Below are 288,358 nucleotides of genomic sequence, written 5' to 3'. Positions count from 1 at the left end.
GTCAAGGGAACATCAGAGGAAGGCCAGAGATATGGTCGTAAGCATTAAACAAAAAAAAAAGGAAGCAGAAGTAAGATTTCTAAGATAATTGAAGTGGAAGAAACTTATGCTGTGTTGTTTAATATACTCTCTGCCCCTTTCCTGCGAGTCTTGTGGGGGTTCATATTGTTGAGGGATGAAATTTGGAGTTTCCACTTAGTTTGTTTACATTTTTTTTGGTTAGGGTATCAAAAGTTCAAGCCTCTGCTGGGGAAGGAAGAGACGAAGGCAGGCCTAAGAATATGGGTTTTAAGGCCGTGGAAATAAGCGTTACAGGCTCTGTGGTTTAACTGCCGCTCAATTCAATCATTCTACCTGAGTGACAGGATATTTTGAACTTTTTATCATTTTAGAGCTATTTAACAAACTATTTCACATTTTGGTACCCATTTGAAATTATTTGTTCCAAATCGGTCCACGTCATCAATTTTATAGTATTTTTTAGATGTGGGATAAAACCGCTATCTTTATTAGCGGCTTTATGTAAACCACCTGAGTAGGCGTAGGTTATACTGAAGAAAGCCGTCACTAAGAACGGCGGCTTCATCTCTTACACGTTAAACCGCTATGTAAGCTAGCGGCTTGCTATTGATCATGATTCATCCCCATTCCAGTAGCTACTGGATTATGGGAGATGGGTAAACTACCTGAGTACCTGGTTCTTTGCATTCAAAAACCGCTACGTGATAATACCTATGCCAGCCTGCATATTTCATCTATAATGAACAATAATGCTTCCTAAAAATGATTTCAGAAATCAGATATGTCATCCACAATTAATCCTCATGGGCATCTACCTGGTTATTTGCGTTCAAGAGAATAAACTAGCTCGAGGCAATCACTTTCTAAGATGATCCTTTGCGCACCGAGCCACTGATACGACCAGCAATCTTACAACTTATTTGAAGCAACATGGCTAACTGGAAGTGTCAATAATTAGTACTCCTACTTGGTAAAAAAAAAAAGGATGGACTGAGATTAATTTGCCTCAGATTAATTGAGATTTGGTGGAAATTAAGTAGAGAAATTGGGTTTTTAGCGAGTTAGGTTTTGGGTTGATTGGGGGTTTATTTTCGTATGTAATGTCGAGTGAGAGAGTTAAATGTCCATTTTTTTTAGTTATAAGACGGGATAAGCCGCCACTAAGTACAACGGCTTTCTAAGAAAACCACAGCCAAGCCTGAATAGTAGTTGCAGACTTTGCTGAATCATAAAAACATATAAAGCCGCTATTAAAGTTAGCGTCTTTACTCGAAATCTATAAAAAAAAAATAGGGTTTTTCTATATGGTATCCCCATGTTTTTTCAAATTCTACGTGGTACCCCTCATTTTCCGAAAAACTACAAGGTACCCTTAAATTGTTTGAATTTCTACATGATGACCCTTAATAGCAATTTCCGTTAACTTTTTCATTAATTACCCATTTTTCTGTCAGTCCCTTTTGTTAACATTTGTTAATTAACATATGTTCACTTCTCCCAACTTCTGCCTCCTCTAATTACATGTAAAATTTCAATCTTTCACACTAATTTAACTCCTACTGGTAATTTCACTAATTTTAGTTTAAAATAGTGAAATTAACTAATTTTATTTAGTGGGTAATTTTGTTTTATTGTTAATTTTAATGGGTATTTCAAAGTTCAGCTTAATTGTTTTATTTGTAACTAGGTTTTGTTTTTATGTTGATATATTTGCTAGCTAACATCATCTTCACCAATTTAACTTGCAATTAGCATATAACACTTCACTTACCATTTTTAGCACCACCAACGAACATCTCAACATTCCCTCTTCCTCCTCCTTCACCAATTTAACTTGCAATTAGCATATAACACTTCACTTACCATTTTTAGCACCACCAACGAACATCTCAACATTCCCTCTTCCTCCTCCTATGCGCCTCTCTTTCTTACATCTACAGCTATTGAAAAAAAATGATGTGCTTGGTTGAGCAACGAAGATTATGGGTGGTTTATTTTATGTAGCTTAGTGATATTAATGGTATAAATGGTGAAGTAGTTGGAAAAAGAGAAAGATTATATATGGTAATTTTTAAAAGAAGACGATATTAAGCACAAAATATGAGTATAATAGTCTTTTCCTTGCCCAACTAACAAAACTAACGGATAACTTAACGGATTATATAACTTAGGGTCACAGATGAATATAATAAGATACTTTAGGGGTATCATGTAGAATTTCTGAAAATGAAGGGTACCGTATGAAATTTGAAAAAACTAAAGGGTATCACATAGAATAACCCAAAAAAATATAGAAGTGTGACGTGGACCCATTGGAACAAATAGTTTCAAATGGGCACCAAAACGTGAAATAGTTTGTTAAATAGCCCTAAATTGATAAAAAAATCGGATATGTTCCCTCAGTATTTTGCATTTAGTGCAGTAGGTGATATACCTTTCCGTGTGTGTCTCTCTCTTACTGGTTGGTTTATCCCAGTTTTGTCATTTCGTGTGTTGCCATATTAGTGAGGATGGTATTGTGGAACCAAGTTTGATGATGATTAAGTTAAGTGCATAGACAGTAAAGTCATAAGCAAAGTCTCTCTCTTACTACTTGGTCTTTGCTTAAGTTCCAGTTAGTTATGAATTTCGATTGTGTCCTTGAACTTAAGCAAAGTCATAAACAAAAAGTAACTTAACTTATTAATGAAACGCATTCGCAAAATAGCAACAATTTTCATCACTATCGCCCCTTGAGCAACTAATTTAATCAATCAATTGCATAGACACAAGATTCTCAAATGCAGCGGCATTTATTAATGAAAGTACACAAAATACTGGCGACTTGTACTAGTAATCAAACATAAAGCTGCATATCTTATCCGACTTGTACAAAAACCAGAACCATTAACAAACTGGCGGGGATGAACCTTAAAACGAGCATCAATCCCAAAATACACAGAACTAGTTTCACACGGCAACAACAACAAGTAGTCAACAACAACGAGCGAATGAATTCTAACAATCGCAAATTATTGTTTTCATCAGCAGTAGCATAAGACGGTGTTAATTGTAGCCTAAGACGGTATTACTCCGTAACAATTAACAGGCGTACCAGAGCCGTAAATCGCGATATTGAATTCTAACAATCGCAAATAACTCCAGATTGCTTTCTCATATCACACAAGTAACCAAATAGTTTTCACATATAATTGACTACAGCTTATGTAATTGCAAAATAATTGGAGAAACAATAAGAAAAATTTGGATACAGGCATACCTGATTAATAGATCATACGGGGTCAAAGCAGGAAATCGATTGAGGGGTTCAAGGTTCGCAGGTGCGCATGACGACGGGTAGATAACGATTGTGGTGGCCGGATAAAGAGGAGGCGACGACGAAGAGTGCGTGGGTTTATGTGGGAAGCAAAGGGTTTTGCGTGGGAAGGGTTTTGTGAAAATTATGGGGTAATTGAAAGGTCGTGTACGTTGGTATTATGTGTTTGTCACGTGAAGGACTAGTTTTAGTGACATCGGTTACAACCAATATATTACAGCAACTCTCCTATAGGACCGTCCTATAGCATAGGACGGGCCTAATAGAAGAGTTAGCCCACTACTACCAATAATGAGATTAAAAACAAGCTAAAACCCAGTAACCTCCCTCTACGCTTCATTAAATCATCTCGTCATCGTCATTGCCATCAACCTCATCCCCTTCCTCGCCACCTCCTCAGTCCCCGACCCCGATCACCCATGCAATCACCTAGCCTACCACCTTTGTGACCACTACTTTTGCCCTATGCACCATCACATCATCCCACCGTAGAAGAACGCAGACGACAACTATTTTCCCCTTCGAGTCGGTTGATGGATGATGACCATTACTAATTTACCAACAACCAGGTTTGAAATATAATGATTTTACTTTGATTACTCATGTTATTATTTTGAAAATTTTTGCGTTTCCAACTCAAATATTATGTTTTCTCTGATTGAAAACAATTACTAACCATAAGTTTTTGATTTCCTTTGTTTTGAAACTACTATTATGGGTTTTAGATTTAAAATTAAAATTCAATACTCTTCTAAATGTTAACTAATTATTTTAAGTTGAATAAAAATGTTTTTATGCTGAGAACTTTTGAATTTTAATTATTTGCTTCAAATTACTTTAAATCACTATTTTATACTCCGTAGTTAACTCTAAATTTAACTGGCTCATTAAAGAATCTAAATTTTTTAACTTCAGAACTCCTAATATAAGCTTAAAAACTTCAAGTTTTTATTTTGTTTCATTGTGTTACCAGATAACAATATCGACTTGTTTTTATCATCTAAAGTTTTTACATATTGACTACCAAGTTTAGTTTGAAAACCGAATGTTGTAACTAAGAAATTCATTGCCTTAAGATGAATATTTGTGTGGAGAAGTTATCAGAAAAGGGGAATCGGCCACTCGGCGTCTAACGTTGGTTTAGATCTAAACTCGTCATTGTGAGTGGTATTAATGGCTGGAATGACTTATAAGGAGGGAACCGTATAATCGTGGGGATGGAATTGATGTCTCTATGTTTATGTAAAAAAATTTTCTAAATATTGGGCTTTCAGTAAATGGACTGGTCTTATGCTATAAGACCGTCCTATACAATAATTTGTGAATATATTAACATCGGTTTTCATATAACCAATGTTAACAGCTGATGTTAAATAGTTAATATAATATAAATAACATCGTTTTGATTTTTAAACTGATGTTAATAACTCCATTATGAAAGATTACATCGTTTTTATTAAGAAATGATGTAACTAAGGCGATGTCAATAGGATTTTTTCTACTAGTGAGGGATACTTCTGGCCCACAATGCGCAAAGATGCCGTGGAGTTCACATAGAAATGCGATGCTTGTCAGAGGCACGTTCACGTCAGCCACCAGCCAGCAGAACCTCTGCATCCAGTCATCTCACCCTGGCCCTTTATGAAGTGGGGAATGGACATCGTGGGACCATTGTGCAAGGCACCAGAGAACAAGGTCTATATGCTCGCCATGACGGACTACTTCTCCAAGTGGATAGAAGCAGAATCATCCTCCCAGGTTACAGAAACCCAGGTTATATCTTTCATTAAACGCAATATCATATGCAGGTTTGGCATTCCATCTGAGATTATATGTGATAATGGATCTCAATTTATCGGAAATAAGACAGAAACTTTTGTGCTAGGTGGAATATCTCACTACAGAAGTCTACTCCCAGGAACACCCAGTCCAATGGACAAGCTTTTGTCCAGGTGGAAATGGCAAGCAGTCTAGACACGATAGACGAGCTCAGAACGAGCGCCTAGATTAGGATGGCTTCGTACCGACAAATGGTGGCCAGAAGCTATAACAAGAATGTAAAGGTAAGAACCCTGCAGGTAGGAGACCTGGTCGTGAGGAAGGTCTTCCAGAATACCAAGAACCAGCAAGCAGGAAAATTCGCCTACAACTGGGAGGGGCCATACCAAGTGGAAAGCATAGTTGGAAATAGAGCATACCGACTCATGACTATGGAAGGACAAATGGTTCCCAGATCCTGGAACATCATCCACTTGAAAAAATATTTCATCTAAGCGACCAGCACGGTCAACAATCGAGTACTCAGTCTACCAGATGCAACTCCGCCAGGTTCTAGATTTTGCCTTAAATATTCTCTGGCTCTGAAAATTTGATTGATCTCCAAAAAATTTACCTACATATGTTTTCCTGCATATATTTTGCCTTCAACATTCTCTGGCTCTGAAAAATTTTCTTACGTATATTTTGCCTTAAACTTTCTCTGGATTCATTCATCCGATTCAGATGCTCTTTCGTTTTAACTTTAGAAACTTTATTTTCAAACATTCATCGATGTTAATACTTTAAATATCTGGATTCTTTTTCACAAAATTAGTATAAAAATTATCATTATTTAAAATGTTCTTTCAAATAAATGGCTACTTGAATAAAAGTGCAAGCTAATCTAGTGGAATGTGCAATTACTACAGAAGGCGTGTGTCCGTGGCTAAGCACGTACAACCGGGACAACCAGTCTCCCGCGCTGCATTAGAACCCACGCAAGCCTGGCTCCTCCGACTGAGTGGGCAAACAAGATCCCAGAGCCATCAATCAAACAGCGATGGCCAAACATACAGCGTAAAAAGTGCATGCACAAATCAAAGTACACCAGAAACAGTACGACATAAAGTATTCCTAAAAGCACAAATACTGCATTTAGACGTAGTGCATAAAAGTTCGTCAGAATAACAAAATACATCTGTTCCACTAAACCAGATCAAAGTACACTAGACTGTTTAACAAATACTACATACTATGCCCCACAGGGCCAAATACTAGCTAACAAACAAAATAAGTTTCAGCTGCAGGAAACTACTACTACTCCAGATCAATATGCTCCATAATCTCAGAAAAAACCGTCTGAGTAACAAGAGCAGTAGAAGTTACCTCTTCCTCAGCATCTGGGGCATTAGCAGGAGCAGTATCTTCCCCCTCCAGACCAGACAGCACATCCAGGTTCAGACCCTCAGGAAAGTCCGCAGCAAACTTCTTATCCTCTGCTTCCAAATTCCAGGCCAGATGCTCTCCACTCTGAAACGCCTTTATGTAGTCGATTTTTGTCTCCAGAGAAGCATAGGCAACGGCATTCATCAGGGTTCTCCCAAGGTCGGTATTCTTCTCTTTCAGCACTTGCACCTCGGAGGCTAGAGAAGCTTTAGCGTCCAGAATCTATGAGAGGCGGATCTCAGCATCAGAAGCACGCCTCTCAGTATTAGAAGCACGCCTCTCAGCATCAGAAGTACGCCTCTCAGCATCTGAAGCACGCCCCTCAGCATCAGAAAGGCTAATTTGAAGCTTCTGCTTCTGGGCAGCTTCTCCCAGCAGCAGATTCTGGGCCATATCTAACTCATCCTGGATCTTGAGCTTCCCCTCCTTAGCCACATTCGCCTGCTCTAGAAGCTCAGCCTTTTCAGTTTGCAACTGGAAGACGCTACCTTCCAAGGAAAAGATCCTCTCCCGCAGGAACAGAGCCATCAGTAAAGACTACCAATCACAAGAAAGGAAATTCATCAAAAAAAAAAAAAAGTTACCTCGAAGGTATGCTCAGCAGCACGGTCCACCAAGTTACTCAAAGGCCTTTTTTCCAATACAGACCTAAGCGCAAGGAATAGCATCCGGCCAAGCAGGCCCAGGTCGCGTGTAGATCTTGACCTACCAAAGTCCCCTGGGAGTTTGAGCGCTAATTCAGAAGGACCTCCAGGAACAGGAGAACCAGAGACAGGAGACTCAGAGGCAGGAGTGGGCTCAGAAGCAGAACGATCCGTAGGAGCAGAAGTAAAGTCACGAGGAGGAACATATTTAGGAATATGATGCTTCGTAGCAAGAGGAGTGACCTCAATAGGAATTTGGTCCTTGGCTAGACCAAAGGCGGACTTCCTTTTTGTGCGGGTACCAGAAGCAGAGGCAGGGGCAGCTTTTCTCTTCTCGGCTGGTTTGGAAGCACCTTCCGCACATTTCTTTTCCTTCAGAGCCAGAACTGCAGCAAGTGTAGCCTTAGGTTTTGTAGAGCCTGGGGGCAGAGAAAAACACAGTCAGAAGCAGGAATCACGACATCACCAGAAGCAGGGAAAAATTGTGGAAAATGGAGTAACATACCAGTCGACATTGATTCACCTTCCTCTTCCTCAACTACCACCTCATTCTCCTCTTTTGAAGCAGAGCCGGAATCCTGGACCAGATTTGGGAAGCTCCTATGTTCAAGTGAAGGGCCAAAGAGCTTAGTAAGGGACGCTACTTCGTTAGGAGACGGAGTAAATTGGCGCAAATCTGCACAAAAGACCAATTAAGGAAACATGAGCATCAAAGAAAAGAAAAAAGACTAGGGCCTGCAAGTACCATCGGTAGATCGCCAGGCGCTGGTAATATAATCGGTAGGAGGAAGAAGCGAGCTAATTTCGATAAATATAATCCGAGAGAACCATTTGCTATCGTCGGGTTTCTCCGGAAAGACGATGCAATTCTCCTCAGCATTTCGGACCCGAATGGTCACTTGACCCGGGCTAAGTGACCTAACTGAAAACAGGTGAGCAAGATCTGAAAGGCCAATATCATAACCAAAACGGCTATTCATAGCACAAATCGCGAGTAAAATTCGCCAAGTATAAGGAGCAACTTGACAGATGGTGTAACACCCTCATACACCAAGGTGTCTTACCAGGACCACCTAATGCATGAAAGTGCTACCATACCGGTTACCCGAGGTAATGAATATCAAATTGACCATAAAAGAACATAATTAAGTAAATGAATTTAAGTGATTACATAAACAAAATCCCAAAACTGAAAATTAAATACAAATGTTCAAAATCCAAAACCAACTAAATGAAAATGAGTTCAAAGACACAGCAGAAGACTATAACATCTCGTGGTGACTGTTAGGCCCAAATTCTAGATATGGGCTGGGCTAGGGAAGCAGATCAGTAGGCAGAATAATCAAACGGCAGGACCAAGACAGCGTGCATTGAAGACGGGCCTGGACTAGGGTGCTCGCATATTCATGAGTAAAATAAGGAAATCCTAGTCATTACCAAATTCTAAATAAGGAAAGTCCAACTTTATACCAAATTCGGAATACTTGGTGAGGAAGCAAAGAACCCTAGGAGGAAGAGCTTCACTATATAAGGGGCATAAACGCAAGACCTAAGATCATCTAAAAAATACACAAGAGAGCCCTAGCCTCCCAGATAGAGCAATTCCGTCTTACATTGTACTTTCTACCGAATTATAGTGAAAATATTGGTGGGATTCCGTCTCCCCCCGCGGTTGTTTCCCATATCGGGTTTTCCGCGTAACCAAAATTTCTTGTGTCCTTTATTTACGTTTACATTCAATTCATCAAAGCACACAAAACACTACCATCAACAAGTCGTAATATTGATTAGGCATTAAGACCACTTTAACCCTAAATTGGTAGAAATTTACCAAAACAGTTTGGCGCCCACCGTGGGGCATAGTGGTCGTCTCCGTTAATCAGTATACGAAGAATAGTAGCATGTCAGGACAACCAGAAGCAAATCCGAGGAAGACAGACGGCGCTCCTGCAATGTGAGCACCACCTCCTTCCACAGCAGTGGTACGCACGACCCCAACGCAGCCACCAAACATTGTTCCTACACAAGGAACAGTTCCAGTGCCAGCTGTCAAGCAAAGCCATAGTTCCCAGACAACGGTGAATCCACAGCAAACGGAAAGGACGCAGGCCAGAGACCCATGTGTCAGTCAACGAAAACAAAGTATGCGACAATCGGAGAAAGGAGGACAGTCCAGGCACCAGGATCTGGCTCCACCGAGTCCTACCAGCATCATGATAAGCAGACTAGATACTCTGGCGAGGACCATCAGGATAATGCAAAGTAAAAATAGGAGCATGAGATCTCTGATGGAAGCAGATAACAATCTCCTCCGGGCCCAGATTGATGAGCTACGACAACAAGCTACCAGTCCAGTGACCTGGCTGCAGGATGTCAGATTCAGAGGAGCGTCAGCATGAGACAGTGTAAAGAGGCAGGCACGCCTGCTACCGCAAGATGTGGTAACTGGGCTAGATATGGAAACCACACCACAACAGAGGAAAGGCCTGATTCCAACGGGATTGGGGGCACTAACACCGAATGACGAGTCAGCACGCCAGGAACCAACACCCATGTTATGTACTCTACCCCCAAGTAATTTCATACGTTCTGACAATCTCTTTGGCGCAGGTATAGGAGAACGCCAACCGGGCAGGTTGATATCTACGGCCTCGCCAGCCATAGATCCAGCCCTGAACAGGTCGAAATATGCATGGGTAAGCAACTTAGGTCCAGCAACACCACAGATGCATGCACTAATAGCAACCGGACAGCAGCATCCCGCAGAAGCTACGGATCTGCAACCGCAGGGGCACCAGCAACTTAAAGGAAGGGAAGCTTATATAGAGCAGCAGTACCAGGAACTACGTAGCCTTCTCCGCAGAGTCCCGGGAATGCCGCCACCCATGGAGATGGCAACGCCAGACAACTATGCTGATTCGCCCTTTACCGACGCTATAGCTGTTGTGGCTTTGCCAAAAGGGTTCAGCGTCCCGACAATCACTCTCTTCGATGGGACCACAGATCCCTGCGATCACATTAGTTAGCATAAGCAAAAGATGATGGTGACTACAGCAACATGGGTTTCTAAAGAGGCATGTATGTGTAAAGGATTCCGGTCAACCTTGTTAGGAGCATCACTACAATGGTTTGTTAGTCTACCCAACAAATCTGTATCCTCATTTGCTGACCTGGTCAACGCATTCAACCAGCAATTTTCCAGAAGTTGAAGGACTCCGAAGCATCCAAGTGATCTTTACAGGATTGTCCAAAAAATTGGGGAGTCAATCAAGGACTACGTTACCAGGTTCTACGCAGAAAAGGTGGCCATACGAGGTTGTGACACGTCAACAGAAATTAATGCCTTCAGGCAAGGCTTGGATAAAGATTCAGATCTATATAAGGAGTTGACGATGCACCCCTGTGAGAGATTCGAGGAAGTTCGGCAGCGCGCAACAGCAGCATTACGGCTGGAAGAAGATATATTGTCCAGAAAAGGAACAGTAACTTTTGAAAGAACGAGTAGAAACGTTCCGACAAAGAAGAGGGACGAGAGAACTAAACCATACATACAGCAGGCCCAACATCAGCAAAGTGGCAGAAAAATCTCAGCAAGAAGAGGATTCGCAATATCCACCCAGGTTAGCTGAGTACAATTTAGTACAGGAATGGAAGGTCTGTTAAAAGCATTAAAGGAACTGGGTGACCAGGTGAGGTGGCCTAAGCCGCCTACACAAGACAGGCCTAATGACGACAGAGACCGCAGTAAGAGGTGTGAGTTTCACCAAGACATAGGACACGAACAGAAGATTGTTTCAGGCTGAGAAAAGAGGTAAAATTCCAGGTACGAAAGGAGAATCTGGATCACCTGTTACCACGTGGGGGCAAGCAGGACAGAAGGGAGACAGCAAATCAGGTGCTCCCCTCTGCCCCACCTATTTGCACCAAAATCATTAACGTGATAACAGGTGATTCCGAGTTATCAGGGTTAACCTACTCTGCAGCCAAGAGGCGAGCTACCGAAGGCAAAGGAGACCACCCATAAACATCATACAGGGTGAGCCAGAGTGACTTGCCTATGGTCATGTTCGACAAAACTGACGCAGAAAATGAGGCAGAACAGCACCACGACGCCCTCACCATAACGTTAACTATTGGGAACTGCACCGTGCGAAAGGTATTGGTGGACACCGGAAGCTCTGTGAACCTTATCATGTTTGAAACTCTCAAAATAATAGGCTTCGACAAAGAAACTTTGATAAAGAAATCCGTGCCACTGGTGGGATTTAGCGGTGAAACGGCACATTTAGTAGGCGAGATAACCATTCCAACTTATATTGAAGGAGTCAACAACTTAGTAAGGTACCTAGTCATCGAGGGCCCAGTCACTTACAATGTTATCCTGGGGAGACCGTGGCTGCATCAAATGAAGACAATCCCCTCAACGTACCATCAGTGTCTCAAATTCCTAACTCCATGGGGCGTAGTCAAAGTGAAAGGAGATCGTGAGGAATCCAGAAGCTGTTATAAGCAAGCCCTAAAAGTCATAACCAAGCTTCCCTCATAGCAATTACAGGACCTGGGAACCTCGGAGGAATACAAGGAGCCACCCTCAGAGGAATTAGACCAGGTCCACCTGGACGAGGCGCACCCGGACAGAGCAGTATTAATTGGAGCAACCTGTACTGGAAAGCTACGAGGTCAGCTAATTCAATTTCTTGAGAACATGGACTGTTTTGCCTGGTCCCATAATGATATGGTCGGCATAGATCCATCCATCATCTCACACAAGTTAAGCATGAATCCGGGCTGTACCCCAGTGCAGCAGAAGAGAAGAAAATTTGCGGCAGAACGGAATGAGGTAATCAACAAGGAAGTAGACAGCCTCCTGGCCGCGGGAAAGATCAGGGAAGTCAGCTACCCTGACTGGCTCTCTAATGTAGTAGTAGTGCCTAAGAAGAATGGAAAGAGGAGGGTGTGTGTAGACTTTACAGACCTAAATAAAGCTTGTCCTCAAGATCATTTTCCATTACCACATATCGATGCAATGGTGGACGCCACGGCTAGACATGAATTGCTCACCTTCCTAGACCCCTGGAGTGGTTATAATTAGATTAAGATGCATCCACAAGATTAAGAGAAGACGTCATTCATGTCAGAACGAGGCATATACTGTTACAATGTCATGCCCTTTGGCTTAAAAAACGCTGGCTCCACCTATCAACGCCTAGTAAATAAGATGTTCAAACAGCAGATAGGGAGGACCATAGAGGTATATATAGATGATATGGTTGTTAAGTCGAGGAAAGCTGGTATGCACAAATAACACTTAGCGGACACCTTCAAAACATTAAGGGGATATAAGATGAAGTTTAATCCATCCAAATGCTCATTTGGGGTGTCCTCCGGAAAGTTCATAGGATACATGGTAACTCAGAGGGGGATTGAAGCCAGTAGGGAGCAGATCAAGGCAGTCCTCCAGCTGGAGTCGCCACAGAGGCTAAAGGACGTGCAGCCGTTAGCAGGAAAGGTGGTAGTCTTAAGTAGATTCATCTCACGAGCCTCTGATAGATGCAAACTGTTCTATAATATATTAAGAAATAGCTAAAAGTTCGAGTGGACAGAAGAGCACGAGAAAGCATTCAATGAACTCAAGTGCTACCTAAGCACACCACCACTGTTGGCGAAGCCAGAGCGGGGGTACCGTTGTTCCTATACATGTCGGTTACAGAAGCAGCGGTAAGTGTTGTTCTGGTCAAAGAGCAAGAAGAGATGCAGCATCCTGTATACTATATCAGTAAGTCTCTGCTTCCTGCAGAGACCAGGTACACACCTTTCGAGAAATTAGTCTTAGCTCTGGTCACTTTTTCGTACAAACTGCGCCCATATTTTGAATCTCATACTATTCATGTCGTAACTAACTACCCATTGAAAACGATCGTGAGAAAGCCTGAATTATCTGGAAGAATGACCAAATGGTCGGTACACCTAAGTGGCTATGATTTACAATTTAAACCTAGGACGGCGATCAAGTCCCAAGCACTGGCGGATTTTGTCTCGGATTTATTTCCCGCTACCCATGTGGAGGCAGAAAAGGGGATGTTGACATTACTAGGGGACCCGAAAAGTGGGACTTGGACACTGTACATAGATGGAGCCTCGAATGCTCGGGGAGCTGGAGTGGGTCTGGTCCTCCGGTCCCCAAAGAGGGATATGATGGTACAAGCAGTCAGGTGCGAATTCAAAGCAACCAATAATGAAGCTGAGTATGAGACACTTATATTGGGGATGCAAATGGCGCAGGGGTTCAAGGTGGGGAACCTGAGAGTGTACAGTGACTCATTGCTTGAGGTTAATCATATGAATAATGAATAGGTGGTGTGTGATTCAACGATGATACCCTACTTGAAGGTAGCCACGGAACAGAAGCTGAAGTTCCGGTCTTTCAAGATTAGTCAGGTGCCAAGGGATCAGAACATGGAGGCAGACGCTTTAGCCACGTTGGGAGCCACCTTCCAGCCCACGGAACTATCCAATATACCAATTATTCATGTGTTAACTCCAGCTATACAGAAAGAGGTAGAAAGAAATCAGGCAGGGGAAGCAACGCATGTGCAACACGTAAATAGAGTAGGAATCCTGGTATTAGATGAAAACCAGCAGGTGGGTTCAGATTGGAGAAAACCTTATATGGAGTGGCTAAAAGATGGGAAACTCCCAGAAGATAAGAAAGAAGCACAGAGTTTCAGGATCAAGGCCTCCAGATTCGTGCTAATAGATAACGTGCTCTTTAAAAGATCTTCGGCATGACCTTATCTCAGGTGTCTGAATAAAGAGGAAGCTAACACGATGCTGTAGGATGTACATAGCGGAGAATGTGGGAATCATGCTGGTGGACAAAGTCTATCTAATAAAATCTTAAGGCAGGGGTATTTCTGGCCTACTATGAGGGCAGACGCTGTAAACCACGCCAAGCGCTGTGACTCGTGCCAAAAGGCAGCCCAAGCAATTCATCAGCCAGCAGAACCAATGCATCCGATCATCTCCAAGTGGCCATTTATGATGTGGGGAATGTACATAGTGGGGAAACTACCCAGGGCTCCAGGGAACAGAGTATATATGCTTGTCATGACCGACTATTTCTTAAGTTGGATTGAAGCTGAAGCAATGACAGAAGTAAAGGAGGCTCAGGTGATCTCTTTTATAAAACGTAACATCATCAGCAGGTTTGGAATACCATCTGAAATCGTATGCGACAATGGATCCGAGTTCATATCTGATAACACTGAAGGGTTTTGTTCACGTTGGAACATAACGCTAAGAAAATCTGCTCCTCGTTACCCACAGACAAACAGCCAAGCAGAATCCAGCAATAAAATAACTGTGGAGAACCTCAGGAAACAGCTGGAGGAGCTAAGGGTAAGTGGGCAGACGAGCTACCACTAGCACTCTGGTCAGACAGGACGACACCAAAGGTAGCAACGGGGCAGGCACCATTCAGCCTTGTATTCGGGGTAGAAGCAGTAGTTCCATCGAAAGTTCTGGTACCAACACACAGATATGGCTGCCAAACAGTAGAGACGAATCGCAAATCGAAATGACCAGGAGCCTGGACACAGTTGACGAGCTAAGAGAAAGTGCTTACATACGCATGGCATCATACAAGCAATCTGTAGCCAGAATGTATAACAAGAATGTCAATGTGAGGACCCTTGCGGTAGGGGACCTAGTACTCATAAGGGTATTTGAAAATACTAAAAATCACAAGACACGCAAGTTTGCTTACAAATGGGAAGGTCCATATCAGGTCGAAAGCATTGTTAAAAATGGGGCATACGGGTTGATGACCATGCAAGGTCAGATCCTGCACAAACCCTGGAACATTCGCCATCTAAAATAGTACTTTGTCTGACAAAGTGCTGAAACCTTAGTGTACAAGCGACCTTTCAACAGTTCGTGAAGCTAAAAAAAAGGGGGGGGGATAATATATGCTTTAGGTTATGATTTGTTTTTTCTTTTAGTTTTTTTATTTTCTTTCGTTTTTTGAGCAAATTGAGTCGTTTTTAAAACCAAGTAGTACAGGCTGTGGCTTCCTGGATCCAGTTGTTGCCTTGGAACACCTTGAGATAGCACCAGGTAATTTGTACTGCTTGAGAATTTTGTGCTTCTAGGAAAAAAGGCTTTGAGTACTAACGTTGGTTACTTGTCAGACAAGGTATACTTTGAGGGTCCAGCCCCTGCCATGTGGGCTACGAGACGTTGCTAAGTCAGCCACATGGAGGGCGTACAGTCTGGAGGTAGCAGGGCACGGCGATATAAAGACCACCTGCACCTCACCGTTAATCCCGGATAAAACCGTAGCTACGATGTGGGTACTAAAATCTCGGGGCCATATACATAGGTGCATGCACAAAAATACAAACGCTGGAACCACAAGGAACGCAACATTTCTTGTTAACCGGAAAAGGACAATGTGAGGTACGCTTTAACTAGCTATCCTATTGATAAAATATTTTATGTCATGGGTAAAATATTTTATCAAGCATCTGCCACCAGGGGCAGAGGTTCTGTACCTGGAACCAGGTCAGCCTCCTGGAAAATCAAAAGTGGGAACTAAGCCCCAGACGCAGAAAGCACATCATAAAACATAGCAAAAGGGGCCTCTAGACCAGGCCTATAACATTTCAAAATAAAGACACCTGCTACCCATAGTATGTGCCAAAATAGTTTCGAGCCTGCACACCGGTAGGCGCAAGCAAACATAAAATTAAAGAGTCTTAAAAAAAAAGTATAATTACAAAACTTGCACCACACAGGGCCAAGTCCCCAGAAAATATGATTAAAATTTTTTAAGAGAGGTCAATCCTCTCAACAGCAGCATCCTGACTTTTACCTTGCTCCCCATGCTCCGTCTGCTCCTTTGATGCAGGTACCTGATCAGTCTCAGCAGCCACTGTAGCATCATGACCAACCGCCTGTGCCAGGATCTCCTCTACAGTATTTGCCTCAGAGATGGTTCCAGAGATGTCCATGGCAAGGAATTCAGGCTCAGGATTGGCAGCCTTAGCATCAGTAGGAAACAAAGCGCTCAGGTCCATACCATTGGGGAAAGCACGGGCAAATTCAGCCTGCTCCTCCTCCATGTTCCAGAAAGTGTGCCTCCCCTTAGTGTAAGCCTGGATGCAGTCAATCCTCCCTTTGAAGGCAGTATAGGCTCCCACTTTCTGGCCAGTTTAGCCATCTCTTCAACACGAGCCTCAGCCCTGGTTATCCCAGTGGTCAGAACACGGTTAGCCTCCTGCGTCCTAGCAAGCTGGTCCTTGGCTACCTCCATCTCCCTCTTGGCCGCATAGAGCTGCTCCCTCAGTTTGGCACAGGTGGCCGTAAGCTCCTTGTTCTTCCCCACGAAAGCCAAGCATTCAGTCTTGGCTCTCTTCAGCATCTTGCGGAGGTAAAGAGAAGATTGTATAGCCTGGGGCACATAAGGAGGTTATCAGTCAGAAAGTAAGTTGGAATAATAAAAGCAAGGGATAGAGGCAACTGAAAGCAGACTTACAAGAAAGCATTGTTCAGCAGCCATGTCGGTCATCTCTTGGGGGTCAGTCTGATCGAACATCTGGGTGCATGTTGGTGTCAAGAGCCGCTTCAACGAGGGCTAGTAGTTGACACGCTCTGCGTCCCCAAAGCCAGCAGGGAGATGGATCAATTGGTCATCGGCACGAGTTAGAGAACCAGGGTCACGGGATATGGGAGTTACCTCAATAAGCTCAGGAGTAGGTCTAGCAGCAGACCTCCTTTTCGAAGAAACAGGCGAAGGGGTGGACTCAGCAATCCTCTTCCTAACCTGACGCATCAGGATCTCAGAGGCAGTTGGATGTGTACTTCCTGTGAAGAGCGCCAGAAGAGAGATATAAGTTCGTAGGTAAATGGTTGTTAGAACAAGCAAGAGTCAGAAACTGACACTCACCAGAAGACATGGTTTCTTCAGCAGCAGGGTTGTCGAGGCCAAAGAGCAATGTAGGGAACGTTCTTTGTTCTTTAGGGATGGAGAAGATCTTGGAAACGGAGGTGTCCTCAACCTCAGACTTTACAGGGTTCTTGAGTTCTGCACTGAATCATAGGGTAAGAAAGGTAAGTAGCAGAAGAAATCAGAGAAAGGGACATGCAAGCATACTTACTCTTGGCCAGGATCCAGTGCTCAAAGAGGTAGTTGCCACACAGAGGAATAGATTCAAGCTTGATGTAAAAGAAACCCTCATACCAACCGTCATCTTTGCCTTTGGCCGCAGACTGAAGGAAATTTTCAGTCTTCTACACGGCCCTAAAAGTACATTGGCCATTCCCAAGTGACCGACACTCAAACCTGTGGGCCAGATCTGATAGCCCAATCTCAGCATCTAGACTATTGTTAAGAGCGATGGTGGATAGAAGGATTCTCCATGCATATGGAGCAATTTGAGCCATGGGGAGAGAGTTCAAACGAATAAACTCTTGGATCAAGGAAGGAAAGGGAAATTTGAGACCAAGGATGAAGGGGTACAAATACAAGCAGATCCACCCCTCCCGGGAGGCGTCAGCTTTAGTAGTGTTGGAGTATGTATCCTCAACAATAGTGCGATCACATGTTTAAATCTCAAATTAAGAATACGTAAGGGATGATTCATTTATATAGTCAACTGATCAACATTAATCAGTAATGATTGGCTAACTAGAGTTTGACATTACTGTCGTTTGACGGTGGTGATCAGTTGATCCCTTAAGGTCACACCTATAGGACAATTCCCTTAAAAGACTAGTTGATTAATTGTATGTCGATACAAGTTAATAAATTCCTTGAATTTGAACAATTCATTTATGAGTGAGAATTTTTATATCTTATTGTAATTTGATTAAATAAGATTTATTTTAGTAATTAAAAGATTTTATTACTAAAACTGATTATTGTTTATGAAACGATTGAGATAAGAATGAATGGTTAATTATAATTACAATATGTTGTGAATTATATTAACATGACCTATTTTCTTTATGTGATCAAGAATTACTAGACAATTTGTTATATGTAATTTAATTAATGTATATAATGATATTTATTTGATAAATATGCATTAAATTAATTAATAACATGTTACATACTACATGTGACATATTGTGTGACAAATGACAAATTGACAAAATAAAATGGAAGTTCAATTTATACAAGGACCGAAATATTGGAGGAATTATGGGTTAATGGATGTTTTATTTAATTGATTAATAAAACACATTCATGACCTATTTTAGGGTAGCCTTACACCTACAATTCTTGTGAAGAACAAAAGAAAAAGCAAGAAGACCATGCGTTTGAATTCGAACCAGTGGAAGGAGAGTAGTTGACGTCCACGTATGCACGAACTTTCTTCTTCCCTTTGTTGTTCCCATTGACATTGACTTCTTTCCCAGCACTTTGATTGACTTTAATTGCACCTTGACCGTTATCGACTCCAGTATTCACTTTATCTGTACCTGCAGCAAGGAAAACAGAAGAATGCTCCTCCTTTTCGCTCTCAGTCTGAGGCGGAGGGGTTACAATTGCAGCACAAAATTCAACATTCGCAGCTGGAGTGTCTATATCGGAGTCAGTGGAGGTTAGGGCATTGCAGGGTTGAACTTGCAATGGGAGCCCTACGAGATTTGGACTGATGGAAAATCAACTCCTCGTCTCCGACCTGAAATGTAAGTGTCTTGCCCCCGACATCGATCACTGCACAAGCAGTGAATAAAAATGGGCCCCCTAAAATAATAGGGGTGTGAGTGTCCTCGGGGATGTCAAGCACTACAAAGTCTACGGGAATAAAGAATCTCCCGATCTTGACAGGTATGTCCTCTATAACTCCTTGTGGCCGTGATATACTACGGTCGGCCATCTAAACGGTCATATTAGTGCAATTAAATTTAGTCAAACCGAGTCTCCTTGCGAGAGATAAGGGTAAGACGCTCATGCTAGCACCTAGATCGCTTAGCGCGTTATCAATCAAATGGGTACCTATATGACAAGAAATTGAAAAACTACCCGGGTCACTCTGTTTAGGTGGCAACTTATTTTGAACTAAAGCAGTCCCTACTTCAGTTAAAGCTACCATCTCATGATCATTTATGTGCCTCTTACGCGACAAAATTTCTTTCATGAATTTTAAGTAAGAGGGTACCTGAGTGAGCAGTTCGGCGAATAGAACAGTAACCTGTAAACTTTTCAAGAGCTCGGCAAATTTCCCGAACTTTTGATTAGCTTTGTTGTTCTGTAATCGCCTTGGAAAGGGCACGGTAATAGGTATTTCAAGCCCTTTATTCCTTTCTTCCAATGTCTCAGCGGGTTCAAACTCTTTTTCACTCGATCGAGTCTTTTTACCTCTCGATCGAGGCCTTTCCGATGACTTTTCACTCGATCGAGCATTAGCACCTTCTCGATCGAGTTCTTCAATATCAATAGTGTTTGATCGAGGCACAATTCCACTCGATCGAACGATTTCTTCAAAATTTCCACTCGATCGAGTGGTTTCCACCTCTCGATCAGTTCCTTGAATATCCAGTTTACTCGATCGACCACCAATTCCATTCGATCGAGTGTTTTCTTCAACATTTCTACTCGATCGACCACCAGAAATCAGTCGATCAAGTATTTTCTTCGTGCTAGGCATATTTTCAGCATTAGACGCATGTTCATCATCAATAATAGCACTCCTCGGGTCTGATATATCCTCAACAGTTGACGATTTTGGTCCTTCATAAGAACGACCACTTCGCAGGTTAATCAAATTTATCGTCTCGTGTGGATTTTTCTCAGATTGAGACGGCAAATGACCCGGTTTCCTCGTGGATTGGCTTGCGGCCAACTGAGCAACTTGAGTTTCAAGTGACTTGATTAAAGCTTCCTTCTGTTGGTCACTCATTTGCAATTGCTTCGTTAATAATTGAATCATTGTCTTTAACTCAGTTAACTCACTTACCCCACTAGAAGATGAAGTTTCTTGATGCGGTGGAGGAAAAGAAGGAGGCTTTTGGAAGCCTTGTTGAGCCTTATGAGGAGGGGCATAGGGTTGCTGCTGCTGCGGTGGAGGAGTAGGATTAAGAACATTTTGACTTGTCCACCTTAAATTGGGATGGACTGCCCCTTGGTTATTGTAGTAGGAACCTCCTCATTGCCTATATTACTGAAAGGCAAGGACTTGTTCCTTTCTCGTCGAGCGATCACCACAAGTTAGTGTGACCGTCATTACTCCCACATCTCTCACAAGTGACAGTTTCCTGTCTATTCAACAGATGAACCGTCTGTTGATCACCAGCTTACTGCAACTCCAACCTATCAAAACGAGCATTCATGACTTCCAGCTGAGCCACAGCTGCATTGTCGACCGAATGTACCGTTCGAATACCGTCCCTCGGGTTCCCATACTCAGCACAATGGGTCGCCATCTCCTCAATAATGCCCCATACCTTATCATCATCAATATTCTTTTGGAATCTCCCATTGTATGAGGCGTCAAGTATAGGACGGTGGTCATCGTACAACCCATTGTAGAATTGGTTGCACAAAAACCACTGATCAAATCCATGGTGTGGAAGAGACCTTACCAACTTCTTGAACCGACACCAAGCCTCATAGAAATTTTCATCAGGTGCTTGTTTGAAACTCGTAATCTTTTCTCTCAGTTGATTAGTACGTTGGGGAGGAAAGTACCTTTTATAGAAGGCAAGAGCAAGAGTTTCCCAGTTGGTAATACCAGCTCTAGTGCGATCAAGATCGGTGAGCCACTCCCTGGCTCCGTCAGTCAATGAAAAAGGAAACATGACTTCCTTTATCTTGTCTTGGGTCACTCCCTTAGTGGCGGTAATGGTAGAGCAGTAGTCAGTAAAGACCTCCATATGCTTTCGCGGATCTTCACCCCCCACACCTCGATAAAGATTTCTTTATACCAAATTTATATAAGACGGACGGATACCAAAAGTGTTACCATCCTCAGTTAAGAGCTTGAAACCCTTAGGAATCGAGGCAGCTATAGGCTCTGAGTGACCCGCTATGTTAGGCATCTTTACTGGCTTGATAGCAAAAATGAGATTGTCTTCTTCAAAAGACGGGTCTTCTGCGAAAAGAAAGTGTTGTAGCTCGGGTTCGAAATTACTCAAGTCTTCCTTTCGAATCTTTCTTTGCAGATGGAGTCTATGCCGAAAAGATCTCTCTGGCTCAGGATCAGCTGGGACTAATTCCGACCTGTTTGACCTGGCATATACAACACTGAAAGAAATAAGTGAGAACAGTCTCAAGGAATGAAAATTCCCTGAGACGGATAAAAATAAACGAAACAAAAGGCAGATAGGGCTATTGCCTCCCCGGCAACAGCACCAAAATTCGATACCGTCGTTTGTGTACCAAAAATAAACCTAAGTATACTAATGGAAGCTAGTGATAAGTAGGGTCGATTCTCCACAGGGAGGCAAGATATCTGTCTAAAGGTCCGTCTATTTGAGTCACAATATGGGGGTTTTAATTTGGTTTTCTAAGCTACAAAAGATTTAAGGGAAGAGAAATAAACAAGAGCAATAAAAGCAAGAAAAATCGGTATAAGTGATCAGATAAAGAGAGTATGCCAGGATTTCGGTTCACCATGGTAGTTTATCGATTCAGTTGCAAATAGCCTAGACAATCTACTGTGAGGAGGATAAGGGAAAGGTCCTTCCGGTCCACTTTATATCCTAGATTTCCACTAACTTAACTTCCGTCCTCATTAGGGTAGTCTACTGTTCATAGCAGGTCTATTTATTCCAATCTTCCGATCCAGGAGTAAAGTTAACCAGATTAATGTAATTTAGAGCGTGCACTCAACTAAATTGATGTTACAATTAAATTGCTATGGGGACAGATTCTCACATATAAATTATCTATCTTGTTCGCTACATCGTCACAATCCTACAATGGATCCCTTAATCCTAACATAAAAGGAATTAGCTACTCATTTTATTAAGGGTGCCAACAATAATAATAATAAGTATACTAATGAAAGACATAACGAAATAATAACAAACAAGCATAAATAAAGCTAGGGTAAGAGTAATAAAGGGACAACAAGGATTAAGGCAAACAAGTATTAAGATTAAGAGTAGTAGAAGAATGATTACAATCGATACGAATCCGGCGTAGAGAACAATCCAAAAGCAAAGGAAAAGGTTGAGAGATTAAGCAGTAAAGTAATTAAGAGATTCAGAAGTTTAAGCAGTAGGAAGTATATGAAAGATGATTAATAACCTAATTACGACTTCCTTATATAGGGAAGCGTAATACTTAACAAAATAAAACATCACGGGCTTAGTAAACCCGCATAAGCTAATAAACCTCTCGATCGAGTGGATTCAGACAATCCACTCGATCGAGGCCTTCTCCAACATTTCCTCTCGATCGAGCAGATAAAGCTCTCGATCGAGCAACTCTCATAATCGCCAATTCGATCGAGCAGATAGAATCACTCGATCGAACCCTTGTGTCAGCCAAACCACTCGATCGACCAACAAATCTTCTCGATCGAGTGTTTTTCCTCTAAATCAGCCTCTAACTCGTCATTGACAGCTCCCTTGACCTTCCTTCACGCACTCCAATGTACATCTCTTGCTCCAATATTCCCGTCTCCTCATAATGCATGCTAAATAGGACGAAAAGGGCGCGGTTTCACCACTTTCAGGTTCATTTCTGCAAATTAGACAAAACAAACCAAAGTAGCCAATTCGGGGCATTTTGCAATACATAACGATACAAAAAGGCATAGAAATGCGTGTAATAAAAGACTAAAAAGACTATATAAATTGCACGTATCAAATCTCCCCAAATCGAACATTTACTCGTCCTCGAGTAAACTAAATGTAAACTAATGGAACGAAAATGAAAACTCAGAGCTAGCTATAACTTGTCTACTTGAACCAATTTAATGCAAATGAAAATTAACAATCATAGCTACAGCAGTCAATACGCAAACAAGTTATAAGATGTCTATAAATAAAGCTGGCCTATCGACCTTGCAAGACCAACAAAATCGGACTCTCACTTGGTCACTCTTCTCTCATAAAGCAAAGGGTGAAATATATATGTATAAGAGAGAAAGAGAAACAGTCACTCACCTAAACTGCGACCTATATAACATGCATACAACAAAAATGACAGACGATTCAAGTACTATGCACACATGCCAACCAACAATGTCCGTCACAGCCGAGGGCTTACAAATAGTTTAAGAAGATAAGGTTCAGGTGAGAAAGGGCAAAACAGATTATGGAAATGTGGAGGTATAAGCGCCAAGCTAGTTCCTAAACAAGACCATATAAGACCATCTGAATCTCAGCTGACTAGAAAATAAAGTGCAAGTACCCTTCCTTGGCACGCAACTCACTAACCAAATACACTATCTCCTCAAAAAGATGTAAATAAGAACAGAGGAGTGAGACCGTCACAAACTAAGTGGGAGATTGTTGGAGTATATGTCCTCAACAATAGTGTGATCACATGTTTAAATTTCAAATTAAGAATACGTAAGGGATGATTCATTTATATAGTCAACTGATCAACATTAATCAATAATGATTGGCTTACTAGAGTTTGACATTACTGTCGTTTGACGGTGGTGATCAGTTGATCCCTTAAGGTCACACCTATAGGACAATTCCCTTAATAGACTAGTTGATTAATTGTATGTCGATACAAGTTAATAAATTCCTTGAATTTGAACAATTCATTTGACGGTGGTGATCAGTTGACCCCTTAAGGTCACACTATAGGACAATTCCCTTAATAGACTAGTTGATTAATTGTATGTCGATACAAGTTAATAAATTCCTTGAATTTGAACAATTCATTTATGAGTGAGAATTTTTATATCTTATTGTAATTTGATTAAATAAGATTTATTTTAGTAATTAAAAGATTTTATTACTAAAATTGATTATTGTTTATGAAACTATTGAGATAAGAATGAATGTTTAATTATAATTACAATATATTGTGAATTATATTAACATGACCCATTTTATTTATGTGATCAAGAATTACTAGACAATTTGTTATATGTAATTTAATTAATGTATATAATGATATTTATTTGATAAATATGCATTAAATTAATTAATAACATAGTACATACTACATGTGACATATTGTGTGACAAATGACAAATTGACAAAATAAAATGAAAGTCCATTTTATACATGGACCGAAATATTGGAGGAATTATGGGTTAATGGGTGTTTTATTTAATTGATTAATAAAACACAATCATGGCCTATATTAGGGTAGCCTTACACCTACAATTCTTGTGAAGAACAAAAGAAAAAGCAAGAAGGCCATGCATTGGCCTTCCTTCCCCCCACCACCGGCTCCCTCTTTTCTCATATAGAGAAATTGTTCTCTATATTAATCCTTCCATACAATTTTATATGATTCTCATCTTCTTCTCCCACTTCTCTCTAAAAATAAGTTTTTAAAATGTATTAAATTTGTTCATCCATATTCTAATATTACTACATATTATTACTAGTGTAGTAATACAAATTTATTAGAATTATTAAGGGGTTCTCATATACTATTCTAGTTAATTAGTATATAAGTTTTAAGGGTCTTGTTTTGGGTGCAACAATAGGAGGATCTCAATACTTGGGATTTTGGAGGATCATCCATAATACTTAAGCTCAAGAACAAATAAGGAAGGTGTCCTTATTTGTGCCCTTATTTTCGAACCAAAACAATGTAAGAACCATTGTTTTCTTATTTTATTTCTTATTTAGTTATGCATGCACTAGATCTTTAGAACTCACATTAAAATGTTAATTAGTTCATCATTAGAAAAGTCTAATAATAGGTATATGAACCAGACAAGTAGTTGGGGGATTTAAAATGTGGAAATTAATGGATTGGAAAAGAGTATGCGGGAAGTCATTCAACGGTGCATTGTAATTTCCCGCTCAACTATCAAGAGGTGGTTTTCACGGAAAATTGGGGGCAAATTGTTAGGCCCAAATTCTGGATATGGGCTGGCCTAGGGAAGCAGATCAGGAGGCAGAATAATCAGGGGGCAGGACCAAGACAGCGTGCATTGAAGAGTTGGACCTGGACTAGGGTGCTCGCATATTCATGAGTAAAATAAGGAAATCCTAGTCATTACCAAATTCTGAATAAGGAAAGTCCAACTTAATACCAAATTCGGAATACTTGGCGAGGAAGCAAAGAACCCTAGGAGAAAGAGCTTCACTATATAAGGAGCATAAACGCAAGACCTAAGATCATCCAAAAAATACACAAGAGAGCCCTAGCCTCCGAGATAGAGCAATTTCGTCTTACATTGTACTTTCCACCGAATTATAGTGAAAATATTGGTGAGATTCCGTCTCCCCCCGCGGTTGTTTCCCATATCGGGTTTTCCGCGTAACCAAAATTTCTTGTGTCCTTTATTTACGTTTACATTCAATTAATCAAAGCACACAAAACACTACCATCAACAAGTCGTAATATTGATTAGGCATTAAGACCACTTTAACCCTAAATTGGTAGAAATTTACCAAAACAGTGACTCCATCCCAGCTATCCCTCGCGTAATCGATATCATACCTGCTCAATAACTGCACACCATCCCCGAATGGATCACCATAGTTTTAAATACAATTACCGGGGTCAGTTACTGATTACACAATATAAGATAAACAATCAAACAACATATATGATCATCCAACTCCGTCACATCTCCACACACCTGACTACACACTAAAGTGTGTAGTCCTGCCAGAATATCCATCGCAACAGATATTCCACACCGCCAGTGGGGGACCACAGCCATACCAACCAAATCCACGCTCATCTATTCCGAGCGAAAACCCAAGTTTCTTAATGTGCACATCCCCTCCTGTGGCAGGTTCCAGAGAGGGAAAATCAAGGGCATGAAGCCACTCCCGCAAGTGACTCCACTCAGCCAAGGACGCGCCTCGCAAACCACAGACAAAACATCCAACCAATTATACAGCAACACTTACCAATCATAATATCAATATGATAAAGATCAACAACAATCACAATCTCACCAATCAACTATCAAACATCATGTAATCAATAACCGAGTAGGGAAACCCTACCTGGAAAGGCAAATCACCAAGATCGTCACAAATCAGCTATTCAAAACTGCTACTCTACGAAACCACCTCCTATAATCACATAATCACAACATTACTATATAACAATCACCAAACTCCCTAAATCCCCCAAATTACCCAATTAGGGTTTTAATCAAAAATAATAAAACGATATAAAAATCATACTAGAATCTTACCGACGATGCGACGGTCTCAACGGCGTAAAGAACACAACGATCCAATAACTCTAGCCTCTAGGATTCGATAGCAATGCGAAGAAGAAAGCAATGTAACTTGTTTAACTCTTGAGAAGTTTTGGAAAAAGGTAAAAAGTGAAAAAGAAACTGACGGAAGCATTTATATATCTTTCTCGCATTGCTAACAATACCGGGTAAAATAACCCGTAAAACCGACTTACTCGATCGAGTACGTAAGTTACTCGATCGAGTGCCCCTTACTCGATCGAGTAACCTACTTACTCGATCGAGTACCCATCAGCAGTACACTCTTTTGAAATCCAAACTCACTTACTCGACAGAGTAAGCCTTACTCGATAGAGTACCCAACAGTACAGAAAACCGTAGTATTACAGTCTTCCCTCCTTATAAATGAACTTCGTCCCCGAAGTTCAAACACATACTCAAAAATAAACATACTAACTCAACCGTGATACAACAACGCAACAAAACTCAAAACAAAACTCCAACCATAACTCAAACCGACTCAAAACAACTACTAACTACACAAAAACTAACATAAAACCATACCAAAACCTTATGCGAACATCTCCTACCCCCTAAAAGAAACATGGTTACGTCTCCGTAACCACACATATCTGATCAAAAAGAGGCGGATACCGCTCCCTCATAGCCTCTTCCGCCTCCCAAGTAGCTTCCTCAACCTCATGATTAGACCATAGAACCTTAAGCAACACTGTTTCCCCATACCTAGTTTTCCGAACCTCGTGATCAAGAATCTATTTTGGCACCTCAAGATAAGATAAGGATTCATCTAACTCTATATTATCCACCTCTAGCACATGTGAAGGATCACTCACAAACTTCCGTAACTGAGACACATGGAACACATTATGCACCTGATCCAAAGCTGGTGGTAAAGTTAACCGGTAAGCAACCTCTCCCACACGATCCAAAATCTCATATGGTCCTATAAACTTCTGGCTCAGCTTCCCTTTCTTATCAAACCTCATAACCCCACGTAGAGGAGATACTTTCAGAAGAACCTTATCCCTAACCTGAAACTCTATGTCACGGCGATGTAAGTCTGCATAGCTCTTTTGTCGATCCTGGGCCGCTTTCATCTTTTGTCTAATCACCTTTACTTAGTCTATCATCTCCTATACCATTTGCGGTCCTAAAACCACTGTCTCAGCTCTATCATCCCAGCAAATCGAACTCCTACACCTCTTCCCATACAAAGCCTCCAACGGTACCATCCCAATACTCGTATGGTAGCTGTTGTTATAAGAAAACGCGATCAAATCCAACCTATCCTCCCAGCTACCACCAAACTCCATCACACAAGCTCGTAACATATCTTCCAGAGTCTTGATAGTTCTCTCTGTCTATCCATCTGTTGCAGGATGAAAAGCAGTACTCATCTTCAAGGTAGTTCCAATCAACTCCTGCAACTCTTGCCAATACCGAGAAATAAACCTCGCATCTCGATCTAACACAATGTCCTTAGGGACTCCATGTAACCTCACTACATGTTTCCTGTACCCATTACCCAACTGAACCTTACTCCATATATCTTTCATAGGAATAAAGTGAGTTGACTTAGTCAAACAGTTAACTATCACCCATATCATGTTGTTACCCTGCTGGCTCCTCTGCAAACCCACTATAAAGTCCATAGAGATAGATTCCCATTTCCACTCAGGTGCCTCAAGAGACTGAATCTTACCTTGTTGTCATCGCTGCTCTCCCTTAACCCTCTGACATGTCAAACATCGAGCCATGAACTCAGCTGTTTTCCTTTTCATCCCAGACCACCAGAAAGTCTTCTTCAAATCTCTATACAGCTTGTCACCACCTGGATGTACTGAATACGGTGTGCAATGAGCCTCTGTCATGATCACCTTTTTCAACTCCTCATCACTAGGAACACACCATCTCCCATCAAACCAAACACTCCCATCTGTATGAATAAAGAACCGAGACACTGTCCCTTTCTCTACTCCAGCTCTCCACTCCTGAATCTTAGGATCTAGAGCCTGCTTCTGGAGAATATCATCATAAAGATATGGCTCCACTGTCAAGTCCCCTCTAGCATCCCCTTTTTGTATCACATGTATCCCCATCTTCCCCACCTCATCTCTCAACCTCATCAAAGACATAGATGTGCATAGAGAATGCACACTCTTCCTGCTCAACGCATCTGCCACCACGTTTGCTTTCCCTTTATGATATATGATATCTATGTCGTAGTCCCCTATCAGCTCCATCCACCTCCTCTGTCTCATGTTCAGTTCCTTTTGAGTAAAGATGTACTTGAGACTCTTGTGATCTGAAAAAACCTTAAAGGTCTCCCCATAAAGATAGTGTCCCCAAATCTTGAGAGCAAACACAACTGCACCCAACTCTAGATTATGTGTCAGGTAGTTCTCCTCATAAGACTTCACTTGCCTAGAAGCATAGGCAATGACTTTCCCATTCTACATCAACACACATCCCAACCCATTCTTTGAAGCATCTGTATACACCTCAAAGTTCTCACACCCTTTAGGTAAAGCTAAGACTGGAGTTGTGGTCAAACGCACCTTTAATGTTTGGAATGCCGTCTCACAACTTTCATCCCAACGAAACATGGTCTCTTTCCTCTTCAACGCTGTCATAGGCCTGGAGATCTTTGAAAAGTCTTTTACAAACTGACGATAGTACCCAGCCAAACCCAAGAAACTCCTGATCTCTGCCACATTCTTCGGTGTCTCCCACTTAGACACTGCCTCTATCTTTATTGGATCCACAGATACACCATCTTTAGAAATCACATGCCCCAGAATGGCAACTTCCTAGAGCCAGAACTCACACTTAAACAACTTTGCATACAGCTGATTGTCACGCAAAGTTTGGAACACCAACCTCAAGTGCTCCTCATGCTCCTCCTTAGTCTTGGAATAGACTAAGACATCATCTATAAACACCACTACGAACCTATCCTAAAACTGACTGAAGACCCGGTTCATCAAATCCATTAATATTGTCGGTGCATTAGACAACCCAAACGGCATCACCACATACTCATAATGACCATACCTCGATCGAAAAGTTGTCTTCAGTATGTCCTCATCTCAAATCCTCACCTGATGGTACCCTGATCTCAAATAAATCTTCGAAAAGACTCTTGCCCCACTCAACTGGTCAAACAGATCATCTATCCTTGGCAAAGGATACTTGTTCTTCACTGTAACCCTGTTCAGCTCCCTGTAGTCGATGCACAACCTCAAACTCCCATCTTTATTCTTCACAAATAGAATTGGTGCTCCCCACGGCAATACACTAGGTCTAATGTATCCCTTATCTATCAAATCATCCAACTACTTCTTCAGCTCTTCTAACTCTTTACGACCCATGCGGTACGGGGCCTTAGAGATTGGTCTCGTCCCTGGTTTCATCTCCACACTGAAATCTATGTCTCTCTTTGGTGGCAAACCCGGTATCTCTTCCGGAAAAACATCTGGGAACTCTCCCACCACTGGTATCTGATCAGCTGTTGAACCCACTTTACTATGGTCTTTCACATGGCACAGAGTAAAAGGACATCCCTTCCTCAGATAAGACTTCAATGTCACCGCTGCAATTACTTTGACTTTGGGTTTGAAAATAAACCCACGATAAGACACACTAACTCCGTTAGGACCTCTCAAAGAGACTCTCTTTTGGTGAAAATCTATTTTAGCCTTATACTTACCCAGCCAATCCATACCAACTATCATCTCAAAGTCACCCATAGAAAACTCTAACAAATCCACTAGAAGGTCAATCTGCCCAACTATCATAGATACACCCTTATACAACCTCCCACAAGACACTGAGTCACCCGATGGTATAAAAACTTCCATCTTTTACAGACTCAAACTCTCTCAAACCCAAAAGGTTAGCATGACTCGACGATACAAAAGAGTGTTGATGCGTGCATTTCATATAGTCATTTTAGGCCTTATTTGCACGCATTTCTATATGTTTTACGTAGTGTTAAGCTAAAAATATCCCCCGAATCGTATACTTTGGTTTGCTTTGTCTTATTTGCAGGAATGTACCAAAGAGGGCGGAATTGAGCCTTTTATTGTCTCCCAAGCGTGCATATAGGAGATGAAAGGAATTGGAGCGAGAACACCTCTGCCTTGGGATGCGTGAAGCCGCTTTGAAAGCTAAATCAACGAGCAATATGATAATTCGGTGGTAAATTCTTTGATAGAGAGCTTTTGCTGGCTAAATTGCTCGATCGAGACCTTTTTTATGATGAGGAGTCCTCGATCGAACTCCTGCTATGTTCGATCGATAGTTGGATTATCGGTGTTCCTCGATCGAGTAAATTGTGTGCTCGATCGAGATGTTTCTGCTGGAAGTTGGTCGATCGAATTGTTTCAGATTGCTCAATCGAGCACTTTGTGAACTGACGCAAGATTTTATCGCGTATACCTTATTTACTTAATATCTTAAGTTATCGTATTTAGGTTAATAAATATCTCTCCTATAAATAGGAGAGACTTAATTAGGTTTAGGCATATCTTCATTAATCTTTAAATCAGTCTTTAGTTCTTACTCTTGTTCGACATTTGTTGCGCTATTTCTTGGATCTTCAACTGTGTGATTCCTTTCTCTCTTTAATTCATAGTTTTATTTCCTTATGCAAACATTTAATTCTCTTGTCTGTTATTTCATCTTTATACCATGTTTAGTATAGTTTTATCTATCGTTGTTTGTTTTATCGTCGTTATGAGTAGCTAAATTCCTTTGTGCTACGACATAGGGGAGCCATGGTAATTAGGGAGACTAAGATTAGGTGATTAGGCTAGGCTGAATTAGGTTTGTGTTGTTAATCACCGCGTTTAACAGTAATTAGCTGCTTGAGTTGGCGCATTTAGCTAGTTGAGTTGGTACACCTTGACCTGGATCAGAAGATTGGGAGGGGTAAGACCTGCAGTGAACATTAGGGCATTCTAATAAGGGCGGTAGCTAAGTTAGTAATGTTTTAGGGCGAATAGTGGACCGGAAGGACCTTTTCACTACCCTGCAGACCAAGTTTATGCCAACCTTTGACACTAGATTGGATCCCTAGAAAACCATGGTGAACCAACAATCCTAGCATTTCTCTCCCTTATTTGATCACATCTTACTTTTACAGCGATTTTAGTTTATTTATTGCTTTTAGTTTTTGTTTTAGTTTAGTACTTCAAACAAACAAACAACCCGGTGACACCGACAGACCTAGTTAGACAAGTAGACTGCAAGCAGCCTCCCTGTGGAATACGATACCCGACTTAACTCTGCTACATTAGTTAGAGCCGTTTAGGTTTATTTTTGATAGGGTTGCGACAGCCGTATCAAATTTTGGCGCCGTTTCCGGGGAGGCGACGTTGTTTCTTTGTTTTGTTTTTCGATTTATTTTTAGTCTCAAGGGATTTGTTCCTTGAGACAGTACTTATATTTTCTTCTAGTGTCGTCTTAATAGGTCTTACAGGTCCTAACTAGACAGGATTCTTGAATAAAAGCCATCAAAGGGAAGCCTTGATTACCTTTGATCTTCCACCTGTGTTCCATCCCATGGCGCAAAAGATGGTACTTTGTGAGAGATGTGGTGTTGCGGGGCATGAAGCTGTTAGTTGTTTGGCGGAGAATGATCAAGTATATGCTTTTTAGCAGTATAGACAAGGTAATTATCACTATGGTTACCAAAGTGGGAGTCACCCAAACTATACTCCCCCTCCGCCGCAGAATCACTATGAGCCACCGCATCTGCTACAGCAACAGGGCTTCCAAAAGCCTCCATTTGTTTGGCCCGCCGCAACGACAAACTCATCCTCTTGATAAACAGAAAGAAGAAATTGCTGAATTGACATCTTTGGTGAAAACACTTGCACTACAAACGCAAAAAATTATGGAAGCTGTGCAAGATAAAGATGTCGTTATCGATAGACTTGAGACTCAGTTGGCTCAAGTAATTGTCGAGCGAACTTTTCGGTAACCCGAGACGGTCTATGTTATTCGCACCAGAAGTGGTCTTCCCTATGAAGGACCGGACTTGCCTATTGATGCTGAAAATGATGACTTGGCTGTTGAAGTTGTTGTTCAAGAGGAATAATACAATGAAGCCTCGCCTGCCACTATTCAAAAATTTGATCGAGAGCCTTACTCTGCCCAATCGAATGAATTCCCAGAAGAAGTGACCGATCGAGGGGATAAAAGTGATCGATCGAGCATCGAGGAAAACATGCCTCTCGATCGAGCATCTCAAACTGCTCGATCGAGTGGTAAAGTTGCTCGATCGAGTAACTTTAATGCTAAGAGTGGCAATTTATCGTCTAAATACAAGTTGGACGATAAATCTATGAATAAGGATAATTCATATAAGCCCCACGTTCCATTTCCAGGGAGGCTACGGAGGACAAAGACGGAACAACAATTTGGCAGATTTGTCGATCTTTTGCGAAGTCTCAAAGTCAACATGCCATTGGCCGAGTTACTCACCCAGGTACCCTCTTACTTGAAATTTATGAAAGAAATTCTTTTACGTAAGAGAAATGTAGATGAAGTTGAAACGATGGATTTGACTGAGGAGTGCTCCATACTTCTTCAGAATAAGACTCCACCAAAATGGGTTGACCCTGGTAGTTTCTCAATTCTCTGTCATATTGGGACTTACTTAATTGATAATGCGCTTTGTGACCTAGGAGCTAGCGTAAGCGTCTTACCTCTGTCTCTTGCAAAGAGACTTGGTTTGACAAAATTTCAATGCACGAACATGACCGTACATATGGTCGATCGCTCATTATCATGGCCGTTAGGAGTCTTAGAGGACATCCCTGTTAGGATTGGGAAATTCTTTATTCCCGTTGATTTTGTAGTCTTAGACATACCCGAGACTCATACACTCCCATTATTTTAAGAAGACCATTTTTGCATACTACTCATGCAATAATTTATGTCGGGGCTAATACTTTAACCTTTCAGGTTGGTGGGGAGGATTTGACATTCACCCAGTCTAGTGTTCACGGGGCGCCCATGCAAGTCATACCTTACAACGCTATTCCCTCTATCGACCCCGACAAGGATCTCTCTAGTACTGTTATTGAGTCATATACTGTTGTATTGACACCTCCGCCCCATATTGGTGAAGGAAATGTAGATTCATATACATACTAACATACTCATATATGTTAAAAATTAATTGTCATAAAATTAAAACGGATTTTATGCATGCAAACAATATAATGAAATAGAGAAGAAATCATATCCTTACATTGAATTTACGGTTCAAATGGGCACAAAAGAAATCTCCTTTTCTTTTGTTCTTGAGCTTTCCTTTAATGGAAGAACAAGATCCAAGTGTAGGATATCTCCTTAGGATTTATACCCAAAGCTTAACTCTTAATCTAATTAATATTATAAGTACTAGTATAATATTAATCTTGTAGAAAAATTGAACCAAAAATATTTTGGTATTGCTCCTAAAACCGGGTAAGAGAATAGATAAGGAAGGATGAAATTTTTATCTCTCTAAAAATTATATTATCAAGTAAGAATGAATAATTATCTAACCACACACTTCATATGGTGAATGATAAAGATAATAACTAAAAGAACTCCTTGTTCTTTCCAAGGGAGAACCGGGTAGGGTGGTGGGAAATGGCCTATGCATGGCCTTTGTGCTCTTACACAAAAGGCACTAGGTATGCATGCCTAAATTAGAGTAATTATCATTATGCTTACCACTAACTTAAACAAACACAATATTTGTTTAAACAACCTCCCATTTTTCGGCACATATGATAATATGAGATCCATATTATTTTTTGTCAAATGTCATTATGTCACATGTCATATGTGACATAAATTTGTTATGTATTTTTAACATATTAAAAATCAACGTATTAATAAAAATACGTCACATACAAAAATCGACTTAGTAATTTCATAATTACTTGTGCCAAAATATTTTACCAATTTATAAATCTGTGATTGTATTTATAATAATTCATTCAATTCCGATTGTTTCTTTAAACAATAATTTCATCCGAGTAATGATACAATTCGATTACTCAGACCGTATCTCATTTAATCACATTTCAATTTGATACGTAAATTTTACTTCCAAAATCGTTCGTCAATTTTTCAAGTAATTTAATTAACTCGTAACATTATACGATTAATTAAATGATCAATTAAGAGTATTGCCCTATAGGTATGACCTAGGGGTCAATCGATCACCACCGTCACACGACAAGTAATGTCAAACTCTAGTCGGCCCAATCATTACCGATATATGTTGACCAGTTGACAAGTAAAAATACTTCCCAATTGTATTCTTTAAAATGAGATTTAATAATGATATTTAAATCATGTGATCGCACTATTGTTGAGGACACATTTCCCAACAATCTCCCACTTGTCCTCGACAAGTGTGCGTCACCAATTCTCTTGTCCTATTACTATCTCCCACTCAATGCAAGGTGTCTTTCAGGTCGTACTTGCAAGTGATCATATCGAGAGTGGTTTCCTCGATCTGGAGAATAACTGATTGACCGGACTTATCTATCATAGATACTTTCCGAGCGTGGCCACGCATTTCGATTCATTACTCCTCGAGTGGCCCCGAGATATTGTTATAACCCCGACTAGGGGTGGACAATTCCTATCGCACTCATTCTCTTCGACTAGCCACAACCATCATAACCCAAAATATGCCCATTTGACCCCATTTACGAAGGTCGTAGTAACACAAATCAAAGTTAATGAAATCGTGCCATCTTAGGCGAATAGTCTTTAGTCAAAAGAATCGACTCATTCGAATACTATAGTAGCTCTCGCCACGACCAGGCTATATAAATTTGCCGGAACTCTATAAGCGGTCATAAGGCCCGACAAAATGTTCCTAACAGTCTGCCTATGTGATCGACTAGTCATCTCACATGACTCTATGGCACTTGAACTTGCCATCAATCGCCTCACACTCTAGTCACTTCGAGACGTCACCTCATACAAGTGACTATGGGCAAATACTATGTTAATCCGTGTTCACTTTAACGGGGTTCAATTGTCTCTACAACCCGTTTGGATGTAACAAAGTATAAATTAAAGATAAAAGACAAATGTGATTATGAACATGAACAAAAACAACACTTTTATCTCATTTCAAAATCTAACAAAAACTTGGTACACGTTTAAGTCCCATGGACGTAACATGTCCATCATGCTTAGCCTGCGATAAAGGCTTGGTGAGCGGATCGGCTATGTTGTCATCCGTCCCAACCTTACAAATCGCAATTTCCTTTCTTTCAATGAAATCTCTTATTACATGATACTTTCTAAGTACATGTCTAGATCTATTACTAGACTTTGGCTCCTTACCTTGGAAGATCGTCCCACTATTATCACAATAGAGAGTTATGGGATCATTGGCGGTAGGTACTACTTTTAGACCTTCCGTGAATTGCTTGATCCACATAGCTTCCTTGGCAACTTCTGATGCTGCTATGTACTCAGCCTCCGTTGTAGAATCCATGATTCTGACTTCCTTGAAGCTTCTCCAACTACGGCACCACCATTGAGCATAAACACGAAACCAAACTTGTGATTTCAAGTCATCTCTATCTGTTTGAAAACTTGAGTCCGTGTATCCATTAACACGCAACTCAGTGTCTCCTCCAAACACAAGGATAGAATCCTTAGTTCTTCTCAAGTACTTAAGGATGTTCTTGACAGCAATCCAGTGACTCTCACCTGGATTTCCTTGATATCTACTCGTCATACTCAAAGCATACGAGACATCAGGACGTGTGCATATCATGGCGTACATGATTGATCCGACAGCGGAAGCATAAGGGATCAACTTCATGCGTTCAACATCATGGGGCTCGGAGGGAGATTGAGTCTTGCTCAATATCGTCCCGGTTACCATAGGTACCAAACCCCTTTTGGATTTGTCCATGCTGAACCGTCGAAGAATCTTATCGACATAAGACTCTTGACTTAGTGCCAATATCCTCTTGGATCTATCTCTATAGATCCGGATACCTAATATGCGTTGTGCCTCTCCTAAATCCTTCATTTGGAAGTGGTTACCTAACCACTTCTTAACAGAAGACAACATTGGAATATCATTTCCAATGAGTAGTATGTCATCGACATACAAGATTAGGAACACAACATTGCTCCCACTGAATTTCATGTATAAACATGGTTCCTTAACACTTCGAGTGAAACCATTTTCCTTTATAACATGATTGAATCGATGATTCCAACTTCTAGATGCTTGCTTAAGACCATAAATGGATCTCTTAAGCTTGCACACTTTGTTAGGATTTTTAGAATCAACAAAACTTTCGGGTTGTATCATGTACACCTCCTCTTCTAAATGCCCATTTAGAAAAGCGGTTTTGACATCCATTTGCCATATTTCATAATCATGAAATGCGGCGATCGCTAACAAAATCTGTATGGATCTTAGCATGGCCACGGGGGCAAATGTCTCATCATAATGGAGACCTTGGACTTGGGTAAATCCTTTTGCCACTAGCCTAGCTTTGTAGACATCATCATGTCCTTCTATGCCATTCTTGACTTTGAATATCCATTTGCATTGAAGGGGTCTTGCCCCTTTAGGCAAATCTACCAAGTCCCAAACTTGGTTTTCATGCATAGAATCCATTTCGGACTTCATGGCTTCAAGCCATAAGGAGGAATTTGGACTAGAGATTGCGGTCTTGTAGGTGGCGGTCTCGTCACTTTCTATAAGCAATACATCGAGTGTTCCATCTTCCTCGATAAGTCCCACATATCGATCGGGATGGCGAATTACTCGACCCGTCCTTCTTAGTGGAGGAGGTACAACCGCGTTAGACGACGAAGGAACATCTTCTTGCGTCTCTACCTCGGTTTGTGGCTCTTGAACTTCATCAAGTTCAAAATTTCTCCCACTCTGTCTCTTAGAAATAAACTGGCTTTCTAAGAAGACAGCCTCGGAAGACACAAACACTTTGTTATCTTGAGGTTTGTAAAAGTAGTAACCTCGAGAGGTCAAAGGATAACCTACAAAGATGCATTTTTCGGATCTTGGGGCAAGCTTATTGTCGGGTTTAGCCTTGACGTAAGCATCACATCCCCAAATTTTCATATAGGATAGATTAGGAACTCTTCCTTTCCATGTCTCAAATGGAGTCTTTTCAGTGGCTTTAGTGGGACTATTATTTAAAGATAGACTTGCAGTTTGGATTGCAAATCCCCAAAACGAGTTTGGTAACTCGGTTTGACTCATCATGGATCGAACCATATCAAGTAGGGTTCGATTTCTCCTTTCGGCAACACCATTCAGTTGTGGTGTTCCGGGTGGAGAAAGTTGTGATATAATACCACAACCTTTCAAGTGTGAATCAAATTCAAGACTAAGGTATTCACCACCACGATCGGATCATAGTGCCTTAATCCTTTTGTTCAATTGGTTCTCTACTTCGTTTTGAAATTCCTTGAATTTCTCAAATGCTTCACTCTTGTGTTTCATTAAATAGATATACCCATATCTACTCAAGTCATCGGTGAAGGTTATAAAGTAGTCATAATTACCACGAGCGGTGATACTCATTGGTCCGCATACATCGGTGTGTATGAGTCCCAATAGCTCACTAGCTCGTGTCCCTTTACCACTAAAAGGATTACGAGTCATTTTGCCAAGTAGGCAATATTCGCATGTACCAAATGATTGATAATCAAATGGTATAATCACATTAGTTGAAATTAATCTTTTGATGCGATTCTCGTTTATGTGACCTAATCGACAATGCCAAATGAACGCTTCACTTGGGTCACTTGATTTGAGTTTCTTTGATTGAATGTTATAAATATCATTCGTTGGATTTGAGGTCTCTAAAATGTAAATGCCATTAATGGAAGAAGCTTGGCCAATAACCAAGTCATTCCTAGAAATAGTACAACGATTGTTCCTAATGACAAAACAAAAACCGTCCATGTCTAGCATGGCGATTGAAATAATGTTTTTAGAGAGCGTAGGCACATAAAAACAATTATGTAAATACAACTCAAATCCATTTGGCAAAGCTAGAACATAAGTTCCTTTGGATTCGGCCGCTACCCGAGCTCCATTTCCAAGGCGTAGATCCACATCTCCCTTGCTAAGCCTCTCCACATCTCTTAAACCCTGTAAATGATTACAAAGGTGAGAACCACAACCGGTATCTAGTACCCATGTCGTAGTGGAAGTATAATTTATATCAATAACATAAATTTCTTTAGGAATTGTACCTTTTGGAACAATGAGTCCTTCCCTTATATTTCGCAAATACATAGGGCAATTCCTAAGCCAATGTCCCATGCCATAGCAATAATGGCACTCATCATTAACTTGCTTGAAGTTTTTAACTTTATTTCCTTTCTTCTTGAACCTCTTTCCCTTTGACGCAAGAACTTGATTGCTAGAGCTCCCACTAGCTTTGGCATCTTTATCTTCCAGAGACAAAGACCTTATAGATCGTATGAGGTAGTCTTCCTGAGACGGACTCACACGAGGTCTAGTAGTAGTGGGTGGTTTAGAAGAAGTGATGAAGTTAAGGTTTCCATCCGAACCTATCCCAAAATGAAGTTCTCTAGTTGTATCGAATTTGTTGTTGGAGCAAACGTCATCAAGAACATTGTGATATGACTCAATAGTTATAGGTGCGGTAGCATTTGATGGATTCATTGTAAAAAACTACAAATATGGAGGAAAAGGAAATATTAACATTTGTCTTTTTAAATCATACTTGTAAATTAACAAGATATGAACATTTATATAGTGACCTCTACCCAACTATAATAAATGATTCCAAGACCCAAATTCATATCAACTTAGGCACGGGGTAGCCGATGAAACCCTCATCAATATAACTCGGTGGATTAACCTTTTAATCGATTCTACTTTTAGAACTCTTGGTCGATAAAATTACTCTAATATTTATCTATAGCCCAAAACACATCAACAAGGGGACGGGGTAGCCGATGAATCCCTTATCAATTACTTTTGTTGAGTTCAATCCAAATTTCGAATAAATGTGTCCATTGTCCAAACTCACATTAACTTAGGCACGGGGTAGCCGATGAAACCCTCATCAACATGAATTCGGTGGATTAGACATTTATCACCCACTTCCCCTATGTAACAAGGTTTGTACCCCGGGGTAGCCGAGTGCACTCCCTCGCGAAATAGGTTTTCATGGTTTCTACTATTTGGTAAGGCTATGTCTCAATTAATTGTTTTAGCGAGAGGTCATGTCAATTTATTATCTATCACGTTTTAAGTGAACTAAAGCGGTGAACTACGATAATTTTAATTGACACGGTCGATAAACTCGATAAAATAAGGATGCATGTTTTAGTTATGGCGATTTAGCAATGCATGTGACATAAAATAAAATGCAAGCATAAAGATAAATAAATCCTAGTATGGCCTTTTCTAAAATAGAAAAACTTATTTAACTATTACATATTCGGAAACCAACTCCATTGGTCCCTTGAACTTCGGTTGTGGCACGCATCTCGAGGTAACACCGTCTTTATGTATCGCCATTCTTGAAGAAATCCGTCTTTGGGAACTCCGGAATGAATAAAATTACATAATAAATTACATAATTTCCTATTATACATTTGTAACTAAAATAAAATAAATCTATTAAATTACAAAACGGTGATACGAGATCACAATAAAAATTACAACCGAATCGATATTCCCATACATTTCGGGAAATACCAATTAAAATCTAAGGCCATACTAAGTAAAATTACATAATTCAAAATTACATAAATTAAAATTATGACAATCATAAAGAAAATGCAGCATTATAATATGTATGAACATGCTCAATTTTATGCTAAATCGCCTTTAATTAGCCAATATCGTATATTACTCGGTTTCTACGGATTTGCGTGATTTCAACATTTTTATAATCACAAAAATACATAAACTCATATTTATGCATAAGTTAATTACCCTAACCTCTTAGGACTCAAAATATAGTCTTCACTAATAATTTGACCATAATTAACCCATATTTTATAAAATTGTTCATAAATGGAATAAAAATTACAAAAATAAGCTATTAAACTTCAAATAAATCACAAATTTCAAATAAATTCAAAATTTAAAATTTAAACTCATGAATATTCTGGAAAAATTCCATGACACTCATAATGTTCAAAATCTTAGGTTAAAAATTTCGAAATTTTTCCGGAAAAACAATGTTGCGGTTTATCGATTTTTTAATAAAATAATCATAAAAACATGGAAAAATTATTCTCACTAACTTTTCAATTTTAGATCTGAAAAAGATAATAAAATGCAACATTAGACGTTTTTCCTAAGTCATAGATTATGTTTTATTAATTTTCCACTAATAATGTCACTATTTATGCTATTTTTCTTCAAAAATTCATAAATCATGCAAAAAGACTTCTTTATAGCCAATTATTTTACACACATCTTGTAAAATTTCATGTGACAACATATTAATTTTCTATGACCAGATTCAAAATTTAACTCATATTAAACTATTTTTCACTTAAATCCGAATTTAATAATGAAAAATTCATTTTTCGAGCATAACAAGTCCAAAAATTATGAAAATTTACAGGTTATCTCAAAATAATATATGTGACAACATATCCAAAAACCAAGTGAAAATTCGAAGTATAGCTAATTTTAGACCAAAACTGACATTTTTACTCATAAAATCACATTTAAATGTCATTATAGTGAAATATGAACAATAAAAATCCGTAAAATTAACCAAAATATCCTAAAACATTTTAGGACCAGAAATATTAACATGCATGGATTGATTTCGTGATATCTCATAATAACACAAATTTTACAAGTTTTATTTGTTATTCTTATAACTCGGAAAAACTTTTAACCGATTTGCATGCAAACAACCGTGGCTCTTGATACCGATTGAAGGAAATGTAGATTCATATACATACTAACATACTCATATATGTTAAAAATTAATTGTCATAAAATTAAAACGGATTTTATGCATGCAAACAATATAATGAAATAGAGAAGAAATCATATCCTTACATTGAATTTACGGTTCAAATGGGCACAAAAGAAATCTCCTTTTCTTTTGTTCTTGAGCTTTCCTTTAATGGAAGAACAAGATCCAAGTGTAGGATCTCTCCTTAGGATTTATACCCAAAGCTTAACTCTTAATCTAATTAATATTATAAGTACTAGTATAATATTAATCTTGTAGAAAAATTGAACCAAAAATATTTTGGTATTGCTCCTAAAACCGGGTAGGAGAATAGATAAGGAAGGATGAAATTTTTATCTCTCTAAAAATTATATTATCAAGTAAGAATGAATAATTATCTAACCACACACTTCATATGGTGAATGATAAAGATAATAAGTAAAAGAACTCCTTGTTCTTTCCAAGGGAGAACCGGGTAGGGTGGTGGGAAATGGCCTATGCATGGCCTTTGTGCTCTTACACAAAAGGCACTAGGTATGCATGCCTAAATTAGAGTAATTATCATTATGCTTACCACTAACTTAAACAAACACAATATTTGTTTAAACAACCTCCCATTTTTTGGCACATATGATAATATGAGATCCATATTATTTTTTGTCAAATGTCAATATGTCACATGTCATATGTGACATAAATTTGTTATGTATTTTTAACATATTAAAAATCAACGTATTAATAAAAATACGTCACATACAAAAATCGACTTAGTAATTTCATAATTACTTGTGCCAAAATATTTTACCAATTTATAAATCACAACAGATTGTATTTATAATAATTCATTCAATTCCGATTGTTTCTTTAAACAATAATTTCATCCGAGTAATGATACAATTCGATTACTCAGACCGTATCTCATTTAATCACATTTCAATGTGATACGTAAATTTTACTTCCAAAATCGTCCGTCAATTTTTTTTAAGTAATTTAATTAACTCGTAACATTATACGATTAATTAAATGATCAATTAAGAGTATTGCCCTATAGGTATGACCTAGGGGGTCAATTGATCACCACCGTCACACGACAAGAATGTCAAACTCTAGTCAGCCAATCATTACCGATATATGTTGACCAGTTGACAGTAAAAATACTTCCCAATTGTATTCTTTAAAATGAGATTTAATAATGATATTTAAATCATGTGATCGCACTATTGTTGAGGACACATTTCCCAACAATTGGGAGCAGTATGGAGGACCATTCCATTATTTCTGTTGTTACAGGTCTTAGCGGATTGGACATTGGAGATCCTGGTGATGAGAGCTCCTTGTAATTTGAGCTCATTGTTAAAGACGGGGTTAAAGACAAAGGCGCGAAAGAAGAAGAGAAGGACATGCTCGACAAAGCAAAGAAGAGAGTCAAGGCATATGCGGAAACGAACTATTCTCCCATGACCAATTCAGTTGTATGGAGGCCTAAAGAGACGGTCCACGATGCTGAAGGGACCTCATCCAGTCATAAGCCCTCTTTTGGGCTATTCAAGTGTTTTGGAGGATGAGCCGTAGTGCTATTCGGCTTGTAAAACATTTTGTAATTTTGGATTTGTTAGAAATTCTTTTGGCATTTAGACATTAAGAATAATTTAATTAGTTTAATTAGTTTAGGTCGAATATAGATTGCGGATTCTTGGTTTGCTGCTGGTATTTTTGTGAGATATACTTTTATATGCTTTGCAGGTTGTAGCGACAAGTGTGAAGACATGGGGATGCGTGCCAAGAAAGAAGCCCTCGATCGACCACTTTATATGCTCGGTCGAGCAATTCCCCAAGTGAAGGTTCTCGATCGAGTAGCCAAAGCACTCGATCGAGCAAATTGAGGAAGAGAATTCTCGATCAAACAGTTTCAAACCACTCGATCGAGCAATTCAGGCGTATATCATACGAGAAGCGTGCTGACGAGTAGTTGCTGGCTACTCACTTCCCCAGTTTGCTGACTGGTTTGAGGAAGTTGTATATTGTAAGTATTTCTGCTTTTCATTCTTTTTTTTTCTCCTTTAGTTTTATTTCATTTATTTTGCATTTGTGTTGTATTTTCCCTTTCCCTATTATTCTGCTGGTGTATGCTGGAGGACAATGAAGGCATTGTCTGTTTTAGTTTGGGTTGGGTAATGCATACTTGAGTCTGCACTTGCATTTGTTTTGGATTCACGTTTATTGCATTTTAGGTTGCATTGTTTTTCATTTATTTTAAAAAATCAAAAAAAATTAAAAAATTCGAAAATCAAAAAAAAATTCACGTTTATTTTTGTATTTAGGTTTAGTCGGAATGGTGTATTTCAATGATTGAATTGCACTGCATTTAGTCCTTTTACTTAAGCCTTGCAAAAACTAAATATCTTTTAGCATAGTCATATTGCATAATCTACGAGTTTATGTTAAAATTTAGCTAAACGAATAGACTTGACCTGAGATTTTGGCAACCTACTTATAATTTCTAAGAATTTAGAGCCTTAAAACTGGTGTCATCCATGACCAGTTCATGTAGGATTGTGAGTAGTTACTCCATGCATAGCATGTAACATTAATTTGCACAAGTATGAAATTCAATTGCTTATTGCCTGCATACATTCGGGTTAGTGGTTGATGTCACATGCAGGGAGGTGCTTACATTTCCTTTTCTTCCATTTTTATCCATTAACTCCACATTTAGCCAAATTTGCCTTTTGACCCCTTAACTACACCCAAACTTAGCCTGCCTTGTTAAGCTAGTTTAGATTGTTTACGCGGGTATATTGTTTATTGTGCCAAATTTGGTTTGCATTGAAAGACGGGAGTTGGTAGTATGGAGAAGGAGAATGTTGAAAAAAAAAAAATGAAAAGAAGAAGAATGAAAAAAAACAGAAAAACCGAGAAGAATATCGGTTTTGCTCCTACGCTCTTATTTAATCTTATGAGGAGTTGTTTGATTATGGTTTAGTGAGTTTTTATGCCACATCAAAGGCATTGAGTTCAGTTTTGGAGTTGGATTAGAAGCAGATACGGTCTATTTGGTTTTGATAGGATACTAGCTTGGCCTATGCCCTCTCATTCCCAAAATGTTTTTCCCCTTCTTACCCATTACCTCACTTTTCCAAATCTTTGTAAGCCCTCGGTATGTGACAGGACCTTGTATGGATGGAATGTATGTGTACGGTGGCTAGAATAGTCTATCATACTGGATTGCATGCATGCTTATGTGGGTCGTAGTTAGGTGAGCAACTTTTTATTCTTTCTCTCTTACATATACTTGCTTACCCTTTGCTTCATGAGAGAAGAGTGGCTCGTGAGAGTCCATTTTTAAAGGTTTTGCAAGGTCGACGGTTCAGCTTTATTATAAACATCTTATAACTCGTTTGCATTTGACAGTTTTTGCTATAAGTGTTAGTTTGCTTGCATTAAATTGGCTTAGGTGGACAATTTGTAGCTAGCTCTTACTTTTATTCCATTCCAATAGTTAGTTGCATATAGTTTGCTTGGGGACAAGCAAAGGTTTGGTTTGGGGAGGTTTGATGCGTGCATTTCATATAGTCCTTTTAGGCCTTATTTGCACGCATTTCTATGTGTTTTACGTAGTGTTACACTACAAATGTCCCCCGAATCGTATACTTTGGTTTGCTTTGTCTTATTTGCATGAATGTATCAAAGAGGGCGAAATTTAGCCTTTTATTGTCTCCCAAGCGTGCATATAGGAGATGGAAGGAATTGCAGCGAGAATACCTCTACCTTGGGATACGTGAAGCCACTTTGGAAGCTAAATCAACGAGCTATATGCTGATTGGGTGGTAGATTCTTTGATCGAGAGCTTTTGCTGGCTAAATTGCTCGATTGAGACCTTTTTTATGATGAGGAGTCCTCGATCGAACTCCTGCTATGTTCGATCGAGAGGTGGATTATTGGCGTTCCTCGATCGAGTAGATTGTGTGCTCGATCGAGATGTTTCTGCTGGATGTTGGTCGATCGAATTGTTTCAGATTGCTAAATCGAGCACTTTATGAACTGACGCAAGATTTTATCGCGTAAACCTTATTTACTTAATATCTTAAGTTATTGTATTTAGGTTAATAAATATCTCTCCTATAAATAGGAGAGACTTAATTAGGTTTAGGCATATCTTCATTAATCTTTAAATCAGTCTTTAGTTCTTACTCTTGTTCGACATTTGTTGCGCTATTTCTTGGATCTTCAACTGTGTGATTCCTTTCTCTCTTTAATTCATAGTTTTATTTCCTTATGCAAACATTTAATTCTCTTGTCTGTTATTTCATCTTTATACCATGTTTAGTATAGTTTTATCTATCGTTGTTTGTTTTATCGTCGTTATGAGTAGCTAAATTCCTTTGTGCTACGACATAGGGGAGCCATGGTAATTAGGGAGACTAAGATTAGGTGATTAGGCTAGGCTGAATTAGGTTTGTGTTGTTAATCACCGCGTTTAACAGTAATTAGCTGCTTGAGTCGGCGCATTTAGCTAGTTGATTTGGTACACCTTGACCTGGATCGGAATATTGGGAGGGGTAAGATCTGCAGTGAACATTAGGGCATTCTAATGAGGGCGGAAGCTAAGTTAGTAATGTTTTAGGGCGAATAGCGGACCGGAATGACCTTTTCACTACCCTGCATACCGAGTTTATGCCAACCTTTGACCCTAGATTGGATCCCTAGAAAACCATGGTGAACCAACAATCCTAGCATTTCTCTCCCTTATTTGATCACATCTTACTTTTACAGCGATTTTAGTTTATTTATTGCTTTTACTTTTTATTTTAGTTTAGTACTTCAAACAAACAAACAACCCGGTGACACCGACAGACCTAGTTAGACAAGTAGACTGCAAGCAGCCTCCCTGTGGAATACGATACCCGACTTACCTCTGCTACATTAGTTAGAGCCGGTTAGGTTTATTTTTGATAGGGTTGCGACAGCCGTGTCAAGTGTGACGTCCCCGAATCAAACAAAACAGAGGTAGAAACATCATTAACAAGAAAGGTACCCGTGATCACGTGAGCATCATCCTCAGCAGCTTTCTTGTCCATCATGAATAACTTGACACTGGTCTTTTGTCCACCTCCCTGGACAGTACTAGCTGAAGTAGATGGCTTGGCAGCCGACCCCTGATTGTTGTTAGCTGCCGGTTTCTGATAAGAGTTATCGCCATTGCGGTTAGATCCACCATTGTTGTTACTCTGACCTCCTTGGTTATTCCATGACCCAGCTGCCCTGTTGCTAGCAAATCTCTGAGACAGACCCTGCGAGAAACTCCCCTGCGATTGTCCCTGAAAACCTCTCCCCACAGCACTAGTACACTCGTGCCTCTTGTGGCCCATACCGCCACAGTTATAGCAAGAGAGATTCCAGCTACTACTACTACCACCACGACCATGCCCATATGAAGCTCCACTACTAAAACCTGATCCCGATGAGTAAGCCCTCGCATAGTTGTGATTACCCCTCTTGTAACTGGACTGACTACCACCCTCACTCTCAGCCTTTCTCTTCTCAGGACCCCTCTCCTTCTTCTCCTTGGCCATTTCGACCAATCTCTCAGCTCTCCCTGCTCGCTCATACACTTCCTTAACATCTGTAAGGACCCCAACTGGTAGCTTCTCTATTATCTTGTAAGTCAACCCCTTCTCAAATCTCAGTGCCAAGTCCTCTGCATACCTAGACTTCTCGTTAAACTTATGATAGTACTCAGCGACAATCATATCCGGAGTCATCTTGAAATCATCAAACTCCTCCCTCAGCTTACTACGAACATGTTCAGGTACAAACTCTCGGCGCATAGCTCTCTTAAACTCACTCCATGGTATAGCTGACTTCCCCTGCTTCAGATACAAATCTAAAGCACTCTCCCTTACCTTATCCCACCACTCTCCCGCAACATCTCTCAAGTAGAACGCAGCTTGTTCCGCTTTGAAATCCTCGGGGCAATGAACCACATTCAAGATGTTCTCCATCTCCCTATACCAATTGTCAAGCAAAATTGGCGCATCGGTACCCATATACTCTTTTGGGTTGAAGCGGGCTATCGTAGTGCTCATCTTGGCAAAGTCCACCCCGGCATCTTTATCTTTCCCAAATTTCATTAGGGCCTCGGTAAGCGCCTCTTGATGCTCAAGCATCTTGACTATCTCGTCTACACCCATCTCTTGCGCCCTAGTGTACAAAGCAGATCTCTTTGGCGACATCTTTAAGCTATAAGAGAAGAGACAAACGTAAACACATAGCCTACGGCTCAAAGCGTATATGACCTGTATAAACCACACTCGATCGAGCAACTAAACCCACTCGATCGAGTTGTGGTCACTCGATCGAGTTGCCCACTTACTCGATTGAGTACCTCAACTCCAGAGCCTGACCAGAACGTACCACATAACCCACTCGATCGAGCCCCAAGCGTACTCGATCGAGTAGCCCCCACTCGACCGAGTACCCCACTTCTCGGTCGAGTGCCTTAAAACATCAGCGACTGCCCAACATCATCATATACCCACTCGATCAAGCTCATCCCACTTGATCGAGTCCAATCGACTCGATCGAGTATTCCCCAGTCTATCGAGTCATGCTGACTCTCTAGCTACCCGCATGCTTAGCTCAACAACCTTTCAAAGCAATATATATATATATATATATATATATATATATATATATATATATATATATATATATATATATATATATATATATATATATATATATATATATTACACAATAAACACAACATCCTATTCACATGTTACTATAATGCCACATTATAAATCGTCATCATGCAACTTCATCATTCACAACAACATATTATCATATAATTTGCCTCACCTTTCTCCACCACATCCTCCATTCCTCCACATCATTTATCCAACAATTCATACAACACATCATCCATTATATGTAATATAACATATATAAACACATAGCGATCCCATGACACCCCATAGTGACCGGTTCAAAGTTGTAGGGCGAGTTCGCGGCTTTAGGACGTCTCCCAAGTCTTTGCATTAGCTCCTTACAACTCCTACCCGGGTTCATTTTAGTTTGACTCTCTAGATTCATTGGGTTCATTAGTTACAGGTTCCAAAATCGTCGCTCTGATACCACTTTGTAACACCCCCATACACCAAGGTGTCTTACTAGAACCACCTAATGCATGGAAGTGCTACCATCCCAGTTACCCGAGGTAATGAATATCAAATTGACCATAAAAGAACATAATTAGATAAATTAATTTAAGTGATTACATAAACAAAAAACCAAAACTGTAAAGTAAATACAAATGTTCCAAATACAAAACCAACTAAATGAAAATGAGTTCAAAGACACAGCGGAAGACTATATCAACTCGTGGTGACTCCATCCCAGCTATCCCTCGTGTAATCGACCTCATACCTGCTCAATAACTGCTCACCATCCCGAATGGATCACCACGGTTTTAAATACAATTACCGGGGTCAATTACTGATTACACAATATAAGATAAACAATCAAACAATATATATGATCATCCAACTCCGTCACATCTCCACACACTTGACTACACACTAAAGTGGGATGGTAGCACTTCCATGCATCTATGCCAGAATATCCATCGCAATAGATATTCCACAACGCCAGTGGGGGACCGCAACCGTACCCACCAAATCCCCGCTCATCTATTCCGAGCGAAACCCCAAGTTCCTTAATGTGCACATCCCCTCTTGTGGCGGGTTCCACAGAGGGCGAATCAAGGGCATGAAGCCACTCCCGCAAGTGACTCCACTCAACCGAGGACGCGCCTCGCGAACCACAGACAAAACATCAACCCAATTATACAACAACTATTACCAATCACAATATCAATATGATAAAGATCAACAACAATCACAATCTCACCAATCAACTATCAAACATCATGTAATCAATAACCGAGTAGGGAAACCCTACCTGGAAAGGCAAATCACCAAGATCGTCACAAATCAGCTATTCAAAATTGCTCCTCTACGAAACTACCTAATATAATCACATAATCATAACATTACTATCTAACAATCACCAAACTCCCAAAATTGCCCAATTATGGTTTTAATCAAAAACAATAAAATGATATAAAAATCATACTAGAACCTTACCCACGATGCGACGGTCTCAACGGCGTAAAGAACACAAAGATCCGACAACTCTAGCCTCTAGGATTTGATAGCAATGCGAAGAAGAAAGCAACGTAACTTGTTTAACTCTTGAGAAGTTTTAGAAAAAGGTAAAAAGTGAAAAAGAAACTGACGAAAGCGTTTATATATCATTCTCGCATTGCTAACAAAACCTGCTAAAATAACCCGTAAAACCGACTTACTCGATCGAGTACGTAAGTTACTCGATCGAGTGCCCCTTACTCTATCGAGTAACCCACTTACTCGATCGAGTACCCATTAGCAGTACACTGTTTCGAAATCCAAACTCACTTACTCGACAGAGTAAGCCTTACTCGATAGAGTACCCAACAGTACAGAAAACCGTAGTATTACAGATGGCTAAGCGATTGAGGGTCTGTTGGGGAAAAAAACCGTGTTTTTAAAAGCTTGATAACGTGGCGTCTTCTCATTGGAGGGAAGGAAAGCATGAGGATTGATGAGTTAGAACAGTGGGGACCGTTGGATTAAAAGATGAACAAACACACTTGTGTTTGTTGTTTCACGCATAAGGAGTGGAAATAGTCAAAGCAACCACCTCCTATTTTTTTAGATCAAGCGCAGGAATCTAGGAGCAGAGGCAGGAGGACGTTTTTGGACTCAAACCCTAGCCACAGATCATTATATAAGGCAAGCAAATGCAGGCTGAAAGACCAACTCACTCTCCGTCAACACTTCTACCACAACACTCCTATCAATTTCCAAAGCAGTAGTTCTTAGAAAAAACACTCGTGTATTTTCTTACTTGTGCGATTCCGTCTCGATTATAGTGCCAAATTGGTGGGATTCCGACTCCCCCTGGAGTTGTTCTCACATTGAGCTTTCCGCGTCACCAAAACTTCGCGTGTCAATCTTTTATTTCGTCGTTCATTCGTTCGTTAAATTAGTTACATTCATACCATCGTTGGCCATAGACCGATCATTATCACTCACTAATTAAATTAAAAACTCGGTAAATTTTTACCAAAACATGGTAAAAAAACTCTTGAATTAGAGACGGAAATCTAAGACCCAGGCGAAAGGCGTACTCGTACAAATATATCCACCCCGTCCGCACAAAATCGGGTTTTTGACCGAGAGTCGGGATATGGAACACCACTTGATCGGAAAACCCGAACGTTTCCCTAATAAGGGCGAGATCCGCCGCGGTAAAGTCAGAGTCGCACGAATGTTTGACGGATAAAACACCGCCGGAGGGAAAGGGGTTCGACAGCGCCGGAGGATCCGGGGTAGAAGAAGGAGATTTGGTATTTTGAGACATAGTAAAGGAAAATAGAAAGAAAATGTAACACCCCCATATACCAAGAAGCCTTAAAAAGACCTTCTCTAGGATATAAAGACGTTACCATCTTGGTTGCCCGAGGAAACCAATCATCAAAAGTCGAGAAAAGAACAATTATAGTTTATTACAGGATTAACAAAACTTCTGATGAAAAGATACAACTCGAAACCACTATGTGAACTATTCTGTCATGACTCGTGAAGGACTCATCCCGCCAAGACTCCAGCCACCATCCAAGACATCACATGCTAAGACTGACTGACTTCTCACCATAAGGGATCACGGCAGACACAACAGAAACAACAAGAAGACAAACCACACAAGGTCAGTAACTGAAGTAAGACACAACATCAACAGCCAACTTACTACAAACACAACCAAGCACACACACAAGCCACAACTACTCCAACCAATCACCATCACCAACTGTCCACTGGACCAGCCCTGCCAGTGGGGGACCGCAGCCGTACCCACCAAATCCCCGCTCATCATATCGAGCGATAAACCCAAGTTTCCTTAATGTGCACATCCCCTCCTGTTACGGGTTCTACAGAGGGCGAACCAAGGACGTGAAGCCACTCCCGTAAGTGACTCCACTCAGCCAGGTATGTGCCCCGAAGATCACAGACAGATATACAACAAACACAATCACGTCAACCAAGATAACACAATATCCACCGATTATCACAATCTACCAATCACACCGACACAACATTGACCAACTCAAATCAAAAGACACACTAGACACCCAACAGTACTGAGTAGGCGAACCTCCCTTTAGCCAACCGCAGCGATTCCACGTTCAACCACATGACATCAGCCAAGCAAGCAATACACCTATACAATCAGTACAATAACCCATCACAACCTCTACAACCCTAACTGAAAACAACAACGACAATGATGATGATGATTATGATGACATACCTATGCACAACATACCGGCGTCAAGACCGCTACTCGACTCAAGCAACCTATCCCCAAGGCATAAGCATCCTCAAAGGCTCCAATGGAAGAGGCTATGGTGAAGGGAAAGAGAAAAGGCGACATCTAGGTTTGGAGGAAGGAGGCGGAAATGATTTGCGATTCTACCAAAACACGATTATAAATCCGCGCTAGAAAGACGCTACTCGATCGAGTAACTAACTTACTCGATCGAGTGGCCTCTACTCGATCGAGCCTCCCCTTTACTCGATCGAGTGGCCTCGACTAGATCGAGTACCACCCACCCAACGCTTACCATGACACAAGATATCTCTCGTAAGACTTCCCAAAGGCCAAGACACGTCGCTAAGGTCGGTCAACTTCAGTCAACGGGTCCCTAAAAGGACGGGTATTACAGTCTTCCCCCCTTAAAAGAACTTTGTCCCCGAAGTTCGACTCATCCTCTCCCGAACCGCACGACAAGAAACTAAAGTCAACACCACCGTTTACCCGACACAGGTCAACAAAACTGTTTAGAAATATTATCCCACTGTGTATGTCTATCAAACATCATCATCGTCAACCACCTAACACACATCACACGCTCAGACCTCAACGAACTACTAACTTCCTTTTTGAATTACTGAACGCATACTATGCACCGATACAATCAACTCAACTATCACTTATACTGCTACATCGAATTACTCAGACATGCATCAACACAACTACGAGACTATACTTTCATTCATCACCGGTTAACAATTGCTAATTATAAAACACATAACCCAACAGGTTTGTCACAAGTTCACCACAATACATGTTTCATTATACTCGATTACCCTGACCTTACAACACAATTCCGCTAAAATCATTAAAGTCTCAAGTTATCATATCGATTAACTACCGAAATAAAGTATACAACGTGCTATATCATTCGACAATTGTTATAAATCCTTACTCAAATGCATTACAACCACCATGAAGCTACCAAAACATACATATGAAACTATAAAACACACATATGAGACTATTCAAGCAATTATTCACATACTTTAAAATACCACAAAATACCGAAAAATTGTTATAATTACATTATTTTTCTTTTGCGACATTACTATTCCCCTTTTAAAAGGAACTTCGTCCCTGAAGTTCACCATCAAACAACTTCCCTGTCCCTCAGACTGCCACAAACGACATTACTTTGACATTATTCATAAACCACCAAAACAACATTAATTCACACACACTACTTACTAACGGACATTACGTGATTACAACTCATAGAAACGTAAATCATTGAAATTACGTACTACATCACGGATATATATGTATTGTGACAAATCAGCAACAACGCAACAATTATATATTATACAACCATACTGAACAAGTGAGAATATTATAAACATTGTATTCGATTAAACCACGACAGATGGTACCCGCATGAAGATTACAAGGTAACACAAATACCACTAAACTGCGTGAAGTGATCAAAATCCATCTCCGACTCATGACAGAAACAACACTCTCTTGACATTACTTAACCACGACTCACAAGACATAGATAGATATATACAAATATGAACTTAAACAACATCACTTGCATGCCAAGTTCCCGCAACCATATGTCTTATCGTCCCGACGCACCTATATCGCATAAAATTCCACTCGTAACTCAACCACAAGCCAAAACATGACCAACCGTGAAGCTACAACATGTTACTACACACCAACAACCATGAGTAATATAGAAACATCCAAAAATATGAGGACAAACATCGAAATGTGCCTGTAACAGCGACACTCGATCGAGTTAGTCAGGCACTCGATCGAGCTGGCTCTACTCGATCGAGTAGCCCAAGATCAGAATACTCTTTAAATGACACACCTGCAGCTACTCGATCGAGTGAGGGGCACTCGATCGAGTTGCCACAAGTCAAAATTTGCCCGGAACCTCAAGCATAAGATATATAATCTCATAAATACGAGTCGGGATGCTAACCCGACCCACAAATCCTGCATGAAAGTGTGGCAGTAGTCAAAATACGGCCTTATGGCCCAACATACAAACCAAGTCCGAAATGTACCAACCGAAAACAAACTAATATCCACCATAAACTATGAAACATAAAAGAAGGAAATGGAGCATCAGCACTCCTGCTGCTGCTCATCCATCACTGCATCCTCATCACCACCGCCACCCGAAGTGCCTGCTCCCGACGCACCAAGACCCGCATCACCACCAGCTCCAGCATCTGATCTCACGTGCCAAGGGGTCAAACCACTATAGGGGTACGATTCAGGCTCTACCCAAGTCGACATGTCCACACCAAAAGAGTGGAAAACCCCACTATTGTCCCCGACTCCCCTCCTCCAAACCGGCTGAGATCCCGTGGTCCCTATACCCTGAACATAAATCATCTCATGTAGGTTCCGGAGTTTCAAAGTAGAAGACACTCTCTCGGCAAGGTAGCTCTCACGCATCTCCGGGCTATAAAAAGGAGGGTAACCAGGGAACTGATACTGTGGTGGCGCTGGCTGCTCTGGCTGAGTCTCAGTCATCCTCTCCCGCAGTCGACGTGGCCCCCTCCCCACTCTAGGTCGGTCCTCCTCCGCTCCCACATTCTCCCCTTTCCTTGGCTAGGGCATAACCTGAAGAATCTATGGGTCAATGAGGTACGTCTGCCTCGCAGGACGCCCCTCCCCCTCCTCATCCTCGTCAGAGTCGGCAGATACCACTGCCGTGGGTAAAGGCTCTGTCACTGGGAGGTGCTCTGGGGCTGGTATCCACATCCAACTCATACTGTGACACCCCGCAATAAAGCGGAAAGTAAACTACTAAATATATGCGAAAAATGTGAAGTTTTTAAAACTTTTATTTAGTAGATAGAGTTTAGCATGCGGGAGTCACTAACATTCGTCAGAAGGAAAAACGGAAATAAAAATAAGGGTCCATACAAATAAAACGGTCAAAAGTGGGGAAAATATATCCCTCGAATGACATAAAGAAATAGGTGAGTCTAAGCGGTAAATAGGAAATCTAAAAGTCCGGGGTACTCGCTAGCTCACACGTCAAACCCCATATAAGCATCTTCACCAACCTGTCATTCATGTAAACATGAAAGCCACAGTCAGTGGGGAGTAACTCAAGGTTCTCCCAGCCACAAAACATCAAGATGAACATGACAAAGCACATAAACAAATGATCAGATTAAGTAAGATAAGGGTAAGCTGAATTGTAACTAAGCATATGATCTTACATGTTCAAAGATTCAAGAATAAGGAGAAGGAGTAAGATAGGCAAGTAAGCAAAACATAAACAATGTCAAATAATGGAGGAAAATGTAAGAAGGCAAGATAAAGACCACTTAAACATGAGCACGTAATTCAAGGAGATATGACCAATATAACCATCCAAAATGCTAACATTTACTACTCTTAGACTATAATTTCCCCGGGTAGGACTACGAAAATGATACGGTCCTAGTCTAAATCTGCAGATTCTCGGGTGTACATCCCGATTCGACGTGCGCCAGCACAGCACGCACCCAAGACTCGACTCCTAATAGAGACCGAGTACCCCAATCGCGGAACAAAGACGAAAGTGGCGGAAAGACTAAGATATGACTCACTTGCCAAAGACAAAGACAAGTGGCCAAAACCATACTTGCGAACAAAGACAGCAAAGCCAAACCCGTACTTGAAAAACAAAGACAAGTAGGGCGTAAATGAAAAAAATGCATATATGATAGTATCATGGCATTTCTACAAGAATACGACTCATACAGGTAATTATTTATAATCGTCTTTTCATATTTGAACATATAAAATAAACATTTCATTTTATATTTATACTTGTCGGTTAAATAAAATAAATAAAATATAACATGTGGTAATGGATAATTTACGTCATGTGGAAATTTACGAAATACAAACAATCCAACACAAATGACAAATTGAGCCCAAAAACTTAGGAATGGTGAGCCCACAACCATCAAGAATTTGAGTCCATGTAAAATAGAGAAGTGGGTCCAAAAGTGATCACAATTTGAGCCCAACACCAATAACCACAAAATAAAAACATAAAAATAAAATAAAATAAAAATAAAAATAAGAAAGGAATGGCATCAGCAGCATTCACGACATACAGGAAAGCAGTGGGTGAGCAGGGAATTTCGTTCAATGAAATCATACAGGGAAACAAAGAATGCGCGGCTCCTACTTGACGGTCCAAACTCGAGTTTTCCAAGCGGTAAAAATCGAGTATACATAGACACACCTATACCATTCATCACAACAGCCGACTACACTCCCTGCACTTTCAGATTTCCAACAATTGCAGACGACATTCAGCGGTGTTACTACCCAAATAAACGAGACCACAGCGCACATTACAGTCGAAATAAGGAGGAGAATAACGAGTGCATAGGTAAAGTACGAGCATGACGGTTCAGGTATGGGAAAACAGGCCCGAGAGACAGAGGTATCCGTCACAAAACAGGGGTAGGATGACGACATTCACAACAAAAACAGGTTCCTAGCAGTCCATTTGAACTCAACTCAAGAATGACCTTGAGAGTAGCAGTAGGACGGAAGTGCAACAGAATTTCGACAGAAAAAAAAAGGACCGTGGCAGAACAGAGAACTCGACTTCTTCCCCTTACCCGAACTCAGCAAGAAAACGGACCAAAAGGGGTCCAAACAACCATGAAAAATGAGCACAAACACAACAAAATCAACTCCATCTATGGGGAAGCACATAAAGACTTCAACTTTGCGAAAAATAAGGCAAAAACGAGTAGAAAGGGGCGGAGTTTCCCGACGTTTGTCGAGTAACCTATCACGGTTACCTTAACTTTCTTCAATCTTCAAGGGAATGGTCTATTATGAACGAGTTTCCTTCGGGGTCCTCAAAGTCTTCACCTAAAAACCGTAATAAGAGCCGAGTTAGTTTAAAAACGTCACATTTATGAGACGGGTCGAGACGAGAACTTCACAAGGCTATGCCTTTCTTACCTTAAAAGATGAAGGAAGAGATAAGGAGAAGAATGGTGCAAGAATTATTGAGTTTGGTCGAAAATTGAGCGAGAAATCTAGGATTTTAAGTCGCCATTAATGGGTTCTTTGAGCCTGTTTTGAGTTTTGTTTTTTTACAGATGCAGGTTGTTTGCAGGTGTTTTATTCTTTTACCCAGGGATTTCGAAAATGAATGGGGGTTGTTGGTGGGATATGGTTGGTCAGAGAGTGTGAGGGAGAGTGAAAATATTATTATTATATTAGTTGGGTGCCAAAATTGAGGGGTGTGTTGTCGCCCCGGGATAGGTCGAGAGTAGATAAGTCTAGACTCACATGTGAGCATGTGACGGTCTTTGCTAGACGGAAATTCGTCTTAAACCTACTATAATTTAAGACGGAACTTTATTATTAAAATAGTTATTATTATTATTACTATTATCATTTCTATCCGACGAAGACGTATATTTTTATAAAACGTAAGCTTTAAAACTTATAGCTTTAATTAAATTACTTTATTAACATAATGGAATTAACTAGTTAAAGTAATGGGAAAATATTATTTTTCTTTATGAAAAATTATACGAAAAGGGCGGGTGTTACAATTACCCCTCCTTTTAAAAAGTTTCGTCCTCGAAACTTGAAGTAAGAATAATTACCTTAAGAAAATAATTCCGGGTACTTGATACGCATAGAGGCTTCCGGTTCCCAAGTCACTTCCTCCACGCCACCGCACTTCCATAAAACTTTCAATAAGGGGACAACTTTACTCCTCAACTTTTTGTCTTTCTTATCCAAAATGCGAATCGGTCTCTCTTCGAAAGAAAGACTAGGCTCAAGCTCGGGAATTTCATTTTGCAACACATGACTCGGGTCACTAATGTACTTCCTAAGTTGAGATACATGGAACACATCATGAACTTTACCCAAACTCGGGGGCAAATCCAATTTGTAAGCCACGACACCAATCCTTTTCACCACATCATAAGGTCCAATGTACTTTGGGCTCAACTTCCCTTTAACTCCAAATCTCTTTACTCCTTTCATAGGAGAAACCTTCAAGAACACTTTATCACCAATTTCAAACTCCAAGGGTCGACGGCGAACATCGGCATAAGACTTTTGGCGATCTTGGGCGGCTTTCATTCTTTCTCGGATGATCTTCACTTGGTCAATTGTTTCAGCTAGCTTGTCGGGTCCTAGATCACGAACATCACTTGCTTGATCCCAACAAATCGGGCTACGGCACTTTCTTCCATATAAAGCTTCATAAGGAGCCATCTTGATAGAGGCATGGTAACTATTATTGTAGGAAAATTCCACCAAAGGTAGGCTCTTCTCCCAACTAATATGGAAATCAAGGACACAAGCACGCAACAAATCTTCAAGAGTTTGAATCGTCCTTTCGGTTTGACCATCGGTAGCGGCATGAAAAGCGGTACTCATCAACAACCTACTACCCATAGCATCTTGTAAAGCCTTCCAAAATCTTGAACAAAATCTTGGGTCACGATCCGACACGATCTCCTTAGGGACACCATGGTAACGAACAATCTCCTCAACATAGGCACTAGCAAGCCTATCTAAACTCCAAGTCTCTTTAATGGGAATGAACCTAGCACACTTGGTCAATCTATCCACAATCACCCATACGGCATCCTTTCCACCAACGGTCTTAGGCAAGGCCATAACAAAATCCATAGAGATAGATTCCCATTTCCATAAAGGCACATCCAAGGGTTGTAGCAAACCTCCGGGTCTCTTATGCTCAATCTTCACTTGTTGACAAGTGAGGCATTTCCCAACATAAGTCACAATGTCATTATTCATGTTAGGCCACCAAAATTGAAGCTTCAAATCCTTATACATCTTATCTCCTCCAGGGTGGATTGAATAAGGGGATAGATGGGCTTCATCAAGAACTCTCCTTCTCAAGTTACTGGCATCGGGGACATACATGCGGCTTTGGTAACGAAGGTATCCACTAGCATCAATCTCACAATCTTTAGCTTTCCCTTCAAGAAGCTTGGCTTGGAATCTTTTGAAAGTAGCATCATCCACAAGGTTATCACGGATCTCACGAAGAATAACGGGTTCGGCAACCATAGCACCAAGGTAATCAAAGCCACTTTCCACTATTTGCAAACTTAACTTACGAAACTCGGCACAAAGGTCATCGGGAAGCACATGGATGGCACTCAAGGAGTGAATTGACTTTCTACTAAGAGCATCGGCAACCACATTTGCCTTTCCTTCGTGATACAACAACTCCAAATCATAGTCATTCACTAATTCCAACCAACGGCGTTGTCTCATATTCAACTCCTTTTGGGTGAAAATATACCTCAAACTCTTATGATCGGTGTAAATACGGCAATGGACTCCAATGAGGTAGTGTCTCCACATCTTTAAGGCATGAACAACGGCGGCTAACTCAAGATCGTGGGTAGGGTAGTTCACTTCATGAACTCTCAATTGTCGCGAAGCATAAGCAACAACCTTCCTATTTTGCATGAGAACACGACCTAAACCCATCTTAGAAGCATCACAAAACACATCAAAGTCCACTCCATCCTCGGGTAAGGTCAACACGGGAGCGGTAGTCAATCTTCTCTTCAACTATTGAAACGCTACTTCACAAGCTTCGGTCCACAAGAATTTGGTCTCTTTCTTCAAAAGTTGAGTCATCGGTCTAGCAAGCTTAGAAAAGTCCTTTACAAAGCGACAGTAATAACCCGCCAAACCCAAGAAACTACGGATCTCACCAACATTGGTCGGGCTCTTCCATTCCATCACGGCTTCAATCTTCGAAGGATCCACCATAACACCTTCCTTAGATATCACATGACCAAGAAATGACACCCTAGACAACCAAAATTCACACTTGGAAAATTTGGCAAACCACTTTTGACGACGAAGAATCTCTAAGATGGTACGAAGATGATCGGCATGCTCTTCCTCGGATTTAGAAAAGATGAGAATATCGTCGATGAAGACCACAACACACTTGTCCAAGAACTCACTAAAAGTTCGGTTCATTTGGTCCATGAAGATAGCGGGGGCATTGGTTAAACCAAAGGGCATCACCTTAAACTCGAAATGTCCATATCTCGTGCTAAAGGCGGTTTTTGGAATATCGGAATCACGAACGGGAATTTGATGATAACCGGATCTTAGATCAATCTTGGAGAATGTAGAGGCACCCTTGAGTTGATCGAACAAATCTTCAATCCTTGGTAGAGGGTACTTGTTCTTGATAGTAGCACGGTTAAGCTCACGATAATCGATACAAAGTCTCATGGATCCATCTTTCTTCTTCACAAAGAGAACGGGAGCACCCCAAGGTGAGGCACTAGGTCGAATAAATCCTTTCTCAATCATCTCATCAAGTTTCTTCCTTAACTCTTTAAGTTCGGTTGGAGCCATACGGTAAGGAGCTTTAGCAATCGGTCCGGTTCCGGGCACAAGGTCGATAGAAAATTCGACATCACGCTCGGGAGGTATCCCGGGCAACTCCTCGGGAAAAACATCGGCGAACTCACACACTACGGGTACTTCTTCAAGCTTCGGCAAAGGAGAAGAAGTAGAAGTCACGACACATAAAAAGACTTGGTGACCTTTCCTCTCCATACTCATCAACTTCAACGCGGAAATCAACTTCACACCTTCTTGAGAACGAACTCCTTTATAGGATACACGGGTTCCTAGCGGACTTTTGAGGCGAATCTTTTGATCTCTACACTCGAATCTTGCATCATACTTGGACAACCAATTTATACCCAAAATCACATCGAATTCCTCAAGTGGAAAACGAAGTAGGTTAGCGGGGAAAAGATTTCCCGAAATTATGATAGGGACATCGGGAAAGAAGTAGGAGCATGAAATGATTTCTCCGGAAGGTAAGGATATAGGGGTATCCTCACTAGGTATGGGCTCAAGAGCTAACTTTTCCGAAAACTTGGAAAAAATAAAAGATAAAGATGCGCTTGAGTATCGAAAAGTATAAGGCATGGTTGATCAAAAATTGAGAACATACCCGTAATGATGTCGGGATGAGCGGCGGCTTCGGCACGACTCATGACAAAGATGGTTCCTCTTGGCTTGGCTTTAGGAGTAGGATCATCCTTCTTCTCGGGACAAGCATTGGCACGATGTCCGGGCTTCTTACAAATGTAGCAATTCAAAGGTCGATTGTAGCATCCAACTCCGGGGTGAACGGCTTGCTTACAATTGAAGCACTTGCGAGCTTTCTCCAAATTGAGGTTGTTGTTGCTTGATTGGGAAACTTGCCCACTAGGCTCTTGCCTCCTTGGTTCTTGCACTCTTGGTTCTTGTGCTCTTGGTACAAACCTCTTGTTAGGATTTTTTTGTGAAGGAGAAGGCACAAAGGGTCTCTTGCCATGAAAGTTGGGACGGTAAGAAGTAGAGTGGGAACGAGTCTTGGCATCATTATCAATAGCCTTCAAGGAATTTTCGGCCCAAAGAGCATCATCATAGACCGCCACAAAGGTTGTGGAGTCTCTTCTCACCATACTTTCCAACTTGGGATTCAACTTTCTTCGGTAGAAGTAGACACGTTCATCTTCATCTTTCACAAACTTTGGGGCAAAGTGAGCAAGATCATTGAATTTGTTGGTGAAAGCTTGAACGGATAGGCCTCCTTGCTTGAAATCGATGAACTCCTTCAATTTTTGTTGCTTGAGTTCCTTAGGGTAGAAACGAGTTTCCACAAGAGTCTTGAAACGGTTCCAAATCAAAGGTGGGGTCTTGAGTGACGGAAGGTCCGGTAATAGTCCACCACCTATCGGCCTCCTTCACAAGGAAATGAGAGGCAAGCTTCACTTTGTCTCGATCTTGAACATCATAAAGAGAGAAATTCTTCTCCATGTCACGAAACCACTCGGAAAGTTCAATAGGATCCACTTCACCACCATAGGTCCTAGCCTTGTTTCTTGCTAGTTGACTTGCAATCCAAGAAAAACTTTCTTGATGATCTACCACTTGTGGAGCGGGATGGGCTTGAACATTGACATTTTGTTGATTTTGAAGAATTTGAGTAAGGGCTTGCAAGATAGTATTCTCCACATTGTTTGGTCGCACCATCTTCTTAAAGCACCAAAGAGAGTCAAACGAGTTAGTACTTAACAAATAGCATACACAAGAAGACTACCAACTTAGGTCCTTAGTTCTACCCATCTCTCATTCATTATTTCAAGGTCAAGTTCAAAATTTAAGTTGGGGTACACGTGTGTGCGTCGGGAGCTACAAAGGGCTCTGATACCAACTGTGACACCCCGCGATAAAGCGGAAAGTAAACTACTAAATATATGCGAAAAATGTGAAGTTTTTAAAACTTTTATTTAGTAGATAGAGTTTAGCATGCGGGAGTCACTAACATTCGTCAGAAGGAAAAACGGAAATAAAAATAAGGGTCCATACAAATAAAACGGTCAAAAGTGGGGAAAATATATCCCTATCACGGTTACCTTAACTTTCTTCAATCTTCAAGGGAATGGTCTATTATGAACGAGTTTCCTTCGGGGTCCTCAAAGTCTTCACCTAAAAACCGTAATAAGAGCCGAGTTAGTTTAAAAACGTCACATTTATGAGACGGGTCGAGACGAGAACTTCACAAGGCTATGCCTTTCTTACCTAAAAGATGAAGGAAGAGATAAGGAGAAGAATGGTGCAAGAATTATTGAGTTTGGTCGAAAATTGAGCGAGAAATCTAGGATTTTAAGTCGCCATTAATGGGTTCTTTGAGCCTGTTTTGAGTTTTGTTTTTTTACAGATGCAGGTTGTTTGCAGGTGTTCTATTCTTTTACCCAGGGATTTCGAAAATGAATGGGGGTTGTTGGTGGGATATGGTTGGTCAGAGAGTGTGAGGGAGAGTGAAAATATTATTATTATATTAGTTGGGTGCCAAAATTGAGGGGTGTGTTGTCGCCCCGGGATAGGTCGAGAGTAGATAAGTCTAGACTCACATGTGAGCATGTGACGGTCTTTGCTAGACGGAAATTCGTCTTAAACCTACTATAATTTAAGACGGAACTTTATTATTAAAATAGTTATTATTATTATTTCTATTATCATTTCTATCCGACGAAGACGTATATTTTTATAAAACGTAAGCTTTAAAACTTATAGCTTTAATTAAATTACTTTATTAACATAATGGAATTAACTAGTTAAAGTAATGGGAAAATATTATTTTTCTTTATGAAAAATTATACGAAAAGGGCGGGTGTTACACATACCCCCACACCCTCCATGCCAAACTACCATCCCCCAAGGTTCTCAACCATTTCTGGTCGAGGAAATAGTCGTGGTCCAAGGTAGGCACTGTGGTGGTCAAAGGAGTATAGGCCAAGGAGGCCTCAAAGGATGTCAGTCTCTCTGCCAACTGAGTGGCAATGGCCCCACAACTCAGGAAGCGGGTGTTGGAAGAAGCCATGAGCGCTAAACTGGCACACATCATGGCAGGGGCACTAAAGGTCACTGTAACACCCCGATTTATGAAGGAGCCTTTAGCAAGACATTCCCTAATAAACCGGACTGTTACCATCTCGGTTTCCCGAGGTAGTGAATAACAAATTAAACTCCAAGGCAAATTATACAATTACTTTAACTTAATTATTACAAAACCTCTTTTACATCAAATTACAAAGAACTAATATAAAAAAAAGTGAAAGTCTTCTAAATAATGGTCTAGCTACTAAGTCTTCGATCCAAAGTGCCTCACGCCCGTCAAGCTCCCATCCTGTCTCATAAACTGTCAAGTCCGCTCCCAAGATTTGGATCGTCACGGTGTTCACGAATACACAGGGTCAACCATGAGGTTGAGTAGGGAAAACAATGAAACAATAAAATATGATATGCATGCTCCTCCGTCACCTCCATCTCCATCTCAACTCATAGCTCATCTCATAACCCGGACAACCCAAACCATACCGATCCCGGTAGACTATATATATCGACCGTAGCCGATCCGCTCTTGTTGAGGACACCGGGGCAAGTCCGAGAACCCGCCCGGGCCTTATCACAACATCATCTTCACCACACCACATCACCACAACATCCTCCATCTCCAATGCATATGAATGCTCAAAAGAAATTAATGCAACACAATATATATATTATTGAACTGATCAATCACAAAATCATGCCGGTTACCAATTGTTGTGATATTATACTCAATACGATCAAATCAGTTAATCACCTTCCCATGTACGAATCATAACGTAAATCAACAACCATGAATCAAGTCAACACAATTCCACAACAACGATAATAAGTCAAGTGTATTTCCCTACCTCAAAGTGCCAGCAAATCCAATTAAGCAGTTTAAGCAGTCCCGAAAATAAAGCAATGAATTTGATTATCGATCCTTCACGAATCCGTCACCTAAAACAATTATAATATTTATAATTACTAACTACTAAATATAGAAATCTCCCAAAATAGGAGCTTTCCGAAATACAATCCCGACATAAAACTTATGCCCAACTGATAACTAAAATAACCCGATTAGTATTTGACCCAACTTCCCAAAGTAGAAGGTGACTAAAGTAGAATTTCTTAAAATGGAAACTTTCCCGATATAGTAACTTTTCTCTTTTAACAAACCCGACTCAAAACCCGACTTGAATTATTTTAAAAGACTCGGGAATTTAAGTTAAATAACTAATATGATAAATAAAGATTAAACAAATTATACGCTTAAGAAACCCGAATCAAATATTGAACAACTCAACGACCCGACTTAAACCCGTCTTTAATTATTTAAATAACTCGGAATTAAATTAATTAATTAAGGATACGATAACTTAACGAATTCTAATGATTAAACAATGACAAAAACCCGTTTCAACACTAAAGCAACCCGTCATCAACATCGCCTCCTTCCCCCGCGCTCACACGCACCCACGCGCCACCACGAGGCCGTGTCGGCCACCAACCAGGTCCCCCCACACCGACCCACCACCAACGACCACCCCCACTAGGGTCGACTCCCGCCGGCGAGTCAAACCAGCGCCGCCATTTGGCCTGGTTCACCACCACGCCTCACCAAACACCTCTAATACTCAACCTACAACCACCGCAACCATTTCTTAACCCCTGCCAAACCACCACCGTCATGCTCGCTGCCAAACCACGCACCCAGACACAGTGGCACCACCGTTTCGACCTCCCCCAAGTCCACGGTGGCGCCACCCCAAACATACCCATCTAAACCCGTCTGAAAATCCCCTGCTTAAACCCGTTTGCTACCCCCTGTCAAAGCCGCCTTTCACAACCACTATCCCCACCTACAACCACCCTAACCACCACCCCTACACTCGTCACTTATCACCCATTTCCCTTACCCCGTCAACAACCACCAGCCTTACCTCTATAAGACACGAAACAACCCCCAACAACCCGACATCAATGCGAAAAACAGAGGAGGGCGTTGAACTCTTACCTTTTTCTGCCACCACACAGCCACCATGGCCACCCACGGTCGTCGACAAATGCCCCTAGCTCTTCCTTGCTGCGCCGCCAACACCCCAAGCTCACTCTCTCTCTCTCGTTTTGCGTGAAAGCTGGTGTTTGGTGTTGGTGAAGAAAGGAGGCGGGTTGAGGGAGTAAGGAATGAGGGAGGCGGGTTGGTTAAGGTATTATTAGGGTTAGGGTTAGGGTTTAGTTGGGCTTAGGGTTAAATGGGCTGAACAGTTAATGGGCCAACTCAGATGGGTTAGCTCATAATTCGAATTCTTATAAAACCGTCACAATTAACTTATATCGATACAACGCGGGTTAAGTAAAATAACTTAACGAAATTATCGACTCAATATTAACTCGACTTAATTAGTAATATAATATGTATAATAATTAATATATAATAATATCCGTTTAATTGGTTATATAAAAAAAATACGGGGTATTACAGTCTTCCCCCCTTAAAATGAACTTCGTCCCGAAGTTCGCTCCCGTACTCAACATCAGAAGGGTATTGTATATCGTACATACGGACGTCACGCATTTCTAACACGGTTAACACACACTTTTGACACATCAATTAAACATAACAAACACGAAATGTTACATTCTGCCCTCCTAAAAAAATAAACTTCGTCCCGAAGTTTAACTCGTCTTTATTCAACCCAACTAACTACGACTAATAACTACCTGAGAACGCCAATATATAACAACTAAATAATCACCTGAGAACACCGTCATCTTCCATCTAAATTCCGACATCAACTCAATTAACTCAATAACCATGGTCTCACTGGACCGTAACGTAACTCGGCACAGAGGCCCCACAACTCATAACTCAATACCCGTAGTTTAACTACACTCTCATTTTACACATCAACCAACTAACAGAAGTAGGAACAAAACGTATATAACTCATTTGCATAGGTACCCCACAACGAAATATCAACTTGATCCAACTACGATCTACAACAAGTGCAACATAAACCTTAAAATTTTACAATCCTACCCGACTAGAAACATGGTTACGTCCTCGTAACCTCTTTTCAATTTTCATATACCTATGCAACAAAATCATTATCAACCACATGTGACAGGAAAGAACACATGATAATAGATTGCGCATTCACCTTAAGGTCGAAACAAGGTTTTATTAAGGAATTAACTGATTGTCAACAAGTAACATTTATTACTAGCTCATGCTTAACTTAAAAACACAACACCAAACTAAAAAAACAACAATAAAGGAACCAAGGTTTACACGGTTTCACCACCAAACAAATTTGATGATCAATTATAGACTATGAACGAGCGAGAGTAAAATCAACAAAACAATTTAAGAACTTCTCACATTGCAAACATATCGCAGAAAATAGATCTACCACTACCATCCATCACACTCACAGGATCTTATTGACATGTCCGTACAACCATTTACTCACTCACTGGTTTAGGTCACGAATTGGGTCGATGAATTTAAGCAATCAACAACATACTCATAATTCATATTTTAAATTATAAAAATTGTTTGCACGATATCAATTCTGAAAACATATTTCCCAATAAAAGTAACTACATATGATCTATGACAACAACAACATCACTTTCATATCCCACATATGTTTCACATTTTAGCAATCATATCTTTCAATTATGTCTAGCAACTTAGTATACTCATTACTACCATCCATGTGTAAACATTTAGACATAATTATTATAATTATTCATGCGTGTATATTAGAACAATCAATTAACTTTTAACGCCATCAACTTACCAAGATATGACAATATAGTTTTATATTTATATATATCCGACCACTATGCAAATATGATGCACACACCGGAGACATTACAACGTGCCAAATGTATAAAAAAGTATGCAAACAACTGGACTCGTATAAACATTTCACCCTCGATTAAAAATCAAATTAAGCAATCCAATTTTACTCATGCTATCATGCCAACAATGTTATCAGCTAAGTTTTAATTTTATCACTTGTTAAGATAAATAACTACTGAACATGCGTGCTACTATCGTCATATAAAGCATTATAAGTTCACATTACTAAGGCTCATGAATTAATCACACAACTGTATGAAACTCAACCTAGAACACACATTTTACAAGTCATGTTTCACGTTGTAACTTTCAAAGATCACGAATAAATAACCGTTCGATTAAAACTTGATTCATATTGTTTTTATAAAACACGGAGAGTTAAAAACACAGGGAAAAAGAATTAGGTCTAAAGCACAAGAATTTCATTTTTAAAGAATTTTACAACTCAGTTGGTCCAAACAACATGTGACAGCAATTGGTCCAAAACTTGGGTCAGTTTGCAAAACTTACCGTTTAATATAGAGACACCAAGAATTTTCGTGGTTTATCAATTTGAAAACATATGCGAATATTTTGATCGATGGAGTTGGAATTATGCGAAAATTATTAATACCATTTAAATGAGGATTTTTACAAAATCGTTGGTCAAACATCACTGCACAGAAACTTCCTAACCACAGCCCACTAAAATATTTATTACTCCTAATCCGTATATCCTATAAGCATGAAACCAACGCCAAATGAACACTAACTCCCAAGGCTATCTCTCATAAAATTTTCATCCATAGGCAATAAACGGGAAAGAATGGCAGTAAGCTCAATTAAAGAGTAAAATCAAACAAAACGAGTTTCAGCACTAAGTCGTTCATTTTCTATGTTTCAAACTCTTACAACCATACTATCGTTACTAACTCCTCCTAACTTAAATCTCACACTGTACTTACGTAAACATCTATCCCATAGAATCCCTTCGCATCTCGATCTACTCTGTACATCTAAATCACGATTGCTATGACTATAAACTTGCAATTTAACAGTGTTTCTAATTACTATCACAAGACTATACTAGCATGGCTTTGGGATCACATAACCGCATATTACTAGACATAATAGTACTATCAGCACATCATTCAACATCCACCTAGGTAACTATCATCGGCTCGCAATTATTTTCATGCTCACGACTACCACAACACTTCATTGATTATTAACCTGAACCCGAAAATTTATTTCTCATCTCCACAACATCATATGATCACGTCATCATTCATACAAAATACTTACCGTAGCGTTGTCCTGCAGAATGGTTAGAATATATGGGTCTCAAGGTATACATCAACTCGATTATGCAATAATCAATATATCAATCAGTTAATATTTAGGCAACGATATTTGAATTTCATGCGCAACCTCAAGCAACTTTTCTACCCTTTCTCTCATATGCACTCAGGGTTTCCAGGTCAAACTGAGAGGGCCGCTGGTTCGGTGTGAGAGGGCCCCTAACTCATACCTTACCTTAGTGTGCTCCTAACAGTTCTATCCCGGGGTTCATTTTATTTAGACTCTTCCTATGTTCATTGGGTTCATTGGTTTAGGCCTGAGGATCGTTTGCTCTGATACCACTTTGTAACACCCCGATTTATGAAGGAGCCTTTAGCAAGACATTCCCTAATAAACCGGACTGTTACCATCTCGGTTTCCCGAGGTAGTGAATAACAAATTAAACTCCAAGGCAAATTATACAATTACTTTAACTTAATTATTACAAAACCTCTTTTACATCAAATTACAAAGAACTAATATAAAAAAAAGTGAAAGACTTCTAAATAATGGTCTAGCTACTAAGTCTTCTGATCCAGTGCCTCACGCCCGTCAAGCTCCCATCCTGTCTCATAAACCTGTCAAGTCTGCTCCCCAAGATTTGGATCGTCACAGGTGTTCACGAATACACAGGGTCAACCACGAGGTTGAGTAGGGAAAACAATGAAACAATAAAATATGATATGCATGCTCCTCCGTCACCTCCATCTCCATCTCAACTCATAGCTCATCTCATAACCCGGACAACCCAGCCATACCGATCCCCGGTAGACTATATATATCGACCGTAGCCGATCTGCCAGCTCGCAGCTGAGGACACCAGGGCAAGTCCTGCAGAACCCGCCTGGGCCTTATCACAACATCATCTTCACCACACCACATCGCCACAACATCCTCCATCTCCAATGCATATGAATGCTCAAAAGAAATTAATGCAACACAATATATATATTATTGAACTGATCAATCACAAAATCATGCCGGTTACCAATTGTTGTGATATTATACTCAATACGATCAAATCAGTTAATCACCTTCCCATGTATGAATCATAACGTAAATCAACAACCATGAATCAAGTCAACACAATTCCACAACAACGATAATAAGTCAAGTGTATTTCCCTACCTCAAAGTGCCAGCAAATCCAATTAAGCAGTTTAAGCAGTCCCGAAAATAAAGCAATGAATTTGATTATCGATCCTTCACGAATCCGTCACCTAAAACAATTATAATATTTATAATTACTAACTACTAAATATAGAAATCTCCCAAAATAGAAGCTTTCCGAAATACAATCCCGACACCAAACTTATGCCCAACTGATAACTAAAATAACCCGATTAGTATTTGACCCAACTTCCCAAAGTAGAAGGTGACTAAAGTAGAATTTCTTAAAATGGAAACTTTCCCGATATAGTAACTTTTCTCTTTTAACAAACCCGACTCAAAACCCGACTTAAATTATTTTAAAAGACTCGGGAATTTAAGTTAAATAACTAATATGATAAATAAAGATTAAACAAATTATACGCTTAAGAAACCCGAATCAAATATTGAACAACTCAACGACCCGACTTAAACCCGTCTTTAATTATTTAAATAACTCGGAATTAAATTAATTAATTAAGGATACGATAACTTAACGAATTCTAATGATTAAACAATGACAAAAACCCGTTTCAACACTAAAGCAACCCGTCATCAACATCGCCCCCTTCCCCCGCGCTCACACGCACCCACGCGCCACCACGAGGCCGTGTCAGCCACCAGCCCAGTCCCCCACACTGACCCAGCCACCAACGACCACCCCCACTAGGGTCGACTCCCGCCGGCGAGTCAAACCAGCGTCGCCATTTGGCCTGGTTCACCACCACGCCTCACCAAACACCTCTAATACTCAACCTACAACCACCGCAACCATTTCCTAACCCCTGCCAAACCACCACCGTCATGCTCGCCGCCAAACCACGCACCCAGACACAGTGGCACCACCGTTTCGACCTCCCCCAAGTCCACGGTGGCGCCACCCCAAACATACCCATCTAAACCCGTCTGAAAATCCCCTGCTAAAACCCGTTTGCTACCCCCTGTCAAAGCCGCCTTTCACAACCACTATCCCCACCTACAACCACCCTAACCACCACCCCTACACTCGTCACTTATCACCCATTTCCCTTACCCCGTCAACAACCACCAGCCTTACCTCTATAAGACACGAAACAACCCCCAACAACCCGACATCAATGCGAAAAACAGAGGAGGGGGTTGAACTCTTACCTTTTTCCGCCACCACACAGCCACCATGGCCACCCACGGTCGTCGACAAATGCCCCTAGCTCTTCCTTGCTGCGCCGCCAACACCCCAAGCTCACTCTCTCTCTCTCGTTTTGCGTGAAAGTTGGTGTTTGGTGTTGGTGAAGAAAGGAGGCGGGTTGAGGGAGTAAGGAATGAGGGAGGCGGGTTGGTTAGGGTATTATTAGGGTTAGGGTTAGGGTTTAGTTGGGCTTAGGGTTAAATGGGCTGAACAGTTAATGGGCCAACTCAGATGGGTTAGCTCATAATTCGAATTCTTATAAACCCGTCACAATTAACTTATATCGATACAACGCGGGTTAAGTAAAATAACTTAACAAAATTATCGACTCAATATTAACTCGACTTAATTAGTAATATAATATGTATAATAATTAATATATAATAATATCCGTTTAATTGGTTATATAAAAAAAATACGGGGTATTACAGTCACTCTCTGAGACCGCTCGGGGTTAAGGTACGCCATCAACAACATCAACTCATGTGAGTTCAACTTACTCACATCCTTTCTCTCGTAAAGAAGACATGCCAAAGCACGAAGGAAGATCTTCAAAGTGACATGTTGAACATCAATAATCAACATGTTACTTGAAGTAGGAGCTGGTTTCCCAGTAAGACAAGGCATAAGACTACTAACCCCACACTCCGATGGTATATCCCGAAGAGCTCCCTTGGCGGGTTTAGCAAGGCCAAGGTGAGAAGCAAACAGGTCCATGGTCAAGACAAAGCTGGTGTTTATGAGGCGGAACTCCACAGTTTGTTCCACCGCCTCGTATTTAAACGAGCTCATGAACTCAAGAGTCAAAAAGGCATAGGAGTGCTTACGGAGGTGATACAACCCAGTCATCCCCAAGGTCTCGAAAATATGCCTAACGTCGGTCTCAATCCCCAAGTCAGTCAGAAGGGTCGTGTCTATACAGCGGGTGGGTCTCATGTTACGGCTCTGCAAAGCCACAAACCTCTTCCTTTGTGTGAAATCTACAAAGACTACAGACGGGTATTCGGGTACAGCCGGAACTACCGGTCCACTCCCCTCTTCTACCTCGGGCTCAGAAGCCCTCCCTCTCTTGCTCTGTCGGGTTCCCACTGTTGGTCTCGGCATCTATTTCAACATATAAGTTAAATATACAACCACATATATATATATGAAAAACATACAAGGCAATTCATGTATGATCATAGAAAGAAGCAACTAGGTACACACTATCACCATCAATCCAAAAATTTTAAGTAAAATTCTCAATTCTAGTCATCAGACGGTCTCTACAGCTGTAAAAGTTGTAATCAGTTTGGCAGTCTTTTACATTACAACTACTAATTTTGAAAACTTGACATACAAAATAGCTTTACCAACCAACAAATTTCACCAAGAAGTAAGACGAATTTTAGTTTGGGGCACTTTTAAGACGGAGTTTTAAGGCAATTTTTTTTTTGAGGGAAACTCATCAAAATCATCTATAGACATGATGTGTATAACATATATCACCCAATTTTCATCCTTTTACATACAAAAGACAACCAAAAGTCAATTCAAATTCCCAAACCCTAGAAAATTCGAGTCATATAAACCCCTATTCTGATTCGATTTTTGCATAGCCATCAACAATAATCATCAAAAGAAAGCATCCAGATCATATTGCAACAATTAGAGGCAGGATTTAATTTATATAAATCGATTTTCCAACAATTTCCAACATCTTATATGTTTCTAACTAATTAAAACATCAAAATAGGATAGACATACATACCTTAATTGATTAGCAAGTACAAGGAACTAATTACGCAAAGAAATCACCAAATCCAAGCACCAAAACCAACAAGAATCAGAGTATTTTGAAAGAAATTAGGGATTAGGGTTTGCGAAAAAGAAGAATGAATAGGAAGAAAGAATTAGAAAAGGGTATATTAACCCGCACTTCCCCGGTACTTTAGCACTTACTCGATCGAGTAAGTATGTTACTCGATCGAGTGGCCTCCACTCGATCGAGTTGGAGTTACTTGGTCGAGTTTTCACAGGAAATTCCAACTTTCTCGACGTAATAGCTTCCTAAGTAGATCGAATGAGGTCTACTCGGTCTAGTAATCGCTCGTACTCGGTCAAGTAAGGCTAGATACATGGTCGGAAATATAAGGTTAACTAGAGATTCCTGCAAAACAGCAACGCGTGTCGAATCCAAAATGAATTTGGATATCGGCACAGATTAACATACTCATTCACATCGTATTACTACTACACAAGTACAACGTATCAACCCAATAAATACATTACTTCATTCAACTCTTCATTTTTAATGTATAACCATTATGATGCAACCAAGTGACCAAACTTTCAATTTTTTCTCATACACACCCTTAACACATTTCATTCACTTATAGGCATACAATTATGACTTCAACGAAATAACTTCTAACCATATTACTTTAATCATACATCTAACACTTACCACACACTAACTTGATTACTCAATGAATTATACCACACGCGGAAGCATTCAATCGTCCATCTATCACATTTACTCCCATACTATTTTGATAACCACTACAACAATTTTACAACCTACTAACCATCACTATCACTACCATATACAAGGCTCACAAGCTTTTATATCTGTTACTAATATCAACCATGTAGAACAGGCATTAACAACACCACATCATGCACACTCTCTCGTATTGCAAACACATCACCACTTCTGCTACTACCCAACTATAGATTTTTCACAATTCTAATCACAACCATAGACATTTAGCATCCGAAAAGACTCCGCTACAAACATCTCTACGTCACTATCATACACACTCTAAGCACATAATTCCCGAATCAAAATCCCCTTAACCAGTGACTGACTTAAGTATAATGGGGCATGATTTTGAAATGAGGGCGCCTACTCACCCAAAATCTAGCATCAGCTGAGGCTCCCAATATACAGACATCAGGTTCATTTTATTATACTCACTACATTCATTAGGCTCATTTGTTACAGGTTCCAAAATCGTCGCTCTGATACCACTTTGTAACACCCCCATATACCAAGGAGCGTTAACAAGACCTTCCCTAGCATATAAAGGCGTTACCATCTCGGTTGCCCGAGGAAAGCAATCATCAAAAGTCGATAAAAGAACAATTATAGTTTATTATAGGATTAACAAAACTTCTGATGAAAAGATACAACTCGAAACCACTATGTGAACTATTCTGTCATGACTTCTGAAGGACTCATCCCGCCAAGACTCCAGCCACCATCCAAGACATCACCTGCTAAGACTGACTGCTCACCATAAGGGATCACGGCAGACACAACAGAAACAACAAGAAGACAAACCACACAAGGTCAGTAACTGAAGTAAGACACAACATCAACAGCCAACTTACTACAAACACAACCAAGCACACACACAAGCCACAACTACTCCAACCAATCACCGTTACCGACTGTCCACTGGACCAACCCTGCCACTGGGGGACCGCAGCCGTACCCACCAAATCCCCGCTCATCATATCGAGCGATAAACTCAAGTTTCCTTAATGTGCACATCCCCTCCTGTGGCGGGTTCCACAGAGGGCGAACCAAGGGCGTGAAGCCACTCCCGCAAGTGACTCCACTCAGCCAGGGACGTGCCCCGAAGATCACAGACATATATACAACAAACACAATCACATCAACCAAGATAACACAACATCCACCGATTATCACAATCTACCAATCACACCGACACAACATTGACCAACTCAAATCAAAATACACACTAGACACCCAACAGTACTGAGTAGGCGAACCTATCTTTAGCCAACCGCAGCGATTCCACGTTCAACCACATGACATCAGCCAAGCAAGCAATACACCTATACAATCAGTACAATAACCCATCACAACCTCTACAACCCTAACTGAAAACAACAACGACAATGATGATGATGACATACCTACGCACAGCATACCAGCGTCAAGACCGCTACCCGACTCAAGCAACCTATCCCCAAGGCATAAGCATCCTCAAAGGCTCCAATGGAAGAGGTTATGGTGAAGGGAAAGAGAAAAGGCGACATCTAGGTTTGGAGGAAGGAGGCGGAAATGATTTGCGATTCTACCAAAACACGATTATAAATCCCCGCTGGAAAGACGTTACTCGATCGAGTAACTAACTTACTCGATCGAGTGGCCTCTACTCGATCGAGCCTCCCCTTTACTCGATCAAATGGCCTCAACTAGATCGAGTACCACCCACCCAATGCTTACCATGACACAAGATATCTCTCGTAAGACTTCCCAAAGGCCAAGACACATCGCTAAGGTCGGTCAACGTCAGTCAACGGGTCCCTAAAAGGACGGGTATTACAGAAAAGAAAACAAAGAAAATGGTGAAGGTGGAGATGCCGTACCTGGTAAGCCGCCGGGGAGATTAATAAGGAAGTTTGGGGAAGTTGAAGAAAGTAATAAATGGGAAGTTGGAAAATCAAAGGGGCGGTAGGAGTAATTTAATGGGAGGAAGCACGATGAGATTAAACTGTCTTGTCCCGTCAGTTTAAAGCGTCTCGAAGTAAAAATTCCCGCCTAAAATATTTTGAGACGAAAATTTGGGGGCAATTGTTGGGGATAAAAACTGTGTTTTTAAAAGCTTGATGATGTGGCGTCTTCTCATTGGAGGGAAGGAAAGCAAGATGATTGATGAGTTGGAACAGTGGGGACCGTTGGATTAAAAGATGAACAAACACACTTGTGTTTGTTGTTTCACGCATAAGGACCGGAAATAGTCAAAGCAACCGCCTCCTATTTTTTTGGATCCAATGCAGGAATCCAGGAGCAGAGGCACGAGGACGTTTTTGGACTCAAACCCTAGCCACATATCACTATATAAGGGAAGCAGGTGCAGGCTGAAAGATCATCTCACTCTCCGTCAACACTTCTACCACAACACTCCCGTCAATTTCCAAAGCAGTAGTTCTTAGCAAAAACACCCGTGTATTTCCTTACTTGTGCGATTCCATCTCGATTATAGTGTCAAATTGGTGGGATTCCGACTCCCCGCGGTTGTTCCCACATTGGGTTTTCCGCGTCACCAAAACTTCGCGTGTCAATCTTTTATTTCGTTGTTCATTCGTTCGTTAAATTCGTTACATTCATACCATCATTGGCCATAGACTGATCATTATCACTCACTAATTAAATTAACAACTCGGTAAAATTTTACCAAAACAATACTCGTATTGTATTATATATTTATATATAAGTTGAGTTGTACTTGTTCTAGTCAATAAAATAAGGGTATTGCTCTTTCACATACGCATTTTACTCTTTCACATACTTTTTTCCATAAAATATCCTTACATTGTCCTTCTTCACAAAAACATCCAAATTGTATCTCTTCTCCTTTCTCGGAGTATAACCAAACTACTTCTAAATCTGCAATTATAGATCCCCAAATTCACCATTATCGTATATAGTTTATCCTTGTATACTTATTTTAGTCATCTGAATTCCTTCTTTCCATGGTTTGCAAACCACATGTTTTGAAAACCAAAAAGTGCGTACTACTACCTCTCCATCACTATCAATAAAGCACTTGAATTAGACAATTTTTTTTCATTATGAATTAGAATTAGATAATAGGAATAGAAAATGTGTATATAATCATCATTAATAATCTTGAATAAATTCTCTCTTTTTTACTGTAATTTCGTTTAACAATTTGAGGTTTTCCAAGAGTGGTTAAGTTGTCGTTAGTGCAACATTAAAGGAGACGACATAGACGGCCTCACATGGAGAATGAGGGTGTTCGCCGGCGAGACGGAGGTGGCAAGGATTGTGCGCGAAGGGGTAGTGTGTTGTGTGCATACACATAGGCTATTCAGCGATTGACGGTTGAAGATGGGCAACCGCTAGACAGATCTGCGGCCGGTAGTGGTAGCCGGAGTTGGACCGGCTGGGTATGGGTGTTTTGGTAGGATCAACAGAGTGGTAAGTTGTGGTCGGGTCATTGGTAGTAAGTATTTTTTTTGTTAATGTACTGCAAGGAAAAGGTGTGACTGGAAAATTGATTGTGAAAATGAGAGGGTCAAAAAACTAAAATACATATATGAAAGAGTAAAATACGTATGTGAAAGAGTAATACCGTAAAATAACACAAATAACCCTCATTTATAACAATTGGTCTCCCTTGTGACGGGTTACCATTTGTGACGGATATTTTGTGAGATAAAATGGTAACAAAATGGGTTAGTGGAGAAAGGAGACCATATGAATAGTGTTGCAGAGAGAGAAAAAGTGGGTACATTGTGAGATAAAATGGTATCCGTCTTCAGCTTGTGACGGATATGTCATGTCTTCAATGAGAATTTGTGCATTTATAATTCCTTGCTATTCCTCAACTCCATTCATAAACTTTCGTCCTTGTCAAAACCAAACAACAATGTCATCAGGACAAGCAAAAGGTTGTTGTAGCTGTGGTTGTCTTGTTTCAACAGCAATTTCCGCCATTTTTCTATGGCTTGCTTTCAGAATCCTAACCCCTACATGCTCCATTGAAAACTTTGACGTTTTTGCCCTTCAAAAAACACCTAACAACAACTCTATCCACTACGATCTCAAGCTCAAAAACCGAAACTTCAACAAGGGAATTTACTATGATGCCCTCAACCTTACATTTTACTACAACACAAATTCTTGTTTGTGACGGACGCTATCCGTCACAAACAAGAGACGGGGCAAATCGATACCACATTGGTCTATATAGGGCGGGTAGTGCATATGGGTGGGCCAACAAATAATATATAAAATTAGTGAGTGGGGAACAAGAGGTACAAGGGCATTAAATGCCATATTGCATGAATTCCTACACCAAATCACACTTTACGTCCCAAATTTTGTATGATGGATTACCTACCGCCTCCTCCCATGCTTTCACTTTCCTCAACCCTAACCCCCTAAACTTTCAGTCAAATTTCCATTGTTTAATCATGGATTTCTAAAGAAGAATTCATAATTATCATCAAATATTCATGCAAATTATCACAATCATGTTCATCGCTTAAATATTTTCTCACAACACCATTGTTATGGATGAGAACTCGGCAATGGAGGATGACAATAATCAACAAATTGTTGATTTTGAGACCGTTCAGCCTGCAGCGGATTCTAGTAATGTTGAGACCGCCGTTTTTGAATTACTTGATGGTAAAGACGACGATGATAATAATCAACAAATTGTTGATTCTGAGACCGCACAGCCTGTAGCGGATTCTGGTAATGTTGAGACTCCTGAGTTTGAATTATTTGATGGTAAAGACGATGATTTTGCGACGATGTTGATGAGCAAAGGTTTGTTTTTTATTTTGTTTTGATTATGGTGATGTTTTGACTGGACGATTTGCTATAATCATAAAATTGTCACCATTATTTTTTTTAACTTCCTCGCTTAAATTTGCAAATTTTGTGTTCTTCATGATTTTGTTGGACGATTTTAGGTTTATTTTTCATATTTACTTGCATAAAGGATTGTATTCATGAAGTTTGTTGTTCATCTTGTGTTCATGAGATTTTAGGTATATTTTTTACCATGTTTTCTTTTAAAGACATGTTTTACGATTTAGATCTGTGTGTTTATGAGTGTTAGGTAAACACCTACATTTCGCTGATTTGATCGTTCAATTTATTAAGTATTTGTTCATTAGATACAGAATGAGCTTTTTTTTATGTGAATGACAAGCTTCTGATGTTGTTGGAGTTGAAGATGAAGATTAAGCGTGCATAAGCTTACAGCTGCTAACCTGACAGACGCACAAATTTCGTTTTCAACAGACTATCATGTAACGATATAGTGTCACCATTTTAGGGTTCAGTGTTGCCCTCTTAAGCAAAACGAACTATTTTGTCAAAACCCATTAATTTGTTTTAGCTATTACCCTTTAAATTAAACTGTGACCCTGATAGTGATGAAATGTAGATGTTTTAGTAAGAAATCTGACAGCAAGTAGTGTGTGTTTATAACTAATAATGGTGACATTTTGGCTGAATATGGTTCCTTTCTGATTAACTATTAAAATGTGACCACTGTAGTGAAAAAATGTCACCCTGATAGTGATGAAATGTAGATGTTTTAGTAAGAAACCTGACAGCAAGTAGTGTGTGTTTATAACTAATAATGGTGACATTCTGATTGAATATGGTTCCTTTCTGATCTACTATTACAATGTGACCATTGTAGTTCCGATTTGTAGTTGCATTAGTATGAAATATTAGAACATATTTAAACTTAAAATGGTGACACTGTAACACAATTTGGTTACATTCTGATATTCTGTGATAATGTGACCATGATAGTTATCATATGTACGCGTTTTAGCTAAAAATATTTAAACTTGAAATGATGACAGTATGACTAAAGTTGTTTACATTTTATGTACTGTTATAATGTGACCATGATACTCATGATATGTAGACGTTTTAGTAAGAAACCTGACAGCAAGTAGTTTGTGTTTATAACTAATAATGGTGACATTTCGATGAATATGGTTCCCTTCTGATTTACTATTAAAATGTGACCATTGTAGTTCTAATTTGTAGTTGCATTAGTATGAAATGTTGGAACATATTTAAACTTAAAATGGCGACACTGTTACTAAATTTGGTTACATTCTGTTGTTCTGTTATAATGTCACCATGATGGTCATGATATGTAGACGTTTTAGCTAAAAATAATTAAACTTGAAATGGTGATAGTATGACTAAAGTTGTTTATATTTTATATACTGTTATAATGTGACCACGATACTCATGATATGTAGACGTTTTAGGTACAAATTTTTAAACTTGAAATGGTGACAGTATTACTAAAGTTGTTTACATTCTGATATTCTGTTATAATGTGACCATGATAGTCATGATATGTAGACGTTTTAGTAAGAAACGTGTCAGCAAGTTGTATGTGTTAACAACTTATAATGGTTACATTCTGACTGAATATTGTTTCCTTCTAATGTATTATTAAATGTGACCATTATACTTTTGATTTGTAGTTGTTTTAGTATAAAATTTGAGAGAATTTTGTAACTTAAAATGGTGACCTTTGACTAACGCTGCATACATTCTGATTTACTTGTAAAATGTGACCATGATAGTTATAATATGTAGACGTTTTAGTAACAACCGGACAACATGAGGCGTGTATTTACAACTTAGAATGGTGACATTCTCACTGAAAATGGTTACGTACTGATGTTTGTATTAAAAAGGATATAATGGTGACATTATGACTAAAGTTGGTTACATTTTCATTAAATGTTACAATGTGACCAGGATAGCTATGATATGTAGACGTTTTAGTAAGAAAGGTGACAGGATGTTTTGTTTGTTTACAACTTAAAATAGTTACATTTCGACATAATATGATAACCTTATTATGTATTTACTTAAAATGTGACCATTATATGTGTGATATGTCGTTATTTTTGTCTCGAAATGTGATCGCATGTTGTGTGTTAACAATGTTTAAATGGTGACATTCTTAGTAAAGTTGATTATCATTCAGTGTTCCCCTGTTAACCAATGCTTAATATATGTTGTCATAGGTACGGATTTATCAGGTTGTTTACTTGGAATAAAAGCTAGGAAATGGGAGCACATCTTCACCAGTATAAGAAACATTCGCAACTCAAGGGCTTTAGTATCAAGAAATCAACTTCTCGTAGGGTCGACGTGAAAGACAGGCCGCTAATTGAGAGATACTTTAGATGCTCTTGTGAAGGTGTACATAGGAACGGGAATGAAGTCGAGAGTAGGAACGCAAAGCAATTTTCTTTGTAAATGTGCACTGTGTTAGGACAAAAGTAAATGGTGATGGATTATGGGAGGTAAAAAGACGTGCTTGAGCATAATCATCCTTTCACACCCGTCAAAGTGGCAGCATCATCATAGGTCGGAGCGCAAAATTTGAAGCGGAGGGTGAGTTAATAAAGGCAATGATCAAGCGCATGTTCCTCCTTCATCCAATTTAGGTTCTTTTGCGGGGTGGTGGTGATTCGTTTGTCGGTCACACAAAGCGAGATCATATTAATTACGTTAATAGATTGAAGATGAAATCAATTGAAGGTGGCGATGCAGCCACTTTGATCAACCTCATGACTAGTAGGCAAGCGGAGGAGCCGGGTTTCTTTTTCGCGTTCGATTTTTTGTGAAAAAGGCAGATTAAGTAACCTGTTTTGGCGGGATGCGATGATGAGAGATGACTATTTGTTGTACGGAGATGTTAAAATCTTTGATACAACTTATCGAACCAATAGGTACAATCTCATTTGTGGAGCCTTTGTTGGTATTAACAACCATTGGTCCAATGTCATGTTTGGTTGTGCTTTTGTGTCGAACGAAAAGGAAGAATCATTCGAGTGGTTGTTCAAGGTTTTCAACGAATCCATGGGTGAGGTTGTTCGTCCTGTCTCTATCTTCACTGACCAAGACCAAGCAATAGCAAATGCAATTGAAACGGTATGACGTTTATTTTTTACTAATATGGTTACACTGGGTCATATTGTATTGTGTCGCCATGTTTCGCCACAAATGTTACCATCTTTCTTAACACTAACATTACTTAAGATAGTAACATTATGTCCTATTTTCTCATGTCAGCAGAATATGCCATATATGTGACCATCTTTGTTTGTAGAAACATATGCTAATATGGTTACATTTTTCCATATTGTCTATAGACCACAAATGTTACCATCTTTCTTAACAATAACATTACTTAAGATAGTAACATTATGTCCTATTTTCTCATGTCAGCAGAATATGCCATATATGTGACCATCTTTGTTTGTAGAAACATATGGTAATATGGTTATATTTTTCCATATTGTCTATAGACCACAAATGTTACCATCTTTCTTAACAATAACATTACTTAAGATAGTAACATTATGTCCTATTTTGTCATGTCATCAGAATATGCCATATATGTGACCATCTTTGTTTGTAGAAACATATGCTAATATGGTTACATTTTCTCTTATTGTCTATAGACCACTTCAGTATTGATAACGTTAAAATGGTGACAGGTTTATCCACAAACCAGACATCGTCTATGTCAGTGGCACATTCAACAAAACGCCATATCTCACTTCGGTAAACTAAAGGGTGATCGTCCGTTCCAGAATCTATTCAACAAATGCCTTCATGGTTGCTACAATGAGGCTGAATTTGAGCAGACTTGGCATAAAATGTTGTCAGATTATGGGTTAGTCAACCATAATTGGTTTAAGAGATTGTACAAACATAGAGCCAAATGGAGCACTGCTTTCAACAATCAATTCTTTTCAGCCGGGATTTTATCGTCCCAAAGGAGTGAGAGCACAAACCATGCAATGGGCTTTCAACCTTCTAAGACTACATCCGTTACCGAATTCTTTGGGATATTTGAAAACACGGTCAAAAGATGGCGGGGTGAGGAAGAGCGTAAAGAATTCAACGGTATAAGATCCACACCATCTTCCGTGTACCCTCTAGTGGATTTGTTACTACATGCATCTCAGGTTTACACATTGGAGCTGTTTCGAGTGTTTGAGAAAGAATTCGCGCTTGCCATGGGTACTCGTGCTGTCATCCTTCCGATTGATGACCCTCATGTGTTGTTGTATCGTGTCTACCCTGCTGCCCAAGAGGAGGACAACCATCATGTGACGTACGATTGTAAGAACCACTAATGTAATGTACGTGCCGAAACTTCCAGGTTAAGGGTATGCTTTGCAGTCACATCATCCGTATCCTCCAAATGCATTCTGTTGTCGAGATACCGGAAAGGTACATACTCCGTAGATGGACCAAATTTTCAAAGACTATAGTGTGGGAGAGGTTCCTGCCAAGCGACATACGCAGAAATGCCGCTCATGACGCCATCAATTGGCGTCGATCAATGTTGACGGCTATGAACTATCTCATCAGCAAATGTCAGAGTGTCTCTGATGCAAGAGCTGTCGTGGATAAGCTCTTTATTAAAGCGAATGAGGAGATCGAATTGTTACTTTCTAAGCTTAATATGGAGGAAGAGGAACCAACTGTTGATGGGTCTGAGCCTCCTATTCTTGACCCTGTACGTTGTACTACTAAGGGTCGTAGTCAACGAAAAAAAAGGAACATGGGCACGAGGAAAAAGGCTAAGAAAGGGTCTGAAGTTGGGACAGGGGATAGTACTATGTACGTCGCTGTGCCGCGTCTTATATGACATACCATGTACATTGCAATCCTTAGGTGTTTTGTACTACTGTGGACCAAATATCACTAATGTCCCCAAACAAGTGGACTTATGTGCCCATGTTTGGTTGTATGGGTTTTGCTATCTAAATGCCTTTATTTTGGGTCAACTTGGAAACTTATCCTGACACGGTTTTTGTGCAAACATTCTGATATATACCAACGTTTGCTTATTTTGCCCCATATGTCACCATTGTTGCTCACAAATGTATCATTGTTTGATCCATATGTTACCCTTTTAACTAAATATATTTGAAATAACTCATCCTATGACTAGTCATTAATTTCTGCTCATAAAGGTAACAATTAACTCTAATATGGTCACCTTATAGCCTACACATTGACAATATATATGAAAGACAATGATTATCTATTGTATTTGTTTACACGACAGAAACTCTATAAAATGGTGACATTATAGGCAATGTCAACAATCACAATGCCATGTGTTACCATTTGTTAACAATATAAATTTACAAAATTGTAAATTGTAACCATTTTAAGGTTCGGTGTTGCCCATTTAAGCAAAACTCTTATGGCATTGGTTAGCATGTTGCTGTCAAATTGCTTAATAAAATTTGCACAATTTTAATTGTAATATGGTCACCTTATACACGACACATTGACAATATATATGAAAGACAATGATTCTCTATGGCATTTGTTTACACTACAGAAACTCTATAAAATGGTGACATTATACACAACCGCGTTAACATTTTTAAACACAATATGAATTTACCAAACTGTCACCATTTTAAGGTTCAGTGTTTCCCTTTTAAGCAAAACGCATGTTGTTGTTTAATTGCGTAATAAAATTTGCACAATTTAAAGACATGCTGAAATTGTAACTACATTACTGCTAATAATGTGACCACATTAGTGCACCCATGTCATAGCATGGGTAGTTCAAATGTTTACAAAACAAGGGCTATTTGTCAGTCCGTTCACAGCCCGAAGGACACAAAGTTTTGTCCCAAAACACTAGATTGCCAAAACGACCAACAACTACAAAGTCTTCATTATAAAAACCAACAATTAAACTAACGAGATACGGCAGAATCGCTTTCTTCTTTCCGCAAAGCTTTGGGACTGGACGGTTCGGTGCACGCACGCTTACTTCCGGAGCGGCATTGTTAACGGGTCCTCCTGGTGCACGGTCTCGAGCACGAGTGTACCTTAGCTCGCACGACCGGCGGGTGTTTTTTCTCCACTTGTCATCTAACCCCGAGATCAAAGGATGGCGGGAGGACCACGTTCTCCATAGCTGCGTCCACTTGATCAAGCATTGCTATGAACTCAAAGATAGAATGCGGTGGTCGCTATCCAATCTCGCGAGAAGGTCCGCTCCGCTTCACCCGCCGCTTCACCAATTCCTTCATGCCGTTGCCGCACTCGCCGAGATAGGGGAGGATCCGACATCATTTCGCCGCCATGTTACGATGTAAGCGTGAAATCAACTTCTCGGGTTCCTCTTTTGTCCGGTACCATTTAAGTACACGTGGTCGCACAAAGAAAAAATCACACTTAGATGACTCACATTTTAACAATGAATCATAATGTAACCACCTGCAGTCAGAATGTCATCATTTAAAATTTGCAACAAACACCAACATATAACAGTTATGATGGTCACATGTCAATAGGGATGTCAGTGGGGCGGGTTTTGGTGGGTCTCGCCCCGCACCCGCCCCACTTGGGGCGGGCGCGGGTAATGATTTGACGGGTCATGGGGCGGGGATGGTTTCAAAACAATCATTCGTCGCGGGTCGTGGGGCGGGGATGGGTATCACATGAAACCCGCCCCATACCCACCCCGCCCCACACCCACCCCGCCTGCCCCGCTCCGCTTATACCCGTCTCACTCATCTCCAAATCACCAACCCACCTATAATAAGTATTAGTAATTATACTATAATAATAAAAGAAAATTATAACAAGAGGATAAAAAGCCCAAACCAATGATACTTGGTAAGAATGCTAACGGAGCTTTAGATGATTTGAGGGAACAATGAGTGAAGCTCTGTTAATTTGAAGCAGCTTTGTTTATTTTGCACATGCGTTTCATTGTTTGTAAAACTCTTTCATGGTTTGAAATGTACTAGTTAATTGAATGTATATTTTGCGAAAACTTATTTGTATAAGTAGTACGACTAGTATATTTTAGATTTTAGATTTAGATTTTTTAAAATTGTTTAGGAGGAGATAGGTAATTTGGCGGGTCAATGGGTCCCCGCGGGGCGGGGACGGGTTTGAAAAGTTCAACCCGTCGCGGGTCGCGGGGCGGGTGTGGGTACGCATTATAGACTCGCGGGGCGGGTGCAGGTTACCCCTCCTCCGCACCCACCCCGCCCCATTGACATCCCTACATGTCAATACTCCATATGAATGTAAGAAATGCTTGAAAAAATGTAACCATTTTCAGATACAGTGGCACCATTTTAAATATTACACACAGACAACATTCTGTCCTATTTCATAATAAAACACCTTACATATCTAATATATAGTGGTCCCAAGTTCACATTCCATATGAATGTAACCATTCTTTATCAAAATGTCACCCTTTACTCTATTAATAAAAAAGAAGATATCAGAACAACCATTGTCATATTTTTAGTTTATTAATCGGAATGTAACTATCTTAAGCAAGAATGTCACCATTTTAGATTAAAAAATGTACAACTACCATGGTAACATTTGGCCATACAATACCAACATTTCACACTAAAGGATAATGTTACCATATATAATCAGAATGTCAAGATTTTATCTCTACTACAAAGCAGCATATTTCGACTATAACGGTCATATTTCAGGACTGAATCAGAATGTAGCCACCTTAGTCCTAAAATGTGACCATTTTAAACATTTAAACACATTACATTCTGTCACAATTCAGACAGCAGCAGTGTAAGTTTTGTTTGTACATATCATTCAGTATAAATTGTTTTTGAATTTATTAAAGTGCTAGTACTTACGTCGTTGTACAGAAAGCGAAGATCCTCATCATAAGGGAGGTCGTCTGGAAGTGTGAAAGTCACAGTCCTACTTCCAGTATCCTGTGCAATTGTATCCTTCTACCGCACGACCCGCCTCCTTCCTGATAGCCTCCACCCCAGCGTCGTCCTTCTCGGCCTGTCGAGCTGCCTCCTGCCGGATAGCGGTCACTTCAGCTTCAACCCTGTCAACCGCAACCTTGTAGAATGTCTTTTCCAGAAAAAGTGATATCGGATACGTGGTCAGATCCCACACCCCTATACCAAAGCCCCTATGCACGGTGTAAGTTTTGCACTCCTCCTTAACTCGCTTCTTCATTGCGTCATAGGTCCAATGACGTATTAGGGGTAGTGTCCTCTTCTCAGGCAAACCCCTCCAAATCAGGCGGTGAAAGTACACTATCTGGAAGAACATTAGGCACCCCCCCATGCTTTTGCCCTCGTTTTCTTTCCATGAGTCAACGGAATTGTCAAAACGATCCATAATGTATGAACACCAATCCATCTTTGGTATGGCATCAACATCCTCCACTGCCCCAATCAACCTAGTGTCGATTCGATTGTGCACGGTCGGGGCCAAAAACGATCCCATTGCAAATAACACAAATGACCTCTTAAAATCGGTCACCACCGTCCACCAATTTCAAGATCTCAACTCTAACAACTTTGTCCAGCTGTATATCCTTATTTGGTAAAGCACCAAATCTCTTTCTCCAACTCTGTACTAGCTCTTTATCATCTGTAACAGTTGGCACATCCTCCCCTTCACACGGTAACATGAAGACATCGTAAACATCATGCTTACTGATTGAGAAATGAACAAACCTATTAAACAAAAGCAGCCTAGTGTGCGTATCATATCGTTCCAACAGCCAATCAACCATGGTATGAATAAACTTAGATGCCTTCAGCTCGAGAAGACCTCCAAACCCTATATCCTCAACATCCTTCCTCTGAGCTGACGATAAATGCTCTATGACGTAGTGTAGGGAAGCTGGTGATCCATGTCCCTCGACCTCCTTCATCTTCCTATATTCGGAGACAATGTATTAATATTTAAAAAAAAAAAACTTAACATGATAACATAATGTCGAACAATTCATCAGATATAATAAAATGGTAAACATACGTTCCTTCCTTTCTCATTCGTTTCTTTTTTGGGACCACTGCCCCTTCAGGTAACTTTCTCTTGGACCCTTGCCCAACCTCAAGCTCCTTCGACCTTTCCACAACATTCGCAGCTTTCACAGATTGCTCTTCTTGCACAGGTTTCACAGATGGCTCTACATGTAACACACAAAATGGTCACATTACATAATATTGTCATTATTGTGACCATCTTAAAATACTGTCATACATGTCAACATAATTAATATGTGACCATCTTTGGTTAACAATGTAACCATTTTAGATTAGCTAAATTACTGAAATATGGTCACATTTGAACACTAAAGTACATGTCACCATTTTGTTGATTTATTAGATGCCCTCACATATGGTCACATTTGAACACTTAAGTACATTTCTAAACTATTGTGGTCACTACTAAGACAACCACACATTGGTCACTGTTTTATCATATATATGTCACTATGTTAACAAATATGGAACTATATGTCGAAAGTTATTTTTTTAACAAAAGTGGTAACATATTACAAATATCAAAATATGTCACCATCTTAATTCATGTGTCTCCATCTTTTGTCTTTTATGATACCATTTTAAAATACTGTCATACATGTCAACATAATTACTATGTGACCATCTTAAGAAAACAATGTAACCATTTTAGATTAGCTAAATTACTGAAATATGGTGACATTTGAACACTAAAGTACATGTCACCATTTTTACATTTATTAGATGCCCTCACATATGAATCAAATATATGTACATTTCTAAACTATTGTGGTCACTACTAAAACAACCACACATTGGTCACTGTTTAATCATATATATGTCACTATGTTAACATATATGGAACTATATGTCGAAAGTTCATTGTTTAACAAAAATGGTCACATACTACAAATATCTAAATATGTCACCATGTTAATTCATGTTTCTCCATCTTTTGCCTTTTATGTTACCATTTTAAGTTTTTAGGTCTACAGTAATGTGGTCACATTTCATCACATATGGTCACATTTTAATCATCGAAAATATGTCACTATGTGATTAGTAAATCTGATACCATATTAAGTTTGGTGGTATCCGGTAAGGTGGTGAAATTTCAGCACATATTTCAGCACATATGGTCACACTTTAAAGAATAGATATATGTCACCATTTCATTGTCAATCTGTTACCATATTTTGATAATTGCTCTCCAGTAAGGTGGTTACATTTCACCACATACGGTCACATTTTGATGATCAGAAATATGTGACCATGTGATTACTAAATCTGATACCACATTAAGTATTTTGGTATTTGTAAAGTGGTCATATTTCACCACATATGGTCACATTTTAATGATCAGAATTATGTGACCATGTGTTTAGCATATCTGTTACCCTGTCATATGGTGCTCAAACCTATAAACAATAGAGAAAAGTTGATTTTGTTGATAATTTTTGGTCTACACTAATGTGGTGACATATCAACACAAATTCATGCCACAAACATACTTCACAATCAGAATAACATTTCTAAAATAAAATGGTAAGATGTTAGGCTTACCGTCTTCTGGCGTCTTATCTTCCTTCCTCTTCTTCTTTTCCCAAGAGCACCGCCATTTTCACCACTTGATTAAGCACTCGCAAACGACCATCGCCCGATTCCGACCGCTTCTCGCCTCAAAGATCGCCACCCTCCTCAACACGCGCTTCCTCATCACCACTGCCTTCCCCGTCCCCCTGACTACTTGCTTCTGTCTCCTCAGAAATCTCTTCTGACGCATCACTGTCTTCCCTTTTATCCGTCTCCACCGGTTCTCTGAAGGAAACCCCAGATCGGACCTTCTCTTTACCCTTCTGCATGCCAACCTTTCCTTTTCCTTTCTTCTCACCTGGTGACATTTTAAATACCAAAATATTATCAGAAACTACCCTAAAGCCTAAAAACCTAAAGCCTAAAAACCTTAAAACATAAACTGATCAACATGCGAAGCCATTTCAGTCAACATGCAAAACAATTTTTCTGGAAAAAAACCGAGAAATAAGCATTTTTTTCTGGAAAAAACCCTCAAAACGTAATCTGACTTCAAATAAAATGCATATTTCTCTTGTAAAAAACATAAAACCTAATCTGATTATTGTCTCATATTTACGCCCTCATTTGAAGATTTTTATGCCAATGTCATCATTACTTTGTTACCAAAATGTTACCAAAAAAACCCTAAAACCAAATGTGATTACTGAACAAAACTGTTACTAAAAAATGGCGATTCAAGTTGAAGAAATACCTTCCATTTGTTTTTTCGGTGTTGTCCTCCTCGCCATTTGCTTTTTCCCCATCCTCCTTGTCAAATGTTACCACTGTAATAGTCGATCAAGATGAAGAAAAAAAGTTGTTGCGGTTTTTTATTGCTTAAACAGAGGATTAAAGGGAGAAAAGTTGCGGAGATGAAGATGAAGATGAGGAGTTTCTGATGAGAGATGAAGATGACAAGTTTCAGATGAGAGAGGGCAGGGATTTGAAAACTGTTGATGAGAGAAGAAAGTAATTGTGGTTAACCGTGTGCATTGGGAAGGGAAAGAACAAACAATTATTTTTTTATTCCAAAATGTCAAATCCATGTCCCACTCAAATTTCTTTCTTTTTTTATGTTTCACGGGTCAAGCTGCTCCATTTACAACAATATGGTATCAAATATACCCGTCTCTCCCTTGTGACGGATAGGTGCCGTCACAAGGGAGACTAATTGTTACTACAAACCTAACCGTAGTAACTTTCCTATAAGAAATGTCACTATTGACTCCTTCTACCAGGGGTTTTGGAAGAGTACTCACCGAGTCGGCGATATCGAGCCTAAAGGGGTAAATTTGGAAAATGCGAATATCAACGCGGTTTTTAGGGTGGAACTGGCGACGGAGGTGAGGTATAGGAGTCCATTGTGGAAGACTAAACGACATAGTTTGGTTGTTGGGGCTGACTTGAAAGTCAACGATCAAGGAAGTTTGGTTAAGGGTAAGGGTAATAATGGAATTAAATTGGAAGGAGGATGAGCTGGATTGGAGTTGGGGGTATTTTGTTTTTTATTCATTCCTTGTAGGCTGAATTTAGAATTTGGCTTTTGTCATTATTCTCGTCCCTATTTTCCTTTTTGTTTTATTTTGGGTGTATGTGTGTTTTTATGCTTTATTTATGTTCTTGTGGTTGTGTGATTTTGGGCTTTATTTGAACCTAAAGTGGAATTTGTTGTTAAATACTCTCCTATTTTTTTATCTTCTTTCACATTGTTTTTTTTGGGTATTTTTAAGAAAAATGAGATATGTGGAGGAAAATGAAAGTAAGGGAGAAAAAGGTAGAGTCACAAGTTATAAGAACCACGGATTATAGACTAATAAGAAAAGTGGAAGATTTGAGTGAATTTTTTTGTTGTTTTAAGAAATATGGAAGATGTTAGAGAATAGGAGAGTATTATACAAGTTCAACTGATTGAATTGTAACTTTCATTTCTATTATTCTTTTCGATTGTAATTTTCATTGTTCATATTGGTTGAAATAAACACGATTCAATTTAAATGTTTTGAAATTCAACTCTATACGTATTTTGCTTCATATAAATTTGCCATAATCGGACTTAATTATTCAATTATTGTTTATCTAATTAAGTCACATATTCACATCTCATGTTATTGGTTTGAGTAAAGCATAAGATGAGGACCCAAACGGTTAAATTCAACAACGGGCCTGGGCCGCACCCAAACGTAGGAGAAAGAGTCCACAACGTAGGCCCAAGAGGGTTCCACTCTAAAATCAATTGGCAATAGAGGGAGTAGCCCCTTGCCTTATAAAGTGGTAATTCTTCTCCTCTTTTATCAATGTGGGACAACCCTTCTCCTCTTTTATCAATGTGGGACAACCCTCACATGTGGGAATTTTGGGTTCTTCACAAACTATCATATTTTTTTTTCCATCGAGGACCTCAACTATTAGAGTTTTTCGTTAAGGACCTCAGTACACAAATCCGTTAACTCTCCGTTAGATACCCAAGCACAAGTTGGCTTAAAAATAGGAAAAAGACTTTTGTATCTGGTTTCTCCAAATTTTATGATGTGTAGTTCAATCTTCAATTTTTTTTACAAATTTCGTATCTTCCAACTACATTTCTCTAGCTTGTAAGGTTTATGTTTTTTGTTCTATTACCTCGATTTCTTTGCTCAACTTGACTATCTTGCTTTTGAATTGTTTCATAGGTATCGACGTATCGTCCTTATTACTTTTTGTTGTGACGAGGGAATCCGCGAGCCGCTACCTTCGGTGCGCACTGGGTAAACCCTCGGGTATATGTGATAACCTGCAAACCACGTATACCAGTTAAGCCAGCTGAGGGTGACAAGCTCGAAGTCTATAAGGTATGAACTAAGGCCAAGAATGCTCCAGGTAAGCCACCTGAGGGTGACAAGCTCGAAGTGTATAAGGCATGAACTAAAATGGGGGCCTGACTTTTAAAAGTGTTTTTGGCCTTAAAAATAGTTTTTTGCCAAACACATCACTATTTAAAAGTTAGAGCAAAATTTCTCAAAAGCCAAATAATCATCTTTTAGCCCATAAAAATAGAAGCATCAATTTGCTACTTCTGCTTTTGAAAAACACTTTTAGAAAATTGTACTTAAAAAACAAAAACTCATTTTCAACAAGTTAGGTCAAACATGCTCTAAATATTTCATAAGAAAGTATTAGTTGACGGCAAAACTAACATATTAGGGGTTGGGTCCTTAACTGTAAAATTTAATAATTGAGATCCTTAACTGTAAAATAATTGATAGTTGAGGTCTTTATCTTACCTTTAACTCTTATTGGTTTCATTAGTAATACTAGACTCAACCTGTATTTATTCGTCCTAAACATATTTCAAAAGTAGAATTCTGATCGAATATTGAAGCTCGGGCTCGTTTTGTCATGAGCTCGAGCTCGTTTTGATCGAACACGAGCCAAGCTTTGACCGAGCCAATTTCGAGGGCTCAACAAATCGGCTCATATCATTGACAACCCAAATCACCAGTCAAGCACAAAAAAACCTCCTCAAGTAACCATAGAAATACTGGGTTTGTAAACATCGTCGACATTTTAGTAACTATCGTCGATTATAGTTACTAAAACGTCGACGATGAAAATCAGTCCTCTAGAAATAAAACGACGAACAAGTCTAATGAAAAAGGCTTTTAACATTTTATCCAGGTTTATCCAGCTGACCCCATTTGCCTGAATTGTCTCACCTTCATACTCCAGCCTTGCGCAAGAATTCACAAGTTTCGCATTTTTACTCCTCAAACCACTAACCAAGAGGGAAAAAAAAACAAAAAAACAAAAAACAAAACAAAAAAAGAGCGACAAGTTGGAAAGAAACCTCTCCAAAGTATTTGTGTCCAAAGTATGGAGGAAGAGGATGAGGGAGGTGGTGAGATGTATGTGGAGAAGGCGGGTCCAGAACAAGCTGTTATGCAGGGGGGTGGGGATGCTGTTGAAGACAGGCTGGATGTTATAGCTAATGGGAGAAGGGAAGGTGTCGTGGAAGGAGTAACCAAAGGGAGAGGAGGTGAGGGGGGGGGGGTCCATGAAGGAGAGCTTGAAATGGACAAGGATGAGAAAGGGGAGTGGAGATGGGAGGCAGGAAGGGGGAGGGGGTGCAGAACAAGTAAAATTGGTGGCAGAAGGGAGCAAAAGAGGGAGGAGTAGTGACGAAGGGGTGGAGGAGCTGACGGTGTCGAAGGTCCGAAAAATCATGGATGTATGTTCATCTGAGGCGGAGGTTGAGACGACTCAACCCCGCCCGGCCCAATGAATCTCTTGAGCCTTAACCGCAGGGGTGGGCAACCCCCGCTGCAGAGGCGGACTCGTAATTTGCTACGGAAGGAGGCCCCACTCTAGTCTTTTTCTCCGAGACTAAGATGAGTGGTGAAGAGTTTAGGAGAGTCCGTGCCCAGTTCGATGAATATGAGGGCATGGAGGTGGATAGCGTCGGGAGGTCAGGCGGTCTAGCCTTTCTGTGGAAAAAACATGTGCGGTGTGTCTTTCGATCAGCCTCGGTCCATCACATGGACTTCGAAATACAAGAAACCGAGGGGAATTGGAGAGTCACAGGATTCTATGGATGGCAAAATGTTGCTGACAGGCACTTATCGTGGGAGCTGCTTAGGGAGTTAGGAGCTCAGTATGGGGGACCGTGGGTGTGCATTGGTGATTTTAATGAAATTCTTTTTGCGACGGAGATGAAAGGAGGAACGAGACCCCAACGACAAATGAATAACTTTCGAGAAGCAGTAGACGATTGTGGGTTGAGAGATATCGAGTTCGAAGGCTATGCATTCACGTATGACAATGGACAAAGCGAAGATGACAATAGACAATGCCGGCTTGGCCGAGCACTGAGTAATGATGAATGGGCTGAGTTGTTCCCGCGGGCTAAGCTGATTCATTTGGCTCGGGAGTGGTCTGATCACGCTCCCATTCTGCTGAAGCTAGCTAGAAGAGTGGTGGAGGAACGGTTTACGGGGAAGAAGTTTCGGTTTGAGCAGGTTTGGATTGGAGAAGAGGGGTGCGAAGAGGCGGTTAGACAGGCATGGGAAGTGGGTAATGATGATTTAGTTAATTTGATGGAACGATGCGCGAATAATCTACAAAAATGGAAGGGGATTAGCATCGGGAAAATAGTGAAAGACCTAAATTCCAAGCGGCGAAAATTAACTAAATTAAACGAAGGAGGGCGATCCAGGAGGGAGGTAGAGGAAAGGAAGAAGTGGTAAAGGAGATTGCTACGCTTTTGAAACGGGAAGAAATCTTTGGAGGCGAGAGATCAAGAGCGATTTGGCTAAGGGAGGCGGTAAATACAAAGTACTTCCACAGGAAAGCCGGCCAACGACGAGAGTGCAACCATATTGACAGAATAGTGGATGAGGACGGTAGGGTTAAGGAGGGGCTGGAAGCCATTACAGGTGTAGCGAAAAATTACTTCAAAAAGCTCTTTACGACAGGTGAACCCCGCGACTTTGAGCACCTCCTTGACGGTATTGAGGGCAGAGTGACGGACAGAATGAACTATATGCTACGGTGTGAGTATAGCGAGGAAGAGGTGACAGCTGCTCTAAATCAAATGCACCCTTTGAAAGCTCCGGGTCCTGATGGAATGAACGGTCTGTTTTACCAGACCTACTGGCATATCGTGGGTCCTGCGGTGGTGCGAACAGTTCTTCGGGTTCTGCGAGGCGCACCGTTTCCTGAAGGTGGTAAGTATTTCGCTAATGGGTCGTTCATGGCTGCCACGCTAGGGACGACTCCTAGCTTTACTTGGAGAGGAATCCTAGAGGCTCGGGAAGTGCTTAAGTTGGGAGCGAGGAAGAGAATTGGAGATGGGCTGAGTACTCTTGTTTGGTTGGACCCGTGGATACCAGGCACATAGACAAGGAGAGTCATTTCACCGCGGAACCAAGCTAGTTTGGAGATGGTGGTAGCGGACCTATGGTCGCCGGATGGGTTATCGTGGGACACGAATAAGGTACGCTCTTGTTTCCTCCCTTTTGAGCAAGATCGTATTCTTCAAATGCGGATTAGTGAGACGAAACCTGAAGATACGTGGATATGGGACCTAGAAAAGAATGGGGAATACTCGGTAAAGTCGGCATATAAGGAGTTGGCAAGGGGTAGTGAAGATGAGGCAACGTCGTCTGACTTTGCTAAGGAGAAACAGCTGTGGAATCGCATTTGGAAGGCGAATGTTCTCCCAAGGATCAAAGTCTTTATGTGGCAATTGTGTAACAATTCAATTGCGACGAAAGATAATTTGGCACGACGAGTGCAGGCAATTAGCGTGGAATGTCCAATTTGTACTTGCGAGGTGGAGACTTGTCTTCACCTCATTCGGGACTGTGGGTGGGCAGGGTCTTATGGGATAGGTTGGGTTTGGAAGTACGTATGGGGGACGGGTATGAGCGGGTGAGGGAGTGGGTGGAGGATGTGTGGAGGGAGCTTGAGGGGAGTGAGATAGATACATTCATGATGGGGTGTTGGGCGATATGGGAAGCGCGGAACAAGCTACTGTTCGAAGGGGTCGTGGTGGATGTGTTTAGGGTGGTGAGAAGGGTGGAAGATCTGAGGAGGGAGCTGGTTGTCGACAAAAGGGTGGCCGGAGCTGATGGTACGGGAGAGGCGGAAAAGGGTTGTTGGCTGAAGCCGGATAAAGGGTGGGTGAAGGTGAATATTGACGCCGACGTTAAGGAGGGGTGGGGGACAGGCCTGGGTGGGGTGGCGCGAGACAGTGAGGGAGTGGTCTTATGGGGGGGCGAGAATACGGGAGGGGACGATGGAGGTGCGGGCGTGAGGGTCGATCTTAAACGGTCTGAAGGAAGCAAGACGGAAGGGATGTCGACGTGTGGTTATCGAAAGCGATTGCAAGACGCTGATAGACGAGCTGAAGACGAAGTCCAAAGGAAGAAGCGATTTCCATTTAATTTTAGACGATATTTACGTCCTTTGTAATGCTTTTGATTCGGTCTTATGGTCTTTTGTTAGTAGGAAACATAACCGAGTAGCACATGAGCTAGCGCATCTTTGCTCCTCGCAGTTTGTTAGGAGAGTATGGGATGCCTCGCTCCCTAGATATGTTATGGACTTGTGTCACGATGATATTTCTAATATGAGGTAATACCGCCTGGGGTGGTTTTTCAAAAAAAAAAAAAAAAAACCCCTCCCTCTCCATTACCCATCTCAGCGGGCTATCACTAGGAAATGTCCCGCATTAAATTTAAGAATCTCAGCAACCTCTTTCGCACCGCCACCGCCGTCTCTAACGCCGTCAAATTCACCGCCACCGTCAAACCTTCTAAGCCTTCTACGGTCACCTCTATCGTCGGAGACGCCGCCGCTAACCGTCACTCGTCTTCCGCCAAAACGACGTCGTCGTCCAATAAAAAGGAATTACGGCGTAAAGTGGTTAAGACTTCTTTAAGGAAAATACAGCCGGTTAAAGTTGTTACTCATCACGGTACTCCTGTTGGTGACTTCATTTCTGATGCCATTGATGAAGGTATTTCTCTTGATTAATTAGTTACTCACTCCGTCCTGCTCATTTGTTTACCTTTAGTTTTGGCACAATTATTAAGGAAATGATAGGAGACTACGTGGTTACTATTATTGAATGACAAGTGAATCATTATGGATATGGATGATCAAAATACTCATAAAAAATACCCCCAATATAGAAAGGTAAACAAATGAATGAACACCCTAAAATTGTTTATATAAACAAATGACCGGGACGGAGGGAGTATTATGCTTGTTTTCGGAAAGTGTTAATCGTAGTAATGGATTATTATGATTGTATTGTAGTGCATTCGACTGTTTAGTGAGGTAGGGAAGTAAGTACTTTGTTTAGTTTTATGGATAAGTATTCGTAACTGTGCGGATTTCGATAAAACTTTGTAAATGATGATGATCATGCTTCAGACTGAGGGGTCGCTTGGGATGCGAGTAATTATTAGGAGAGTAATAGAGCTCAAATGAACTAATAAATGGAGGTGAGTAATGGCGCGGAAGGTTGAAATGAGGAAAATAGGTTGATCCTTACCTCACCCCCTAAGTAATGAATTACGCCTTATGCGGGTAATAGTTCCTCCCTCACCTCCTCTTTCAACCCTCTACTAACCACCAATCTCTTTGTTTTTCTCATTTTTAGCTCTATTATTGCCCTGATAATTATTCCCATCCCAAGCTACTGCTAAGGTTGCTTAACATAGGGGTAAGACTATGTACGTATGAGAGTTGGGGTAATGTTATTGTGTTTCTGTTGTGCAAAAAGATGAATTAGTATTATTGAAATACGAAAGGAAGAACTGACTTTTGGCAAGGTTGAGTGATTCTTTTTAATGCAAGATGTGATGAGGTAGAAGGTTTTCATTCTTATTTGAGGTGTGTCTGAGTGGAATGGGAGAACCTCGTGATGAGTTTGCTTTGGTATAGATCGATCATGAGTTTGAAGGATTTATGTAATGACTAGAATATTGATTTAGGATAAGGTGTTTGTTTCACTTCCACTTATACAGATGTTGATGTTCCTGCAGTGGATGATGCTGAAGAAGGAGATATATCTACAATACTGTGTGGTATGTTTCCAATGAATTCATTGCTTTAAAAGTTCCCTGGGGTGTCCAACATTAGGCTTTACACTGCTGAACGCGGCCTGACACTTTATTTATTGTTGGTACCACAGAATTGGACTTGTACGATCCATCTGACTCTATAGTGGCTGACGGTGATGATTCAATGGAAGGCAATTCTAACTTGCCGTGGTTTTCCAATTTGTTTAATAGTAGCACACCACTTCGCCGTAAAGAGTTATCCCGTGATCGGAAGATCAAATGGATTTTCAAGAATACCCAAAAGCTACGTTTTGATAAACTAGTTTCTTTGTGCTTGGCAAGACTTGGAACAGGGTCCATGTTTGGCGTTTTGACTAAATTAGGTCGGGGGTCGGGTTTGAAAGAGTACAATGCTTGTATCAGAGGTTGCATAGAGACTGCTAGAAATTGCAAAGATGAAAAAGCTGAAATAACACAGATTTTGGAGGCCTACCGGCTGTTACAACTGATGAAAGAACGGGGTTTTCCAATAGAAGAGGAAGTTTTTGGCCCTTTTCTTATATATCTTATTGACAAACATATGGAAGATCAATTTATTCTTTTACTTGAAATTGTCAAAGATGAAGATGTGAGTTTACATCCACGATTAGGATATTATGAGATGCTGTTTTGGATAGAAATGAACAATGAGGAAAAGGTTCAGGAACTGTGCAAGGAAATTTCTGTCGGTGAGAGTGAGATGGGTTCCTTATTGCACGGTGAGCATGCTTTTTCAAACATTTCCATTATGTTGTTCCTTGGTTTATATGTGATGTTCTCTTATTATCTTGCCTTTACTGTTGGGATAAAGCTATTAGATTGTGACTTTTAATCTTCCTCAGTATAGTGTGATTAATCAATTGAAGATGTGTGTCTGGTGATTTAGCATTGAAATGTGAAATACTCAGGCCCGTCATTTCTTTACTTCGGGAGGTCAATTTGGTGAAACATTACCGCTTGTTTATTAATCTGATTTGACATCTTGCTTATCCCGTGCTTTGCTGCTGTGTCAGATGTGTCAATTGGTCATTCCTTGGTAGAGAGGATTTTACTGTTACAAGTATTCTTAGATCATAGTTATGCATGTTGCTACTGTATACTTAATTCGTGTCTGTTAATGATGGAGATGAATAATATAGCTCTCTAATACGAGGTGTCTTAAGAGACGATAGCTGCTTCATATGATTGGTGGACATTTGGAATAAGATCTTAAATGCCTATCATGCTTTTAATCTTGCATTTAGTAAACCTCTACGCCTCACCTTAAAGTCTTTCTGTTTTGTCTTGGGAGTTTATTCACTTTCTTGTGTTGCAGAAAATTATTTGTTGGCGCTGTGTGAAAGAGACAGGAAGGATGAGCTTCTTCAGCTGTTAGATATCATAGATATAACGAGAATTTCCTCAGTTGATAATGTAGCTACTATATTCAGATCAATTGGAAGGCTATCACTGGAAGCGTTTGCCAAGATGTTTATCTTGGTCTTGAACGATTGTGGTATGTTTAAGTTTAAACAACTCTTGGCCTGGATTAACTTTTCTAATCTTTTTTTTGGCTCTTCAAAGTCTGTGTAAGCCATAAAACCAAAACTCTGTCACTACCTTGGATCAGTCTTTTTTTGCTATTCCAAGTGTTTATTTTACTTGCCGGAGCCTGATAGAGGCATGTTGACTTACATATGATTATTTTGCAAAAGCTTAAGCCTTAAGATCCTTCTGAATCACTTCATTTAGTAGCTATGTATTTGTTGCGTGAAGAGTTTGTGACCTGTGAGTTGTGACCACCTTTTCTAGTTGGGATGGCTCTTTCGCTGTGGGTAAATGGTAAATCTCACACTAATAACTCCAAGGAAGTCAGAATCAGGATTAAGACTTTAAGATCGGTGATGCCGTCTACTCTTTTTTAGCTGGTGGCTAAGGCTGTTGAGTAGAAAGTCTTTTACCTGTTTCATCTCTGAAATCATCATTCAATACATAGTTACATACCCTTGCCTTCTTTATCTTAGTTGGACTGAGTCTAGTCTTTCTTGCTGTCATGGCTGAATTTTTGGTGTGTTTGTGAAGCACTTTCTCTATCTGAAGTGAATTTCAGATGATGGAATTGGTCTCTTTTCAGTGGTTTGGATCTATGGGAAATCTCGTTCAATTTATTGGGTGAGCAAAAAAAGGCGTCAGGGTAGCCTATTCCAGCCTGCCTAGGAGTTTTTTTTTTGGTTAGCCATTCACATTACATGTTCCTTACTGTTCACAGCATTGACAACAACCCATTGAAAATCCATTAAGTGTTGGGGTTTGTAGCAACTTGCATGGCATTAACCAATTGTCAAGTAAAAGCGTTTGGTTTACCAACTTTGGAATTGCTGCTTCTCTCTTCCTCTGAGTGTTCCCAGAATAAGAGTTTTCTTGACATCTTAATACATTCTTAACCAGTTCATGTAATTTTGCTGTGTTATATTATTTTGTAGAAATATTGTTATTATTGACTTCTGAACTTTTGAAGACCTTTGTAAAAGCAAACAACAATATTACCCCAGTGCCTCAATGGCTCCCGCAAATTGCGGGGTAAGAGGGGGTTGGATGTACGCTGCCTTACCCTTGTGTTAGCAACACAAAGAGGCTGTTTCCGAATGACCCAAGATGAAAATTGCGTCGAGAACTACATTGAAGGACCGCTACTTCACAAAAGAAAGAAGCGCAACCACTTTAGTGAGCCATTTTGATTTATTCCATTATAATCCATAACCAAAGAGTAATGAGTCTTTGGCCCCATTGGAAATATGGAAAGTAAAAAAATATTTCCACGTTGTTACGAATCTCAGAGTAAGGTTCGTTCTACTGTGTAGGGTAAGGCTGCTTATATTGATTTCCTAACCCTTCTCTAGTGGGATTTCCTCTGGCTCGTGGGTGACCTCAGGGGTGGGATTTTATAGTTTAATGCATAAAGTAAAACTCAGTTATCGAGGTACCAAACTACAAGCTATATTCTGATATAGTCTGCTGGGATGTTCGATCTATGCATGCACTCAAGAATGAATATCATACGACTTTGCTGCTATGTTAATTGAAAATGTCAGATGTGACAATGTTGTCTTTGTAGACTCATGGATTCATTCTACAGATGTGCTTTAAATCACTTGCTTTTATGTCCTCTGTTTTTCATTGGTGATACACTGGGATTGTGGGTTTTCCATTTCATTGTCACTGTACCATCTTTATTGTGATGTTCAGATTTCTTTGTTTTGCAGACTATGGGTCCCAAAATATCTCAAACTTGATCTATTCTTATTCTTCCAGCTTGAAAAATTTAGTGGTGAGGAACTTCCCATGAATTCTATTGGTAATTCTTTTAGGCATATGAGATTATAAACGTATGGGATAATACCCTGGATGATTTATGCATTGGCAGAAGTTTACATTTGTAGTAGCTCATGTTTAATTTTACTGTATTGCTTTCCTTATCGATGCTTATAACTTGTGCCTTAAACTCTCAATGCATCAATAAAATATTAAAAAAAAAAAATGGGAATAAGAGAAAAAAATGTGAGGGACAAGTTAAGTCCTATGAAGCGCAAAGAAAATATAATGGATAGACTTTACACAGCAATGAGATTTTCCAATGCCTTGAAGGTTTCTGAATGATCTGGTTAGAACCCTAACTCTTTGAAACCCATGAGAACCTCTCCTCACCCTTGCTTGCCTGGAGATTTGGAATAGTAAAAGCTCCTTGTAAAGATTTTCATTTTCAGGCTTGGACGTTAGCCAAAGGGGAAATGCCCACAAAATCATATGCGTAAAAGGAGAAGTTTCAGCGTAGTTAATCAAGGTTCTCCATGGTGTGTACGAAGAATCCATCAATCATATGTTGCTCTCTTTCACTTGCATCTTTTCTCTGTGGATTCTGTCATTGTCTCTCTTTGGGGTAAGTTGGGTCCGTCCTCAAAAATGTAGAGATGTACTCTTTAATAGGAAGAGAAGAATGAAAAACAGTTGGATTGCCAAAGTATGGAAGATGGTTTCTTCGGCTTACTGTTGGTGCACTTATGTCCCTTCATTACATATATATATATATATATATATATATATATATATATATATATATATATATATATATATATATATATATATATATATATAGTGTGAAGTTCTTATAAGTCCTTCATATCTTTTGAGTCCATAAGTCCCTCCCATATCCCTTAGATCATGCTTGGTGGATGCTTGAGATTGAAAGTAAGAAACACACTTAACACTAATTAATTCACTTCTCTCTCTAGTTTTAATAATACATTTACTAATTCATTATCATACACAATTAACACCACCATTTATCTTATATTTCAAAGTTTATGAAAATTTTGTTAACACTTTTCCAGCTTTTTTTTCCGTTTTTTTTTTTTTTTGACAAGTTTTCGACATTTTAGGATTTTACGAGTGTAATTCTAACAAAGAAAAAGTGTAACTTTAATCTACGAAGCGGTTTTTGACGGATATTATTTTGAAATTTGTAATTTTAAGGAATGTTTACGAGAATTTTGCGTCTTACGAGTTTAACTTCGGTCTTTTTTGACTGATTTTGATTTAATAATATTTTAAATTTTTGTAATTTTATCACAACTTATTGTAATTTTAGCATTTTTCGAGTGTTATTTTAACGACAAAAAGTGTTATTTTAGTCAAGGAAAGTGTAATTTCAGTCCAATGAGAGTGTTATTTTAGTCCAGGAAAGTATTTTTTTAGTCCAGGCAAATGTAATTTCAGTCCAATGAGAGTGTTATTTTAGTCCAGAAAAGTGTAATTTTAGTCCAGAAAAGTATAATTTCAGTCCACTGAGAATGTAATTTTAGTCCATTGAGAGTGTAACATTAGTCCTATGAGAATATGACCAAGTCCATGGAGAGTGTAACATTAGTCCAATAGTAGTAAGTGTAATTCTAGCAGAAAAAGTGTAATTTTAGCTGAAAAAAGTGTTATTCTAGCAGAAAAAGTATAATTTTAACAGAAAAAAGTGTAATTTTAGCGGAGAAAAGTGTAATTTTAACAGAAAAAAGTATAATTCTAACAACAAAAAAAAGTGTAATTTTAGCAGAAAAAGTGTTATTCTAGCAGAAAAAAGTATAATTTTAATGAAGAAAAGTGTAATTTTAACAGAAAAAAGTGTAATTCTAACAGAAAAAAGTGTAATTCTAACAACAAAAAGTGTAATTTTAGCCGAAAAAGTGTTATTCTAGCGAGAAAAAGTATAATTTTAACAGAAAAAAGTGTAATTTTAATGAAAAAAAGTGTAATTTTAACAGAAAAAAGTGTAATTCTAATAGAAAAAAGTGTAATTCTAACAACAAAAAGTGTAATTTTAGCCGAAAAAAGTGTTATTCTAGCAGAAAAAAGTATAATTTTAACAGAAAAAAATGTAATTTTAACAGAAAAAAGTGTAATTCTAACAGAAAAAAGTGTAATTTTAACAACAAAAAGTGTAATTTTGGCCGAAAAAAGTGCAATTTTAATGGAGAAAAGTGTAATTTTAAAAGAAAAAGGTGTAAGGAACACCCATCTCTACACATAAAAAACCAAGACAAAATGAAAGGAGAGGAGGCATGCGTATTTCATCTTCAGTTGTTGAAGATCTACACATAAACAACAAAATACTCAGATTTTAGTATTTATCTTCATTTGTTGAAGATCTATAAACTAAAATAACCAAAAAAAATAAAAAAAAATTGAAAACATTGAGGAACACCGATCTCTAGCACCCGATAATATATACCTAACATAATAATAACACCCGATTTTTTTTAAAGGAAAAGAAAAGGGAAGAGGACTACTAAAAAACGAAAAAAAAAAATGAATATTACACTCAAATCTGAAAAAGAGAGACCAACAAAAAAAAAGTAAAATAAAATAAAAGGGGTATAAAAGGAGAAAAGGAGAAAGAAGAAAAAAGACAAAACAAAGGAGACAGAGATTTGAAAAGCAAACCAGACAAAAGAAACAAAGATTTGAAAGAAGAGGAGAAAGAAGAAAAAGGCTGGATCTGAAAATAAAGATAAAAACTGAAAAACGATATTTGAAAAGCAAAACGGAAAAACGAAACTAAGGAGGACGTGTTCTTGTTGTTGGCGGTAGGCGGAGAGCGGGTGGCCGTGGCCATCACACCACCACCACAACCATCAGCACCGCCGTTCAACCCACCATAACCGACCACCTCTCACACCTGCCGTTGGTGGCCGAGAGAAAGGAGGGTGGTTGGTCAGTGAGGTGGTGGTTGGCGCGGGTAGGGGCGTGTGAGGGGTGGTTTCGGTGTGTGATGGGTGTGTGTGCGGTGGTTTTGGTGTGGGGTGAGGGTGTGGTCGTGAGCGGCAGTGGTGGCCGTGAGTGGTGGGTTTGACAACGGTGGAGGTCGGGGTTGTGGAGAGGAGGATGGTGTTGTTGGTGTGGTTGTTGTAGGTGGCGGTGGTGTTACATATTGTTGTTGTTGTTGATGTCGGTGGTCGAGATCTCGATTTTTTGAGGAGTCGGTGGTGGTGGTGGTGTTGTTGATGTCGTAAGGTGTTGTTGTTGATGTCGTGAGGTGTTGTGGTGGTGTGTGGCGGTATTTGCGACGGGAGTGGAGTAGGTGTGGGGTAGTTTCGGTGGTGGTGGTGGGTGTGGGTATGCGGTGGTGGTGGTGGTGGTGGGTTATTGGCGGCGGGAAGGGAAACAGTGGCATCGGGGTGGGAGGTGGTGGTAGCCGGTGGGTTGGGTTGGAGAGAAAAGGGGAGGGGGGAAATTTTTTGATTTTTTTGTTTTTGAATTTTTTTGGATTTTGAGAGATGAGAGGTTTTTGAGATAAAATATGAGGGAAATTGTGTGGATGAGAGATAAGTAGGTGGGAGGAAAATGTATATATATTGAATTAGTGATTAATTAGAATTAATTAGTATTGGTAGTGAGAGAGTGGTTTAATTAGCTTTAATCTCCTTTTTTCTTGTGTAAATCTCAGCCATCCTTTTCCCTCATCCAAGGGCTCTAAGGAGAACTTATGGACTCACATGTAAGAGGTGGACTCATATGATCCTAATACTATATATATATATATATATATATATATATATATATATATATATATATATGAGAGCCTCCCTAATCTCCTTCCCTAATTGTGTATAACTCTACCTAATTTTGTACAACTCTTCCAACATTCTAATCTCCCAACTCACTTCCTCATTCACTCATCCTCTCTCATTTCTCACATTCACAACATTTTTTCTCTCATTTTCTTCCCACCCTCTCTAAACAAAAAAAAAAAACCAAACTGATAAAAAAAAAACCCAAACTAAAATAAAACCAAAAAAAAACCAAAAACCTCCACCGCCCACCTCCACCTCACCGACCCACAACCCGACTCCACCCCACCGCACCACACCATCCGTCCCTCCACCACGCCTTCCTCGGTCATCATCATGCGCTCTTCCGTCGCCGACCACCACCGTCGTCCTTCCTCTCCTCATTCAAAAAACCTAGATCTACAATAAAATGAAAAAATCGAAACAAAATCAAAATCGAAAAAAAAAAAAAATGAAAAAGACGGGATTGTTGTTGGTTGTTGCGGCTGGTTGGTGTTGTTTCACCACCACTCACCACCACCCACACTCCCTATTCGTCCAAACGGACTCACAACCGTCCTCCTTTGGTTTTTTTTTTTTTTTTTTTTTTTTTTTTTTCGATTTCGATTTGATTTTTTTTTGTTTTCTTTGTGTTTTTTTTGTTATTTAATTGAATACATTTTGATTTGTATTTGTGTTGTTATTTAATTGAATGCCGGCTTCCTCTCCACCACCATCGGTTTTTGATTTGTTTTGTTTTTTAATATATTTTTGGTGGTGATGCACTATGCTGGAGTGGGGAGGAAAGAGACAATAAAGTAGGTATATGGATTATTGGGTAATTACAAGAAAGTTATAAGTGCAATATGGTAAAATGCACAAAAAATGCCGCCTGGGAAACAAAGGGAAGTGGGTTGGTTTTGTGTCTGATGGTTTTCGATTTGTTATGTTTTTTTTTTTTTTTTTTTTTTTTTTTTTTTGTTATTGTTATTGTTATTTGGTTTTTTTATTATTGTTATTTGGTTTTTGTCATTGTTATTTGGTTTTTTATTGTAGATCTAGTTTTGGTTAGTTTTACGGTTTTTCTTCTTTTTAATTTTCAGATCTATATAGGAAATTAATTTTTTTTTTAAGTTTCATATTTTGGGCTAAAGTTATACAATAATCAAAATAGAGTTATACTATTAATGTCTAAAGTTATACATTGTATAAATTGAAGTTACACAAATTTTGGACTAAAGTTATACATCTTGTCTATTAAAGTTATACACTGCGTGCATTAAAGTTATACATCTTGTCTATTAAAGTTATCTTTTTTATTTCAATTATTGTTATTGTATTGTATTTCATTGTTAATTTTTTTTGATGAATCATGATTTTGTTATTTGTAAGGTTATACAATTTTGGACTAAAGTTATACAAATTTGGACTAAAGTTGTACAAAAAATGACTAAAGTTATACAAATTTGGACTAAAGTTATACAAAAACATGAAGTTATACTCTTATGGAATAAAGTTATACAATTTTGGACTAAAATTACACAAATTTGATTTGAAGTTATACAAATAAGGACTAAAGTTATACAAATAAGGATTAAAGTTATACAAAAAATTGGACTAAAGTTATACAAAAATGAACCAAAGTTATACAAAAATGAACCAAAGTTATACAAAAATGGACTAAAGTTATATAAATATGGATTTCAGTTATACAAATATGGACTAAAGTTATACAAAAATAGACCAAAGTTATACAAAAATTGGACTAAAGTTATACAAAAAATTGGACTAAAGTTATACAAAAATGAACCAAAGTTGTACAAAAATGAACCAAAGTTATACAAAAATGGACGAAAGTTATACAAAAAATTGGACTAAAGTTATACAAAAATGAACCAAAGTTATACAAAAATGAACCAAAGTTATACAAAAATAGACCAAAGTTATACAAAAATGAACCAAAGTTATACAAAAAATGAACCAAAGTTAGTCCATATTTGTATAACTTTAATCCATATTTGTATAACTTTAGTCCATTTTTGTATAACTTTGGTTCATTTTTGTATAACTTTGGTTCATTTTTGTATAACTTTGGTTCATTTTTGTATAACTTTGGTCCATTTTTGTATAACTTTGGTCCATTTTTGTATAACTTTGGTCCATTTTTATATAACTTTGGTCCATATTTGTATAACTTTAGCCCATATTTGTATAACTTTAAGCCATATTTGTATAACTTTAGTCCATTTTTGTATAACTTTGGTACATTTTTGTATAACTTTAGTCCTTATTTGTATAACTTTGGTCCATTTTTGTATAACTTTAGTCCTTATTTGTATAACTTTGGTTCATTTTTGTATAACTTTAGTCCAATTTTGTATAACTTTGGTTCATTTTTTTATAACTTTGGTTCATTTTTGTATAACTTTGGTTCATTTTTGTGTAACTTTAGTCCAATTTTTTGTATAACTTTAGTCCAATTTTTGTATAACTTTAGTCTTTTTTTGTATAACTTTGGTCTATTTTTGTATAACTTTGGTTCATGTTTGTAAAACTTTAGTCCATTTTTGTATAACTTTGGTCCATTTTTGTATAACTTTAGTCCTTATTTGTATAACTTTAGCCCAAAGTCATTATAGAAGCTAACTTTGGTCTTTTTTTGTCTTAGATGAAAAAAAATTATCTCACAAAAAAAAAACAAGATTTAAAACACGAAATCTTAAAAAAAACGTATAACAAGAAGAGATTTAAGAAAATGAATAAAAAATGAGAACTAACAAAATAAAAGACAACTAAAATAAAATAAAAGACAAAAAAAATAATGAATGGAAAAAACAACTCAAAACATACAAATTAACACAAAACGAAAAAAAAAACCGAGTTGAAAAAAAAAAAAAAAAAAAAATTCCGAGTCAGCGGCGATGGGGCGGCGGCGGGGGTGGTGGGTGGTTAGTTGGTGTCGGGTGGGGTGGTGGTGGGTGGTGGTGAATGAAGATGAGAGGAGTGGGTGATTTATTTGAGTTTTTTGATTTATTTGGATTTTTTGGGTTTTTTGATTTATTTGGATTTTTTGGGTTTTTTTATTTATTTGGATTTTTTGGGTTTTTTTTATTTATTTGGATTTTTTGGGTTTTTTTTATTGAGGTTTTGAGAGAAGAGAAGAATGAAATGTGTGAGATGAGAGAGAAATGGGTGGGTAGAAAACAAATATATAGTAAATTAGTGGTTAATTAGGGTGGATTAGTAAAGTGTGTAAATTAGCTTCTATAATGACTTTGGGTGGGTTCATCTCATCCCTCCATCTCCCTCTATCCAATGGCTCATAATAGAACTTATGGACTTAAATATATAAGTGGCCTTAGTTCCTTCCTCTCTCTCTCTCTCTATATATATATATATATATATATATATATATATATATATATATATATATATATATATCGCAGGAGGCAAAATTAATGATGTAAAACATTACCTTAATAGAAGAGGGCACATAATATAAGTTTTATCTTTAGACACCTCACTTGATAGCTAAAAGTTGTTTGTTTATCTTTTATATATATATATATATATAGAGCAAAGTTCTCCTAAGTCCCTTTTTTTTTTGAGTCCATAAGTCCCTCCCACAACCCTTGGATCATGCATGGTGGAAAGGTTGAGATTGAAAGCAAAAAACACACTTAACACTAATTAATTCACTTCTCTCTCTAGTTTTAATAATACATTCACTAATTCATTATCATACACAATTAACACCATATTTTGTCTTATACTTCAAAGTTTATGAAAATTTTGTTAACATTTTTCCTGTTTCGGTTTTTTTCGTTTATTTTTTTTTTTCGAGACAAGTTTTCGACTGTTTCGTTTTTTTCGTTTTTTTTTTTCGAGACAAGTTTTCGACATTTTAGGATTTTACGAGTGTAATTCTAACAGCAAAAAGTGTAATTTTAAGAAATATTTTCGAGAATTTAGCGTTTTACAAGTTTAACTTCAATCTTTTCCGAGTGATTTTAACGAATAATATTTTGAATTTTTGTCATTTTATCACAAGTTCTTGTAATTTAGCATTTTACGAGTGTTATTTTAATGACAAAAAGTGTTATTTTAGTCCGTAAGTATAATTTCAAATCCAATGAGATTGTTATTTTTAGTCAAGGAGAATGTAATTTTAGTCCAGAAAAGTGTAATTTTAGTCCAGAAAAGTATAATTTCAGTCCACTGAGAATGTAATTTTAGGCCATTGAGAATGTAACATTAGTCCAATGAGAATATGAGAATATGACCAAGTCCATTGAGAGTATAACATTAGTCCAATATAGCTAAGTGTAATTCTAACAGAAAATAGTGTAATTCTAACAACAAAAAGTGTAATTCTAACAACAAAAAGTGTAATTTTAGCAGAAAAAAGTGTAATTCTAGCAAAAAAAAGTATAATTTTAAAAAAAAACGTAATTTAACAACAAAAGTGTAATTTTAGCCGAAAAATGTGTTATTCTAGCAAAAAAAGTGTAATTTTAACAGAAAAAAGTGTAATTTTAATAGAAAAAGTGTTATTCTAGCAAAAATAGTATAATTTTAATGAAAAAATTGTAATTTTAATGGAGAAAAGTGTGATTTTAACAGAAAAAGGTGTAATTCTAACAACAACAAAAAGTGTAATTTTAGCAGAAAAAGTGTAATTTTAGTCGAAAAAAGTGTTATTCTAGCAGGAAAAAGTGTAATTCTAGCCAAAAAGTGTAACTATAGCAAAAAAAAAAGTGTAATTGTAATTCTAGTAGAAAAAAAGTGTAATTTCAACCAAAAAAAGAGTAATTCTAGAATTCTAGGAGAAAAAATGCACATCTAAGATGAAAATCAACAAATAACCTTAGATCTATTTATTAGATCTAAGACTAAAATAAAACGATCTAATATAACAATAATTGAAGAAAAATGAGAAGACGACATTTTAAATATATCTAAGTTTAAAATTAAAAGATCCCACAAAATTAAACAACTTATGTGAGATCTTTTTTTTCGATCTATTTCAAAAACCTAGATCTAAAATTTTAAAAATAATAAGAAGCAAACACTAAGGAGAAAAAAAAAAAAAAAAAAACACCACTGAAAAAAAAAACGAAAAGTGTGAGCTTGAAGCTGGCAAATATTAATACATACAAAAAAGACAAAAAAAAAAAAGAAAAAAAAAGAAAACAAATAGAAGAACACGGTAGAGGGAGGAGGGTCTAAAGGAGTTGTGGTGGACGGTGAGGGAAGCGGCAGAAAGAGGACGGAGGACTCGGCATGGGGGAGGTGCAAGGGCGGCAGATCTGGGGGTGTCGGCTTTGTGGTGGAGTTGTGGTGGGCGGCGGATCTGGTGTGTGTGGTGGTGGCGTGAGGGTGGTGTCGGGTCGTGGGTGTTGGGGTTGTGGTGTGGTGGCGGAGAGAAAGTAGGGTGGTCGGCAGAAAGAGAACGGAGGACTCGGCATGGGGGAGGTGCAAGGGCGGCAGATCTGGGGGTGTCGGCTTTTTGGTGGAGTTTGGTGGGCGGCGGATTTGGTGTGTGTGGTGGTGGCGTGAGGGTGGTGTCGGGTTGTGGGTGTCGGGGTTGTGGATGTGGCCGTGGGGAGGTGAGGCTGGGTGGTGTTGGGATGGAGGGTGAGGGTGGTGGTCGGTAGTGGGGCCGGTGGTGGTGGGTGGGAGAGTAATATGGAGGGAATTTTTTTTATTTTTTAGATTTTGAATTATTTGGGTTTGTTAGGATGAGAGTATTATTTGGGTTTTGAATTAATTTGGGTTTTAGAGAGGGAGTAGAGAAGTGAATTGTGTGAATGAGAGAGAAGTTGGTGGAAAAATAAAGGTTATATATAATATATATATATATATATATATATATTTTGTTGAAAATAAGATTTAATATCTGCAAATGCTAATTACTAGTGAATTTCTAAGCTCATAACGTTACTGTTTCCATGCATTACAAAAGAACCGCCACCGCTGCACGAGCGACTGTACTGCGTGCTTATAGCATTAAAGCATCATGTGCGGTTGCTGGTATTACCCTCTTTGGGATTAGCTAGGAGTGGGTCTGTGCGCTTTTTCTTTCCATGTCCTGCAACGATTAAGGCAAGGCGTCAAATTTCTGACAATTAAGCCTGCTCTCCTTTATGGTAAATGTTGGTAGTAAAACATGGACATGTACAAAAGATGAGGGTTGGGTATGCATCTCAGGATGTGTGGCCACACAAGAAAGGATAGGTTTAGGAACGAAGTGGTCTGGGAGAAAGTAGGTGGTGCATCGATTGAAGATAAGATGAGGGAAAACCGTTTAAGGTGGTTTGGCCATGTACGGCGAAGAACACCAAGGCACCAGTGAGGAGAATTGAGAGTTAGGGAGTGGATAATGTAGCTAGGGGAAGGGCAAGACCGAAACAAACATGGATAAGGGTGATTGAAAACGATATGAGAGATTTTTGGAATCACCGAGAGTATGGCGAGCGAGAGGGTATTGGGGAGAGAAGGAATCCATGTTGAAGATTTTGTTTGAATTTTAGATATTTACTTATCTTTCCTCATTTTTGCTTACATATTTATTTATTCTATTTTATTTTATTTATTTCTTTTTTAAAAAAAAGACCACTTACTCTTTTTTTTGTTTTACAAATCTGTTTTGCTGCTTTAACCTTTGAACTTAGTTTTCACGCTTTTCTTATTTTTATTTTAGTTTTTACAAACACACTTGTTTTGTTTACCATTTATCTATTTTCGTTTCCTTTGTTTATTTACCTTTGACCGTATTGGAGGATTCAAACCTATACGGATTCGGATGATGATTTGACTGGCTGAAAGTCGTATGCCTATCAAATGTAAATTTATAATCACTTACTTACTAAACTACTAAAACAGTAATACAGCGAAAGTAAGGGTCGAATCCACAAGGAAGGACGGACTAAATTAATTAACGTGTCTAAGAGTAGAGAGTAAAGTAACCAGTTTAGGGGGGGATTTGATTTGTTTGATTAACTAAAGAACTAAAACTAAGCAAATAATGAAATAGATGAATTCAAATGGTTTAAAAGGTCTTAGACCCAAGCATATATCCACACTCAATAACAATTGATCATTGTAAGACGATTTCAATTACTAATCTTGATTACTCTATTGAATGTAAAATTCCAATTCTCCTCACGAATAGTCAATTAAAACGAATCCCGTTCTTAATCAACCCTAACTATTAAACAACCCTAACAATCCAGTTCAAATAAATAATAACTAAGCAGTTCACAATAATCAAGAAGAGAAATTAAAACATTTTCACTCACAACCGAATTTAGAGTGCTTCAATCGCTTGAATCCAAGATGAAAGATTAGTTACACATAGTCTTCGTGAAAATAACAATAGGGTTTTTCTCTAAAAGCTGCGTAAGTCTCTTCTAAAACTGAAATAATAAGGGGGTGTTTGGTTGAAGCATTTGGAATGGATTGGAATGGATTTCATCCATTCAAGTGTTTGGTTGACCCCTTTTGGAATGGAGTTTGATATCCAAGGGGTTCTAAATCCATTCCAACCCCTTGGAATCTCATACCCAAGTCCCACCCCATGATTCTAAGTTTCTAACTCCATCCCTCCACATCCAAACCCTAGCAAAGAAAAAAAAAACAAAAAACAAAAAAAAAGGGTTGTATACATCTCACGAATTATTCTCCGTTGATATTCCTTGATCCTAATTATAAATTTGGTACTTAGCTGGTAGTTGTTCATTAATTTTTTTTTGGTAAAAATTGTTCATTACTTCATTCCATAAAGACTTTTTCCCTTTTTTCTTTTTTCTTTTTTTTTTTAATAATTTGTTTTTTATAATCATTAGGCGTAATTTGATATTTATGCTACTTTGTACGTGACTGCTCTTTGATTAAATTTCTATGCTTCTCACCAATTTGTATGGGTAATTTGGATTTTTGCTTTTGTTATTATCTTGTATTAGTTATTTTTAATTATAATAATATTGTAGATCTTATTTATAATGAAGAAAACAAATAATTTGAAATCCATTCAAATGTGAACCAAAAAATATAAATGCCATTTATAATCCATTACAAGATCAAACCAAACAAACATTAAAAAGTATGGGTTCTAACTCCATACCTGCTTGATATTAGAATCCATTCCAATCCATTCCAATTGTTTGAACCAAACGGCCCCTAAGTTATATAGTAATAAGGTAAAATAACTAGATTAGGAAATAAAGTACTAATAATAATCGGAACAAACCGAGTAAAATAAATAAACAAGCACGAGTCTAACGATGCTGAATTACGCGACCAAAGCACAAACAGGTGTCAAATGTAGGTCGCGCTTCGGTCGCGTGTCAGTCCCGCCTAGTCGAACGTCAGTCGCGAAAAACGCTACGCTGCTGCCAGCTCCTCTCTCTTTGTCGTATGCGCGCATGAATAGTGCGACATATGCTTGAGTCAAGCGCACACATCTCAAGGTATCTTCATAGGATTTCGGGCCCACCTATCCTCGGACTTTGACTCCGTCTCAAACATGTAAAACCGACCAAAAAGCTCTTCTTCATCGTTTCCAAGCTTTATCTTCAATATTTGTATCCAAGTTCCGCCAACGTTACAACTTCAAGCATTGTACCATTATAATTCATTAAGGACCGCCTTTGTCACTTGAACTTCACTAATTCGACCCTCTTATACATACTAAAACCGTCTCATCATGATTCGTGTTAGCCGACCCCAACCTATGTTCGGACTAAGGCTTTGTTGTTGTTGTTTTTAATTGCATAATTTTAGAGGTTCAGAAATGCAGACAAGTAATGTGCTTCGTTTAAAGTGCTCTTCAGTTCTTATTGATTTGGGTGCTGGACAGCGTTGTCTTTTAAGCTAAACTGCTAAAATTCTATTTAAAGAGAACAATATTGCTATGCTTAAGGATGAGGGAAAGCCTCTTACTGTGAATTATTCTCTCACTTCAGCAACATATCATTATTTCTTATGAAATGCTGCAGCTTACTCTCCAATGTTATAATATGATGGATTTAAATTTTGCACTGTACTTAGTAGCTTTGTAGATTAAGATTCCTTGCAAATGAATAATCTTGGTTGGAAACCCTCTTACTCTTTTCGCTTCATAATTTATTTATCTTCATAAATTGTAATTCACTGCTTAGTATACTGCTGTCGATGATAGGAGAGAAAAAATGTAGTTGCAGCAATCTAAAATTTTGCATTTGAGTATAACTGCATTTCTGATTGAAGGTTGAGGATACTATTTCGAAATTCAAAGAGATGCACGAAAAACTGGATCTTCCACTTGTAGCTGGGTCATATGAGAAGATCATTACTTTTTGTTGCTACTCCCACAAGGTATGTATAGTACATTGTATAAGGGCCTTTTGTTTCTGAGCTATCTTCCCTTTCCCTTGGTGTTTCTTGGCTTTCCATTTTAAGGATTTCCTATAATTTATTGATTCTCTTAATTTTCCCCTTGTTCCTATCTAGGTCCATTTGGCTTTGGATTTAGTTGATGAAATGTGTCAAGCAGGATTAACCTTGTCAGTGGGAACACTCAATACCATATGTCATACCTGTGAGGAGACCTGTGAGTATATTTTGGTATGTTTTAGTTTCTTGTCATTTGTGCAATCTCTATTTTGGAAATTCTATCAAGTTGATATCCAAATGTTGTATTCATTAATTACTTATCATAATTGTACGTAACTCCCAGTGTTATTGTCAAGTGACTCTAATAACGGCAGCAGCCTGCATCCACAAGACTTATAACTTTATAAGGGGATAAACTGGTTTGGAAAACCTGTATATGTTACAGTTTCTCAATTTTATTGGTCAAAGAGGACACTTTGAGCCCGAGAGAGTATGAAACATTATAATAAATGGTTATATAGGCTACATGTTAGCAATTTTTTCATATGGATTTGGGCAGATTTGGCCAATTGGGAGATATTTTTACTGCTTATACTTTACTGATTTCTATGCCCGACATCCACAAGATTAATATAAAAGTGGTAAACCCGATTGCAAAGCCAGTATATGTTGCAGTATCTCAATCTTGTTAGTCAAATAGGACACTGTCCGAGAGACTATGAAGCACTGTAAATGCAAGGTTATATAAACTTTTCTTCGACAGTTTTCCACTTGGATTTGCCACTTGGGAGATACTTCTACTGTTTATAGTTTACTGATTTCCATACTTAGGCTATTTTGCTTTAAAACCAAATCACCCTACTACTTGGGTTAATTTCCATTTAATTGGTCAACTTTATTGCTGATTTTTTGTTTGAAATTATGACTATTTACAACCCCTATCTAGTGTGGCCTTACAAGAAAGGGTCAGTTGAGGAGGGTTTGAACTTTGAAGTCTGATAATGAAGTATCAAGCTGTTTTAACTGAAAATATGATTAGGAAGAATCACCTGATATATCTGGCCATGTGAGATGGTAAGGATGCACCGGTAATGAGTTTTGGGGTGGGGAACTAAGAAGATGTTGAGCGGTAAAAGATGGCCTAGATAAACAACTATGCGTAGATAACAATGATTGAATGACAAGTACACTTGGGATTGAAGAAAGTGTGGCGTAAGGGAGGGCAGATTGGAGGAAAAGATTTCACGTGGTTGGAGCTTGACTTTATTTTCTTGCAGAGATGGTTATATTTATTTTTCAACCTTTTTATTTCTATTTGAATTTGTTCTTTATTATCCTTTCTAGCATCTTGTTTCAACTTTTTTTATCGGTCTTCACATTCACTTCTCCCGTTCAAATGTCTTCCCGTTCACTCAAAAGCTTGATCTTATTTTTTCTAGATCTTCCTTTCTTCGTGTCCGCGCATTTTTTTTTTCCGCCTAATCTGCTTCTTTTGACCCCAAATCATTTTGGGATTAAGGCTCTGATGTTGTTGTTGTTGTTGTTGTTGTTGTTGTTGTAATCTGCTTCTTTTCTCTGTTGTTTTTTACTCCGTCCTCTTCTTCATTGTTCACCAACTCATATTGACGATTCCATATGAGATTTATTTTAGCCGAACCCAAATCATTTTAGGACCAACAGACCAAGGCTTTTTGCATCATTTGAAAGAGTTTTACGCATACTTTCACACGAGTCTTATGTGATTAGAGTTTCAATGAGGATTAAAAATCAAATACAAAAACATTAGATTAGATCTATTCAGCTTATTTTTTAGGTTTTCCAGCCTTAATTCGTTTTGCAGATAAGTCTGCTAGAATATGTCAGACCTTGCAGTCTTACCTTCTTCAAATGAACTGCTAGTATTGTCATTCTACTATGCCTGATTTCCCTTTTCTTAAATGTTTAAATTTGTGGTCTTAATGGATGAATCAGTGATCTGATCTGTTATAGGGTACACTGGAGCAGTGTTTGTTCCATGAATCATGCCGTAGAGGGTATTTTACATTTGATCCTCTTGAGACCTCAGCGTGGTGGGTCAATGTCCAATTGTCTGGCTGTGGCTGTTGGGTCAAGTGATCTTATAATTAATTTTGATTATAAAAAATCTCAATGAAATTCGGTATATCCGCTTACCCTCTCGTGATACTACGGTGAGGTCAATGTCCAATCGTCTGGCTGTGGCTGTTGGGTCAAGTGATCTTCTAATTAATTTTGATTATCAATAATCTCAATGGAATTTGGTATATCCCCCTCTCGTGATACTCCGACAATGTATCTTAACTTATATATTTGCTCTCGTTTTTGTCTAAATAGGCTCGTAGAATATACTCCATAGTTGGCCGCTACAAGTTGAAGCCAAATGGCGAGACATACAGAAACATCATTAACTTAAATGTTAGAATGAAAGATGTAAGTTTGTATCATTCACCATCCTCATTGTATATTTGGATACCTATTTTACATATTTTGCTCATACACTACTATATTTGGGGATTATGTTGGATCCAGCTCCAATGGCTCATTGTTTTCTCTTTATGCAGTTTCATAATGCATATGCCATGCTGATGGATTTGGATGGACTGAACTTGAGACCTTCTGCAAGTATGTACAATGCTATAATTGCTGGTTATTGTCGAGAGGTAAGATGATTTTTTGTCTCTTACTGTTTTCTTCTACAGCTTGCACTTTGTTTGGAATCATTGGATAGAGAGAAAAGGAGGGAAGAACATGCAATAAACTACCGTTAGGTTACGTAGTGGCCGTTTCATGATGAAATTGTAGGCTGTCATCACGTTATTTCCCTTATGTAAAACCCTATTAAATGATAACCAATATTCCAGAATATCACTGTTACTTTACTATTATATCTATGTCTTATTCTATAGCTTATAGTCTATACGACCTATTTGCAAATGGTGTATCTCTTTGTGAAAAAAGAGCGCCCAAGAGAGATAATTTAGACTAATAACATTAAAAATGAACTCAAATTTCTGATTGTAAAAACTGAACAACCGACACATTTGAGAAACATTTTTGAAATTATAAGTTGCAACCCTAACATTAACTTCTCGACTTCTGGATACTGCTACTAAAATCACATTGTACGTCATGTTGGAGGGGTTGAAAATTCAGCATTTGGATTGTGTAAGAACGTGAAAGGGAGGTAATATGTGTGAACATTGTAAAAACTCTCAAGCTATGTATTAAGAAGTTAGAACAACTTTGAAAATATTTGTTTATTTTTTGATGAAAGCGAGTACTCATGAAAGGTCGTATTTCTGGTTAGTAGTGAGTGGAAATATTGTTTTCATTTCTAATAAAGCCAAAGGCCATCTATTATTTGGTCGTAGATTACAATGGAATAAACCAAAATGACTCACTAAAGGAGGTTTAACAGTTTTCCTGAGGTTTTCAATATCCCTCCAATTAGACTATCCACTCAATAATTATCCTGTGTGTAAATCAGCCGATTCCATTGTTTATTTGTTGTTTTGGTGGGTGTCTAATAGGTTTGTCGTGTTACTCTATTTACGATTTTGTTCAGGCAAAAGAAAAGGCCTTTCATACTTCTTTTTCACTGGTGCTGTTTGGAGTTTTCATTGTGCTTAGTTATTTTTGCTATTTAAGTAGCTAATCGCTATGTCGTTTTGCGTAAAGTCAACCCTTAGTCAGGTTGTGGCAAAATTTCAAATGCTCCCGAGTCCAAAAAATGTGCTACAAGCTCATGTCCTGATGGTTACTTAAATTCTATAACTAAGAAGGCTGCTCAGTCCCAAGTTGTAATTTAGAGCTTTTTTGGTGTAAATATACTTTTTGAAATACTTACTGTTTATCTCGTTTTAGTTGAAAGAAACCTAGGAAACACGCTTTTTTTGAAATATATTCTTTTGTCTCATTTCCAGTTTTCCATTTACCGTCTTTTATCAAGTTTTATCCATTGGCTCTTCATCTATTTGAAAAAGATTTTGCATGGCTTTTTGAATGTTATCTGAGTTCTTTTTTTTTTTTTTTTTTTTTTTTTTATGTCTCCCGTGCATCGATGCAGAAAAACATGGATGCTGTGCTGAGGGTCCTCGCAGACATGAAAGAAGCAGATGTGAAACCAGATTCACAGACTTTCAGCTACCTTATAAACAATTGTACACATGAAGAAGACGTTGTTAAGGTCGTGCCTTTAAGAATACTCCCTCCGTTTTTTTTTGTTTTTTTCCCACTTTCCTTTTTCGCAAATTCTTTTTTTTTTCTTCTTCTATTTTCTTTCTTCTTTAGGCAATGTTTAATGACATTTTACTAAGTTGCCCTCATCAGTTTCTAAAAGTTATAACACATGCCAGTGAATCTAATTGTTCACTTTGAACCATTAAGCAATCATTATTGCCAGTCTGCCATATCCTCCTACCCTCTCACCTAAACACCATCAACCACCACTTTCTCTGTCTTCACTCCAACCACCCAACCCTAATTAGTCAAGCGGAAATCACCGCCAAATTCTCCCACCTTTCTCCATCCTCTGATCCAGTAGCGATTCACCACGCTGGCCACCATATCGCCTTTCTCCTTTCCCTCCAGCCTCAATTCCTCCATATAAGTATATAACCCTCTGAAAACCCCTAAGACCTTCCACATCACTCTTCAATCTACTATTGGGTTCCTTGGCCACCTATTCATCAAATCTGGAACGAGAACTTTCTACTTCGCCTTGCGCAACACTACCTTCGTTTTTCTCTGCTTACAGAATATTTTAGTACTCCCTCGGTTTTGTGGGCGACAGTGGTGGTAGTTTCATGGGTAGTGGTGGGCTTGTAGTTGGTGGTGTTCAAGGTGTTTGGAGGTGGTTGAGGGTGATATGGATGTGGTGTTGTGATGTGGTTAAGGGTGGTCGGTGGGATGTTGATGTCAGTGGGGTTCAGTGGTCTAGGTAGTGTCGTGGGTTGGCGGTGAGGTCGTGCCTGGTGGTGATGTAAAATTGGGTTGGGTTCGTTGATGGTGGGTTGGTGGGGGCTCTAGGGGAGTTTGGTGAGGAGGAAAGGTAATGGAGGGTTGAAGGGTAGATAAGTAAAAAGGTCTATTTTCTTAAAAAAGGTTGACAAGTTAAATGTGTGAATAAAAAAAAACTGCTGGGAGCAATTTCTAATAAAATGTTAACGCAGTTCAGCACTAAAGATTCATATACCATCTGTCACCTTCTGAGTGACGGTAAGCATAGCGATTGCTTGCTTGTTTGCAATGCCTTCTGTATGATGAATAATTCACCTTTTGAGTGATGGTAAGCATAGCGATTGCTTGCTAGTTTGCAATGTCTTCTTCTGTATGATGAATAGTACAGAGTAAACTTTATTGTATTTAGATAATCTTTAACTATTTGTATGAAGGTTTCTTGCTTTCTATTTCTAACTTCTACGGGACCCAAATACTCATTATTATTTGTGTTTTGAATATGTTGAAAGTTAGCAAAATGGCTGACTAAACTAACACCACTTATATTGTGAAGTAATTATGGGACAATGCATTTTAATGCAATTTTTATTGTGTCATCCAGAAATAGTTTTTCGTGTTTTTGACCCAAGTTAAGGTTGCGTAAATCCAACCCTCTCACCCTACCTAGCCTCTGAAGCACGGTGTAATGTTATTATTAAGATCAAGTGATTTCTGTCACTCCTTTTAGTGGATTTTTGCTCTGATACTGGGGTGGGCAGTGATGTCATAGTATATAGATCACTTATAGTCTTCAACAGCTTTGGGGCCTTTCGATAGGTTGTAAACATGCGAAGTGGTTAGAACTCTTGATAGGATGGTCCTGATGGACTATAAACTCTATAAACCCATTCTCTAGGTGTATTCAGTAGTTTCAGAACTACGTTTTCATACCATTTTAACATTTGGTGATTTATTTTCCACGTTGGCTTGTATGATTTTAAGTTGAATCAGCCTAGGATGCAAGTACTGGAGTTCCAGTGGGGAGATTAACAGACTGAGATAATACTTGATACAGTACTTGACCATCGCTTGTGCGAGTGTGTACTTTTAATTTTTTGTGAAGATATTTAGTTAAAAGTTCGACTGATATAGTCGTTGGCCTCCTTGGAGGGGATAAGTGGAGAGAGAATGGACGTAAACAACATTACCATAATACCCCCAGGGATCCCACAAATTAGAGGGCTGGGGTCTGATGTACGTAGCCGTATCCCTCTGCTCACAGATAGGCTATTTCTAGATCACCAACAACAACAACAACAACAACAACATCAGAGCCTTAATCCCAAAATGATTTGGGGTCGGCTGACATGAATCATCCTTTCGAACCGTCCATGGGTGCACGCACGCCTCAAAATGCGAATAAAAAAGGGAAGATAAAAAACAAAAGGGAGAACGAAAATGTAATGGAAAGTCAAGGTGAACTTAGGGGTTTTAAAATCGAATTCCGTCTTTCTTTTATAAAAACTTAAAATTTAAATCGAGAGAAAAGATTAAAACGATTTTTAAAAACCGAAATAGAGTTAAGGATCCGGAATGAACCAGGTAAAATCTATAAGAAAGTGGTTGTTGAAAAAGTGTGTAATAAAGGGGAGAAAAATAAATAAATTAATTTCTTTAAATTAAATAAATAAATAAAAGCACTAAATCATCAAAAAAACATCAAATACTAAAAATCCACATGTATCCTTTCCTCCATTGTGCCCTCTCCGTCACCATACTCTCCTCAAGCCCCGTAACTCTCATATCATGCTCTATCACTCTCAACCATGTCCTGTCTCGGTCTTCTCCGCCTCTAGGGACCTTTTTCTGTTCTCCAAGTCTCCGACCTCCTAATCAAAAGGTGCGTCCATAGGTCTCCTTCTCACATGGCCAAACCATCTTAGTCGGTTTTCCATCATCTTGTCCTCTATCGCGCCACTTTAACCTTTTCCCTAATCACCTCATTCCTTAGCCGATCTTTCCTTGTATGTCCGCACATCCACCTCAACATGCGCATCTCCGCCACACTCATCTTTTGAATGTGGCAATGTTTCACGCCCAACACTCTGAGGAGTAGTAAAGTAGAAGCGAGCCTAATTGCCGTGCGATAAAATGTTCCCTTTAATCTTTGGGGCATATCTTTATCGCATAGAAACCCTGAAGCACTCTTCCATTTCAACCATCCCGCTTTAATTCTGTGAGCCACATCTCCGTCTAACTCCCCATCTTTTTGAATAATAGATCCTAGATATCTGAAGAAATCCGAACCCTCAACAACATTCCCATCGAAAATAATACTCCCCGCCTCTGTCGATCTCAACCCCGCCACCTTAGTGAACCGACACCTCAAATACTCGGTCTTACTCCTCGGCACCGAACCCACGAGTCTCTAAAGTCCGCCTCCACAATTCCAACTTTCTCTCCACCCCTTCTTTTGTCTCATCAATCAACACAATATCGTCAAGAAACATCATACACCAAGGGATGTCGTCTGAATATCCCTTGTCAACTCATCCATAACTATAGCAAAGAGAAAAGGACTAAGTGCGGAACCTTGATGCACCCCGATGGTAATAGGAAATTCTTCCGTTCTCCCAACATTAGTGCGAACACTTGCACTAGCCCCCTCATACATGTCCTTTATGAGGTCAATATATTTTCGCGACACACCCTTTCTCGCCAAAGCCCACCAAAGTACTTCTCTTGGTACCCTATCATATGCCTTTTCCAAGTCAATAAAAACCATATGCAAATCCTTCTTCTTGTCCCGATGGTATTCCATCAACTGTCTCATGATAAAAATCGCATCCATAGTCGATCTCCCGGGCATAAATCCAAATTGGTTTTCCGAGATGTCTACATATCTCCTAAGCCTTTGCTCGATTACCCGCTCCCATAACTTCATTGTATGACTCATAAGTTTAATTCCCCGATACAGAATTAGTGAAGCATTTTGTTTTATTCCGTAACAATCCACTACCAAAGAATAGCATTTTGAAGTGCGTTAGGAAAATGTTGGGCTTCACCTTTTCCCAGTTTCTTATGTTTCATCCGTAAACTGTCTTTGGGATTAGTGTTTGCACGAGGTGTTAATCCCTAAATTTACTATTGTTTTACTTTCTTTTATTTAACTTAAATGTATCGGCGAAGAGAATCGCAATTTTTTTTTTTTTGAGTGGTGATTGCCATTGAGTGAGTTTATCTTTACCCAAAGTCTCCTTTCACAGTAGAATTTAACTTGTTTTCGTGTATACCATTCTAAGTCTAACTTTGCATTGTCTCCTACTCTGTATTTAACGGTTCCTTTAGGTATCTATTAAAGTAGCAGTTGTATAAGGACTTTGTTTTGTATTTGTAAGCTGAGTGATTCTTTAATTTCTTTATGGAGCTGATGTTTTAAGGTATGGCTATTCTGAGTAGCATTCACATCTATCAAAGCTATATGATACTTGTAGGAAGGTGTTCTCTTGGTAACTAATGACAAATCTTTCTCTTTATTGAAGTTTGTATGCATGTCTTTTCACTATGCTCTATATGTTGCTTGACAATACCCTACTGCATGTGATGCAACTTTTTTTGGTCATGAAGACGATAATTTTAATCCTTTTCTATTCTCAAATCAATAGTTGGGTTAATTTGTTCTGCAGTACTATGAAGAATTGAAGCTCGCTGGTGTTCAAGCTACTAAACATGTTTTCATGGCACTTGTAAATAAATATGTTTCTTCTGGCCAATTTGAGAAGGCCAAGGAGGTAAATTTTATAAGTGTACAACATCCGTTTTGTATAGCTAACTTCAATTCGTAACATTTTCGGTATGTACTAAACAGCTCAAGCTTAATGTTTGTATTGGTTAATGAGTGAACCATACAAGGAGTAGTAATTTTTGGAAGCTTCCCCTCTATGCCTCTATTGTTTCTTTACGTGCTTTAATAATACGGAGTATATATTTTCTATGAAAACAAAGAAGGATATTGTATCTTTGACCTTGTTTCATGATTTTCTTTTAAATTTTTTTCGTACCAGGTTCTCTTCGACAAAGGGATACCAGTGAAGAACTTAACTGAAATTAAAAGTGCTCTTGTTTCTGCCCTTGCATATCATGGGCAGATGGCCGATGCTTTGGACATCTATGAGGACATGAAACAAAATGGTTCCTGTTTAGAACCAAAGGCTGTAATATCTCTTATTGTAAGTTCTATTTTTGTTTTAGATGTGCCTTTCTGGGGACTTGATCAACTTTTTTTTGGTTGAAACCTGCTAAATGTATTCTGTCTTTTGCAGGAAAACCAGCAGTTTGAAGGAAAATTGAACTTGTTGCTTGTATTGCTTGAGGAATTAAATGATCCTGATCCACACTACTGGGTTGACGGTTGCTGCAGGGTTATTCTATACTGTATTAGAGAAAGTAATCTAAGGTGGGTCATTTGACATCCCAACTAAGCATGTGGCCAGTGTGGATTGTGTGTTTAATAGGTTGATTCCTTTTTGTTGTGTAGGTCTGCTGTTGATTTGCTGAAGAAACTTGCATCTAAATTCCAGGATGATGAGCTAGCTCAAGAATTCATATTTGATGAGGTCTTGCCTGTTTCCACCTCACCTTTCCCAAATGGCCAAATCGAGATTTACGTCATATACCCTATAGTTTCAATTGTTTTATGACCTAATTGCATTCAATTTTCTTGTTAGGTATTTTCACAAATAGCGGATATGAAGTCACCTGATTTGCAGATTGGCACAGATCTGCTTGTCGCTATTAGAAAAGATCTTAATCTTCGCCCTTCACGTAAATGTCTTGATTTTCTTCTTAGTGCTTGTGTCAGTTGCAAGGATCTTCAGAAAGCTCAGTTGGTTTGGAACGAATATGAGATAGCTGGCCTTCCTCATAATATTTTAAGTTCGTTAAGGTATGTCTGCTTAGCATATTTCACTTCTCTTCTTGTGAAGAACATGAATGATCAATTGATCATTAGACTTTGGATCACGGACTTCTAACAAAGCCATTGAAATGTATCTTTCACCTTAACTGTTTGAATGCAGTTGTTTTGTACGAGTAATAGATTTGCTGCCTTTCTCCTCCCTGTTAAATATATAGTAGCTTGTGTGACCTTCTTGCTTCAAATGCATGTCTTTTGCATAAGAGGAAACACAACGTGAATGAAAAATACAGCATAAAATGCTATTGTTAGGGACTATCTATCTCGTACCTACCCATTTTTTTTAGACAATTAGTGACTGCTAATTGCTTATTAATCCACCTGCCAAAGAAAAAGGAATAAAGAATATGGTTATGAATTCCTCCGTGGTATTTACGTGTTTGGAACCAAGTTAGAAATGGTGACATAAAAATTTACAGTCGTGCTCCACCAGCAGACTAGCGACTATCCAGACCATAGCCCTTTCTGGTGGATCGTCAGATTCGTCACCCCAGTTTACTTGAAAATTAGTCATTCAGGAGGATATTTAGTATTACTGTGTTTCTATAAGCCCACTTTGTTAGTGTTTGTTTGTGTGAATCAATCATTCTCTTACCCTCCTCCTTACCCCTTTATCCATTTACATCCATTCACCCCACCCCCCTAGGGTATCCATTTCCTTTCCCTCGTTCATCCAATTACCCTCAACCTATCCACCACAACCGCCACACCCAATCCCTGCTGCCACCATAACCCCGCCTGCACTCATCACCACACCCCAAAACGACGGCCCTTCCGCTAGCATGGCCGCCGGCGAACACATAACCGTCACCGGCGACTCCTCCCTACCCACTTTCGCCTCCTAAATCCCCAACCCCACCCCAAAGCAACCGACCACCCACTGAGCTCGTCCCCTACCGCCCCTAACCGTCGGCATACATCATTCACCCAAACTCAAGTACCCTCTGATATCAGTTATATTACCATGTTACAAGTTAAAGGACTAAAACGTACGGACTGTCAGATTGCTATGCATTTGTTATAGTATGATAGGAGCATATTGGACTATTGGGTGCTCTTTTTTATGTTCATATATGTTAAATTTGTAGCTTCCAATTACTGTAGATCTATGGGACGTGGGTTAGGATTCGAATTTTCGGTTGATGTTGGTACGCTGACGGTGGGGAGTTGGGTCGTGTGCGCCGACAGTGATGGCGGTGAGCTCGCCATCGTCGGCGATAGTAGATATATGGCATAGCCCGTGAGTAATGAGAGGTGTTGGTTGATGATGGTGGTGGTTGATGATAATAGGGGATGAGGAAGTGGGTGATGAGGATGGTTTTGTCCATTCCCTAAGGAAGGTAACCAAACAATGAGTAAGATTAGGGGTAAACTCATTCATTTCCCTCTCTTACTCTTTCTTGATTCCATTCTCTTTCCCTTTCCCGTACCAAACGCCCCCTAGTGTTTGCTCTTTCCCTCACTCTTTAGTGGTAATAACAGCCAAGGGGTTTGAGAATTGAGAGAGACAGGGATGGGTGAGATTAGTGTAACAGTGCTCATCTGGGCGTTATGCCGCTATCATAATTCCCATTGAGCCGGCACTTATCCATCTTCCTGCACCTAGTAATATATTATAGTTCCTTTTATATTTACATATCAAAGTATCAGTGATAAAATAATTTACGTTCTCAGTGGAGTAAAAAAAAATCGATATCCTTTGACATGGAGCATGATGGATAAAGCAAATGACAAGCTAATATTTGAGCACTTTTTATATTATGAAGTAAGAGTAACATTGCTGACAACCTATCATCCTGCATCTAGTAATATTATGGTTTGTTTTGACAGGATGTATCAGGCTTATCTGGCTTCGGGGCACTTTGAAGAGGCTACAGATTTTCTTAGTAGTATACCGAGGGATGATATCCATGTTCAATCTATAATCCATGTATGCCGTGTGAGTTATGGAAAACAACAGGAAACAGAAAAGAAGAATTATGGAAAACAAAAGAACACGAAAACAAAGAAAAAGAAAAAGTCTAAGAAAACATAGTCGAGCAAGGCGGGAGTATTTATATTAAAAACCAATGAAAATGAACTTAGTGAGAGGCTAAGGTCTTTTGCTCACTAATACTCCCTCCGTCATTTTCCCTTTAGTAATATCTGCCATTTTTCAAGAGGAAATTTGAAAAACAAGGCTAAATGATAAAACTGGATGGAGCATGTTGTTTTGGACTGTCACCCTTTTTTAGTTCAATAAGTCTCCCTCACAAGGTTGTGACGGGTCAAGTATTACTTACATGGGTAGATAAGTCTCCCTTGTGACGGATATAGTGAGCACTTTGTTTTATATTTCATTTTAAATATATTTCATTTTATATTTAACGTAGTACTCCCTGTTATTAGTTGTTATACAATATGAGTTACACTATTGTCTAACAGTTTGTATATCACTAAATCTTTGTTCAACATCGTCAAACCAATACACGGCAGTTTAGATAGTAATTCATTGTAGTACCTTATTTAAATAATATTTCAAATTAAAGTGATTTGTAGACAGGACACCCTTAGCCAATGAGACGTTAATATTATTAAAAATTGGACAAGATGAGGAAACCTAATGATTATGAGACGGGACACCCATAACCAAAAAGGGGTTATTATTGATAAAAACATAGAAGAAAGCAGCAGCATGAATGACAATCGTAAATTTACATCCGGTTGGTGTTGTTGTCCATCTTTATATGGCCTTGTGAGATGGTTTTGGTTAGGGGGCTGTTTAGGTTGTTTTCTATATCTCTAGCTATGTACGTACTCACTTTTCTAGGCTACGAGTTTCGTGTCCACATGGATTGTTTACCAAAGTGTAGGAGTTTCTCTCCTTTGGAGGTAGGCCTTGGTCTACATTCCGCCTTTTCTTTCTACGTCCTATGGGCGTAAGTGCACTTTGCTCGCTCTCGATGGTTCACGAGTCCCGATGGTCTCCTGATGTTGTTTCTCAAAGCCAAGGTGATGAATCTCCGAGACACATTTTTGTGTCTTGTTGCAGGTATTTCTCTGAAGCTTTATCAGTTAAGATGAGTAATGATAAGCGCGATCATATGGCGAGCTCTTTTGGTCTCTCGAAGTATGTTGTGGATGTTGTTTCAGTCTTGTGCGCCCAGCCATCCGTACGCCATCAACACACTCTTGTTAGCCGATGTAGTTACTTTGTTGTTTTAGTGTATGTATTTACTAAAAGTGCATTTGACCAAATGAGTCAAATGCCATCTGTATAAACACTTGTTTTACAGCTGCCAAAAAAAAAAAAAAACTCTATATATCGCTGAAAAGCGTTTTCGAAAAATTGGGTGTTTAGCACATGCACTAATTTTAGATTATCAAAGCAAAGGTAAACAAATGACCCGTACGGAGGAATATTTCTTAAAAATTAACTTATGTTTTAACAAAAAAACATTAAAGAAGATAACTTTTACCATCCCGTAATTTGTTCTCAAAAACATAAAATAGATTATTGAGAAATTAAAAGATATAATTTTGTTTTTATATATTAATTAAAACCAACTAAAGTAATAACAGTATACATGTACACGTGTAATTGCCGATTTACCATCAATAACTATTGGAGGCAATATTCGGTGAATATTGCGGTATATATTATTTGGTAAATATAGGATAATATTAGTTGTGTATCCTCTATATTTTAGGCATAGATAATGTTTTAGCGGATTTGTTTCCGATATTGATTCCATTTAGGTTGTATATAATGACCTCTTCTATTGGCAATATAACACACAGAAAACTATTTCACAATTACGTTCTCTAAATTCTTTATGGTATCAGAGCCCAAGGCAAAAAAAGACCTGGGTCTCGTGTTTAAAACTGAGCCTAATTTTTTGAAATGTCAGGCGATCTTGTAGCTACTTCAACGCCGCATATCACCAAACCCGTCTATGCTCTTTCCAATTCCGATGGAGTCTCAGCCAAAATTACTCATGTCGTGCTGACAGGCTCTAATTATACGGAATGGTCCAAGGGTTTTCGTAATGGATTGGGGGCGAAGAGGAAGCTTGGTTTTGTCGATGGCTCCCTTAAACGGCCACCGACAGATTCGGCCGATCTTGATTATTGGTCCACGGCTAATTACACAGTAATTGCTTGGATTTTTAATACGATTGATTCCACGATTCGCTCGTCGATTTCATATCGCGACACCGCTGTCGAATTATGGGATGATATTCGTACTCGCTTTTCCCGTAGTAATGGTATTAAGATTTAACATTTGGAGTCGGAAATCTCCGAGTGCAAGCAAAAGGATGACGAGACTGTAATGGAGTTTTACGGTCGTTTGAAGAAGCTTTGGGATGACGTCAACGATTATGACGCTCTACCCACCTGTGATTGCTCCGGTTGCAAGTGCGGCATCTCTGTCCAATTGCGCAATCGAAGGGAGACTCGACAAACCCGTCAATTTTTAATGGGTCTTCTTCCGATTTACGCCACTCCTAGGTCCACTGTTTTGGGCTCAACTCCTCTGCCTTCCTTGGATTCAGTCTACTCCCGGATTGTGCAAGAGGAGGAAGTCCGTCATGTGACTTAGGAAAGGCCGGCTGCTATGGCGTTCGCTGTTCAGAGTAGCGGACAGGGCTCTGGTTCGAAACAGAGGAAACCACGACTCATCTGTACCCACTGCAAGAAACCGGGTCACAGTGAGCCGTACTGCTGGGAGAAGCACGGTTATCCCGAGGGACGAGAGCCACGGTCCAGCACAGCCGCCGGGTTAGGTGGTGGTTCGGTTTCTGCGCATACGAATGCGGTGTTTGGTGAGCCCGCCATAGATGCAAATCATATCCGTCTTCATGGTAAGCACGCTGTCTCTTCGATTGTCGATACAGGTGCATCCACTCATGTTTGTGGGAATATTGATTTATTGGATAATTGTGTTTCTATTTCACCTTTGGCTGTGGGATTACCAAATGGAACTCGGCTCAAGGCCACGCATCGAGGCCACGCAAGAATCAACGATGGACTCGTGCTCTTAGATGTGCTCTTTGTTCCGGATTTTTATTGCAATTTATTATCCGTCTCACAGTTGCTTAATTCGCAAAATTTGTGTATACATTTCACTAATTCCCTTTGTGTAATTCAGGACCCTATCTTGAAGACGAGGATTGGAGAGGGTGCACTCGTCGACGGACTCTATCTATTGCCCATGGAACCTTCAACACGTGTTAATGCAATCGACGACGCTGGGAATATCGATCTTTGGCACAAACGGTTGGGTCATCCGTCTTTCAAGGCAATGGAATGTTTGTCATCTCTTAAGAACTTTAAGCATTTTTTGAACAATAATAAATATTGCGATGTTTGTTTTAGGGCTAAGCAAACTCGGTCCGTTTTCCCTTTGAGTAGCAATAAAGCAGCACATTTGTTTGAATTGTTACATTGTGATGTTTAGGGTCCTTATGACCCGAATCAAGCGTGTGGTTCGCGTTATTTTTTATCTCTTGTTGATGATTTCTCACGAAGTGTGTGGGTATTTTTAATGAAAACAAAGGATGAAGTAACTCGACTTATGAAAGAATTTTTTGCTTTGGTTATGCGTCAGTTTAATACCACAATTAAGAAAATCAGGAGTGATAATGGAACGGAATTTAAGCCTTTAATTCCTTATTTTCGTGAGCAAGGTATGATTTTTGAGACGTCTATGGTTCGAGCCCCTCAGCAAAATGCTCGGGTTGAACGCAAGCATCGCCATATCCTTAATGTAGCTCGTGCTTTACGTTTTAAAAGTTCCTTACCAACTGATTTTTGGGGAGAATGCGTATTAACTGCCGCTCATTTAATTAATAGAACACCAACTCGTGTTTTACAAGGAAAAACACCGTATGAACTTCTCTTTGGAAAACCGGCTGATTTAAATTTACTCCGTACTTTTGGTTGTTTAGCTTATGCTAAGAATTTGAATCCCGTTGATAAATTTGACAGCCGTAGTCGCAAGTGCGTTTTTCTTGGTTATCCGTTTGGTAAGGGTTGGCATTTATTTGATCTTGAGACGGGTACTTATTTTTAGTCCCGAGATGTTAGTTTTGTTGAAGATGTTTTCCCTTACTGTCAAAAGCCAGAGCCCGTGACTCATAGTGACTCGGCTGAAGGGGATTTTATGGTACCTGACGATGTGCCTAGTCCCACTGTTTTTCCCTCTGGTTTTGACGACACCGTGCAGCCACCATCAGCTGATCACGGGACCTCTGCGGCCGATAGTGTTGACAGTGGTGCGGCTGATATTTTTTCTGAAAACGTCACTGAAAGTGGTTCGCATTCAGCTGTTACTGAGGCTGAACCGAGTACTACAGGTGGTACGGATCCGCCTATTGCTACTGATCTTGGGCGCGGAAAACGAGAGAAAATTCCTAATAAAAATCACAAGGATTATGTTAAATGGGATTGCATTAACACGTCCTTGGATGAGTCCCTCGCGTCACCTTCCGCCAATTCCGTCTCAGGTAGTCTTTATCCTTTAACTCATTTTGTGCATTACAATAAATTTTCGCCTCCGCATCGTCACTTTCTTGCAGCATTAACTCGAGATGTTGAGCCCTCTTCTTTTAAAGCAGTCATGAGTGATGCGCGATGGCGCCAGGCCATGACCGAAGAAATTAATGCCCTTGAGAAAAATAGTACTTGGACCGTGTGTGACTTGCCTACCGGGAAAGTAGCTATTGGGTGTATGTGGGTGTTTAAAATTTAAACACAAATCGGATGGGTCTGTGGAGCGTTTTAAAGCTCGTCTCGTTGTGCTTGGTAATCATCAAGAAGCTGGCATTGACTTCACGGAAACTTTTGCTCCGACGGTAAAAATGGTAACTGTTCGCACTTTCTTAGCCGTTGCCACTATTAAAAAATGGGAATTGCATCAAATGGATGTACATAATGCTTTTCTTCACGGTGATTTGGTGGAAGAAGTCTATATGCGCATGCCGCCTGGCTTTAGTAAAGGGTTCGAAGGTAAAGTTTGTCGTTTACGCAAGTCATTATATGGCCTCCGTCAAGCTCCACGGTGCTGGTATGCCAAACTTGCTACAGCTTTATCTTCTTATGGTTTTATTATGAGCGCTTCCGATAATTCATTGTTTACTTTTCGCAAAAATGGTGTTGAGTTGCACGTTCTTGTCTATGTCGATGATTTAGTTATTGCTGGAAATGACTCCGTTGCTATCTCTACATTTAAATCATATTTAAGCAAATGTTTCTATATGAAAGACCTCGGAAAATTGAAGTATTTTTTGGGCCTCGAGGTAGCCCACAGCTCGAAGGGTTTGTTTGTTTGTCAACGCAAATACACTCTTGATCTGTTGTCTGAGACGGGCCTCACTGGTTGTAAACCCGTGCGTGTCCCCATGGAGGAGAAACACCAGCTAGCCCTCGCCAAAGACGACCCTCTCGACGATGGTTCTAAGTATCAACGATTAGTTGGTAAACTTATCTACTTAACTCTTACACGTCCCGACATTAGTTATTCGGTTCACATTTTAGCACAATTCATGCAAAAACCGACTAGTTCTCAGTGGGACGCGGCTTTACGGGTTGTTCGTTACTTGAAAAATAACCCGGGTCAAGGTATAATTTTTCGTGCTGCTTCGACTCTTAAGCTTGAGGCTTATTGTGATGCGGCCTATGCGAGTTGTCCGCTCACTCGTCGTTCTATCACTGCCTACTTTATCGGTTTGGGTGGGTCTCCTATTTCTTGGAAAACAAAGAAGCAGGCTACCGTTTCTTTGTCTTCAATGGAGGCCGAGTATAGGGCTATGACGGCTGCTACGTGCGAGATATTGTGGTTGAATGGGTTACTTGACGGGATTGGTATTCTAATCACCACGCCCGTTCGTTTGCATTGTGATAATGAGAGTGCTATGCATATTGCCAACAACCCGGTCTATCATGAACGTACCAAGCATATAGAGATCGATTGTCACTTTATTCGCACTCACATTCGCAACGGAGTAGTGCTGCCTTGTTACATTAACACGAAATCCCAATTGACTGACATTCTAACCAAGGCTTTGGGTCGTCCACAATTCCAGCTGTTACTCGACAAGTTGGGCATTTCCGACTCCCATGCTCCAACTTGAGGGGGGGGGGGGGGGGGGGTATTGGAGGCAATATTCGGTGAATATTGCGGTATATATTATTTGGTAAATATAGGATAATATTAGTTGTGTATCCTCTATATTTTAGGCATAGATAATGTTTTAGCGGATTTGTTTCCGATATTGATTCCATTTAGGTTGTATATAATGACCTCTTCTATTGGCAATATAACACACAGAAAACTATTTCACAATTACGTTCTCTAAATTCTTTAATAACATTGATACAATTTGAAAAATACTAATCTTTGTTGATGTTGCAATTATCCAAGTCCTTTCTTCATGTTTCCTGAAAAATCATAAAAAATATACTCCGTATATAATCAGATTTCATAGTATAAAAATAGATTAGGGTTAATGTCACATGAACAATCCAAACTATGGGTCATCTACTCATATTAATCTGAACTTTAATTTAACTCAAAATAAACCTTACTATTACTCTCCTTATCTCCTACTACACTTAGACCATTTTTAACTTGTAAAATCAGGTAAACCACCCTCACCAACCAGTTTCATTTTTTATACTCCTTCCTCCATTAACACCTGTCACCAAGCAGACAAGCACCACTCTAGCTCTACCACTCTGCCACCCTCACCCATCCAACCACCACACCATTACCACCACCATTCTGCCGCCACTGAACCACGAGTCCACGCTGTACGCACCACCACCATTTCGTTCCATCACCCATTTAAATACCTTTTACAACAATACCCCATAAAAGAGATGAGAGAGAAATTATACCAAATATGAATAAAGTTGAGCATTAAAGTGGTAGATCTTCAAATTGATTACAAGAGATTTGAGTTTGAGACTAAATTAAGGAATTAAATTAGATAACCAAAACGCAGCACTGTACGAACGCTTGAAACATTACAAATTCACATTGCCTATTGGGCGTCTTCATCGTACTTGACCTCGGGTATTCGAATGAGAGTCAAAACCCGGTGGTGTGATTGTGGGCCAAAATTTGGCCGTCAATGGCTGACTGAAGGTGGCAAAGAATGGAGGTCCGAACAGGTGCGAATTGATCGTTTCGACACCGCAACTAGGAGCAGAAGACAAGCATATGGTGGAGCTTGGCGGTTTTAGGTGCGCACATTTGATGGTGACCAGAGGAACTGCTCGTGCTCGAAGTGGCTGGGAACCGGGAAGAAGAGAAGGATAGGTGAGCAGAGTCGTGGGTCGTTTCCAACGGTGATGGTGCAGCTATGATTGACGATTCATACATGACGGAGCAGCGACGAGGGAGTTAATTAATTGATGTTGTTTATTGTGTTGTTGGAATGGCGTACGGAGAGTCGGAGACGGGACATAAGAGAGGAAGGATGAAGGGAAGTATCGTGGTAATGGTGGTGCGGCTAAAATAGTGCGAAAATGGTGGGATTGTTTGTTGGTGGTGAAGACGCCGGTGGTTTTGGTGTCTGTGTAATGGTTAATGGTACTAGTATTGCTTTAATAATTTTAGTTTTTTTTTTTCATTTAATTTTGACCTGAGGAGCAGGTAACAGGTTAACGAGTATATTTTGAGAAGAATAAGCTAATAGTAAGGTTTATTGTGAGTTAAATTAAGGTTCAGATTAATATGAGAAGATGACCTATAGTTTGGATTATTCATGTCAATTAACCCAATAGATTAGGTGCATGTAATAAAGTTAACGTACAACACAACAGAAATTAAGTTCATATAAACTTGTGATTAATCTATAAGCTAGTCTTGCTTGTGACAGGCTAATCCCCTCACAAGTTTGTGACCTCTCACAAAAAGGGAGAGGGGACAAGGTGGGGCACCCCCCATGTGCTTCCCACTCATCTCTCAATGGGCATTTTGTGAGAGGAAACGGTATCCGTCACAAGCTTATTACGGATATCGCCTGTCTTCAATGAGATTTTGTGTTAATCTATGGACATGGGGATATTGAACGGGTAATGGCAAACATTCATCCTTGGGTTTATATAGTAATATTTTCTGGTTCTAAATTCTAATTAATTTAGCTTGAATAAAAGATACTCGTAATAGAATTCTATTAGTTGTACAATTTTTATACAGTTGATTATGATCATTGTGATAAAATTTGTTCTTCTTCCATATATAATTAATTTACAACTTGATTATTATCTCTAAATAAAAATATTATCTCTAAATAAAAAATAGTTTAAGTAGTTTCGAAAACTTGGGGTCTCTGTAATAATCGTAAGAAGTATGCGACTCTAAGATAAATAAGTTGATTCATGTTGATTAATGGTTATTGCTTCAAATACATTTAAGTGACCTGGTATAAAAATAACAGTGATATTCGATTGTAATTCCCATGTATCTTTACTCAAATTTTGCTCTTACCATTGGTTTTAACAAATTGCTAGGAAAAGAACAAATACTACTCCATATAATGTTATTAGGTCACTAATCAAGAAGTACCCCATAGAAAGAAGTTTTTGTAAGACTAATGTTGGTATATGTTAAAATGCTAAACACAAATTTTCTTATAAGATGGGTATATCCGTCTTAAGTTTAAGACGGGGATAAAAGTATAAAAACCAAAAATAAAATGCATAGGGTAAAACAATAAATATGTCGTATATGCCCAAGTGTGCTACTAATTGCCCAGTTTTAGTGTTAACACGGATAACGAAGACTTAATGAATGTTAAGTACATGTAATCATAACTCATGCAATGATCTCAAACTTTTGTAATCGCTTATTTTGGCGATGAATATTATTCCTGATTCCTTATCCCCATTGTTCGCCATCATGACCTTCATTATTGGTCGAAATTTTATGTCCATAATCGTAATAAATCCAAACCTGGTTGATAAACCCTGTCTTAGACGATGATCATCCAACTGAAAAAATAAAACAAAAGGTAAATAATTTAATTTGAAAGGATTTTCTTTTTAACTTTAATTAAACTTATACGGCCTCTCTAATTTTGGAAATCGTTTAAACTTTCTACATAGAACGCCGTGGGAACTCAAAAGAGCCCGCTTTAACTAATTCGGACGACATTTTAAATTCATCACGTAAATAAAAAAACAATTAGTTACATAGTATCGAAGGCAAGTGGCAAACTTTGTTTTTAGGCTTGAAATCACTTATGTTTCGACGTTTCGTCAAAGGCTAATCTTTCACAATATTGCGCGTTGTGTCTTGTAAAATTATATGATAAAATCATCAATTGACCGTAAATATCTTCAAAAAATTAGGTAAGAAAATGACTTCACGTGGACGAAGTATTCTTGCAAATCATACTAATAATGATATGTCTACTAAAGAATCAGAAGAGGAGAACTCGACAGCAGAAGAAGTGATGACTACAAACCTTACTGAGATTCAAAAGGGCCCGGATGGTGATGAAGGGGAGAAAACTAAAAATATCAATGAGATAACTGGTATTCCTGAATTAGTGGTGGAAACGGAGGATGAAGAGGATGAAATAGAGGAGGAAATAGAGGAGGAAGATGATGAAGTTGTTGAAGAGGAGGAAATTGTCCCAGAAACTGTAGAACAGAGGACTGCAAGAAATGATGATAGTCCTAAAACAGAGACGAAAGAATTGTTACAGATTCAGTTGGAGGATGTTGAGGAAGAGATAGAATATTGGAGTCAGGCGGTTGTTTGCTTCATCTTAGGAGCAAATCCGCCATGGGAGATTGTTGAAGGATTTATAAGAAGGATATGGATGAAGTATGATATTGATAAAATATCGTTTATGCCAGATGGAATCTTTTTCGTACGTTTTAAATCCATGGAAATGAAAGAGAGGGTACTGCAGTCAGGGCATTACTTGTTTGACAATAAACCTATGATTGTTAAGTCGTGGACAAAGGATTTGGAATTGAAAAAGGAGGACGTCAAATCTGTGCCTGCGTGGATCCAAATTCATAACACCTACCTCTGAAGTTCTGGGGCAAAGGGTTACCAAAAATATCGAGCATAGTAGGCAAGTTTATAAAGTGTGATATAGCTACAGAAGAGAAAACGAGGCTAGGGTATGCTAGAGTCATGGTTGAACTTGTTGTGGATCAAGAATTGCCAGCAAATATTGCATTCAAAGATGAAAAAGTTTCTGTCATTAAGGTGGATATTGAATATGAATGGAGGCATGTCAAGTGCAAAAAATGCTTGGGAATGGGGCATGTGATGGAGCAGTGCAGGAAAGGTTTGCAGGAAAAAACGAAGAGTAAGCTTGTTAAGCAGGTGTGGAGACCAGTTGTGAAGCAGGCTGATGTCCATAGGGAAGTCACAGTGACAGTATCTCCTACTAGGCAGATCCACAACGCTTCTCCTAGGAATGTTACCCCTATTAAACGGTTGGTAAGGATGCAGGGACATGATGCTGATAAGAGTGGTTATAGTAATGAGGGGTTTGGTGCTCATTCTTATAAGGACATTGTAACCTCTCCCTCTAAATTGACTGGCAGAGCAAATGGTATTGTTTTGTCTCCCAAAATCTCTAATGGATAAATTAGGTTTTTGGAACATAAGAGGCATGAATAAGGTAGGAAAACAAAAGGATATCAATTTTTTCTTACAGAATAAAGGTGTCGGTTTATTTGGTCTTTTAGAAATTAAAATAAAGAATAGTTCTTATAATAAGGTTGTAAATAGCTTTAATAATTGGTGCATATCTATCAACAATGGACATCATAAGGGTGGGAGGATTTGGATTCTTTGGCATCCTAAAGCCCTTAAAATTCAATTCTTAGAGTATAATGCACAATATATACATATGAAGGTTGAGTCTATGGTCAATAGATGTGTTTTTCATTTAACTATGGTCTATGCATTCAATGGTATACATGAGAGAGCTCCTCTTTGGGATCACTTGAGGAGGTTAGCTATGCATATCAATGGACCTTGGGCCATAGCTGGGGATTTTAACTGTGTTTTAGCTGCTACTAATAAGAGAGTTGGAGGTAACACCACTTCTAATGAGATTGAACCTTTCAGAAGATGTGTAGAGGACTGTTGTAATACCCCAAATATTTTTAAAACTTGTTTTAATACTTTAAATTAAAAAAAAAATTGCAACTTAACCGCTGGCCATCTGTTTTAAGCGGTTTCTTTTGTTTTTTTTACACCCACTTAAGAGTCATAGTAGATAGAAATAGAAAACCCTGGACTGCTCCAGAATCTACTACGATCACTCCTTGCCTCTCTTTCCTTGTGATCTACCATAATTCTTATTTTAAGTCCCGATTGTCGAGTTGTCCAGTCACGGCTTTGTAATGCCAATCTCCTTTTCGTCCACTTCCAATTTACAAGTATTTTAAATCAAAGGTAACACGATTCTACCGTCTCTAATACTCTTATTATTGTTCGGGATTATGTAGTATATTTGCTAATTATTATTAGCCTGATTGATTTATGTTCTGAAATTTTAATAAAGGTATATTGTTATTACTTAAATTAGTTACATATTTGGTACTTAAAAGTTAGTCTTTCATTGAGATGAGTGTCTATTTCTACTAAGATGGGAGTAGTAATATATAATTTGTTAAAATGGTTTGTAGTTTGTTTTTGGTATAAAGAAATCTTTTTTATTAAAATAATGGAATGCGTAGGATTTGGTTTTAGTATTTTGAACAACAATTATTAAAGCCGTCAAAGTAAGGTAGTTAGAGGAGGAGATCAATGTATTTGCTCTTTTGTGAGACTTTGAGCGAAGGCTGATTTCATTTTGTTGATCAGGAGATTAGAATGATAGTGATCACATTTGAAGTAAAATATTAGAAAAGGAGGTAGCAAAGAGATATGGGCAGAGAGACGGATTAGATAGCTTAAGGCTAAACTAGTTTCATCTGTATTTGAAGTTGTTTCATTATCACACAAGATTTACTATCACTAATTGGGTCATTTAGAATATTGTGACCGTGGGTTTAAGTATCATATTGAGAACTTCTATTTGAGTATTGGTATTTTCGATGGTCTTCTAGCAAATTTTTAGTTTGTATTGTATTTGAATTTTTGTTTCCTTTGACCTTGACTCGTGGGTGATTAGATTGGAGTTTGTACCCCCAAGTGTGGAGCATGGGTCATTATTGAGCCTTTGACAATATGACATTCAATTTGAGATTGGTTACTAGTATTGAGTCACAGGGCCTTTGTGCCGAGTTATAGTATATGGTCCAGAGAGTGACCAAGGTTATTGAGTTATATACTATGAGTTGAAATCGATATTGAGAAGTAAATATAGTATTACTGGCCTGGATAGTTTCTGATATGATAAATGTAATTTAATGAATTGCTAACCCGGAGACAAGTTTCTTGTACGTTGTTCGTGTGTAGCAAAGATGGTTCATCGGAAGTGCAGCTTGACCAAACTCATGTTATGGCCTTTGTTAATGCTGAACTTGTACAGCCATACAAAGACAGCCCAAATGAAAGATCATTTTCTATTTTTATGAGTTCTCTCCTATGACTGAGACTCTCCATCGTTTGAGGTTGGGCGCCTTGGAGAGTCAGCGGTGGAATTGGGCCGTATTATATGTCTATCCTTCGCCTTTTCCTGCTATTCATCTAAAAACTTCTGTTTTTGAATCAGTCTCAGTGCTACAGTTTGCATTTCCTAGATGTCCATTTCTTGGTTGGGGTATAATTTATAGTCACTGAGGTTTTAGAGCCCATACTAGAGCAACCAATGTTGCTGAACTATGAAAGATGAACATGGGTATAATACTAGCCATTCTTATGACCCGTCTACTGTTGGACTATTATAAGACACGTAATTGTCGCCAAGTTAACATGTTATGTGGGTGGAAATTTGAGAGTGTGGTAAATATTAAGTTGTTACTGATTACTCTCCCTATTCCTATCATATTATTTTTGAAGTTATTATACTATTTTCCTTGTAATAGAACACCTCAACTTTATTTTTGGTTTTAGCATTTATTTAGTGTATCCGCTAAAATTCAAAGTCATAAGACAAGAGGATTATAGTTTGGCTCATTACCCGCAGTGGGGAGCCCGACATATAAAAATGCCGAGGATTATAGTTTGGCTCATAACCCGCAGTGGCGAGCAGGGCATTTTGAAAATGCCGAGGATTATAGTTTGGCTCATAACCCGCAGTGGCGAGCCGGACATTTTAAAAAAATACCGGGAATTATAGTATGGCTCATAACCCGCAGTGGCGAGCCAGACATACAAAATGCCTTTACTAGTCGTATGTGGTAATTACGTCAGCCAGCCATTAGATACGAAGTGTGCACATTAAAGCTATTTTAAGTCTTGTTAACCTCTTAGTCTCGAGGAAGTAAAAGGCTCTTATGTGCTAGCACTTGAATTGTATTATGACCAACCATTTGTAGAGATAAAGTTAGTTCATTTGTTTTATCATTGGAAATATTAAACTAAAGAATTCTCGTCTTCCTTTTCTTTTGTTCTAATATTTAAATTGATAAAATACTACTTATGTTGAGATAGTGTGTGACGTGTTTCTGCCCTTTGGCTACCCGTCATGGGAGTAGCTCTTTTCTGTTTTCTTGTTTTATTTCCAGGTTGATTCCGCTACAGTTCAAAAAGATTTTCGAGTGGAGAATTTATTTAAAGACTTTGTAAAAGTTTTATTCTATTTTGAGTTAATTTTGTATAAAAGGAATTGTAATGAGAGACTTTCTATATTAATTATAATATCCCCGAATTTTGTCCAGCTTTGTTCGTAAATGTAATTTTTAATTAAAGCCGAAAAAGCTGGGAGTGTTACAACTGTGGTGTTGTAGATATCACTGCTATTGGATCCCTATTCACTTGGAACAACAAACAGAAGCCTGAGGATTGGATTTATAGCAGGATTGATAGATTCTTGGTGAACAAAGCCTGGTGTGATCACTTGCCTGATTTATATACTCACTTTCTACCTGAAGGTATGCTTGATCATACACCCTGCATTGTCAGTAGTACTAAGCAATTCCAAGGCAATAGAAGTTTCAAGTACTTCAATATGTGGGGTGGATCAAAAGTTTTTAGCCTACTATCAGAAGTTCTTGGGATAGGAATATTGCAGGCACTCATATGTTTAAGATGGCAAAGAATCTGAAGATGTTAAAGCCTGCTTTGAAACAATTGAATAGAGATAGGTTTAGTGACATTGAGAACTCCACTGATTTTTTGCAGAAGAAAGTACATGAGATGCAGGAACCAGTGGCGTAGCTACCTAGCAGCATGGGGTAGCAGCCGCTACCCCAAATCCCGAAAATTTGACTAAGAAGATGAAATTTTGCTACTCCATATATCGCTGATATGTGTCAAAGGATAAATAAATAATACGTTTCTAAGATAGCATTAGAATGTACATGGTCTAGTGGTCTAGTGGTAAAGTATAAGTACATCTCTTAGGAGAGTCGGGTTCGACTCCTACAATAAGCAATTGTTTTCACGTGTTGAGTTGTGTATTGCTTGTATATGGTACCCACATTATCTTTTAACCCCCTCGAAAGCTCGTTTGGGCTCGTTTATAATTTTTTTGTATAATTTTTATATTGTAATATTATTATTATTATTATTTCAAATTATATTTTTATTTGGACATTTAAATAAGTATGTTATAATATAATAATTTTTAATATTTTATAATTTTATTTGTTTTTCAAAAATATTTATATTTAGTTAGATTTAAAAGGTGAAAAAGTGAAAATATATAATGACAAAACGAGCTCGAGCTTCAATTTTTTAGGCTCGACGAGCTTCGAGCCGAGCCCAAGCTTGAGCCAAAAAAATGCTTAATTAAAGGTCTTAACTACCTAGGATTTGAGGCACCGTCATTCCCGTCAACAACCACGTCAATTATCGCGAAAATATTTTTTTCATATTTACAAATTGAAAGTGTGGTTCTTATTGAGCAAAAAAAAGAACGAATTGTTTATAAAAAAATTCTATGTTGTTACTGTGCTCACGGCTTCACGCTACTTTCGCTACCCCAAATTTTCAATCCTGGCTCCGCTTCTGGCAGGAACAGCTGGGAAAGGACCCATCTAATGTGCAGCTCATTGCTGATGAATATGAGGCCTCTAAAGATTTAAGGGGGATGTATGCAACTCGTGCTAGTTTTCTAACTCAGAAGGCTAAGCATCAATGGGTCCAGCAGGGAGATACTAATAGCTCTTACTTCCATGGGTTGCTTAAGAAGAGGAGAAATGGGAATAAGATTGTACTGATAGAGGATATGAATGGTAAGGTCTGCAACAGTCCTGATCAAATCCATACAGCGTTTTTGGACTATTACCAGCACCTCCTTTGAGGAGACTAAGAATATACATAGAAAGATCATTGATCAGGGGCAAAGTTGTACTGTTGATGTAATACCTCTAATATTTTCTTTAAGCTTGTTTTATTATTTTATTTGGGTAAGAAATTGGAGTCGTAGTGATATTGGATCAAACTCGAAGCCCATCTTACTTCTCTTTACTAGTAATTAATTGTACCAACTCTTACAAGTATTCCCTTAAACCCTTATTCTAGTACCAGGAAAACTCTTATTCCTTCTTTGATTGCCGTCAAACACATCGACCCAAATTTCTACGAGTTTACTATAAAATATAAAATTGGTGGTGGTAATGATCACCATGTGAATATTAAAATTCCTCCTGGTTGGCCGTAATTGGAGCTCTTGGTCAATCACATCTACTATGTTACATCTTTCCCTACCTTTCTTGTTTCCTTGAGCCAAATCTCGAGTCAGCTATATGTTTGATTTTGCGTCGAAAGGTAACACGATTCTACCGATCCTACTATTATTATTATTATTATTATTCGGGGTTATATTCATATATGCTATTTTCTTTTCATATGTGTGCTGAATTTGATTGAGAATTTAATTGTGGTGATTATGATTATTTATAAGTGTACTTATAATTATAATATATTTTTATTTTTAGACGTCTTGTTTGGGGGATTGGTTGTGAAAGCTTGTGAGTGTATAGTAATTATTGAGCAGGAGAGTTGTTTTACATTATTGATTAAGCTTGCATTAGTGCGTGATAGTGGATCGTTGGTTTAGATAATGATAATTCTAATTGATAAATCAGTTAATGGTGCGCACGGGTAAATCAATTGTTTGGTTATTGGTAATTATTTGGTTGTAGCCAAGTAGGAGTATATTGATGATGCTGCTCACAAATTTGCAATGAATAATGAGCATTGTTATAACATTGATATGGAGAACACGAAGTGGAGTTATTGTTTTGACTTGACATACATGGCGATAAAGATAGGGTTGCTATTGTGTTTTAATCGTCTTTCCTCCGATCTTGGTAAGTGGGCGAGTAGCTTAGAGCCTTGTACTCTAAGTGTTGAGCACGGTTCTTTGAACCTTTGACAATATCGATATTGAAATTGAGATGGAAATTTGTTATTGGTATTGAGTTATGAGTTATGGGGCCTTTGAGCCGAGTTATGTTTACGGTCCAGTGTGACCATGGTTACTGAGTTATTTGAGTTTGAAATCGATATTGAGATGGAAATATTGTTTCGCGGTTTTTATCCGCCAGTTCACTCACCCCTTGTCCTTGGCTTAGGATCGATGATGAGAATACAATACATGGTTACTTTGGAGTACTATATTGTGAGACAGAGTAATGAGTCAGATAGAGTAATGAGTTTAGATTGAGTTAATTATTGGGACGAGAGTGTCTATTATATTGTGGAGTACCATTGAGCTTGAGATTAGTTTATGGGGAGTGTTTTTATTATTCTGTTTGTTTATTTTTATTTTTACATGTCTGTGTTTCCACGCCATGACCGATAACTATTCTGCTTATATTGAGGTATTATTTGTTACTCAGCTTTCCGACTGACGTGTTTTCTCCCTTATGGGCTACTCGTCATGGGGGTAGTTCCTTTCTGTCTTCTGATTTTATTTTCAGGTGACTTCCGCTGCTGCTCAAAAGGATTGGATTTCAAGTGAAGATTTTATTTAAAGTTTTGTAAAAGTTTAAGTTACTTTTGTATATTTTATTTTAAGAGACATTTTGTAATAAAAACTTTGTATATTAATTATAATATCTTTGTACTTCGGCGTGTTTTATATGTAAAAGTTAGTTTTAATTTAGCCGAAAATCAGGGGTGTTACAGTTGAACACTGTGGTTATCAGCTTAGACCTGTCACAGGGAAAGAAATCATGGATGCTTTGTTTAGTATACCTGATACTAAATCTCCTGGACCTGATGGTTATACCAGCAGATTCTTTAAGGATGCATGGGAAGTGATAGGGGAGGATATTATCAATGCTGTCAAAGATTTCTTCCAATAGAGGCAATTAGTGAAGCAGATCAATGCTACTACCCTAATTTTAATACCTAAGTGTGATAGACCTCAAACAGTTTTGCAGTATCGTCCAATTGCCTGCTGCAATGTCATATATGAGGTTATCTCCAAACTGCTATGTGCTAGGCTTGCTGAGGTACTGCCCAGTCCGATTGATCAAAATCAAGGGGCTTTTATTCAGAACAGAAGCATTCAGGAGAACATTATGATTTGCCAGGACCTAATAAGATTATATGAAAGACCAAATGCAACTCCTAGATGCCTGTTCAAAATAGACTTGCAAAAAGCATATGATACAGTTGAATGGTCATTTGTTGCTCAGCTGTTGGACATGTTCAAGTTTCCTGATGATTTCAAGGATATGGTTATGCAATGCATTATAACTGTTACTTTCTCCTTGTCCATTAATGGGGATATGTTTGGTTACTTCCATGGTAAGAGAGGACTCAGACAAGGGGATCCTCTCTCTCCCTTAATTTTTACTCTATGCATGGAATATTTGACAAGGACTTTGAAATATGCTGCTGCTAGGTTCAACTTTCACTATCACCCACTGTTTAAACAGCAGAAACTGGCTAGCATGATGTTTGCTGATGATGTTCTGTTATTTAGTAGAGGGGATACTGAGTCTATGATGCTATTGCTCAAATCCTTCTCTACTTTCTCTAAAGCTTCTGGCCCGAAGGTTAGTGCATCTAAATCAAATGCTTACTTCAAGGGTGTACCAGATCAAATCAAGCATGATATTCTCAGAGTGTCAGGGTTTGTAGAAGGTGTCCTGCCATTCAAGTACCTGGGAATGCCTATACAAACCACTAGATTGAAAAAAAAAGATTGATTTGCAGTAGGATTAATAGCTATGGAGCAAGGAAATTTTCTTATATTGGGAGGTTAGTACTGGTGCAGTCTGTCCTATCTTCTTTACATTCATATTGGGCTTCCATGTTTGTTTTACCTAAGGGGATCATTGCTAGGATTGAGGCAAGTTATAGGAACTTCCTTTGGGACAACAGTGCAGATTATAGGAGAGTACCTCTGGTGGCATGGGATAAGGTATGTAGGCCAAAAGAAGAGGGGGGTCTTGGTCTTAAAGATCAGGAAGTCATGAACAAAGCAATGGTAGGGAGATTAGTGAACTGGGTAGCATAGCAGAAAAATTCTATTTGGGTCAACTGGGTGCAGCAAAATTATTTGAAAGGGAAATATTGGATAGAGTATAAGCCTACTGCCAACTCTAGCTGGGTGTGGAGGAGAATTAGCAAAGTTAAGCAAGAAATGATCCTTGGATATGTTAATGGTAAGTGGGTTGTACAAGGTAAGGGGTTCTCACCTGTTGGGTGTTATGAGTGGTTCAAAGGGAGCAGGCCAAAGGTACCATGGGCTAGATTGGTATGGAATGAATGGGTGGTACCCAAGCATCAGTTCTTGAGATGGCTAATTGCCCAAGGAGCTTTAAGAACTAATGATAAGCTGGTCCTGTATGGTATGGATGTTGATGATAAATGCTACTTATGTGCTCAAGCTACTGAAGGGTCTGATCACTTGTTCTTTGAGTGTGCTTACAGTAAGCAGATTATCCATTGCATCAACCAGAAGCTGGATTGCCATATACCTGAGAATAATGTGCTTGACTGGTGCCTGCACATGACTGGTACTAAGTTGCAGATTGGTGTACATGCAGCTATCGTTTGGGGAGCTATGTATCACATTTGGCGGGAGAGAAATAAGGGGGCGTTTGGTTCAATAGCATGGAATGGAATGGATTGGAATATGAACCCATAATGGTATGGGGTTCTAAATCCATTCCTTTATAAACTTGTTTGGTTCATCTAAAATTGTAGAAGGGAGGAATGGAGTTAGATACCAAGGGGGGAAGTTGGGTATGGGATTCTAGGGGGTTGGAATGGAGTTAGAATCCATTGGGTATCTAACTCCATTCCAAAACACTCCAACCAAACATTGGAATGGAGCAAATCCATTCCAATCCATTCCAAGAGAGCCAACCAAAGTGTAGGATTGATGGTGTTATAACCAGGCCAGACAACTGTTCATAGCAGATTATAGAAGAGGTGAAAGCCAGAATTAGAGGTCGAGATTTCCAACATGTAACCAAGGCAGAGATAGATTGGCTGAGAGTTAAGAATTTATATGTAATGGTTGCTAGAAACCTTGTACTTAACCTTCTTTTATATATATACTAGATTTAATGCCCGTGCGATGCGCGGGCCTGTTTATAGTATTCTACAGTGTATAATGTTGTCATTCTAGATGTTAAAGTATATGGGAAATAATCTAAAATTCTCGTAAAAACCCTATTTTTATAAAACAGCCACTTTATAAAATCTTTCAATGTTTCAAGTTATATTAATGATTAAGCGGTAGTGATTACAACAACTAAACAACTGTGAGGACTGAGGATGGCTATTTAAAAACATGTGGAAGTATTCTTGTTATTCTAATCCATAACTAAAAGCTCGTCATTAACCTGTATTTTAAACGTAATCCCATCCCGAGATCCCGTAAACTCGACCCGTGAAAAAATGTTTGTCGTTTCAGTTATTAATGTCGCAACAGGAGGAGGCGAGGAGGCATAATGTACACGAGCTTTTCTCCTTTAATAACATAGAGGTTTTTGTGACATGTTAGTTTGTACCATAACTCGAACGTTACATGAAGTCAATTACGGTTAGGAAATTGAGATAACACCACCCAGTGGTACTTAAATTCGGTACCAACGGTGACATTTTAGTAAATTATTATCATAGTATCTTATTTCTCTACAAGTTTTCAAAATTCAAACTTGTTTACAATTGAAGGATAGTTTTGGAAGTTCAATATTTTTATAATAAAGAAAATAGATTTTTTATTTGCCAATTCATCAACTCAATTCGTCATTGTTGTTGCATCAAATTCTTATGCAACTTTTTAATACTTTATCCAGGGATGCAACAATAGTTAATTTAAACAACTTTTATGTTTGTGTTTCACACGCTTTGACATTAATCAATACTGCATTGGTTGTAAAATTATTAGCACTATATTGCTCTATGTGACCTAACGATGATTTGATGATCGATGAATTTATATCCGCGATTAATCGCCTTTAGCCATCACATTATATACTTGATTATAAGTACTTAATACAACAGAAAAATATACAATACATGATTAGAGATGCATATGCATATCTTGACAATTTAATCTGATATTTTTCTAAATCCGGGAGATTAAAATCACATATAAATGTACAAGTCTAACACCAACCTTTTACTTAACAAAATACCCTCCCAACTAAATCAGTTATCTGCGTCTTCTACTCTTCTTGCTAACACATTAAAAACATTGTAAATTATTCTTATTTATAAAGGTTGTAAACAAAAGTAGGTGTTAGGCTAAGTTATAAGTTTCCTCGTTCTCTACAACTGCATGTAAGAATTTATGGCAAATTATTGTAATTTATTTTTGTTATGCTAAAATCAATTGTCAAATTATTTCTTATAAATGGTTGGGTTGCAGAACTCTACAAAACAAATTCTCTTTATCCATTGTGACAATCCCAATAGTAGTACCAAAACGTATGAACTATTATGTTTTAGAAAATCCATCCAGTGTAACTATCCAATATGCAAGTTATTTGCCTGTATATAAATAACAAATATTAAGTGACTAATACTTTCGTTGCTAAAATGTCGGGCCAACATATTTATATACTTGAACGTGGGCTTAATTTTATAAAATTATGTTGTAACAATGAATAACTTCCCGTAATTTTCCTTCGATAGAGGATGTAGACGTGTATAGATTTTGAAACAAAAATTGGGGAAAATTCTTGAGAAACATGACTATGTCCAAGAATTCATTATAATATTTGCTTGAAAAAAGATTACCTGAAATATATGAATTGTGTTGTATTTGTTGAGGCAAGTGATTTGTCAAATAATTGTACAGAAATATACAAAGAGGTACAACAAAGTAGTCTCTCGGTAGTGACACTACTTGTGCACACTATGTCGGGGTATTCCAATCTCGTATTAGATCAAAGCAGCGTAGCACCTGAAACGAATACATAAAAAAATCAATGAGTATATATATTGAAATGAGAGAACCAACAAATATGAGCATAAAAATCAATCAAACTAATCATTTGTTATCATTCTCATGTAATAAGATAGCAAAATATGGAGAAAAGTAACATAAATAAATCAAAGTAAAAAAGAATCAGCTATTAGAAATAGACAATGTATAACTACTCTACACGTACATGATAGAAACGAATCTCATGGATTGCATATTACAATATATATACACAGCAACAGAAGTATTATAATGAACATCTAACACTTTCGGATAAAGTTAGTCTAGCTGTCAAACTCCAATACCAGTATATTAAAAACATTAACTTCAATATATTTCTCGATCTTCTAATAAGTAAACACAAGCTAAAGATATTTTTATTAAAAAATTAATTTAGATAGTTTTAAAAAGCTGGACTCTCTGTAATCGCTCGAAAAAAGCTTCCTTTATTAATATTAATATATATATATATATATATATATATATATATATAGATTTGGGATCCCATGAGAACCATCAAGATAATGAGAACTGTGAGAACCTCTTTAAGGGCTGAGATTAAACATAGGGCTGAGATTAGTCCAACCCGTCTCACTCTCCATTTTTCAATTATCATTATCACGCGTTCTGCACTTTTTCTCTTTTCATTCAACTTTCTCCCTCCTCCTTCATCACACCCTCTTTTCTGCGATAACTTTGGTTCATTCCTTCTTCATTCTCGTTAATCTCGAGCGCCAATCATTGTGATTTCGACCAAAATACTTCGTATATCCGATTTCAATTTTGCTTCCTTCTTTGTTCCGCTGATTTCATCATTGAGTTTTCCGATTTCGAGCATATTACAATTTAGGTAATTCCACAATTCCCCCATTTTCTTTTTTATTCCTCGTTTTCCGATTTTTATAATTCAAATTAGTTGATTAGGGTTGTATTCTTGTTTGTACTTCTTTCATTTGTGTTCGTTGCTTTGTTCGATTCAAGATATCTGCACATTAATTACCTATTCATTACTTCATTTTACGTACTTAATCAATGATCTATCACTATAATCTCTTGTGGCGTTTACTATTTACTGTTACTCTTTTCTTTGTTTCTGGTTTGATTGTGTGTTCCGTTAGTCTTTTGATGTTTAATGAATTCTCGGACCTTTTTTTTACTCTAATAATGATGGTAAAATTATGCTTTTTGTCATTTGTCTGCTCCTGAAAAATTATCGCAACAATCCCTTTATAGGACACATACTCTTTAGCCCCCATTTCCTCCTAAGGATTCTTAATCTTTTGAGGGCTTCTGCAAGCTGAGGCTTTTGCTCTGAGGAATGCAATTTCTGATGCTATTTGCCATGGCTTTTAAGCATATTGACCCTTAATAGGATCCCTCATTCCATCTCGGCTTTGGTGTGACATTATAGCCATCATCGTTGTGAAGGTAGCTTCATTATTCTTGTAAATACTTTTCATTGATATAATATTTGTGAACATTTGAAGTGATTATTGTTATTGGATTAATCATATACTGTCTGTGTGATGCATAAATCAGCAAGAAAAAAGTAACACTCCATGTCAATGATCACAATTTTATTGGGTCATCAGTATTCAGTCATGCCTGTTCAAGTGTCCATGCTTTAAGTTTGCATCTGCTTTAAGTGTTTTCACAACTTCTTAACTGATCGACAATTTCCTTTTTCCCTTTTGGATCTTATTTCTTGGTTGGACTGGGGCTTTCTATAGTTACGTCAGTAGACTACTAGACTCTTTGTTTGTCAAAAAAAAGAGATACTTGTGGGTTGGAAAATTGAGTTTGTAAGAAACTATGGTATTGAACACGTGATGCTACCAGAGAACCCGTGACGCCCACCGGGTGTTCCTACTCGCCTAGCTGGAGTCCCAACCATTGTGTTATTGTTAGTGCTGGGGCCGAGTGGTTTCTTTACTTTTGGCTTTGACCCAAACATAGCTTCTTTTTCTCAGAGCAAGTCTGTTCTCGCAACTTTTTCGCTCTCCCGCAAAATCCATAACAAGGAATTCTCGATTTCAGTAAATTTTTGGCTTCATTGATCTTGCACTTACAGAAACACAGAAGAAAGGCTTTATCTGACAAAGATCCATAAAAAATGGACAAACCAGTAAGTTGGTAAAAATAGAAAGAGTGAAAATGATCGATTGGTTAAAAACAGGTAATTTTAAAAGACAAACTGGTAATAGAAAGAGTGAAAATTTTCTACTTCTGCTCCTCCATTCTCGCCAGTTGAGCCCGATTTTTTTTAAGTTAGCCGTTTTGAGTAGTAACATAGTTTGGGTATTAAACTGTGACAAAACCTTTAGCAAACTCGATTATCTCTTGGCATGCAATAGACCCTCCAAATCTCTAATGTTACTGTTAAAGCTTTCAGGATATGGTTGTGTTTGCCTTCTTCATGAAATAAGGTTCAATGTACATGAAATAATGTTCTATGTGCATGAAATAAGTGTTAAATGGGCATGAAATAAAATTATATGTGCATGAAATAAGGTTCTATGTGCATGAAATAAGGTTCTATGTGCATTAAAATGTTATTCAGTTGAATCAGTTGGTTATATTATGATACTAATTACCGTTGGTTAAGTACGTTAATTTCATATGTGCATGAAATAAGGTTCTATGTGCATGAAATAAGGTTCTATGTGCATTAAAAAGTTCTGCAGTTGGATCAGTTGGTTATATTATGATACTAATTACTGTTGGTTAAGGACGTTAATTTTATATGTGCATGAAATAAGGTTCTATGTGCATGAAATAAGGTTCTACGTGCATTAAAAAGTTCTTCATTTGCATAAGTTGGTTATATTATGATACTAATTAGTATTGGTTAAGGACATTAATTTTATATGGGCATAAAATAAGATTATATGTGCATAAAATAAGGTTCTATGCGCATGAAATAAGGTTCTATGTACATGAAATAAGGGAAATGACTATGGAGGAGATTTAATGTATTAACCGGCCTTTTTATGTAACTACAAGGCATTTTAGTGTATCTATTACATATCTTACTAATATGTGAGAAACATTTGAGGGTACTTATGTCATTTATTTCATACTCGTATTTTTTTAGTGTATTTTAAAGGCTATTAGCTCAATGGTAGAGCAATGTGCAAATTTTGCACAAAGGTATGGGTTCGAGTCCCATATAGCCTAAATCGTAAATCCAATGATAAGAACGTCTCATGATGCAAGCAATACAATACAATTATTTAGGAGGCTATAATAATATTCGGAGAATGGCACGTAGACCTTGATCGGACTCAAGCGAGCAGCTACAATGGCAATGAGCCCGTGAAATAGCTTTGCAATTATCAGAAGTTCGATACAAGCATTTCAAATACTAGCATATATAGTTATATAACAAAACTATTACCATACATGTCATACTTGAATTAAAGGAGATTACCAATTACACTATTTTTCATTCTTAAGAGAAAGAAAGATTTGGTATTTCATGGCCAATATGGGAGTCGAACCCACATCTTGTGCATTGCACAATGCTCTCCCATTTGAGCTAATTGGCTTTCAAAATAAGTAAAACGTAGAAGAAAGAAGAGCTTAAGCTTGACTTAGAGGACTATTTCATCAGAAACTCAGGTATTTTTCTCGAAAAGCAGCTTGCTCATAGCCACGGCCAAGAAAACGGAGCGGTGCGGATGAGGTTCAACCTCCTCCGCGTGTGCAATGTGATATCTTGTCCAATATGAATGCTGCTGGTAGGTCTATGACTGAAGCTACTTTCAATTCTGGGTCAACTGAGGTGCTTACTAGGTCATGTGTCCATGGCAAAAGGAAGAATTCACAATTATTATATCTTTCAGCCAATCAAAATAATTCTAAATCTTTCAGCCAATCAAAATAATTCAAGAAACCAAAAAGATTGCCATATGTTGCAGCAGAAAATCTCTTGTTTGTGTGGTTGCAGGTCCATATGTTTCCTACATTTGGCGTCTTATAGGTGAGTCGATTCTAATATGTTTGGGTGTTGTACATCGAAAGCTTTCGATGCAATGATGCAAGTTTATTTTCAAAACTTGTATACAAAAAGTTATACTCTGCAGTTTCTGCACACAATTTCAAACCTCAGTAAATGATGCTATTTTAGTAACTGTCAAGACTCAAGAGTAAATTCACGTCTTTATGTTTTCATACTTTAGGCGCACAACTTTTTTTTATAGCTCTCTTGCTATTCACTAGAATTACACCGATTTTTATAGCTCTCTTGCTATTCACTAGAATTACACCGATTTTTTTTATAGCTCTCTCGAGCTAAAATATGTTTTCATACTTTAGGCGCACAATTTCGATGCCGCGTTCGGGTGAGCTTCTAAAGCTTGTTATACCATAAAGAAAGATTTGGTATTTCTATGAACATTATCTAGAAGATAAGAAATCCCCTTAGAAAATCCACACGTGAGCCCATATTCATATATGAAGTTAATTAGTCTATTGAGGGAAGCTTTGGTGTAGCTTTTTAGAAGATAAGAAAATCCCCTTAGTAATTAATTATCTAGAAGTCGTGTTATTCAGGGCAAATCTGAACTTCGATGCTTGAGTTTTGCATCAGGAACATATGCAACTGTTTCCCTTGGTGATAAACATTAGAGTGGTAGGATTAGTAAGTCTGGTTTTTGTTTAAAAAAGCATAAGCACTATGCAAAGTCCATTTCTATTGACCTCTTTTTCTTTTATTTGCACTACCAGCACTGATTTTGTAGAAAACTTGTGTATTCAAATCGAACTCAATAAGACTACCAGGAATATCACATACATCCCAATATAAAGCATCAGTCTCGTACAGACCTACACCAGTTAGCGGACCAAACAGACTCGGGTAATGAACACTTTCCCAGAGATTATGTTTAACAGAATACAATCTGTAACCAGTATTGACAGCATTACCACCTATGACAAAATAATCATCCCTCGACGAAGAATAGCCTAACCCAAAAACCATACCAGGAAAACCATCATCTGTAACAATTTTGTAACGGTTAGTTGATTTGATTCTAAATGACACATTCAAAGTCCATTAGCCACAGCAGTCAGTTCAGGAAATGTAAAGGCTGATTCTTTATACACAAACACATCAATGTCATTTACTACATCAGAATTATTTGAACCTACGAATTTGATGAAGGTAGAGTAGCAAACATTCTCACTGCAAACTTCTAATATTTCTATTAATCGAACCAACTAATTTACTGCTATTCCAATCAAACTAATTCAACATTACATCAATTTAATTCAATCCTAATTTACTGCTATTCCATTCAAAATAATTCAACATTACATCAATTTAGGTTAAAATCGAATCAATCAAACAAATTTTACATAAAATCATTGTGCTATATATTGATATAACATGGAAATAATATCTTCTAATTACGAAATTGAATAAATTTAAACATGAAACTTACCTTCGTCAATGGCGGTGAAGGAGGAGTATGACGATGGTCGATGACACCGCAGAAGGAAAAGCGCAATAGTCGATGACAGTGAAGAAGGAGAAACGCGGTGGTCGGCAATGGAGACGATGAAGAAGTGCGATGATCGAATGAGGAGAAAGAGAGAGACGATTGTGTGGTTTGTAAATTGTAAAGATGGAGAGCGTCTAAAATATTATATGACCCCGATAAATCTCGATCGTTGAAATTATGTCCGATCCGGTCCTTAGATGCTTTAGAGGTTCTCATGGTTCTCATTATAGTAGTGGTTTCACCTCAGGATCTTGTTATATATATATATATATATATATATATATATATATATATATATATATATATATATATATATATATATATATATATATATATACTTACATTCCACCAAAAAAAAAAAACTTATAAGCATACATCTTTGTAGTTATATCACAAAAATTCACTTATAATCATAAAATAAATTGATGAAATTTTTGATGTTTAAGTCATAGGAACTCGCCTGAAAGTACAAAATGGTAATAGCATGTTGATCCATTCCTAGGCTTAATCCCTACAAAATAAAGGAACACTGACTACTAAGCACATAATTAGTATTAAAAAAACAAAGCTAAAAGGTGTTGTAACATGAAATTAAAGATACCAAACTCCAATTATGGGAGAATTGAAGAAGCGTGAAAGATGGTGTTTATTTATACACTAACGTTGTGTTTTGATTTAATCACACTTCTAATTCTAATGAAATTGGGAAGTTACAGCTAAGGGTTAATCAAATTGCTTTCAAAGTCATCATATGCATAATAGATTAATTAGTAGTTGTACGGTATTAATCGAGAAAAATGAACATACCTCGGATGTACTACATCCAACTTTTTTGTTTTTTGAGCATATATGTATTTTTTTAAGCTTATTACCTCAAACTTTATTTATTTTTGAGCATGTGTATTTTTTTGAGCATAATAAAGTTTATAAGTTAGATTTTAATATTTTTTTCCGTCAAAACTCAAATTTAACTAAAACTTATATGTAATGTTTTTGAGTTTTATTGTAATTTTTTAGAGTTTAATGTTTAAGTGAATAAGCTCAGAAACATCATATTGAAACTCAGAAACTTTAAAACAAAACTCAAAAACTTAATTATAATGCTCAGAAACTATAGAATTGGAGGTAGTACATCAGATATATAATCCTCTTACTGTAATTAATCTATCTATCATATTTTATAATTTATTTTAAAGCATTTTAGATAATTTGTAGAAGTTGCATACCCTAATACCACTCAAATGAATTTCGCGAATGTTGGAGGCTCTGTAATCGCTCGAAAAAAGCTTTAGTTGTTTATCATTTATATGTTTTGTCCATTTTTATACAATTTATCAATGGTTATTTGTTTATTTTAGGATGATGTTAAGACTTGGGGTTTAAGGTTGTGTTGCCATATTGGTTGATTGGTGGATGGCCTAGTGATTGGGATGGTGCACAGTGGTTAGAGTAGTGCGAATCGGTGAGGAACAAGTGGCCAAATTTGATTTTGCGCATACCTTTTTCAACACACCCTAATTAAGATACCTGCAAGAATTTCACCATAATTTGTGACCTTTTTTTTTTTTTTTAAATCAGTATTTGAGGTTTTTCTGTTAATCAACAAACATAAAATTTTAATCAGATGTGACTCGTTGAACAAGTCTGCCAATATATTACACAAATATTACTATACAACCAGTTGTATAATAAGCATTGTACAACCCTATACATTAATCCGAGCTTATGTGCAATTTTATTGAGTTTTGTAAGAATTATTTCTTTTATGTTTAAGTGTGTGAGTTCAAAAACTTTAAAGATAAATTTGATTTTTTTAACAAAACTCAAAACTTTAGACACAAATTTCAATTCTACACCCTACAACCGTATACAACTGGTTGTATAATCTACTAATTGACTTTGTCATGTGGACGTCCCTTTCTATCTCTACTGGGAGATCTATAGGGAGAAGTACCGGATTTGTAAGTGTCGGGTATGGATGCCATACCCAAATCCTTGAGCATTGTGTCGAACAGGGGTGACACCCACAAGTGAAGAGTCAAAATAATTGTACCCTTCCTAAATCTATTTAATAAAAGGGTTTTTTTTGTCAAAAACTACCTTATATTTAGGGATATTTGTAAAAATACTACCTTATATTTTTTTTTTTTTTTCAACTACCTTTATTTTCTTTATTTTTGGTCAATAACTACCTACGCTAAAAGTCTAAGACATTTGGTCTGTTTTCTGGCTTTAACCTATCTCACATGACTCTTTTATGCTTTAATCTTATTTAGGCCGATTTTGGGAAGTCATGATGTACTTATGCTTAACTTTAGTAGATGTTTGTAGTTATTGCTGAAATGTGAAATCCATATATTTTGCTTATCTCAAGTTAGATTGTGTTTCAACGCATTTGATCATTGTTGTTTGATGTTAACAAAGTCATGTGAGATAGGTTAATGTCGCAAAATCGATCAAAGCTCGCCATATTTTCGGCATAGGTTTTGACCAAAAAATGAGAAAATAAAGGTAGTCTAAAACAAGAAAAATAATATAAGGTAGTCTTTTTACAAATACCTCTAAATATAAGGTAGTTTTCGACAAAAAACCCTTAATTATGGACTACTATGGAGTACTAACATTTTATTTATTATGGACTACTATGGAGTACTAACATTTTATCCCGGTTATTCTATCCTCATTGCTTTTAGTCAAAGGATAATGAGCGTATTCGGCACTTTTTCAGAAATATAACCTGTACTCGGATGAGAACAATGTAATAGAAGTTGACAAACTGAAATAAACCTCTGGAATTCAAAGATCCATAGGACCGTGAGACCGTGATGTCTTCCATCTCTTCAATTAGTGGTTACATAAACACATATGAACCTATGGTGAATTTGCATACCATGTTGCATATCATCTTAAAATAATCTTCTGAAAATTAACGCATCAGGCTCTGCTGCAACCCCCAGTTGGAAAACCTTTTTTCTTAACTTTGAACAAAAATTAGCCATCTTTTTTTCAAAAGGCGTACAAAATTTGTCATTTCTAACTAACGTGGCAACTGATCTAATTAATTTCTCATCACATTCAAGAACATAATTCAAGTGGTAATATTACTTAGTAACCTGGTAACTTATTAACCCCACCCAAACACTTATACAATGAAAATATTCAATGCCAACTAAACCACAATTCAGCCAGCCCCACTCGACTTGAAAGAGTGTAAATTATGCAATAAGAAATCCAGTTCATAGAAGGTTGGACAAGTTACATAGTGAGTTGATAAGTTGATACTCATGCGGATATCAGTGGCAAGTTCCTTGGCAATGGACATACCCAAAACATTTAAATCATCCATTGAGAAAAAAACATACAATACCATAGATCAGCAAGAGAAAGGAGACTAACCCGAGTCCTTTTTGTGACCAGACAGCTTCATAAACTCCATACGCAGTCTGAAAAGCCATGTCTGTCAAACCTTCTTGGATCATGGAGGCTGCAAGAGCATAAGTGACACCAGACCATATCTCTCTTGACTGCATTGATGACATGTCAACGTTCCCATCAGGAAGCATCCCATTCACAGCCCCTCTCCGTCCCTCCTTTACTTTCATTACATTGAACTCAAAAATACTGCACATTTTGTCTTCTCCTCATCAATGATTGGTGCTAGCCCACAGGCCCGGGCATACCTACAAACAAGAGATACATTATAGTGTAAATTCACACTGAGAAGAAATAATATAAAGAGGAAAATAAATTTTGATGAACAATCTTAAAAAACACCATGTATTTGGTCAAAGTATGCGCAATAGAGATTTAATCTAGAGAGCAAAAGCAGCAACATCAGATGCTTCTTGACCAAAGCATGAATGTATAGTCTTCGAATACTAAAATATACCTAAGCGAATAAATTACAAAGGAAACAGCAGTCCAGTTTTACATAAAACTCACAAATAATCTACCTGGGTGAGGGTCTTAGTGTCTTACCCATTAATGACGCTTTGCATTCCATATTTGATCTAAGAACCCACGAATAATTATTTTACAAGGCATATTGTTTCAATAAGAGAAAAAGGTGACCAAGAAAAAATCCACTTTTATCAAATGTTCACACCCTTTTTTTTCCAAAGTTGCTTCGTTTTATTTTTAAGTTCATTAATTTAAAACCAATGCAGCAGCATACCATTGCCCGGCCAATTGATCAGCTTGGATAGATGCACTATTAACACGAGAGCTGCTGTCATAGTTGAAGTATGAGCCATTCCATAACTTATTCTGATAAACAGACTTGGCTTTCTGATATTTGAACCAATAATAATCTTCTGAACCCTTGTCACCAACTTCTCGTCCTAAGGCTGAAGCCGCTTCAAGTGCAGCAACCCACAGTCCTCCACAATACGCACTCACACCAGAGACTGCCCATGTGTCATATGTCTGATCAGGAAAACCCTCATTCTCAATCATGCCATCCCTATCCGTATCAAACTGATCCATAAAGGCCATAGCTACATACACCGATGGCCAAACTGCATGAGCAAATTTTTTGTCACCTATGGCTACTACATCCCTGTAAACCTGGAGCACAAATTTTGGATTTAAATCTTTCCACCTATCAGTGTTATAGATGTTGTAAGCATTTACTTCAAACCATGGGTCATTGAGGCCAATATCATGAGGAACAGCCCCTAGAGCTTTTCTTGATACCCATTTTCCATCATTTAAAAGTTTCATTCTTCTAGTGTCATGCATTAGAACAGCTGCTGCAAAGTCTCTCTGAATGCTAAGTTCAAGCTCTGGGAATAGCATTGCCAAAGAAAAAAATGCATAAAAATGAACATCATATGTGTTCCACATAAGATACTCGATCCCTTCATAATATAGGAATTGACCAACATTTTCTTCCCCTTCTTGAAGTAAATTTGGCCCAAAAGCAGAATTAAATTTAACTGCCGTATGAACATGCTCAAGCACTGAAGTCATCTTCTCAAGGATGTCCACAGCAGTATCATTTTGCTCAGATATACTTGTAGCATTTGATAAGTCAGAATCTGACCGATCAATTGACAGTTTCTGCTCTACTATTGTTGCAAGACTCTGTAATGCAGGAAAACCATCTGCACAAAATACCTCATCTTAGATTCACCTAAAACTCGAAGCTACAAGCTTATAAGTTATAACACAAGAAACATAGGCCACACCTGCAATGGAGAACTTCAAGGTCTTATTAACATCTTGCTATTAATGGACTTCAACTAGACCTGCCAAAATCTAACATGACCTGCAAACTTGCACGACTTTTTTTAGGGTCATGAAAATTAAGGGTCAGGGTCAAATCTGACCTGGCCCGTTTTTGGCCAGAAAATAGGTGAAATCATGCAAATGTTTATTTGAAGGATATAATATTAAACCAGAATTAAAGAAAAAAAAAGTTATTGTATCATAATAACTATACTAAATTAAAGACTATTAAGTCATAACTATTGTTACAGTATCATTCCTTATAAGTTATAATACTAACCCAACAACAACAACATCAGAGCCTTAATCCCAAAATGATTTGGGGTCGGCTGACATGAATCATCCTTTCGAACCGCCCATGGGTGAACTCACGCCTCAAAATGCGAATAAAAAAAGGGAAGATGAAAAACAAGAAGGGGTTTTAAAATCGAATTCCGTCTTTCTTTTATAAAAACTTCAAATTTAAATCGAGAGAAAAGATTAAAACGATTTTTAAAAACCGAAATAGAGTTAAGGATCCGGAATGAACCAGGTAAAATCTATAAGAAAGTGGTTGGTGAGAAAGTGTAATAAAGGAGAGAAAAATAAATAATTTAATTTCTTTAAATTAAATAAAAAAACACTAAATCTGTCAAAAAAACATCAAATACTAAAAATCCACATGTATCCTTTGTTGGGGTTGGTGTCCTTAACAGTTAGTGCAAGGACTTATAAACCTCTAAAAGGATCAAAGGGCATACTTTTGGTATCATTATCAGTTGATCCACGTTTATCAATAACGGTTGGCTTGCTAGATAAGTTTGACGTTATTGTCATACAGATGGCGGTGATCAACTGGTCCCTAAAAGTCACACCTATAGGATACGTTCGAGAGATGTGACAAGATGAAAATACGATCATGTAGATGCCAAATTTGACTAACCAGTTAGTCCGAGTTATTTGACTAGTAATTAGTCAAAATGTGATGTTGAGATATTATATTTAATACGGATTAAATATCATGGGCTAAGGCGAATTAACCAGTTAATTCGTAAAATTAAATATAAGCGATTTATATTTAATTAAATGTATATTGAATATAATTATACAATCTTTTTTTGTCGGACACGTATTAATAATTCAACTAACCCGTATTATTAGCTGATGCCTTAATTTCATAATAACCGATAACAGTTTATAATACAAACCCGTCATATACATTTTAGCATTTTGGCGAATCGGACTTGAGCTAAAATTAAGAGGAAGTGGAAGCCCACTTCCCCATGCAAACCGTCGGTCCAAACCGAACCAAACAAAAGGAGAGACTCCTCTCCTTTTGACCTAGACAATTGATTTTACTGTAAAACTAGGGTTTTGGAGACACTTTCTCTCTCGAAACCTAGATCTCACATCTCGATAACCTCACAACAAGTTCTCCCAATATTGCAAGGCAATCGGAGAACACCATCTAGCCAAGGGCATATCTCGGACAAGTCTTGGGTGCAACAATTAGGAGGGAATCTCGTTTGATTTCTGTTCTTTACGCCGCACTATAAAGGACCCGAGGTTAATTCTTTACCTTTATCGTTTCTCTATTGTATTTATGTTTTATGACGATAATCGCATGTTAAATTTACGTTATAGTCCTAAATTTAGAGGGTCTTATACGGATATTACCCCACAAGTGGTATCAGAGAGAGGCCACGTAAATTTTTCTATGTGTTTTTCATAAAACGATTTTGAAACGGTTGTGTTTTGTCTCGAAATCCGTGCCTTGTATACACTGAAATTTTTGAAACCGTGACATGTTATGCACGGTTGTTTCATCTTTTTCGTTTTGTTTTTATGCATATTGTTGTTTTATACGGAGATTATAACAATATGTGTCATGTTTTGTCAATTGTCAAATTGATTTTAATCGGTTTTGATCAAAATTGCATTTGCTTTGCTTCAACAAAACTGTTTTCTCGAGGGTTTGAAGTTTTGTAGAAAGTTTTGTACTCGATCGACCATGTTTTTAATCGATCGAGTGGTTTTTCTGTCTTGTTTTACTCGATCGAGTCCTTGCTGTACTCGATCGACCATTTTCAAACCCCATCGCTCGATCGAGGAGTCCTCGTACTCGATCGAGCAGCTTTGCTGATATAAGTACTCGATCGACCACCAGTTTAGTCGATCGAGCACTTCCTGTTTGGCAACCCTCTCGATCGACTTGCAGTTCAGTCGATCGAGCCCTTTTGTCCCTCGATCGAGCACTTATGTCCCTGGATCGAAGGATTTCCGTTTTAACAGCTTTGAAAATTTGTTTCTTTTGATTTAAATTTTCTTTTGGCTTCAATATGTACTTTATACGGATATTGTACACTCGCTATGATTGTGAAACGGTTCACACACGTACCATTAAGTTATTTTAAAGCGTATTTAAAGTAACGGATTGTAATGGATTAAAATTAAATGATAGAAGCGGTTTTATCACATGAATTTTAATCATTAAAAGGTGGTTTGGATAAATTTAACATAATTACGGAATTATGTCACGAATGAATTTGTTTTTAGTTGATGCATTTTTATTTATCGTTTATCTTGAATGCCGTGAATGCCTTTTTATTACGTATTTATTTTAATTTGCAAACGGTTGTAACTTAGTGTGGCCTTAGTAGAACGTGTTACCGTAATGATGGAACACGGTCTTGGTTGTATTTTGAGATCTCGTATCTCCGTTTTGGATTTTTCACTTGTAATTACGGTTTTATTAGAATGTAATTAGGTTTATATTTTGTAATTTTAATTGTAATTTTTGAGAAGACCAAAGACGGAGACCGGATGCTCACTCCCGCTACATGGATCAAGATGGAACAACAAGACAAGCTTCTTGGGTCCAACGGTGGATTCCAAAGTTGTATTTTGTTTTTTTTTATTAGGATAGGCCACACTAGGAAATTTTATTTACGTATTGCATTCAATTATTTATTTTATCGTAACGATAGTATGCATCATTTTCCGCCTAAAAACCAAACCACCTAATTAATGCATGAAAACTGACACATTTAGAGGTCACGAGTTAGTTTTCTTTGACATTCGTATGTCACACGTTTTTATAAGCCATCACCCAAATTAATTCATTCACGCAGACGCTAGTTATTCGTTCACTTAATATGAATTATAATTTAGTTGATGGGATCTTCCTCGTATAAACAAAAATTGAGAACGGTCTTTATAGGTCAAACTCAAATGAGTCCCTTCTTCGTCGGTAGGCATAATATGACCCCTTCTACGTCGGGTAAGTTGGAACCGATTGACCTATTTTATCTCAACACTATGGTCACTCGTACGATCCTGTGATGATGGTGGACTATAGATAGGATTTACGGAAATCTATCGACCAAGAGTTCTTAGGGAAGAATTAGCTAAACAGTTGGCTTATCAATTTACGTAAATTGAGTCTTGGGATCACTTGTATCATTCTTGAGGGAGATCAATTATGCAAGTGCGAGAGTCTACATGTTTAAAATGAATTTTAAAAATAGACTTAAATCACCTCGATGAGTTGCTTATTTCGTTTTGTTTTTCTTCCTTTTTCGAGTGTAGATCACGTTTTTTTTAAACCGCAAATAACAAATGGTGGTTCTCGAAAACCCAATGCCAAGTGCCACATTGGACCGTGAGTCCTGGCTTCGGATCTTCATGAATCGATGAATCGGTCTACTCGATCAAGAATGATGGATCCAACCCATGGGACCGGGAGGCGGCATTACGGAATGTCTGCTGCTGACGGGAAGCTCAAATATCTATTAGAGCCCATCCGGCAAACCAGGTCCCACGGCTAGAGTCTTTGAAATCACCAAGTTTAATGATTTCGTATGGAAGCGGGTGCGATTAAAAACGTACTCATTTTTGCAATGGAACCCAATTTGCGGAAACGCTTCATAGCCCATGGTGCAAACAAGATTTTCACCACGCTCACTAAGGAATTCTCGAAAGCACCGAGAATCGTGATCTATGAGCATACCACTCGCTTCTTTGATGCGAGACTCCAGAAGGGCCAACCGGTTAGCCCACACATTCTCAGCATGATTGAGCATGTCGAGAAACCGAGACCTTTAATGTAACATCAGCGAGAACATTGTTATCGACCGCATTCTTCACTCACTCCACGATGGTTATTCGCAATTTAGAGCGAATTACTATATGAATGATTTGAAGAAAACTCCGCATGAACTGCACTCCCTCCTCGCATGCACCGAGAAGGACATGAAGTTCAGTGGGAGCATGAAACAGGATGTTCTCGTTGTGTCGAATAAAGGGAAAGGTAAGGGCAAAGCTCGTGCAAACCTAGCAAAGAGGTAAGGCGAAGTTCAAGAAGTCGGTTTCAGGTAAGAGTGGGCCTGGTGAGTCGAGCACCTCATCAGGCGTGACAAAGAGCAAGAATGAAAACATGGAATGCCATCATTGCCACAAGATTGGGCATTGGAGACGCACATGTCCTGTTTATCATGAGGACTTAAAGGCAGGTCGTGTTAAACCTGTTGGTATGTCTTCCTCTTCATCTACTTTTATTCATGTGATTGAGATTAACCACGCAAGTTACGGAACTTGGGTACTTGATACTGGTTGTGGTTCTCATCTGTGTAATCATGTGCGGGGGCTCAAATCTCGAACCTCTCGTAAAGGGTGAGGTTGACTGCGTGTCGGGAATGGAGCAAGAGTGGTCGCCGTCTCGAGGGGAACATATGTGATCCAGCTTCCTAGCGGATTTGAGTTATCATTATATGATTGCTATTATGTACCCAGTCTTTCGAAAAACATTATTTCAGTTTCTGCACTTGATAAACTTGGTTTTTCATTTGTAATAGAAAATAATGCTTGCATTTTCTCATTACACGATATGATTTACGGCAAGGCAGTCTCCATGAACGGAATTTATGTTTTAGATCAGACCACGGAAATATTACACGTAATGAATAAAAGGTTAAAGGTTGGTGACAAAGATCAAACGTATCTATGGCACTGCCGTATGGGACACATTAATGAGAAACGCGTAAAACAGCTCATCAAACATGGAGCTATCTCGGCCTTTGATTTTCAATCATTTGGCACGTGTGAATCATGTCTCATCGGTAAGATGACTCGTATTTCCTTCAAAGGTGTTGGAATGCGCGCTCATCGACCTATTAGGACTCATACACACGGATGTATGTGGCCCTATGTCAATCACCGCACGAGAAGGCTATAGATATTTCATCACTTTCACGGACGATTTAAGTAGATATGGCTATGTCTACTTAATGAAACACAAAAGTGAATCCTTTGAGAAATTCAAGGAATACCAAAATAGGGTACAGAACCTATTAGGTAGAAAGATTAAAACACTACGTTCAGATCGTGGTGGCGAGTATCTTTCTCACGAATTTGATCAACACCTCAAAGACTGTGGGATTGCCCTACAGTTAACTCCACCTGGAACACCTCAATTGAATGGTGTGTCCGAACGGAGAAATCGAACTTTACTTGATATGGTTCGATCCATGATGAGTCACACGGTTTTACCTGATTCATTATGGGGCTATGCTCTTTTGTCAGCCGCTCTAATACTTAACCGAAGTCCGTCTAAAGCTGTTGACAAAGACACCATATGAACTATGGAAGGAACGGTCCCTAACTTGTCCTTTATACGGGTTTGGGGCTGCGAGGCTTATGTCAAGTGGAGACACGAGGATAAGCTCGGCCCGCGATCGGTCAAGACATACTTTATAGGTTATCCTAAAGGAACACTTGGTCATTACTTCTATTCGCCAACCGAACAACGCGTTTTTGTTGCGGCTAGTGCGACATTCTTAGAGAAGGAATTTCTCGAGAATGCAAAGAGTGATAGAACCTTCGACCTGTCGGAGATTCCAGAACCAAACACCGAGCAACCATTGGAGGAACCTGTTCCTTCAATCCCAGCTGCGGTGAATATTCCTGAGGAACCTAGGAGGTCGGGAAGAGTCTCTATTCCTCCGGACAGATACATTGGTATGGTCGAGGAACACGACATAGATGACGTTCTACTCTTAACGAGTAGTGAACCCGCAACCTATAAAGGTGCCATGACTAGTTCTGACTCAAAGCTATGGCTTGAGGCCATGCAATCCGAGATGGACTCCATGTATGAGAACAACGTGTGGGATCTTGTTGACTTACCTGCTAAGGTTCGTCCCCTTCAATGCAAATGGCTTTACAAGATAAAGCATTCTGTGGAAGGTCAGCAAGATATCTACAAAGCACGACTAGTTGCTAAAGGCTTCACCCAAGTGCCAGGTTTGCACTACGATGAGATTTTTGCACCCGTAGTCATGCTGCGTTCCATTCGGATTATCTTAGCGATTGCCGCTTTTCATGACTATGAAATTTGGCAAATGGATGTGAAAACCGCCTTCTTAAACGGCTTTTTGGAGGAAGAGTTGTACATGGTACAACCCGAAGGTTTCATCGATCCAGTACATCCTAAGAAAGTGTGCAAGCTTAAGCGTTCCATTTATGGACTTAAGCAAGCATCAAGGAGTTGGAATCATCGCTTCGACCAAGTGATTAAAGAAAATGGATTTACTCGATCGGTCGAGGAACCATGTCTATATATCAAGTCGAGTGGGAGCAAGATTGTCTTCCTAATATTGTATGTTGACGACATACTCCTGATTGGGAATGACATACCTCTCTTAACTTCGGTGAAAGTATGGTTGAAAAACCATTTCCAGATGAAAGATCTGGGAGAGGCACAAAGAATTCTAGGCATCCGTATCTATCGAGATAGATCACGACGGATGTTATCTCTCGATCGGGGAGTCTTACATAGACAAAGTCCTAGAGAGATTCAAAGTATGACTAACTCAAGAAGGGGTTCCTTCCTATGGCTCCAGGGGTGCATTTGAGCCAGTCTCGGGCACCGAGACACCGGAAGAGAAAGAGCGCATGACACGGATTCCTTATGCTTCGGCTATAGGATCAATCATGTATGCCATGATATGCACACGTCCGGACGTGGCATATGCATTGAGTATGACAAGTCGATTCCAACAGCATCCAGGTGAACCACATTGGCTGGCTGTCAAGAACATTCTTAAGTACCTACGGAGGACTAAAGATTGGGCATTGACTTATGGAGGCTCTCAAAAGCTATGCGAAACCGGTTCTGCAGATGCTAGCTTCCAAACGGATCGAGATGATTCAAATCTCGATCTGGATTCGTTTTTACTCTTAATGGCGCTATGATCGGTGGAAGAGTTCGAAACAAACTGTTAAAGAGATTCTACGATCGAGTCCGAGTACTATGCCGCGTGGCCGAAGCTACAAAGGAAGCGATATGGATGCGTCAATTCTTACATGGGCTATCAGTAGTGCCTAGTTCGAATGACCCGATCACCATCTATTGCGACAATAGTGGTGCCATCTTCCAAGCTAAGGAGCCAAAGTCTAGCAACAAGTCTAGACATGTACAACGGAAAGCTCATCTAATCCGGGATTACGTGGAGCAAAAGGAAGTAGTGATAGAAAAGATTGCTACGAGATGATAACATAGCGAGATCCTCTCACTAAAGCATTACGACAAGATAAGCATGAAGGGCATGTTAATTCCATGGGAATTAAACGTGTTCCTAAGTTGTAGTACTCTTTTATGGATCAGATTCATTCGCTTTTGTACTCTATACAACATCATCGTTTTGATATTTTATATATATTTTGTTTTTCATGTGGATTTGTACGACAAATTTTGAACACCACAAAGTGAATTGAACGAACATTATATTTTTTAGTCCTTAATTGCCCACATGAGCCGATAACTCGCAATTATTTTGTGACGTTGGTTGATGGTGGGTTCAACGAGCCATAAGTCAACCGGTTGGTCGACCAATCACGGAGGCGATTTATACGGATATTTCGTAGGACACTATTGTGACATCGACGTGGAGTCCTAAATGTTTTATAACATTCGTTGCCCGGTCGTGGATAGGACTTCCATGGTGATCCTAAGAGTCGATTCTTTTGACTATCGACTGTCTCTTGAGACTAAGGCAGATTTTGGGTAACTTTGGTTTCTTTCTCACGGTCCTCCGTAACAGGGGGCCAAGTAGATTTTTTCTGGGTCATTTCATGCTGTGCTTAGATCGGAAGGAGTTCGAGTTGAAGGAAATATTCAGCCTTTATCAGGTACTCGATATTTCTCAGGGCCACTCGAGGAGTCAGAATCGAAATGCATGGCCATGCTCGGATACGGATTCGTTTTATCAGTTAAGTTACTCTCTAGTCGGGGAAACCACTCTAGATACAGATCGATTGTAAAATACGACCTTTGTGGATCCAGATCTGCAAATTGTTTTACATTGAATGGGAGAAATTTTAAATGAATATGAGAATCGGTTATCGCACATACACTTGTACGGACAAGTGGGAGTTTGTTGGAGCTTGTGTCCTCCAGTTAGTGCGGATAACGTCATTGCACATACACTTGTACGGACAAGTGGGAGCTTGTTGGGGTTGGTGTCCTTAACAGTTAGTGCAAGGACTTATAAACCTCTAAAAGGATCAAAGGGCATACTTTTGGTATCATTATCAGTTGATCCACGTTTATCAATAACGGTTGGCTTGCTAGATAAGTTTGACGTTATTGTCATACAGATGGCGGTGATCAACTGGTCCCTAAAAGTCACACCTATAGGATACGTTCGAGAGATGTGACAAAGATGAAAATACGATCATGTAGATGCCAAATTTGACTAACCGGTTAGTCCGAGTTATTTGACTAGTAATTAGTCAAAATGTGATGTTGAGATATTATATTTAATACGGATTAAATATCATGGGCTAAGGCGAATTAACTAAGTTAATTCAGTAAAATTAAATATAAGCGATTTATATTTAATTAAATGTATATTGAATATAATTATACAATATCTTGTTTTTGTCGGACACGTATTAATAATTCAGCTAACCCGTATTATTAGCTGATGCCTTAATTTCCGATAACCGATAATGATTTATAATACAAACCGTCATATACATTTTAGCATTTTGGCGAATGGACTTGAGCTAAAATTAAGAGGAAGTGGAAGCCCACTTCCCCATGCAAACCGTCGGTCCAGCCGAACCAAACAAAAGGAGAGACTCCTTCTCCTTTTGACCTAGACAATTGATTTTACGAGAAAACTAGGGTTTTGGAGACACTTTCTCTCCGAAACCTAGATCTCACATCTCGATAACCTCACAACAAGTTCTCCCAATATTGCAAGGCAATCGGAGAACACCATCTAGCCAAGGGCATATCTCGGACAAGTCTTGGGTGCAACAATTAGGAGGGAATCTCGTTTGATTTCTGTTCTTTACGCCGCACTATAAAGGACCCGAGGTTAATTCTTTACCTTTATCGTTTCTCTATTGTATTTATGTTTTATGACGATAATCGCATGTTAAATTTACGTTATAGTCCTAAATTTAGAGGGTCTTATACGGATATTACCCCACAAGTGGTATCAGAGAGAGGCCACGTAAATTTTTCTATGTGTTTTTCATAAACGCGATTTTGAAACGGTTGTGTTTTGTCTCGAAATCCGTGCCTTGTATACACGGCAGAAATTTTTGAAACCGTGACATGTTATGCACGGTTGTTTCATCTTTTTCGTTTTGTTTTTATGCATATTGTTGTTTTATACGGAGATTATAACAATATGTGTCATGTTTTGTCAATTGTCAAATTGATTTTAATCGGTTTTGATCAAAATTGCATTTGCTTTGCTTCAACAAAACTGTTTTCTCGAGGGTTTGAAGTTTTCAGAAAGTTTTGTACTCGATCGACCATGTTTTTAATCGATCGAGTGGTTTTCTGTCTTGTTTTCACTCGATCGAGTCCTTCTTTGCACTCGATCGACCATTTTCAAAACCCCCTTTGCTCGATCGAGGAGTCCTCGTACTCGATCGAGCAGCTTTGCTGATATAAGTACTCGATCGACCACCAGTTTAGTCGATCGAGCACTTCCTGTTTGGCAACCCTCTCGATCGACTTGCAGTTCAGTCGATCGAGCCCTTTTGTCCCTCGATCGAGCACTTATGTCCCTGGATCGAGGGATTTCGTTTTTGACAGCTTTGAAAATTTGTTTCTTTTGATTTAAATTTTCTTTTGGCTTCAATATGTACTTTATACGGATATTGTACACTCGCTATGATTGTGAAACGGTTCACACACGTACCATTAAGTTATTTTAAAGCGTATTTAAAGTAACGGATTGTAATGGATTAAAATTAAATGATAGAAGCGGTTTTATCACATGAATTTTAATCATTAAAAGGTGGTTTGGATAAATTTAACATAATTACGGAATTATGTCACGAATGAATTTGTTTTTAGTTGATGCATTTTTATTTATCGTTTATCTTGAATGCCGTGAATGCCTTTTTATTACGTATTTATTTTAATTTGCAAACGGTTGTAACTTAGTGTGGCCTTAGTAGAACGTGTTACCGTAATGATGGAACACGGTCTTGGTTGTATTTTGAGATCTCGTATCTCCGTTTTGGATTTTTCACTTGTAATTACAGTTTTTATTAGAATGTAATTAGGTTTATATTTTGTAATTTTAATTGTAATTTTGAGAAGACCAAAGACGGAGACCGGATGCTCACTCCCGCTAATCGGATCAAGATGGAACAACAAGACAAGCTTCTTGGGTCCAACGGTGGATTCCAAAGTTGTATTTTGTTTTTTTTTATTAGGATAGGCCACACTAGGAAATTTTATTTACGTATTGCATTCAATTATTTATTTTATCGTAACGATAGTATGCATCATTTTCCGCCTAAAAACCAAACCACCTAATTAATGCATGAAAACTGACACATTTAGAGGTCACGAGTTAGTTTTCTTTGACATTCGTATGTCACACGTTTTTATAAGCCATCACCCAAATTAATTCATTCACGCAGACGCTAGTTATTCGTTCACTTAATATGAATTATAATTTAGTTGATGGGATCTTCCTCGTATAAACAAAAATTGAGAACGGTCTTTATAGGTCAAACTCCAATGAGTCCCTTCTTCGTCGGTAGGCATAATATGACCCCTTCTACGTCGGGTAAGTTGGAACCGATTGACCTATTTTATCTCAACACTATGGTCACTCGTACGATCCTGTGACTGTGGTGGACTATAGATAGGATTTACGGAAATCTATCGACCAAGAGTTCTTACGGAAGAATTAGCTAAACAGTTGGCTTATCAATTTACGAAAATTGAGTCTTGGGATCACTTGTATCATTCTTGAGGGAGATCAATTATGCAAGTGCGAGAGTCTACATGTTTAAAATGAATTTTAAAATAGACTTAAATCACCTCGATGAGTTGCTTATTTCGTTTTGTTTTTCTTCCTTTTTCGGTGTAGATCACGTTTTTTTTTTTAAACCGCAAATAACAAATGGTGGTTCTACCGAAAACCCAATGCCAAGTGCCACATTGGACCGTGAGTCCCGGCTTCGGATCTTCATGAATCAGATGAATCAGTCTACTCGATTGAAGAATGATGGATCCAACTTCGCTGACGGGAGGCGGCATTACGGAATGTCGCTGCCGACGGAAGCTCAAATATCTATTAGAGCCCATCCCGGCAAACCCAGTTCCCACGGCTAGAGTCTTGAAATCACCAAGTTTAATGATTTCGTATGGAAGCGGGTGCGATTAAAAACGTACTCATTTTTGCAATGGAACCCAATTTGCGGAAACGCTTCATAGCCCATGGTGCAAACAAGATTTTCACCACGCTCACTAAGGAATTCTCGAAAGCACCGAGAATCGTGATCTATGAGCATACCACTCGCTTCTTTGATGCGAGACTCCAAAAGGGCCAACCGGTTAGCCCACACATTCTCAGCATGATTGAGCATGTCGAGAAACGGAGACCTTTAATCGTAACATCAGCGAGAACATTGTTATCGACCGCATTCTTCACTCACTCCACGATGGTTATTCGCAATTTAGAGCGAATTACTATATGAATGATTTGAAGAAAACTCCGCATGAACCGCACTCCTCCTCGTACGGACCGAGAAGGACATGAAGTTCGGTGGGAGCATGAAACAGGATGTTCTCGTTGTGTCAAACAAGGGCAAGGGTAAGGGCAAAGCTCGAGGCAAACCTAGCGAGAGGTAAGGCGAAGTTCAAGAAGTCGGTTTCAGGTAAGAGTGGGCCTGGTGAGTCGAGCACCTCATCAGGCGTGACAAAGAGCAAGAATGAAAACATGGAATGCCATCATTGCCACAAGACTGGGCATTGGAGACGCACATGTCCTGTTTATCATGAGGACTTAAAGGCAGGTCGTGTTAAACCTGTTGGTATGTCTTCCTCTTCATCTACTTTTATTCATGTGATTGAGATTAACCACGCAAGTTACGGAACTTGGGTACTTGATACTGGTTGTGGTTCTCATCAGTGTAATCATGTGCGGGGGCTCGAAATCTCGAACCTCTCGTAAAGGGTGAGGTTGACTGCGTGTCGGGAATGGAGCAAGAGTGGCTGCCGTCTCGAGGGGAACATATGTGATCCAGCTTCCTAGCGGATTTGAGTTATCATTATATGATTGCTATTATGTACCCAGTCTTTCGAAAAACATTATTTCAGTTTCTGCACTTGATAAACTTGGTTTTTTCATTTGTAATAGAAAATAATGCTTGCATTTTCTCATTACACGATATGATTTACGGCAAGGCAGTCTCCATGAACGGAATTTATGTTTTAGATCAGACCACGGAAATATTACACGTAATGAATAAAAGGTTAAAGGTTGGTGACAAAGATCAAACGTATCTATGGCACTGCCGTATGGGACACATTAATGAGAAACGCGTAAAACAGCTCATCAAACATGGAGCTATCTCGGCCTTTGATTTTCAATCATTTGGCACGTGTGAATCATGTCTCATCGGTAAGATGACTCGTATTTCCTTCAAAGGTGTTGGAATGCGCTGCGCGACCTATTAGGACTCATACACACGGATGTATGTGGCCCTATGTCAATCACCGCACGAGAAGGCTATAGATATTTCATCACTTTCACGGACGATTTAAGTAGATATGGCTATGTCTACTTAATGAAGCACAAAAGTGAATCCTTTGAGAAATTCAAGGAATACCAAAATAGGGTACAGAACCTATTAGGTAGAAAGATTAAAACACTACGTTCAGATCGTGGTGGCGAGTATCTTTCTCACGAATTTGATCAACACCTCAAAGATCGTGGGATTGCCCTACGAGTTAACTCCACTGGAACACCTCAATTGAATGGTGTGTCCGAACGGAGAAATCGAACTTTACTTGATATGGTTCGATCCATGATGAGTCACACGGTTTTACCTGATTCATTATGGGGCTATGCTCTTTGTCACCGCTCTAATACTTAATCAAGTCCGTCTAAAGTCTGTTGACAAGACACCATATGAACTATGGAAGGAACGGTCCCTAACTTGTCCTTTATACGGGTTTGGGGCTGCGAGGCTTATGTCAAGTGGAGACACGAGGATAAGCTCGGCCCGCGATCGGTCAAGACATACTTTATAGGTTATCCTAAAGGAACACTTGGTCATTACTTCTATTCGCCAACCGAACAACGCGTTTTTGTTGCGGCTAGTGCGACATTCTTAGAGAAGGAATTTCTCGAGAATGCAAAGAGTGATAGAACCTTCGACTTGTCGGAGATTCCAGAACCAAACACCGAGCAACCATTGGAGGAACCTGTTCCTTCAATCCCAGCTGCGGTGAATATTCCTGAGGAACCTAGGAGGTCGGGAAGAGTCTCTATTCCTCCGGACAGATACATTGGTATGGTCGAGGAACACGACATAGATGACGTTCTACTCTTAACGAGTAGTGAACCCGCAACCTATAAAGGTGCCATGACTAGTTCTGACTCAAAGCTATGGCTTGAGGCCATGCAATCCGAGATGGACTCCATGTATGAGAACAACGTGTGGGATCTTGTTGACTTACCTGCTAAGGTTCGTCCCCTTCAATGCAAATGGCTTTACAAGATAAAGCATTCTGTGGAAGGTCGGCAAGATATCTACAAAGCACGACTAGTTGCTAAAGGCTTCACCCAAGTGCCAGGTTTGCACTACGATGAGATTTTTGCACCCGTAGTCATGCTGCGTTCCATTCGGATTATCTTAGCGATTGCCGCTTTTCATGACTATGAAATTTGGCAAATGGATGTGAAAACCGCCTTCTTAAACGGCTTTTTGGAGGAAGAGTTGTACATGGTACAACCCGAAGGTTTCATCGATCCAACACATCCTAAGAAAGTGTGCAAGCTTAAGCGTTCCATTTATGGACTTAAGCAAGCATCAAGGAGTTGGAATCATCGCTTCGACCAAGTGATTAAAGAAAATGGATTTACTCGATCGGTCGAGGAACCATGTCTATATATCAAGTCGAGTGGGAGCAAGATTGTCTTCCTAATATTGTATGTTGACGACATACTACCCCGATTGGGAATGACATACCTCTCTTAACTTCGGTGAAAGTATGGTTGAAAAACCATTTCCGGATGAAAGATCTGGGAGAGGCACAAAGAATTCTAGGCATCCGTATCTATCGAGATAGATCACGACGGATGTTATCTCTCGATCAGAGTCTTACATAGACAAAGTCCTAGAGAGATTCGGTATGACTAACTCCAAGAAGGGGTTCCTTCCTATGGCTCCAGGGGGGCATTTGAGCCGATCTCGGGCACCAGAGACAGGAAGAGAAAGAGCGCATGACACGGATTCCTTATGCTTCGGCTATAGGATCAATCATGTATGCCATGATATGCACACGTCCGGACGTGGCATATGCATTGAGTATGACAAGTCGATTCCAACAAAGCATCCGGGTGAACCACATTGGCTGGCTGTCAATCAAGAACATTCTTAAGTACCTACGGAGGACTAAAGATTGGGCATTGACTTATGGAGGCTCTCAAAAGCTATGCGCGCAACCGGTTCTGTGAGATGCTAGCTTCCAAACGGATCGAGATGATTCGAAATCTCGGTCTGGATTCGTCTTTACTCTTAATGGCGCTATGATCAGTGGAAGAGTTCGAAACAAAAGCATAAAGAGATTCTACGACCGAGTCCGAGTACTATGCCGCGTCGAAGCTACAAAGGAAGCGATATGGATGCGTCAATTCTTACATGGGCTCTCAGTAGTGCCTAGTTCGAATGACCCGATCACCATCTATTGCGACAATAGTGGTGCCATCTTCCAAGCTAAGGAGCCAAAGTCTAGCAACAAGTCTAGACATGTACAACGGAAAGCTCATCTAATCAGAGATTACGTGGAGCAAAAGGAAGTAGTGATAGAAAAGATTGCTACAGATGATAACATAGCAGATCCTCTCACTAAAGCATTACGACAAGATAAGCATGAAGGGCATGTTAATTCCATGGGAATTAAACGTGTTCCTAAGTTGTAGTACTCTTTTATGGATCAGATTCATTCGCTTTTGTACTCTATACAACATCATCGTTTTGATATTTTATATATATTTTGTTTTTCATGTGGATTTGTACGACAAATTTTGAACACCACAAAGTGAATCGAAAGAACATTATATTTTTCGGTCCTTAATTGCCCACATGAGCTGATAACTCGGCAATTATTTTGTGACGTTGGTTGATGGTGGGTTCAACGAGCCATAAGTCAACCGGTTGGCTGACCAATCACAGAGGCGATTTATACGGATATTTCGTAGGACACTATTGTGACATCGACGTGGAGTCCTAAATGTTTTATAACATTCGTTGCCCGGTCGTGGATAGGACTTCCATGGTGATCCTAAGAGTCGATTCTTTGACTATCGACTGTCTCTTGAGACTAAGGCAGATTTTGGGTGACTTTGGTTTCTTTCTCACGGTCATCCGTAATAGGGGGCCAAGTAGATTTTTTCTGGGTCATTTCATGCTGTGCTTAGATCGGAAGGAGTTCGAGTTGAAGGAAATATTCAGCCTTTATCAGGTACTCGATATTTCTCAGGGCCACTCGAGGAGTCAGAATCGAAATGCATGGCCATGCTCGGATCGGATTCGTTTTATCGTTAAGTTACTCTCTAGTCGGGGAAACCACTCTAGATACGGATCGATTGTAAAATACGACCTTTGTGGATCCAGATCTGCAAATTGTTTTACATTGAGTGGGAGAAATTTTAAATGAATATGAGAATCGGTTATCGCACATACACTTGTACGGACAAGTGGGAGTTTGTTGGAGCTTGTGTCCTCCGGTTAGTGCGGATAACGTCATTGCACATACACTTGTACGGACAAGTGGGAGCTTGTTGGGGTTGGTGTCCTTAACAATTAGTGCAAGGACTTATAAACCTCTAAAAGGATCAAAGGGCATACTTTTGGTATTATTATCGGTTGATCCACGTTTATCAATAACGGTTGGCTTGCTAGATAAGTTTGACGTTATTGTCATACGGATGGCGGTGATCAATTGGTCCCTAAAAGTCACACCTATAGGATACGTTCGAGAGATGTGACAAGATGAAAATACAAATCATGTAGATGCCAAATTTGACTAACCAGGTTAGTCCGAGTTATTTGACTAGTAATTAGTCAAAATGTGATGTTGAGATATTATATTTAATACGGATTAAATATCATGGGCTAAGGCGAATTAACTTGATTAATTCGTAAAATTAAATATAAGCGATTTATATTTAATTAAATGTATATTGAATATAATTATACAATATTGTTTTGTCGGACACGTATTAATAATTCAGCTAACCCGTATTATTAGCCGATGCCTTAATTTCCGATAACCGATAATGTGATTTATAATACAAACCCGTCATATACATTTTAGCATTTTGGCGAATCGGACTTGAGCTAAAATTAAGAGGAAGTGGAAGTCCACTTCCCCATGCAAACCGTCGGTCCGGCCAGAACCAAACAAAAGGAGAGACTCCTCTCCTTTTGACCTAGACAATTGATTTTACAGAAAACTAGGGTTTTGGAGACACTTTCTCTCTGAAACCTAGATCTCACATCTCGATAACCTCACAACAAGTTCTCCCAATATTGCAAGGCAATCGGAGAACACCATCTAGCCAAGGGCATATCTCGGACAAGTCTTGGGTGCAACAATTAGGAGGGAATCTCGTTTGATTTCTGTTCTTTACGCCGCACTATAAAGGACCCGAGGTTAATTCTTTACCTTTATCGTTTCTCTATTGTATTTATGTTTTATGACGATAATCGCATGTTAAATTTACGTTATAGTCCTAAATTTAGAGGGTCTTATACGGATATTACCCCACATCCTTTCCCTCCATTGTGCCCTCTCCATCACCATACTCTCCTCAAGCCCCAGAACTCTTATATCGTGCTCTATCACTCTCAACCATGTCTGTCTCGGTCTTCCTCTCCCTCTAGGGACCTTTTATGTTCTCCAAGTCTCCAGCCTCCTAACTGGTGTGTCCATAGGTCTCCTTCTCACATGGCCAAACCATCTTAGTCGGTTTTCCATCATCTTGTCCTCTATTGGCGCCACTTTTACCTTTTCCCTAATCACCTCATTCCTTAACCGATCTTTCCTTGTATGTCCGCACATCCACCTCAACATGCGCATCTCCGCCACACTCATCTTTTGAATGTGACAATGCTTCACGGCCCAACACTCGGAGAGTAGTAAAGTAGAAGGCGAGCCTAATTGCCGTGCGATAAAATTTTCCCTTTAATCTTTGGGGCATATCTTTATCACATAGAAACCCTGAAGCACTCTTCCATTTCAACCATCCCGCTTTAATTCTGTGAGCCACATCTCCGTCTAACTCCCCATCTTTTTGAATAATAGATCCTAGATATCTGAAGAAATCCGAACCCTCAACAACATTCCCATCGAAAATAATACTCCCCGCCTCTGTCGATCTCAACCCCGCCACCTTAGTGAACTGACACCTCAAATACTCAGTCTTCCTCCTGGTCAGCCTGAACCCACGAGTCTCTAACGTCTGCCTCCACAATTCCAACTTTCTCTCCACCCCCTCATTTGTCTCATCAATCAACACAATATCATCAGCAAACATCATACACCAAGGGATGTCGTCCTGAATATCCCTTATCAACTCATCCATAACTATAGCAAAGAAAAAAGGACTAAGTGCGGAACCTTGATGCACCCCGATGGTAATAGGAAATTCTTCCGTTCTCCCAACATTAGTGCGAACACTTGCACTAGCCCCCTCATACATGTCTTTTATGAGGTCAATATATTTTCGCGACACACCCTTTCTCGCCAGGCCAAAGCCCACCAAAGTACTTCTCTTGGTACCCTATCATATGCCTTTTTCATGTCAATAAAAACCATATGTAAGTCCTTCTTCTTGTCCCGATGGTATTCCATCAACTGTCTCATGATAAAAATCGCATCCATAGTCAATCTCCCGGGCATAAATCCAAATTGGTTTTCCGAGATGTCTACACATCTCCTAAGCCTTTGCTCGATTACCCGCTCCCATAACTTCATCGTATGACTCATAAGTTTAATTCCCCGATAATTGAAACACTCTTGAAAATAAATAATATTAATATTTAAAATAGGATCCTGATAAGTGATAACAAACCCTCCAGGTGCGTTGGATACTATCCATAACTTAGCAATATTAAACCATTTATTACCGACAAGCCAAGTGAGATTATAAACTTGTGATTATATTTAGCACTTTCATTATTTTATTTTCTCTCTCCCTTCCCAATCAAACACTGTCAAACTACTTCACCAATTCCAACCACCACCACCCTCCATCCCACCCACCCAAATTGATCCGTCGAGAATTGAGATCGCCACTTTCCAGCAACCATCCACTCCCCTTCTTCTGCAACGATACTCATCGCCGACCACCCAAAATCCCTCGCAAGCCTTTAACCTTATATTTTATTCACCAATCAACAACTAGCACAACCACCCCATGAACCACCCATTAAATCAAGTCGCCTCCTTGTCACACTCGGAAAGTCACCCGAAAAAGGGTTTAGGGTTCAATTTTCCGTCACCGCGGCCAACCCTAAACCATTTTTCGGGTGACTCTGCCAAGGGAATTGTGAGCCCCTTTGGGGATTGAGGATAAAAGAGAGTTGTGGTGGTGGTTGGGGAGAGAGGTCATCAGAGGTAATTGGTTAGGGTTGATCGCCAAGACCGAAATATTTGCTTCGTGATGGTGGTAATTGGAGGAGGGTGATGGTTGGCCATGTACTCACTCGTCGATAGAAGGTGATATGACTGATATCAAGGAGGAGCTTAGGAGAGAGATTATGAGGGGGGAACTAAATCTTTTTTTTTTTTTTACGTAGGGAAATAAATCTTCAAGTTATTCAATAGAGTATTTTTACCCCATGGGCGGTTGTTATCATTTACCTCGAAAATAATACTTCCTCCATTCAACTCCAAACTACCATATTGGTTTTTGCATACTATTCACAAATGAATCTTCAATTGCAATTTTCTCTCAATTTATAAGTGAAAATATATTCTTGTGGGATCTTATTTGATTCGTCTTTACGAGTACATTAAAAATATGTAACTTTTATAATTTTTGCATATACGTAGCTAATGATATTTACCGCGCAAAACATGCGTTGGCAAACGTGAAAAGTGTACTATGGTAGTTTGGAGTTGAATGGAGGAAGTACAAAAAATGGCACAGGAAAGAGGTATGAAGATGTATTTTTGACCCATATTTCAACACTAACCCTAGCCGATCCCATATTGACCCGGCCAAGACCCAAACTGCTCAACTTATTTGAAAGGGCATATCAGCTTGCAAAACTCCGGAGTTCAGACTCACCATTCTGGAAATCGTTTGTCTTCGAGAATAGGCATCTGCCTCTGCCATGCTTCAATTTCAGACTCCCACTGCGCATGAGCTACAATAAAATTTATAAGCACAAGATCAGCCACTAGCAATGAAGGATTTCAACTTTGACCTATCATTCTTCATTGATGGGCTTGACGCACTCAAGGGCAATAGATTGGAGGAGAGAAAAATGGAATTACTTACCATCTATAGCATCATGGGCTATATCTGCAGCTGTATTCCCGGTTGTGCCATAGAACTTTGTGTAGCGCCTACAACAATCATAAACAAATAGTTAGGCAAGGGTGCAGGGTAGCACTTTAACGAAGTAAATGAAGAACACATTCCTAAAGATTTTTCCACTGGCCTGTGATATGTTCTTCCTTTTGAGAATGTCACCTGAGGACAGTCCCATGATAGAGAAAAGGTGATGGTACGTGTGGCACCTGATGGCACTGAAATTGAAGCGGCAATAGCAGCCCCAATGGATGACCCAGGCTTTGATAGGGCTGATTTCTCAGGACAGTCAAGATTGTCAAGGGATCCATGCTGAAAAGGAATAAAACTAAGTAGTCAGAACCAAACTATAGTAGTCGCAAAACGCACTCCAGCTATACTTCCGTTGAACGAATGTGCCTTTTTTCATTAGAAAAAATTATTTTCATAATAAAGGATACACTAGAGTATCACAAATTGGAAAAGAAGCATCACACACAGCCTTGTCAACTGTTTGATGATTAAAGAAGCGACTAGAAGGCTCAATTGATGAGCAGAGATCAGGAAAGCAAATATCTGCTTTTTGCTGAAACTAATGACAATGTGAAGCACATACAATCTTTAGGCTCACGGCTCCACCAACAACACATATTTTTATAACATGGACACCTTTTCATTATATCTCTAGGCTCACAGCTCGACCAATGACACAATTTTTTGTAACTTCGAAACTGATGGGGCATATTCTGCACCCGCTGACCGAGTCAACATATTGAGCAAGGTCAAAGATATCCACAGCAAGTCAACACCTTGGACAACCTAACCGACGCAGCCTGTTGGCCTGTCACTTGGGTCTCGGCTAGGCAACTAGCCAGCCGGGAGGCTTATCCGCGTACTCATATCCAAGACCCCTCGGCATGGAATCAACCAGGTCCGCCGGCCTGCCATGGGTCCCTCGGCCGAGGGTAGAACAGTCTTTCCACCTGCTCTGCCACTTGGCCACTACGTGACAAAAGGTGAAAGTTTATAAATACTCCTCAACCCTCATTGAGGAAAGGATCCGCAAATAATCAGTTAAACACACTAATCTGGTATAAACTCCCTTATCTCTCTACAATATTCCTGGTGCCAAGTAACACACAACTTAATCCCTTTAAGTTTACTGACTTGAGCGTCGGAGTGAGTTCGCTCGGTGCCAAGCTGAGCCCTCAGTTTGTTCATTATTTCAGGAGAGGCCGAAAGGAAGAGTCAAGCAAAGCCATCATTCTACAAGCTTACGTGGTAACAAATCTGCTCCGTAATCACACACGGAACAATTGGCGCCGTCTGTGGGGAATAGATACTAGAAGCTAGTCAAATCCCTTACAAAAAAAAAAAACACAAAACAAAACCCACCCAACAAGCTAAGAAAATGTCAAAACAGCCAGAGCTTATAAGTGTAGAAACCGAATTCTACCAGGATGACACAGTTCGTAATTCGAGATTGGGCGGTCCCCCACCGCCGAGTAATTCAACCGGCGACGGGATGCCTATACTACGTAAACACCACTGCCGCTCCGGCCACGCCACTTGTCATGGGACATGTGGTCGATGCAACCAAATTGAAAAGTCTGTTCCTGGACACGATGGGTAATACACCGATCACCCCGCCGCAACGACGGTGACGGGCAAAGACACCCGCAGCGACCGGGGCCCATAAAGTGACTCCGATCAACTTGACCGGAGCAATACAAGGAGCTGGACATGCGAAGACGCCGGCGGTGCCCGTGGTGTCGATGGCGAGATCAAAGTCTTTCCCACCTCGCGGGAGGACGGCGTCGCGCGGCGCCAACGAGGCCAACCCGGAGAAGTGAAGAAAGAAGCCCGACTCTCCAAAGTCGGACAACAAGAAGCCCTTCCCGCCACGGGGAGAGAAGCCGGACTAGGAATGCGAGGAGCCGATCGCCACGTGTCATTCGGCACGTGGTCGATGCCCCTCGGTGCCTACGTCCTCGGAGTCTCCGTCCGACCAAACCGAAGCCGCCGTCCCTATCATACAAAGGGGATAGTGACATGACCGACCACGCCGAGGCTTTCGAGTCTTACATGTCGGTATGGGAGCGGCTGACGAAGTATGGTGCCGAGTTTTCCCAACAACCCTGCGTGGGATGGCCCGAGTTGGTACAAGGGGCGCCTAATGGTTCGGTATCTTGCTACGCCGACCTAAGGGATAACTTCATAGCCCGAAGACGCCCGCGGGGAGAAGGGCCGTGGAGACATCGGATCTCCTCACTATCCGACAGGGGGGGGGGGGGGACGAGTCTCTACGAAGCTATGTGAAGAGGTTCGACGCAAAAGCTCACGGATCCGTGAGCCGAACACCGAACCGGCGGCCTTCGCGCGATGAAAGGCCTCCCGAAAGGCGACCTCAAAATGAGCCGATCAAGTGCGAGGTCCTCAACCCGGACTCCGCGAAGGATGGCGGACAAGCCGTAAAGGTGGAGGATTACCACAAGACGGGTAGGCCACGGTGAAGTCGGGCACCAAGAAAGGAGGAGCGCCGGAGAATATCGACGAAGGTCGCCGTGACGATGTCGGTCACTACTGAAAGATCTAACAAGAAACAGAGCTCGGCGGGCGCCGAGGGGAGTTCGGGACCATACACCTAGAAGCGGTACCACGGTCTCACCCCCCCTGCTCAAATCACCGGCCGAGGTCTTTGCCCTGAGCAAGAGTGAAGGGCAGAAATGGCCAAGACCCCCCAAGACGAGGGCGGAGGGCGACGCAAGCCAATTCTGCGATTACCACGGCCGGCCGCCATAAGACCGACGATCGTCGGCATCGAAAAACGCCATCGAAGAGCCGATCCGGAAGGGGGCCCTCAACAAGTACGTAGCGGGAACCCAGAATCCAGCTCCGACGGGGCGAACAGGAAATCAGTATTCCAGAGAATGGGAGTGATCCAGGTTATAATCGGAGGAAACGAGAACGGCGGGTCGGCTAATGGGCACAACCGAAGGGTCCACAAAAGGGACCTAAGAGTAGGAGATCTAGTCCTAAGAAAGTCGGCCGCCACCAACAAAGGAAACATCCATGGCAAAATGACGGCCAACTGGGAAGGACCCTACAAAGTGGTTGAAGAAATGAGGCGGGTACATACGCATTTGACAGACATGGAGGGAGTGCCTCTAATGAGCCACTGGAACACCGACAATCTTAGAAAATACTTCATATAGCGGCGGAGGTGTCCGAGACCGTTGTGGGCACCCCAACGCTTGATTATATCTAATGAAGAATGTTCCAAGTTTTCTATCAAAATGAAGTGTCCCTCCCATAGTCATACCAAGATATTTACAACAGCAGTCAAAACGTAAACTCGATCACCTCGGCCAAAGCCACGAGTGACGAGGGAAACGCGACTTGCCCCACAGCAGTTGATCCAACATGCTTAGTAACGTATAAGTACGGTTGAGAAACGCAAATCGGACGCCTCGGCCAGGCCGAGAGTGAAAGAGGAAGCGATCAACACGTCTACAGATATCTAACATTTTGTCGCGCCAGTAACCCCGATTGCCTCGGCCGGACCGAGAGTAACGGGGACACAACGACCGATACGCTAACATGTTCACAACGGCGGTTGGGAAACGCAAATCTGACCGCCTCGGGCGGTGGAGGAAGCGACCGACACGCCAACATGTTTAAAAACGTTAAGTACAGTTGAGATACGCATTCTAACTGCCTCGGCCAAAGCCGAAGGTAGAAACGAAAAAAAAAAGCGCTCAATTAATAACGAAAGAAGACAACTCAGATGAAAATGAGATAAAGACCTCGGCCAAGCCGGAGGCAAAATAAACAAACTCTTATTAAAAATGTTTACAGATAATACAAGAAAGAAGTCGACGGCCGTCCCCATAGGGATAGCCTAAACACTACCTACCAAAGTTTACAAAAAAGAAGGAACAGCAAAAGAGTACAGACATAAGACATGAAGTGCCAAAAGATGGCAGGGTGGAAAGGCTTAATAATTGGCCCCGAACACCGGGCTATCCGAGATATCGGGTGAACACAGTGACGACCGCCCGTCTCCCTATGCTGTTGCTACTCGCCACCGGCGACATCAGAACATCATCTTTGGTGGACGACTCGGAAGCCGACTTGGCGCTTCACTACAAGGTGCCTTTGCCTTCTCGGCTTCCTCCCGGCCGCCTTCACCTTTTCAAAGACGGGCGCCTTCTCGCAGCCTCCTCGGTGGCCCTCTTTGCCTCCGCCTCCTCCGCATGACCTTTGTCTCCGCAGCAGACCACCTTATCATCAAGCGATTGTTCAAATTTTTCCCACGGGAACCGCCAGGAAAGAGCTCTCGATTACTTCCCTGGCGGCTTCTTCGGCCTGGTCCCGTGATTGGGCGCACATGTTAGGGATGACGTCGGTTTGGAGCGTCTCAATGTCCTTCTCCCTCTGGTCGAGGATGGCCCTCGTGTTCGTGCGCCTTCGACCGAGCGGATCTGAGAGATTTCCATTCTTCCCTCTTCTTAACGGTGAAGTCGAAAGCGAGGCTATAGCTTGCGCCGGCTCCTCCCGCGGCTTAGCGGCGTCGGCCTCGCGGCCTCAACCTTGGCTCTCTCGGTTAGGACCGCCTTGTCGCCTTCCTCCCTAAGCTTTCGCTCAAAGAAGGAGGCCTTTCTTAGCAGCACTGGAAGTTCTTCGCCGACTCTTCGGCCTCCTTCTTAGAGGCGGCGAGCTCGAGCCCAAGCCGTTCAGCGCAGGGGCGGCTTCGACCATGACCTTTTCTTGCTCCGAATGTGAGCACCGCCACGTCGGCCCACTTCGCCAAAGATCTTCCTAATCGGGCGGGGAAGGCTTCGGGGAGGAGGAGGAGACGACGGCGGCATTCTTATCACCCGTCCCGCACGGGCCGCTTCTCGAGAGGACCGGAGAGACGGCGGCGGTTGATCTACAAAAATTCGGACAAAGCATCCATGTCAACATTCATTGACATGCCGGAGAGAGCCTGTCATCGGGAACGCCTAATGAACCGGCTAAATCCCGAGCCACGGAGTTAGATCTGCACTGGCTTGGCCTTCTTGGTGGGAGGACCCATTTCTTTGCCGGCCTCGGTAGCGATGGCAAGGCGGCGCAAAGAAGCAGACGCATCTCTTTTCTCTTACGTAAAAGAGGACATTCCTCCGCAACGGTGACCTCCTCATCGGTAATATCGACAACCACCACCTTCTCCTTTTGACCCTGCAGGATTGAAGGTGGGAATCGAAGTTGACGCCGTCGCCGCCGTAGACATTGCTCTTGGCTTTCGGCGCGGCACGCACGGCGATCTTCTCTCGAGCGCCCCCGCATCCAAAACCTTCAACTCGCGATCCATAAGGTCGTTTGGGGCGGTCTGCGATCACGTGTCGCGGCCTTAGGATGCAAATTAACAACTTTCCCGTCCTTGTCAAGTCCCAACCTCTCGAGGACGTCAACAGACAATTCCGGGCCAAAGCGGTCTGCAAAGGAAACGAAGCAAGAGTTAAGTAAAAGAGATAAATCAAAGTTCAAAAACAGAAACATTAAAAGTAGAGATGGGCCTCACACCGACCCCACTCACCCTGTTCGAGGGCCGGTATGAGGCCGACGTGGGCAGAGCAGCTAATCCTGAAGAATGATCTGCGTCAGGGGCATCCATCCCTTCGGCGTCCCATCCTTCTCAGCCTCAAACAGCTTCATTGCCCGCCTTTCGTCCTCATTGAGATGGACCCTAAAGGCGTCCATCTTAAGCTTATCCCGGGAGACATATTTCTCACGCTCCCCCAGACTCTCACACCGCAAATTGACACGGTGCTGGAAGGACCGGGGGCAGTGGGTAATCCTCCGGAACCTCGACATACACCCACCGCGCCTTCCAGTCCTTGCAGGAAGTAAGCTTAGAGACGGTGATATAACCCGGCTCTGTCTGCACGATGTACCACCCCGTGCCACCGGGGGTTGACGGTCGAAGATGATGAAGCCGGCGGAACAAGTTAACCATTGGGGCCTCCTTTTTAAAGAGACAGAGCCACACAAAGCCAACTATAGTCCTAATGGCCAACGGATGCAGCTGTGCCACAGCGACGTTCATTGCTTTAATTATGGCAGCAACGTATGCATTCAGAGGAAACCGGAGCCCATACTCCAGGTGTCTGATGTACAGGCCGATACAGCCCTTCGGAGGGCAACAGACCGCTTGACCCTCTGTGGACAAGGCCCTCGGGAACTGCGTCCGCGGGATCCACACTAGGCATAATCGACTCGAGGTTCCTTCGAATCGAATTAAGACAAATTAGAGTCGCCACCAAGTTTTTTGGAAACTTGGAACCGTTCAAGTCAACTTTACACCTTTCATCGAAAAGCATAAAGCCAATCGACTACGAGTGATTAAAGATAAAGACTTGTACCCTATATCACTCGATTTGAATGACTCTCATAATCCAATGGTATTTAGACGGATCCACAAACCATAGATCTTGAGTAAGGGGTGAGGGTACGTGTTGGGAAGCCCATAAGGACACCCAACCCCGCCCGTCAATAACGGCCTCTACTAAGTCAAGTGTCGGATTTCAAACAAGGTCATAGCTACTACGATGTATGATATGCAAACGTTGTTTTAACCCTATCATGTGACAACAATTTCTATGTCGTTTTAGATGCAACTAAACTAACTTTGTCAAAGTTGTAATTTAGCATGTGGGTTGATTGATCTAACAACATGTAAAGCAAACAAACAAGGCTTAGGGGGAATGGGGGAGCCGTTGGGATCTACCTATTACAAACCAGGCATTTCATGCCGACACAACAACAAATTAAAGATACAACTCGATCTAAATACAAATGCTACATACAAAACAATACACGACGACACACACGGCCGTTTGGCCTAGAAAACCGTGCACATGAGGGGTGGCCCACGGCTCACATGACCCACGGCCTTGGGTCACTCCTCGTAATGCGTGCTCGCGCTTAATCTCATCGAATTAGACATAGGGCTACGCACCAAAGCATGCATTAGCATAAACCGGGCCATGTTGCTTTAGACAACATGCGGTTTACTACGCTTCTACAAACATTGGGGAACAACCGTCTAACCAAACAAGACTAAGGTTTTTAGAAATCATTTGACTCAATAAAAGAAAACAAACTTGAAAGATTACAACTCGATAAACCAACTATGAATTACAAGCTACAAAACAAACAAAGAACGAATGGCAATCAAGGAAAGAGAAACGAAATAAGAAAGACAAAACACACGGCCAACTCACGGCCCAAACCAACGGCCACCCTCACGGCCAAGACCAGGTCAACCTAGTTCCTAAGTTAAGTTCATTGGTTAGATCGAATGTTTGCGAAAAGGGATAGGAAACAAGTTAGAAAACGAGTTAGAAACAAAGTTGATTGATTGTCGCGCAAAGTGTGTTTCACACGGCCTAAAGGGTCCAATTAGGTTAGATATCATAAGATTAACGCTTACTCGTCGAGTGTTAATAGGAAGGTGCTAATCACGCACTCCTATGCTAGCGAGAAATCAAGTGATAAGAAAGATGCGTTCAATTATTTACAGAATCGTCGATTGATTTTATAACTTACGTCGAAGCCACCTATCGTGTCTAATTAGGTTATTAAATTAAATTAATGTTATCTAAATATGTCATAGGTTAACAATCAGAGGTTAAACTAACATACAACGGGTCCTAGGGTATGTCGAATTGGCCGAAACAATAAGGGGGTCGAAAGCGACGAAAGTTAGACAACTCGTTTTATTTATGCCCTACCTTGAACACGAGGATATGTAAATGAGACGGGGGTGTACGACCGACAGAAGTAGCGGTTTCTTTTCCCATCTCAAGTCAACGCGGGTGTTCATGGTGGTACTTTAACTCATACTCGGACTAACTAGTTTCATAGTTAATTTAAAACAATCGATAAACAAAACGAAAACAAACAAAAAAACAAACTATAAAAAGAGCATAAGAAAACGAAATAAAAAAGAGGAAAGAGAAGGGGATTTGATGCACCCTCAACCTACATGTATCGTTGACACCGTCTTGGGTCGTAATCGATGGTAGATTTTATCTCGAGAGGCCGTCGTCGACGAAGAATAAAGCAAACACGCGTTTTGGAAACTTTCTGGACAGCGATTTTCAAACAGTGATATCTCCCTCGTTTCACGACGAAAATTCGATTTAAAAGATGTTTTGGAAACTAGAAAGAGAGGAGAACAAGGATCTTAAAGCAACCCCTGCTCGTTTTGGGTTATTTGGCACGAAAAACGAGCACAAACAGAACTGGACAGACAAGAAGAAACCGCGAAAACAGAGTGTTATTTCACTCTGTTTTTCGAGGGATTTCGTGTACTCTCAAGGGCAATTTGGCTCGTAATTCTTTGTCTAATGTGTAGATGGATGTTATGTGGTTAATTAGGAACAAGAAACTCGAGTTTTTATGGAGGTTTGATGGAGGAACGAATGGGTTTTCGAAGAGGACACACAAACAGTTCAGTTTGTGTGTCGGTTTTGTTTAGGGTTTTTGAAGGATGTTTAGGGTTTGTTTCTGAGGTTTAAAGCTTGTGGGTGATGGTTGGATGTATGTAGGACTTAGAGGAATGAATGTATGGTGAAGGGGTGGTATTTATAAGGAGTTAAAATAGGTTAAAAGGGAGGAAGGAGCAATCGGGCTTGCTCACGGATGGCTGCTGTCCAGCCGTTTTTGTGAGGGTTTGAGGGGGGTTTTCTTGGTGATTAAGCTAGGATAATATGGGTAGGATACTAGGGTATGGGTTAGGGTTAATGGGTACGGGTCTTGGTAGTGTTTGGAGCGGGTTTGGGCTCGCGAATTGGCTGCCAAAACAGGGGGGGGGCTGCATTGGTTGCGGGCTGCTTGTGAGGGGTTTGGGACGAGAATTTGGGCCGTGGTATGGGGGGTTCGAACAAGGGTGAATGGGTATTGGTCTAGGTTGGTTAATGTACTCGAGATTCGTGCCAATTCGCAAAGAAAACGGGCTCAAAAACCGAGCTAAAATCGAGCTCAAAAACAAGTGTTCAAAACGAGTTCTTCGCTTTTAAAATCGATTTTTCAAACCAAATAACCCATTAAAATAAATGACTTTTCAAATCAAATATACTCATAAAATGATTTTTCAAATCAAATATTTATTTTATTTTCAATAAAATAAACTTGGGAAAATAAAATTCAAAATAAAATAAATTAAATTGAAATCACTTTAAAAGACTTTAATTTAAATATCATTTAAATTAATAAAATGAACTCACTAAAAAAACATTAATTTAAATATCATTTAAATTAATAAAATACTTCATCGACGACACCCATTCTACATCGTAAAACGAGCTCCAAATAATGACAATGACAACTAAAGAATACATGTGTCCTATCATCATCGGGTGTTTGTCGGGTTCTCTATAAATTCCAATATCGACGGATACGGGTATCTATAGAGCCCCCACTTTGACTGAGGCTTGGACAAGGCAAAAGTCAAAGTATACCCCAGTCCCTTTCGACCGAGGATTCTTCGGTCGTTTATAGTCCATTAGACTTGCGTACATAAGCTAAGCTGACCATAAGAAGAGATCATACCGAAACTTCGTTGGGGATTGATTCTTGCTTCTGTTGCGTCGAAATATCATCGTCATTGGTCGTCGACCCATAAATTGCATAAATGATGGGTTGAGCCTTATCTTTAGGCGCCTACGTATCCGTTTCTGACGGAATCAAACCGCGTCGTAGTTCGGCCACTGCTGACACATGCCCAAAGTTTATCATCTGCTGGCGTATATCCAAAATTCATCATCTGCTGACATTTGCCCAAAATTTATCATCTGCTGGCGCTTGTCTAAATGGGACGGGACTTTCCGAGGAGGTTGCCGCCGCTTTCATCATTTGCTTTCAGCTACGGAATTCTTCCATTTCTTACTCTTGTAATTGAATTGAATTCTTGGTGGACGTCATCCTCTACATCTTGATAATGGTCTCTCAAGCCAACCCGCTTGAGCTCCCTAGTTTGCAATGGCTCTAAAGTCGAAGACTTTAGAGCCCCCAGTTGAAGCATATCCTGCTATATTTGAAACGCAAAAACGCACTAGCAATAATCATCACATGAGCACATTTGGATCATCGATCTTGAAATTGGATCATTTTGAAGTACTGGGTCATCGACCCGAAAGTTGAATTTGATAATTTTGAATAATTGGGCCATCGACCCGAAAATTGAATTTGAAAATTTTGAATTATTGGGCCATCGACCCGAATTTTGAATTTGGCATCACTTGGAATGTTGTGTCATCAACCCGAAATTTGAGTTTGAAAGACTGGGTCATCGACCCGAAATTTGAACATGTTGAAAATTCTGAGTAATTGGGCTATCGACCCGAAATTTGAATTTGAAACGAATCATAAAAAGTTTTTGAAATTTTGAATTTTGAAAGATTGGATCATCGACCCTTGATGGGTGAGTATGAAATGCGACTCAGACACTCTGTATGACTTGCAAACAACGTGGGCGTAGCCCGCTACCGCAAAACAAAAAAGAAAATAAAACCGCAAGTGTGCACGGGTTTTAGTTCAAATATTGACTCGTTGAGGGTAGAAAATGTAAATCGGCCGTTCTGGCGCTCCCCAAAATGCGATAGATGTGCGAAAACCCGATGCATTGTGCCAATGACTGGTGTGAACTGGGGCGGGCCTAAGAGGCGCGCGACCCGAGGCCCACACGGCTCAGGAAAAACGGCACCTTAGGGGTGTCATCCTAGGTGCTTCCTTCCCTTATACTTTCTATATATAAGGAAGAGCTGTACTGCCAAATTTATTCTGCTTTTTTTCAAACTGGTGCAAATAACGTAAATCATTATGAATAATCTAGCGAGTGCTATGCGAGCATGGGAGACAGACTTCACTGGCGCAGAGAGACAAGAATTAAAGACCGCTCAACTGGCGCAATTACTTCCCTTACGCGGATCCCCTTCAACTGCGTTGTTGGAACACCGCCTTAGCTACTCGGGATCCTCGAACCATGTCTTTGCTTTTCCGAGGGGGAGATCCGCCTCTACCCGAAGAGTTTTTCGCCCGGGAGGATGGGATGCGAGGCCATACGGCTATACCTAAATTTCATTCAGGGTGGCGTGGAACATATCTAGACTGCCTTGGCCTTTCCAGGACGGAGTCTGAGGGGATAGTTACTGGTGACGAAGTCAACCTTTTTGCTATCCATCGGAAATTTTGCATCTTGCGAAACAGTACTTTACTGCCAGCGTATTGCCGCAGGGCCTTTGGATTGATCATGCTTCACCTCTATGTCTCCGAAGGTAGAATGAACAAGACAACTTGTGTAGGACAAGCGAAGCTTTTGTCCATTGTGTCTCAGATGGAGACGGGACATAACCCTTCCTGGATTATTCTCGCTGAAACCCTCCGGGGTTTAGATGCTAAGAAAATGAACCCGGGTGCCGATTGGTCGGGATGCTCCCGTCTATTGCAGGTAACAAGATCTATTCTCCTGATTTCGTGTCCTTGATTGATTTTCCTTTTATCACAATTCTTGTGTTGTTACCACGTTTTTGTTGCATTCTGTCACGATTTTGTCACGATTTTGTTGCATTCTGCCACGATTTTGCTGTATTCTGCCACGATTTTGCTGTATTCTGCCACGATTCTTGCCACAATTCCGTTTTTTCCCTTCTTTTTCTTTTTTTCCTTTTTTTTTTTTTTTTTTTTTTTTTTTCACGTTTTTTTTTTTTTTTTTTTTTTTTTTTTTTTTTTCGTTTTTTTTTTTTTCGTCTTTTTTTTTTTCGTCTTTTTTTTTTTTCTTCTCTTTTTTTTTTCGTCTTTTTCATGCTTTTTTTTCTTTTTCTTTTTTTTCAGGTGTGGCTTTGCGAGAGATTTTGGCTCTTCGCCCCGCCGCGTGAGCCCAGCTCGTATCTCGCTCGTATGCTGACTATGCGTGCCAAGCGGTATGAAGACGAGCATCAAAATGACCTTGCCTATTGGCGAAACAAACCGACGAAGGGGAAGGTCGCCCTCTTTGTTTGGTTCATGCCTTGGCTTCGCCTCAAATCCTTTACTATCCTTAGGAAGATGACAAGATCGACGTTTGCAACCTCGGGCTTAGAGAGGTCTATTCACATTTACCCCGACCGCGTCCGTCCTGCGTCGGATGGGCCGTAGACAAATAATTCCCAAGTGTGAGGGCTGTTGCTGGGACGAGCAAGAGAGTGAATTCCTCTATATGTGATGATTGGCTCAAGAGGTGGCACCAAAGGCGTCTTTGGTACGTATCTGCGCGCCCTCAGACTACCTGGGTATCCCCGTCTTATACTAAATGGCTAAAAGAGAAGACCGAATCAGGTAAGGACTTGTGTCGGAAGGATGAGCTTGTCGACATCAAATATTATGACAAAAGCAGAAGCAGTCGCGACTTCTTTGTTAACGATCTTTCGTCTGCATCCGGACGAAGCTAATCGAGAAGACTCCTAAGACCGACTCACGGCGACGGTGTGTGGAAACGGTTGGGTTCAAAGGCACACTCGGGCTCAGCCTTAGAAGGGAGGCTTGGTCCTCGCTTGAGTGTAAAAGATAGGCTGGGCCCTCGGGAGGAAATGATGATCCCTCCTAAGAAGCGCGCTAGACAGAACACAACTACCCCTCCCCCATAGGAGCCTCGGTCACGTGACCCAAAAGGCAAAGGGAAAAAGAAGATGTAGGAGCCTTCGACTCTAGATATATTATTTAATACTACTACTTATTATTTGTTGCTAGTTGTTTTCTTTTTTTTCTTTTGAAAGATGTAATGGGCATCGCCCGATCTCTAATAAGACTTACTATCTATTAAAAATTCCAGTTTCTGCATAAAATTTCAATTTTATTCAAAAAAGGGTCGGTTGTACTCTTTTAAAGAGCTGCCTACGTATCTGTTATCAACAGAATCAAACCGAGCTCGTAGTTCCACCAAACAAACGCGCTACAATCATCGATTTATAACGCACAAAAGCAGCGAAGCAAAGTGCCGCGGCCTAGACTCGCTCACGAGCACTGCAATTCAAAAATTTATTTTACGACATTGAGAATGAGTTCTACGGATAGTATTTCTTCAGTTGATCCAAATTCGTCGGATTCGCAAAGTCATTTCCATCTAGATCTGTCAGTCTGACTGCGCCTCCCGATAATATTTTCTTTACCAGGTAAGGACCGGCCCAATTCGGCTTGAATTTTCCCCTCGGGTCGATTGGTAGTAAAGCGCGCATAGACTTTAGGACCAAATCCCCATCCTTTATTCCTCGAGGTTTCACCTTTTTGTTAAATGCCCTTTGTATCCTTTTCTGATAGAGTTGAACATGGTGTAACGCATTTAACCGTCGCTCGTCGAGCATGACCAAGGAATCATACCTGGCTTGCAGCCAGTCGGCTTCAGGGACCTGACTTTCTAACAGAATTCTTAAAGAAGGTACCTCTAATTCGATAGGCTGGAATGCTTCCATCCCATATGTCAGATAGAACGGAGTTGCTCCAGTGGCTGTGCGAATAGATGTCCTGTATCCCCATAGTGCGAACGGTATCTTCTCTGGCCATTCGCGATAATTGTCAGTCATTTTCCTGAGAATCACAGTGATTGTCTTGTTGGCGGCTTCCACTGCACCATTTGTTTGGGGTCGATACGGTGACGACTTGTGGTGTTTGATTTTATACTTTTCAAGTATTACTAGTTTCAAACTGAAGTGAGTGCCATGATCGCTAATGAGCTCATGCGGCACCCATATCTCGCAAATGATTTCATTCTCGAATGAACTTTGCTACCGCTTTGCTTGTAGAACCTTGTACGATTTCACTTCTACCCACTTCGTGAAGTAATCGATGGCGACCAACATAAAACAATGCCCATTGTTCCGGATGGGTTGACCTTTCCAATAATGTCGATTCCCCATGTTGAGAAAGGCCATGGTGATGTCAAAGTATATAATAGTGATGGCGGCACGTCTTTGTATGTTTGCGAAGATTTGGCAATTATGGCAATGTTTGACATATTGGCGATAATCTGTCTCCATCGTGGTCCAATAATACCCTAATCTCATGATTTTACGAACCAAAGATATGGGCATTCATGTGTGGGCCACACTCTCCGTCATGGACTTCTTCCATGACTCTTTTCGCAATTGGTGAGTCTATGCATCGCAGAAGGATATTTTGCGCGGTCTTCTTGTACAATTGTCCGTCGTTGGTTCTAACGAACTGAGCGGCTAGCATTCGAATAGCGCGCTTTCCGCGGTTATCCATGTCGGGTGGATACTCTCCTGATTCTTTAAATTTCAGAATAGCCTGATACCAAGGTTCGGCCTCGGTTTCTTCTGTGTCTCCGATTACATTAACATAAGCAGGTGATGATCTTCGTTCGACACATATCGGCATAGTATCCATATGATCGGTATGTTGATCGGAGCGGCTAGTTTTGATAGTGCATCGAACTGGTTTTCGTCTCGGGGAGGTGCACGTACTTGACCTCGGCGAACAACTTTTCTAGTTCTTCGATTTTTGCTTGGTACGGAGCCAAGCTATCACTTCGGGTTTTCCACGTCCCGGCCACTTGATTGATCACTAGTGACGAGTCCCCATGTACTACAAGCTTTTTGATGCCTAACTCGAGAGCACTGTGCAAACCGAGTAGGCATGCTTCATATTCAGCAGCGTTATTAGTGACGTTAAAGTCCAACTTGATCGAAATAGGAACATGTTCACCTTCCGGTGAAATGAGTAGAACTCCTATCCCGTATCCCCTATAGTTCGATGCTCCATCGAAATAGAGGTCCCACGTATCATTGTCTATGTGAACGATATCTTCGTCGGGAAATGACCATGTATCCACAACCTCAGTTTCTTCTATCGGATTATCCGCCAGGAAGTCTGCAACCGCCCTTCCCTTTATCACTTTTAGCGGTACATATTTTGTGTCGAACTCGGAAAGCATTAGAGTCCATCTCGACACCTGCTCGATTCGAATCGGTTTTTCAAACAAGTATTTGATTGGGTCCATCTTCGAGTGGATGCAGACACTATGACTGAGCATGTAGTGCCGTAACTTCTTTGTCGCCCATACTAAAGCCAAACATGTCTTTTCGAGCTGAGTATACTTGATTTCATACTCCAAGAACTTTTTACTAATGTAGTAAATTGCTCTTTCCTCTTTATCGACTATCTGTGCCAACATTGCCCCCATTGCGGTATCAGAATCGTAAGATACAACAAAAGTGGTAACCCAGCCGTTGGTGGGCTAAGCACGGGAGGGGAAGATAGTATTTCTTTGATCTTATCGAACGCCGCTTGACAGTGATCATCCCATACGACGTGTTCCCCAACCTTCAATTTCTTGAAAATTGGCTCGCATATCATCGTTAGCCTTGCCACGAACCGACTTATATATTGGATTCTTCCCAGGAAACCCCGAATTTCCTTCTCGGTTTTAGGGTGAGGCATTTCCATTATGGCCTTTATTTTCGATGGGTCCACCTCGATGCCACGGTGGCTAACGATGTGACCCAACAATTTGCCGGATGTGACTCCGAATGCGCATTTTTGTGGATTCAACCTCATGTTATACTTGCGCAATCGTTCGAAGAATTTGCGTAGTGTACCAAGGTGGCCATCACGCTCCTTTGACTTGACAATCATGTCGTCGACATAAACCTCGACCTCCTTGTGCATCAAATCATGTAGCAATGTTGTCGCGGTCCTCTGGTATGTGGCCCCTGCGTTTATCAACCCAAAAGGCATTCTTTGTGTAGCAAAAGAGGTTCCCCATTGCGTTCTGAACGCAGTCTTATGCATATCTTCTTTCGCCATCTTGATCTGATTATAACCGGCGTATCCATCCATAAAGGATAGTAACGCATGCTTTGCCGTGTTGTCAACCAGGATGTCGATGTGGGGTAATGGGAAATCGTCCTTCGGACTTGCCTTGTTTAAATCCCGGAAGTCAACACAAACCCGAACTTTACCATCTTTCTTGGCCTTTCGGAACGACGTTAGCCACCCGGTCCGAGTATTCGACACCTTGATGAACCCGACTTTGAGTTGCTTGTCGATTTCTTCTTTGACCTTCGAGAGACCAATGTATGCATTTTGCGTAGTTTTACGCTTGATCGGCTTATATCCCGGCTTGATTGGGATCCTGTGCTCTGCAATTTCCCTATCAATGCCTGGCATGTCTTTGTAGGACCATGCGAAAACATCTTTGAACTCATGCAACAAATCAATGAACCCCTGTCTTTCGGTGGGACTTAAAGTAGTTCCTATTTTAAGCTCCTGTGGCTCTAAGGTTGTACCTACATTGATGGTTTCGGTATCTTCGATGATCGAAGTTTTCTGTTCGTACTCTTCCAACCCTTTTATCAACTGTAGAGGTGGTTCCATTTCTTCTTCTTCTTCTTCGACCAACTGTTCATCCTCGACCTCAGTCTCAATGTCATTATTAAAACAATCATTTTCAAAGTTTGAATTGCAATGTAAGTAAGGCAAGTCGTAAGCAAACTGGTTCATATTATTATTGATTTGAAATTGCGCGAAATGCGCTAACATTTGAGCCAACTGATCAGAGCTCAGTGGCGAGATAGGGGTATTCGGGACAGGCCACGGAATACCACCATTAGGAAAAGGTGCATAGGAAGGGAAAGCTAGGGGAGGGGTATCTTCAACACCTGACTCCTTAGACTCAATCTTAGGACCTAACTCAGACTCAGACTCAGACTCCGACTCAGACTCAGAATCGGTAACATCATCCGGCTTGAACATCTCTCCTTCTCCCGTTGTCAACTTGAAAAGAAGTCCTTTGTTGCCAGTCCACTTGATTGTTTTCCGCCACCCCGTGTTGGTCCTAAGAGGATCCACATCGGTGATGAGGGTAGATGGGTCGAACCGCTCGCTTCTCAGGATCATGCTTACCAAATCTTCATTTGGTATTGGTGATTTCTTCTCTTCACCGAAAAGGAGACCCATGGCTTTCTCGTCATTCATTGGATCCGGTTTAGTTTCTACTGGCATCACGGTCAGAATGTCTTCGGGGATGTAGTAGCAATCTTGGAATACTTCAATTCCTGGGACCATAAGGTTCTTTTTTGGGTCAAAGATAGGTTCGGGGAAGTCCATGCAAGGGAGTTCTTCCCCAGCTTTCACGAAGTGACCATTTAGAGTTAGGTGATACGGTCCCATTTTAATATCTCGATCTTCGATCGTTCTTCCCCTCTTTTCCCGTAGATCTTTCTCAGTGGGCTCATATCCAAGCCCGAAAGTTACTCCTTTGGCTACGGGTGGTTTCAACTTGAAAGCCTCCTCCTTTCTAGGATATAAAGAGAAACCGAAGTACTTCCCAGTTTTGAGAATCACCTCGCAGACATGACTTCCCGTATATAGATCCATATTTTCGGAGTTCAGCTCGATCATGTTGACAATCTCGAAACCACATGCGTCATTGGTAGCTTCGACCCTTACTTCGGAAGTAATGTCTCCTCCTGCTACCGTAATTGGCGTGGCGTCAATGGTGACGGTTTTGCCATTGAGTGGGACCTTGATTTTTCGATGCAGCGTTGATGTTACGGCCTTCGCAGCATGGATCCAGGGCCTTCCCAACAATAAGTTGAAGGATGAGCATATGTCAATCACTTGGCAACTTATTTTCTTTTCCACTTGCCCAGTCTGTACTACTAGATCAACAAGTCCACTCACTCGACGCACAGTGCCATCGAATGCCCGAACTGTCTGCGTAGTGGGGATGAAGTCATTCTTCTCCAAGCCCAGAATATGCGCCGTTTTCAGAGGGAGTACGTTGACAGCCGATCCGTCGTCAACCAAGGTCATAGGGATGTGTTTGTTGAGACACACGGTAGCAATATAGAGGGCCAGGTTATGTCGAGGCCCGAACGGTGGCAAATCTTCGTCGGAGAATGTCACAGCGTTGGTAATCTGAGGCCGATTCTGGGCGATGTGAGTGACCATGTCCGCAGGAGTAGTATTTGACGACACGGTCATGTTCATCAAAGCTTGTAACAAAGCTTGACGATGTTCGAAAGAGCTCGGGATAAGTTGCGGATAGATACGTCGGCCTTAGTCTTTTGGAGTTGCTTGATGAGGGAAGCCTCGGAGGTCGACCCTTCACCAAGAACTTCGACCACTACTGGCTCTTTGAGAGGCGTCTTGTTCGGGGTATCTTTAGCTTTCTCCACACGATACGGGCGTCCGGATCTAGTCAAATGGTTTGACTCTAGGGCGTCTTGCCTCACCTTTAAGATTTCTTCTTGGGTGTGAGGAATTGTCGCACCTTTGACGAGGTAAACATCATCCTCGTCATCAGCCCAAACACCATTGATTTCATTGCCGCTTCGGAGTATGTAAGGAGTACAATCGACAACAAAATCCCCGAATGTAATCTCGTTTCTCGAGCTTGGTAGGAATTCGGAGCAATCTACGAATATTCTTCCGACGAAAACCCCTTTTAGACGACATGGGCGAATCAAGTGAGAGTAATCGACACTATCTTCGGTAGAGACAAAGTTAGTGTGGTCGCCAAACGGATTGGTGACGTTGTTGGGCTTTATGGCCGGGATTGGGAGCGTTCCGTTCTCAATCATATCTTGAATTTCGTGCTTTAGTCTAAAGCACCTTTCAGTATCGTGTCCCTTCCCTTGATGAAAGGCACAGTAGGCATTCGGTTTGTACCATTTGCCTTGTTGTTCAGCAGGTGGATCCGGAGTTGGACCAATGGGCTTCAACTTTCCTTGGGCCATGAGCCTTTGGAGAGCATAGGCGTAAGTGCACCCGATATCGGTGAATACCCTCGGAGCTTGGCGCGGAGGCCTTTTTGACTGTCCATCTAAGAGATTGACAGTTTCAACAAAGTGAGCCGCTGCGGGCGCTTTTGCTTTAGATGACGAAGCCCCTTGGTATCCCTTTTGCTTCTCAGCTTCGGCAATTCGGACATCGTCCTCTACCTTTATCCCAATCCTTATCAATTCTTTGAAAGAACCAAAATTTTGGTATTTCAGAGCATTACGGTAAACAGGTCGTAAATTCTTCACGAACTTATCTACCATTTCAACTTCATCAGGCTTCTTAGCTGGTTTTACGCTTTCAGCGCGCCATCTTGCGAGGAATTCAGTAAAGCCCTCTTTCTCCTTTTGTGTCATAACCTCCAAAGTTCTTATGTTGGTTTGAATCTCAACATTGTCAGCATAGTGCTTACAGAACTCCACCGTAATATCTTCGAAAGTGGGGAAGTTCTTAAGGTCAAGATTGTAGAACCACGCCTTCGGGTGTTCTCCCAGAGATTGGGCGAAAATTTCAGAGAGCATATCAGCAGGTACTCCCTTCAGTGCTAAGTACCCTTTATAGGCCTTAACATGGTGGATGGATCTTGAGTGCCCTTGAACTTTGGGATGTCGGTGAGTACCATGTTCGTGGGCAACTTGTCTGAATCGGGGCATAGGCCCTAGCATTCTCATAGTGAATGTTCTTCCCCGGGGAGAGCTTCAAACGGTCCTCGATGAACTTGAACTGTTTCTCCGGATCGTCGGTGGTGGAGGGGAATCTTCACCCGGCTTGGATTCGATTGCATCCATTCGGGTCATCATGAGGTTCACGGCCTCGGTAAGCTTGTTAACAGCATCTTCCATTGCTTGACGTCGGGTTTTTGGCGGCCTTTCTACAAGAAAACCCGTACTGAGTCAATATTTAAAGTAAGAGCCCCTGCACACTTAAGGACACGACCCCAACTTGACTTAAACAAAGACTCGACTTGAGATTGATTAACCAGAGGTTCGACTCACGGTTGGATCTAGACCTTGGTTCATTTTAGACTCGACAAAACGACATGACTCAAACTGTCATAAATCGGTTATAAACCGGACTATGTGTGGCCAAACCCGTGATTGGACTAACATAGCCCATAGGTTCGGGTGAAACGCCCTAAATGGCCTAGCTTGGGCGTTTTTGTGGACTATCCTAGACCAAAAGGTCGACCAACATGACTCAAGGCCCAAGAGGTGAGCTTGGGTGACCCAACAAGGTCGTGTTCTAGACTCTTGGAATGAAAAAACGTCTAGCCTAACACGGCCAGGACCCGGACACGACTCGACGCATTTCATGCTTGGTTGAGGTTCGAGAAACATTTTGGATCGGATTTGGAAAAAACGAAGGATTGATTTGAAAATGAGATTTGAAATGGGCAGCATGCCGGCTATAAAAGCTCATTTTGGGCCGAAAATTCTAGTCCTATTTGGGCAGCATTCCGCGTTTTTAAAACCATGCTAGTTTGAAAGTAAGTTGTTCAAAAGTTCGGTTTTGAAAAGGACATGGGAATTTTCGAAAAAAGACTTGGGAAAACAAATTGCACATTGTCATTCTCATGTTATAAGGATGTATGCTCCTAGACATCTCTAAGTCTCGGCAAGTCTTCTACAAGAAGGTCTATGCCCTCCATCCTTTTGCGGTCTTATAGAGCAAGGTGTCTTAAGGTAAAGTACCTAGAAGATCGTCCCCACCATCAAGAACCACGCGAGGCGAAGTGGAAGCGAGCAATGTGCAGCTTCCTAGCATAGTGGGACGTCGCCCCCCACGCATCACGAAGAAACGCTGGGACGGCCCGGGCAAGTCCTTAAGGGTTTATGCATGAATCGTAGCACTATGAGTAATGTTTTACTTTCCAACACTTTCTTTTCAAGTTTCACCTCGGAGGAAAAGACCCTAGAAACACAGTGTAACTAGTCCTCTTTTCCCCATCGGAGTCGCCAAACTGTGGACAAGGCCCTCGGGAACTGCGTCCGCGGGATCCACACTAGGCATAATCGACTCGAGGTTCCTTCGAATCGAATTAAGACAAATTAGAGTCGCCACCAAGTTTTTTGGAAACTTGGAACCGTTCAAGTCAACTTTACACCTTTCATCGAAAAGCATAAAGCCAATCGACTACGAGTGATTAAAGATAAAGACTTGTACCCTATATCACTCGATTTGAATGACTCTCGTAATCCAATGGTATTTAGACGGATCCACAAACCATAGATCTTGAGTAAGGGGTGAGGGTACGTGTTGGGAAGCCCATAAGGACACCCAACCCCGCCCGTCAATAACGGCCTCTACTAAGTCAAGTGTCGGATTTCAAACAAGGTCATAGCTACTACGATGTATGATATGCAAACGTTGTTTTAACCCTATCATGTGACAACAATTTCTATGTCGTTTTAGATGCAACTAAACTAACTTTGTCAAAGTTGTAATTTAGCATGTGGGTTGATTGATCTAACAACATGTAAAGCAAACAAACAAGGCTTAGGGGGAATGGGGGAGCCGTTGGGATCTACCTATTACAAACCAGGCATTTCATGCCGACACAACAACAAATTAAAGATACAACTCGATCTAAATACAAATGCTACATACAAAACAATACACGACGACACACACGGCCGTTTGGCCTAGAAAACCGTGCACATGAGGGGTGGCCCACGGCTCACATGACCCACGGCCTTGGGTCACTCCTCGTAATGCGTGCTCGTGCTTAATCTCATCGAATTAGACATAGGGCTACGCACCAAAGCATGCATTAGCATAAACCGGGCCATGTTGCTTTAGACAACATGCGGTTTACTACGCTTCTACAAACATTGGGGAACAACCGTCTAACCAAACAAGACTAAGGTTTTTAGAAATCATTTGACTCGATAAAAGAAAACAAACTTGAAAGATTACAACTCGATAAACCAACTATGAATTACAAGCTACAAAACAAACAAAGAACGAATGACAATCAAGGAAAGAGAAACGAAATAAGAAAGACAAAACACACGGCCAACTCACGGCCCAAACCAACGGCCACCCTCACGGCCAAGACCAGGTCAACCTAGTTCCTAAGTTAAGTTCATTGGTTAGATCGAATGTTTGCGAAAAGGGATAGGAAACAAGTTAGAAAACGAGTTAGAAACAAAGTTGATTGATTGTCGCGCAAAGTGTGTTTCACACGGCCTAAAGGGTCCAATTAGGTCAGATATCATAAGATTAACGCTTACTCGTCGAGTGTTAATAGGAAGGTGCTAATCACGCACTCCTATGCTAGCGAGAAATCAAGTGATAAGAAAGATGCGTTCAATTATTTACAGAATCGTCGATTGATTTTATAACTTACGTCGAAGCCACCTATCGTGTCTAATTAGGTTATTAAATTAAATTAATGTTATCTAAATATGTCATAGGTTAACAATCAGAGGTTAAACTAACATACAACGGGTCCTAGGGTATGTCGAATTGGCCGAAACAATAAGGGGGTCGAAAGCGACGAAAGTTAGACAACTCGTTTTATTTATGCCCTACCTTGAACACGAGGATATGTAAATGAGACGGGGGTGTACGACCGACAGAATTAGCGGTTTCTTTTCCCATCTCAAGTCAACGCGGGTGTTCATGGTGGTACTTTAACTCATACTCGGACTAACTAGTTTCATAGTTAATTTAAAACAATCGATAAACAAAACGAAAACAAACAAAAAAACAAACTATAAAAAGAGCATAAGAAAACGAAATAAAAAAGAGGAAAGAGAAGGGGATTTGATGCACCCTCAACCTACATGTATCGTTGACACCGTCTTGGGTCGTAATCGATGGTAGATTTTATCTCGAGAGGCCGTCGTCGACGAAGAATAAAGCAAACACGCGTTTTGGAAACTTTCTGGACAGCGATTTTCAAACAGTGATATCTCCCTCGTTTCATGACGAAAATTCGATTTAAAAGATGTTTTGGAAACTAGAAAGAGAGGAGAACAAGGATCTTAAAGCAACCCCTGCTCGTTTTGGGTTATTTGGCACGAAAAACGAGCACAAACAGAACTGGACAGACAAGAAGAAACCGCGAAAACAGAGTGTTATTTCACTCTGTTTTTCGAGGGATTTCGTGTACTCTCAAGGGCAATTTGGCTCGTAATTCTTTGTCTAATGTGTAGATGGATGTTATGTGTTTAATTAGGAACAAGAAACTCGAGTTTTTATGGAGGTTTGATGGAGGAACGAATGGGTTTTCGAAGAGGACACACAAACAGTTCAGTTTGTGTGTCGGTTTTGTTTAGGGTTTTTGAAGGATGTTTAGGGTTTGTTTCTGAGGTTTAAAGCTTGTGGGTGATGGTTGGATGTATGTAGGACTTAGAGGAATGAATGTATGGTGAAGGGGTGGTATTTATAAGGAGTTAAAATAGGTTAAAAGGGAGGAAGGAGCAATCGGGCTTGCTCACGGATGGCTCTTTGTCCGGTAGTTTTTGTGAGGGTTTGAGGGGGGTTTTCTTGGTGATTAAGCTAGGATAATATGGGTAGGATACTAGGGTATGGGTTAGGGTTAGGGTTAATGGGTACGGGTCTTGGTAGTGTTTGGAGCGGGTTTGGGCTCGCGAATTGGCTGCCAAAACAGGGGGGGCTGCATTGGTTGCGGGCTGCTTGTGAGGGGTTTGGGACGAGAATTTGGGCCGTGGTATGGGGGGTTCGAACAAGGGTGAATGGGTATTGGTCTAGGTTGGTTAATGTACTCGAGATTCGTGCCAATTCGCAAAGAAAACGGGCTCAAAAACCGAGCTAAAATCGAGCTCAAAAACAAGTGTTCAAAACGAGTTCTTCGCTTTTAAAATCGATTTTTCAAACCAAATAACCCATTAAAATAAATGACTTTTCAAATCAAATATACTCATAAAATGATTTTTCAAATCAAATATTTATTTTATTTTCAATAAAATAAACTTGGGAAAATAAAATTCAAAATAAAATAAATTAAATTGAAATCACTTTAAAAGGCTTTAATTTAAATATCATTTAAATTAATAAAATGAACTCACTAAAAAAACATTAATTTAAATATCATTTAAATTAATAAAATACTTCATCGACGACACCCATTCTACATCGTAAAACGAGCTCCAAATAATGACAATGACAACTAAAGAATACATGTGTCCTATCATCATCGGGTGTTTGTCGGGTTCTCTATAAATTCCAATATCGACGGATACGGGTATCTACACCCTCCTTAGGGATAACCATTTTATATTCCTTGCCGAAGGAGTAATGATCCTCGAAAAGATCAGAACCGGAGCAACTGGCGAACTTGTTTGTCCAAGCACGATCAGGACTGATCTTACAGGCGTCGCCGTGATCCAAGAGATGCGGCCTCTCCTCATCGGAATGAGTCCTTTCCACATCATCATCATCATCGTCGTCAGCATCATCACCATCATCATCCGAGAAATCCTCCAAATACTGATCGTCAACCTCAGGAGAAGGAGACCTAGGGCCCCCGGACCTTATCGGGATGGCGGCCAGTGCCTCCTCTTCATCAAGACGCGACGGGGAGCCCCCCGGCGCAGGATTACTAAGTCCAGCATCAGCAGAAGACATGACAACGAATATTTAACAAGAAAAAAGATTGAAGAATTTGTTTGATTACCTTGGAAGGAAATGTTACACCGAGTAACACTTCGAGAAATTAGAAAGAGAAAGGAACTCTGCGAAAGAAAAACTAAACGAGAGGAAATTTTTTGAGAAAATGAAATTTGGAAGGCAAAAATGAGGGGGTAACTGCCCTATTTATAGAGCAAAGCCCACTCAATCCGACCAATCAGAGCAAAGCCCACGAGGCGTCAACCAATCAACGCCGAGCCACGTGTCAAGCATGCAGCCATGGAATGTTAATCGACAAAACGATTTACAAAACTTCTTCAACACGCTCCTTGTGAGAATGCCAATCGACGTATCTTCTTCAACACGATCCTTGGTATCTACTTGCCAAACGGCCCACTGTTCAACCGAGCTTGGCAAAGACCGGTGACTGGGGCAATCAAAAGCACACGGCACTCACAACCTCGGCCTCGGCCAGCGCCATTTTCTTTTACACATTTGATGCCCTTTACACATCCATGTGGAGGGGGATACTGATGACGGCCTGAGCGAGAACCAAGCCGAGGAAGAAGAAGCGGGAAGAAATTTCAACTTGCGCGAGAATACGCTCAACACTCATCGAAGATCCATACCACGGCATAGACTACGCTGGGGGCAAATTGATGGGGCATATTTCGCACCCGACCGAGTCAACATATTGAGCAAGGTCAAAGATATCCTGACAAGTCAACACCTTGGATGACCCTAACACGCATGCACTGTCGGCTGTCATTACTGGGTCTCGGCTAGGCAACTAGCCGGCCGGGAGGCTTATCCGCGTACTCATATCCAAGACCCCTCGGCATGGAATCAACCAGGTCCGCCGGCCTGCCATGGGTCCCTCGGCCGAGGGTAGAACAGTCTTTCCACCTGCTCTGCCACTTGGCCACTACGTGACAAAAGGTGAAAGTTTATAAATACTCCTCAACCCTCATTGAGGAAAGGATCCGCAAATAATCAGTTAAACACACTAATCTGGTATAAACTCCCTTATCTCTCTACAATATTCCTGGTGCCAAGTAACACACAACTTAATCCCTTTAAGTTTACTGACTTGAGCGTCGGAGTGAGTTCGCTCGGTGCCAAGCTGAGCCCTCAGTTTGTTCATTATTTCAGAAGAGGCCGAAAGGAAGAGTCAAGTAAAGCCATCATTCTACAAACTTACGCGGTAACAAATTTGCTCCGTAATCACACACGGAACAGAAACCTTTTATTAGATCCCTCCCTCGAGAATACAAGTAGAGCCTTCTGATTGTCAACTTACAAAACAAATTGAGATATTTGACGTCAGTCTTCAATAATGATTGACGCAGTCACTCTGAAGTTCAAGACTACTTGCTTTATCAATTACAAATCCCCAACTGACCAAAATACTCGATGCAGAATTGATGACAAAATGGAAACACGTACTCCATCTCTGCTATATGTACTGTTCACAAAATTGCATTGCAAAGTTATCATAGTTATATACTTATATTCATAAGATGGATATGGGGTGTATATGTATATCTTAAAAGTACAGGTACTAAATGATTCGCCCCTCGTCCTAACATGTTTTTCAAATATTCCTTTTTGGACCATCCCAAGTACCCTTATTAATTCTACCACAAACTACATGTGAAACATGGGTTCCACCATTTCACTTCAAGGATCAAAGCAGTTGCACCACTTGTCCCTCACCCAAACCTCTCCTTGACGGTTGCCATAGCCAATAATGACTACCATCTGCGGTTTGTTTCGTTGAGAAGAGGAAGAGGATTGGAGGGGGAAGAGACAATAGGATTGGGCATTAAATAAAGATTAGGCCAAGGGAAAAAAAAGGTAGCAAAGGTAAGCGTATTGGGAATGTGTGGCAAACGTGAGAGGCGGCTGTGGAGGTAAGGACTAGGGAGTGAGGGAGGATGGTGGTTGAGAGGGATGAAAGTGCAAAAAAAGATTCAGGTTTTAACACCTCCAAACCCCACCTCTTTTCTCTTTCCTACTACAGACTTACGGAGTAGCTTGGTCCTTCCAAAAGAATGTACTCTAGAAGGAAAAGCGAGAAAACCAAGTCACTAACCTCCTTAATCTCTTGCCACATATCCTCAGCAGTAATACCTTCCGCATCACCAGAGATGACAAAAAATGGGCACTCTGACACACGGGCGCCCTCTTTGTTCTCAGCTGCAATACAAAAGACACCGGGGGGAATCCATTTGCAGTCCTGCATGTCAATAAAAATTTGAAAAAGGCGAAACTAGAGCAAACTATTGCTTTACAGTGTGAAAAAGGAACATCTGCGTAAACAAGTTCACTCACTTGTGATTTAGAAGCACACCATGCATGCCATCCTTCATCCTGATATTATATTTGACCTTGTATGTCAGTATACATGTTGGCAGTGTCAATGGAATACACAAGAAACATTGAAGAATTAAAAATTGAAGAGCTTGATGTGCTCTTACGTGATCTTTGAGTTATAATGACTCCCGCTACATCCTGAAGCTCCGCCCACTGAATTCTAAAATAGATCATAAAGCTCACTTAAAAATTGTTATTTTTAGGGTTTTTTGATAACTGCTACCGGGTATAATTCAGATTTTACCAACTGCTACCAAAGTAAAATTTCTTTACAAACTGCTACCAATGTTGTTGGTTTGGTTTAAAACTAACTACCAAATGACCACGAACCTTCTATTTGCGCATGGGAAGACAATAATACCCCTATTTTTGATAGAATATTAGTAAATTAATGTAAATTATTTACGTAATATTAGTGTGATTAGTTGCTATACCTTGTATTTATCTTATTAGCATAATTATAGCCTTCTAGTTATTTAGTTCCTAAATTAGAGGATACTAATTTGTATATTTATACGTAACTCATGAATCAATAAGGATCATCCATTATCTTCCTTTATGGTATCAAGACTAGGTTACGATTCTTAAATCGCTTCCGCTTCCTAAACCTAATCGTCTTCTTCATCTTCTCTTCTCCGACCTCTCGTCAAAACATCACGATGGTGAATGACACCGTAGCAAAGCCGGCCTTCCACCCTGCTCTTCTTTGTCGTCAACTCCATCCGGAACCACATTACCGTCATCTTGGGTATGGACAACGATCAATACCCGTTGTGGGTTGCTCTCTTCACAAATCACGCGAAGTCTAATCGCGTTCTCCATCACATCATCCCGTCTAAGACCGGCCTTCCAAAACCGCCTGTCACTGATGATGAGAAGGAATTGTGGGAAACCCTAGACGCTACGGTTCTACAGTGGATTTATTCCACCGTCACAACCGAGATCTTGGAAATGATCGTCGAGGCTGACACCACCGCAATGAAAACGTGGGATCGCCTTGCCGCTCTTTTTCAAGACAATCGTAATTCTCGAGCTGTGACTTTTCGCACATCAATATGAGCGATTTTCCGAATGCCTCTGCCTATTGCCAAAAGTTAAAATCTTTGGCCGATCAATTGAAGAACGTAGGTGCTCCGGTGACAAACAGCCGTCTCGTACTTCAATTGGTTTCGGGTTTAACTGAGGCCTATAGTAACGTTGGGTCAATTATTCGCCAACGAGATCCTCTTCCAGATTTTTTTCAAGCTCGCTCAATGCTCACGCTAGAGGAAGCAGGGCTTGCGAAACAATCTTCTACCTCCGCTCTCTATGCGACGGTGTCGAATGACAGTGATGGTGGTAATTCGTCGGGAAAGAGTGCTGCTTCCGGGAATGGAAAGGGTGGTCGACATGGTGGCGGGAAGAAGAAACACGGTGGTAACAAAGGAGGCAAGGGGTCGAAAAATCGATCGACTTCCCTGTTTCATCACTGTCGCTTCTCCCGTTGCGCCGTCTGCTCCGTTTTATGGCGGTTAGCGTGGCTTTCTTTGCACCGTGGGGGTATCCTCCTGTCCATATCCCACGGGACGATGGGGAAGGCACCATGATATCGTCCTCAGCCAGGAATTTTGGGATCCAGGCCGGGTGCTCAAGCATACACGGCAACGGGTGCAGCTCCAACTCAGACTGAAATCGAGTCCGCAATGTATACTTTGGGTCTTGCTCCTCCTGAGCCCTGGGTTATGGACACGGGTGCCACCTCGCACATGACTTCAAACCAAGGTAATCTCACGTCTTTTGTTAATTCGAGCTTTCCTAATGGTATAATCGTTGGCAATGGTCATTCTATTCCGATTAAAGGTTATGGACATGCTACCCTACCCAAACCACATCCACCCTTAATCCTTAAAAATGTTCTGTATGCACCAAATATAGTCAAAAACTTAGTGTCCGTTAGAAAGTTTACAACTGATAACAAAGTCACTGTCGAATTTGACCCGTTTGGATTTTGTGTGAAGGACCTACGGACGGGGAGTCGTCTCATGAGATGTGATAGTCGGAGCGATTTATACCACATTTCAGCCGCACCACAATCTGTTTTTGCTGCTTTCCAATCCTCCTCGTGGCATGCCCGACTCGGTCATCCCGGGGATCCTGTTATGTCGTTTCTTAAGAAAAATAAGTTGATTGATTGTAAGTTGAATTCTAGCAACTATATTTGTCAATCTTGTTCTCTTGGAAAACATGTTCGTTTGCCTTTTGCTAATTCTACTACTCGTACTTTTATGCCATTTGATATTATTCATTGCGATCTTTGGACGTCTCCCGTTCTTAGTTCATCGGGTCATAAATATTACTTGTTAATTCTGGATGATTTTAGTAATTATTTATGATCTTTTCCAATAGCCAAAAAGAGCCAAGTTAGTTCCATATTATTACAATTTCACTCCTATATTCAAACACAATTTGAGCGTAAAATAAAAACCTTACAATGCGATAATGGTACGGAATTTATTAATGGCTTATTTAGTGACTTTTGTGCAAATCAGGGTCTATGTTTTCGTCTATCCTGTCCACATACATCATCACAAAACGGTAAAGCCGAGCGTAAAATTCGTTCTATTAATAACATGGTTCGTACTCTTTTATTTCACGCATCAGTACCCGTCTCATATTGGCATCACGCATTAGAAATGGCAACCTACCTTATGAACATTTTACCAAGCAAACCAGTCTCTTTCGAAACCCCTGTCACGATCCTCTTTAATCGAGTCCCCCTTTATAGTCACCTCCGTGTCTTCGGTTGCTTATGCTATCCCCTAGTTCCATCTACTACGATACATAAATTGCAACCTCGCTCCACTCCTTGTGTCTTCCTAGGCTACCCTAAAAATCATAGAGGTTATAAATGTTTTGATCCATCTTCTAATAAAATTTTTATTAGTCGACATGTTATCTTTGACGAGTCAATTTTCCCGTTCTCTAAATCGTCTCGCCCCATTGTGACCGACTATGATTTTTTATGTGATGAGGTCTCTCCGTATGTCCTACGCCATTTGACCTCTACCCACTCGCCAAATCAACCAACCCTCCCCACATTGCAGACTCTTTGGACCCATTGATACAGCCACCCATGACGGCCCCGCCTCCCCGTGTCACCCGCCTCGCCTTTGTGTCACCCAACCAGCCCGTCCCTTCTCCTGTTATCAATGTCCCTGTACCAACGCAGACCTCCCCGACCTCTAAACCCACTACCCGTGGTGACCGAGGCATTGTCAAGCCCAACCCAAACTTCAATAGGCCTGATGAGGTTTATAACCTTCACACAGCACGGTTTCCCCAATTCCCCGAAATCCCGTGTCCGCTATTCATGACCCTAATTGGAAGTTGGCTATGGACGACGAGTATAATGCTCTCATTGACAATAAGACGTGGGACTTGGTTCCGCGCCCTCCCAATGTTAATATTATCCGCTCCATGTGGATTTTTAGACATAAATTTCATTCTGACGGTTCTTTTGAAAGGTATAAAGCACGACTTGTAGGTGATGGAAAAACGCAGCAAATTGGAATCGATTGTGGTGAGACTTTTAGTCCAGTGGTAAAACCCGCTACTATTAGGACCGTGCTAAGTCTTGCTTTATCAAATTGCTGGCCTATTAACCAACTCGACGTGAAGAATGCATTTCTACATGGTACTTTGAATGAAACGGTGTTTATGTATCAACCATTGGGCTATCGTGATAAGCAACGGCCTGATCATGTTTGTTTACTTCGCAATTCACTATACGGTTTGAAGCAAGCCCCGCGGGCTTGGTACAAGCGTTTTGCCAACTATATTGCTCAATTCGGTTTCATACATAGCAAAGTGGACCATTCACTCTTTATTCTTCGACAAGGTACGGATTTGGCCTACTTATTATTATATGTCGACGACATAATTCTTACTTGTTCCACCGAGTCTCTCCGTGCTACCATTATGAGTAAGCTTGCGTCGGAATTTGCCATGAAGGACCTTGGTCCGTTGAGTTTTTTCCTTGGCATTGCTGTTACACGTGACAAAACAGTATGCACCTTTCGCAAGCCAAGTACATTTGAATCGATTATTAATCGAGCTGGCATGTCGACTTGCAAACCTGCTGCCACCCCGGTTGATACGAAGCCCAAGCTAGGTGCCTCGTCCTCTACCACTCCGTTCTCAGACCCAACCCAATATAGGAGTCTTGCCGGAGCCCTTCAATATCTCACTTTTACGAGACCGGATATCTCTTATGCCGTTCAACAGGTATGCTTGTTCATGCACAATCCCATGGAGTGTCATATGGCAGCCTTGAAACGGATTATTCGCTATCTACAAGGCAGTCTTGCTCGTGGTTTATGGATTCGTCCGTCACCTCCTAAGCGACTAACGGCCTACACGGACGCGGATTGGGGAGGATGTCCGGATACGAGAAGGTCCACATCCGGGTATTGTGTGTATCTAGGAGACAATTTGATCTCATGGGCATCGAAAAGGCAGCCAACTCTATCTCGTTCAAGCGCCGAATCCGAGTATCGTGGGGTTGCGAATGTTGTTGCCGAGTCGTGTTGGCTCCGTAATCTTTTGGTCGAGCTCCATGTTCCAATGACCAAAGCCACTCTCGTTTATTGTGACAACGTGAGTGCTATTTATCTCTCCGGAAACCCGGTCCAACATCAACGAACAAAACATATTGAGATGGACATTCACTTTGTGCGCGAAAAGGTGGAAAAAGGTGAAGTCCGAGTGCATCATATATCGTCTCGCTATCAAATTGCCGACATCTTTACCAAGGGTCTTCCTTTGGTCCTTTTTGATGATTTTCGAGACAGTCTAAATGTTCGTGCTCCTCCCGTTTCGACTGCGGGGGTGTGATAGAATATTAGTAAATTAATGTAAATTATTTACGTAATATTAGTGTGATTAGTTGCTATACCTTGTATTTATCTTATTAGCATAATTATAGCCTTCTAGTTATTTAGTTCCTAAATTAGAGGATACTAATTTGTATATTTATACGTAACTCATGAATCAATAAGGATCATCCCTTATCTTCCTTTAATTTTACACTCCCCTCACTCATATCATCCATTTACCCAAACACATTCCTCTTTAACCTTATCTTTTAACTTCCCTCATCATTAACCTAACCTAAATTTACTTCTCAATTAAATTGGGGATTATGAAAATCATCTCAATCCTTTAAACTTCTTCCCCAAATTGAATCCCAGAATAGGGTTTACATCTAATATATATCCCTAATTGTTTTTAATTTCATTGCTTGTTGGATTCACCATTGCCCCCCATTCACATTGTTACAAACCAAGAAAATGAAAAATGAAGAACCTAATTTGACTAATTACAATGGTTATATCAAATAGAGGAAGAAAAAAGAAGAGAGAGAATAATTACCTGAACTTGAAAAAAAAGTTGAAACAAGAAATGGAAATCAGATTAATGGAATGGAGAGAGAGAGATATTGAGAATTAAAATTGGTGAAATTGAAAACTAATTGAGGTGTTGATGAATGAATGAATTAGAAACATATAAGGAAGGGGTTAAGGGCATTAAACGAAGAAAAAATACAACTTATAGGTGACAATTTGAAATGAATGGCTGAGATCTTCACTCGTTGCTTTCAAACCTGATGTGGTAGTTATTTTAAACCGAACCAACAATATTGGTAGCAGTTTTTAAAGAAATTTTACTTTGATAACAGTTAGTAAAATCTGAATTATACGTGATAGCAGTTACCATAAAACCCCTATTTTTAAGATAAGTTACCAAACGATTGCTATGAGTCTATGACAAAATAGAGTCAGCAAAGATAAAAGTAGAAGCGATGGATGGCTAACATACCGCCCATGTGAAAAGAAGGGTCACTTCAGCAGCTGTATTGCCAGAGTTTGACAGCTGAAAGCAAATAACAAAGCTACTCCCTCCGTATCACACCAAAGGTAACGTAGGGAAAATTGGAGTATTTAAGAAAAAGTGGAAAAAGTAAGGGTAAAGAGGGAAAAAATAGGTGGGGTATGTAATTGTGGGTTTAATTGTGGGTTGGTAGGTGGGGTATGTAATGACATTTTGTGTAAATATTAAATGGGTATAAGGATAACTTGGTAATGTTGTGGGCCAAATAAGGAATGTTACCTTTGGTGTGGTACGCCCGTTTATAGAAAGTGTTACCTTTGGTCTGGTACGGAGGGAGTACTAAATATGAAAGCTTCCAGGTAGACTGGCAATGCAAAAATAAATCTAAGTCACAGGGACCTCGAATCTTACTGTGTACGTAAATACTGATACAGGGAAGCTACTTTCTTAGCTACTTTCTTTATAGTTGTGAGGAATAACACAAATTCTCATTGAAGACATGACATATCCGTCACAAGTTGAAGACGGATATCATTTTACCTCACAATGTACCCACTTTTTCTCTCTCTGCAACACTATTTATGTGGTCCCCTTTCTCCACTAACCCATTTTGTTACCATTTTATCTCATAAAATATCCGTCACAAATGATAACCCGTCACAAGGAAGATCAATTGGAGGAATAATAGGTGAAATCTGACGACAAACTATCCCAAGTGATGGGTCAGGTTCACCTGAAGTTTTAAAAAGGAAAAAAACAAGTCAAGGCGTAATCGTGCGGACAAAAATACAAAGTATGAAAATTTCACCACATTTTAACTTCCAATCCCTGAAGCAGTAGTTTCCCTATTTGAGCCCAGAAGAACAATGTTATCTCCATGTTGAGACATAACTACTATTAATCATCAACTGCACTTCAGATCTAAATCATTTCCTAATAGACACAAAGGAACAAAAATTAGAAACAAGGTAATGCATGCATACTTAGCCATCTCGGAATTTGGCGGGCATAGCACTGAAGAGTATTTTTCACCATTCGAGTGTGAGACAAATCTTATCTATATTAATACAAAAGACAATACTCAATCCCGGTAGCGCACGCGTCATTAACGGTTTTTTTTTTTTTTGGAAATTCATGTTATGGTGGGACCCGTGAATGTGCAACGTATTTATTTCTTCAGATTTCCGTCTTTTCAAACCTGCGATAAATTCCGTCTTATACAAATTCTATGAAAAAATATTATGAAAAAATTCTATGAATTAATATTATGAAATAATTTTATACATTCCGTGTAAATAAAATAAATAACATATACGCAGATTGAATTACAAATGCGAGTAAATGAAATTGAATTACATAATTTTTAAAACAAAATTACATAATAATAAAATTACATAATTTCAAGAAGGAATTGCATTTATATACGGGATCGAACATAAAACGCAAATGAATTACATACATAATTTTTTAAAACTACATGGTACAATAATTTTTGTTAAAAAAATAAATCTTAACGGAGTATTTACTTGGAGTATAAAATATTCATGTATTTTGGTTAATATTATTGTACCATGCGACAACAACATCCCAACATAATTTTTTAAAAGTACATGGTACAAAATTTTTTGTTTAAAAAAAATCAATTATGACGGAGTATTTACTTGGAATATAAAACTCGGCAACTTAACTATCGCCAAGCATTGAGAAAATGGTAGGTGACAATGATAGGCAACCGAGTTAATTTAGTCTTCAACTAGAATTTAAAGCAAATTTTAATTTTTTTTAACTGTAAAAAAACAAATAAATTTTAATTTAATTTACAAGTGATTAAAAATTTTTTAATAAAATTTTTATAATAAATATTTCGCAATTGTTGTAATAAATATTTTTTAATAATAAGAACACGATAAGTTAACAATCGAAAAACTTTAAAATATGTTCTTTTTAGAAAAAATAATCCTCTCAGATCTGTATAGAAAGCCGTTCATCACCGAGGATTTATGCACTTGGAGCAAAAATTCTGGCAATTTTACTATCAGTCTCGCACTCCGAATTAGGAAGATGACAATGATAGGCTACCGAGTAATTTCTACTTCTACAAGTACGAATGATAGGCAACGTTAATATCGTCATGATAAATTATGTAGATCGTAGATTTAGACCAACTAGATAAGTACAATAGAAATGCAAAACCAAATATACATCGAAAAACATTAATAATGGCCCAAATACATACCCGTGCAATTTTACACGGGTTTAAAACTAGTACCTGTAGAAAGTAACAATAAATCAGAGACCATTTTGTGGTTGAAGCGGATGGTAAGGGAAAATAACAGAATCACAAGGGTGTTGGAATCTTCTAGAGTTTATTTTTGGTAGGGTTGCTCGAGTGTACCATAAATGATACTCCCTCCGTACCAGACCAAAGGTAACACTTACTATAAACGGACGTACCACACCAAAGGTAACATTCCTTATTTAGCCCACAACATTACCAAGTTATCCTTATAACCATTTGATATTTACACAAAATGCCATTACATACCCCACCTACTAACCCACAATTAAACCCACAATTACATACCCCACCTATTTTTTCCCTCTTTACCCTTATTTTTTCCACATTTTCTTAAATACTCCACTTTTCCCTACTAGACCTGGCAAAATCAACCCGACCCGATTGACCCGACCCGAAAAGGATGACCCGAGACCCGAAATCGACCCGAATTGCTGAACCCGAATGACACCCGAAGCCCGAAGTGACCCGACCCGACCCGAAAATGACCCGAGCTTTCATGGACCCGTAATGACCGACCAAATGACCAATCCGAAACCACTCAACCCGAAAATGACCCGACAAAATATAACTTTAATTGACTCTAATAGACTTGAAATGTCTCTCTTCTCTTAATCTTTGACCGAAAATGGCTCGACCGAATTAACCCGACCATTTGGACCCAAACACACCGACCAACAAACCCGAAATAGACCCGTAACCCGAAATGAACTGACCTGATCCGAACTAACCCGAAAATTTGAGAAACCCGAAATGACCCGACCCAAACTGGCCCGACCCGAACCCGACCCGGTTGACCCGTTTGCCAGGTCTATTCCCTACGTTACCTTTGGTGTGGTACGGAGGGAGTACGTACAAGAATAATTGTATCTATCTATTTATATGTATGTATCTATATTAATAAAGGAAGCTTTTTTTGATCGATTACAGAGAATCCAACCTTTACAAACCACTAAAATTATTTATTAGATAAATAAACTTTGTTATTATCTGAATAGATTATATACTATTGGTGGATATATATGAATATAAATCCGTAACACGGTAACTGTATTTCATACTCCCTCCATACCACATCAATGGTAACATTGAGAATCATGCCACTATTCATGGTCTTAGGGAATCTTCGATATTATTCTTAATCTATAAGACAAAATATAGTCATGTGAGATCTTGTTTGATTTATCATCATGAATGCTATAAGAGTATCAAATTTTTATAATTTTTAATAATGTGTAACTAAAGATATTCACGTTGCAAAACGTGTCTCGGCAAGTGTGAAAAAGTCAATGTTATCATTGGTGTGGTATCGAGAGAGTACATACATAAAGACTTGACCAGAAGTAAACAAAGATAAGATTATGACTTTATGGGGTATTAGAGTTTGACTATGAGAAAAACATGACCATGTCCCGCAGCATATAAGAGGTCTTTCATCACCTCTTTCTTTTTTACAGATTATTATCATTATCATGTTGGAATATGTGTCCTCCGACAATAATGCGATCACGACTGTTGATCATGATGATCACATGTTTAAGTCTCATTAAAATGAATACAATTGGGAAGTAATTTTGTTACTGTCAACTGGTCAACATATATCGGTAATGATTGGCTGACTAGAGTTTGACATTACTGTCGTGTGACGGTGGTGATCAGTTGACCCCCTAGGTCATACCTAAAGGGCAACACTCTTAATTGATTATTTAATTAATCGTATAATGTTACGAGTTAATTAAATTACTTGAAAATTGACGGACGATTTTGGAAGTAAAATTTACGTATCATATTGAAATGTGATTAAATAAGATACTGATCCGAGTAATTGAATTGTATCATTACTCGGATGAAATAATTGTTTAATGTAACAATTAAATTGAATGAATTATTATAAATACAATCAGTTGTGATTTATAAATTGGTAAAATTTTTGGCATAAGTAATTATGAAATTACTAAGTCAATTTTTGTATGTGACGTATTTTTATTAATACGTTGATTTTTGATATGATAAAAATTACATAACAAATATATGTGACATGTGACATGTAACATATAGACAATTGACAAAAATAATATGGACTCTATATTATCCATTGTGCTGAAATAAAAGGTTAGTGGAAGCTAATATTGTGTTTGTTTAATTATTATAAGAACACAATGATTACCTACATTCCTAGCCATGCAACCCTAATATTCTTGTGAAGACAAAGGTGTTCATGCATTGGCTCCCCAAAACCCCTCCTCTTACCCGGTTTTGAGAAGGCAAAAGCCATCATGGCTTTTGTTTTATTTTTACCTAATAATATACAAAATGTTGTATATCATTATTCATTCTATTCCATCATCAAATATAGAGATTTCTAGTGAGATAAAATCCTCTCTTCTTCTCTCTTAAAAACCGAAACAAATAAGTGTTTTATAAAAGTTTTGGTTCAATTTTCTACCTTTGATTAATATTATAACTAGTATTTGTAATATTAATTATATTAAGAGAAGCCTTGGGTATAATACATAGGGAGAGATCTTACACTTAGATCTTTGTTCTTCCATTGGAAAAGCTCAAGAACAAGAAGAGAAAGGTGATCTCTCTTGTGCCCTAATAGCCGAAATCTACTATGTAAGGACATGATTTCTCCTCTATTTATATTATCGTTTGCATGCATAAGATCCGTTTTAATTTTATGACAAATTAGTTTTGACATATTTGAGTATGTTAACATGTATATGAATCTATTTTTCCTTCAATCGGTATCATGAGCCACGGTTGTTTGCATGCAAATTGGTTAAAAGTTTTTCCGAGTTATATGAATAACAAAATAAAACTTGTAAAATTTGTGTTATTATGATATATCACGAAATTATTACATGCATGTTAATATTTCTGGTCCTAAAGTGTTTTAGGATATTTTGGTTATTTTTTCGGATTTTTATTGTTCATAATTTACAATAATGGCATTTAAATGTGATTTTATGAGTAAAAATGTCATTTTTGGTCTAAAAATAGCTATACTTCGAATTTTCACTTGGTTTTTGGATATGTTGTTACATATATTATTTTGAGATAACCTGTAAATTTTCATAATATTTGGACTTGTTATGCTCGAAAAATGATTTTTTCATCATTAAATTCGGATTTAAGAGAAAAAAAGGTTAATATGAGTTAAATTTCGAATCTGGTCATAGAAAATTAATATGTTGTCACATGAAATTTTACAAGATGTGTGTAAAATAATTGGCTATAAAGAAGTCTTTTAGCATGATTTATGAATTTTTGAAGAAAAATGGCATAAATAGTGACATTATTAGTGAAAATTAATAAAATATAATCTATGACTTAGGAAAAACGTCTAATGTTGCATTTTATTATATTTTTTTCAGATCTAAAATTGAAAGGTTAATGAAAATAATTTTTCCATGTTTTTATGATTATTTTATTAAATATCGATAAACCGCAACATTGTTTTTCCGGAAAATTTTGAAATTTTTAACCTAAGATTTTGAACATTATGAGTGTCATGGAATTTTTCCAGAACGTTCATGAATTTAAATTTCAAATTTTGAATTTATTTGAAATTTTTAGATTTATTTGAAGTTTAATGGCTTATTTTTGTAATTTTTGGTCCATTTTTGAACAATTTTATAAATAAAGGTTAATTATGGTCAAATTATTAGTGAAGACTATATTTTGAGTCCTAAGAGGTTAGAGTAATTAACTTATGCATAAATATGAGTTTATGCATTTTTGTGATTATAAAATGTTGAAATCACGCAAATCCGTAAAAACCGAGTAATATACGATATTGGCTAATTAAAAGGCGATTTAGCATAAAAATTGAGCATGTTCATACATATTATAATGCTGCATTTTCCTTATGATTGTCATAATTTTAATTTATGTAATTTTTGAATTATGTAATTTTACTTAGTATGGCCTTAGATTTTAATTGGTATTTCCCGAAATGTATGGGAATATCGATTCGGTTGTAATTTTTATTGTGATCTCGTATCACCGTTTTGTAATTTAATAGATTTATTTTATTTTAGTTAAAAATGTATAATAGGAAATTATGTAATTTATTATGTAATTTTATTCATTCCGGAGTTCCAAAAGGCGGATTATTTCAAGAATGGCGATACATAAAGACGGTGTTACCTCGAGATGTGTGCCACAACCGAAGTTCAAGGGACCAATGGAGTTGGTTTCCGAATATGTAATAGATTAATAGTTTTTCTATTTTAGGAAAGGCCATACTAGGATTTTTATCTTTATGCTTGCATTTTATTTTATGTCACATGCATCGCTAAATCGCCATAACTAAACATGCATCCTTATTTTATCGAGTTTATCGACCGTGTCAATTAGAATTATCGTAGTTCACCGCTTTAGTTCACTTATAACGTGATAGATAATAAATTGACACGACCTCTCGCTAAAACTACTAATTGAGACATAGCCTTACCAAATAGTAGAAACCATGAAAACCTATTTCGCGAGGGAGTGCACTCGGCTACCCCGGGGTACAAACCTTGTTACGTAGGGGAAGTGGGTGATAAATGTCTAATCCACCGAATTCATGTTGATGAGGGTTTCATCGGCTACCCCGTGCCTAAGTTAATGTGGGTTTGGATAATGGACACATTTATTCGAAATTTGGATTGAACTCAACAAAAGTAATTGATAAGGGTTTCATCGGCTACCCCGTGCCCTTATTGATGTGTTTTGGGCTATAGATAAATATTAGAGTAATTTTATCGACCAAGAGTTCTAAAAGTAGAATCGATTAAAAGGTTAATCCACCGAGTTATATTGATGAGGGTTTCATCGGCTACCCCGTGCCTAAGTCGATATGAATTTGGGTCTTGGAATCATTTATTCTAGTTGGGTAGAGGTCACTAGAAAAATGCATAAAACTTGTTTAAATCATTCATTTTTACGAGTATAATTAAAACGACATATGTTTTACTCCTTATATTTTGTTTTGTAGACCACTTCTTATTCATAACAAATGGCAACACCAACTCCTAATGCTACACCACTCGCTACTTCATCTTGGCTCCGATCCTTTATGGATCGATGTAAACTTGAAAAGAATGGGTCAAATTTCTCCGAGTGGGATGCCCAACTCAAATTAGCTGCCGAGGGTGACGACAAGCTTCGTTACCTTACCGAGGCCTCTCCACCCGAACCCTCCGCTAGGTCCACCGCGGCCACTAGGGAAGCCTATGAGGCTTACCAAAAGGAGTCCGCCGCAATGAAAAATGTATTGATATTTGCAATGGAGGCGGAACTCCAAAGGAGAGCCTTCAAAATGGGCAATGCTAATGAGATTTACTCCAAACTTGTGACCATGTTTTCACAAACTCCGCGGATCGTCCAATATGAGGCGGCCGCGGCATTCTTTGATCTCGACTTCAAAGAGGGCCAAAAGGTTAGCCCTCATGTGCTCAAACTCATGGAGCTTGTCGAGACCTTGAAAATTCAAAAGGTTGAAATCCCCAAAGAACTCATCGTAGATAGGATTCTACACTCCTTGTCTAAAGTCAAGGCATATGTGCAATTCCGGGTGAATTTCAACATGCAAGACAAGGATGTGTCTCTTGAAGAGTTGCACAAGTTACTTGTGCAAGCCGAGAGGGACATGGGGTTAAATGTGAACCCTCCCAAGGATGTGCTTAACATAAGCACAAAGAGTAAGGGGAAGTTCAAGAAGAATGGGAGAAAGGGCAAGAAGCAAGCTCCCACATTCACCAAAGCTAAGTCTTGTGAAGCTAGCACATCCAAAGTCAAGAAGGGTCCTCTTGACAAATGCCATTATTGTAACGGCATGGGTCATTGGAAAAGGAATTGTTCCAAATACCTTGGTGATATCAAAGCTGGAAAGATCACTCCAGTAGGTAAATGACTAACCTTCTTTTATGTTTCTAAATTCAACTATGGTATTATGATGCAAAGTTGTGATAATGTATCTCCCTTTTTATTGTAAATAGGGCCTCCACCAAGCAAAGACAAGGGAAAAGAAAAACAAGCATGAGAAACCATGGAGAAGCTAAGAATAGCTTTTATGGAGCTTTGTTTTTCATTGTCTTATTTTAAGTTATGTTTTGGATTCTAGAACTTTGAGTTTCCGTGTTCGACATGGAAAAGTATTTTGGATAATGAGTTGTATTTTGGATGATAGTGACTTGGTTTGCAACCCAAGTCACCCGTTTTATCATTTATCCTTTTAATGTTCTAAAATTCATCTTTAAATGCTTGCGTTTTGAAACATAAGATCATTCACTTAAAGGTGATCTAATAGACAATTATAATGACGGGTTTCATTATATGTCCACATGCTTAAGGCTTGTGTATGATCATTTATGAAGTGATTTTGAGTCTATGAACTCTCTTAAAGGTATGTCAATCACCAAGTACACACATGAAATCAATTACTATTAGTCTGTCTATGAGATAGTTCTCCTTATACTTCAACATCATTGATTAGTGTCTCATATGCTATCTTTGAATATATAGTGTATTTATTCTAAAGATAGAGTGGGAGAAAAATGAGGACACAACACACAAGGCAAGATAAAATTGTGTACTTGTGTAAATGTAGATCTACACAAGAGAAAATGATTTGAATAAAGGTATATCTATTTACATAGTATACCAAATAGATGAGATCTATGGTCTCAAGTTAGTTCTATATAACTAATGAGACCAAGTGTAGTAATCATAAGAGTAAATTCTCAAAATAACTACACGAGGAGACCAAAAGAAGTTTTGGATAAAAATGACTATTGTAAAGTCTTAACAAGTTTTGACTAAGTTCTATATGATAAATTTTGACCAAATAGTTTCAATCATGAGTTTTACTTAAGAGCCTAAATGAATCAAAGTAACATACTAGTTATGATCAAGATTAAGTTGCAAAGATTGATATTCCGATATCTTCAATAGCCAACGTTTTAACCACGCAAATGTCATTGCTTAACCTCGCTATGAAATGATTAAATCTCCTTCCAAAAGGGTATTTGCGAGGGACGTATTCTAGATATTGTTTATATTTGAATAATGACATTACTACACATCATTATGACATGAGTGTGTTAGAGATTTAAAAATCTCTTTCCGTAAGGTTGAGATGAGACCACTTCAAAATAGGCTTTTTGAAAGGATATGATGGGAACATATATGGTTTTATCCTAGTAACTTGGCAAAGCAATTTATATTTATATCTTTGACAAATTTCGATTGAGAAGTCAATTTAGAAATATGTTGAATTGAGTGGGAGTTAGGAAATTCTCATGTGAAGACATGGAATTTAGTGGGAGCTATCATCCTTGAATGTATAAAACTCATTACTCATTAAAGAATGACGAGCTAATGCCTTCTTTCATAAAGAAGCGTTTGAGTTTTCAATTCTGGATGAAAATGGACAATGATGAATCCAATTGCATCAGGAATGTTGGATTAGTATTAAGAGATACACATCATATCAACATATACATAGGTTATTCATATGAATGAAAATGGGATTACCATTAGCAGTCATGGTAGTTCATTGAACCTGAGAACGGTTGATCTCATGATTATTAGTAACTAATGTTTCCGCCATTAGAATGATCATGTACGTGTCCAATTTTGAATCATATGCATAAGAGCATGATGATTGGTTGGTGAGCCATAAAAGAAACGTCATGAATTCTCGAGTAGAATACGATGAGCGATTTCGGTGTTTGACGGAATACTCGATTATGTGACAATAGGTTGCACATATATATGAAATCCGAACACAGGTAAGGATTTATGAGAATCCTAAAACTTTTGAGCTAGAAAGAGAAATGAGAAGCTTTGGAAAGATGCTTGGTTGAATAAGAAGTTATTCAAAAACAATCTTTCCTAGTAAAGCTAGGACTTGTGAGAAGTGCTAAGCTGAATAATCTTGTAAATTGTTACAAGATTCTACAAAACATATACCTAGTGCATTGTGTGTGGATGGAACACTTGATCAGTACAAGTTGTATTATTCATCGCAAATTCGTTCGTTATGAGATGAGCGATAAGAAAGTTCTTTCAAGTTAAAGAACCAAAACCAAGGTCGAGAACCTTGATGTGTACTTGGTAAGATTCATGCTATGAGAGAAAACATGAATGCAAAGGAAAATGCAAGTGTAAGAAGTTTGAACACATGGACACATGGGATGTTAAACTTCTATTGCAATCAATAAGTGTTTATACTTATGATAAACATCACAAGGTTGTAATATGATATTGACTACCCGAGTGTGATGTCGACACTTGTCGTTTGAGTTATTATTAACTCACTTTGAACATTGTTATATCCAAACGGGTTGTAGAGACAATTGAACCCCGTTAAAGTGAACATGGATTAACATTGTTTTTGCCCATAGTTACTTATATGAGGTGACGTCTCGAAGTGACTAGAGTGTGAGGCGATTGATGGCAAGTTCAAGTGCCATACCGTCATGTGAGATGACTAGTCGATCACATAGGCAGATTGTTAGGAACATTTTGTCGGGCCTAATGACCGCTTATAGAGTTCTGGCAAATTTATATAGCCTGGTCGTGGCGAGAGCTACTATAGTATTCAAATGAGTCGATTCTTTTGACTAAAGACTATTCTCCTAAGATGGCACATTTTCAGATTAACTTTGATTTGTGTTACTACGACCTTCGTAAATGGGGTCAAATGGGCATATTTTGGGTTATGATGGTGTGGCTAGTCGAAGGGAATGAGTGCGATAGGAATTGTCCACCCCTAGTCAGGGTTATAACAATATCTCGGGGCCACTCGAGGAGTAATGAATTGGAAATGCGTGGCCACGCTCGGATGGCATCCAGAGTGGATAAATCCGGTCAATCGTTATTCTCCGGATCGAGGAAACCACTCTTGATATGATCACTTGCAAGTACGACCGAAAGACACCTTGCATTGAGTGGGAGATAGTAATAGGACAAGAGAATTGGTGACGCACACTTGTCGAGGACAAGTGGGAGATTGTTGGAATATGTGTCCTCCGACAATAATGCGATCACGATTGTTGATCATGATGATCACATGTTTAAGTCTCATTAAAATGAATACAATTGGGAAGTAATTTTATTGTCAACTGGTCAACATATATCGGTAATGATTGGCTGACTAGAGTTGACACATTACCGTCGTGTGACGGTGGTGATCAGTTGACCCCTAGGTCATACCTAAAGGGCAACACTCTTAATTGATTATTTAATTAATCGTATAATGTTACGAGTTAATTAAATTACTTGAAAAAATTGACGGACGATTTTGGAAGTAAAATTTACGTATCAAATTGAAATGTGATTAAATAAGATACGATCTGAGTAATTGAATTGTATCATTACTCGGATGAAATAATTGTTTAATGTAACAATTAAATTGAATGAATTATTATAAATACAATCAGTTGTGATTTATAAATTGGTAAAATTTTTGGCATAAGTAATTATGAAATTACTAAGTCAATTTTTGTATGTGACGTATTTTTATTAATACGTTGATTTTTGATATGATAAAAATTACATAACAAATATATGTGACATGTGACATGTAACATATAGACAATTGACAAAAATAATATGGACTCTATATTATCCATTGTGCCGAAATAAAAGGTTAGTGGAAGCTAATATTGTGTTTGTTTAATTATTATAAGAACACAATGATTACCTACATTCCTAGCCATGCAACCCTAATATTCTTGTGAAGACAAAGGTGTTCATGCATTGGCTCCCCAAAAACCCCTCCTCTTACCCGGTTTTGAGAAGGCAAAAGCCATCATGGCTTTTGTTTTATTTTTACCTAATAATATACAAAATGTTGTATATCATTATTCATTCTATTCCATCATCAAATATAGAGATTTCTAGTGAGATAAAATCCTCTCTTCTTCTCTCTTAAAAACCGAAACACATAAGTGTTTTATAAAAGTTTTGGTTCAATTTTCTACCTTTGATTAATATTATAACTAGTATTTGTAATATTAATTATATTAAGAGAAGCCTTGGGTATAATACATAGGGAGAGATCTTACACTTAGATCTTTGTTCTTCCATTGGAAAAGCTCAAGAACAAGAAGAGAAAGGTGATCTCTCTTGTGCCCTAATAGCCGAAATCTACTATGTAAGGACATGATTTCTCCTCTATTTATATTATCGTTTGCATGCATAAGATCCGTTTTAATTTTATGACAAATTAGTTTTGACATATTTGAGTATGTTAACATGTATATGAATCTATTTTTCCTTCATATCATTGTCCATTACATTACATTAAAGACTGTATACTTGCATGCATGTTTTATTTTGCCAATGTCTGTTTGTTCTATTAACTTTTCAGCTATTCTTTGAACTAATATCAATCTTCGACGAAGTGCGTTAACGTTACTAACTTTGATTTATCTTGTGTATCTAGATTGATTTATCGCGTAGCTTGCATTGCACGACGGTAGTCGGATGAATTTATAGGAGATAATATGGCTACGAGGGTATCACTTATCTAAAGCCACACCAGTTTCAAAGGTAGGGCGACTTTCAACATTTTACTTACTGATGGGGCATATTCTGCACCCGCTGACCAAGTCAACATATTGAACGAGGTCAAAGATATCCACAGCAATTCAATGACTTAGACATCCCAGCCGATGCATCCTTTCGGCTGCCGCCACGGGTATCGGCATGGCAACCTACCGGTAGGGGCCCATACCCGCGTACTCATATCCAAGAACCCTCGGCATGGAGTCAACCAGGCTCGCCAGGCCGCCATAGGTCCCTCGGCCGAGGGTAGATCGATCTTTCCACCGCTACGCCACTTGGCCCACTTGGCCACTACGTGACAAAAGGTGAAAGTCTATAAATACTCCTCAATCCTCATTGAGGAAGGGATCCAGAATCTAACCTAAGAACCACTTAAATTGGTATTATCTCTCTCATCTCTCTACAATACACGTCCGCGAGCTACATACTACTTAATCACAATAAGTTCGCTGACTTGAGCGTCGGAGTGAGTACGCTTGGCACAAAGCCAAGCCCTCAGTTTGCTCGTTGTTGCAGGAGAGGCCGAGGAGAGCAGTCAAGGCTAGACGAGGCATTATTCGACAAAGCTAGCGTGGTAAACAAACCTGCTTCGGAATTCATACCCGGAACAATTGGCGCCGTCTGTGGGAAACGAACCCACGACCACATGGGCCGACGTAAAACCATCAGGCAGGAGGGAGGCGAGTCACTCCGAAGCTATGTGAAGAGGTTCGATGCCAGGGTTCAGCAGATTAGGGAGCTGAACAGCGAACTAGCGGCCTTCGCACTGATGAAAGGCCTCCCCAGAGGGGACTTGAAAAACGAGCTCATCAAGTGCGGTGGCCTGAGCCTTGAGTCCGCCAGGAAATTGGCCGACCAGGCCATTAAAGTCGAAGACTATCACAAAATATGGATAGGCCACGGCGAGGCCGGGCACTCAGAAAGAAAGAGCCACCGGGAGGAAAAGCCGGATGAAGGGCGTCGTGACAATAATAGGTCGCGGGCCGACAGGCCCGCCAGGAAGCAGAACCCAGCGGACGCCGGGGGGAGTTCAGGTCCGTACTACCATAAGAAGTACAAAGATCACACCCCCCTGGTCGTATCGGCCGCCGAGGTCTTCTCCTAAGCGAGTAAACGAGGGGCGAAGTGGGAAAGGCCCCCAAACCCGGGGGGACGGTGACACGAGCCTCATTGTGAGTACCACGGCCACACCGGTCACTTAACCAACGACTGCCGGCATTTGAAGAATGCCATTGAAGAGCTGATCCGAAAAGGGAGCCTCGGCAAATATGTTGCCGGAGGCCAAAAGACTAACACCGATGGCTCAGATAAAAAATCCGTCTTTCAACGGATAGGAACGATTCATGTTGTCATCGGGGGAAACGAGAACGGCGGATCCGCTAACGGGCACAAGCGGCACACTGAACGAATCGATCAAAGCCGTCAACTTCGTGCCCACTACAGCGGCCCGCCCTTCCAACATCCCGAACATAACTATTGGGAAGAAGGACTACGAAGGAATCATCGCCCCGCATAGCGACCCACTCGTAGTCCACTTAGACATAGCCAACCACCTGGTCATGAGATGCCTGATTGACACGGGTGCTTACACGAACATCATGTTCAGGGAGTGCTTTCGGGGCTCGGCCGAAAATTGAGGACCTTAGCCCATGCACCAACCCATTGTACGGCTTCTCCGGCAGGCTTGGTCCCCCTGGGGTCCATCAAGTTACCGGTGATGTTCGGCCGTCCGACGCGGCCAAGAATGTGATGTCCGAGTTCGTGGTCATCGACGGCTCATCCGCATACAACGTTCTCATCGGTCGTGTCACCCTGAGTGAGGTCGATCTTTGTAATGTCCATCCGGGCCCCCGACAACGATGTATGTCTCGGACCGCGGAGAGGTTCATAAACTCGTCTCAAAGAACGAAAAAGACGAGGTGGTCAACGTCCAAATATCGGCAAGAGGATGCAACATGCAATCCTTCAAAGTGGCAAAGAAAGAGGAAAAAGGGAAGAACCCATCCTTAAGACAGGAGGACGAACCGATGAGCACCAACCACGTCGCCATGGTCGAAGGGGCCGAGACCGAAACAGATAGAGATTGATCCGGGACGCACCGTGACTGTCGGTGTCGGCACTGGAACCAAAAATCGGGCCGATCTCCTAGACTGTGAAAAGGAACAAAGATGTCTTTGCATACTCGGCCACCGAGATGCCAGGTGTGAGCCGGGAGGTCATCGTCCACAAGCTGAACGTACTCCCCAGCGCCCGCCCTGTGAAGCAGAGGGTGAGAAACTCCTCGGCCGAAAAAGAGGATGCCATCAAGGCCGAGGTCGATAAGTTGTTAGATGCGGGCTTTATCATCCCTTGTACATACCCTGAATGGCTAGCTAACGTTGTAATGGTTAAAAAGTCATCAGGGGGGTGGAGGATGTGTGTTGATTTTACGCAACTTAATAAAGCATGCCCGAAAGATTGCTACCCCTTGCCTCGGATAGATAGCTTAATAGACGCAACGGCAGGCTACACGATGCCGAGCTCGCTCGACGCCTTTTCAGGATACCATCGGTATTCATGGCAGAGGAAGACATGCCTAAATGCGCATTCATCACCATACACGGCACCTACATGTACAAGATGATGCCGTTCGGTTTGAAAAACGCCGGCGCGACTTACACAAGACTGGTGGACAAAGTGTTCCAAAATCAAAAAGGACGAAACATTGAGGCTTACGTCGACGATGCTATTGTCAAGAGCAAGTCCGACGGCGAGCACCTAGCCGATTTACACGAGACATTTTGTTCACTAAGGAAATACAAGATGAAGCTTAACCCTACAAAGTGCAACTTCGGTGTCCGGGCTAAGCAAATTCCTCGGCGTGCTTATCAGCGCCAGGGGAATTGATGCCAATCCAGAGAAAGTGCGAGCAATTCTAGACCTGCCGGAGCCGAGGAATCGCAAAGAGGTCATGATACTGACCGGGAGGATGGCGGCCCTTGCCCGTTTTATCTCTCGGTCAGCCGACAAGAGCACCCCATTCTTCAAAGTGCTAAAGGGGAATAAGGACTCACTGGGGGGAGGAACAGAGCACGGCTTTCAAACAATCAAGGCCCATCTCGCAAACTCTCCCGACCCCGTCCGGCACCGACGACTGGGGAAACACTATATCTATATCTAGCAATAACCTCGGCCACGGTCGGTCGTAATCGTCGAGAGAAGAAAACAAAAGAACACCCAATCTACTTTATCACCATACACGTTGTTTCGCGAGAGAAACTACCCGCCGATTGAAAAAGCGCCTTTGCCGTGGTTGTTGCCGCAAGGAAGTTGAAACCCTACTTCGACGCACATCCCATGACGGTCTTAACCGACCAGCCATTGGAAAAAGCATTGGAAAAATTCGAACGATCAGCAGACTTATCAAATGGGCAAGAGAGCTATCCGGCTTCGGCATTCAATACAAACCGAGGCCTTCGATAAAGGGGCAGGCGCGCGGACTTCTTGGCCGAATGCACGATCGGGAAGAATCATGTCCGGCATGTGGGAGGTATATACCGATGGATCCTCCACAACGAACGGCTCGGGAGCCGGCATCCTTATCATCGGCCCCAAACGGGACGAATTCGAGTACGCTTTGAAGTTCACCTTCTCGACCTCAAACAACGAATCCGAATATGAGGCAGTGATAACCGGAGTTGAGTTAGCCAGAGCCGCCGGGGCAGAACACATCATTTTGAAAACAGACTCTCTCTTGGTGACTAACCAATACGAAGGAGAGTACGAAGCTCGGGACGATGGGATGGTAAGATACCTGGAAAAGGTAAGAGCCGAGACCTCAAAATTGAAGTCATTCAAAATGCGACACATCCCTGTGTCCGAGAACAACCGGCCGACGCTCTCTCAAAGTCGGCGGTTCGACCATAAAGAATATCACCGCACCGTCTTTGGTGGACATCGAGAACGCTAAAAGCATTGACGAAACCATCGGCATGGTGTGCGACGTGGAAGCTGAGACGACATGGATGAGTCCGATAAAGAGGTTTAAACTGACAAATAAGTTACCGGAGGACCGCAATCTCTCACAAAAGATAAAGAGGATCGCAGCAAGGTACTTGGTATTTGAAGGAGAGTTATACAGGAGGTCCGTGACAAGGCCACTCCTGAAGTGTGTCGGTCCAACCGATGCAGAGCTAATACTGACAGAAATACACGAAGGCATCTGTGGTCATCACATGGGGGCAAGAACACTAGCCCACAAAGCTCTCCGAGCCGGCTACTTCTGGCCCACCATGCTTGAAGATTCCAGAAACAAAACAAAACCAGAAAATGCAACAATCGTCGATGCACGCTCCGGTGATACACGCACCTTCCCGAGACGCCGCAAGTGCTTAATCCCCTTCCCTTTGCACAGTGGGGAATGGATCTACTAGGGCCATTTCCAACGGCATCCGGAGGAAGAAAGTTCCTAATCGTCGCCGTCGACTACTTCACCAAATGGGTTGAGGCCGTGGCGGTGCTGCGAAAACCGCGCGGCCGTAAGAAAGGTGATCCGGGAAAATGTCATAACTCGTTTTGGGTTACCCCAAGTCATGGTGTTCGACCATGGCCGAGAATTTTGGAGTGACACAATAATGAGCTGGTTGGAAGAACTCGGCATCAAATTTGCATACTCCTCCGTCCGCCACCCCTGCAGCAACGGACAAAGTGAGGCGACCAATAAAACGATCCTCAACGGCTTGAAGAAGACAGTTGAAGACCTCAAGGGAAGATGGGCCGATGAGCTACCCGGCGTTCTATGGTCCCTCCGGACCACGGAGAAAGAAGCAACGGGGTGCAGTCCTTTTCACCTAGTCTACGGGTCCGGCGATCCCGCCGATTGAAGCAACGGTGCCAACATTCGAACGGCCACTTTTAACCCGGATGAAAACGAGGAAGGCCTAAGAACCTCCCTGGACCTGGTCGAAGAAAGCCGAGATACGGCACGCCTCAACTTAGCAAGATATCGAGCCGAATGAAAAGGGCCTACAACCGAAGAGTCCACAAAAGGGATTTAAAAGTAGGAGATCTGGTCCTAAGGAAGTCAGCCGCCACCAACAAAGGAAACATCCATGGCAAGTTGACGGCCAAATCGGGAGGGTCCCTACAAGGTAGTTGAAGAAATGAGGCCGGGTACATACCGGCCGACGGACATGGAAGATATACCTTTGATGAGCCATTGGAACACCGACAATCTCAGAAAATACTTTGTATAACAATGAGTTGCCCAAAACAATTGTTGGCACCCCAATGCATATTCATATCTAATGAGGAGTCATCCAAGTTTTTCATCAAAGTGTTAATCCACCCCAATCAGAAGGCATACTAACATATGTACACACAGATGACAGAGCCAAAACCTCGTCTCATCCCGGCCTTTAACGGGAGTGACGGGGGACGAGCCGATATGCTAACATATGTTCAACGGCGGTCAAAACGTAAACTCCGTTGCCCCGGTAATTGGCCGGGAAGAGACGAGTGAAACGCGATCGCCTCTCGGCAAATTAAGACCGAGCTTAAAGACGTTAAACACAGTTGAGATACGCATTCTAACCGCCTCGGCCAAGCCGAAGGTAAAAACGAAAAAGCGCTCAATTAGTTAACGAATCGCCTCGGCAAATTAAGACCGAGCTTAAAGACGTTAAACACAGTTGAGATACGCATCCTAAAGCGCCCGGCTAAAGCCGAAGGTAGAAACGAAAAAGCGCTCAATTAATTAACGCAAAAAGACAAGTGAAGGAATAAATCAAAGGCCTCGGCCAAGCCCAGGCGAACAAACAAGCGAGTTCTCATTAAAGAAAAAAAAATAACAAAGTTACAAGAAGGAGAAATACGGGACGACGGCCGTCCCCTTTGGGATAAGCCAAGACTCTACCTACCAAGGTTTTATAAAATACAAGGAAAAGTAAAGCAAAAGGTTACGGACTGGTTCTTTGAAGCGCCAAAAGGATGGCGGGGAGAAAAAGCTTAATAGTTGGCCCCCGAATAGCTGAAGCTATCCGAGACGCCGGGTGAGCTTGGTGACGACCGCCCGTCTCCCTATGCCTGTTCTTTGCCCTTACCGCCATCGCCAGGCGTTACCCTCGGTGAGCGACCTAGATGCGCCCGAGCGACCTTAGCATCCTCGGCTTTCTTAGCGGCCTTAGCATCCTCAATGCCTTGATCTAGCAGACTCCTCCTCGGCCGCCCTCGTCTTCTCGCAAGGGCCGCCTTTGCGGTGTCGCCTCCTCCTCCTTCTTGGCCCTCGCATCCTCGCAGCCTTATCCGCCGCACCTTCTCTTTAGCCTCGAGCCTATCGTCGAACAGCTCGTCAAATTTTGTCCATAGAAAGGAGCCATCCGGATAGACCTCATCTACCACCTCCCTGAAAGCTTCTTCGGTGGGAGGTCCCTATACCGAGCACACATGCGTGGGAGAAGCGTGTTTTGAAGTGTCTCAATATCCTTCTCCCTTTGGGCAAGGATAGCACTAGTCTCCTATGCGACTCGCTTGGAGCCGATCACGCCCTTTTCGACTCCTCCCTTTGGGCGACAACGACGTCGTAGCCGCCCTTGTACCTGTCCCGTTCCTCCTTGACTTGGCGGCGGCAGAGTCAGCAGCCTCTACCTTGGCCTTCTCGGCCGACAGCAGCTTCTCAATTTCCTCGACCCGCGCTTGTGCGGCAAGGAGGTCATGCTTAGCCTTTCCGGCCACCCCCTTTGCGGCAACAACATCGAGCCTCAGCTGCTCTATCAACGGCCCCGTATCGGCCAAAGCCTTTTCTTGCTCCCTAATACGGGAGCCGACCAGATCGGACCAAATCCCAACCTTCTTGCTCAGCTTTGTACCCTCCGCTATGAGCCGGTCGTTGGATATCGACGCGAGTACGGAGTCGACATTTTTTCCCGCCGTCTGCATAGGCCTCTTCTCAACTCGCCGCTCAGTAATTGGGACAGACTGCGCCGGTTGATCTACAAAAAATTCAACCAAAGAGTCCACGTCAACGTTCATGGACATACCAGAGAGCCGGTCATCAGGTATATCTAATGAGCCGGCTAAATCTGAGCCGCAAGTTAGACCTGTACCGGAGGGCTTGCTCTTCTTGGCCAGTTGATCCGTTTCTCGGCGCGGCATTAACATGAGCGACGGAAGCAGAAGCATCGGTGGCATGGGTAGATCTTTTCCTCTTACGCCTAAGCGGAGATCCCTCAGCATCGGAATCCTCTCCATCGACAATGTCAACGACCTCCACCTCTGGTGGAGGCGGAACAGAGGTTGACACCGTCGCCGCCGTAGACTTGGCTTTTCGGACCCGGCGAGGAATGGCGGCTACCTTGGCTGGGCCGCCGTATCGTCCAAGCCCTTCGGGAGGTCAAGGCGACGGACGGCGGTCATGCACATCGACCTTCGGATTCTTCTCCTTAACGTTTCCGTCTTTGTCCAGCCCCATCTTCTCGAGGAGTTGCTCGGACAGTTCGGGACCAAAGTGCTCTGTAAAAGAAACAAAGCAAAACTTAGACAAAGGGACATGTCAAGAAACAAACAACGAAAAACATTAAAGCAGAAATGGGCCTCACACCGACCCCACTCACCCTGTGCTAGGGCCGGTATGAGGCCGACGTGGCAAAGCGGCTCATCCATCTGGATGACTTGCGTCGGGGGCAACCAAACCTTCGGCGCCCCATCATCATCGACCTCGAAAAGCTTGAGGTGCTCGCTTCTCGTCCTCATTAAGATAGACATTCCGGCGTCCATCTTATTCTTGCCCTTGGGGATCATCTTCTCACGCTCCCCTTTGCTCTCGCACCGCAAGTTAACATGGTGCTCAAAAGACCGAGGCAACGGATAATCATCCGGGACCTCGACATACACCCACCGTTCCTTCCAGCCCTTGCAAGAGGTGAGCTTAGGCACGGTCGATAGCCCGCTCGTCGGACGCTATACCACCCCGGCCACCTTGAACATTCATTCGAAGAAAATGAATTCGGCGGAATAAGTTTACCGTTGGGATCACCCCCTAAAGCGACACGACCACACGAAGCCGACTATAGTCCTCACGGCCAAAGGGTGAAGCTGCGCCGCTGCAACGTTCATCGCCTGAATTATGGAAGAGACGTACATATTGAGAGGAAACCGGAGACCATACTCCAGGTGCCTCATATATACGCCGATGTGACCCGGGGGAGGGCAACAGACGGCCTGACCCTCCCGGGGGATGACAATGTTGTACCCCTTGCCAAAAAAGAAGTGCTCTTGAAAAATTGGGAGCGAGCAAAGCGGGCCAACTTATCGATAAAACCACGATCGGCGCCGTAGTACGGGCATCGTAATGATGCAAGACTGTCGCCCTCTCCGCCCGGAAGGATTCCTTTCCTCATCATCATCACCGTCATCCACATCGTCATCATCCTCCCACTCCTCCAGAACTCTGCGGTCAACTTCCGGGGAAGGAGACCTAGGGCCCCTCGACCTTAACGGAATTGCGGCAACCACCTCCTCCTCATCAAAACGCGACGGGGAACCCCGGCGCACGGCATCTGGGACCGGCATCGTAGAAGACATGGTTCACAACAATTACTTAAACAAAACAAAAAGTTGAAAAGGTTTTTCGGTTTACCTTGAAGAAAAGTGCTACGCCGACGTAAAAATTCAGAAGATCGGAAGAGAGGGAAAGACTTGGAATTTTGGAAAGAAGAAAATTTTTAGAATGAATGAAATTGCTAAACAATTTCACTTCAAAAGTCAGTATTTATAGGCAAAAGCCCATAAAGGAGGACCAATCAAAACGCAGCCCATAAAGCGTCAGCCAATCAACGAAGAGACACATGTCGCATGCATGCGTACACGGAATGTCAATCGACGCAACAGTTGAATGTCAATCAATGCAAAAGAACTGCAAGCGTCTTCAACACGCCCTTTATATCCCTTTGACTATTCATCTTCCTCAAGCAAAATCCTAAAGTATCATTCTCCGCCAAGCAGTATGACTAACCAAGCTAGGTAGCACCGGCCGGGGCAATCAAAAACACACCGCAAGCACTCTCAACCTTGGGTCCGCCCAAAGATCTTCTCTTCCACATTTGATGTCCAATACCCATCCATGTGGAGGGGGATATGGTACGGCTGTCTGATAAGTAAGCCGAGGGAGAAGAAGCGGGCAAGGCGAAAATTTTCACTTGCGCGAGAATATACGCTCAACATACATCGGAGCCCATACCACGGCATAGAGACTACGGCTGGGGCAAATTGATGGGGCATATTCTCGCACCACCGTGACCAAGTCAACATATTGAACGAGGTCAAAGATATCCACAAAGACAATTCAATGACTTAGACATCCCGGCCCGATGCATCCTTTCTACTGCCCACCGGGTATCGGCATGGCAACCTACCAGTAGGGGCCCATACCCGCGTACTCATATCCAAGAACCCTCGGCATGGAGTCAACCGGGCTCGCCGGCCTGCCATAGGTCCCTCGGCCGAGGGTAGATCGATCTTTCCACTCGCTACGCCACTTGGCCCACTTGGCCACCACGTGACAAAAGGTGAAAGTCTATAAATACTCCTCAATCCTCATTGAGGAAGGGATCCAGAATCTAACCTAAGAACCACTTAAATTGGTATTATCTCTCTCATCTCTCTACAATACACGTCCGCGAGCTACATACTACTTAATCACAATAAGTTCGCTGACTTGAGCGTCGGAGTGAGTACGCTTGGCACAAAGCCAAGCCCTCAGTTTGCTCGTTGTTGCAGGAGAGGCCGAGGAGAGCAGTCAAGGCTAGACGAGGCATTATTCGACAAAGCTAGCGTGGTAAACAAACCTGCTTCGGAATTCATACCCGGAACACTTACGTCTTTGCTTTACATCCATATTGTTTATTTATACGTAAAAAACAAATTTACCATGACTTTATGATAGTATAGATTAATTAAAGAAGGACTACATTAAGAAAAGATAGTACATGTGGCTACATTAAATCAAAGATTGTACGAGTATATATAATTTTAGATAGTAAATGTAAAATTTGTTCTTTTTATTGAAAGTATACTAATAAGCAAAATCAAAGAGGTTGAGTGCAAGGAAATCGTTGGTAGTACTACAAAATTCAAATTCTAATCTCCATCGTTAATTATTGCGTGAGTTGTTAATTGCACAAGGTTCAATTCCCTACAAAAATAGTATTTTCCGAAAAATTGTAAAATAGTCGTTTAAAACACCTATTTTTGCTATCAGTGTTCGAGAAGTTCTTGATTTTCCTTGAATAATTCAGCTGATGAAATCTGGGAATAGGTAGGTTAATAATGTTTGAATAAAAGTATAAAATAAAGAAGTGGAATAGCCCGGTGGAGTGGTGGTAGTATTTGCTCTGAAATGACTTTTTTACAAATATTATACTAATAACTCATATGGTTAGCAATTTTACAGTTGATGAAAATTAAAACATTAGAGATCTTTTACAATATTTGGGAAAACACAAAAATTTCGGAGAGACGGACTCTCAATAACGTTATTAAGAGACCTCTCACATGATGGGGTGAGGGTAATAGATTATAAATACAATAGTTGGGCGTGGGCCTCAGCCATCATCCTAAGGTTTTAGTTGGGATGGTTCATCTATCAGAGGGAGCCACTAAATTTATTTTTAACCTATTATATCTCCCACTAAATTAGTGAGAGATGGTCTCTCATGAAATCTACACGAGAGAAAAAGTAAGATAATAAAGTTGGAATAGATTTATATTATAAAGAAACAAAATATTTCAGTCTAACTTCTCTTTTACTTTTGTCATTAGACGTAGTTGTGTCGAGTTAAATTCGGGTTTAGTTACATTAGAGCAACAACAATCCTATTATACCTAAAATAGTATACTACGTAGGATCTACTATAATAAATCCTATAATTTTAGAATTTGATCATATAAAAAATTAGTTATAATTATAATTATAATTAATAATAAAACTATTATGGAGCATGTTAAATACGAGTGTGACCATATTTCGTTAATACATGCGTAAGATCATGGTTCGTTAATACGTTTTCCTCAGCTAAACACATGGTTACTAATTTATATATATCGTTGATTGATGTAGTTTCGATGGTAATTTTTGAAGTGCTTTTTAGGTTTGTGGGGAATGTTGAATTGTTGACATACAGAGACCAATATTTAATAGTGAAGGATCAATACTGTTGATAAATTTTCACGTGTATATCGTCTAAATGGTGGTCATATAATATTACACAAAAATTTATAGAAACGGTATCTCAATAGCGTTATCGAGAGAACTCTCATATGATGGGGGAGGGAGTTACTTAATTTTTGTTTTTTAAGTTATGTCTCCCACTAATTTAGCGTGAGACAGTCAGTTTCTCAAGAGACCTATTGATAATATTATACTATGATTTCATAGATAAAACTAATAAGATGAGTATAAATTTTACCATGTGAAATCGTCTTATTCTAAAATTTGTGATAATTTGTGTAAGCTAAAACAAGGTTGTGATGAGAAAAGAGAACAAGAAAGAATGACTTTAGTTATTGTAAAATAGAATACATATTTGATACGGAGTACATATTAAAATATCACCACTTGCCTTTAACATACACCATGTTAACGATTTTTATAAATTTACTTAATTTTGTATCATACACTAACAATTTACCATTATTAAGTACACAATAGAACCTTACTGATAGCCCCGTGCATCGCACGAGCATTAAATCTAGTTAATAATAATAAAGAAAGCTTTTTTCGAGCGATTACAGAGAATCCAATTTTCACGAAAGACCTTCAAAAATATATGTATTATTAAAACAAATTGTTATCCGGTTTACAGAAGAAGAGATAAAGTATGTTATTAAATGTTATTAAATGCATGTATTTGAGTTGTTTGCATATAAAATACATGATAGCTGTGCATATATATGCTTTATTTATGGTCTGCGTTTTCTCAGACCATGCATTTGTGTTCTTGTGGATTTTCTTTCCTCACATTTTGTTAGTCGCTTTCTTCTATTATAGTTTTTTTTCATCTTTTTCTAATTTTCTACTATTTTTGTATTTTTTGTAGGTGTAATCTACAAGTGACAAGCGTGGTTCCAATTGAACGCACACGGAGAATATTGCATATGGTTGATCTCAAGTTGATTAATAGGATATGTTCGTTGATTATTGGTTGTAAAGAGAGATTTATTTTAGCATCTTAATTATTTTTGTTATTGTTTTTACATACGCTTTCAAATTTCTAATGGTGTTATGGCTTAATTACACTTAACCATCTATGCTATTAATGGAGATGGTGTTCCACTATAACCATGGGTTCTTCTGATATGGGAATTGAGTAGCAATGTGCCCGCGTCACTTGGTCTCGTGAAGACATGCGACTACACCAACCAAGTAAGAATCCTAATATCCTTTCAGTAATTGAGATCGAGATCGTACTTTTGTATAGAGTCCACTCATACTCTTATACAAATGAATCGTCTTACATACCGTATATATAAGACGGTCTTATACAATAATTATTCTTAAGTTAACACAAGTTATACTTTAAAAAGACAATCTTATGCTCTGAGACCATCATTTTATATAAAATCACTCATATAAATTTCTTAAATTCATTTTTAAGGTGTATTTGCTTTTTTATTACAGGTTGTTTATACGGAGTACTTAATTCTCAAGTATAGAATTGCAATATGTCCATACAACGTCGGACAACTGTGATATAGGGCTATAAGCAGTTCTTGAAATTATTCCATCTAAAAACCAAACATTTTCTGTCAAGGTAAGTTCGTATTAGTATTTTGCTCTTGAGTAATATTAACAAAATTCTACAAATAAAAAAACGTTTTACTGAGCTCATGATTTCTTAAAAAGAGTAATTTCTATAGAGAGGTCTATGATACTCCGTATTTAAATAGTAGTACTCCGTAATATACTGAGCTGTGAGCTTTTGGAGAGTTCACGAATAGTGGAATTTTAACGAGGCAATTATCATTATCTTACTTTTGAAGAGACATGTTTACTTCTACAGAAATTCTTACACATGATGGTCATAAGGGATACTGATACCCATAATCGCTTTAAATTTTAAAAGTTTCAAAAATTTCCTAAAAATCTGCACTTTATTATTATTATTATTATTATGTTTTCCGCGTTTTTGCGGGGGTTCACAGTTAGTATCAGAGCCTATGTTGCTCCCGACGCACACACGTGTACCCCAAATTTAAACTTGAACTTGACCTTGAATAATAAATGAGAGATGGGTAGAAATAAGGAACTAAGGTAGTAGTCTGTAGTGTGTTTGCTCTTTGTTAAGTTCTAACATGTTTGTTGATTGTCAATTAATAATTGTTGTGCACTCGGATCAATGACCGTGAGCCTACCTACGTAAAGTTCAAGATTTGGTGCCTATTGCCGGGAATTGAAGATTCGTTCAACCTTTAAAGAATGCTTCTACTTCCTCGAGGATATTTCTCATTCTTTGTGTACCTTCCCTTATTCTTTACTTCATGATGCTCACTTCTTCTTCTAAACTCTCTTTCCTTTTCTTTTCCTTGGGAGTTACTCTTGTACCCTCCAAACTTGTCCTTTTTTTCCTTGCTTATCTTCCCTTGACGCCTTTTTGATAGTACTCTTTCTTTTGTGGGATGTTAATCTTGGTTGGATAATTTGACTTTGTGAAGTTTGTTGGTGGTTCACCCATAACCTTGATTTTGAGAGGCTATGATGTTAGAAAGACTTAAGTAGTGTGATGAGACATACTTAGTAATTCTTATACCTAGTTCTAGAGGTGATCAAATGGCCCAAGTCCATTGGCCCGACCCGACTCAACCCGCTTTTTTGAAGGGCATGGGCCTTTTATTTTGGCCCAAAAAAGCCCATGGGTCGGCCCAAAAAAGCCCAATGTACTTTTGGGCCGGGTTTGGACCAAGCGTTTGGCCCAAATTTTGGCCCAGCACAGCCCATATTTATTCATTAAGGAATATTTTTCTTATAAAATTTGTTTAAGCAGCGTAAATTTTATATATAATTCCTTATAAACTCATGTATATATTTATTGAAATTTAAAAGCAATGTTCACGTTACATAAATCATATCTACTAGATACATGATTAAGCATTATAATGTGTCGATGATTGTCTTTTATTCTATTTTTGGAGATTAATTCATATATATTTCATCATACTTTGTACGATTTTTTATACTAAGTGCACATTTAAAGTACAAATTGAAGGTATTATACTACTTATCTCATTCGGTAAGTCGTAAATTTTAGGGCTCGAAAAACCCATATAACCCAAACGCCCGATTTAGCCCATAAGGGTCGGGCTTGGGCTCACTAAATAGGCCCTCTCATTTGGCCCGGCCCGGCCTAACCCACACATGTGGGCCATTTTTATCATCTCGGCCCGGCCCAAGCCCGCATATGCCCAGCCCATGATCAGCTCTACCTAGTTCATTGATAAAGTGAGTATATTGGATTGGTGGATTCTGTGTGTTGAGTTGCCTATGATACTAAGATTATGGAACTGGGCCTTATTGTGATTACTTGGAAGTTTGGGTTGAGCTCGAGGTTAGCACAGTCGGCATATTTTCGTGAGTGTTGTGATGGTTACATAGGAACCATGTTAGGTGAGAGTTGTTGCTAGTTTTGGAATTTTTTCTGGGTATCCACTTTGCGGTAATGAGGATTAATAGCCGGAGTTCTTGAGATGTAATTATATGTTAAGATTGATAGATGTTGTGTAATACTCCGTATTTATGAGTCTTTGGGTACTCTATCGAGTAGGCCTTACTCTGTCGAGTAAGGGTAAGTTGCGTTTTAGAATAGTTTCTGACCTGTGGGGTACTCGATCGAGTAGCTGGGGTACTCGATCGAGTAAGGGGGTACTCGATCGAGTACCTTGGGTACTCGATCGAGTGTCCGGTTTTACGGGGAGTTTTCTCGGGTTTTGTTAATTATGCGATTAAGGTATTTAAACATATTCGTCATTGTTTTAATTCACTTTTACAAAACCTAAAACCCTGTTTAAGAGAGAAAGCAGCCACTTCATCTTCCTAATCGCATTCTTAGCAATTCCCGGAGTTCAGACGGTCGGTTCTTGTCGTTTTTCGTGTCGTTGGATTACTTGCGTCGAGGGTAAGCTTTTAATATAGTTTTTATAATGTTTTGTTAAGATTGGTTAAACCCTAATTTAGGAATTGGGGGTTTTGGTGTGTAGTTTGTGATGTGTAGTCTTTATGTGCTGTATGATAGGAGGAGAATTCGTAGAGGAGCCGTTTTGATACAAATTTGTAGATACCGTCTGCGTGTTGTGCTTTCCAGGTAGGATTTCCTACTCAGTATTAGTCCCATAATGGGATATTGGTGATGTGCTGTAGTTAGTTATTTGATATGATGATTGTGATTGTGATTGTGATTGTGATTGTGGTTGTGTTTGTTGATGATTCTCGAGATGCGTTCTCGGCTGAGTGGGGTCACTTGCGGGAGTGATCTCACGCCCTAGTTTCGCCCTTCGTGGAACCCGCCACGAAAGGGGATGTGCACATTAATGGGACAGGGTTATCGCTCGTACGATGAGCGGGGCTTAGGTGGGAACGGCATTGCGGTCCCCAGCTGGCAGGCGGGTCCAAAGTGGACGATCGTATTGAGATGATGGGAGTTGGTGTGTGTGTGTGTGTGTGTGTGTGTGTGTGATGTCAAATTTGTCTGTTTGTCTTATTATTGTTATATGTATTGAATTGTGTGATTAGTCTCGACCCGTTTAAATGTTTTAAAATGTGGTGATCCATTCGGCGGTGGTGGCGAGTTATTGAGCAGGTGTGATATGACGCGTATGGGATAGCGGGGATGAGTCATCACGTGGCGATTAGAACTCTTCCATTTGAGTCGACGAAGTCTAGTAGCTTTGATAGTTTAGTTGTAGACCGTATGAGAATCTTGTAATTCCTTTTATTAGTTTTGGTTTGAACATGTAATCACTTAATCTATAATTACTTTAAAAGTACGTTTCTTTATTGTCTTATGATATTAAGTACCTCGGGCAACCGAGATGGTAGTATCCTTATACCTGAGTGGTCCTGGTAAGGCACTTGGAGTATGGGGGTGTTACAAATGGTATCAGAGCGACGATTTTGGAACCTGTAACAAATGAACATAATGAACATAGGGAGTCTAATAAAATGAACCTGGTGTATGTGTAATGGGAGCCCCGGCTGATGCTAGGTTTTGGGTGAGTAGGCGCCCTCACTTCAAAATCTTGGCCCCATGATACTTAAGCCAGCCACATGGTATGGGAACGTGGAGTCCGTGTGTATATGTGCGACGTGTATGTTAATTGTCTTTGTATATGGGTTGTTGAAAGCATGTTGCATGATAGTTGGTTGACATGTTGGTTGGAATCGTTGGAAAAGTATATGAGAATGATGAATGATATGGTAGAAAAAGAAAGTAGTTCGTATATGATGATGTGTGATGAAGTGGATTTGTAATGTTGTTGTATTAGCAACATGGAAATAGGATTTGTAGTGTATGGGTGTGGTTTGTGTTATGAAAAGTTATGAAAATTTAAAACATGCGGGTAATACATGATTGAAAGTTGAATGTTATATGAGCATGATAGATGGTAATGTTTGGCTTTTGGTAAGTAGTAACATGAAGAATAGAGGTTCAATGATATGTGTTTTGTATAACGAATTGGATGAAAAGCATGATGGTTGTTTATAACGTGGCACTTGATAACACGAAGTAGATTATTTTGTTGATTGTATGAGGAGTCGCGCAGATTTGAATGCGTAGTTGTAATCATAATGTTGAAATAATAATGAATGCATAGTACGTTAGGGTATGTGAGATAACATTCGGGTAGTATTCACGAGTCTGCATGACTCGATCGAGTGGGTTTGATTCGATCGAGTGGGTACTTGTCGTTATTTTGACCAGAATCGTGTTTTTGGGCACTCGATCGAGTACCTCGGGCACTCGATCGAGTATGGGGTCACTCGATCGAGTAGCTGGGCTACTCGGTCGAGTAAGTCGAGATCCGAAGGTCTGTTTGGGTTAAGAGTCGGGGCACTCGATCGAGCATGTTGGGCACTCGATCGAGTAGCCTCAACTCGATCGAGTAGGTTCAGGTACTCGATCGAGTGGGGTCTGCAAGGCAGTCATATGCGTATTTCGGGTCATATGTTTGTCTTTTGACATTCGTTGCATATTATGTTTAATTCAAAGGTGTTGTATTACTTCTTTATGCATTGTTTTACGTATGTGTTGGTCCGAAGCGTAAGTTACCCAATCTTATGATGTAAAGAGTGGCACTATGATGAGTATGAGTTCGGTGGGGAGGACATGAGTTATATGTGATTATGATAGGTGGTGGAAAAAGAAAAGGAAGATTGGTATAGTTTATTGAGGCATGGCGTACGTTTTGCGGGACGGGATGAGTGATATGATTGTGTGTTGAGTAATGTAAAAATAAGTGAATATAGGCAAGGGATGAAGTGAGTATAATGAACGTGAGAATAAAAAGATTGAAAGTAAGAATGTGGATAGTGGCAGCTTGAGGTGTGTAAAGAGTTATGGAAGGAAATGGTTAGGAGTCGTGTGGGTTATGGATTTATGTAGTGAAAGTTCGTTTAAAGGGGTTGAGAAGAGTAATATATAGTGAACTTTGTGGAGACATGTCGCGAGGTGTATTTGTAGACAGTGAGTGAGTTTGGGAGGTTTGGTTTATTAAAAGATGAAACTACTGTGTGATTTCCTTGGGTAATTAACGGTATTAAATGAATTCTGATTTCTAGAGATGTAAAAGGGGGATGCAATTGTTTGAACATTAAACGTTGGTTCTATGGATAGATTAGTGGCAAGTATGAGTGATAGCATAATAAGAGAAGATCCATGGTAAGAAAGAGTGAGATGATGTCGGTAGAAAATAATGGAATTAAGTTTTGGAGCAACGAAGGGGTAACTTGATTTCTAAAGAGTTAGCTAGAAGGAATAAGGAGTTGAACTATTAATTGGTATTATTGAGTGTAAAGAGAAAAGAAGGATAAAAGTAAGCTGAGGAAAATGTTCACCGGAGCTATGTGATATAAAGATAAGAAATCATCGAAATATGTGATGGTATCACGAGGATGTTAGCTAAAGGTTATATAGGAGTTTCAGGGCAACATGGTTGGTAATGAGTTTCGAGAAATTAAGGGAGTAAGAAGTTGGTGGAGTATTGGCACGATACGAGATATTTGGTGGAGAGTTGGATGACAATACAAATAAGATAGCATTGGGAATAGTGTTGAGGTAATTTTGTGGATGGGTTTGATGTTCGTTATTTGCAATGTTAACCAAAAATGGTAGAAACACCATGTTATTTTGATATGAGTGTAAGAGATTTTATATACGAGCAGCGGTGGCATTGTGGTGTTATCACTAATGGTTAAGAGTGATGGAATATTAGAAAGGTAGCAATTCTAAAGAGGTTGATTTGGTAGGGACCTGATTGTTGTGTATGATTGTGAGAGGGTATAAGATGTGGTTAGGTGAGGCGGACGCTATTAGTTGAATAGTGAAGGTGTGATTATATTTGGCAGGAAGTGATGGTTGTGCGAATGGGGGAATATGTTATGAGGGGCATATGAGTTAAACTCGGGCAGCAGGTAACCTTTTTTCGAGTGGTAACTTACGTGGTCAGGATTGACTAGTTGGTTGTGATTACGGGTCTATGATATGTGTAAATGTTTGTGTGAGGTTCTGACCTCACAAGAAGTGGTATGGTGTGATAATTATAAAGTTGTTTTATGAATGTTCTGTAATATGTATGTTGGGCACGGTAATTTAATTGAATGATATCCAAAAAGGTAATAACTTGATTGATTTGACATAGCTAGTTATAATTTTATGTGTATTGATAACACATGTGTATTAGGAAATGGCAAGAGAGGATGTTCATGAGATGCTTATCTGTTTATCCATATAATATGTTGCGTGGTGATTTAATAAAGTGGATTTGAGTAAGTTTTTCTTGTCTGAGAAGTTATGCTAAGTCAGTATTTATGGGAATTGTATGCAGTTGTGATGTCTATTGGTGTGGTTGTGGTGCCTCGGGTGGTGATCCGGGCACGGTACATAGTCTTTGTGATGCGGGTATTTTCGCACTACGGTGTGGCTGTTGGTGGCGGTGTTGTGATGCCGTCACAGGTTGTGGTGGAGTAGGCGGGATGATTATGATTCGAGTTTGAAAGTACATACCAGTTATACATAGATTGTTGTTTTGTTTGATGTTACTCTCTGCGAGTGTCAGTTTGTCTTTGATAGACGGTTGTCTTGCTTATTCATGTTTTCTTTACCAGGTTAAGTTGGGAATGAGGTAGAGTATGATGTGAAATAGAGTTGTATATGTTTCGTTGTTGTCATGGGATAGTGATAATCCGTTGATGGGACACGGTTGTGAGAGGTTGTTACGGTAATTTTGATCTTGTTTTCGGATGAGACATCGGTAGACATGGTAATGGAAAATGATTCGTGGAACATGTGTTGTAATGAGATGAAAGCGGCAGGTAGTTCATAATCTTTTGTTGAGACAGTGAGTGTAGGGTGTTGGGGAAATTAGTGTCATGTTAAGTTGCGTATGAATTTTGCGGTAATGAAAGAAAGAACTTGAGGATCTAGTGTGCGTGTACGTAACGAGTGCGGATCGTGAGTTATGCTTCTGGGAGATAAGTGCCTTACATAGAGAGGTATGTTGTTTGGCAGTAATAATGAAGAGTGGGTATGGTGATTTGCTACGAGTTTATAGTATAGGTTAGGGTCTTGTTTTGCCGAATGAGTTAAGGAATGGGAAATGTTTATGTATGGGAGCCTTGGATATAAGAATGGTGAGTGTTTGGGTTATAGACGGTTATCTTTGACATGTGGTGGTACAGAGGGTAATGAGATATAGATATGGTTTGGTATTAGTGAGTTACGAGGACGTAACATTTGTCTTAAGAGGAGTAGGATGCGATAAAAGCAGATTTTGATGGTTGTACATATGGTAATACATTCGGAAGTTGAGTCTTGATGTAGAATAAAAGATCGATTCGTGTTGTGGGTGATTTTATTAAAGGTCATGACCGTGCTTGTAGTAGCGTGATGTTTAGGAGTGTGAGAATATTTCGCTAGTATTGACAGTTGGATGATGAGGTTACGAGTGTGAGTAAACTTCGAGGACGAAGTTCCTTTTAAGGGTGGTAGAATGTAACATTCTGTTTGATGTCTATGAGTGTCTTGGTATTGGATTTGTTAGTTGATGATATTATGGAGCTAGCAGCATTAGAGGATGGTAGTTGGTTATGTATGGAGTTGGTGTCGTGAGAGATATATATGTGGTAGATACGATATAGTGAGTCATGTTGTGGAAGTAAACATAGTTGGTGGAGTGGGTGTTAAGAGTTCATGTTCTATGTTCGGTCGAGTTCTTGAGTCCTTAGCTAAGTTGTTGTGTCTTGGTCGAGTCTGTATAGTTGTTTTTATGTATGGGTTGAACTTCGGGGACGAAGTTCCTTTTAAGGAGGGAAGACTGTAATACTCCGTATTTATGAGTCTTTGGGTACTCTATCGAGTAGGCCTTACTCTGTCGAGTAAGGGTAAGTTGCGTTTTAGAATAGTTTCTGACCTGTGGGGTACTCGATCGAGTAGCTGGGGTACTCGATCGAGTAAGGGGGTACTCGATCGAGTACCTTGGGTACTCGATCGAGTGTCCGGTTTTACGGGGAGTTTTCTCGGGTTTTGTTAATTATGCGATTAAGGTATTTAAACATATTCGTCATTGTTTTAATTCACTTTTACAAAACCTAAAACCTTGTTTAAGAGAGAAAGCAGCCACTTCATCTTCCTAATCGCATTCTTAGCAATTCCGAGTTCGAGACGGTCGGTTCTTGTCGTTTTTCGTGTCGTTGGATTCCTTGCGTCGAGGGTAAGCTTTTAATATAGTTTTTATAATGTTTTGTTAAGATTGGTTAAACCCTAATTTAGGAATTGGGGGTTTTGGTGTGTAGTTTGTGATGTGTAGTCTTTATGTGTTATGTATGATAGGAGGAGAATTCGTAGAGGAGCCGTTTTGATACATGTTGTAGATACCGTCTGCGTGTTGTGCTTTCCAGGTAGGATTTCCTACTCAGTATTAGTCCCATAATGGGATATTGGTGATGTGCTGTAGTTAGTTGTTTGATATGATGATTGTGATTGTGATTGTGATTGTGGTTGTGTTTGTTGATGGTTCTCGAGATGCGTTCTCGGCTGAGTGGGGTCACTTGCGGGAGTGATCTCACGCCCTAGTTTCGCCCTTCGTGGAACCCGCCACGAAAGGGGATGTGCACATTAATGGGACAGGGTTATCGCTCGTACGATGAGCGGGGCTTAGGTGGGAACGGCTGCGGTCCCCAGCTGGCGGGTGGTCCGGTGGACGGTCGTATTGAGATGATGGGAGTTGGTGGTGTGTGTGTGTGTGTGTGTGATTCGTTTGTCTGTTTGTCTTATTATTGTTATATGTATTGAATTGTGTGATTAGTACTGACCCCGTTTAAATGTTTTAAAAACTGTGGTGATCCATTCGGGGGTGGTGAGCAGTTATTGAGCAGGTGTGATATGACGCGTATGAGATAGCTGGGATGAGTCATCACGTGGCAGTTAGAACTCTTCCGCTGAGTCAGACGAAGTCTAGTAGCTTTGATAGTTTAGCTGTAGACCGTATGAGAATCTTGTAATTCCTTTTATTAGTTTTGGTTTGAACATGTAATCACTTAATCTATAATTACTTTAAAAGTACGTTTCTTTATTGTCTTATGATATTAAGTACCTCGGGCAACCGAGATGGTAGTATCCTTATACCTGAGTGGTCCTGGTAAGGCACTTGGAGTATGGGGGTGTTACATGTTGAGCTGAGATGAGTTAGATGTTTTGGGTGGTTGTCTTGTGATTTGGAGAATGTCACCATCTATGCGTTAGGTTTCGAGAGTATAACAAGATCTCTTTGGGATGATAGATTGTGAAAAAGAACTATTGAATTTGGATTTTGATTGAGGGTTGTACCATTTTGAGAAACTCATAGTTGACACTAACTGGATATGAGTATAACCTTGTTAGTAGCTCTGATCTTGTTTTGTGAAGGTCGTTGTGGACGTTCAATAATTGGGAATTGTTGAATCACAAGTGTAGTGAAGTACTTTGTTTTATGGAATAGCTTAGGATGAGGTAACGTAAGTGTTTTGAGGAAATCCTTGGGAGTGATGTAGTTAAGAATTTTGTTGTTAGGAAGTTTTCGAGACCTCCTAGGTTGATGTTGTGTTTGAGATTTGAGTACCTTGGCGTTTCCTTGTTGTCTAATCTCCCTTTTTCTTTGACCATAAGCGTTACCGTTCATACCTCTCTTCCTCGCTTCGTCGTGCTCCTTCTTTAAGTTTGAAACTCGTAACCTATGAAATTCTATTTTTGACATCCTTCTTGACCTGACTTCGACTCTTACCCCTAGGATATTCGCCATAGGTCTTTTGTTGGTTAAGTTTGAATTCTTCAATCGTACTTGGTAGTTATGTTCTCTAAGTTGTTTTTCAATTTGTACAATTTTTTTTTAAAACATTTCAAGCTACCATTTTTTGGTTTGTTGTTAAAACTTTATGTTACTTTTACAAAACTTTACCTATTTTAAAGGTTTGAAGATGAAAATTTGATTTAATTCTATTTTGTTATTTGAGTATAGACTTCTTTATCATGATTTTTGATTGCTATGCCCGAGTTACTTTTAATTTTGCTCAATTTCTAAATGACTTTGATTTATTTACGATTTACTTGTCAAAGTTTAATGTTATAATTTCAAGAATTTGGCTTCTTTTAAAGTTTAACAATGAATCTTTTAATTTTCATTTGGCTGTTGCAACAGAAAATTTGAGTGGATTATTTTTTTCTTTTGGTTTTAACGTTAATGGATGTTAGGACTCGTTATTAAAGGCGTCTAATAACTTGCCCTACGCTTGTCGGCGAATGATATTTGTTTTAAATTTGTCTTTGACTTGGAAAGTTAGCGTTCTTGTGTGCACAACAAGAGCAATTTCGTTCCATGAATGAGACTTATACTTCTGAAAACTCTTCATTAATGTTTTTGAAAGCATTTTGATTTTTGATTTATACAAATGATTTGCTTTTTGACCTTATATTTGATTTGGAATGTGATGTTCTTGAATACGTAACAAGAACACTTCCGTTCCTTTGATGAGAATCTGGTACTGTCGGAAAATTTTATTTGTCGGAAAATTTTATTTGAAACTTTTGAAAGAATTTTAATTCTTACTATTTGTAACCTTTTAATGTTTTGGGTTACCAATTTCAAAAGTCCAGTTTTACCTTTGTAACCTTTCATTTTCTACTTTGAAGTTTCGAGGACGAAACTTTTTAAAAGGTGGGGTGATTGTAACATCCGCGAATTTTCCATTTTTAGCATTTATAATTTATTTAACCGTTCTTTTGTTTTATTTATATTTTAAATTATTTAATTTAATTAATTTCATTTTTAAACATAATTTTTATAAAAAGTACATTTTTATAAGCTTGTTATATTAAAACATATATATTTAATCGGATAGTATTAATAGTGATATTAATAATAATAGTTTTTCGTCTTAAGTTAATATATACTTAGGGACATTTTCCCGTCTAGCATAAGATCGTCACTTCTCACTTTTGAATCTAAGTTAAATCCGAACCAATCACGAGTCGACAACTCGTAATTACCTTTTTCAACTCATTTATATAACACCCGCTGACCAAGTCAACATATTGAGCGAGGTCAAAGATATCCACAGCCAGTCAACGACTTTAAACAGCATATCCGGTACGGCCTATCGGCCAGTCACCCGTCTCTCGGCCTGCTAACTAGCCAGCCGGGAGACACATCCGCGTACTCATATCCAAGACCCCTCGGCATGGAGTCAACTGGGCCCTTCGGTCTAACAGGGGTCCCTCGGCCGAGGTCAGATCAGTCTTTCCACCTGCTAGCCACTTGGCCACTACGTGACAAAAGGTGAAAGTCTATAAATACTCCACCTCTCTCATTGAGAAGGGGATCCAGAATCCTGTCACTCTACCTCCAACTTGTTTTTCTTCTCCCCTTTTTCTAAAACAAGCAGTACCAACAATACACCTTAAATCTCCATCAATCATCCTCCTTCAAACCCCGATTTCTCTCCCATTTCTCAACCAAATTCGATAAATTTTGCACCAAACTCTTCCTCTTTCCGTCCTCCTTCCTTCTATATGCTAACTTGGACATCTTGGAGTAGCTTTGAGTCGGAAGTGTGAAGAGTAACGAGGTAACGGTGATAGGTTACTCGACAAAACTTCAAAATTCTGTCTTATGTGTCATTTTATATGTTCTTGTTTGATAAAGTTTGGTTCTTTACATTTTTCTCATTTGTATGGTAAATTTCGTCTCATATTGGTGTTTGAATTGGATTGATTTTGGGATGGTTTTGCTATGCATCTTACATCTACCCTTTTGTTTGATATTCACTTGATGACTGCATACATGACGAGCAAGATGTACAGCTTTTTCTCTCATTTTTACATATGAATAATTTTCAGGCTTTCAATTAACAATAAGATGTTTGGAGTTAAAAGGATACACCTCTTTCGTGTACCTGTTCTGATATATTCCGGTACATTTAAGCTCAATATTTCTCTTATACTTCCTCGTATTTGGACAGAATTCGCTCTCTTGAAACTGAAACTCCCGATAAATCACGTCATATTAACCTTGCTAGTACTCGTTATGTTGGGAAAACTCCGCCTTGTTTATACTTGAAAACTCGTGTCTAAAGTGTCTCGACATGGACTGTGTTTGGCATGTTTTTATGCGGCTTATTACCCTGTTTTGGGATGACTGTGTGTAAGTTTCGGGACTGTTTTAAGACGGAAAGTGGATTTTTTTGAGTCAGTTTTTGCTGATAAAATGGTGCCTTTCGGGACTGTTTTTGAGGCGTAAGAGTGACTGATGTGGGACGGTTTTCTGTGCATTTTCGGGACTGTTTTAATGTGATTGAGCAGACTGTTTTTTAGACTGTTGAGCAGTCGTGGAGGAGTTGTTCGGACTGTCTTTGGACGAAATTTGGTCGTTTGTGTATATGGGATTATCGTGTTAATTTACGTCTCACTCATGCACTTTCCTTTTTATTTATGATGCATGCAATTGGTAGTAGCTTAGCTTGTACGGGTGAATTGCTCACATAATCTCTAAGGACCTTATCCTTATAGATTAGGCTTTCCTTAATCAACCAGAGCTACATGAATGGAATAGGTTTCACATTTAGGATATTAGTAGTCTAGGTATACCTATTATTGGAGAAGATGTCAATATTAAATTCTTCTCATCAATTAGTTATTATCATGAACAGAATGACGTGTGTAGGTTATGATATTATTTGAACGGGCACTTTCGCTATCCTACTTAAATAAACGGAATTTTATCATTTGGTGCGATGTGATTTAATAATGTAATCACATTTTCAATTGTTGGATTTGATATGAGTAAATTGTTGGATTTCACATGATTAATTTCTTGGGCCTCTCTTAGTTTGCTTTTTGGGCTCGTAAATGAATCACTTGAGTTGGCCACATGTTATTCCGTAAATTTCAGATAACGTAAATTATTCATTATCGCTTGTTATATTTTATTTAACCGGCATGTTAAATTATGAAATGAAATGTTTATTCATATGTTACAAGTATGAAAGAATTATTATAAATAATTATTTGTAGTGAGGTCGTATTCTTTTGATAATGCCTTTATGCTATACCATATTGCTTGACTTTATTTACGCCGCTCTCGTTGGCCGCACTGCCGAGAGTTGGTTACCATACTCTTTCGATACCTCTCTCGTTGGCCGTTCTGCCGAGAGTTGGATATCTTATTTTACTTACGCCGCTGTCGTTGGCTGCATTGCCGAGAGTTGGTTACCATACTCTTTCGATACCTCTCTCGTTGGCCGTTCTGCCGAGAGTTGGATATCTTATTTTATTTACGCCGCTCTCGTTAGCCGCACTGCCGAGAGTTGGTTACTATACTCTTTCGACACCTCTCTCGTTGGCCGTCCTGCCGAGAGTTGGATATCTTATATGAGTAGTAAAGGTCTTACTTGGTTATAGATATTGGTATTTATCCTTCAAGGTAAGAGTTATGCCTTGTGTTGTTGTCTTGGTCCTATCGGATACTAGGGGTGAGCTATAAGCCCTCTAGTTGCGATATGATCGCCGAGATTGATGCTCCCATCCGTTCTTATGGTGAGATGCAAGCCATAAGTATGAATGTGACATTAGTAGCCACGTCCCGTGCAATGTCTGCTAATGGTTTTCCAAGTAATGGCTACGGTTTCTATTCTTGTGATTTGCATTGGTTGATCCCTTACTTAACTGTTTCACATGATTCAGATTCTAATATCATATCTATGATATAATTCCTTGAAATGCGTGGTTTTGCATAAATAACCGTATTCTTATCTTTTATATTAATTAATTACTTCACATGAATAGTGAGTCTCCATTATGCTAATATTGATCTATCGTATTCCATCTCATTTAATTGACATGTTTAAATATATAAACTCGATGTTCATATCTTTTGTAAGTATATTACATGATGTATATAATTGAGTTCTTTGTTGTGTTCATTTTGACATTTTGTGGCTGGGAGAACCTTGAGTTACTTCATCACTGACTATGGCGTTCATGTTTACATGAATTACAGGTATTAGTTGGTGCATCTATGGGGTGAAGACATGTGTGAGCTAGCGAGCACCTTGGCCTAGTAGTTGGTTTATTAGGATTGCTTAGATTTACCTTTTTTTGTATTGTAATTCGAGGGATATATTTTCCTTCACCTTGACTATCACGTTTGTATAATTTAAACTTTATTTCCGCATTCTTTATTTATGTTTCGGATTTTAATGAACCCGCGCTTTAAATTTTAAAAGTTTCGAAAATTTCCTAAAAATCCGTACTTTATTATTATTATGTTTTCCGCGTTTTTGCGGGGGTTGACAGTCTTGTAATACCCCGGCCCAAACCGGGTCGGGAGCGGTTACTTATGATAGCTCACCAGGCTGTGTACATGGCCCACAGATCAACACGGGTCCTTTATAGCGCATTTTGTCCTCACTCATACGCATCCCGGGAACCTTCCCATGAAGTCACCCATCCTAAGACTACTCCCAGCCAAGCACGCTTAACTTTGGAGTTCTTTCGCATGGATGACCATAAAAGAAAGTGCACTTTGTTGATATGAGTAGTACTTTCAATCCCTTTAAGCACTAGTCATTTAAGCCTATAACTGGACCTCTTCAATTACCGTGGGGTGTTACAATCACCCCCACTTGAAGAACGTAACGTCCTCGTTGCGCCTGGGAGCATAACCACTAACCCAAAATCCTCTCCTGCTAGGTGTGTGATTACAATGGAGCGTATAACCACTGCCTCCAGGAGTGTATAACAACTGCCTCCGATCACCACACGGTCGCATGGTTGCTCTGATACCACTTGTAACACCCCGGCCCAAACCGGGTCGGGAGCGGTTACTTATGATAGCTCACCCGGCTGTGTACATGGCCCACAGATCAACACGGGTCCTTTGTAGCGTATTTTGTCCTCACTCATACGCATCCCGGGAACCTTCCCAGGAGGTCACCCATCCTAAGACAACTCCCAGCTAAGCACGCTTAACTTTGGAGTTCTTTCGCATGGATGACCATAAAAGAAAGTGCACTTTGTTGATATGAGTAGTACTTTCAATCCCTTTAAGCACTAGTCATTTAAGCCTATAACTGGACCTCTTCAATTACCGTGGGGTGTTACAATAATCGATTTAAATAACGTTTAAAAAGGAATTGGAGTTGTAATACGTCTTAACTTAAGATGATCATAAGCAAGACTTGATATTACTTCTATTGTTTCTTATTATTTGAACAAATTAAATTGACATAATAAGATATACTCGGTACATCATAAATTATAGAAGAGTATCGTCTTACACGTCTTACAGTGTAAGACGATTTCTTTATTAGTTAAATGCTCATTTGTTACTATTAAGCAAAAAAATGAACTTTGAAGCTTAACAATTTTTGTACATTGAGCAGCAATACAATTACAAAATTGATCAAATACAATTACGAAATTGATAAAATGTAAGACTCTGTTCTTTCTGTCTTAATTTTAGCTCATTTTAGTTCAGCTATGCTCGGCTCTACTCAGTTCAATTCAGCTCATCTCTTCACAAATTAACCTTTACTTCAACTTCATTTCGTTCAGCTCAGATTCATATAGTTCGGTTAAGTTCAGCTATAATTCAGTTTAACTCCTTTCAGCCAAAAAGAACAGGGCCTAAGACTAACTAATTATATATAAACCTATATGTACGCCTGGAAATAGGTTTTAATGAGTCAAGTATATCCATGCAATTGTACTTTTGCATCTCGCTTTGTTTTCTTATTTGGGAGTAGGTCACAAATAACAAAATAAAGTCTAAGATGAGTGGATGACACATTTAAAATGTTTTTTTTTTTTTTTTGATGACGAGGCCGAGTCCCCCCCCCGCCCATGCATTCCCGCACCACCACATGGACCATGTAAGCCACCCCCTTCGGGGTACGAGTAGCAAGTGATCATCGCCCCGGTGGTAGTCGAACCTGGGACCTCTCAACTCCTGCATTTCGGCAAGCTTCAAGGTTTAACCCAGCTACCACTGGACTAACACCACTTGGTTCACATTTAAAATGTTTGATTATATCTGATCATGAAGATATATTATTCTATTTCTGTAATTGACAATTACATAGGTCCTTAATATAGCACAAATACAATTAAAAGCATTATTAAAAGGCTCGTGCATCGCACGGGTATTAATTAAATCTAGTAATAATCTATCTATATTAATAAAGGAAGCTTTTTTCGAACGTTTATAGAGAATCCAACTTCTCTAAAAGACTTTCGACCAATGTAAAATAAATAGCATAGAAAAATTGTGTTTGTATATCTATGGACTTCCACGGTGATAGATGGGTAGATGACTATCAAATAAAAATACTATATTGAATAATAATAATAATAATAATAATGATAATAATAATAATAATAATAATAATAATAATAATAATAATAATAATAATAATCTATATAAAATAATAAAACAACAACCATAACATATTTTTTTCCCAACAAAACCTCACTTTCACATTTAACATAAATTTTAGGATTCCTTAAAAATAGGCCCACTAACTAAATAGCCCAATATATAAAATTTCTTTTATGTTAGCATAAGATTTATGCCATTATATTTTATTACTAGTTTAGGACCCGTGCAAAGTTGCACACATTGTATATATAATTTTTTTTTTTTTTTAAATTATTAGATTTACAACAGTGTTTTGATTTCTTATTTGAGGTCATCGATCTGATTTCCTGTATGTTACATGGAAATTATATACTTGACAATTACAATTACAAATACAATACTTCTATAACAGTATAATCTACATATTTAAATTATAGTATTAATTTTTTTTTTTAAAATAACATTAGTATTAAGAGAGTATTAATTGTAAAAACATAGTTACACTCTTTTTGTATATCATGCTTACACCCGTCGTATAAATATAAAGAAGTTAGTACTCTCTTAATACGACGGGTGTAAGCTTGATATACAACAAGAGTGTAACTATGTTTTTACAATTAATACCCTCTTAATACTAATGTTATTTTAAAAAAAAAATTAATACTATAATTTAAATATGTAGATTATACTGTTATAGAAGTATTTTATTTGTAATTGTAATTGTCAAGTATATAATTTCCATATAACATACAGGAAATCAGATCGATTACCTCAAATAAGAAATCAAAACAATGTTGTAAATCTAATAATTTTAAAATATATATATATATATATATATATATATATATATATATATATATATATATATATATATATACAATGCGTGCAACTTTGCACGGGTCCTAAACTATTAATAATAATAAAAAGAGTTAGCTTACAATTCAAATACATACGTAGCATTATTTTATACTCCTATATAAAAGGGATTAAATCAAAGTCATAAACAACGACTCCCTCCTCCCATCTTATTTCTCTGTTAGCTTTTTTGTTTTTTCCTTTTCTTGCATGCTTGATAAACTCTTTTGTTTATAATATTGATGTGTATATTAATTTTATTATGCTAATAATAAGTTTGCTTATTACAATATATCATATTGTTTCTTAGCTAATACTAATAGTGTAATTTGGTTCAAAATTTCAGGTATGATCTCCAAATAATTCTAATAGAAAAGGCAAGTGTTCAAATAGTGTAATTTGGTTCAAAATTTCAGGTATGATCTCCAAATAATTCTAATAGTAAAGGCAAGTGTTCAAATATTGTAATTTGGTTCAAAATTTCAGGTATGATCTCCAAATAATTCTAATTGGAAAAGGCAAGTGTTTAGTAACCCACATCGTTCCGTATTTTTACAATTATTTAGTTACTATCATATGCCATTATTACTACCAAACAACAATTACAATTATATGGGTTATATGCTTCTCTTAAAGAAATAAATTGACAGAGTCCTGCAACCTCTTACTTCCTACATTCGAAAATTTGTCCAAAATCTGGAAGGATGCTTGAGTTTGATCGATTAGAGCTACAACTTTTTTATACAAATATAATCATTAGAAGCATTTTAAGTGATCAACTGCTTCATGCTAATATTTATAAGTTTTATTAAGATGCTATATACTACCTCACGTCTTAGTATTGGGTAAATATCCTAGAGAAGAAGACATTAGCTAACTCTGAATTTAAATTTGTCATCCATTTATCACATAAATTTTTGTCGGCGTGAAGGTAAGATAGACAATTGATGTTTTAAATTTGTTCCTTTTTATGAGATCAGATAATTTACACTTACCCATTATTACTCCTATAGTTACTCTCTCCGTCTTTATTATTTGTTTTTGTTCTCATTCGTCTAATGTATGTCGTCAAATAGCATACAAATCTATTCAATTAAAGAGGTACAAGAAATATGGACCAAAATTCACTTCATGATAGAATTTGTTAGTCTTGCTGACATACAGATCTCCATGAATCCACGTAAATAAAAAGACCTACTATTTTATCTATACGGTTGCTTATGATCGTGATGTGATAAAATTTGTTCTTTTTCAATTATTAATTTACATCTTGATCATTATCTCTAAATTAAAAAATAGTTTAGGTAGTTTTGAAAACTTACTCTTTATAATCGCTTGAATAATAATAATAATAATAAAAATTAACTCTATCCGTGGCAAGAACTAACGCCAAAACCTTAGCTCCCAATAATGGAAAAATTCTTCAATACAAGAAACCCCATCCCCAGAATATGCTCCGTGTCAGCATATTAATTATACAGACGCAATCATGAAATGTCGTAGCAAAGCTCTCAAACACTGACAATCCAACTGATTAATACAGACACAACCACAAAATGTCACCAACAGTTTTGGTCAATGCAGGCTGAACCCAGCTTGATAATTTTACCGGGTTACGAAATGTCGTCGACGTTTTATAATGAATCGTCGACACTTTTCATAAAAAAGACGACACATACCCCTGCTTTCTCTTCCTCCCTCCCTCGGTCCCTCATAATCGCTCTCTCCTTCATACACATCCACCACCACTCGCACCACCGCACCGCTGCTACCACCACTACTTCCACCACCACACCACCCACACCACTGGATCACCACTGCACCGCTGCCACCGCTGATATCTCGTCGATCTTCATTCTTCATTCATTACTTTGGATTTTGTTTCTCCCACGCCAGCAGCACCGCCGGACCACCACGCCAGCAGCATCCTTTGGTCTATTACTGTAATTTTGATTTTTTTTTGATGGGCTGTTTAAGGTTTGGATTTGGTGTTGATTAGTAATGTTTATAGAGGGTGTTAATAATGTTGGATGATTTTTTGTTTTTGTGAACTTTGGCTTCAATTATGCGGTAAAGACAAAAGAATCACTTTTGCTTGAATATAAATGTTTCTGACCATTTAGGACGTTGAGGTTCAACGTTTCCTTTGGACTAGGACGTTGAACTTCAACGTTGGCATAGGTGATAAACGTCGGTCTTCGACGTTGTTAATGGTACTGGATGTTGATATTCAACGTCCATCATGGTCTCAAACGTCTCGATTCATCATCCCTGGCCATTTGGGACGTTGGGTATCATCACCCCCCTCCAACTCGGACCTTAACATTCAAGGTTAGTGTCCATGTCTCACATTGGGTTTCATTGACCATTGTCCTTGTCCATTAGGGACAACCATATTCAATGTCCCAATCATACGGAAAAAAAATTACAATTTGATTCATACTAGGCAATTTCAACATCCACATTCATAATCAATTCATACTAGGCAATTTTAACGCCATACTAGACAATGTCTAATTCAAACGAAAAAATAAATAAATTACAATTCGATAGATAATTAAGTATATAGTTAATTAATTAATCTATCGATGATTCATCGCTCGTTGTTGATGTAGTTGGTTCGTCGTTTACCATTGAATTCGATTAACAATGTTGTATTTTTTTAAAAAAATTTGTTATTTAGAGGATTTGGGAGAGAATAGGGTAGAGAGGAAGAGCAAGGGTAGTGATAGTCTTTTTTTTAAAAAAGTCGACGATTCGTTATAAAACGTCGACGACCTTTTACAGCCCCCTAATTTTACTCTGAAAAAAAGCAAAATCCAACCGCATGTATAGACACAACCACGAAATGTCACCAACAGTCTTAGACGATCACTCAAACACATATAATTTCATACGGGTTTTTTTTATCAATGGCGGATCTTGGAGCAAGCGATATGGGAGACAAGTTTTAAACTATGGAGGTTGTGTCTTGTGTGTGAAAATTTAATACCAAATCATTGAGCCAATGAGAGCGAGTCTAATGATAATTTTACACAGAAATATAGACTTCGTATGTTATGAAATTAAAAGGTTAGATTCATTATAGATTATATTTTTTCTGTATACTTCTCTATTTCGGTCATTTGTATATCTTTGATTTTTGCAAAAAGACCAAAGAAATCATCGTTTATATATCTTTGATTTTGGCACAAAGATCAAAGAAATAAAAAGAAATCAGATGACAAGTTATATATTGGCACAAAGAACAAATAAACAGTTAGAGTTGTTTTAATTGCAATCCTCCTCCAGGAAAAACATTAGCAAGTTTGATGTAGTGTTTTCTAATTACTAAAACAAATAAATAAAAATTTAAATTAATCTCCTTACGCATTTGTGGCATGCATACTTATGAGAATAAGATTCACGTACTAAGCAATAGGAATTTTTTGGTTAAGTAGCGTTATTAAGCAAATTAATTAGGTAATTAGTGTTGAGTTGAAACTATTTACGTTTATGGTGTCCACGTCATCACTATTTTTTTTTCGCAGATTTTCAACAAAGCCGCTAATCTTCTTAGCGGCTTTCCTTGTTTTTTTACTAGACATTCATTCTCCACAATCAAGTGTACTGGACTCAAAAATTGCAAAAAGAATGGTAAAGCCGCTAAGGATTATAGCGGCTTTGTCAACATTTAAAAAAAAAAATGGAACACATGAAACCGCTAAGAAGTATAGCGGCTTTGCATGTGGATTTGGAAAAAAAAAAGCTTGCAAAATCCAGTAGCTACTGGACTCAAGAAATGCAAAAAATACAGGCAAAGCCGCTGAGGTTCCTAGCGGCTTTGTGTAATTTGCACTAAAAAAAAAACAAACCCCCTAAGCCGCTGAGGTTATTAACGGCTTCACTTGCGGATTTGAAAAAAAAAAGCACCTTCACACATACATTCACACCTGCACACCTACATTCACACCTGCACAAACAAACTCCCAATGCCTAGTCCTTCACACCATCACACATACATTCACACCTCCACAAACTTTCAACATGACATACACAATGCCCAAACATACACTCCAAACACGGGATTGAAATCCGGAAATGCAATTCATGTCACTGATAACAAACTAAACCAACTAAAGTTCATACAAAATAAACCAACTAAAGTTCATACAAACTAAACCAACTAAAATTCATACAAACTTAAAGTTCATACAAACTAAACCAAATAAACGACTTGGCACATTAGCCTAATCTTGAGCGAGTCTTCTTTGGTCTTGAACTTGAACCGGTAGGTGTCTCTGTAATACTCCGTATTTATAAGTCTTGGGGTACTCTATCGAGTAGCCCTTACTCTGTCGAGTAAGGGTAAGTTGCGAAATAAAATAGTTTCTGACCTGTTGGGTACTCGATCGAGTAGTGGGGTACTCGATCGAGTAAAGGGTACTCGATCAGTACCTTGGGTACTCGATCGAGTGTCCGGTTTTACGGGGAGTTTTCTCGGGTTTTGTTAATTATGCGATTAAGGTATTTAAACATAGTCGTCATTGTTTTAAATCACTTTTACAAAACCTAAAACCCTGTTTAAGAGAGAAAGCAACCAGTTCATCTTCCTAATCGCATTCTTAGCAATTCCCGGAGTTTAGACGGTCGGTTCTTGTCGTTATTCGTGTCGTTGAGTTCCTTGCGTCGAGGGTAAGCTTTTAATGTAATTTTTATAATGTTTTGTTAAGTTTGGTTAAACCCTAATTTAGAGATTGGGGGTTTTGTGTGTAGTATGTGATGTGTAGCCTCTATGTGTTATATGATAGGAGGAGGGTTCGTAGAAGAGGCTTTTTGACTCAGCTGTTGATACCGTCTGATTGTTGTGCTTTCGGGTAGGATTTCTACTCGGTATTAGTCCCATAATGGGATATTGGTGATGTGTTGTACTTGGTTGTTTAATATAATGATTGTACTGTGTTTGTGGTTGTGATTGCTGTTGATGGTTCTCGAGATGCGTTCTCGGCTGAGTGGGGTCACTTGCGGGAGTGACCTCACGCCCTAGTTTCGCCCTTCGTGGAACCCGCCACGGAAGGGGATGTGCACATTAATGGACAGGGTTATCGCTCGGTATGATGAGCGGGGCTTAGGTGGGAACGGCTGCGGTCCCCCCCAGCGGCGGTGGTCCAGTGGACAGTCAGTATTGAGATGATGGGAGTTGGTTGGTGGTGTGTGTGTGTGTGTGTGTGTGACAGTTCAGCTGTCTGTTTATCCTATTGTTGTTATCTATATTGATTGTGTGATTAGTACTGACCCCGGTGTTGTTTTGTAAACCTGCGGTGATCCATTCGGGGATGGTGAGCAGGTATTGAGATGAGTACTGGGATAGCTGGGATGCCACGACATGATGATAGGAGTCTTCCGCTGTAGCCTTTAGGTTATTTACATTTCAGTTAGACAGTCAGTTGGAATGATGTATCGTACTTTGGTTTGGTTTTGAGGATTGTATTTATTCACTAAACTAATTATAATAAACGTTGGTTCTTTATTGTTGTTTGATTATCATTGTCTCGGGTAACCGAGATGGTAATGTCTTCATACCTGAGTGGTCCTGGTAAGGCACTTGGAGTATGGGGGTGTTACAGTCTCCTCCTCACGGATAGGGGTAAGCCTATGCTCCAAGTGACGTAAATGATATCTAGGAGGAGGTTGGTGTGGAGGGTTTGGATGATCGGCGTCAATGGGTGGGACTAGATGCCCGTGTCCCGTGCGTTGCAAGCATTCGAGTGACATTGTCTGCATCTCTCGCAACATGCCTACATGAGATAGTGGAACATCCTACGGCATGTTACCAAGCATAGTAGTAGCATGCTTATAGTTGTATAAATGACCCTCCGTCTGCAAAATTTAACAAGTACAATTCTTGCTAAAATTAAACTAATACTAAACAAATTTCATTAGACAAAGGTTGTTAAAATTTAAGAAATACTTACAAGTAGCATGTTGTCCGCCGCATTCGGATAGAAATTGTGTCTCTTCTCATACAAGTCTTTGAATTGTGTTTTGGTACTGATGTTACTAACTACTAGACGAGTGATGGCACGATACCATTGTAGGTATGCATCATTGTAGTCAAGGTAACCATTGTAAGGGACACCTCTAGGGGTCAATCTAGTCTTGCGGTTATTCCACTTCGCAATGCTTTCTTTATGCAAGTCCTCATAATCAGTGGCATTTCCCCGTCGATCAATTTTATGCAACTTTTTAGATGTTTTACATATAGGGAGAATGGTAGGATGCCAACCAAATTGCCTAACAGCCCTATTAGGAAAATGCCACTCAACGGCTTCAAAGCAAATGAGTGGTGCATTTACAATCCACTCACTAGGGTCTTCGGTACAAATGGCGGGAAGAAGGGAAAGGACCTCCGTAGGGTAGGGTTCCCAAGTGAAAATGGTATCGGTCATTGTATCAAGAGCATGCCTACATTGAACTAAACCAATCAAGTGATCCCTATAAGCTCGGTGTATTCTTAGCCACCTACAACTAAGTGAGTCAACACCCTCCACCACTTGCGAACCAAGAGGGTATTCGACACCGGCTTGCTCCTCTACTGTTGATTTCATGATGGTAGGTCGACCAATAGATATACGTTCCCAAGCCCAAAGTTGCATTAGAACAAGACAACCACCAATTTCTATAGCTCCTTTTGTACACGCCGTACACAAGTTTCTATACAAATAAGCAAGTGTTCCACTTCCCCAACTATATTCATTCAATCTTTCCAAATTTGTCAAAAGGGGGAAGTAAATTAATTGTACTCTATTGCCACTTTTATCAGGAAAGAGCATGGTACCGATCAAATATAGCAAATAAGCTTTTACATATGCATGAAGATGTTGCTCGGTTGCATCTTATGGTAGGCCTTGAAAATTTGCTCTTAACCAAGAAAGTTTCAAAGTTTTCCCCTTAAATGCATTAGGTGGTGGTCTAATACCTAAGTGATGCTCCAATAACTCAGGCCAAAAGTAATCAGATTTACCAGTTATAGGTAATCCCCCGACCTTTAGACCCAACAAAACATTAACATCTTGCAAAGTGATGGTGGCTTCTCCAACTGTTAAATGAAAGGTGTGGGTTTATTGTCTCCAACGCTCAACTAATGCGGTTATCATATCAGGACGAGCTACAACATAAGCTAACCTATGAATACCATGTAACTGGGTTCCACTAATGAAATTCTCAACAGCTGGAGCTACGGTGAATTTAGATTTGGAATATAGATGATTTCTACATTTTAGCGGCTCGATATCCTTAAAAAAAAATAAACATATATGTTTTAAAATAGGGTTATTTAACATAAATACTATGAACTATAAGGGTCCTTCCTAAAATACTCTGGCCTATAAATTAACTATGAATAACACCACTCAATGTACCGTCTCTCTTATAATAGAATTCCCCTCTTTTTTACTTGTTGCAGCAGGTAACTTTGATGTGGGACCCATTTTTTTTAATAAGCGCCTTATCTCTCTTCAAAACTCCATTTTTACTCTGTAGAATGGCTACCTCCAATCTCTCCTCTCTTCAAATCCTAATTCACATACAAAATCCGTCATTAATTCCAATTAACATTGCAATTAAACTCTATCTTTCAGCCCTTACCCTTCATCAATCTCAATCCGTAATACTCCCAACACTAAAAAATCACAATGGATGCGGGCGGTATCAATCTCAATCCGTTTCTGGATCCTTCAAAGTTCAAATACTACTAACGCTCGTCGAAGGCTCGATATGGGAGTCATACTAAAAGATCGATAAGCCTGTTTGCAATCAGTAATTACAGAAGAGCAATTCAAAGAATTCATTGAATTCATTGGCATATATAATCTTCAGTTAATCACAGAAACAAAAATTGATCTAAAGAGTACATTAATTGTGGTTTTCAGGTTTTCAGTTAGCACTTTCATCATTTTGAAAGCCAATAGATGATAACAAACAGTGTTGTACTTCCAAATTCGACCTTCCTTACAAACCTCACCTGTGCAAAATTCACAATCATCAAATGTAAAGCAACAACCACCACAAATTCAGACCCAATAACCTATGAATCCGCCCAAAACACCCGGATTTCAGTACCTCTAACTAACTCCGAAATCGAAACCTAAACCGTATGATATATACGGAGCTCAATTGCAGACTCATGAAATTGATGCTCCTGCGTGGTAATGTAAATTTAGATGCTTATGAGTTTGTGAATTTGAGAATTTGTTAATTTAATTAGTTGAAAAAATTTGTAATTGACAAAAATGAGATCCACAAATAGCTCAAGGAAATTGAAATTGAAGAAGGCGAGGTCTTTGAAATTTGCGTAGGCCAGGTCTTTGTTGTCGATTTCACATGTTGTTTATTGGTGAAAATTTGGTTTGATTGATTGTTTTGATGTCTAGTAGCGGACCTTCAGATTCAACGGGGAAGTAAAGGGGCAGTGCTTGTGATGACGATAAGGCTTGAGTTCGTCCGTGGCAGATCGGGGAGAGTGGCAGGTGGTTATTTTAGGGTTTCAATGGTGGATTTTAGTGGTGAATTGAGGCGTAGAAGGATTGTGGATGGTAGAGGTGGTTTAAGGTAGGGGATGAAGATAACTAAGGTAAGGGACGAAGATGCAGGAAGATAAGGAATAAAAGTCGACAAGGACTTGTTTATCAGGTAGTCGGTCACCAGAGAGCATTCTAAGAAGAGAGTATTAAAAGTTGGGTTTATTTTGAGATTTACTGAAGCTCATAGTATTTTGAGAACACCACCTATAGTTTAGAGTATTTATATTAAATAACCCTTTAAAATAAGTTCAACAAGTAAATATTATTTTTTTAAACATAATACTAAGTTTAAAGAACCGTTAATTACCTCTCCTTCCCAAATAACCGAGCTTCTATGTTTCTCTTGCAATTTCAGAACGCTATCATCTACTGGACCCGGCTCCATTTGACCTAAACACATCAAAAAAAAATATTAACATTGTCAAACTCCAAGAAAAAATAACATAGTTTTTAATAGTTCAATGTTAAACAATGAAAAAATAACTTCATAAATTACCCCATAGATTTATTTCTTGCACATGATCGCTTGTTATGGCCCTCTACATGCACAAACTACAAGTAACGGAAGACTTGGAAACCTCATCCATTTCATTGCGAATTCTTTTAGATACCGGTCTTCCCTTTCCTCTTATCCAAGAATCATTAGGAATCAATTTCTTCTCCGTCCATGTCTTCCAATAACCCTCATCGGGAATAGGTTGAAACATTGCACGATAACAACCATGATATTCCCCGGAAGAGTATAATGGGTCAACATATTGATCCACGTCGATTGAAAAAGCACGACATACCGCCATTACATGTGAACAAGGATAATGAAAGTTTTGCCACTTATTACAAGTACAAGTCCTTTCTGTCAATCGTACCGTGTGACTTCTTCCACCACGATTTCCAAGCCTACGACCTTGGCTTGTAGTCACTTGATAAAGGCCTTGCTCAAAATCGTGTTCACTAACTTCATGATGGGCGGCAATTTCTTCAATTTCATCAAGTGTCTTAGTTACCTTATCCGACCATTTAAAACCACCTAACAATCTATCCCTTGTCATTTTTCTTCTATCAACGAAATATTTGTTAACTCGTGTAAAAGTGGCTTTTACAAGGGCTTGAATTGGGAGAAATCTTACCCCCTTTAGCACACCATTAAAACATTCACACATATTTGTTGTCTTCAAACCATATCTTTTACCACCATCATGAGCAAAACACCACTTACTTGGAGGGATGCTCTCTAACAAAAGCTCTAGCATTTGCATTGATCATACCAATTTTCTCCATACGTAAGTCAAATTTTCTAATTTGGTGTTGCATAGCGGTGTCGGTGAAAGCTGATTTCAAATCTGAATTTTTGAACATCGTGTTAATGTTGGATGCATGATATCGAATACAATACCTAAGAAAAGCATATGGCTCTTTCCAACCACTCCCCACTTCATTCATTGATTTTAAGATACCCGGATGACGGTCGGACAAGACACAAAGACCTCTACGCCGTGTCACATAATGTCTTATGCAAGCCAAAAACCAACTCCAATTCTCATAGTCCTCCTTCTCAACAATGGCAAATGCTAATGGAAAGAGTTGGTCATTTGCATCAACTCCCATTGCAATCAACATAACCCCTTGATATTTGCCATATAGATGAGTGCCATCTATGGTAATAATGGGCCTACAATGAGGGAAGCCTTTGATTGAGGGACCAAATGACCAAAACACTTTATCAAGTAGTTGGATGTTGGGATCATTAGTTGGCTTATTGACAAAATGGACAGCAGTTCCCGGATTTGCCTCTTTTAAAGCATCTAGGTAATGAGGAAGAAAAGCATAAGACTCCTCTCAGTCTCCATAAAGTTCCGCCAACGCTCTTTGTTTAGCCACCCAAGTCTTCCAGTAAGAAATCTTGAAGTTGAATTCCTTTGTTATGGATGCTGATGCGTGTCTTAAATATGATGTTTTACACCCCATTTTACACGCATTTCAGAGCTCATTTGTGTAGTTTATGCTACTATTTGCCCCATTTCGTCTACTTTCGTATTTTTATGTAATATTGCAGATTTATGCGAAAATGAGTAGATATTGAGCTAAATCCGTCCCTGAGTACCTTGCATTGCATTTGACATGAAGTGGAGACTCGAGAGATGAACTTGGTGCGCGTTTCGAAGCTTGAAAGACAACTTTATGAAGAATTAAAAGCGGATTATCAGCAACTCTAGTCGATCGACTGGACCCTATGGTCGATCGACCAGAGCCCGACTTACAGGAACTCCTGTTCAGCATACCTCAGACGATCGACTGCCTTGTGTGGTCGATCGACCAAGCCGCTATTTCAGACGTGAATTAAAAGATCGAGAATAAGAAAGCCCAATGTATTGTAGGTTTAGGAATAAGTTGTTACGTTAGATTCCTATATAACGTAACCTGACATTAAGCTTTAGGTATTCAGTTTTTCATAGAGCTTTTCATCCAGTTTTAATTTATCATTAATTAGGGTTTGGTTTCCAAGTTGAATCATTCAATACAATTCCTTTCGTTCGTGCTTTTCTTCCTGCAATTCTTCTACTGGTATTCCTTTGTTCATTATTTCAGTTTTATTGCTTTATTTCATTCGTAGCTAGAATTGATAGATTAGTTTCCCGAAGCCACAATTATCGTTTTATGCTAATCTTTTGTTCCGTTAATTTAAGCATGAATTCAGTAGTCTATTTCGTTAATCTTGTTGTTATTTTTACCAATATCATGAGTAGCTAAATACCTCGTGCTAGGATGTAGGGAATCTGTAGATTAGGCGGCAGTAGAATAGTACGACCTGAGTCGCGCCACGGTCGATCGACCGCACACCCTGGTCGATCGACTGGCCACGTGAGGTTTTGCTTCGTTTTAATTGTTTTAAATTCTATTTTTGACGAATCGAGTGCACGCGACTAGTTGAATGCTCAAGAAATGACCGACCCATTAGATCGAAAGATAGGGAAAGTTGTTAGACTACCAATTAAAATGACTAAACTATGCTAAGATCGAAAGATAGGTAAAGTTTAGATTTTTAGTCACTTTTCAGGACGAGTGTCAGTACTAGTGATATTAGGGACCCGTAGCGAGATCGAAAGACGCTACTTGTTGAGAGTGGACCGAGAGGACCTCTTGTTTTCCCGCCTCATGTGTTTATTTCAGACCTACTTAGTATGCTGCTGCCGAAACTACAGTGAACCGACCAATTCAAAACAATCCCCACATAATCGTTACCTTAGACTGAAATTAGACAACTAATAATTACATCTGCCTCTCTGTGGTTCGACCCTGCTACCGCTATCTATAGTTGTAGTTAGGAATTATAAATTTATCTTTGGTGCACAACGACGGGCATCAGATGCCCTTAACAAACTCACCTTAGCCCCCCAATCTTCTTTCACAAGATGCTTAATAGCATTGCTAATAAACTCCCCCCCTTAAATTTGGATGATCAAGAGATGGTTTCCGAACCACACATGACGCTTCATGTGGACCTATGTATGACACAATTGTGAAAACATCCATGGAAATGTTTTTTTTACTCGCTCTCAAATACCAACTACAAGCTAAGGGTTGTCTATTACACTTATAAGTCACGGTGTGAGGTCTTGATTCGTTAATTTTATAAACTTGGTTTCTAAGAACATTGTAGGATGTGACAACTTTGTTGGAATATGTGTCCTCCGACAATAATGCGATCACAACTGTCGATCATGATGATCACATGTTTAAGTCTCATTTCAAGAATACATGTGGGAAGTAATATTTCTGATCAATGGTCCACACATATCGGTAATGATTGGCTGACTAGAGTTTGACATTACTGTCGTGCGACGGTGGTGATCAGTTGATCCCCTTAGGTCATACCTAAAGGGTAACACTCTTAATTGAATATTTAATTGATCGTATGACGATACGGATTAATTAAACTACTTAAAATTGACGGACGATTTTGGAAGTAATATTTACGTGTCTCATTGTAATTTGATTAAATAAGATACGGTCTAAGTAATCGAATTGTTTTATTACTTAGATGAAATTTTTTTTACGGAAACAATTAAAACTGAAAGAATAATTTATTATAAATACAAGATGTTGTGATTTATAATTGGTAAACCGTTTTGGTACAAGTAATTGTGAATTACTAAGTCGATTTTGTACATGACGTATTTTTATTAATACGTTGATTTTTAATATGTTAAAAATGCATGACAATTTTACATGACTTGTGACATGTGACAAATTGATAAATTGACAAAGATAAAATGGAACCCATTTTATCTAATATAGACCGAAATATGGGAGGGAGTATAATGTTTAATTTGTGTTAAATTATTAAGTGGAGAGCATAATGATTATAACTAGCTTATAGCCATGCAAGCCTAGTTTTTCTTGAGAAGAATGACTTGCCCATGCATTGGCTCACTCCTCTCCTCTCCTCTCTCTCCACCGGTTTTCCAAGAGCAATATAGAGAGTTTTTCTCTATCATTATTCATTCATACTTTACATAATATTTCTAGTGTAAGAAATACAAAACTCTCTAAGAAAAACTAGAGAAATAAATACTCCAAAATTATTCTTCTCTTGGCCGAAAATTCAAGAGGACAAAACAATAGTTTTGGGTCAATTTTTAGTTAAATTAATATTGTTCTAGTAGTAATAATATTAATTTTTAGGAGGTTATCTTGGGTATAATTCCTTGGGAGGGATTCTAGGCTTGAATCCTTTGTTCATCCAATATTAGGAAGCTCAAGAACAAGTAAGTAGGAGAACTCATTTGTGCCCATATATCCGAAATCTCAATGTAAGGAAAACGATTCCTTCTTTATCTTTGTTTATGTTTGCATGCATAAGATCTAAATTAATTTTATAACTAAATTAATAGTAACTTATATGAATAAGTTGAGTATAATGAGATATATATTTCTAACAAGCGGTATCAAGAGCCTTAGGTTGTTTGCATGCAAATCGGTTATAGTTTTTTCGAGTTATACGATTAACAAATAAAACTTATAAATTTGTGTTTATTATGATATATCACGAAATCCATTATGCATGTTAAAGTTTCTGGTCCTAAAATGTATTTAGGATATTTTGGTTAATTTATGGATTTTTATTGTTCATTTTATATAATAATGGCATTAAAATGTGATTTTATGATAAAAATGTCATTTTTGGACTAAAATTAGCTAAACTTCGTTTTTTCCAGTGGTTTTTGTATATGTTTTCACATATATTATATTTTGATTTTTTGTAATATTTCATAATTTTATGAGTTCTTATGCCCGAAATATGGATTTTTCAAGATAAAATCGAATTTAAATAGAAAAATAGGTTAATATGAGTTATATTTCGAATATGGTCATAGAAATTTAGTATGTTGTCACATGAAATTTTACAAGGTGTGTGTAAAATAATTGGCTATAGTGAAGTCTTTATGCATGATTTATGATTTTTTGATGAAAAATCACATAAATAGTGACTTTAATTAGTATAAATTGCTAAAACATACTTCATGACTAAGGAAAAACGTCACATATTGCATTTTATCTCATATTTCAGATCTAAAATTGAAAAGTTGATAAAAATCATTTTTCTCATATTTTTATGCTTATAATTGATAAATCCGATAAACCGCAAAATTGTTTTTCTCGATAAATTTCGATTTTTTTTTAACCTAAGTTTTTGAATATTATGAGTATCATGGTATTTTTCCAGAATGTTCATGAGTTTAAAATTTCAAATTTCAAATTTATTTGAAATTTTTATGATTTATTTGAAGTTTATGGCATTATATTGTAATTTTAAGTCCTTTTATGAAAAATATTAAGAAATATAAGTTAATTATTGTCAATATGTTAGTGGAGACTAATTTTGAGTCCTAAGATGGTTAGGGTAATTAACTAGTACATAAATATGATTTTATGTAATTATTGTGATTTTAAAAGGTTAAATCACGCATATCCGTAAAAACTGATTAATATACGATATTGGCTCCTTAAAGGCGATTTAGCATAATATTGGGCATGTTCATACATATTATAATGCTGCATTTTATTTATGATTGTCATAATTTTATTTTATGTAATTTTTGAATTATGTAATTTTACTTAGTATGGCCTTAGTTTTAATTGATATTACCCGAAATGTATGGGAATATCGATTCGGTTGTAATTTATTGTGATCTCGTATCACCGTTTTGTAATTTAATAGATTTTTTTTATTTTAATTACAAATGTATAATAGGAAATTATGTAATTTGTTATGTAATTTATTTATTCCGGAGATCCTTGAAAACGATGCCACTCGAGAAGGCGATCCATTAAAGACGGCGTTACCTCGAGAAGCGTGTCAAGACCGAAGTTTAAGGGACCAAAGGAGTTGATTTCCGAATTTGTAATAGTTTATTAGATTTACTATTCTAGGAAGGCCATACTAGGATTTAATTTATGCTTTGCATTTTTATTTATATGTTGCATGCATCGCTAAATCGCCATAACTAAAACATGCATTATCATATTATCGAGTTTATCGACCGTGTCAATTACAATTATCATAGTTCACCGCTTTAGTTCACTTAAAACGTGATAGATAATAAATTGACATGACCTATCGCTAAAAATAAACAATTGAGACATAGCCTTACCAAAAAGTAGAAACCATGAAAACCTATTTCGTGAGGGAGTGCACTCGGCCACACCGGGGTACAAACCTTGTTACGTAGGGGAAGTGGGTGATAAATGTCTATCCACCGAATTCATGTTGATGAGGGTTTCATCGGCCACACCGTGCCCAAGTTAATGTGGGTTTGGATCATGGACACATTTATTCGAAATTTGGATTGAGCTCAATGGAAGTATTCGTGACCGTAGTCGCATGTGTTCCGGGCTATAAATAAATATTAAAGAAATTTTATCGACCAAGAGTTCTAAAAGTAGAATCGATTAAAGCGTTAATCCACCGAGTTATATTAATAAGGGATTCATCGGCCACACCGTTTCCAAGTTAATATGAATTTGGGTCTTGGAATCATTTATCAAGTTGGGTAGAGGTCACTAGATAAATGCAATAAAACTTGTTTAAATTTAAATTAAATTTTTATGAGTGTTATTATTATTTTGAAAACGACATATGTTTTATTCCTTCTATTTTTCGTTTTGTAGACCACTTTTATTTCTCATAACAAATGGCCGCACCAAACACCAACGCCACACCTCTCACTAATGCTTCATGACTACGATCCTTCATGGATCGTTGTAAAATTGAAAAGAATGGGTCAAATTTCTCCGATTGGGATGCCCAACTCAAATTAGCCGTCCAAGGTTACGACAAGCTTTGTTACCTTACCGAGGCCTCTCCACCCGAACCTAATGCTAGGTCGAGTGCCGCCACTAGGGAAGCATATGAGGCTTACCACAAGGAGTCCGCCGCAATGAAAAATGTGTTGATTTTTGCGATGGAGGCGTATCTCCAAAGGAGAGCCTTTAAAATGGGCACCGCTAATAAAATCTATTCCAAGATTGTGACAATGTTTTCATAAACTCCGAGGATCGTCCAATATGAGGCGGCCGCGGCATTCTTTGATCTCGACTTTAAGGAGGGCCAAAAGGTTAGCCTCACGTGCTCAAATTGATGGAGCTAGTCGAGACTTTGAAGATTCAAAAAGTTGAAATCCCCAAAGAGCTCATTGTAGATAGGATTCTACACTCCTTATCCAAAGTCAAAGCGTATGTTCAATTCCGGGTGAATTTTAACATGAAAGACAAGGACGTGTCTCTTGAAGAGTTGCACAAGTTACTTGTGCAAGCCGAAAGAGACATGGGGTTAAATGTTAACCCGCCTAAGGATGTGCTTAACATAAGCACCAAGAGCAAGGGGAAGTTCAAGAAGAATGGGAAGAAGGGTAAGAAGCAAGCTCCCACTTTCACCAAGGCTAAGACTTTTGAAGCTAGCACTTCCAAGACCAAGAAGGGTCCTCTTGATAAATGCCATTATTGTAATGGTGTTGGACATTGGAAAAGGAATTGTTCCAAGTATCTTGGTGACATCAAAACTGGAAAGATCACTCAAGTAGGTAAATGACTATCCTTTCTTTTATGTTTCTAATTCAACTATGGTATTGTGATACAAAGTTGTGATAATGTATCCCCTTTTTATTGTAAATAGGGCCTCCTCCAAGCAAAGACAAGGGAAAGGAAAAGCAAGCTTGAGAAATCATCAAGGAGCTAGGAGTAGCTTCCAATGAAGCTTGACTTTTTATTATTGTCTTAATTTAAATTATGTTTCGGATTTTTAAAACTATTTTTGATTTCCGTGTTCGACATGGAAATGGTTGATCCTTTCTAAACAATGGTTATTTTTTGGATTATGGTGGCTTGGTTTGAAACCCAAGTCACCCATTTTATCTTATTTCCTTGTTCTAAAAATTCGTCTTTATATGCTTGCACATAGAAACATATGATCATCTACTTAAAGTGATACAATAGACAACTATAATGATGGGATTAATTATATGTCCATAAGCTTAAGGCTTGTGTATGATCAATTATAAAGTGATGCTGAGTTGATGAACTCTCCTAAAGGAATGTCAATTACCAAGTACACTCATCAAATCTAAAACTATTAGTCAATCTATGAGATAGTCCTCCTTATGCTTCAAAATCATTATTTGTGTCTCATAAGCTATCTTTGAATCTCTAGTGTATTTATTCTAAAGATAGAGTGGGAGAAAAATGAAGACACAAAGAACAGAAAGCAAATTTATATACTTGAGTAAATGAGATCTACGCAAGAAAGAATGATTTGTATACCTATATAGATAGTGTACACGGATAGATGAGATCTATGGTTTCGAATAGATGAAATTTACATGACATAAGAGACCAAGTGAAGTAATCAAAAGAATATGTTCTCAAGATAACTACACGAGGAGACCAAAAGAAAGTTTTGGAAGAAAATGACTAATGAAAAGACTTATCAAGAGATTTGGCTAGTTTATGAACAACATTTGACCAAGAGTTTCAATATTGATATTTACTTAAGAGCCTAAATGAAACAAAGTTGCATCCTTGAAAGTAAATGAGATTTATGACTAAAAGTTACAAAGAAAGATATGCCGATATCTACGAAAGCTAAGTTAATGGTTAACCATGCTAGTGCCATTACTTAACCTCATTATGAAAATGAAATGGTTAAACCTCCTTCCGGAAAAGGGTATTTTGAGAAGTACGTATATTAAATGAAATTCACATTTAAGTAATGACATTGCTACGCATCATTATAAAATGAATGAGTTAGAGATTAAAATCTCTTTCCATAAGTTTAAGATTCAAACCTCTACAAAATAGGTATTTTGAAATGATATGTTGGGAACATATATGGTTTGAATCTTAATAACTCGGCAAAGCAAATTGTATTTCAATTCTTGAAATGTTTCGATTGAGTAGTCAATTGCGAAACATGTGGAATTAAGTGGGAGTTTGAAATTATCATGTGAAGACATGGAATTTAGTGGGAGCAATCATCTTGTAAAATTATAACTCATTACTCATTGAGAATGACGAGCTAATACTATCTTTCACAAAGAAGTATTTGAGTTTTCAATTCTGGATGAAAATGGACTATGATGAATGCAATCACATCATGAGATATTGGATAGGTATTGAGATATACACATCGAATCAACGAGAAACGTAGGTTATTCATGTCAATGAAAATGGAATTGCCATTAGCAGTCATGGTCATTCATTGAACCTAAGAATGGTTGATCACATGATTAAAAATTACTAATGTTTCCGCCATTAGAATAATCATGCACATGTCCAATAATGAATCATATGCATAAGAGCATGATGAATCATTGGCAAGCCATAGAAGAATCGTCATGAATTCTCGAGGAGAACTAATGAGCGATTCCAGTGATTGGACAGAACACTCTGTTATGTGACAAGAGGTTGCACATATTGAAGTTCGAACACACGTAAGGATTTATGAAAATCCTAAGCTATTTAAGCTAAAAGGAGAAATAAGAAGTTTGGAAAGATACTTAGTTAAAGTAAGAAGTTACTCAAAACTAATATTTTCTAATATACTAGGACTTATGAGAAGTGTTAGGCTAATCATCTTGAAAATTGTTGTAAAACCCTACAAAACGCATACCTAGTGCATTGTGAGTTGGTAGAACACTTGACCAGTGCAAGTTATATCATCCACCACAAATTTGTTGGTTATGTGATAAACAACAAGAAAGTTCTTTCAAGATAAAGAACCCAAACCTAGGTTGGGAACCTATATGTGTACTTGGTAAGGTTCATGCTATGAGAGATAACATGAATATAAAGGAAAATGCAATACAAGAAGTATGAACACATGGACACATGGTATGTTAAACTTCTATGGCAATCGACTAGTGTTTACACACTTACGATATACATCACAAGGTTGTAATATGGTATTGACTACCCGAATGTGATGTCGACATTCGTCGTTTGAGTTATTATTAACTTACCTTATAACTTGTTACATCCAAACGGGTTGTAGAGACAATTGAACCCCGTTAAAGTGAACACGGATTAGCATTGTATTCGCCCATAGTTACTTACATGAGGTGACGTCTCGAAGTGACTAGAGTGTGATGCGATTGATGGCAAGTTCAAGTACCATGGAGTCATGTGTGATTACTAGTCGATCACATAGGCAGACTGTTAGGAACACTTTGTCGGGCCTTATGACCGCTTATAGAGTTCTGGCAAATTTATATAGCCTGGTCGTGGCGAGAGCTACTATAGTATTCTAAAGAGTCAATTCTTTTGACTAAAGACTGTTCGCCTAAGATGGCACAGTTTCAGATTAACTTTGATTTATTTTACTACGACCTTCGTAAATGAGGTCAAATGAGCATATTTTGGGTTATGATGGCTGTGGCTAGTCGAAGGGAATAAGTGCGATAGGAATTGTCCACCCCTTGTCAGGGTTATAACAATATCTCAAGGCCACTCGCGGAGTAATGAACTGGAAATGCGTGGCCACGCTCAGAAGATGTCTATGGTAGATAAATCCGGTCAATCAGTTATTCTCCAGATCGAGGAAACCACTCTCGATATGATCACTTGCAAGTACGACCTGAAAGACACTTTGCATTGAGTGGGAGATAGTAATAGGGCAAGAGAATTAGTGACGCACACTTGTCGAGGACAAGTAGGAGATTGTTGGAATATGTGTCCTCCGACAATAATGCGATCACAACTTTCGATCATGATGATCACATGTTTAAGTCTCATTTTAAGAATACATGTGGGAAGTAATATTTTACAGTCAACTGGTCCACACATATCGGTAATGATTGGTGACTAGAGTTTGACATTCGTCGTGCGACGGTGGTGATCGATTGATCCCCTTAGGTCATACCTAAAGGGTAACACTCTTAATTGAATATTTAATTGATCGTATGACGATACGGGTTAATTAAACTACTTAAAATTGACGGACGATTTTGGAAGTAATATTTACGTGTCTCATTGTAATTTGATTAAATAAGATACGGTCTAAGTAATCGAATTGTTTTATTACTTAGATGAAATTATTGTTTACGAAAACAATTAAAACTGAATGAATAATTTATTATAAATACAAGATGTTGTGATTTATAATTGGTAAACCGTTTTGGTACAAGTAATTGTGAATTACTAAGTCGATTTTGTACATGACGTATTTTTATTAATACGTTGATTTTTAATATGTTAAAAATGCATGACAATTTTACATGACTTGTGACATGTGACAAATTGATAAATTGACAAAGATAAAATGAAACCCATTTTATCTAATATAGACCGAAATATGGGAGGGAGTATAATGTTTAATTTGTGTTAAATTATTAAGTGGAGAGCATAATGATTATAACTAGCTTATAGCCATGCAAGCCTAGTTTTTCTTGAGAAGAATGACTTGCCCATGCATTGGCTCACTCCTCCTCTCCTCTCCTCTCTCCCCACCGGTTTTCCAAGAGCAATATAGAGAGTTTTTCTTTATCATTATTCATTCATACTTTACATAATATTTCTAGTGTAAGAAATACAAAACTCTCTAAGAAAAACTAGAGAAATAAATACTCCAAAATTCTTCTTCTCTTGGCCGAAAATTCAAGAGGACAAAACAATAGTTTTGGGTCAATTTTTAGTTAAATTAATATTGTTCTAGTATTAATAATATTAATTTTTAGGAGGTTATCTTGGGTATAATTCCTTGGGAGGGATTCTAGGCTTGAATCCTTTGTTCATCCAATATTAGGAAGCTCAAGAACAAGTGAGTAGGAGAACTCATTTGTGCCCATATATCCGAAATCTCAATGTAAGGAAAACGATTTCTTCTTTATCTTTGTTTATGTTTGCATGCATAAGATCTAAATTAATTTTATGACTAAATTAATAGTAACTTATATGAATAAGTTGAGTATAATGAGATATAGATTTCTAACAAACTTGTCGCAAAATCGATTTGCTCTCAAATTCATGCCCAACAATAAATTCTTCTCCATTCTTAAATGGAGCCACACTTGACTTATACCAACTATTTTCATAATCAACATCTAAAGCATGAACCTTGATGAATTGGGTGTTAGTACATGATTGAGAAACAAGATCTATCATATCATCATCATCATCACTCAACAACAACATTGCATCCTCCTCTTCAATCACATTTTCAATTTCGTCTCCAAAAATATTACCATCAATGGGCGCTTCATCAACATTATTAGATGACAAAGACAAAAACCAATTTGGATCCTCAACTTGACTAAGCATATTTGTGAATGACAAATTAGAGGGTTGTGTAGTAGTTTGAGTTATTTCAAGAGGCATCAACTCAATAAACAAATCAATCGATGCCGCTTTCGATTGACACACACTTGCCCACATAGCTTTCAAACTACGATCATTACTCAAGGATACTACTTCATAACCTCTTACACTTGGGAATTTCATTTTGATATTAATCTCATATTTTGTTTTATCTACCTCTAAAGACTCATATAATTCACTCTTGAGCTCATTAAGACTAATAGTACTATTAACAATAACAAAGCTTTCACAACCACCCTTATAACTAATATCTTCACCATTTACCTCTACTTCACCATTCCACCAATAAGTCAATGGATAATTATTTATCTCCATTGTAAATAATCAAACTAAATACAAACTATATCAACCAAGCTACTAATTTGAACTATCAAAGTAACAAACTAAGCTAAAAACAATTACAAAACTAAGCACAAAGTAATTAGTAAATTTGGGGAAAAATTACTTAAGTATGCACGAAATTAGTAAATTAGGGTTGAATTATTACCTTTAGATGAATATAGGATGAATTAGGTTGATGGAGATGAATTGATTGAAAGAAATTTGGTGGATTTTGGGGTGAGAAATTGGGTTTTTCGCACAACTAGGGTTCCGGGTTTGAAGAGAGCAATTGAGGATTTTTTTGTTCAATAGGATGAATGAAGATTCCCGTGTTTTTTTTTATATAACCAGCAAAGCCGATATACTTCTTAGCGGTTTCATGTGTTCCATTTTTTTTTTAAATGTTGACAAAGACACTATAATCCTTAGCGGCTTTACCTGTTCTTTTTGCAATTTTTGAGTCCAGTACACTGGATTGTGGAAAATGGATGTCTAGTAAAAAAAGAAGGAAAGCCGCTAAGAAGATTAGCGGCTTTGTTGAAAATCTGCAGAAAAAAAGTGATGACGTGGACACCATAAACGTAAATAGTTTCAACTCAACACTAATTACCTAATTAGTTTGCTTAATAACGCTAATTAACCAAAAAATTCAAGCAATAGTATATTCTAGGAATAATACGAAGCGATTGATTAATACTACGGATAGAAAATAATATCTGGGGTAGTGAGCAGCACGAAAAGGTTACTGCATGCTGTGTTTATCATCATTACTAGTTTTATACCCGTACAAAAATGTACGGGTCGTAATAGCATGCGCTATCATTAGATACCCGTTTATCATCATTTGATAAATATTAGATTTGAATACCAGATAATATACAACCGTATTTTATTAGAATTATATTTTAGGTATTTGACATGTTAGACACGTTGAATGTATGTAAATTGCAACATTTTATGTAAATTGTACATTTTAACTTATGTTTTAACATAAGTAGTTAAAATAGGAATAAGAGGTAGGAATATGAATTGGGTTGAGGAGAGATGGTAATTAAATAGAATAGAAAACATGGAGGGACCCACATGTTGAAACTCAACAACCAATGAAAACTCTGTAAAAAATTTAGCTTTTATATTAGGTAGATTATACGTGTATTTTACTTCAAACTTTATTTAGACTTTCATATTAAATAGGATTTTCACCGGTTTATCTTAGATTAATATTTGCAAGTGAATTAGCGTATTTGACAGATATACTTCGTTAAAAAATCTTTTAACCATTAAAATTTAAAGTAGTAGTTAAAAATTGGACCCTAATACTCTTTTGGTGTTTTTATAGAGTAGTCATTTTCATGTTACAATTAGTTGATAAAACATTAATCTAATACATGGGTAGAACACTTCACAAATAAAGTAGCAGATAGTTGAGACCATGAAAACACTCTTTGGTTACAACTTTATACAAGACAGAACAGTACTACAAATAGGCTCATGCATCGCACTACCCTTAAACTAGTTTTAATCCAGTGCAAAAAATGCACGGGTATTTTTAATAATGAATTTTACTAAGAAACGTGACAAAAGTAAACACCACGTTTATAAATACACAAAGCTAGATATAAAAAATACAAATATAAATTTGTAAAACTGAAGTACAAAAGAAAATAACTGAAGTTAATTAACTTGTTTTTTCAAATGAGGCCCACCACTAACAAAATAAATGTATGTTTTCTTAAAATCTTTCGGCCAATCAGAAAGCTTAAAAAAACTCAGCTTTTATAATATGTAGATACATAGTAACAATTGTGTATATATATATATATATATATATATATATATATATATATATATATATATATATATATATATATATATATATATATATGATACACTTAAACACTATTCTATTACCACATTATACACGATAGATTAAAATAAATAGGCCCGTGCATCGCACGGACATTAAATCTAGTCTAGTCAATATATATATAACTAAAGGAGGCTTTTTTTCTAATTATACTATTAGCATTAGAATTAGGAGAAAATTAATTATTTACAATTTTTCTATTATAATTAGGAATATAATTTTCCTATTAGAAATGAGAATTAATTAATTATTTTACAATTTTCCTATTAGAAATAGGAAATAAATTAATAATTTATTAAGGTTTTTTTTCCTAATTATACTATTAGAATTAGGAGATAATAGTTATTTAAAATTTTTCTATTATAATTAGGAATATGATTTTCCATTAGAAATGAGAATTAATTAATTATTTTACAATTAATTATTAGAAACATGAAATAAATTAATTATCTACATTTTATTAATATTAAAAAATTATTCATTAGTATTTGGTCACTTTTTTATTAAATTAGAAGGGGAAAAAACTTTTGATATATTTAGAATATCCAATTTTATAACAACTTCCGATTAAAAAATGAGGTATTATGAGGCTAAAAGGCCCTAGGCCGAACTGGATTATGACAAATGTGCATGCATAATATGTACTACATGGAATTTACTCATGTAAAGAGTAAAATAAATGCTGAAATATGCCTCTACGTCTTTTGTTATTGCTAATATCATATTTAATTATAATAATACGAAGTTTATTTTTCAAATGTCATATGTATGTCTCCTACTAATTTTAAAGTTATTTCCCTCACAATACACTTCAACTTCTATTGATAATTTATTATTATATTATTTACATTCATTTGTCATTATATAAAAGTATATTAATCAAAATTTAAATAAGATATTCACAAATTATTGATAAGTACAAAGTTTGATATCTATTTTTCAAGGAGTAAATGTTTTGAAAACCTTTATTGTGCGATTGTTTTACAATTTAAAGTAAAAATGGTACCACGAGTAATAAAATAGATTTGAATAAGGCTTGAAGGTAAATTAGATACACTTATTATATAAATATGTATAAGGTTAAAATTCAATTCACGCAACGATCAACATTAAAAAAAAGTCATGAAAAACACATAAAAGGGTCAAAATAGCCCATTTATTATTTAAATAGTGTAAAAACTCTCAAAATGTTAAAAAAAAATGTTCAATCTGTCGTTATCAAACAAAACCTAAGTTTCTGCTTTTTTTTTTATCATGTTCAACTTAATCTTTACGGGATGTAAAATGATGAAGTTCAGAAAGTAGCAGTCAGTTTCCTGTTAATTAGACGGACTTTTCAAGAGAGAGATGAAAGCTTTGCATTTTAGACCGTTTTATGTGTGAACCGAAGGGATTAAGTAGTGGGCTAAATGTTGTTTCGAGTGGGAATGAGGTTGATAATAAATAGGTAACATGAATAATAACAAGAAACCTCAAAAGATCATACTGATAAATTTAATCTTGACCCCATCAATCCAAATTAAAGTAAAATCTTAATTCTAACAACATTGTCGAGAGCAAGGGTTAGTTTCCATTGGATTGTGGATTTTTCTAGAAGTAGGGGTTTAGTTTTTCACTTGGTTGGATAAATTTGAGATTGTTTTAGATCATGTGTGTGAATAGGGAAGAAAAATAGGGGTATGGGTGAAGGATTTTGTTTCAAATGAGAAGATGGGGGGCAATACTATTGTTATAGGGGGTGCCATAAGCAGCCCCAACCATGTAGTATTGCATTTGAATTTGGTTCACATTCAAAGATATGTCTATAGTTTGACAGGGAGATATAACATTTAACTATCTGTAAATGTTTTTACGTAACTACCATTTGACCCAACAATGATTAAATTATGGTTGTTATTCTAAAGAAGGAGATTCGTTGCATCATTGAGTTGATTATGCAAAGTAAATATTATTGTTTTCCTTGACCAATTGAAAAACAAACAGGCATTAATGAACAAGATCTAAAAACTCTCAGTCCCAAGTATCATATATATAAACTTCATATTGGTTTTATTTTCCTAAAAAAACAACATTGTCGAGAGCAAGGGTTAGTTTCCATTGGATGGTGGATTTTTCTAGAAGTAGGGGTTTAGTTTTTCACTTGGTTGGATAAATTTGAGATAAATTTCGGAGACAAGGATCGATCTTTTAAGGGATGAGATTGTTTTAGATAATGTGCGTGGATAGGGAAGAAAAATAGGGTTCTACGTGAAAGATTTTGTTACAAATGAGAAGATAAGGGCCAAGACTATTACAATAGAGAAAAAAGGGGGGGGGTCATAAGCATCCACAGCCATGTAGTATTGTGTCAGAATTTAGTTCACATTCTTATATAGTTTGATCGGGAGATATAACATTCTAACCACCTCTAAATGTTTTTACATAATTACAATTTGATCCAGTAATGATTAAATTATGGTTCTTATTCGAAAGAAGAGATTTGTTGCATCATTGAGTTGATTATGCAGAATAGATATTATTGTTTTCCATGACCAATTGAAAAACAAACAGGTAAATGAACAAATTTTAAAAACTATCAGTCCAAGTATCATACATATAAACTTCGTATTGGTTTTATTTTCCTAAAAATTGTATTTTATTAATCAAAGACTCTTTTATTCTTATGTCAATATTATGTTAACGGGAATTATTTGTTGGTCAAGCGGCATACATAAAATCTTAGACATGAACGATGTACTATATGTCTATATTCCATTTTATTGTGAAATTTATCACACCTTATTTTAATATCCGTGCAACGCACGGGCAAGAAAACTAGTAAATATATATTTGACGCTTTTTTCGAGCGATGTGGTAGTTTCCAACTTTTTTAAAACACGTATTTAAATTTTAAAATTAATTACTTAAATTTTTTCTATTAGAATGAGGAAATAATTAATCATTTACAATTTTCCTATTAGAATATATATTTGAGGCTTTTTTCGAGCGACGTGATACTCTCCAACTTTTTTAAAACACTTATATAAATTTTAAAATTAATTAAAACACTTATTTAAATTTTAAAATTAATTACTTCAATTTTTTCTATTAGAATGAGGAAATAATTAATCATTTACAAGTTTCCTATTAGAATATATATTTGAGGCTTTTTTCGAGCGACGTGGTAGTCTCCAACTTTTTTAAAACACTTATATAAATTTTAAAATTTATCATTTACAATTTTCCTATTAGAATTAGAAAATTATTTTTTTAATACTTATGCACTTATTATTTTAAAATAACTTTTCTAACTTTTCTATTAGAATTATAAGATTATTTCTTAATATTCGTATTTATTTATATATATGAAAACTTCGATATACTATAGAAAATAAAAAAAAAAACTTAGATATATTCATAGTCTCCAATTTTATACGCATTATTCAATATGGAAATTCACCACATAAAACGTCTGTAAGCACAAAGGTTTTTTATACACTTAAAATAAAATTAAAAATTAATATAAAGAATAATATAAAAATAATGTTTAGTAAAAATTAACACATATATAAAATAATATAGAAATAGAGTTTAATACTGTAATTATCTAAAAATCATATTTTAAATATTATATCTAATAACTTAATAATAGTTTTAAGTATTTGTAATTAATCCAAGTGACTTAATTTTGTTTAGTACTAACTTCTCTCAAGAATGCAAATGAATTTCATAGCAATTCTATCATTTTAAAAATTTTGTTAAATGACCTGATTAATTCCTATGACAAGCTGAATTAATCATTACACGATCTATTATTCATGGTGTATTTTATGATTATCAGAGCAAGCATGCCCATTTTATTTCATCATAATAATTTCTCGACCCTCGCTTGAAATTTTGCTATAATTGTGTATTTGCCTATATCATTCTAACATCTAGATTTGCACAAATTTCTTAGGATATCCAACCTCTACTACACACGTAGTAATATACTCTGTATTAACAACAGTTTTTCTAAGGATGTTTGCTTCAAAGGTACACTATAAGTTAGCTTAGAAAAAAAAGTTTGGACATTCCTCACGTCCCATCATTTATTTATCCTTTTAATTTCTATGAGAAATATATTAATCAGATGTAAAAAAATGATTGGGACGGAGATAGACTTGGCAAACGAGCCACCGGGTCAGGTTCGGGTCGGAACAATTCAGGTTTTCCAGAATTTGGTTCGAAATGGGTCAGGTTGCGTAAGTGGTGGAGTTAGGGGTGCTAACAGGGGCGAGGGCGGTCAGAAATTTCATTTCTTTAGTTAAAATTTTCCAAATTTTTTCGAGTTTACCTTAAACCATTATCCGTTCGCCCCCTTACTGAGATTTTTCGCCCCCACTAGTGGCTCGGGTGGGGTTGTTTCAAGTTCAGGTCATTTTCGAATAGGTCATTATCGGATATCAGTCAGTTGCAACAATAAACATTATAACCCCTATTTTTTCCTCATTTTCAAAATTGAAATCAAATAATTTTAAATAATTAAATTATACTCCCTCCATTATTCTTTATATGTCATTTTAGGTAATTGATAAATTTAGTCTTTATATGTCGTTTTTCATTTTCTTTGCACGCTCTTTTTTCGTGGAATTGGAAATTAATTATGGGTCATTAATTTCATTCCATACAACATTTTTTCATTGGTTGACAATAAAGAAATTCACTATGTATTGTAAAGAACTAAGCATTTTGCTCTTTCCAAAGCTTTAGCGGCTAAATACATATTGTGTAAGATCGTTTTATTCTTTATTGTGTGAAGAGGATTGTATGTAAGACAATTGTAATACTAACATAATTTGATTTAAGATTACTATTACTAACTTGTGATTTGATTAGCTAAACTAATTGACACTTGGATGATTAATATGTAGATAAAAAAACATTTGAAAGAAGGAGTGCACGCACACACAAAAATATTTGGCGACAGATTGGTGTCTCTAATAGAAATAGAATGATTTTCAACTCTAAAATCAAATTCACACAAAGATAACGTAGCGATACGTAATTTATATAAAAAGAAAACATAATCAATGAAAAAATTCGATTAAACCAAGATTATTTATTAGTAAGATTTGCATAAATAGTTACATAACACAAGTAAAGTACTATGTATCGTATCGGTAGTATAGTTTAGGAAAATAATATCATAGGCCATATCATATATCTCATATTAGTTCATCTTCGACTCTTCTACGTAATAAAGACATGAAACAAGTAAAAAATAACGTAAATAGATATAAAATATAATTCTTTTGATGGGATCTCTTAAAATAATCATATAGTATGAAAAAAGATAAATAGAAGTAAGACAAATATAGATTAATCATCATCTTTATCATCTTTTCACATACCCCACATTAATATAGTATAATTATTATTTATTACCGTGCAAAAACCAATGAGGTCTTTACCTCAAGTTGTTAGCCTTTTTATTACCGTGAATTGATTTCTTCTAATTTGACAAAATTTCATTAGGTTTCGATTCAAATTGGGCCTTCATGACCACTTGGACGGATTTTTCTCGCTCCCTGTTTGTGGATAAATGTTTTCTTAATCACGTTCTTTATATGTTGACATGCGTTTATTTGTTCAAACTGTAAAGCCAAGTGAATTTTTTTTATTCGGTTTGATCAATTAGAAAAACATCTTAAAAATATTATCAAACGACATTTTCAAGGAAATTTTAAGATAAACAATTTCAAATTTATACTACCTTTTCATAAATATTTCAAGTTTTAACAACCCACGCGATTGCACAGGATATAATGTCAACTTGAATGGCAAATAATACAACTCAAAAGGGGTCTCTAAATGATCTTGGGCAATCCAACCAATACCCACCAAAAGAGCAAAGAGCATACGACTACATTCGTTTTGTGCCATGGGAAATCAGGAGGGGCGTAATAGATTGGTTTAATAGGTGTTTGAGGTCAGGTTTTAGGTTTTAAGAGTGTTGGCAATAGACCAAGAAGAGCAATTAGCATGAATAAAAGAAAGTCAATGCGGGCCGGGGGTTTACACTGAGTTGAACAAAACCACCAAAAGATTAAGGAGAAAAGATTGAGTAAATCAAGACGCGTTGAAGTGATTAAGGTTTTAAAAGAGTCTAGGATGAAGGTCAAATTAAAGGAGTAGAAGGTAAGCGGGAGCTGACAAAACAAGGGACAAACCCACACAATGTGGATGATGCTCTTAGAATAATGGTGACACATGCTAAAGAAGGCGAAACAGGCAAAACTCGAGAGGAGAGACTAACATTATGTGGGAGTATACCCCCACCAAGCAAGCTACAAGAAAAGAAAATTACGATGCTTGGTAAATGTGGAACATAATCATTTAAGGTTGGCCATAAAAAGAAGGGTAAGGTGAGAGTAAGAGCACTATTTAGAATAAGAGAAGTCTAAGGAGAAACTTTTAAAGTAGCACTGAGAGTTGATATAACAATCACAATATGGGTAAAAAAAAATTGAGTAACAAGAATATTTTGATGATGAAAAAAAGCACATTAAACTCATTGTAAGAAATGTTTTAAGACACATTAACAATAATAAAGATATGAAACACATGGTTGAGGTGGGGAGGATAGGTCCAAAAGGAAGGAATCTAAGAGGCTTAAGGGCATACTGCATGACTGCATCTATATTAGTCGTTTATCATACTTTAAATTCAAAATCAAAAGAGAGGAGCGTGTACATGTTGTATACTTCTATGTAACAAATGCAATGTTAAACGAATAAAAATACAAATGGATTGTCATTTTTTTTTGTTTTACCACTTAAACCTCTCCAAACTACTATCTAAGGGAAAAAATGTGTTATCCTTAGTTTAGCATTAATTACTATCTAAGCAATATTTATTGTTAATCAAATATGTTAGCATTAAAATTGATCTATAGTTCCCTTTACACAATAAAGGCTAAAACATCCTTACGCATTTTACATTTATTAGGCAATTATTTTAGAATCTGTGCAAAGCACGGGCATCACACTAGTACAATAATATTTACAACTCTAAAGGATTCTAGCTCCTAACAAGGAATTTGTTGTAAGGAATATAAAGTAACTTTCTTATATATTAATACTTGGTTTACTTTTAAGGTATTTCGGACCCTTAAGTTTTGCTTCGGTTTTCAAAATCGTTTTAATCTTTATTCTCGATTTAAATTATAAGTTTTTGTAAAAGAAATCAGGACTTCGACTTTAAAACCTATAAATTTACCTAACTTTTGTATTATATTTCACTCCCCTTTTGTTTTTCACTTTTTCTTTTCTATTTTTTCGCATTGAGGTGTGCGTTCACCCATCGATGGTGATACGTGCATTTTATATAGTCTTTTTAGGTCTCTTTATGCACGTATTTCTATGCTATCCTCGTAGTTTTGTGCTACGAAATACCTCGAATATGCTGCTTTGGTTTGTTTTGTCTTATTTGCAGGAATGGACCTGAAAGTAGTAGAATCAAGCCTTTTATCGTCCGTTTTGCATGCATTTGGAGGATGAGTAGATTTGGAGCGGAAATACTGCTGTTACGGGATGCATGAAGTCATTTCGGAAGCTAGATAAACAAGTCGAGGCCGAAATCAACGAACAAGTAGCTGGCTTAGTCAAAAATCTCTCGATCGAAAGCTTTCATGGTCGATCGAGCACTTTTGAAGAGAATAAGACCTCGATCGAGTATTATATTTACTCGATCGAAATGTGTTTTTTAGGGTTTCCTCGATCGAGATGTTTTTGTTGGATTCTGTTCGATCGAGCAGTTTAAAATAGCTCGATCGAGTAACTCTCTAATGGGCTCGGGCTTTTTAGCTTTAATTTTTTTTTTAGGTCAAATAAAATCGTTCTCCCTATAAATAGGAAGACGACAGAACATATAGGGGACACACATCATACGTTACTTTCTCTTTTTTCCCTTTTACTGCTGCTACTTTATTCTATACTTTTCCGGATCTTTTAATCTGTAATTCCTCTTTCTCTTTCTTTTATTCTCTCTTTAATTTATGATGCTTACTATTTCTTCGTCTCTTGTTCTTACTTTATTTATATTTATGTCTAGCTAATCCCCTTACTAGGATTTAGGGGAGTCGATGGATTGTTGTTAATTGCTAATTAGGTTTACAGATCGTTCGTTGTTGTTATGTCTATGTTGTTAATCACTGCTTTAATTGTATCTTGCTATTTGAATCGATGCATTTAGCCTTTTTAACCTTGGTAAGCATTGACCTTAGTGTAGATACCCAGTATCTGCTGAGACTCCAACAAACACCCGATGATTATCGGACTATAACATGCTTTGGAATCGCGGCGTTTGATCGACAGTTTGTGTACAACTTTACGTCGGAAAACTTAAAACGATTTCGAAAATAAAACATTTCAAAACATTTCAAAAATACCTGGAGTGTTTAATTCACGACGAAGGGGTCGCAATGACACTAACTAGAGTCAAAACCGACACCGGACCAAAAACCGACTCAAAAATTCAAATCCAGACTCCAACAACGAGTCAAATCGAGTCAACCACAAAAAACAAACATTCAAAGCCTTCTATGCTAAGATTTCCCGGATTTATGAATGGTCAAGTACCAAACATATGACTACAAATCCTATGATAGAACAAATCATGATTGCTCTTGTGTGAAAGTGACAGGACAACTCGAAGAACCGCGACGTGGCTCGCGCCTCTTTGAGCAGCCTAGGTGGCCACGTCGCTCAAAACTCACTCAACCACTCATTTCCCTATAAATACCCCTCAAATGCCCCCATTTGAGAATTTACGCGAGTGTCCGCGCCCTCTTTTCTCCCTTAAAATTCTCGACTCGACTTCTTAAGTCACAATCCGACGCGTATTTACGACCTACCGATCGTAAATACAAGCCTTACACATTGTTTGGTACCGTCATCGTGCATTAAATCACTTGACCGACCACTTCGACCACTACACCGTCACTAATCTTAAAACACTCTTTTTACTTACCAAAACGGTTTTAAACCGAGTTTTTTCCGACCAAACGAGTTGTTACACTTACGTCGGTCACTCGCCATAACCAAGCATGTAAGTATGAGGGTGTAAGAACCTTTCTTTTTTCTTGTTTTTATTTGTTTCATGACTATAACATGCTAAAACTTGCATAACATGAACCAAAACATGGAATAAACGAGCCAAAACTGATTTTTTGCCTGAGACAGAAGCCCCTTGGTTCGCCGGTTTACCCGCGCCTCAATGGGGGTGTCCAGGTCAGAACTCAACCGTGTTTGTTCTCGTCATTTCCCTTTAATTCATTTTCATATTTACAAACGGTTTTTACTATTTCAAATATTTTCGAATCTTTTTATTTTATTTCATTTATTTTAACCATAAAACATTTTTCACCCTTGGTTCCTCATACAATGACGATTAAATCCGTGTTTCGGTGATAATATTTGGTTAATAACATTTAAAAGGTATTTTAAAACCTTTTATTTCATTTTTGGGAGGTATTTTAAAGCCTTTCATCATTTCTTTACATTTTCAAAACAAGCATATTAGTCACCAACACAAAGTCATCCTTGGTTCTACATACCATGCCGGATTTTAACCCGGGTACAATGATGAGTATCGACTAATTATATTCAAATGAACTTAAAACAATTAGTTCATAATCATTTTAAAAACTATTCATGTCAAGTTTGTCAAAGTCGAACCCGACACCGAATATCATCAAAACAATGATGATTATTCGAGTCCCGTTCCTCAAATCAACAAATGCGGTCTAAACGACCCCTTCAAACCAAATCGGGTCAAATACCCATTTTTTGATACGTTTTATAAACGCTTTTAATAAGGTCAGAAAACGGCATACCACCGTAGGTTGACCCGCGCCTAAAACAGGCCTTTCAACTCTCATTTTCAAAACCAGGGGAGGCCCCTTTACACCGCCGGCTGGCTCGCGCCTCATGTAGCCGTCTGGTACAGGGCCTGTTCCCTTTCCATCATTAGTCTAAGACGATCCCGACTCCGATTAGCCCGGATATAGGACGGATCAGATGACTATTTGTTTATTCAAAATCATACTTGCAAAATGCTTTACTAACACAAATGGATCACGTTATGCACCATAAACCTAATACGGTAAATGGATGTTTCATTCCCGTCTTGCATGCAAATCAACGGTAAATCCAACTCGACATCTTATACTTGATACTTGGATTAAATCAACCGACTTAGAAAGCTCTCACATGTTAGGTTTAAAATATTGGATGCGCATTCATGCATTTAAACCATTTTATCAACTTTTGCATTCAACCAACCAAGATCGATCAGTAGAGGCCGATACCGCGGGCGGGATTGGGTATCTGATTAAATGGCTTCCAATAAGTACTTTCACCTCTTACTCAAAAATTTTGGATAGTGGACAACCTTATCCAGGGCATACGAGAGTCATTCTAGAGATAGGATGCTAAAGAGGGACGATTTCCTTATCTTTAGTACCTATGTCAAACGCTACTTTGTGCTTCGATTTGACCGAGGTATAAAGTGGATTTCGAACGGGTTCCAAGCATCCCACAAATGCTTGGCGGCGACTCCGAACATCTCTTATCGTTTTGAGACCCTTACCGAGACGAAACCGATCGATCTAAAACGATCCGGTCGAAAGCATTTTTACGCCGCCGAGCGTGGCTTTCAAAAGACCGCTGCATGCCCGCAGATCGAACCGGGGCCTGCAGGTGGGCCATGTCCACAGAATGGCGACTCCGCTGGGGAAAACTAGGACACTTACGTCTTTGTGATCCCTAGATGGTGAGACTCGAATGAGGTCTTGGTTGGAATGCATTAATTGATATTATGGTCACGGTCGGGTTCCTTGTCCGGGCCCACAACCTAACCCTTTATCGACCAATTGGCTCGTCTCGTCGGCGTGAGTTTTCTCATCCCCGCATTTTGAATCCCAATTGAGTCAAGCATACCATTGACGTTACACATTTCTGTTTCGTCAAAGAGCTTTCATTACTTTCGAGCACGAGGCTAGGGCACCCTCCTTACACATTTTCTTTGGATTGGTATCCCTCTCGCAAATCGGGGTTTGATTGCTTGGTGTGTAACCCACCCTTCTAAGCCAAAACTAGTGTCAGCATAATGCATAATATAATGAACTGTGAGTGCTTATGTGCTACAATTGATCATAAGTCCTTCCGTGT

General features: G+C 39.1%; 9 protein-coding genes, 1 long non-coding RNA gene and 1 other non-coding gene across 13 annotated transcripts; 7 read left to right on the top strand and 4 right to left on the bottom strand.

Moving 5' to 3' along the window:
• The first annotated feature begins 13,557 nt into the window (after positions 1-13,557).
• Positions 13,558-15,430, top strand: LOC141632562 (uncharacterized). Its single transcript, XM_074445103.1, has 4 exons — positions 13,558-13,932; positions 14,023-14,583; positions 14,723-15,020; positions 15,336-15,430. The coding sequence occupies exons 1-4, from the start codon at positions 13,558-13,560 to the stop codon at positions 15,428-15,430; spliced, it is 1,329 nt and encodes a 442-aa protein (XP_074301204.1).
• A 5,319-nt stretch (positions 15,431-20,749) lies between these two features.
• LOC141635683 (small nucleolar RNA R71) lies at positions 20,750-20,856 on the top strand. Its single transcript, XR_012540353.1, has one exon. It is a non-coding gene; the product is annotated as a small nucleolar RNA R71 (small nucleolar RNA).
• A 34,019-nt stretch (positions 20,857-54,875) lies between these two features.
• Positions 54,876-57,011, bottom strand: LOC141626728 (uncharacterized). The gene is made up of 3 exons (XR_012536318.1): positions 56,930-57,011; positions 56,764-56,836; positions 54,876-55,014 (listed from the first exon to the last, which is right to left on the bottom strand). It is a non-coding gene; the product is annotated as an uncharacterized LOC141626728 (long non-coding RNA).
• Positions 57,012-77,692: 20,681 nt separating this feature from the next.
• On the top strand, positions 77,693-80,581 carry LOC141632561 (uncharacterized). The gene is made up of 2 exons (XM_074445102.1): positions 77,693-78,201; positions 80,451-80,581. The coding sequence occupies exons 1-2, from the start codon at positions 77,940-77,942 to the stop codon at positions 80,579-80,581; spliced, it is 393 nt and encodes a 130-aa protein (XP_074301203.1). The 5' UTR covers positions 77,693-77,939.
• Positions 80,582-81,060: 479 nt separating this feature from the next.
• Positions 81,061-82,577, top strand: LOC141632560 (protein FAR1-RELATED SEQUENCE 5-like). The gene is made up of 2 exons (XM_074445101.1): positions 81,061-81,363; positions 81,933-82,577. The coding sequence occupies exons 1-2, from the start codon at positions 81,094-81,096 to the stop codon at positions 82,575-82,577; spliced, it is 915 nt and encodes a 304-aa protein (XP_074301202.1). The 5' UTR covers positions 81,061-81,093.
• A 4,160-nt stretch (positions 82,578-86,737) lies between these two features.
• On the bottom strand, positions 86,738-89,143 carry LOC141632559 (uncharacterized). Its single transcript, XM_074445100.1, has 4 exons — positions 88,946-89,143; positions 88,806-88,839; positions 87,253-87,406; positions 86,738-87,152 (listed from the first exon to the last, which is right to left on the bottom strand). The coding sequence occupies exons 1-4, from the start codon at positions 89,141-89,143 to the stop codon at positions 86,738-86,740; spliced, it is 801 nt and encodes a 266-aa protein (XP_074301201.1).
• A 4,038-nt stretch (positions 89,144-93,181) lies between these two features.
• On the top strand, positions 93,182-94,689 carry LOC141632558 (uncharacterized). Its single transcript, XM_074445099.1, has 2 exons — positions 93,182-94,032; positions 94,137-94,689. The coding sequence occupies exons 1-2, from the start codon at positions 93,182-93,184 to the stop codon at positions 94,687-94,689; spliced, it is 1,404 nt and encodes a 467-aa protein (XP_074301200.1).
• Positions 94,690-95,910: 1,221 nt separating this feature from the next.
• Positions 95,911-126,325, top strand: LOC141633235 (pentatricopeptide repeat-containing protein At4g04790, mitochondrial-like). Of its 2 annotated transcripts, XM_074445682.1 has the most exons (16): positions 95,911-96,312; positions 97,346-97,387; positions 97,495-98,121; positions 98,718-98,897; positions 100,645-100,709; positions 113,725-113,832; positions 113,968-114,081; positions 116,203-116,298; positions 116,430-116,528; positions 117,935-118,054; positions 122,493-122,597; positions 122,871-123,035; positions 123,129-123,262; positions 123,344-123,422; positions 123,534-123,751; positions 125,612-126,325. In XM_074445682.1, exons 1-16 carry the CDS (start codon positions 96,015-96,017, stop codon positions 125,814-125,816), a joined length of 2,655 nt encoding a protein of 884 aa, XP_074301783.1. In that variant the 5' UTR covers positions 95,911-96,014; the 3' UTR covers positions 125,817-126,325. The 2 variants fall into 2 exon arrangements, with proteins under 2 accessions (XP_074301783.1, XP_074301784.1); XM_074445683.1 differs by lacking the exon at positions 117,935-118,054 and having other exon boundaries at positions 95,944-96,312; positions 125,612-126,199.
• Positions 126,326-138,335: 12,010 nt separating this feature from the next.
• Positions 138,336-145,456, top strand: LOC141632557 (uncharacterized). Its single transcript, XM_074445097.1, has 9 exons — positions 138,336-138,510; positions 139,640-139,783; positions 139,924-140,039; positions 140,869-141,093; positions 143,009-143,146; positions 143,246-143,970; positions 144,072-144,234; positions 144,364-144,881; positions 145,450-145,456. The coding sequence occupies exons 1-9, from the start codon at positions 138,336-138,338 to the stop codon at positions 145,454-145,456; spliced, it is 2,211 nt and encodes a 736-aa protein (XP_074301198.1).
• A 10,697-nt stretch (positions 145,457-156,153) lies between these two features.
• LOC141633233 (uncharacterized) lies at positions 156,154-157,730 on the bottom strand. The gene is made up of 2 exons (XM_074445679.1): positions 156,934-157,730; positions 156,154-156,439 (listed from the first exon to the last, which is right to left on the bottom strand). Exons 1-2 carry the CDS (start codon positions 157,728-157,730, stop codon positions 156,361-156,363), a joined length of 876 nt encoding a protein of 291 aa, XP_074301780.1. The 3' UTR covers positions 156,154-156,360.
• A 133-nt stretch (positions 157,731-157,863) lies between these two features.
• On the bottom strand, positions 157,864-210,363 carry LOC141633234 (uncharacterized). 2 transcript variants are annotated; one of them, XM_074445680.1, is made up of 7 exons: positions 210,248-210,363; positions 204,943-204,998; positions 204,797-204,835; positions 204,558-204,701; positions 178,028-178,095; positions 177,815-177,893; positions 157,864-158,028 (listed from the first exon to the last, which is right to left on the bottom strand). In XM_074445680.1, exons 3-7 carry the CDS (start codon positions 204,832-204,834, stop codon positions 158,019-158,021), a joined length of 339 nt encoding a protein of 112 aa, XP_074301781.1. In that variant the 5' UTR covers position 204,835; positions 204,943-204,998; positions 210,248-210,363; the 3' UTR covers positions 157,864-158,018. The 2 variants fall into 2 exon arrangements, with proteins under 2 accessions (XP_074301781.1, XP_074301782.1); XM_074445681.1 differs by lacking the exon at positions 157,864-158,028 and having other exon boundaries at positions 177,488-177,893.
• Between the last annotated feature and the right edge of the window lie 77,995 nt (positions 210,364-288,358).

Source organism: Silene latifolia, chromosome Y (genome assembly GCF_048544455.1).
Source record: "Silene latifolia isolate original U9 population chromosome Y, ASM4854445v1, whole genome shotgun sequence".
NCBI lineage: Eukaryota > Viridiplantae > Streptophyta > Magnoliopsida > Caryophyllales > Caryophyllaceae > Silene > Silene latifolia.
This window is presented reverse-complemented; position numbering and strand designations above follow the sequence as displayed.

Excerpts from the sequence above, each read along its gene's own strand:
- LOC141632558 (XM_074445099.1), top strand. The coding sequence starts at position 93,182 with ATGAGTGGTGAAGAGTTTAGGAGAGTCCGTGCCCAGTTCGATGAATAT. Across the intron at positions 94,033-94,136 it reads GTAGAGGAAAGGAAGAAGTG|GAAAGCCGGCCAACGACGAG; the intron begins GTAAAGGAGATT and ends GTACTTCCACAG.
- LOC141632557 (XM_074445097.1), top strand. The coding sequence starts at position 138,336 with ATGACTGAGACTCTCCATCGTTTGAGGTTGGGCGCCTTGGAGAGTCAG. Across the intron at positions 139,784-139,923 it reads TACTCACTTTCTACCTGAAG|GCACTCATATGTTTAAGATG; the intron begins GTATGCTTGATC and ends GGAATATTGCAG. Across the intron at positions 140,040-140,868 it reads CTGATTTTTTGCAGAAGAAA|GAACAGCTGGGAAAGGACCC; the intron begins GTACATGAGATG and ends CGCTTCTGGCAG.
- LOC141632561 (XM_074445102.1), top strand. The coding sequence starts at position 77,940 with ATGGATGAGAACTCGGCAATGGAGGATGACAATAATCAACAAATTGTT. Across the intron at positions 78,202-80,450 it reads GACGATGTTGATGAGCAAAG|GTACGGATTTATCAGGTTGT; the intron begins GTTTGTTTTTTA and ends ATGTTGTCATAG.
- LOC141632562 (XM_074445103.1), top strand. The coding sequence starts at position 13,558 with ATGATACCCTACTTGAAGGTAGCCACGGAACAGAAGCTGAAGTTCCGG. Across the intron at positions 13,933-14,022 it reads GGATCAAGGCCTCCAGATTC|GATGTACATAGCGGAGAATG; the intron begins GTGCTAATAGAT and ends ACGATGCTGTAG. Across the intron at positions 15,021-15,335 it reads CGGGTTGATGACCATGCAAG|GAAAAAAGGCTTTGAGTACT; the intron begins GTCAGATCCTGC and ends TTGTGCTTCTAG.
- LOC141632559 (XM_074445100.1), bottom strand. The coding sequence starts at position 89,143 with ATGTCACCAGGTGAGAAGAAAGGAAAAGGAAAGGTTGGCATGCAGAAG. Across the intron at positions 88,840-88,945 it reads GTGGTGATGAGGAAGCGCGT|AAGAAGAGGAAGGAAGATAA; the intron begins GTTGAGGAGGGT and ends TCTTGGGAAAAG. Across the intron at positions 87,153-87,252 it reads CGAATGAGAAAGGAAGGAAC|GAAGATGAAGGAGGTCGAGG; the intron begins GTATGTTTACCA and ends CTCCGAATATAG.
- LOC141633234 (XM_074445680.1), bottom strand. The coding sequence starts at position 204,834 with ATGAAGGATGGCATGCATGGTGTGCTTCTAAATCACAA. Across the intron at positions 204,702-204,796 it reads GGTGTGCTTCTAAATCACAA|GACTGCAAATGGATTCCCCC; the intron begins GTGAGTGAACTT and ends ATTGACATGCAG. Across the intron at positions 177,894-178,027 it reads AGCCCATGATGCTATAGATG|CTCATGCGCAGTGGGAGTCT; the intron begins GTAAGTAATTCC and ends ATTTTATTGTAG.
- LOC141633235 (XM_074445682.1), top strand. The coding sequence starts at position 96,015 with ATGTCCCGCATTAAATTTAAGAATCTCAGCAACCTCTTTCGCACCGCC. Across the intron at positions 116,299-116,429 it reads TAAATGTTAGAATGAAAGAT|TTTCATAATGCATATGCCAT; the intron begins GTAAGTTTGTAT and ends CTCTTTATGCAG. Across the intron at positions 118,055-122,492 it reads ATGAAGAAGACGTTGTTAAG|TACTATGAAGAATTGAAGCT; the intron begins GTCGTGCCTTTA and ends TTTGTTCTGCAG.
- LOC141633233 (XM_074445679.1), bottom strand. The coding sequence starts at position 157,730 with ATGACTTCAGTGCTTGAGCATGTTCATACGGCAGTTAAATTTAATTCT. Across the intron at positions 156,440-156,933 it reads GATCAATTGGCCGGGCAATG|GTATGCCCGGGCCTGTGGGC; the intron begins GTATGCTGCTGC and ends TCTTGTTTGTAG.
- LOC141632560 (XM_074445101.1), top strand. The coding sequence starts at position 81,094 with ATGATGAGAGATGACTATTTGTTGTACGGAGATGTTAAAATCTTTGAT. Across the intron at positions 81,364-81,932 it reads TAGCAAATGCAATTGAAACG|GTTTATCCACAAACCAGACA; the intron begins GTATGACGTTTA and ends AAATGGTGACAG.